Raw genomic sequence first — 288,358 nt, forward strand, 5'->3', positions numbered from 1 at the left:
ATTGTTACATTGTTACATTGTTCGAAAGCTTTGCAGCTGGACATATTGGAAATGAAGTGCAGGAGATGTGTCGTGTTGGTCGCACAAGCTCAGGAATGATTGTGGGGCAAAGACACCTTCCACAAGTAGGAATGGGATTCGTTTAGGAAGCCGGCAGCCGCAATCCCGACCGCCGGCTTTTACCGAATCCTCTATCCCGCCTAGGGTTAAATGACAGGCGTCTAAAATCTAGACGCCTGTCATTTTCCCGACGCCGGGAGACAGGCGCCCGGCATCTTGATTGAAGGGATGCCGGGCGCCACGAGCGGACAGCTGCGGGGGGGAGGGTTAGGTTTAGGGCACCCGGGGGGGGGAATTAGGGTTAGGCACCCCCCTGGGAGGGTTAGGGTTAGGCACCCCCGGGGGGGACAGGGTTAGACACCCCCCTGGGGGACTTAGGTTTAGGCAACGGGGAAAGGAGGGTTTGGGTTAGGCACTTAGAGGGGGGAGGTTAGGGTTAGGCACTTGGGGGAAGAGGTTAGGGTTAGGCATCCCTAAGGAGGGTTAGGGTTAGGGGGGTTGGTTAGGTTAGTAAGTACTTACCTTAGGGACGATCGGGATTTCCAGCGCTGTCGGGCTTCTGCTGCCGGGCTCTGCTCTTTTGTCAGGCTGCCGCAGACGGGAATCGAGCTGCTGGTCATGCAGCAGCCGGCTTTCATACTGAATGAGTAGGAATTGGTCTACACCTGAGGAAATCTAAGCAGGTGCTGTTTAAATTTACCTTTTACCAGGTGTTGTTCCATAATAAGTAATATACTACAATCCAGTATACTTAAAAATGTGTTATTTAATTAATTAATTAAATAAATAGATCAAGCCCTTTTAACTGGGAGAAATAATGTATTCCCCAGGGTTAATGCAGCAATCAACACCCATGGACTTTTTCCCACATTATTTATACCCTATTACAATATTCAGGTAATACCCCTCCTGTACACCCACTGACATTATCAGATAGACAAAACTTGTTCTTGCTAGCTCCTCCTTGGCAATCAGAATCGAAACTGAATTATTTTAAGAGATACTCATGGCGTGCTGCATCCCCATGTTTAGTCTGAGTGTTGTTCTTCAACACAAGTATACATATATGGGCAAGCTCTTGTTCACTGTGTTAGATAAACAGTTTTCCTTGGGAGCGGCCTTAAAGACACACACTAATTTCCATTTAAATGTGAGTTTGGACAGAGAAACAAAATGGACGTGCAAATGCCCTAATGAATCTCATGAACTGCTTCATTATACAGCATAAAGCATATGTAAATATGGAATTATGTAAATTAGTCTTTGATGGCTCCACCCTTAGATAAGCACATTAATTACATGTGCTACATCTCATCTCCATTTCTTGTATGTTTTCATTCTTTTTTTTATAAGTAGCCATCTGAATACAGCATAGGCCAACTACAAAAAAAAATCAGGATTAAGATTTCAAGAATAAACTTTGTCTGTGCATAAAATATGTTAAAAAAATTTTCTAAACCTGAAAATCTAAACTAGTATCTAATCATGATCATCATAAATCACTTTAGAGTCTTTATCATAATGTATTCATAGAAATTCTTCTTTTATAGTATAGGCCTCAGTTATGTAATTGATAATAATGGTTTCTTCATCTGTAGTATCATTGGTCAAATAACTTCAACAGTGTATTTCAAGGTTTTTTTAAAAAGTTCGACAATATCCTCCAGTCTATACAATTAAGCAATCAATTATGTTGTAGTAACGGTGTTTTGGTAACAGTTCATTCCGGAATTATTTTTAATAAATGTCCAACATATATGAATGTCTTATCATCTAAAGTCCAATATCATTGTCAATAAATTTGTCCAGTTCAATAATTTCATGTTGATTATTCAAATATCCCCAATTATCATACGTAAGGATGTTAGCAAAGGTGTTTCCAACATGATGTCTCACTGAAGTATCAATCAGGGAAATGTATTTTTATTCACTGGATCAATATCTCTTGTAAAACGTCTGGCATCCTGCAAAATAACTTATCACAAATTATTATGAGTTATAACATAAAATTGTAGTATCAGTTTGCCTAAAAAGGAAATATCTTCTGAATTAATTGGCAATAATTTGTAAGCATATTTTCCTCATAGGTAATAAAGATTATCTGGTAACAAGAAAATAACATCAAACCCAAATATCATGGTAGTAACTAACATTCCTAACATGTCTGAACTATATGATCTGTATAACTATTTGGAACACTCACTATTAGAACTAATCCCTAGCGGTGTATAATCAAATGCCTCATTGTAAGAATACATTGTACATAAAAAGCATCCAGCTCTTTTAAAATCTTCCTTACATTGTTCATTATAGCCAGGAACTTAAGGTTTGTACACAGTAAAGATTTTATTACAATATTATGACTCATCATTTTCTCTGTGTATTGGATTAGTAAATATTCCTGTAGTTATCCAAATCTGAGGTGTAGTCTGCTTCATTTCATATACTTTCTTATTAAACAAAATGGAATGTGTTCACTTACATATGAAAATAACATAATTACTAGTGATTTTCTCAAGTTATAGTAATCAGTAACCCCTTTTCCTTTTCAATTTTTAATTACACAATTCTCACATGTTTTTATGTTAGTTATCTTAGTAATTTCAGTATATTTCAACTCAAGAATGGTTCCGGCACAAATTCAACAATTAGTAACATTTAATACTTTACCCATCAGTGAATATTTTTGTAGAATTGGATACTCTTTTGAATAATATCCATACACCATAGTATACACCTTTCTTCTGGTTTAGTACAGTAAATGCAAATGCACTTTTCAATAGATGATAAATCAGATGTCTGACACCAATCATTTAACCTGCTTAGAAAAGAGGAAGGAAAGGACTTATTAGAATAACCCCATCATCCCCATTGTAGTTCTTGATTGTCTACTGGATGTGTAGTCATACCACACCATGAACCCTTGCTCGCCCTCTCTCCAAAATAAAAAATAGGTCTCAATGTTGCAATAAACACGATTATTTACATCATGCAGCTAAGAAAAATTAAGTTTCCTTTGTCATCAGTCTATATCATAGTCTATTGTAAGCAATCATCTTTATCTTGATTGAAGAGTTCTCATAAATGCAACTTAGTCTTACATCACAGTCTTTATATCAGCACTTGAGTCTGAGAATAAGTCCCCTTTAAGCTCGGATCTTTCTGACCTTTTTCAATGCGAGCCATGGATCCAGGTGTCCTCAGCAACCTTTATAGCTGTATCTGTTGTCACCATTACTTTGCCATGCCAAGGACCATTCCATTGATCTGTAAGGGAACTAGAATGTAACAAACTTCTCATCATACCATCATAGTCTCTAGAATGTATTTCATCTTCTGCATCAAATGCTGATGTTGGTTGAATATCCTGTTGAGCTTCCCCAAAACTCTTCTTGTTGTAGCTGCTTAGACAATTGTATAAAATATTGAACAGTCAAATCATGTTGTAATCTCAAATCAGTCTTTGGTTTAGTACCACATCTTGATTGTAGTTCAAAAAAATTAATAATAAGGAGAGATTGAGATAAGGCTCAGGTGTGATTCTATTACTATGAAGCACCAAATATAGGCCTTCAAACAATGCCATTCCCGTCTCTTTTGTAAGTTTAACTAATCAATTTCTTATAACACCATTGTGTGTAACTTTGATTCTATTCCCATCATTTCACTTATTTGAAAAACTTTGCCTGTAACTTTCAATAACACTTACAGTAAGCAAACTATACCTTACATACAAATTCCTCCAAAATCTCTTCTCTTAGCATTACGGAGCTATAAATTCAGTAAACTCCAAGAACATGCTAACACTATATTTTAAAACATCCTGAAACCTTAACAAGAACATACTTTAATCCTCTTTTTAATCAACATACTTCAATCCTTTTTTGATCAACAAACTTCAATCCAGAGCTGGATTTAGACTTCCTGGGGCCCTAGGCAAGATACCGGTTTGGGGCCCACCCTGGGGCCCACCCTCCCTCAAACAATTCTGTACTTTGTTAGGCTTTGTGAAAACCTTGTATAAATATAAATGAAGGATAATATATATATATTATATATATTTCACAAAATACCCCGGTGGGTGACAGGGAGAGAGAGAGGCAGATGGGGAGTGGGTAATGGAGAGTCAGAGGGTGACAGAGAGAGGAGGACAGGGAGAGCCAGAGGGTGATGGGGAAAGGGTGACAAGCAGAGGGTGATCGGGAGAAGCAGTGGGTGACAGAGAGAAGATAACAGGGAGAGGTAGAGGGTGATGGAAAGTGGGTGAAAGGGAGAGGATGACAAAGGGAGGCAGAGGGTGACAAGCAGAGGGTGATAGGGAGAAGCAGTGGGAAACGAGAGGGGAACGGAGAGGAAGAGGGTGACAGAGTAGGTGAAAGAGGGTGACATGGAGAGCATTTGGAAACAGGGAGGAGATGACGGGGGATGGGTGAGAGGCAGAGGGTGATATGGACAGTGTGACGGGAACAGGATTACAAGGAGAATCAGTGAGTGACAGGCAATGGGTATATTAGGTTTCTGAGTAAGGGAGTAAAGGGGGTAAATTGCTGAGGAATAACAATGCTAGTGGAAGGAGAGAGAGAGAAAGTGAGAGAAAATCAGGAGTTAACTGCGAGTGAAGAACTGAGCTTTCATACAGTCCTTGTGCAGAGAAGCTACAGCAGGTAAGTATTTTCCCCTGGCCAACACAGCAGGAGCCCAAAGAGAGACAGAGAAGATCCAGACCGGCATGCCTATCTTTAGACCTAACACTGGCTGTAGCGCTCTCTCCTCTGGTTTTTACGCCGAGGCCGGTCAGTAGATTGTGGCATCGGACCCCTGGTAACAACAGTGTCAGAGACAGTGGTCGAAGTGAAAATTTTGAAGTGGGGGTATGCACCTCTCCACACCACTGCAGCCCCCCACATGGCACTGTACCTCCCCACATCACTGCACCTCCCTACACTACACAGCACCTCTCCACACCACACCGCTCTGCAACTCTCCATACCACTGCACTTCCGCATACAGGACTGCACCTCTGCACACAACTGCACCTCCCCACACAGCACTGCCCCCATATAGCACTGCACCTCCCCACACCACCTCACGTCCCCAGTCCCCACACAGCACTGCACCTCCCCACACAGCACCACCTCACCTCCTCAGTCCCCACACAGCACTGCACCTGCGCACACAACACTACCTCCCCACACCACTATACCTCTGCAGTCCCCACACAGCACTGCACATGCGCACACAGCACTACACCTCCCCATACCACTGTACCTCCCCACACCACTACACCTCCCCAGTCCCCACACACCACTGCACCTCCCCAGTCCCCACACACCACTGCACCTGCACGCACAGCACTGTACCTCCTCACACACCACTGCACCTCCCCAGGTCCCACACAGCACTGCGCACACATCACTGCACCTCCCTGCTTCACAAAGCACTACCACAGGCACACACAGGCTCACCTCGCTGCGCTTCAGTAACCGCTGGCGCAGGCGCACGCTTCCCTTACCGGCATAACTGCTCCTCGCTCAGGCATTCACATTTTAGCTCCGCCTCCCTGACAGCTCGCAGACCGACAGTCAATTAGAAGCAACCACGTGGCTGCCACTGATTGGCTTCCAGTCCGCGAGCTGTGATTGGCTCACGGAGAGGATGATGTAAGAGGAGGCGGTCCCTCCTCCTTTGTTATGGCCGGCCGCAGTGTACTGAAATGAGTCACTTTGACTCATTATCAGCACTGCTCTCAGTGTCGCTGTGGGGCTCCTTCATCATTGCCGTGGGCACCGGTGTAATTAATGCACCGCCGATATGTCTACCGGCCAGATGGTCAGGGACGGATTTCAGGGGCCCGTCCACGGGCCCCATGAGGCCTGCCGGCCCTAGGCAGATGCCTAGGTTGCCTAGCGGTAAATCCGGCCCTGCTTCAATCCTTTTTTTATTCATTGGTAATTGAATAAAATCAATTATCAATAGTACCTTGAAAATGTTTTAGTAGGTACCATTTTCTCTACATTATTTATCAACCAAATGACATAAACATTCACATTTTCACTTTATCCCTGACTCAAGCATACCAGTAAGATTGTACAATGCGATTTGTACTAACCCATGAACACCTCTATAAGGCGAAGTATTTTCCTGATATTGTCTTAATTGGTCAAATGTGATATCCATCAACAGAGTTTCTATAACTGGCTCATCATATGTACTTAAAATTACCTCTCATACTACCCTGTAATATGTTATCCATGGAAATAATATCAGTTTAGTTTGTACCTGACACTTAATTACTGCAACTTATTTTTAGGAAACATATCGCTTCTTTCAGTCCTATAACTCTTTGTACATGTAACATTGTAGTTCTCAGAAGCTATGCGGTAACCCCTATGCTTCCAAATGCTATAATCAATACTGTACATTACATTCAGCTAACTACGTTGAATGTGGTAGTCACTGTAATGCATTCCCTGTCACCAAAAACATTATGTATCTGTCTGAAACAGTTATCATCAATAAAGATGATTATCTAATGACACTTTCCATTACTGAAAAATATTTTTATATTTCATTATTGCAAACATGTTCATTGTCTTCCTTTTTCCTCACCATTAACCATAATCAACCATATTCCCCCCTGTTGAGGATAAAGAAGATCAATGTAGCACAATTGAAAATATGACATATGTAAGATTGATATGAGTCTAAAATATTATCCCCCATCAAGAAAATCTGGCTGTAGGAATATAAGTTTAAGTTGAGTATTATTAAATATCTGAATAACAGTATGTAAAACAAATACATGCAATTCAACTTAACAATAAATGCCACCTTTAAGGATATAAATGTCTTCAACCTGCTGGAAAACAACGTCCTGTATATTTTAAATTATCAGTATATAGTTGGATTTTGTCCAATTAAACATTTAACTTACTTCTGCAAAAGAAACACAATTGTTTGTTAGTATCTCTTATTGAAGTTAACCACAGCGCACTGTTATATAAGGAACGAGTCATCTGTAAGAACAAAAAAAAATTGCAGATTATTCATCAAATATTCCAAACTATTTGTGACTTTTTTTTAGAATATTACCCGTCTTTTTTTTTTTTTTTTTAACACTGAGTAGATACAGCGTATCTACTAAAAAGTATATTTCATAACATTCTTTTATCAGTACCCTGGCTGAGGTACAAAAGAAACCTATAATGCAAGAATACAGATGCAGTCTCATGCTCTGAGATAGTTAAAGCAGTTCCTTGAAAACTTTTTTTTTTCTCCTCGGTGCAGCTTTTCTCTCCGATCTGGGAGGGGTACACAGAGAGAGTGAAACTCACACTGACGCACTAGGTACACAGACGACAGTTTTTTCACTCTGATATTATTCAATCAAGCAAAACATTTCGAATTCTGGTCTCTATATAGGAAGTATATAGGATCATATTTATTAGACCCCTCTAATATAGATGAAGTATCTACACTCTTCTCATCTCATTCCTAACACTCCACAGAAACAGCATTCTCTTCCTATGCAACCACTATAATCCCTAGGTTTTCAAGACACATCCCTTCTTGATTGACATCCTACTTATCTAATCGTTCTTACACTGTGCACTTTTCTGATTCTACCTCCATTCTTAGCAAACTAATCTGCTCCTTTGGTTTTCAGTATCCTCTGTATGCAGAGGATACTCAAATTTTCCTATTCTCCCCAGATTTGTCACTAACTGCACTCATCTGTGCCACGGAATGTCTCTCTACCATTACATCTTGGAATGTCACCTCGCCACCTCAAAATTAATATATAATTAATATATCCACAACAGAATCAATTATATCTTCACCAGCCAATAGTAGTTACCAACCTGATATCTCTATAACTATTGACAACTCGACAATCAACCCCACTTCACAAGCTCGCTGTCTAGCTGTCATCCTTAATTCTGAATCGTCTTATATTCCTCACATTCAATCTGTCTCCACATCCTGTTACATACATCTAAAAAACATATCTTATGCAAGACAATGCAACACATCTAACACACGCAGTCATTATTTCCTCATTGACAATTGTAATAGCCTCATTATTGGACTTCCCAAAAACAGTTTCTCCCTACTAAACAAACTTGGTTCCGCAAAATATTTAAAACCATATACATCAATAGTACAATGAATCACATTAAAAAAATAAAGAAATAAAAAAATATAAAAAATATGGCAAGTGATCTCCCTTGTGGGTAATGTCACATAAAAAAGGTTTGGCCAACAATAAATAAAAAAAAACAAAGCTTATAAAGACATACCTCACCACAGGGGATCTGAAGAACAAGTGCACACTCCCCAAGTGCACACTCCTAGTCCCTAGTCCCTAGGAACCAAGGCCCTCATTCAGAGCCGTACGCTCTGAGCAGAGCGCACGCTCTGAATGAGGGCCGGGCTCCATTTTCATGGAGCGTCCTCCTGGACGCTCGTATAGCTGTGGGTCACCACCCACAGGCTATACGAGCGTGCATTGTGATGGTCGCGATGGTCGAGACCATCGCGACCATCGAATTTGCGAGCCGGAGCCTGCGGTTGAGGTTTTCAACCGCAAGCTCCGGAGTGATTTTGGCTCTATCAGAGCCAAAATCACTCCCACTGACATCACTAGTGATGTCAGTGGGCCGGCTTCTGACGGGAGGCGTTCCCTTAGGAACGCCCCCGTCAGGGAGGCACGCCCACCAAAGGGGGCGTGCTGTCAATCAACATTGACAGCACGCCCCCTTTGATCGGACACAACGAGCGAAGGACTTTCCTTCTCTCGTCGCGTCTGGCGCATGCGCACGACGGAGCTCCCTCCATCGTGCGCATGCTCAGTGCACACCATCGACCCACTTGCGAGCGGACAGCCGCTCGCGAGTGGGTCTGAATCAGGCCCCAAGTTTGTTGGTAATAAACCCTTTTTTCAACCCGGTATCTACTGATTTCATTTTTGGGAGATTACATTCCCTGCATGGAAACTGAGAAAGAAACCATTACGAATATATAATCGTCATTCTGACTGTGAGTTTCGGTACGCCTATTGCATCTTTATATCAAAGAAACCTTTATATATGGTGTCTCTGCATGTTTTGATGTGAGTTATGGTACGCAGGATACTGTTGATATATCTCTCTGAATTTTCTGGGTGACGGGATCTTTAAAAGAAACCTTTTGAGGAATATACATCGTGTTTCTGCTGTGAGTGGGGTACGCTGGTGTGTCACAAGGGGACATTGATCTCTTTTGTTTATGAAGTAAGATTGGAATATTGATGCATGGATATGTTTTTTCCACATGTCAACTGGTTGTGAGGAGAAAGTCATTTAACATCAAACTGCTGTCCGAATAAAGAAAGGAAGAGGAGAAGGAGTAAAGTTTTCAACTCTAAAAAAGGGATGTATCTACCTCTAAATATTTAATACATCTATATAGCGCCCAGGTGTAGTTTTTTTTTTTTATATTCGTGTATAATACTTTCTATGATCACCTGTTTTCTTCAAGCAAATACCAGCACTGATTTGTATTACCTCTTGCGACACGTCTCTCTGACGAAAAACAGGTACATCTCCACATTTCATATATTCATAATTTGTATATTCTTCACTACACAAATATTAAATAAACCTTGAACTGTGGGTGATCAGTCCACAGTCTAAAATTATTATAGCATCTCTTCACAATTAACTCTATTTTTAGGAATATTACTTAAATGCAACAACACACAATATAAAATCATCTCTGAGTTAAACTTTAGCCACACCCACTGGTCACCCATTTCCTCTCATTCTTACATAATACATCGGAGCACAGAAATACACATATATATACATATATTGTATATATATATATATATATAATTAATTCTGATACTCACGAAGATTTTACAGATTGGATGTCCCAGCTGCTGGCCAGACAGCAGGCACAGCCACTCCTCTCCCCTTGTTCAGGTAGTGAAGAAACCTGTCAGGTGCATTGGGACGATGGATGTCGTAAAGCAATAGCAGTGCCTCCAGCTGTTTAAATTTACCTTTTACCAGGTGTTGTTCCATAATAAGTAATATACTACAATCCAGTATACTTAAACATTTGTTATTTTATTAATTAATTAAATAAATAGATCAAGCCCTTTTAACTGGGAGATATAATGTGTTCCCCAGGGTTAATGCAGCAATCAACACCCATGGACATTGTCCCACAGTATTTATACCCTATTACAATATTCAGGTAATACCCCTCCTGTACACCCACTGACATTATCAGATAGACAAAGCTTGTTCTTGCTAGCTCCTCCTTGGCAATCAGAATCGAAACTGAATTCTTTTAAGAGATACTCATGGCGTGCTGCATCCCCATGTTTAGTCTGAGTGTTGTTCTCAACACAAGGATACATATATGGGCAAGCTCTTGTTCACTGTGTTAGATAAACAGTTTTCCTTGGGAGCAGCATTAAAGACACACGCTAATTTCCATTTAAATGTGAGTTTGGACAGAGAAACAAAATTGACGGGCAAATGCCCTATTGAATCTCATGAACTGCTTAATTATACAGCACAAAGCAAATGTAAATATGGAATTATGTAAATTAGTCTTTGACAGCTCATAATCAGCATTTCCCCAGTGGGTATTGTGTATGGCTCCATAGGGGGGGTCAGGGGGTTGGATACTGGGCCAGGTCAAACTTTTTGTTCAGTGTATCCTAAAGTTCCAACGGAAATGGTACAGTAGAGATAGAATAAGCTCAGGTGGGCCTGAGATGTCTTGGAATACAGGGAAGGAAAGATGCCTCCTGATCCCTAGTTAAGGCCATTTCAATGTCCACCCACATCTTATAACCTGGGGCGACATGCCGTGTGTCACCAATCTGGGTCTTAGCATTTCTGACACGTTCAGACACTCCCTCATTGCTGTATCCATGCCTATGTAGAAACATTCCATTGCAATAACCTGATGCACCTGAGCAGCTCGGCAGTGCTCACCTGATCCTCTGCTCCAATGGGAATGGACTGTCTGCTATGTAAATCTGCACCTGGAGTCAGCGCATTTGCTGAACAACATATTTCATTCCTTGTATTCTGATATCACGTCTCCTGTGACTGCCATTGCTATTTCGTCAATGACTCGCTGGAGACCACTCTCAGTTATTTCTGCCAGTGTTGCAGCTTCCACGCTGTGTTCATCCATTTGCTATTGTTATCTGCATTCTATCTGCTTATACTGCAGCTTCCACACTGCCACATCTCTGTGGACTCCACTCTACATCAGTGCCGCTGGGACAGTGCGTGCAAGTTACCTTTATTATATTACTCTGTACTTGGTGGTTGTTCAGATTATTGGGTTATACTATTATGCTGACCCTGTATTGGTTTCACTGTGCTGTTTGCTATGGTCTTGGGCTGGTACAGAGAAGGTCCCAGGGCTAGGGCCTAGTGTGCAGTATACAGTCTGTGAACTGAGGTGTTCAGTAGCTGTATCACTTATCCTGACTCTCAGTTTCTGAGTTCCTGACTGGGTTCCAGTTCCAGGTATTGTGTCTGAGCAGTACCAGAGTTGCAGCTTTCTCAAGCTTTTCTCTGACTACATTAGACTCCAATTCCTGGCCTGAGTTCTGAGTTCCTATCTACCAGTACTGTATTGTTCTGGGTCCTGGAGGTCACCCTTGTTTCTGGAGTGTATCCCTGGTCTTGCTGCCCTTCACAGGTCACTAGGCGAGGGGTTTCCCAGTGGACCTGGTTTGTTCACTCCAGTTCCAGTTCAGTATCCGTGCTTATCACTAGCCTGTGGTTCCTACACCATCACTAGGGTGCCTATACTCCTGTTTGTAGCCATGAGCTAAGGTATCATTAAACCTCCATGTTTCCAATGCAGATCTATCATACCCAAGGATCCCAGGCCAGATCTACAGAATATCATAACCATGACACCATGAGAGAATATGGCTCAGTTGATTAGCATAGTAATTAATTTTCAAAATTAGGTAGACCCAATGCATCTTTAGGGCCCGAACTAGCGAGATTTGCTCTTTTCGTTCCTTGGTTTCTTCTCCAACCAAACAAACTTGCCACGTACTGACTGAAGTGCTCTGAGAAAGGATGAATGAACTCGCATTGGCAAGGTTTACACAAGGATCCTTCTTCCCAACCCAGTACTGGGTCTGGGAATCAGCGCCATCTGAAGATGATGAAAGTTCTCACTGTCAGGCTCAGAAAATTTTGTATTTTCGGATCTTGATGAATTTAGGGTCCCAGTGGGCCAGATCATATTTCTAAGACATGCAGGAGAAATTCGTGAAAGCTCCTGCATTACTTTTATAATGAATGGCCCTGACACTTCATTTCTACAAAAGTAGGTGAAAATGTTAATTTTCACCCACTTTTGTAGAACTGAAGCAATAATGAATAATCCTCTTTATCTCTTTCAAATTTATCTGTGATATATATCTATATAATAATTCTCTCCGTACACAATCCGTCCCACCCACTCTGGTCGGCCAATGACCGTCACCTTTCCTCCACCCTGGTTACAATATCGCACTCCAGCATCCAAGATTTATCCCGTGTTGCCCCCTACCAATGGAATGACCTCCCTTATTCTATCAGACTTTCCCCCAGCCTGCATAGCTTCAAACACTGACAAACCACCTGTTAGTAAAAGTGTACCTCTCCACTACATAACCGTGTCACCACATAGACTATTTCACCTGCTTGCTTACCCCATCTCTACCACTCCTGCTTCCAAGCTCCAGATCCCCTTACACTAGCTTACTCCTTGTGTCATGCATTTGTTGTCCCTTCCTTTTATATTGTAAGCTCCAAGGTGCAAGACCCTCCTCCCTCATGTTCTCTCAGCTTACTTCCCTTGCACACCAGCAATGCTCTGCACCTCCTTCATGGGGCTCGTACTCCACTCCTTTGTTGCTTTTGCTCCTTTTTCAGCAGCTCTAAACCTATTAGTTGCGTCAACGCTAATGGATACAGGTGTCAGCCATAACTGAATCTCCCCCTGCACCCCATCCTTCTGTAGCTGAACTGTGTATTGAGAATTGTAGTGCTAATTGTTATCTGTTTACTGTAGTGTACTGATACGATACTGTTTTACCTGTGCTGTCTGTTTGTCTACCCCATGTACGGTGCTGCGGAGCACTTGTAATGCCCTATAAATAAAATGTAATAATAATATCACACATATAATCTAATATGTAAGAATTGTTTTTACCTGTAGCACAGAGTTGCATTATTTAATACATTCTAGTGAGGCAGAAATGATGATGATTAACCGATTAGTCGACATCGACTTTTGGACACTTTATGGATCAGTGAACGCCACGCTTCTCTCTCTCTGACTGCTTCCTTCAGGTCATTTATGGGCATGTTCGTGTCAGCCTTTATTGTGTCCAGTCAATGAGTTCTTTGGCGTCCTCTTCGTCTGGACCCGCTGACAAATCCAAGCATTACTGCTGTTTCTAGGGAATTAGCCCGCATGACATGTCCAAAATACGAGAGTCGTTGTTTGGTGATCTTGCCTTCTAATGATATTTTTGGTGTGACCCGCTCTAGGACTGCCTTGTTCCTATTCATTGCTGTCCATGGTATGCGCAGCATTCGCCTGCAGCACCACAATTCAAAAGCGTCGATTCTCTAGCGATCTGCCTTCTTGCGTGTCCAGGTCTCGCATGCATACATAAAGATCGGAAAACAATTGCATTGACCAAACCATGCTTTTGTTGCACTGCTGATATCTTTGCTCTTCCATATCTTTGTCATTCCTAGCATAGCACTGCGGCCAAGTGCAATTCGTGGCTTTATTTCAGTAGATGATTCTCCACTGCGATCAATCTTAGATCCCAGAAAGAGGAAGTCTCGTACCAATTCGACTTCCTCATTATCAATTGCAATATGGACTGCATCGTCACTTGCCGTAGTCATTATCTTTGTTTTCTAGATGTTGAGGTACAGTCCCATGCTCTTGCTTTCTTCTTTGACTCTTCTGACTAGATAGTCTAGGTCTTTTCTACTTTCAGCAAGCAGAGTCGTGTCATCGGCATATCGTAGATTGTTGATGTTCCTCCCTCTGATTTTTACTCCAATTGTAGACTCGTCCAAACTGCATCGTCTCATGATCATTTCGGCGTAAAGACTGAATAAAGCTGGTGAGAGAATACAGCCTTGTTGAACGCCTTTTCCGATCTTGAACCAATCCATGTTGCCAAAAGCTGTCCTGACTGTGGCTTCTTGACTCATATAGAGCGATCGCATCAGTTTCTCCAGGTGCTCCGGAATGCCCATCTGCCGTAAACATTTCCATAGCTTGTCGTGATCAACGCAATCGAATGCTTTGCTGTAGTCAATGAAGCAAATGTACACATCCTTTTGATACTCTCGTGTCTTTTCCATAATCCATCGCAGGTTTGCGATTTGATCTCTGGTCCCAGCCTGCGTGTCTGGGAGCTCCTTGTCTACAAAGTAGGCCATGCGTCTTTGAATAATCTTCAGCAATATTTTGCTTGCGTGCGATATGAGTGCAACAGTCCGATAGTTGCCACATTCCTGTGCATCACCCTTTTTGGAAGCGGGACAAAGAATGATCTAGTCCAATCTTTGGTCCATGAGTTCATTCTCCATATCTGCTGGCAAAGTGCTGTTAGTGTTGTGACAGGTACCGGCTTGAGTAATTCGGCTTGTAAACCGTCGACGCCTGGGGCTTTCCTGTTTGGTAGTTGTTTTAAAGCCCAGGCAACCTCCTCCTCTAGAACATCTGGTTCATACTCGCTTGGGTTTTCCTGGCCAATGGGCTGATTTGGTCGATTGCCTGCATATAATTCCATTGTGTATTCTTTCCACCTGTGCTTGATTTGGTCTTCATTCAGTAGGATTTTACCATTCCGGTCTTTGATGGTCGCTGCTTTGCGTGACGTAAATGGTGCATTTGCGTGCCTGCCTCACAAAGGCGAACAGTTCACGAATGTGGCCTTGCTTGTTTGACTCTTCCAATTTTATGCACTGTTCATTCCAGTAACGTTCCTTATCTCGTCTCGCTTCTCTCTGAAATTCCGCATTTAGCAATTTGAATTCGATACTATTGCCAGAGGCCTTGGCTGTTCGTCTCTTTCTTGAAATTTCAATCGACGCATCTGATAACCATTGCGATTTCTTTTCTGGTTCTTTGGGCCTGATTCAGAGCCGGACGCAATTAGCGCTCGCTCGTTCAGAAAAAGGGGTTGGCTATTCAAATGAACCGTTCGCTCCTTGCGGTCTGTTGCCGCCTCCATGTCTGAACGAGCGAACAAAACATGCAGACGTTTATTTGAAAAATATGCCCCCTGGCCGCTCGCATCCTACGTCATGTCCGCTATTTATTAGATTAATCGAGTACATCGAACAGCGTATGAACTGCTCGCTATTCTTGTGGTTGGTTTTTCCTACTATAGTTCTGACTATAAAACAACCAAGTGACGCTGCTGTTTTAATTATGCACACCCATAAAACGCCCGTTTTGACCTTTAAGCACGCCTGCGATCTGATCTCCACTCCACGTTTTCAAGCACCTTCCCCTGTTACCACCCACATACGCCTCATTCTGTCACTCAAGATAGCAGGCATTCGCTATATAGCGAACTAACGATTTTTGGCCACACTGACTGGTTCACGCATGCGTATTAAAAACCGTACGCATGCGCAGTTGGGCGAACATCGCTCGGAACGAGCGTACTGACGTTTACGAGCGGCTCTGAATCAGGCCCTTTGTACAGAACAAATTTTTTCGATTCATCCATTATGATTGCTTTCATTTCTTTCTACCAGCGGGCGCCTGGCTCCATTTTTCCTGGCGATTTCCCTGGTGCGCATGCGCAGAACACCGGAAAGAATGGTCGCGGCGGCCACTTTTCAGGTGTTTTGTCCAGCGCTACAGCCTGACACGGGACTTCGAAGGGATAAGTATTACAACATATGGGTGCAAGATGTGCGGTGTGGGCCCACCCCTGGACCCAGGTGCCCATATGCACCGCACTCCCTGCACCCATTATAAATACCCCCCTGACAAGTACACATCATTCTCTGCAGTAAAATAAACACAACAGAGCAAATCCTGCAGGGGATTCAAACATGTGCCATAGTCAGATATTTGGTTGGTTCTGTTAGGTAAAACTGGCACTTCATTGGGGCAGGTCACACACAAATTGGTGGAATTCAATTGTTTTCTCGTGGCCAATCTCCCGTCTAAAGTGACAGGAGATTGCGGGCAAGATTCAATTAATTAGAATATTGTGCTGACCAAAGTGCTGGGCGCGATCGCGAAAAGGGCAGTTTGGGCACCCAAACGGGTAACTTTTTGCACATTTCAGCTCACACCCTCCTTGGGGGGGTGCGAGCTGAAATGATGAGCCTGCAGCTGATTGTGCCCGACAAGAGCAACAATTGAGTAGCTCTGCCTGGCATGAAGCGTTCTAGAATCAATAGAGTTCCACCCAAAGAAAGGGAAGGTATTTTCCCAATTAGATTAGATAGTGTCACGACTGGCTCAGGAGGACCTCCTACTGAGGAGCTGAAAGCTGAGGTCCGGGGTTGAGCAAGAAATCGGAGGCGAGGGGCCTGGATGTACGATCTCCTCATCCACAAGTATTGGATGTTGGCGAGACCTGACCAAAGGCGCAGAGTCTAACCTGCTGGTAGGTGTTCACCAATGACCCCTCCAAGCGGGATATGGGTTTAAGCTGCACCCAGCAAGCAGATCGCGGCACTTTGGTCAGGTATCTGATACAGGTGGGAAATGGAGGGAGATAACACTGATAAGGCCCAGGCGAGTGTACTTCTGAAAGAAGCACTAGCGAGGATTCTGAACTATGATGTTGTACTGAGTATGCGAGCAAGGTATCAGACACACCGCTGGCACAGGAGAGACACTGTAATTGTACTTGAAGGATGCACAGAGTATGCGGGCAAGGTATCCAGATGCACCGCTGGCACAGGAGAGTGACTAGAAATGACTCGAGAGTAGAACAGTAAGGGAACCGGGAATGAAGTGACGGCAAGCAAGCACTAGTAGTAACAACGTTGTACAGGCAACTTCCTGTTGCCCAGAGCCCAGTAATATACCCAAAGGTAGCAGTCCATTGGAGGACAGTGTCAGCTGACAACAACCATGCTACCATTGGACGAAGGGCCAGTCAGGTGATGAAGACTGTCATGGCTGCGCCCATGATGGTAACCAAGTCACGGAGCAGTACATGGATGTGCAAGTGCACTTAAGGTATACTCTTCAGCGCATCACTCGCTGCCGCACCTGACGTATGACGGCACAAGAAGTCATGGGAAGTCGGCGCTGTGGTGAGTAACGACCATTCCTAGGCCGAAACCTGACAGTGTTCACTGTAGGAAATTTTTAAGGGCAGGGGGTGCTAAACAAGGAGGATGATACATTTGTGCACAGCAAAGCAGAGACATAACTACACATTTTGTGCCCTATGTAGATAAAGAGCATTGGTGATGCCATCCACAACCGTAGCAAGGAGAGTGCGCACACATTAATGCCCCTTATTCACATTACACCATACAGTATGCCCCTTACTCACATTACACCATACAGTATGCCCCTTATTCACATTACACTGCACAGCAGTGCCCCTTAGTCAAGTTATGCCACACAGTAGAGCCCATCCACTTTATGCCACACAGTACAATAGTACTACTTATAACACATAAGCACAGTAGTGCCCCTTATAAAAATTTACAGTATGCCATACAATAATGCCCCTTAAAACACAGCAATGCCCTTTATAACACAGTAATGCCACACACTAATGTCCATAACACATTATGCCACACAGCTCTCCCCCTGACACCATAACCCTCACTGTAGTGGATAGATCCCCTTCTGTAGATGTACCCTGACATCATCAGTTACTGTCCAACGTAATTCGTTACTATCCACGTGGACATAGAGGGGGAATATAAACCTGTGATGAGCGAAGCAAGCCACCATGCCCAAAGCTTATCCCTCACACACTTCTCCCCCTGACACCATCTCCCTCACACAGCTCTCCCCCTGACACCATCTCCCTCACACAGCTCTTCCCCTGACACCATCTCCCTCACACAGCTCTTCCCCTGACACCATCTCCCTCACACAGCTCTCTCCCAGATAGCATCTCTCTCATAAAGCTCTGCCTCTGACACACCATCTCCCCCTGACACAGCTCTCCCCAGGGCCCTCCTTACACAGTTTATTTGTCCTCTGCAGTTTATCTCCCCTCATGTGGCTCAACTTACCTTTCTTGTGCTCTTCATGCTGTCTTCAGAACTCTTCCTTCACCACTCCCTGCTGCCTGTCACTGATACCGGCATCCGCTTGGGTCTGTCCTCTAACTCCTCTCACGTTGGTTCACCTCCTCTTCGGGCGGCAGGAGAGACAGACACGTGATGATGTCACCGCGTCGTCTCATTCCTCCCGACACATAAAAAGGGAGGATGGCTGAGTCACTGCCTAGTGCCGCCCACCAGCTGCATCTATTCTCTCGATATTGGAGGCGCGGCAGCAGGTGGCTTGTTGCACAGTGGGGCAGGAAGTCTCTATCCGTCAGGCAGCCTCAGCACTGCATGTACAGAGTGCTGTGGCCAGGAATACTGCTGCAGCCTGAGCACCCCATTGGTGGCACTAGCCGGACCGGCCCATCTGGCCATCAGCCCTTCTAGCATTTGCCAAAACTGTCAGATGGGCAGTCCGGCCCTGGGGTTGTGTATGGGGGTGTGTATGGAATGTGTATGAGATGTGTTTGGGGTATGTATGGGTTGTGTATGGGGGTGTGCATGGGATGTGTGTATGGGGTGTGTATGAAATGTGTATGGGGTATGTTTGGGGTTTGTATGGGGTGTGTGTGTTTATGGGGTATGTATGAGATGTGTATGGGGTATGTTTGGGGTGTGTATGGTGTGTGTGTATGGGGTATGTTTGAGATGTGTATGGGGGTGTGTATGAGATGTATATGGGTTGTGTATGGAGTATGTATGAGGTGTGTGTATGGGGTATGTATGGGGTATGTATGGGGGTGTGTATGAGTGCATCACAGCGAGAGTGAGGGATAGAGTATGAATTTTCTGCTCATGTGTAACAGATATTATTGCCATATGCAGTGAAGCTGCTGTGCATATAGTATTGGGAATGCGGTCACATTGTTGACATTTATACTGCTGACAGTTATGATGTCGACATTATTGAAGTATTAAGGTTTTAGGGTTAGGGCTAGGGTCAGGATTAGGGCTAGGGCTAGGATTAGGGTTAGGGCTAGGATTAGGGTTAGGGCCAGGATTTGGGCTAGGGTTAGGGCTAGGGTTAGGGCTAGGATTAGGGCTAGGGTTAGGGCTAGGGTTAGGGCTAGGATTATGGTTAGGATAATGGTTAGGGTTAGTTCCAGGATTAGGGCTAGGATTAGGGCTAGGGCCAGGATTAGGGTTAGGGCCCGGATTAGGGTTAGGGCTAGGATTAGGGCTAGGATTAAGGTTAGGGTTTAGGGCTAGGATTAGGGTTAGGGCTAGGATTATGGCTAGGGTTAGAATTTGGGTTAGGGCCAGGATTTGAGTTAGGGCCAGGATTTGGATTAGGGCCAGGATTAGGGTTATGGCTAGGATTAGGGTTAGTATTAGGGCCAGGATTAGGGTTAGGGCTAGGATTAGGGTTAGGGATACGGACATACCACAGCAGCCACAGTTTTGTAACATTAGCTGCACGCTCTGGAACATTTGTAGCAGCCCCCAGGATAGAAGTAGGGTTAGGATCGTTGTCCTTACCTCTGCAACCACCGGAACAACCACATCGCCGATTGTCTGATATTGTTAGCATGTCGACATATCATCAGTGTCGACATACTAAAAGTTGATATGTTGACATGATGAATGTCTACATTTTAACTGTGGTCAAAATATACCAAACCCACAGTGATGAATAAAGGTGATTGGACACATTGTACTTCTGAAAGCTCATTGTCTGATCAGTATAGCAAAGTGATGCTCAGCTCTTTGGATGTAGAGGTGGACAGCTCAGGAAAACAGTCTGTTATATAAATGGAACGGTGCAGCCAAGGCCTGTCCTTACCATATGTTCCTTCCCTATTCCGTCCCTTGAATTGTTGATTCTGGGGCCATCTGTACTTTTCTGAGCTTCTGTGCTGCCCATCATCTCCTCTGTAACTGGCTGTATTTCTGTGACCTCCACCACTTTCCCAGATGAGTCCAGTGGTGGCTCCAGGCAGGGCTGCCATCAGAAATTCTGGGGCCCGGTACTAGCAAAATAGGCAGGGCCCCTCCCCCACCCCCCCCCACCCCCGGGTATAGGGCAGAGTTGGTCGGAGTTGTGGATAATGTGGGTGGAGCTATATCAGGGGTGCTACCTAAATTGGCGCATAAACCAGGGATGGCTAGGCATGGTGGTGGGGGGTGGCACTGGGCAGGAAAGACTGGACTGGGGTGGCAAGGGGCAGGGAAGGTTGGTTGGACTAGGGGGGCAAAGGGCAGTAGGAGAGGGGCAGAGAAGACAGGCAGGCTGGCTGGACATGGGGGGGGGCGCAGGGAAGGCTGGCTTGACTGGGGCAGGGAAGACAGGCTGGCTGTCTGGACTATGGGGGGGGGCACAGGGAAGACTTGCTGGACTGAGGGTGGGGCAAGGTAGGGAAGGCAGACTGGCTGGACTGGGGGGCGCGTAGGGAAGGCTGGCTAGACTGGGGGGGGGGCAGGGAAGGCAGGCTGGCTGGACAGGAGGAGGGCCAGGGCAAGGCAGGCTGGCTAAACTGGGCGGAACAGTGCAGGAAAGGCTGGCTGGACTAGAGCGGTGGGTACAGGGCAGAAAAAGAAAAAGTCCCTTTCCGTCTATAGCAATCCATTAGCTGGCAACTAAAACACTGACTATATCTAGCTTTATCTTATCTTGTTATCTATGTGATTATCTATCTATCTAAATATCTATCTATCTATCTATCTATCTATCTAAATATCTATCTCATATCTATCTATCTATCAATCTGTCTATCTATCTATCTATCTATCTCATATCTATCTATCTATCTATCTATCTATCTATCTATCTATATATCTATCTATCTAATATCTATCTATCTCATATCTATCTATCCATCTATATATCTATCTATCTATCTCATATCTTTCTATCTATCTCATATCTATCGATCTATCTATCTCATATCTATCTATCTATCTATCTATCTATCTATCTCATATCTATATATCTATCTATCTCATATCTATCTATCTATCTATCTATCTATCTATCTATCTATCTATCTATCTATCTATCTCATATCTATCTATCTATCTATCTATCTATCTATCTATCTATCTTCTATCTATCTATCTATCTATCTCATATCTATCTATCTGTCTCATATCTATCTATCTATCTATCTATCTATCTATCTCATATCTATCTATCTATCTATCTATCTATCTATCTATCTATCTCATATCTATGTATGTATGTATTTATGTATGTATGTCACATTTATCTATCTGTCAGGAATCAGAGGATTAGTCAGGAGGATTTTAGACTGTATACAGTTTTAAAAGGTGATACTCTTGGCAGATTATGACCTGTAGGTCGTTACCACGGTGCTGCTTTTGAGACATGTAGCAACCTTGAGGGTTGGATTCTTGGCTGGCTGCAGTGACACAAGACTGCAGGAAGGATGCTGCCCTGTGTACAAAGGACGCTGGTGTGCGGCCTGTGCCGCCAGTTTGACACAAGCAGCTGACACTGTAGTGCAGCCTGTGCTGCCAGGTTGACACAAGCAGTGCACGCTGGGCTGCGTACTCTAGTCTGGACTCAGAGTACTGTCCGTGCCGCCTGACACGAACGGGAGTGGACAGGTATGCGAACCGTGCCGCCTAGGTGACACTAACGGCAAGTAGATGACAAGCGAACCGTGCTGCCTGGATGACACAAATGGCAGAATAACACGATGCAATAGACAGGAGAACTGGAGCTCGACTGGGTGACAGGATACAAAGCCAGAACTGGAAACATGAATACTCTATCACCGGCAAGGAGTGACGGGCTGGCTGTAATTTAACAGATACAGGGTCAAATCAGAGTAAGCCTCCCTAATGACAGATCAGTGTGCACCTGGCCTGTGCACACAGACCAGAAAATTAACCAGTGTGCAGCTGATACTGAACACAGACAAAAATTAGTGAACACATGAGATTAGCACACAGACAGACAAGAAAAAAAAGCAGTGTCCCAGTAACAACAACAAGACTGGGAACTGTAACCAGGATGATCTACTAACTGCAGATCCTAACACTATCTATCTATCTATCTATCTATCTATCTATCTATCTATCTATCTATCTATCTGCCCTCACAAAAATCAGCAATGATTTCCTTGCTGCTAAATCCAAGGGACACTACTCTGTACTCATTCTCCTTGATTTCTCTGCTGCTTTCGACACTGTGGACCACCCCCTCCTTCTGCAAATCCTTTACTCCCTTAGTCTACGTGACACTGCCCTCTCCTGGCTATCCTCCTACCTCTCTGACCGATCCTTCTCTGTCTCCTCTCATGACCCCACAGCCTCTTACAGTAGGTGTTCCCCAAGTTTTTTGTTCTTGGACCTCTCCTTTTCTCACTCTATACGTCCTCACTAGGTGAACTCATCAGCTCTTTTGACCTCCAATATCTTCTCTATGCTGATGATAATCAGATCTACCTTTCCTACCCTGACCTCTCCTCCTCTCTACTTACTCGTATCTCCAACTGTCTCTCTGCCATCTCCTCCTGGATGTCCCAGCAATTTCCTAAACTTAATATGTCTAAGACTGAGCTGATAATTTTTCCACCCCCCAACATAACCTCACTTCCCACCATTTCTTTATCAATTGATGGCACAACTATCTCCTTTAGCCACAAAGTGCGCTGTCTTGGAGTATTCCTGGACTACTCCCTCTCCTTCAAACCACATAACCAGAATCTCTCGCAGTCCCTGTCATTTTCATCTTAACAATATTTCCAAGATTAGGCCCTTTCTCACCCAGGATGCTACTAAAACCCTCATACACTCATTGGTCATCTCCAGATTGGACTACTGTAACCTCCTCCTATCTGGCCTCCCCAACTCCCTTCTCTCCCCTCTCCAGTTTGTCCTCAATGCTGCTACTCAGCTCATCTTCCTCTCAAAATACTCTGCATCTGCCTCCCCTCTCCTACAAGCTCTCCACTGGCTCTCCTTCCCTTTCAGAACCCAATTTAAGGTTCTCACACTCACTTACAAAGCCCTCACCCATTCCTCTCCCATTCACATCTTGGACCTCATCTCCCTTCACTCTCCTGTCCGCCCTCTTCGTTCAACAAATGCACTCTGCCTCTCATGCCAATTGATTACTTCCTCCCACTCCCGCCTCCAAGATTTTGCCTGTGCTGCTCCCCACCTTTGGAACTCTCTCCCTCTTCCCATCAGACTTTCCACCTCTCTACAATCCTTCAAACGGGCTCCCAAGACTCGCTACTTCATCAAAACCTTCCAGCTCTCATCCTAACTTGCTGCTACATCTTCCTTTCTTCCCGCCTACCCCATCTGTGTCACACTTGTTTGTCTGTCCCTCCCCTTTAGAATGTAAGCTCTTACAAGCAGGACCCTCTGCCCTCTTGTGCTTCTCCATTCTCTACTTTCATCTACTTCTTACTCCCCACTAGGGCACCTAACACTTGGTTGCTTTGCTCTGTGGCTTATCTGGGTGTTATGGTCGCAAATGTAGCTATGTATATTATCCATGTCCTGTATTGTATAGTACTGTAAGTCACTGGTCAATCTATTTGTTTATTTACTTTGTAAGGCGCTGTGGAACACTTGTGGCACCATATAAATAAATGATAATATCTGTAATCTCCTATCTATCTATCTATCTATCTATCTATCTATCTATCTATCTCATATCTATCTATCTATCTATCTATCTATCTATCTATTTATTTATCTATCTATCTGTAATCTCATATCTATCTATTTTATATCATATATCTATCTATGTCATATCTATCTAGCTATCTGTAATCTCGTATCTATCTAACTATCTGTAATAACATATCTATCTGTCTATAATCTCATATCTATCAATCTATCTATCTATCTATCTATCTATCTATCTATCTATCTATCTATCTATCTATCTGCCCTCACAAAAATCAGCAATGATTTCCTTGCTGCTAAATCCAAGGGACACTACTCTGTACTCATTCTCCTTGATTTCTCTGCTGCTTTCGACACTGTGGACCACCCCCTCCTTCTGCAAATCCTTTACTCCCTTAGTCTACGTGACACTGCCCTCTCCTGGCTATCCTCCTACCTCTCTGACCGATCCTTCTCTGTCTCCTCTCATGACCCCACAGCCTCTTACAGTAGGTGTTCCCCAAGTTTTTTGTTCTTGGACCTCTCCTTTTCTCACTCTATACGTCCTCACTAGGTGAACTCATCAGCTCTTTTGACCTCCAATATCTTCTCTATGCTGATGATAATCAGATCTACCTTTCCTACCCTGACCTCTCCTCCTCTCTACTTACTCGTATCTCCAACTGTCTCTCTGCCATCTCCTCCTGGATGTCCCAGCAATTTCCTAAACTTAATATGTCTAAGACTGAGCTGATAATTTTTCCACCCCCCAACATAACCTCACTTCCCACCATTTCTTTATCAATTGATGGCACAACTATCTCCTTTAGCCACAAAGTGCGCTGTCTTGGAGTATTCCTGGACTACTCCCTCTCCTTCAAACCACATAACCAGAATCTCTCGCAGTCCCTGTCATTTTCATCTTAACAATATTTCCAAGATTAGGCCCTTTCTCACCCAGGATGCTACTAAAACCCTCATACACTCATTGGTCATCTCCAGATTGGACTACTGTAACCTCCTCCTATCTGGCCTCCCCAACTCCCTTCTCTCCCCTCTCCAGTTTGTCCTCAATGCTGCTACTCAGCTCATCTTCCTCTCAAAATACTCTGCATCTGCCTCCCCTCTCCTACAAGCTCTCCACTGGCTCTCCTTCCCTTTCAGAACCCAATTTAAGGTTCTCACACTCACTTACAAAGCCCTCACCCATTCCTCTCCCATTCACATCTTGGACCTCATCTCCCTTCACTCTCCTGTCCGCCCTCTTCGTTCAACAAATGCACTCTGCCTCTCATGCCAATTGATTACTTCCTCCCACTCCCGCCTCCAAGATTTTGCCTGTGCTGCTCCCCACCTTTGGAACTCTCTCCCTCTTCCCATCAGACTTTCCACCTCTCTACAATCCTTCAAACGGGCTCCCAAGACTCGCTACTTCATCAAAACCTTCCAGCTCTCATCCTAACTTGCTGCTACATCTTCCTTTCTTCCCGCCTACCCCATCTGTGTCACACTTGTTTGTCTGTCCCTCCCCTTTAGAATGTAAGCTCTTACAAGCAGGACCCTCTGCCCTCTTGTGCTTCTCCATTCTCTACTTTCATCTACTTCTTACTCCCCACTAGGGCACCTAACACTTGGTTGCTTTGCTCTGTGGCTTATCTGGGTGTTATGGTCGCAAATGTAGCTATGTATATTATCCATGTCCTGTATTGTATAGTACTGTAAGTCACTGGTCAATCTATTTGTTTATTTACTTTGTAAGGCGCTGTGGAACACTTGTGGCACCATATAAATAAATGATAATATCTGTAATCTCCTATCTATCTATCTATCTATCTATCTATCTATCTATCTATCTCATATCTATCTATCTATCTATCTATTTATTTATCTATCTATCTGTAATCTCATATCTATCTATTTTATATCATATATCTATCTATGTCATATCTATCTAGCTATCTGTAATCTCGTATCTATCTAACTATCTGTAATAACATATATATCTGTCTATAATCTCATATCTATCAATCTATCTATCTATCTATCTATCTATCTATCTATCTATCTATCTATCTAACTATCTATCTCATATCTATCTGTCTATAATCTCATATCTATCTATCTATCTCATATATATTTATCTATCCATGTCATATCTATCTATCTATCTATCTATCTATCTATCTATCTATCTATCTAACTATCTCATATCTATCTGTCTATAATCTCATATCTATCTATCTATCTATCTATCTATCATCTGTCTATCTATATCATAGCTATGAGATTACAGATAGATAGATAGATAGATAGATAGATAGATAGATATGACATAGATAGATGATATATAGATAGATATGACATAGATAGATGATATATAGATAGATATGACAGATAGATATGACATATCTATCTATCTATCTATCTATCTATCTATCTATCTATCTGTAATCTTATAGCTATCTCTCTATATATAATCAATCTATCTATGTCATATCTATCTATCTATCTATCTATCTATCAATCATATCTATCTGTGTCATAACTATCTATCTATCATCTCATATCTATCTATCTGTAATCTCATATCTATCTATCTATCTATCTATCCGTGTCATATCTATCTATCTATCTATCTATCTATCTATCTATCTATCTATCTATCTATCTATCTATCTATCTATCTATCTATTCTCCTAAACTCTTATTGAAATTGTTGCTATACATTTTAGACATTTAAAATGAGTGGACAATGTGATCAATTTTGACTACTTACATTTGTTAATCAGAATCATTAGCAGCCATTTATCAGAAGATCATTAAGACTTTATTTTTTTCTCGCAAAACATTCTGCTGAAACAATACTTTTTGTAGAGCCCTCTTTACCTCCTTGTTCCTTAATGTGTATATGATAGGATTTAACATGGGTGTTATAACAGCATAGAAAACTGTAACAAACCTATTAGCTGATGAGTACACCGACATGGGCTGTATATACACAATGATACCGGTACCATAAAAGATGGAGACCACTATGAGATGTGAAGCACAGGTAGAGAAGGTCTTATATCGTCCTTCTCTTGAGTTAATTTTTAGAATGTTGATTACAATGTTACGATACGATACAAGAATTAACATAAAACTAGAAGGACCCAGAATCCCTGGGGTGACGGCGAGCAGGATTTCGTCAATACTTGTATCAGAACAGGACAATTTAATAAGTGGCGTAGCGTCACAGAAGAAGTTGTCCATCTCATTTTGACCACAGAAGGAAAGTCTAAGGATGAACGCGGTGTGAAACGTAGAATGAAGGACACCACCGAGCCATGCGCAGGCCCCTAACGGTAGGCTTACAGCTCTTCTCATTAAGATTGGGTAACGTAGGGGGTTGCATATCGCCACATATCGGTCATATGCCATAACGGCAAGGAGGAACATTTCTGAGCTGCCCAGTACATGGAAGAAGTACATCTGCGCAATGCAGCCATAGTACGTGATTCTCCTGTTGTTGGTTATGAGCGCATCCAGCAACCTGGGGACGGTCACCGATGAGTAACATATGTCCAAGAATGACAGATTGGTCAGGAAGATATACATGGGGGTTTGAAGACGAGTATCCAGCTGTGTAACTAAGATAATCACGGCATTGCCGAGTAACGTAGTGACGTAGACAGCAGTAAATGACATGAAGAGGAGCAGCTGGATCTCGTAGACAGATGATAAACTGGACAGAAGAAATTCTCCAACGTTACTTTGGTTTGGGTGTAAATGGGTCGAATAATCATTCATCTGTGTAATAAATAATTACAACAATAACATCAGCATGAAGATGAGGTACAGTGTATCAGCAACTATTATTGATTGAAAAAAATGATGGTGATAAATGCGGAAACAGTCGTTTTTATGGAACGGACTCATTCACCACTGGAGTCCGGATGTGGCCATCGGCCAGTCATCAAACTCTGAAAACTGAAAGTAACAAATAATCACAAAAGCACACTTCAAACTTGGTGACACTCTAAAATTCGACATTATGGTGTCTACCTATTTTTTTGTTGACAATGTGACTGCGTCTTGTATGAAGATGCGGTACGGTATATTAGCAACTATTAATTCAAGAAAAATGTTAAGGCAAAAAGAGAGATTCCACACTCATACGCCCTATGTTCTGTAAGACACAGGCGTTAAACATTAAGACTAATACTGGACTAATACAGTTATAGCTCTATCTGTGATCAGCGGCACTTGCTGTTCTTATAGCCATGATGAAAATTACTTATCCATGGTAATATCGCTCTACAGTCTCCTCCAATGCATTATAGGGTGAACACTGACTGTCCATATACATTTATCGCTCCGTCATTCAAGGCCGTACATAGTGGTAACACATGAGAATTTGTACAAGTGCAGAGTAGTACAGACAAGTACATAACTTACTGCTGGGCACACACTGGCCGACATATTGGCCGTTCAATTGAACGGCCAATATATCGTGGGTGCGTCGGCCAAAATATGCAGGTGACATGTCTGTGAGCAATGTCGTTCACAGACATATCGTGCACTTGTCGCAAAGGCTGTTGGGGAGGGGAGAGCGCGAGCAGGACCCTTGGCCAGATGGCAGTGATGATTGGTCAGCGTTTATGAACAACCACCATCTACAGATATATCTTTAAGGTGTGTACCCAGCTTTAGGAGCTGATTGGTTGGAGCGCCATTTAAGATTTGTAACTAGTGATAACAAGAATATCACTCATTATTAAATATGTCCCTTAGTAACTAAACATTGATGTGGTGACCTATGTAGTTATGTAGACACAATCTGTTCCATGTGATGGTTTTCTGATTATCCTATCAGGATTGTACCTGAATGCTGAGACAAGGTGATAAGCGGAAAACATTAACTTTTGTTTCTGGAAGAAAGAGATCATGAGGATTGGTCCAATATAATTCTTGCTTTAAAGTTTGCTTTGTTTCAAAGTTAACAATATTATAAGCTATTTAATTAGTAAACTTAATCAAAGTAAATGTGGATCGTTTTAATTTTTGTTTGTTGTACAAACACCATTACTGATCCCTCACAGTTTATTATCTGTTACTATATGTAAGGAAAAGCTACATTTTCATTCTTGCCACTAGCTCTGTATCTGCATGAAATAAATATAATGATGTCAGGAAAATTTGTATTATTCACCCAAGAAGTTGCATTAATTTAATTACAAATATTTCTTCAACTTCTCTTTCCTGTTTAATTTTCAATTAAAGTGGTAGAATTTTTTGCATGGTTTTATGTCCCCATTAAGACTTTTGCTTTAATTGTCTCACATGCACTAAATGTATCCAGGGAAGACATTTCCACTACTAATATAATGTTGATAAATAACCTTTCTCACAGTAGTTATAATTTCCTAGTAACTGTTACACTGACGATATTTGAGAATTAGTTTATACATGTGAGCTGTGAAAATAACTAAAAACATGTGATAAATAATGTGCATCTTACACAAGTTTCAGAAAGATAATAAATGACAAATAAAAGTCCCCTGGTTGTTATATTAGGTAACCCTAAGTTACCCACCCCTGCGTTAAGGTACTAATCACTCTTTGTAGCGTAGACCAGTTCATAACGGCCAATGTGGTAATTCCATGTGAGCAGCATACCGCTTTATCCAATGTGTGGCGTACAAACGTGACAGACACTTTATGTCAGTGATATAAATCAGGCCGACGCCATGATCCCCATCTCGCAGAAGGTGACACCAGGCGCTCATTTATAAATACCAATTTCGAGCTTTTGGGATGATGTCCCTAAAGCAATTATCTACAAATAATTAACAACTGCATGGTAAACATGGATGCAATTAGCACAAGTACTAAGTTATTTCTGTAGATGAGCAGGGGAATGGGTTTTCTGGTAATGTTACATTTAGCCAATTAGTGCTTCATCATTTGAGAGTTGTGCATTAATGAGGCATCTCCTCATTTTTATATATATATTTTTATTCTTATATTTCTATTTATTTCTATTATTATATATTTCTATTTTTATATATATATATATATATATATATATATATATATATATATATATATATATATACTGTATTATTAATAACATATTCTCCTCTGTTATATTGATATCCTATAGTGATATATAAATGATACATGATACATGTGGCAATGATAACATTCTGCAAAGTGGTTGAAAATTTGAAAAAACCAGGGTAAAATGAATATAAGTTTTTTCAATCATCCAGAGAATGTAGCAACAAGTTCATTATCACTCAAGACAAACAGTAACCCCAGCTTTGGAAACTTTTGGTTTTCTTTTCCAGATGAGAGGAAATTTCTGAGGTACAGTTTGGGGTACAAGGGTAACAAATTGTTGAAACATGTAAAACAAACATAACAGTAAATGCTTACCAGTTTTGGAAATGTTTGCATGGAACTAACAATATTCAGGAATTGTCACAAGGAGTGAAGTTGACGATGACTTATATCGGCTACTCCGAGACTGGAGTATTTATCAGTATATGTTTTTCCACTCAGCCAGAGGCAAAGAATGTAGCCACAAGTTCATTACCACTCAAGACAAGCTCTACATACAAGATGAGCAACATTGGGTTTTCTTTTCCAGATGAGTCAGAGTGGAATTTTCTAAAGTAAGATTTGGGTGTAACAAAAGAGGGGAAACCTGTATAACAATCATAACCATAAATTGGTGACAGATTGGAGTAAATTTGCCACTTGGGCTCCGTGCTAGGTAACAGATCTAGAATATGTAGATACAGGAGTCCATGGTCTAATAAAGGGACTGTAATGCAATTTAGTAGTAATCCTTTATGCCAGCAATATGAGGCAACTCAAACATTTCACATTATGCTGTCCATATATATTGACTTTGAGTTCGCCCAAATTTGAAGAAGTTGACTGTCAGGGTGTCGGGGACTCATTGTTTTCAAAGTCTCAAGGCTGTAGACCGTTCTTTCCTCAGTTGTCTTTGTGGTCTTGGAGTTCAGACTATTTTTGGAGGGTTAAAAAGTTTCAGGTATTTTTATAGGTGCCAGATCTGTCTTTGCTTAATATAACTTCCATTGTTGTGAAACAGTGAAGGAATGATCTCACTATTGGAGTTAGTCCTCTCTTGAGGAGTAATATCTGGGCTTTAGTGAAAGACCTCACTGATAACTGCTGATGCTGGTGCCTGAAAAATTGGAAAAATGTGAAGCCCCAGCAGTAGCATGTGTCACTACCTCCCAGGACCACTGTTACCAATGTAATGTCTCTCTTCCTGATAAGGGTGTTTTTTAAAATTTGGGAAGAGTATTACATCATACTTTAGGTTTTGAATGTTTCTAACTTCCCTTAAATGGAGAGAAATTAAAAATATATGTTTAATGGTTATCCTTGTTTAATGTATATTTCATATGTGGAGCTTGAAATAGTAATATCAGACAGCCATTTCATCTTGTCAAGCCCACAGTTTTCTCTGTCCATTGTGAAAGGTTCATATATTATGGAAATTTAGAATTTAGACACTTTGGCTGATTCCTATCAAGCTAAATTGGCTGAAGGAGTACCAAGTATGAAAATTATCCAAGACAAGAAAATTATCCAGAGGCTGATGCCATTAGGCCACTGGGCCTCAGCTTTTCACTGGTGGAAATTGACAAACTTTTGTCAGCAACAGCAACAACAGACAAGATAAGATTTAGGATGCAAGGGTAACAAAAGAGGGGAAACCTTTAAAACAATCATAACAGTACCTTGGTGACAGATTTTAATAAGATTGACAATTGGGCTCCTTGCAAGGTAGTAGATCTAGAACATTAAAATCCATGAGTTTATGGTCTGATATAGGGACTCTATGTAATGCAATTTAGTAGTAAACCTTTAAGCCAACAATAGAAGGCAACTCAAGATTCCACATTATGCACTCTGCTGTCCATATACAGTATATATTCCATAGACAAAAAACCTTATGGTTTCACATGTCCCATTAAGACTTCATAGACATAATCTGAAAAATCACAAAACCTATTGAATTTCTGCCGCTCAAACTCCAAAAAGCAATGAAATTACGATCATTAAGGCTGACGCCTTAATGGACATATTCCTTGAGAAATACAGATATGGTATGTCATGACACCATGTGGTTAACTGCAGTTTCAGCACTCTCACAGAGTGAGATTGCTGTCACTCTCAAAATGGTGGAGCTGCTAATTCACAGAATTGTGTGGTCATTGGAATACACTCATGCAGTCTATGCAACTGGAGTCTGAGCAGAACATAGAGCTGTGCAGATGAGATAAGAGTATGGTGGATGGGGGGAGAAGACAGGATGTTGTGGATGGGGCGGACAGAGAGGTGTGCAGAGGGGAAGTTTAAGCAGTACAGAAGGGTTGAAAACAGTGGTGCACATGGGGGGAGACAGTGGCACGGTTTGGGGGAACAGAGAACCATGAATGGGGAATACAGAGTAGCATGGATGCGGGAAGATAGAGCAGCACAGGAATATCACAGCTTTTTTAAAATGTATTAACTATCAGGGTTTGGATGATCTTCCAGATTCGAGCCTGCCTCTATGTGCTGCTACCTCCCTCGGGTCCTAACACCTGCACCAACGCCTTCCACACTGACGCCCGCACTGCTGCCGCTAAGGACTGCTACCATCCCCGGTTAATAGTAGCAGCTAACGCCCGCTACCCACGACTGTGCCCTTATAATATATATTAACTATTAAGGAGTCCATGGTCTGATATAGGGATTCTATGTAATGCAATTTAGTAGTAAATTAAACCAACAATAGAAGGCAACTCAAGATTACACATTATGCACTCTGCTGTCCATATGTATATATTAAATCAGAGTTTGCCCAAATTTGAAGAAGTTGACAATCAGGGTGTCAGGGACTCACAGTTGTCAAAGTCTCAAGGCCGTAGACAGTTCTTTCCTCGGATGTCTTTGTGGTGTTGGAGTAAAGTAATTCAGGCTATTTTTGGAGGGTTAAAACTTTTCAGGTGTTTTCCTAGGTGCCAAATCTGTCTTTGCTTAATATAACTTCCATTGTTGTGAAACAGTGAAGGAATGATCTCACTATTGGAGCCAGTCCTCTCTTGAAGAGTAGGATCTGGGTGTCAAGTTAATGACCTCACTGATAACTGCTGATGCTGGTGCCTGTAGAAATGGTAAAATGTGAAGCACGAGCAGTAGCATGTGTCACTACCTTCCAGGACCACTGTTACCAATCTAATGTCTCTTTTCCTGATAAGGGTGTTTTTTAAAATTTGTGAAGAGTATTACATCATAGTTTAGGTTTTGAATGTTTATAACTTCCCTTAAAATAGCGTCAAGGGTGGTAAAATAGTGAAGGTGCAATAGAACATTCCCAAAATGGGATTAATCTGAAATAAGGATTTTTGATTAATTAAATTTTTGAGGATAAATATTGGACATCAATTAAATCCAACTTCCCACACATGACTACTGTTAAATGGAGAGAAATTAAAAATATATGTTTAATGGTTATCTTTGTTTAATGTATATTTCATATGTGGAGCTTGAAATAGTAATATCAGACAGCCATTTCATCTTGTCAAACCCACAGTTTTCTCTGTCCTTTGTGAAAGGTTCATATATTATGGAAATGTTTTGATTTTTGCTGATTCCTATCAAGCCAAAATGACTGAAGGAGTACAATGTATTAAAATTATCCAAGACAAACTGTAAGCAAGATTTTCAAAGACATGGAGGGAACTTAAAGACAAGCGACCCAGGTGGGACTTGAACCCACAATCCCCAGCTCCAGAGGTTGATGCCTTATCCATTAGGCCACTGGGCCTCAGCTTTTCACTGGTGGAAATTGAGAACATTTTGTCAGCAACACCACCAAAAGACAAGGTAAGATTTAGGATGCAATGGTAACAAAATAGGGGAAACCTTTAAAACAATAATAACAGTACCTTGGTGATAGATTTTAATAAGGTTGACAATTGGGCTCCTTGCAAGGTAGTAGATCTAGAACATGAAGATCTAGGAGTCCATGGACTGATATAGGGACTCTATGTAATGCAATTTAGTAGTAAATTAAAACAACCATAGAAGGCAACTCAAGATTACTCATTATCCACTCTGCTGTCCATATATATATATTAAATCACAGTTTTCCCAAATTTGATGAAGTTGACTATCTGGGTGTCAGGGACTCATAGTTTTCAAAGTCTCAAGGCCATAGACAGTTCTTTCATTGGTTGTCTTTGTGGTCTTGGAGTAAAAGTAATTCAGGCTATTTTTGGAGGGTTAAAAAGTTTCAGGTGTTTTCCTAGGTGCCAGATCTGTTTTTGCTTAATATAACTTCCATTGTTGTGAAACAGTGAAAGAATGATCTCACTATTGGAGTCAGTCCTCTCTTGAGGAGTAGGATATGGACTTCAGTTAACGACCTCACTGATAACTGCTGATGCTGGTGCCTGTAGAAATGGTAAAATGTGAAGCACGAGCAGTAGCAAGTGTCGCTACCTTCCAGAACCACTGTTACCAATCTAATGTCTCTTTTCCTGATAAGGGTGTTTTTTAAAATTTGTGAAGAATATTACATCATAGATTAGGTTTTGAACGTTTCTAACGTCCCTTAAAATAACCTTCAGGGTGGTAAAATAGTGAAGGTGCAATAGAACTTTCCTAGGATGGGATTAGTCTGAAATAAGGATTTTTGATTAATTTCAATTTTGAGGATAAATATTGGACATGAATTAAATCCAACTTCCCACACATGACTACTGTTAAATGGAGAGAAATTAAAAATATATGTTTAATGGTTATCTTTGTTTAATGTATATTTCATATGTGGAGCTTGAAATAGTAATATCAGACAGCCATTTCATCTTGTCAAACCCACAGTTTTCTCTGTCCTTTGTGAAAGTTTCATATATTATGGAAATGTTATGATTTTGGCTGATTACTATCAAGGCAAATTGACTGAAGGAGTACCATGTATTAAAATTATCCAAGACAAACTGTAAGCAAGATTTTCAAAGACATGGAGGGAAATTAAAGACAAGCGACCCAGGAGGGACTTGAACCCACAATCCCCAGCTCCGGAGGCTGATGCCTTATCCATTAGGCCACTGGGCCTCAGCTTTTAACTGGTAGAAATTGAGAACATTTTGTCAGCAACACCACCGAAAGACAAGGTAAGATTTAGGATTCAATGGTAACAAAATAGGGGAAACCTTTAAAACAATCATAACAGTACCTTGGTGATAGATTTTAATAAGGTTGACAATTGGGCTCCTTGCAAGGTAGTAGATCTAGAACATGAAGATCAAGGAGTCCATGGACTGATATAGGGACTCTATGTAATGCAATTTAGTAGTAAATGAAACCAACAATAGAAGGCAACTCAAGATTACTCATTATCCACTCTGCTGTCCATATATATATATTAAATCACAGTTTTCACAAATTTGATGAAGTTGACTACCTGGGTGTCAGGGACTCATAGTTTTCAAAGTCTCAAGGCCGTAGACAGTTCTTTCATTGGTTGTCTTTGTGGTCTTGGAGTAAAAGTAATTCAGGCTATTTTTGGAGGGTTAAAAAGTTTCAGGTGTTTTCCTAGGTGCCAGATCTGTTTTTGCTTAATATAACTTCCATTGTTGTGAAACAGTGAAGGAATGATCTCACTATTGGAGTCAGTCCTCTCTTGAGGAGTAGGATATGGACTTCAGTTAACGACCTCACTGATAACTGCTGATGCTGGTGCCTGTAGAAATGGTAAAATGTGAAGCACGAGCAGTAGCAAGTGTCGCTACCTTCCAGAACCACTGTTACCAATCTAATGTCTCTTTTCCTGATAAGGGTGTTTTTTAAAATTTGTGAAGAATATTACATCATAGATTAGGTTTTGAACGTTTCTAACGTCCCTTAAAATAACCTTCAGGGTGGTAAAATAGTGAAGGTGCAATAGAACTTTCCTAGGATGGGATTAGTCTGAAATAAGGATTTTTGATTCATTTCAATTTTGAGGATAAATATTGGACATGAATTAAATCCAACTTCCCACACATGACTACTGTTAAATGGAGAGAAATTTAAAATATATGTTTCATGGTTATCTTTGTTTAATGTATATTTCATATGTGGAGCTTGAAATAGTAATATCAGACAGCCATTTCATCTTGTCAAACCCACAGTTTCCTCTGTCCTTTGTGAAAGGTTCATATATTATGGAAATGTTATGATTTTGGCTGATTCCTATCAAGCCAAATTGACTGAAGGAGTACCATGTATTAAAATTATCCAAGACAAACTGTAAGCAAGATTTTCAAAGACATGGAGGGAACATAAAGACAAGCGACCCAGGTGGGACTTGAACCCACAATCCCCAGCTCCGGAGGCTGATGCCTTATCCATTAGGCCACTGGGCCTCAGCTTTTCACTGGTGGAATTTGAGAACATTTTGTCAGCAACACCACCAAAAGACAAGGTGAGATTTAGGATTCAATGGTAACAAAATAGGGGAAACCTTTAAAACAATCATAACAGTACCTTGGTGATAGATTTTAATAAGGTTGACAATTGGGCTCCTTGCAAGGTAGTAGATCTAGAACATGAAGATCAAGGAGTCCATGGACTGATATAGGGACTCTATGTATTGCAATTTAGTAGTAAATGAAACCAACAATAGAAGGCAACTCAAGATTACTCATTATCCACTCTGCTGTCCATATATATATATTAAATCACAGTTTTCACAAATTTGATGAAGTTGACTATCTGGGTGTCAGGGACTCATAGTTTTCAAAGTCTCAAGGCCATAGACAGTTCTTTCATTGGTTGTCTTTTTGGTCTTGGAGTAAAAGTAATTCAGGATATTTTTGGAGGGTTAAAAAGTTTCAGGTGTTTTCCTAGGTGCCAGATCTGTTTTTGCTTAATATAACTTCCATTGTTGTGAAACAGTGAAGGAATGATCTCACTATTGGAGTCAGTCCTCTCTTGAGGAGTAGGATATGGACTTCAGTTAACAACCTCACTGATAACTGCTGATGCTGGTTCCTGTAGAAATGGTAAAATGTGAAGCACGAGCATTAGAAAGTGTTGCTACCTTCCAGGACCACTGTTTCCAATCTAATGTCTCTTTTCCTGATAAGGGTGTTTTTTAAAATTTGTGAAGAGTATTACATCATAGATTAGGTTTTGAATGTTTCTAACATCCCTTAAAATAACCTTCAGGGTGGTAAAATAGTGAAGGTGCAATAGAACTTTCCTAGGATGGGATTAGTCTGAAATAAGGATTTTTGATTAATTTCAATTTTGAGGATAAATATTGGACATGAATTAAATCCAACTTCCCACACATGACTACTGTTAAATGGAGAGAAATTAAAAATATATGTTTAATGGTTATCTTTGTTTAATGTATATTTCATATGTGGAGCTTGAAATAGTAATATCAGACAGCCATTTCATCTTGTCAAACCCACAGTTTTCTCTGTCCTTTGTGAAAGTTTCATATATTATGGAAATGTTATGATTTTGGCTGATTACTATCAAGGCAAATTGACTGAAGGAGTACCATGTATTAAAATTATCCAAGACAAACTGTAAGCAAGATTTTCAAAGACATGGAGGGAAATTAAAGACAAGCGACCCAGGAGGGACTTGAACCCACAATCCCCAGCTCCGGAGGCTGATGCCTTATCCATTAGGCCACTGGGCCTCAGCTTTTCACTGGTGGAATTTGAGAACATTTTGTCAGCAACACCACCAAAAGACAAGGTGAGATTTAGGATTCAATGGTAACAAAATAGGGGAAACCTTTAAAACAATCATAACAGTACCTTGGTGATAGATTTTAATAAGGTTGACAATTGGGCTCCTTGCAAGGTAGTAGATCTAGAACATGAAGATCAAGGAGTCCATGGACTGATATAGGGACTCTATGTAATGCAATTTAGTAGTAAATGAAACCAACAATAGAAGGCAACTCAAGATTACTCATTATCCACTCTGCTGTCCATATATATATATTAAATCACAGTTTTCACAAATTTGATGAAGTTGACTACCTGGGTGTCAGGGACTCATAGTTTTCAAAGTCTCAAGGCCGTAGACAGTTCTTTCATTGGTTGTCTTTGTGGTCTTGGAGTAAAAGTAATTCAGGCTATTTTTGGAGGGTTAAAAAGTTTCAGGTGTTTTCCTAGGTGCCAGATCTGTTTTTGCTTAATATAACTTCCATTGTTGTGAAACAGTGAAGGAATGATCTCACCATTGGAGTCAGTCCTCTCTTGAGGAGTAGGATATGGACTTCAGTTAACGACCTCACTGATAACTGCTGATGCTGGTGCCTGTAGAAATGGTAAAATGTGAAGCACGAGCAGTAGCAAGTGTCTCTACCTTCCAGAACCACTGTTACCAATCTAATGTCTCTTTTCCTGATAAGGGTGTTTTTTAAAATTTGTGAAGAATATTACATCATAGATTAGGTTTTGAACGTTTCTAACATCCCTTAAAATAACCTTCAGGGTGGTAAAATAGTGAAGGTGCAATAGAACTTTCCTAGGATGGGATTAGTCTGAAATAAGGATTTTTGATTAATTTCAATTTTGAGGATAAATATTGGACATGAATTAAATCCAACTTCCCACACATGACTACTGTTAAATGGAGAGAAATTAAAAATATATGTTTCATGGTTATCTTTGTTTAATGTATATTTCATATGTGGAGCTTGAAATAGTAATATCAGACAGCCATTTCATCTTGTCAAACCCACAGTTTTCTCTGTCCTTTGTGAAAGGTTTATATATTATGGAAATGTTATGATTTTGGCTGATTCCTATCAAGCCAAATTGACTGAAGGAGTACCATGTATTAAAATTATCCAAGACAAACTGTAAGCAAGATTTTCAAAGACATGGAGGGAACATAAAGACTTGAACCCACAATCCCCAGCTCCGGAGGCTGATGCCTTATCCATTAGGCCACTGGGCCTCAGCTTTTCACTGGTAGAAATTGAGAACATTTTGTCAGCAACACCACCAAAAGACAAGGTAAGATTTAGGATTCAATGGTAACAAAATAGGGGAAACTTTTAAAACAATCATAACAGTACCTTGGTGATAAATTTTAATAAGGTTGACAATTGGGCTCCTTGCAAGGTAGTAGATCTAGAACATGAAGATCAAGGAGTCCATGGACTGATATAGGGACTCTATGTAATGCAATTTAGTAGTAAATGAAACCAACAATAGAAGGCAACTCAAGATTACTCATTATCCACTCTGCTGTCCATATATATATATTAAATCACAGTTTTCACAAATTTGATGAAGTTGACTATCTGGGTGTCAGGGACTCATAGTTTTCAAAGTCTCAAGGCCGTAGACAGTTCTTTCATTGGTTGTCTTTTTGGTCTTGGAGTAAAAGTAATTCAGGATATTTTTGGAGGGTTAAAAAGTTTCAGGTGTTTTCCTAGGTGCCAGATCTGTTTTTGCTTAATATAACTTCCATTGTTGTGAAACAGTGAAGGAATGATCTCACTATTGGAGTCAGTCCTCTCTTGAGGAGTAGGATATGGACTTCAGTTAACGACCTCACTGATAACTGCTGATGCTGGTGCCTGTAGAAATGGTAAAATGTGAAGCACGAGCAGTAGCAAGTGTCGCTACCTTCCAGAACCACTGTTACCAATCTAATGTCTCTTTTCCTGATAAGGGTGTTTTTTAAAATTTGTGAAGAATATTACATCATAGATTAGGTTTTGAACGTTTCTAACGTCCCTTAAAATAACCTTCAGGGTGGTAAAATAGTGAAGGTGCAATAGAACTTTCCTAGGATGGGATTAGTCTGAAATAAGGATTTTTGATTCATTTCAATTTTGAGGATAAATATTGGACATGAATTAAATCCAACTTCCCACACATGACTACTGTTAAATGGAGAGAAATTTAAAATATATGTTTCATGGTTATCTTTGTTTAATGTATATTTCATATGTGGAGCTTGAAATAGTAATATCAGACAGCCATTTCATCTTGTCAAACCCACAGTTTCCTCTGTCCTTTGTGAAAGGTTCATATATTATGGAAATGTTATGATTTTGGCTGATTCCTATCAAGCCAAATTGACTGAAGGAGTACCATGTATTAAAATTATCCAAGACAAACTGTAAGCAAGATTTTCAAAGACATGGAGGGAACATAAAGACAAGCGACCCAGGTGGGACTTGAACCCACAATCCCCAGCTCCGGAGGCTGATGCCTTATCCATTAGGCCACTGGGCCTCAGCTTTTCACTGGTGGAATTTGAGAACATTTTGTCAGCAACACCACCAAAAGACAAGGTGAGATTTAGGATTCAATGGTAACAAAATAGGGGAAACCTTTAAAACAATCATAACAGTACCTTGGTGATAGATTTTAATAAGGTTGACAATTGGGCTCCTTGCAAGGTAGTAGATCTAGAACATGAAGATCAAGGAGTCCATGGACTGATATAGGGACTCTATGTAATGCAATTTAGTAGTAAATGAAACCAACAATAGAAGGCAACTCAAGATTACTCATTATCCACTCTGCTGTCCATATATATATATTAAATCACAGATTTCACAAATTTGATGAAGTTGACTATCTGGGTGTCAGGAACTCATAGTTTTCAAAGTCTCAAGGCCATAGACAGTTCTTTCATTGGTTGTCTTTTTGGTCTTGGAGTAAAAGTAATTCAGGATATTTTTGGAGGGTTAAAAAGTTTCAGGTGTTTTCCTAGGTGCCAGATCTGTTTTTGCTTAATATAACTTCCATTGTTGTGAAACAGTGAAGGAATGATCTCACTATTGGAGTCAGTCCTCTCTTGAGGAGTAGGATATGGACTTCAGTTAACAACCTCACTGATAACTGCTGATGCTGGTTCCTGTAGAAATGGTAAAATGTGAAGCACGAGCATTAGAAAGTGTTGCTACCTTCCAGGACCACTGTTTCCAATCTAATGTCTCTTTTCCTGATAAGGGTGTTTTTTAAAATTTGTGAAGAGTATTACATCATAGATTAGGTTTTGAACGTTTCTAACATCCCTTAAAATAACCTTCAGGGTGGTAAAATAGTGAAGGTGCAATAGAACTTTCCTAGGATGGGATTAGTCTGAAATAAGGATTTTTGATTAATTTCAATTTTGAGGATAAATATTGGACATGAATTAAATCCAACTTCCCACACATGACTACTGTTAAATGGAGAGAAATTAAAAATATATGTTTAATGGTTATCTTTGTTTAATGTATATTTCATATGTGGAGCTTGAAATAGTAATATCAGACAGCCATTTCATCTTGTCAAACCCACAGTTTTCTCTGTCCTTTGTGAAAGTTTCATATATTATGGAAATGTTATGATTTTGGCTGATTACTATCAAGGCAAATTGACTGAAGGAGTACCATGTATTAAAATTATCCAAGACAAACTGTAAGCAAGATTTTCAAAGACATGGAGGGAAATTAAAGACAAGCGACCCAGGAGGGACTTGAACCCACAATCCCCAGCTCCGGAGGCTGATGCCTTATCCATTAGGCCACTGGGCCTCAGCTTTTAACTGGTAGAAATTGAGAACATTTTGTCAGCAACACCACCGAAAGACAAGGTAAGATTTAGGATTCAATGGTAACAAAATAGGGGAAACCTTTAAAACAATCATAACAGTACCTTGGTGATAGATTTTAATAAGGTTGACAATTGGGCTCCTTGCAAGGTAGTAGATCTAGAACATGAAGATCAAGGAGTCCATGGACTGATATAGGGACTCTATGTAATGCAATTTAGTAGTAAATGAAACCAACAATAGAAGGCAACTCAAGATTACTCATTATCCACTCTGCTGTCCATATATATATATTAAATCACAGTTTTCACAAATTTGATGAAGTTGACTACCTGGGTGTCAGGGACTCATAGTTTTCAAAGTCTCAAGGCCGTAGACAGTTCTTTCATTGGTTGTCTTTGTGGTCTTGGAGTAAAAGTAATTCAGGCTATTTTTGGAGGGTTATAAAGTTTCAGGTGTTTTCCTAGGTGCCAGATCTGTTTTTGCTTAATATAACTTCCATTGTTGTGAAACAGTGAAGGAATGATCTCACCATTGGAGTCAGTCCTCTCTTGAGGAGTAGGATATGGACTTCAGTTAACGACCTCACTGATAACTGCTGATGCTGGTGCCTGTAGAAATGGTAAAATGTGAAGCACGAGCAGTAGCAAGTGTCTCTACCTTCCAGAACCACTGTTACCAATCTAATGTCTCTTTTCCTGATAAGGGTGTTTTTTAAAATTTGTGAAGAATATTACATCATAGATTAGGTTTTGAACGTTTCTAACATCCCTTAAAATAACCTTCAGGGTGGTAAAATAGTGAAGGTGCAATAGAACTTTCCTAGGATGGGATTAGTCTGAAATAAGGATTTTTGATTAATTTCAATTTTGAGGATAAATATTGGACATGAATTAAATCCAACTTCCCACACATGACTACTGTTAAATGGAGAGAAATTAAAAATATATGTTTCATGGTTATCTTTGTTTAATGTATATTTCATATGTGGAGCTTGAAATAGTAATATCAGACAGCCATTTCATCTTGTCAAACCCACAGTTTTCTCTGTCCTTTGTGAAAGGTTTATATATTATGGAAATGTTATGATTTTGGCTGATTCCTATCAAGCCAAATTGACTGAAGGAGTACCATGTATTAAAATTATCCAAGACAAACTGTAAGCAAGATTTTCAAAGACATGGAGGGAACATAAAGACTTGAACCCACAATCCCCAGCTCCGGAGGCTGATGCCTTATCCATTAGGCCACTGGGCCTCAGCTTTTCACTGGTAGAAATTGAGAACATTTTGTCAGCAACACCACCAAAAGACAAGGTAAGATTTAGGATTCAATGGTAACAAAATAGGGGAAACTTTTAAAACAATCATAACAGTACCTTGGTGATAAATTTTAATAAGGTTGACAATTGGGCTCCTTGCAAGGTAGTAGATCTAGAACATGAAGATCAAGGAGTCCATGGACTGATATAGGGACTCTATGTAATGCAATTTAGTAGTAAATGAAACCAACAATAGAAGGCAACTCAAGATTACTCATTATCCACTCTGCTGTCCATATATATATATTAAATCACAGTTTTCACAAATTTGATGAAGTTGACTATCTGGGTGTCAGGGACTCATAGTTTTCAAAGTCTCAAGGCCATAGACAGTTCTTTCATTGGTTGTCTTTGTGGTCTTGGAGTAAAAGTAATTCAGGCTATGTTTGGAGGGTTAAAAAGTTTCAGGTGTTTTCCTAGGTGCCAGATCTGTTTTTGCTTAATATAACTTCCATTGTTGTGAAACAGTGAAGGAATGATCTCACTATTGGAGTCAGTCCTCTCTTGAGGAGTAGGATATGGACTTCAGTTAACAACCTCACTGATAACTGCTGATGCTGGTGCCTGTAGAAATGGTAAAATGTGATGCACGAGCATTAGAAAGTGTTGCTACCTTCCAGGACCACTGTTTCCAATCTAATGTCTCTTTTCCTGATAAGGGTGTTTTTTAAAATTTGTGAAGAGTATTACATCATAGATTAGGTTTTGAACGTTTCTAACATCCCTTAAAATAACCTTCAGGGTGGTAAAATAGTGAAGGTGCATTAGAACTTTCCTAGGATGGGATTAGTCTGAAATAAGGATTTTTGATTCATTTCAATTTTGAGGATAAATATTGGACATGAATTAAATCCAACTTCCCACACATGACTACTGTTAAATGGAGAGAAATTAAAAATATATGTTTAATGGTTATCTTTGTTTAATGTATATTTCATATGTGGAGCTTGAAATAGTAATATCAGACAGCCATTTCATCTTGTCAAACCCACAGTTTTCTCTGTCCTTTGTGAAAGTTTCATATATTATGGAAATGTTATGATTTTGGCTGATTACTATCAAGGCAAATTGACTGAAGGAGTACCATGTATTAAAATTATCCAAGACAAACTGTAAGCAAGATTTTCAAAGACATGGAGGGAAATTAAAGACAAGCGACCCAGGAGGGACTTGAACCCACAATCCCCAGCTCCAGAGGCTGATGCCTTATCCATTAGGCCACTGGGCCTCAGCTTTTCACTGGTAGAAATTGAGAACATTTTGTCAGCAACACCACCAAAAGACAAGGTAAGATTTAGGATTCAATGGTAACAAAATGGGGGAAACTTTTAAAACAATCATAACAGTACCTTGGTGATAGATTTTAATAAGGTTGACAATTGGGCTCCTTGCAAGGTAGTAGATCTAGAACATGAAGATCAAGGAGTCCATGGACTGATATAGGGACTCTATGTAATGCAATTTAGTAGTAAATGAAACCAACAATAGAAGGCAACTCAAGATTACTCATTATCCACTCTGCTGTCCATATATATATTAAATCACAGTTTTCACAAATTTGATGAAGTTGACTATCTGGGTGTCAGGGACTCATAGTTTTCAAAGTCTCAAGGCCGTAGACAGTTCTTTCATTGGTTGTCTTTGTGGTCTTGGAGTAAAAGTAATTCAGGCTATTTTTGGAGGGTTAAAAAGTTTCAGGTGTTTTCCTAGGTGCCAGATCTGTTTTTGCTTAATATAACTTCCATTGTTGTGAAACAGTGAAGGAATGATCTCACCATTGGAGTCAGTCCTCTCTTGAGGAGTAGGATATGGACTTCAGTTAACGACCTCACTGATAACTGCTGATGCTGGTGCCTGTAGAAATGGTAAAATGTGAAGCACGAGCAGTAGCAAGTGTCTCTACCTTCCAGAACCACTGTTACCAATCTAATGTCTCTTTTCCTGATAAGGGTGTTTTTTAAAATTTGTGAAGAATATTACATCATAGATTAGGTTTTGAACGTTTCTAACATCCCTTAAAATAACCTTCAGGGTGGTAAAATAGTGAAGGTGCAATAGAACTTTCCTAGGATGGGATTAGTCTGAAATAAGGATTTTTGATTAATTTCAATTTTGAGGATAAATATTGGACATGAATTAAATCCAACTTCCCACACATGACTACTGTTAAATGGAGAGAAATTAAAAATATATGTTTCATGGTTATCTTTGTTTAATGTATATTTCATATGTGGAGCTTGAAATAGTAATATCAGACAGCCATTTCATCTTGTCAAACCCACAGTTTTCTCTGTCCTTTGTGAAAGGTTCATATATTATGGAAATGTTATGATTTTGGCTGATTCCTATCAAGCCAAATTGACTGAAGGAGTACCATGTATTAAAATTATCCAAGCCAGATTTTCAAAGACATGGAGGGAACATAAAGACAAGCGACCCAGGTGGGACTTGAACCCACAATCCCCAGCTCCGGAGGCTGAAGCCTTATCCATTAGGCCATTAGGCCACTGGGCCTCAGCTTTTAACTGGTGGAAATTGAGAACATTTTGTCAGCAACACCACCGAAAGACAAGGTAAGACTTAGGATTCAATGGTAACAAAATAGGGGAAACCTTTAAAACAATCATAACAGTACCTTGGTGATAGATTTCAATAAGGTTGACAATTGGGCTCCTTGCAAGGTAGTAGATCTAGAACATGAAGATCAAGGAGTCCATGGACTGATATAGGGACTCTATGTAATGCAATTTAGTAGTAAATGAAACCAACAATAGAAGGCAACTCAAGATTACTCATTATCCACTCTGCTGTCCATATATATATATTAAATCACAGTTTTCACAAATTTGATGAAGTTGACTACCTGGGTGTCAGGGACTCATAGTTTTCAAAGTCTCAAGGCCGTAGACAGTTCTTTCATTGGTTGTCTTTGTGGTCTTGGAGTAAAAGTAATTCAGGCTATTTTTGGAGGGTTATAAAGTTTCAGGTGTTTTCCTAGGTGCCAGATCTGTTTTTGCTTAATATAACTTCCATTGTTGTGAAACAGTGAAGGAATGATCTCACCATTGGAGTCAGTCCTCTCTTGAGGAGTAGGATATGGACTTCAGTTAACGACCTCACTGATAACTGCTGATGCTGGTGCCTGTAGAAATGGTAAAATGTGAAGCACGAGCAGTAGCAAGTGTCTCTACCTTCCAGAACCACTGTTACCAATCTAATGTCTCTTTTCCTGATAAGGGTGTTTTTTAAAATTTGTGAAGAATATTACATCATAGATTAGGTTTTGAACGTTTCTAACATCCCTTAAAATAACCTTCAGGGTGGTAAAATAGTGAAGGTGCAATAGAACTTTCCTAGGATGGGATTAGTCTGAAATAAGGATTTTTGATTAATTTCAATTTTGAGGATAAATATTGGACATGAATTAAATCCAACTTCCCACACATGACTACTGTTAAATGGAGAGAAATTAAAAATATATGTTTCATGGTTATCTTTGTTTAATGTATATTTCATATGTGGAGCTTGAAATAGTAATATCAGACAGCCATTTCATCTTGTCAAGACAAGGTAAGATTTAGGATTCAATGGTAACAAAATGGGGGAAACTTTTAAAACAATCATAACAGTACCTTGGTGATAGATTTTAATAAGGTTGACAATTGGGCTCCTTGCAAGGTAGTAGATCTAGAACATGAAGATCAAGGAGTCCATGGACTGATATAGGGACTCTATGTAATGCAATTTAGTAGTAAATGAAACCAACAATAGAAGGCAACTCAAGATTACTCATTATCCACTCTGCTGTCCATATATATATTAAATCACAGTTTTCACAAATTTGATGAAGTTGACTATCTGGGTGTCAGGGACTCATAGTTTTCAAAGTCTCAAGGCCGTAGACAGTTCTTTCATTGGTTGTCTTTGTGGTCTTGGAGTAAAAGTAATTCAGGCTATTTTTGGAGGGTTAAAAAGTTTCAGGTGTTTTCCTAGGTGCCAGATCTGTTTTTGCTTAATATAACTTCCATTGTTGTGAAACAGTGAAGGAATGATCTCACCATTGGAGTCAGTCCTCTCTTGAGGAGTAGGATATGGACTTCAGTTAACGACCTCACTGATAACTGCTGATGCTGGTGCCTGTAGAAATGGTAAAATGTGAAGCACGAGCAGTAGCAAGTGTCTCTACCTTCCAGAACCACTGTTACCAATCTAATGTCTCTTTTCCTGATAAGGGTGTTTTTTAAAATTTGTGAAGAATATTACATCATAGATTAGGTTTTGAACGTTTCTAACATCCCTTAAAATAACCTTCAGGGTGGTAAAATAGTGAAGGTGCAATAGAACTTTCCTAGGATGGGATTAGTCTGAAATAAGGATTTTTGATTAATTTCAATTTTGAGGATAAATATTGGACATGAATTAAATCCAACTTCCCACACATGACTACTGTTAAATGGAGAGAAATTAAAAATATATGTTTCATGGTTATCTTTGTTTAATGTATATTTCATATGTGGAGCTTGAAATAGTAATATCAGACAGCCATTTCATCTTGTCAAACCCACAGTTTTCTCTGTCCTTTGTGAAAGGTTCATATATTATGGAAATGTTATGATTTTGGCTGATTCCTATCAAGCCAAATTGACTGAAGGAGTACCATGTATTAAAATTATCCAAGCCAGATTTTCAAAGACATGGAGGGAACATAAAGACAAGCGACCCAGGTGGGACTTGAACCCACAATCCCCAGCTCCGGAGGCTGAAGCCTTATCCATTAGGCCATTAGGCCACTGGGCCTCAGCTTTTCACTGGTGGAAATTGAGAACATTTTGTCAGCAACACCACCAAAAGACAAGGTAAGACTTAGGATTCAATGGTAACAAAATAGGGGAAACCTTTAAAACAATCATAACAGTACCTTGGTGATAGATTTCAATAAGGTTGACAATTGGGCTCCTTGCAAGGTAGTAGATCTAGAACATGAAGATCAAGGAGTCCATGGACTGATATAGGGACTCTATGTAATGCAATTTAGTAGTAAATGAAACCAACAATAGAAGGCAACTCAAGATTACTCATTATCCACTCTGCTGTCCATATATATATATTAAATCACAGTTTTCACAAATTTGATGAAGTTGACTATCTGGGTGTCAGGGACTCATAGTTTTCAAAGTCTCAAGGCCATAGACAGTTCTTTCATTGGTTGTCTTTTTGGTCTTGGAGTAAAAGTAATTCAGGCTATTTTTGGAGGGTTAAAAAGTTTCAGGTGTTTTCCTAGGTGCCAGATCTGTTTTTGCTTAATATAACTTCCATTGTTGTGAAACAGTGAAGGAATGATCTCACTATTGGAGTCAGTCCTCTCTTGAGGAGTAGGATATGGACTTCAGTTAACGACCTCACTGATAACTGCTGATGCTGGTGCCTGTAGAAATGGTAAAATGCTGGTGCCTGTAGAAATGGTAAAATGTGAAGCACGAGCAGTAGCAAGTGTCGCTACCTTCCAGAACCACTGTTACCAATCTAATGTCTCTTTTCCTGATAAGGGTGTTTTTTAAAATTTGTGAAGAATATTACATCATAGATTAGGTTTTGAACGTTTCTAACATCCCTTAAAATAACCTTCAGGGTGGTAAAATAGTGAAGGTGCGATAGAACTTTCCTAGGATGGGATTAGTCTGAAATAAGGATTTTTGATTAATTTCAATTTTGAGGATAAATATTGGACATGAATTAAATCCAACTTCCCACACATGACTACTGTTAAATGGAGAGAAATTAAAAATATATGTTTCATGGTTATCTTTGTTTAATGTATATTTCATATGTGGAGCTTGAAATAGTAATATCAGACAGCCATTTCATCTTGTCAAACCCACAGTTTTCTCTGTCCTTTGTGAAAGGTTCATATATTATGGAAATGTTATGATTTTGGCTGATTCCTATCAAGCCAAATTGACTGAAGGAGTACCATGTATTAAAATTATCCAAGACAAACTGTAAGCAAGATTTTCAAAGACATGGAGGGAACATAAAAACAAGCGACCCAGGTGGGACTTGAACCCACAATCCCCAGCTCAGGAGGCTGATGCCTTATCCATTAGGCCACTGGGCCTCAGCTTTTCACTGGTAGAAATTGAGAACATTTTGTCAGCAACACCACCAAAAGACAAGGTAAGATTTAGGATTCAATGGTAACAAAATAGGGGAAACCTTTAAAACAATCATACCAGTACCTTGGTGATAGATATTAATAAGGTTGACAATTGGGCTCCTTGCAAGGTAGTAGATCTAGAACATGAAGATCAAGGAGTCCATGGACTGATATAGGGACTCTATGTAATGCAATTTAGTAGTAACTGAAACCAACAATAGAAGGCAACTCAAGATTACTCATTATCCACTCTGCTGTCCATATATATATATTAAATCACAGTTTTCACAAATTTGATGAAGTTGACTATCTGGGTGTCAGGGACTCATAGTTTTCAAAGTCTCAAGGCCATAGACAGTTCTTTCATTGGTTGTCTTTTTGGTCTTGGAGTAAAAGTAATTCAGGCTATGTTTGGAGGGTTAAAAAGTTTCAGGTGTTTTCCTAGGTGCCAGATCTGTTTTTGCTTAATATAACTTCCATTGTTGTGAAACAGTGAAGGAATGATCTCACTATTGGAGTCAGTCCTCTCTTGAGGAGTAGGATATGGACTTCAGTTAATGACCTCACTGATAACTGCTGATGCTGGTGCCTGTAGAAATGGTAAAATGTGAAGCACGAGCATTAGAAAGTGTTGCTACCTTCCAGGACCACTGTTACCAATCTAATGTCTCTTTTCCTGATAAGGGTGTTTTTTAAAATTTGTGAAGAATATTACATCATAGATTAGGTTTTGAACGTTTCTAACATCCCTTAAAATAACCTTCAGGGTGGTAAAATAGTGAAGGTGCGATAGAACTTTCCTAGGATGGGATTAGTCTGAAATAAGGATTTTTGATTAATTTCAATTTTGAGGATAAATATTGGACATGAATTAAATCCAACTTCCCACACATGACTACTGTTAAATGGAGAGAAATTTAAAATATATGTTTCATGGTTATCTTTGTTTAATGTATATTTCATATGTGGAGCTTGAAATAGTAATATCAGACAGCCATTTCATCTAGTCAAACCCACAGTTTTCTCTGTCCTTTGTGAAAGGTTCATATATTATGGAAATGTTATGATTTTGGCTGATTCCTATCAAGCCAAATTGACTGAAGGAGTACCATGTATTAAAATTATCCAAGACAAACTGTAAGCAAGATTTTCAAAGACATGGAGGGAACATAAAGACAAGCGACCCAGGTGGGACTTGAATCCACAATCCCCAGCTCCAGAGGCTGATGCCTTATCCATTAGGCCACTGGGCCTCAGCTTTTCACTGGTGCAAATTGAGAACATTTTGTCAGCAACACCACCAAAAGACAAGGTAAGATTTAGGATTCAATGGTAACAAAATAGGGGAAACCTTTAAAACAATCATAACAGTACCTTGGTGATAGATTTCAATAAGGTTGACAATTGGGCTCCTTGCAAGGTAGTAGATCTAGAACATGAAGATCAAGGAGTCCATGGACTGATATAGGGACTCTATGTAATGCAATTTAGTAGTAAATGAAACCAACAATAGAAGGCAACTCAAGATTACTCATTATCCACTCTGCTGTCCATATATATATATTAAATCACAGTTTTCACAAATTTGATGAAGTTGACTATCTGGGTGTCAGGGACTCATAGTTTTCAAAGTCTCAAGGCCATAGACAGTTCTTTCATTGGTTGTCTTTTTGGTCTTGGAGTAAAAGTAATTCAGGCTATTTTTGGAGGGTTAAAAAGTTTCAGGTGTTTTCCTAGGTGCCAGATCTGTTTTTGCTTAATATAACTTCCATTGTTGTGAAACAGTGAAGGAATGATCTCACTATTGGAGTCAGTCCTCTCTTGAGGAGTAGGATATGGACTTCAGTTAACGACCTCACTGATAACTGCTGATGCTGGTGCCTGTAGAAATGGTAAAATGCTGGTGCCTGTAGAAATGGTAAAATGTGAAGCACGAGCAGTAGCAAGTGTCGCTACCTTCCAGAACCACTGTTACCAATCTAATGTCTCTTTTCCTGATAAGGGTGTTTTTTAAAATTTGTGAAGAATATTACATCATAGATTAGGTTTTGAACGTTTCTAACATCCCTTAAAATAACCTTCAGGGTGGTAAAATAGTGAAGGTGCGATAGAACTTTCCTAGGATGGGATTAGTCTGAAATAAGGATTTTTGATTAATTTCAATTTTGAGGATAAATATTGGACATGAATTAAATCCAACTTCCCACACATGACTACTGTTAAATGGAGAGAAATTTAAAATATATGTTTCATGGTTATCTTTGTTTAATGTATATTTCATATGTGGAGCTTGAAATAGTAATATCAGACAGCCATTTCATCTTGTCAAACCCACAGTTTTCTCTGTCCTTTGTGAAAGGTTCATATATTATGGAAATGTTATGATTTTGGCTGATTCCTATCAAGCCAAATTGACTGAAGGAGTACCATGTATTAAAATTATCCAAGACAAACTGTAAGCAAGATTTTCAAAGACATGGAGGGAACATAAAAACAAGCGACCCAGGTGGGACTTGAACCCACAATCCCCAGCTCAGGAGGCTGATGCCTTATCCATTAGGCCACTGGGCCTCAGCTTTTCACTGGTAGAAATTGAGAACATTTTGTCAGCAACACCACCAAAAGACAAGGTAAGATTTAGGATTCAATGGTAACAAAATAGGGGAAACCTTTAAAACAATCATACCAGTACCTTGGTGATAGATATTAATAAGGTTGACAATTGGGCTCCTTGCAAGGTAGTAGATCTAGAACATGAAGATCAAGGAGTCCATGGACTGATATAGGGACTCTATGTAATGCAATTTAGTAGTAACTGAAACCAACAATAGAAGGCAACTCAAGATTACTCATTATCCACTCTGCTGTCCATATATATATATTAAATCACAGTTTTCACAAATTTGATGAAGTTGACTATCTGGGTGTCAGGGACTCATAGTTTTCAAAGTCTCAAGGCCATAGACAGTTCTTTCATTGGTTGTCTTTTTGGTCTTGGAGTAAAAGTAATTCAGGCTATGTTTGGAGGGTTAAAAAGTTTCAGGTGTTTTCCTAGGTGCCAGATCTGTTTTTGCTTAATATAACTTCCATTGTTGTGAAACAGTGAAGGAATGATCTCACTATTGGAGTCAGTCCTCTCTTGAGGAGTAGGATATGGACTTCAGTTAATGACCTCACTGATAACTGCTGATGCTGGTGCCTGTAGAAATGGTAAAATGTGAAGCACGAGCATTAGAAAGTGTTGCTACCTTCCAGGACCACTGTTACCAATCTAATGTCTCTTTTCCTGATAAGGGTGTTTTTTAAAATTTGTGAAGAATATTACATCATAGATTAGGTTTTGAACGTTTCTAACATCCCTTAAAATAACCTTCAGGGTGGTAAAATAGTGAAGGTGCGATAGAACTTTCCTAGGATGGGATTAGTCTGAAATAAGGATTTTTGATTAATTTCAATTTTGAGGATAAATATTGGACATGAATTAAATCCAACTTCCCACACATGACTACTGTTAAATGGAGAGAAATTTAAAATATATGTTTCATGGTTATCTTTGTTTAATGTATATTTCATATGTGGAGCTTGAAATAGTAATATCAGACAGCCATTTCATCTAGTCAAACCCACAGTTTTCTCTGTCCTTTGTGAAAGGTTCATATATTATGGAAATGTTATGATTTTGGCTGATTCCTATCAAGCCAAATTGACTGAAGGAGTACCATGTATTAAAATTATCCAAGACAAACTGTAAGCAAGATTTTCAAAGACATGGAGGGAACATAAAGACAAGCGACCCAGGTGGGACTTGAATCCACAATCCCCAGCTCCAGAGGCTGATGCCTTATCCATTAGGCCACTGGGCCTCAGCTTTTCACTGGTGCAAATTGAGAACATTTTGTCAGCAACACCACCAAAAGACAAGGTAAGATTTAGGATTCAATGGTAACAAAATAGGGGAAACCTTTAAAACAATCATAACAGTACCTTGGTGATAGATTTCAATAAGGTTGACAATTGGGCTCCTTGCAAGGTAGTAGATCTAGAACATGAAGATCAAGGAGTCCATGGACTGATATAGGGACTCTATGTAATGCAATTTAGTAGTAAATGAAACCAACAATAGAAGGCAACTCAAGATTACTCATTATCCACTCTGCTGTCCATATATATATATTAAATCACAGTTTTCACAAATTTGATGAAGTTGACTATCTGGGTGTCAGGGACTCATAGTTTTCAAAGTCTCAAGGCCATAGACAGTTCTTTCATTGGTTGTCTTTTTGGTCTTGGAGTAAAAGTAATTCAGGCTATTTTTGGAGGGTTAAAAAGTTTCAGGTGTTTTCCTAGGTGCCAGATCTGTTTTTGCTTAATATAACTTCCATTGTTGTGAAACAGTGAAGGAATGATCTCACTATTGGAGTCAGTCCTCTCTTGAGGAGTAGGATATGGACTTCAGTTAACGACCTCACTGATAACTGCTGATGCTGGTGCCTGTAGAAATGGTAAAATGCTGGTGCCTGTAGAAATGGTAAAATGTGAAGCACGAGCAGTAGCAAGTGTCGCTACCTTCCAGAACCACTGTTACCAATCTAATGTCTCTTTTCCTGATAAGGGTGTTTTTTAAAATTTGTGAAGAATATTACATCATAGATTAGGTTTTGAACGTTTCTAACATCCCTTAAAATAACCTTCAGGGTGGTAAAATAGTGAAGGTGCGATAGAACTTTCCTAGGATGGGATTAGTCTGAAATAAGGATTTTTGATTAATTTCAATTTTGAGGATAAATATTGGACATGAATTAAATCCAACTTCCCACACATGACTACTGTTAAATGGAGAGAAATTAAAAATATATGTTTCATGGTTATCTTTGTTTAATGTATATTTCATATGTGGAGCTTGAAATAGTAATATCAGACAGCCATTTCATCTTGTCAAACCCACAGTTTTCTCTGTCCTTTGTGAAAGGTTCATATATTATGGAAATGTTATGATTTTGGCTGATTCCTATCAAGCCAAATTGACTGAAGGAGTACCATGTATTAAAATTATCCAAGACAAACTGTAAGCAAGATTTTCAAAGACATGGAGGGAACATAAAAACAAGCGACCCAGGTGGGACTTGAACCCACAATCCCCAGCTCAGGAGGCTGATGCCTTATCCATTAGGCCACTGGGCCTCAGCTTTTCACTGGTAGAAATTGAGAACATTTTGTCAGCAACACCACCAAAAGACAAGGTAAGATTTAGGATTCAATGGTAACAAAATAGGGGAAACCTTTAAAACAATCATACCAGTACCTTGGTGATAGATATTAATAAGGTTGACAATTGGGCTCCTTGCAAGGTAGTAGATCTAGAACATGAAGATCAAGGAGTCCATGGACTGATATAGGGACTCTATGTAATGCAATTTAGTAGTAACTGAAACCAACAATAGAAGGCAACTCAAGATTACTCATTATCCACTCTGCTGTCCATATATATATATTAAATCACAGTTTTCACAAATTTGATGAAGTTGACTATCTGGGTGTCAGGGACTCATAGTTTTCAAAGTCTCAAGGCCATAGACAGTTCTTTCATTGGTTGTCTTTTTGGTCTTGGAGTAAAAGTAATTCAGGCTATGTTTGGAGGGTTAAAAAGTTTCAGGTGTTTTCCTAGGTGCCAGATCTGTTTTTGCTTAATATAACTTCCATTGTTGTGAAACAGTGAAGGAATGATCTCACTATTGGAGTCAGTCCTCTCTTGAGGAGTAGGATATGGACTTCAGTTAATGACCTCACTGATAACTGCTGATGCTGGTGCCTGTAGAAATGGTAAAATGTGAAGCACGAGCATTAGAAAGTGTTGCTACCTTCCAGGACCACTGTTACCAATCTAATGTCTCTTTTCCTGATAAGGGTGTTTTTTAAAATTTGTGAAGAATATTACATCATAGATTAGGTTTTGAACGTTTCTAACATCCCTTAAAATAACCTTCAGGGTGGTAAAATAGTGAAGGTGCGATAGAACTTTCCTAGGATGGGATTAGTCTGAAATAAGGATTTTTGATTAATTTCAATTTTGAGGATAAATATTGGACATGAATTAAATCCAACTTCCCACACATGACTACTGTTAAATGGAGAGAAATTTAAAATATATGTTTCATGGTTATCTTTGTTTAATGTATATTTCATATGTGGAGCTTGAAATAGTAATATCAGACAGCCATTTCATCTAGTCAAACCCACAGTTTTCTCTGTCCTTTGTGAAAGGTTCATATATTATGGAAATGTTATGATTTTGGCTGATTCCTATCAAGCCAAATTGACTGAAGGAGTACCATGTATTAAAATTATCCAAGACAAACTGTAAGCAAGATTTTCAAAGACATGGAGGGAACATAAAGACAAGCGACCCAGGTGGGACTTGAATCCACAATCCCCAGCTCCAGAGGCTGATGCCTTATCCATTAGGCCACTGGGCCTCAGCTTTTCACTGGTGCAAATTGAGAACATTTTGTCAGCAACACCACCAAAAGACAAGGTAAGATTTAGGATTCAATGGTAACAAAATAGGGGAAACCTTTAAAACAATCATAACAGTACCTTGGTGATAGATTTTAATAAGGTTGACAATTGGGCTCCTTGCAAGGTAGTAGATCTAGAACATGAAGATCAAGGAGTCCATGGACTGATATAGGGACTCAATGTAATGCAATTTAGTAGTAAATGAAACCAACAATAGAAGGCAACTCAAGATTACTCATTATCCACTCTGCTGTCCATATATATATATATTAAATCACAGTTTTCACAAATTTGATGAAGTTGACTATCTGGGTGTCAGGGACTCATAGTTTTCAAAGTCTCAAGGCCATAGACAGTTCTTTCATTGGTTGTCTTTGTGGTCTTGGAATAAAAGTAATTCAGGCTATTTTTGGAGGGTTAAAAAGTTTCAGGTGTTTTCCTAGGTGCCAGATCTGTTTTTGCTTAATATAACTTCCATTGTTGTGAAACAGTGAAGGAATGATCTCACTATTGGAGTCAGTCCTCTCTTGAGGAGTAGGATATGGACTTCAGTTAACGACCTCACTGATAACTGCTGATGCTGGTGCCTGTAGAAATGGTAAAATGCTGGTGCCTGTAGAAATGGTAAAATGTGAAGCACGAGCAGTAGCAAGTGTCGCTACCTTCCAGAACCACTGTTACCAATCTAATGTCTCTTTTCCTGATAAGGGTGTTTTTTAAAATTTGTGAAGAATATTACATCATAGATTAGGTTTTGAACGTTTCTAACATCCCTTAAAATAACCTTCAGGGTGGTAAAATAGTGAAGGTGCGATAGAACTTTCCTAGGATGGGATTAGTCTGAAATAAGGATTTTTGATTAATTTCAATTTTGAGGATAAATATTGGACATGAATTAAATCCAACTTCCCACACATGACTACTGTTAAATGGAGAGAAATTAAAAATATATGTTTCATGGTTATCTTTGTTTAATGTATATTTCATATGTGGAGCTTGAAATAGTAATATCAGACAGCCATTTCATCTTGTCAAACCCACAGTTTTCTCTGTCCTTTGTGAAAGGTTCATATATTATGGAAATGTTATGATTTTGGCTGATTCCTATCAAGCCAAATTGACTGAAGGAGTACCATGTATTAAAATTATCCAAGACAAACTGTAAGCAAGATTTTCAAAGACATGGAGGGAACATAAAAACAAGCGACCCAGGTGGGACTTGAACCCACAATCCCCAGCTCAGGAGGCTGATGCCTTATCCATTAGGCCACTGGGCCTCAGCTTTTCACTGGTAGAAATTGAGAACATTTTGTCAGCAACACCACCAAAAGACAAGGTAAGATTTAGGATTCAATGGTAACAAAATAGGGGAAACCTTTAAAACAATCATACCAGTACCTTGGTGATAGATATTAATAAGGTTGACAATTGGGCTCCTTGCAAGGTAGTAGATCTAGAACATGAAGATCAAGGAGTCCATGGACTGATATAGGGACTCTATGTAATGCAATTTAGTAGTAACTGAAACCAACAATAGAAGGCAACTCAAGATTACTCATTATCCACTCTGCTGTCCATATATATATATTAAATCACAGTTTTCACAAATTTGATGAAGTTGACTATCTGGGTGTCAGGGACTCATAGTTTTCAAAGTCTCAAGGCCATAGACAGTTCTTTCATTGGTTGTCTTTTTGGTCTTGGAGTAAAAGTAATTCAGGCTATGTTTGGAGGGTTAAAAAGTTTCAGGTGTTTTCCTAGGTGCCAGATCTGTTTTTGCTTAATATAACTTCCATTGTTGTGAAACAGTGAAGGAATGATCTCACTATTGGAGTCAGTCCTCTCTTGAGGAGTAGGATATGGACTTCAGTTAATGACCTCACTGATAACTGCTGATGCTGGTGCCTGTAGAAATGGTAAAATGTGAAGCACGAGCATTAGAAAGTGTTGCTACCTTCCAGGACCACTGTTACCAATCTAATGTCTCTTTTCCTGATAAGGGTGTTTTTTAAAATTTGTGAAGAATATTACATCATAGATTAGGTTTTGAACGTTTCTAACATCCCTTAAAATAACCTTCAGGGTGGTAAAATAGTGAAGGTGCGATAGAACTTTCCTAGGATGGGATTAGTCTGAAATAAGGATTTTTGATTAATTTCAATTTTGAGGATAAATATTGGACATGAATTAAATCCAACTTCCCACACATGACTACTGTTAAATGGAGAGAAATTTAAAATATATGTTTCATGGTTATCTTTGTTTAATGTATATTTCATATGTGGAGCTTGAAATAGTAATATCAGACAGCCATTTCATCTAGTCAAACCCACAGTTTTCTCTGTCCTTTGTGAAAGGTTCATATATTATGGAAATGTTATGATTTTGGCTGATTCCTATCAAGCCAAATTGACTGAAGGAGTACCATGTATTAAAATTATCCAAGACAAACTGTAAGCAAGATTTTCAAAGACATGGAGGGAACATAAAGACAAGCGACCCAGGTGGGACTTGAATCCACAATCCCCAGCTCCAGAGGCTGATGCCTTATCCATTAGGCCACTGGGCCTCAGCTTTTCACTGGTGCAAATTGAGAACATTTTGTCAGCAACACCACCAAAAGACAAGGTAAGATTTAGGATTCAATGGTAACAAAATAGGGGAAACCTTTAAAACAATCATAACAGTACCTTGGTGATAGATTTTAATAAGGTTGACAATTGGGCTCCTTGCAAGGTAGTAGATCTAGAACATGAAGATCAAGGAGTCCATGGACTGATATAGGGACTCAATGTAATGCAATTTAGTAGTAAATGAAACCAACAATAGAAGGCAACTCAAGATTACTCATTATCCACTCTGCTGTCCATATATATATATATTAAATCACAGTTTTCACAAATTTGATGAAGTTGACTATCTGGGTGTCAGGGACTCATAGTTTTCAAAGTCTCAAGGCCATAGACAGTTCTTTCATTGGTTGTCTTTGTGGTCTTGGAATAAAAGTAATTCAGGCTATTTTTGGAGGGTTAAAAAGTTTCAGGTGTTTTCCTAGGTGCCAGATCTGTTTTTGCTTAATATAACTTCCATTGTTGTGAAACAGTGAAGGAATGATCTCACTATTGGAGTCAGTCCTCTCTTGAGGAGTAGGATATGGACTTCAGTTAACGACCTCACTGATAACTGCTGATGCTGGTGCCTGTAGAAATGGTAAAATGTGAAGCACGAGGAGTAGCAAGTATCGCTACCTTCCAGAACCACTGTTACCAATCTTATTTCTCTTTTCCTGATAAGGGTGTTTTTTAAAATTTGTGAAGAATATTACATCATAGATTAGGTTTTGAACGTTTCTAACGTCCCTTAAACTAACCTTCAGGGTGGTAAAATAGTGAAGGTGCAATAGAACTTTCCTAGGATGGGATTAGTCTGAAATAAGGATTTTTGATTAATTTCAATTTTGAGGATAAATATTGGACATGAATTAAATCCAACTTCCCACACATGACTACTGTTAAATGGAGAGAAATTAAAAATATATGTTTCATGGTTATCTTTGTTTAATGTATAATTCATATGTGGAGCTTGAAATAGTAATATCAGACAGCCATTTCATCTTGTCAAATCAACAGTTTTCTCTGTCCCTTGTGAAAGTTTCATATATTATGGAAATGTTATGATTTTGGCTGATTCCTATCAAGCCAAATTGACTGAAGGAGTACCATGTATTAAAATTATCCAAGGCAAACTGTTAGCAAGATTTTCAAAGACATGGAGGGAACATAAAGACAAGCGACCCAGGTGGGACTTGAACCCACAATCCCCAGCTCCGGAGGCTGATGCCTTATCCATTAGGCCACTGGGCCTCAGCTTTTCACTGGTAGAAATTGAGAACATTTTGTCAGCAACACCACCAAAGACAAGGTAAGATTTAGGATTCAATGGTAACAAAATAGGGGAAACCTTTAAAACAATCATAACAGTACCTTGGTGATAGATTTTAATAAGGTTGACAATTGGGCTCCTTGCAAGGTAGTAGATCTAGAACATGAAGATCAAGGAGTCCATGGACTGATATAGGGACTCAATGTAATGCAATTTAGTAGTAAATGAAACCAACAATAGAAGGCAACTCAAGATTACTCATTATCCACTCTGCTGTCCATATATATATATTAAATCACAGTTTTCACAAATTTGATGAAGTTGACAATCTGGGTGTCAGGGACTCATAGTTTTCAAAGTCTCAAGGCCGTAGACAGTTCTTTCATTGGTTGTCTTTTTGGTCTTGGAGTAAAAGTAATTCAGGCTATGTTTGGAGGGTTAAAAAGTTTCAGGTGTTTTCCTAGGTGCCAGATCTGTTTTTGCTTAATATAACTTCCATTGTTGTGAAACAGTGAAGGAATGATCTCACTATTGGAGTCAGTCCTCTCTTGAGGAGTTGGATATGGACTTCAGTTAATGACCTCACTGATAACTGCTGATGCTGGTGCCTGTAGAAATGGTAAAATGTGAAGCACGAGGAGTAGCAAGTATCGCTACCTTCCAGAACCACTGTTACCAATCTTATTTCTCTTTTCCTGATAAGGGTGTTTTTTAAAATTTGTGAAGAATATTACATCATAGATTAGGTTTTGAACGTTTCTAACGTCCCTTAAACTAACCTTCAGGGTGGTAAAATAGTGAAGGTGCAATAGAACTTTCCTAGGATGGGATTAGTCTGAAATAAGGATTTTTGATTCATTTCAATTTTGAGGATAAATATTGGACATGAATTAAATCCAACTTCCCACACATGACTACTGTTAAATGGAGAGAAATTAAAAATATATGTTTCATGGTTATCTTTGTTTAATGTATAATTCATATGTGGAGCTTGAAATAGTAATATCAGACAGCCATTTCATCTTGTCAAATCAACAGTTTTCTCTGTCCCTTGTGAAAGTTTCATATATTATGGAAATGTTATGATTTTGGCTGATTCCTATCAAGCCAAATTGACTGAAGGAGTACCATGTATTAAAATTATCCAAGGCAAACTGTTAGCAAGATTTCCAAAGACATGGAGGGAACATAAAGACAAGCGACCCAGGTGGGACTTGAACCCACAATCCCCAGCTCTGGAGGCTGATGCCTTATCCATTAGGCCACTGGGCCTCAGCTTTTCACTGGTAGAAATTGAGAACATTTTGTCAGCAACACCACCAAAGACAAGGTAAGATTTAGGATTCAATGGTAACAAAATAGGGGAAACCTTTAAAACAATCATAACAGTACCTTGGTGATAGATTTTAATAAGGTTGACAATTGGGCTCCTTGCAAGGTAGTAGATCTAGAACATGAAGATCAAGGAGTCCATGGACTGATATAGGGACTCAATGTAATGCAATTTAGTAGTAAATGAAACCAACAATAGAAGGCAACTCAAGATTACTCATTATCCACTCTGCTGTCCATATATATATATATTAAATCACAGTTTTCACAAATTTGATGAAGTTGACAATCTGGGTGTCAGGGACTCATAGTTTTCAAAGTCTCAAGGCCATAGACAGTTCTTTCATTGGTTGTCTTTTTGGTCTTGGAGTAAAAGTAATTCAGGCTATGTTTGGAGGGTTAAAAAGTTTCAGGTGTTTTCCTAGGTGCCAGATCTGTTTTTGCTTAATATAACTTCCATTGTTGTGAAACAGTGAAGGAATGATCTCACTATTGGAGTCAGTCCTCTCTTGAGGAGTTGGATATGGACTTCAGTTAACGACCTCACTGATAACTGCTGATGCTGGTGCCTGTAGAAATGGTAAAATGTGAAGCACGAGCAGTAGCAAGTGTCGCTACCTTCCAGAACCACTGTTACCAATCTAATGTCTCTTTTCCTGATAAGGGTGTTTTTTAAAATTTGTGAAGAATATTACATCATAGATTAGGTTTTGAACGTTTCTAACGTCCCTTAAAATAACCTTCAGGGTGGTAAAATAGTGAAGGTGCAATAGAACTTTCCTAGGATGGGATTAGTCTGAAATAAGGATTTTTGATTCATTTCAATTTTGAGGATAAATATTGGACATGAATTAAATCCAACTTCCCACACATGACTACTGTTAAATGGAGAGAAATTAAAAATATATGTTTCATGGTTATCTTTGTTTAATGTATATTTCATATGTGGAGCTTGAAATAGTAATATCAGACAGCCATTTCATCTTGTCAAACCCACAGTTTTCTCTGTCCTTTGTGAAAGGTTCATATATTATGGAAATGTTATGATTTTGGCTGATTCCTATCAAGCCAAATTGACTGAAGGAGTACCATGTATTAAAATTATCCAAGACAAACTGTAAGCAAGATTTTCAAAGACATGGAGGGACCATAAAGACAAGCGACCCAGGTGAGACTTTAACCCACAATCCCCAGCTCCGGAGGCTGATGCCTTATCCATTAGGCCACTGGGCCTCAGCTTTTCACTGGTGGAAATTGAGAACATTTTGTCAGCAACACCACCAAAAGACAAGGTAAGATTTAGGATTCAATGGTAACAAAATAGGGGAAACCTTTAAAACAATCATAACAGTACCTTGGTGATAGATTTTAATAAGGTTGACAATTGGGCTCCTTGCAAGGTAGTAGATCTAGAACATGAAGATCAAGGAGTCCATGGACTGATATAGGGACTCAATGTAATGCAATTTAGTAGTAAATGAAACCAACAATAGAAGGCAACTCAAGATTACTCATTATCCACTCTGCTGTCCATATATATATATTAAATCACAGTTTTCACAAATTTGATGAAGTTGACAATCTGGGTGTCAGGGACTCATAGTTTTCAAAGTCTCAAGGCCGTAGACAGTTCTTTCATTGTTTGTCTTTGTGGTCTTGGAGTAAAAGTAATTCAGGCTATGTTTGGAGGGTTAAAAAGTTTCAGGTGTTTTCCTAGGTGCCAGATCTGTTTTTGCTTAATATAACTTCCATTGTTGTGAAACAGTGAAGGAATGATCTCACTATTGGAGTCAGTCCTCTCTTGAGGAGTAGGATATGGACTTCAGTTAATGACCTCACTGATAACTGCTGATGCTGGTGCCTGTAGAAATGGTAAAATGTGAAGCACGAGCATTAGAAAGTGTTGCTACCTTCCAGGACCACTGTTACCAATCTAATGTCTCTTTTCCTGATAAGGGTGTTTTTTAAAATTTGTGAAGAATATTACATCATAGATTAGGTTTTGAACGTTTCTAACATCCCTTAAAATAACCTTCAGGGTGGTAAAATAGTGAAGGTGCGATAGAACTTTCCTAGGATGGGATTAGTCTGAAATAAGGATTTTTGATTAATTTCAATTTTGAGGATAAATATTGGACATGAATTAAATCCAACTTCCCACACATGACTACTGTTAAATGGAGAGAAATTTAAAATATATGTTTCATGGTTATCTTTGTTTAATGTATAATTCATATGTGGAGCTTGAAATAGTAATATCAGACAGCCATTTCATCTTGTCAAATCAACAGTTTTCTCTGTCCCTTGTGAAAGTTTCATATATTATGGAAATGTTATGATTTTGGCTGATTCCTATCAAGCCAAATTGACTGAAGGAGTACCATGTATTAAAATTATCCAAGGCAAACTGTTAGCAAGATTTCCAAAGACATGGAGGGAACATAAAGACAAGCGACCCAGGTGGGACTTGAACCCACAATCCCCAGCTCTGGAGGCTGATGCCTTATCCATTAGGCCACTGGGCCTCAGCTTTTCACTGGTAGAAATTGAGAACATTTTGTCAGCAACACCACCAAAGACAAGGTAAGATTTAGGATTCAATGGTAACAAAATAGGGGAAACCTTTAAAACAATCATAACAGTACCTTGGTGATAGATTTTAATAAGGTTGACAATTGGGCTCCTTGCAAGGTAGTAGATCTAGAACATGAAGATCAAGGAGTCCATGGACTGATATAGGGACTCAATGTAATGCAATTTAGTAGTAAATGAAACCAACAATAGAAGGCAACTCAAGATTACTCATTATCCACTCTGCTGTCCATATATATATATATTAAATCACAGTTTTCACAAATTTGATGAAGTTGACAATCTGGGTGTCAGGGACTCATAGTTTTCAAAGTCTCAAGGCCATAGACAGTTCTTTCATTGGTTGTCTTTTTGGTCTTGGAGTAAAAGTAATTCAGGCTATGTTTGGAGGGTTAAAAAGTTTCAGGTGTTTTCCTAGGTGCCAGATCTGTTTTTGCTTAATATAACTTCCATTGTTGTGAAACAGTGAAGGAATGATCTCACTATTGGAGTCAGTCCTCTCTTGAGGAGTTGGATATGGACTTCAGTTAACGACCTCACTGATAACTGCTGATGCTGGTGCCTGTAGAAATGGTAAAATGTGAAGCACGAGCAGTAGCAAGTGTCGCTACCTTCCAGAACCACTGTTACCAATCTAATGTCTCTTTTCCTGATAAGGGTGTTTTTTAAAATTTGTGAAGAATATTACATCATAGATTAGGTTTTGAACGTTTCTAACGTCCCTTAAAATAACCTTCAGGGTGGTAAAATAGTGAAGGTGCAATAGAACTTTCCTAGGATGGGATTAGTCTGAAATAAGGATTTTTGATTCATTTCAATTTTGAGGATAAATATTGGACATGAATTAAATCCAACTTCCCACACATGACTACTGTTAAATGGAGAGAAATTAAAAATATATGTTTCATGGTTATCTTTGTTTAATGTATATTTCATATGTGGAGCTTGAAATAGTAATATCAGACAGCCATTTCATCTTGTCAAACCCACAGTTTTCTCTGTCCTTTGTGAAAGGTTCATATATTATGGAAATGTTATGATTTTGGCTGATTCCTATCAAGCCAAATTGACTGAAGGAGTACCATGTATTAAAATTATCCAAGACAAACTGTAAGCAAGATTTTCAAAGACATGGAGGGACCATAAAGACAAGCGACCCAGGTGAGACTTTAACCCACAATCCCCAGCTCCGGAGGCTGATGCCTTATCCATTAGGCCACTGGGCCTCAGCTTTTCACTGGTGGAAATTGAGAACATTTTGTCAGCAACACCACCAAAAGACAAGGTAAGATTTAGGATTCAATGGTAACAAAATAGGGGAAACCTTTAAAACAATCATAACAGTACCTTGGTGATAGATTTTAATAAGGTTGACAATTGGGCTCCTTGCAAGGTAGTAGATCTAGAACATGAAGATCAAGGAGTCCATGGACTGATATAGGGACTCAATGTAATGCAATTTAGTAGTAAATGAAACCAACAATAGAAGGCAACTCAAGATTACTCATTATCCACTCTGCTGTCCATATATATATATTAAATCACAGTTTTCACAAATTTGATGAAGTTGACAATCTGGGTGTCAGGGACTCATAGTTTTCAAAGTCTCAAGGCCGTAGACAGTTCTTTCATTGTTTGTCTTTGTGGTCTTGGAGTAAAAGTAATTCAGGCTATGTTTGGAGGGTTAAAAAGTTTCAGGTGTTTTCCTAGGTGCCAGATCTGTTTTTGCTTAATATAACTTCCATTGTTGTGAAACAGTGAAGGAATGATCTCACTATTGGAGTCAGTCCTCTCTTGAGGAGTAGGATATGGACTTCAGTTAATGACCTCACTGATAACTGCTGATGCTGGTGCCTGTAGAAATGGTAAAATGTGAAGCACGAGCATTAGAAAGTGTTGCTACCTTCCAGGACCACTGTTACCAATCTAATGTCTCTTTTCCTGATAAGGGTGTTTTTTAAAATTTGTGAAGAATATTACATCATAGATTAGGTTTTGAACGTTTCTAACATCCCTTAAAATAACCTTCAGGGTGGTAAAATAGTGAAGGTGCGATAGAACTTTCCTAGGATGGGATTAGTCTGAAATAAGGATTTTTGATTAATTTCAATTTTGAGGATAAATATTGGACATGAATTAAATCCAACTTCCCACACATGACTACTGTTAAATGGAGAGAAATTTAAAATATATGTTTCATGGTTATCTTTGTTTAATGTATATTTCATATGTGGAGCTTGAAATAGTAATATCAGACAGCCATTTCATCTAGTCAAACCCACAGTTTTCTCTGTCCTTTGTGAAAGGTTCATATATTATGGAAATGTTATGATTTTGGCTGATTCCTATCAAGCCAAATTGACTGAAGGAGTACCATGTATTAAAATTATCCAAGACAAACTGTAAGCAAGATTTTCAAAGACATGGAGGGAACATAAAGACAAGCGACCCAGGTGGGACTTGAATCCACAATCCCCAGCTCCAGAGGCTGATGCCTTATCCATTAGGCCACTGGGCCTCAGCTTTTCACTGGTGCAAATTGAGAACATTTTGTCAGCAACACCACCAAAAGACAAGGTAAGATTTAGGATTCAATGGTAACAAAATAGGGGAAACCTTTAAAACAATCATAACAGTACCTTGGTGATAGATTTTAATAAGGTTGACAATTGGGCTCCTTGCAAGGTAGTAGATCTAGAACATGAAGATCAAGGAGTCCATGGACTGATATAGGGACTCAATGTAATGCAATTTAGTAGTAAATGAAACCAACAATAGAAGGCAACTCAAGATTACTCATTATCCACTCTGCTGTCCATATATATATATATTAAATCACAGTTTTCACAAATTTGATGAAGTTGACTATCTGGGTGTCAGGGACTCATAGTTTTCAAAGTCTCAAGGCCATAGACAGTTCTTTCATTGGTTGTCTTTGTGGTCTTGGAATAAAAGTAATTCAGGCTATTTTTGGAGGGTTAAAAAGTTTCAGGTGTTTTCCTAGGTGCCAGATCTGTTTTTGCTTAATATAACTTCCATTGTTGTGAAACAGTGAAGGAATGATCTCACTATTGGAGTCAGTCCTCTCTTGAGGAGTAGGATATGGACTTCAGTTAACGACCTCACTGATAACTGCTGATGCTGGTGCCTGTAGAAATGGTAAAATGTGAAGCACGAGGAGTAGCAAGTATCGCTACCTTCCAGAACCACTGTTACCAATCTTATTTCTCTTTTCCTGATAAGGGTGTTTTTTAAAATTTGTGAAGAATATTACATCATAGATTAGGTTTTGAACGTTTCTAACGTCCCTTAAACTAACCTTCAGGGTGGTAAAATAGTGAAGGTGCAATAGAACTTTCCTAGGATGGGATTAGTCTGAAATAAGGATTTTTGATTCATTTCAATTTTGAGGATAAATATTGGACATGAATTAAATCCAACTTCCCACACATGACTACTGTTAAATGGAGAGAAATTAAAAATATATGTTTCATGGTTATCTTTGTTTAATGTATAATTCATATGTGGAGCTTGAAATAGTAATATCAGACAGCCATTTCATCTTGTCAAATCAACAGTTTTCTCTGTCCCTTGTGAAAGTTTCATATATTATGGAAATGTTATGATTTTGGCTGATTCCTATCAAGCCAAATTGACTGAAGGAGTACCATGTATTAAAATTATCCAAGGCAAACTGTTAGCAAGATTTTCAAAGACATGGAGGGAACATAAAGACAAGCGACCCAGGTGGGACTTGAACCCACAATCCCCAGCTCCGGAGGCTGATGCCTTATCCATTAGGCCACTGGGCCTCAGCTTTTCACTGGTAGAAATTGAGAACATTTTGTCAGCAACACCACCAAAGACAAGGTAAGATTTAGGATTCAATGGTAACAAAATAGGGGAAACCTTTAAAACAATCATAACAGTACCTTGGTGATAGATTTTAATAAGGTTGACAATTGGGCTCCTTGCAAGGTAGTAGATCTAGAACATGAAGATCAAGGAGTCCATGGACTGATATAGGGACTCAATGTAATGCAATTTAGTAGTAAATGAAACCAACAATAGAAGGCAACTCAAGATTACTCATTATCCACTCTGCTGTCCATATATATATATTAAATCACAGTTTTCACAAATTTGATGAAGTTGACAATCTGGGTGTCAGGGACTCATAGTTTTCAAAGTCTCAAGGCCGTAGACAGTTCTTTCATTGGTTGTCTTTTTGGTCTTGGAGTAAAAGTAATTCAGGCTATGTTTGGAGGGTTAAAAAGTTTCAGGTGTTTTCCTAGGTGCCAGATCTGTTTTTGCTTAATATAACTTCCATTGTTGTGAAACAGTGAAGGAATGATCTCACTATTGGAGTCAGTCCTCTCTTGAGGAGTTGGATATGGACTTCAGTTAATGACCTCACTGATAACTGCTGATGCTGGTGCCTGTAGAAATGGTAAAATGTGAAGCACGAGGAGTAGCAAGTATCGCTACCTTCCAGAACCACTGTTACCAATCTTATTTCTCTTTTCCTGATAAGGGTGTTTTTTAAAATTTGTGAAGAATATTACATCATAGATTAGGTTTTGAACGTTTCTAACGTCCCTTAAACTAACCTTCAGGGTGGTAAAATAGTGAAGGTGCAATAGAACTTTCCTAGGATGGGATTAGTCTGAAATAAGGATTTTTGATTCATTTCAATTTTGAGGATAAATATTGGACATGAATTAAATCCAACTTCCCACACATGACTACTGTTAAATGGAGAGAAATTAAAAATATATGTTTCATGGTTATCTTTGTTTAATGTATAATTCATATGTGGAGCTTGAAATAGTAATATCAGACAGCCATTTCATCTTGTCAAATCAACAGTTTTCTCTGTCCCTTGTGAAAGTTTCATATATTATGGAAATGTTATGATTTTGGCTGATTCCTATCAAGCCAAATTGACTGAAGGAGTACCATGTATTAAAATTATCCAAGGCAAACTGTTAGCAAGATTTCCAAAGACATGGAGGGAACATAAAGACAAGCGACCCAGGTGGGACTTGAACCCACAATCCCCAGCTCCGGAGGCTGATGCCTTATCCATTAGGCCACTGGGCCTCAGCTTTTCACTGGTAGAAATTGAGAACATTTTGTCAGCAACACCACCAAAGACAAGGTAAGATTTAGGATTCAATGGTAACAAAATAGGGGAAACCTTTAAAACAATCATAACAGTACCTTGGTGATAGATTTTAATAAGGTTGACAATTGGGCTCCTTGCAAGGTAGTAGATCTAGAACATGAAGATCAAGGAGTCCATGGACTGATATAGGGACTCAATGTAATGCAATTTAGTAGTAAATGAAACCAACAATAGAAGGCAACTCAAGATTACTCATTATCCACTCTGCTGTCCATATATATATATATTAAATCACAGTTTTCACAAATTTGATGAAGTTGACAATCTGGGTGTCAGGGACTCATAGTTTTCAAAGTCTCAAGGCCATAGACAGTTCTTTCATTGGTTGTCTTTTTGGTCTTGGAGTAAAAGTAATTCAGGCTATGTTTGGAGGGTTAAAAAGTTTCAGGTGTTTTCCTAGGTGCCAGATCTGTTTTTGCTTAATATAACTTCCATTGTTGTGAAACAGTGAAGGAATGATCTCACTATTGGAGTCAGTCCTCTCTTGAGGAGTTGGATATGGACTTCAGTTAACGACCTCACTGATAACTGCTGATGCTGGTGCCTGTAGAAATGGTAAAATGTGAAGCACGAGCAGTAGCAAGTGTCGCTACCTTCCAGAACCACTGTTACCAATCTAATGTCTCTTTTCCTGATAAGGGTGTTTTTTAAAATTTGTGAAGAATATTACATCATAGATTAGGTTTTGAACGTTTCTAACGTCCCTTAAAATAACCTTCAGGGTGGTAAAATAGTGAAGGTGCAATAGAACTTTCCTAGGATGGGATTAGTCTGAAATAAGGATTTTTGATTCATTTCAATTTTGAGGATAAATATTGGACATGAATTAAATCCAACTTCCCACACATGACTACTGTTAAATGGAGAGAAATTAAAAATATATGTTTCATGGTTATCTTTGTTTAATGTATATTTCATATGTGGAGCTTGAAATAGTAATATCAGACAGCCATTTCATCTTGTCAAACCCACAGTTTTCTCTGTCCTTTGTGAAAGGTTCATATATTATGGAAATGTTATGATTTTGGCTGATTCCTATCAAGCCAAATTGACTGAAGGAGTACCATGTATTAAAATTATCCAAGACAAACTGTAAGCAAGATTTTCAAAGACATGGAGGGACCATAAAGACAAGCGACCCAGGTGAGACTTTAACCCACAATCCCCAGCTCCGGAGGCTGATGCCTTATCCATTAGGCCACTGGGCCTCAGCTTTTCACTGGTGGAAATTGAGAACATTTTGTCAGCAACACCACCAAAAGACAAGGTAAGATTTAGGATTCAATGGTAACAAAATAGGGGAAACCTTTAAAACAATCATAACAGTACCTTGGTGATAGATTTTAATAAGGTTGACAATTGGGCTCCTTGCAAGGTAGTAGATCTAGAACATGAAGATCAAGGAGTCCATGGACTGATATAGGGACTCAATGTAATGCAATTTAGTAGTAAATGAAACCAACAATAGAAGGCAACTCAAGATTACTCATTATCCACTCTGCTGTCCATATATATATATTAAATCACAGTTTTCACAAATTTGATGAAGTTGACAATCTGGGTGTCAGGGACTCATAGTTTTCAAAGTCTCAAGGCCGTAGACAGTTCTTTCATTGGTTGTCTTTTTGGTCTTGGAGTAAAAGTAATTCAGGCTATGTTTGGAGGGTTAAAAAGTTTCAGGTGTTTTCCTAGGTGCCAGATCTGTTTTTGCTTAATATAACTTCCATTGTTGTGAAACAGTGAAGGAATGATCTCACTATTGGAGTCAGTCCTCTCTTGAGGAGTTGGATATGGACTTCAGTTAATGACCTCACTGATAACTGCTGATGCTGGTGCCTGTAGAAATGGTAAAATGTGAAGCACGAGGAGTAGCAAGTATCGCTACCTTCCAGAACCACTGTTACCAATCTTATTTCTCTTTTCCTGATAAGGGTGTTTTTTAAAATTTGTGAAGAATATTACATCATAGATTAGGTTTTGAACGTTTCTAACGTCCCTTAAACTAACCTTCAGGGTGGTAAAATAGTGAAGGTGCAATAGAACTTTCCTAGGATGGGATTAGTCTGAAATAAGGATTTTTGATTCATTTCAATTTTGAGGATAAATATTGGACATGAATTAAATCCAACTTCCCACACATGACTACTGTTAAATGGAGAGAAATTAAAAATATATGTTTCATGGTTATCTTTGTTTAATGTATAATTCATATGTGGAGCTTGAAATAGTAATATCAGACAGCCATTTCATCTTGTCAAATCAACAGTTTTCTCTGTCCCTTGTGAAAGTTTCATATATTATGGAAATGTTATGATTTTGGCTGATTCCTATCAAGCCAAATTGACTGAAGGAGTACCATGTATTAAAATTATCCAAGGCAAACTGTTAGCAAGATTTCCAAAGACATGGAGGGAACATAAAGACAAGCGACCCAGGTGGGACTTGAACCCACAATCCCCAGCTCCGGAGGCTGATGCCTTATCCATTAGGCCACTGGGCCTCAGCTTTTCACTGGTAGAAATTGAGAACATTTTGTCAGCAACACCACCAAAGACAAGGTAAGATTTAGGATTCAATGGTAACAAAATAGGGGAAACCTTTAAAACAATCATAACAGTACCTTGGTGATAGATTTTAATAAGGTTGACAATTGGGCTCCTTGCAAGGTAGTAGATCTAGAACATGAAGATCAAGGAGTCCATGGACTGATATAGGGACTCAATGTAATGCAATTTAGTAGTAAATGAAACCAACAATAGAAGGCAACTCAAGATTACTCATTATCCACTCTGCAGTCCATATATATATATTAAATCACAGTTTTCACAAATTTGATGAAGTTGACAATCTGGGTGTCAGGGACTCATAGTTTTCAAAGTCTCAAGGCCGTAGACAGTTCTTTCATTGGTTGTCTTTTTGGTCTTGGAGTAAAAGTAATTCAGGCTATGTTTGGAGGGTTAAAAAGTTTCAGGTGTTTTCCTAGGTGCCAGATCTGTTTTTGCTTAATATAACTTCCATTGTTGTGAAACAGTGAAGGAATGATCTCACTATTGGAGTCAGTCCTCTCTTGAGGAGTTGGATATGGACTTCAGTTAATGACCTCACTGATAACTGCTGATGCTGGTGCCTGTAGAAATGGTAAAATGTGAAGCACGAGCAGTAGCAAGTGTCGCTACCTTCCAGAACCACTGTTACCAATCTAATGTCTCTTTTCCTGATAAGGGTGTTTTTTAAAATTTGTGAAGAATATTACATCATAGATTAGGTTTTGAACGTTTCTAACGTCCCTTAAAATAACCTTCAGGGTGGTAAAATAGTGAAGGTGCAATAGAACTTTCCTAGGATGGGATTAGTCTGAAATAAGGATTTTTGATTCATTTCAATTTTGAGGATAAATATTGGACATGAATTAAATCCAACTTCCCACACATGACTACTGTTAAATGGAGAGAAATTAAAAATATATGTTTCATGGTTATCTTTGTTTAATGTATAATTCATATGTGGAGCTTGAAATAGTAATATCAGACAGCCATTTCATCTTGTCAAATCAACAGTTTTCTCTGTCCTTTGTGAAAGTTTCATATATTATGGAAATGTTATGATTTTGGCTGATTCCTATCAAGCCAAATTGACTGAAGGAGTACCATGTATTAAAATTATCCAAGACAAACTGTTAGCAAGATTTTCAAAGACATGGAGGGAACATAAAGACAAGCGACCCAGGTGGGACTTGAACCCACAATCCCCAGCTCCGGAGGCTGATGCCTTATCCATTAGGCCACTGGGCCTCAGCTTTTCACTGGTAGAAATTGAGAACATTTTGTCAGCAACACCACCAAAGACAAGGTAAGATTTAGGATTCAATGGTAACAAAATAGGGGAAACCTTTAAAACAATCATAACAGTACCTTGGTGATAGATTTTAATAAGGTTGACAATTGGGCTCCTTGCAAGGTAGTAGATCTAGAACATGAAGATCAAGGAGTCCATGGACTGATATAGGGACTCAATGTAATGCAATTTAGTAGTAAATGAAACCAACAATAGAAGGCAACTCAAGATTACTCATTATCCACTCTGCTGTCCATATATATATATATTAAATCACAGTTTTCACAAATTTGATGAAGTTGACAATCTGGGTGTCAGGGACTCATAGTTTTCAAAGTCTCAAGGCCATAGACAGTTCTTTCATTGGTTGTCTTTTTGGTCTTGGAGTAAAAGTAATTCAGGCTATGTTTGGAGGGTTAAAAAGTTTCAGGTGTTTTCCTAGGTGCCAGATCTGTTTTTGCTTAATATAACTTCCATTGTTGTGAAACAGTGAAGGAATGATCTCACTATTGGAGTCAGTCCTCTCTTGAGGAGTTGGATATGGACTTCAGTTAACGACCTCACTGATAACTGCTGATGCTGGTGCCTGTAGAAATGGTAAAATGTGAAGCACGAGCAGTAGCAAGTGTCGCTACCTTCCAGAACCACTGTTACCAATCTAATGTCTCTTTTCCTGATAAGGGTGTTTTTTAAAATTTGTGAAGAATATTACATCATAGATTAGGTTTTGAACGTTTCTAACGTCCCTTAAAATAACCTTCAGGGTGGTAAAATAGTGAAGGTGCAATAGAACTTTCCTAGGATGGGATTAGTCTGAAATAAGGATTTTTGATTCATTTCAATTTTGAGGATAAATATTGGACATGAATTAAATCCAACTTCCCACACATGACTACTGTTAAATGGAGAGAAATTAAAAATATATGTTTCATGGTTATCTTTGTTTAATGTATATTTCATATGTGGAGCTTGAAATAGTAATATCAGACAGCCATTTCATCTTGTCAAACCCACAGTTTTCTCTGTCCTTTGTGAAAGGTTCATATATTATGGAAATGTTATGATTTTGGCTGATTCCTATCAAGCCAAATTGACTGAAGGAGTACCATGTATTAAAATTATCCAAGACAAACTGTAAGCAAGATTTTCAAAGACATGGAGGGACCATAAAGACAAGCGACCCAGGTGAGACTTTAACCCACAATCCCCAGCTCCGGAGGCTGATGCCTTATCCATTAGGCCACTGGGCCTCAGCTTTTCACTGGTGGAAATTGAGAACATTTTGTCAGCAACACCACCAAAAGACAAGGTAAGATTTAGGATTCAATGGTAACAAAATAGGGGAAACCTTTAAAACAATCATAACAGTACCTTGGTGATAGATTTTAATAAGGTTGACAATTGGGCTCCTTGCAAGGTAGTAGATCTAGAACATGAAGATCAAGGAGTCCATGGACTGATATAGGGACTCAATGTAATGCAATTTAGTAGTAAATGAAACCAACAATAGAAGGCAACTCAAGATTACTCATTATCCACTCTGCTGTCCATATATATATATTAAATCACAGTTTTCACAAATTTGATGAAGTTGACAATCTGGGTGTCAGGGACTCATAGTTTTCAAAGTCTCAAGGCCGTAGACAGTTCTTTCATTGTTTGTCTTTGTGGTCTTGGAGTAAAAGTAATTCAGGCTATGTTTGGAGGGTTAAAAAGTTTCAGGTGTTTTCCTAGGTGCCAGATCTGTTTTTGCTTAATATAACTTCCATTGTTGTGAAACAGTGAAGGAATGATCTCACTATTGGAGTCAGTCCTCTCTTGAGGAGTTGGATATGGACTTCAGTTAACGACCTCACTGATAACTGCTGATGCTGGTGCCTGTAGAAATGGTAAAATGTGAAGCACGAGCAGTAGCAAGTGTCGCTACCTTCCAGAACCACTGTTAACAATCTAATGTCTCTTTTCCTGATAAGGGTGTTTTTTAAAATTTGTGAAGAATATTACATCATAGATTAGGTTTTGAACGTTTCTAACGTCCCTTAAAATAACCTTCAGGGTGGTAAAATAGTGAAGGTGCAATAGAACTTTCCTAGGATGGGATTAGTCTGAAATAAGGATTTTTGATTCATTTCAATTTTGAGGATAAATATTGGACATGAATTAAATCCAACTTCCCACACATGACTACTGTTAAATGGAGAGAAATTAAAAATATATGTTTCATGGTTATCTTTGTTTAATGTATAATTCATATGTGGAGCTTGAAATAGTAATATCAGACAGCCATTTCATCTTGTCAAATCAACAGTTTTCTCTGTCCCTTGTGAAAGTTTCATATATTATGGAAATGTTATGATTTTGGCTGATTCCTATCAAGCCAAATTGACTGAAGGAGTACCATGTATTAAAATTATCCAAGGCAAACTGTTAGCAAGATTTTCAAAGACATGGAGGGAACATAAAGACAAGCGACCCAGGTGGGACTTGAACCCACAATCCCCAGCTCCGGAGGCTGATGCCTTATCCATTAGGCCACTGGGCCTCAGCTTTTCACTGGTAGAAATTGAGAACATTTTGTCAGCAACACCACCAAAGACAAGGTAAGATTTAGGATTCAATGGTAACAAAATAGGGGAAACCTTTAAAACAATCATACCAGTACCTTGGTGATAGATATTAATAAGGTTGACAATTGGGCTCCTTGCAAGGTAGTAGATCTAGAACATGAAGATCAAGGAGTCCATGGACTGATATAGGGACTCTATGTAATGCAATTTAGTAGTAACTGAAACCAACAATAGAAGGCAACTCAAGAATACTCATTATCCACTCTGCTGTCCATATATATATATTAAATCACAGTTTTCACAAATTTGATGAAGTTGACAATCTGGGTGTCAGGGACTCATAGTTTTCAAAGTCTCAAGGCCATAGACAGTTCTTTCATTGGTTGTCTTTTTGGTCTTGGAGTAAAAGTAATTCAGGCTATGTTTGGAGGGTTAAAAAGTTTCAGGTGTTTTCCTAGGTGCCAGATCTGTTTTTGCTTAATATAACTTCCATTGTTGTGAAACAGTGAAGGAATGATCTCACTATTGGAGTCAGTCCTCTCTTGAGGAGTTGGATATGGACTTCAGTTAACGACCTCACTGATAACTGCTGATGCTGGTGCCTGTAGAAATGGTAAAATGTGAAGCACGAGCAGTAGCAAGTGTCGCTACCTTCCAGAACCACTGTTACCAATCTAATGTCTCTTTTCCTGATAAGGGTGTTTTTTAAAATTTGTGAAGAATATTACATCATAGATTAGGTTTTGAACGTTTCTAACGTCCCTTAAAATAACCTTCAGGGTGGTAAAATAGTGAAGGTGCAATAGAACTTTCCTAGGATGGGATTAGTCTGAAATAAGGATTTTTGATTCATTTCAATTTTGAGGATAAATATTGGACATGAATTAAATCCAACTTCCCACACATGACTACTGTTAAATGGAGAGAAATTAAAAATATATGTTTCATGGTTATCTTTGTTTAATGTATATTTCATATGTGGAGCTTGAAATAGTAATATCAGACAGCCATTTCATCTTGTCAAACCCACAGTTTTCTCTGTCCTTTGTGAAAGGTTCATATATTATGGAAATGTTATGATTTTGGCTGATTCCTATCAAGCCAAATTGACTGAAGGAGTACCATGTATTAAAATTATCCAAGACAAACTGTAAGCAAGATTTTCAAAGACATGGAGGGAACATAAAGACAAGCGACCCAGGTGGGACTTGAACCCACAATCCCCAGCTCTGGAGGCTGATGCCTTATCCATTAGGCCACTGGGCCTCAGCTTTTCACTGGTAGAAATTGAGAACATTTTGTCAGCAACACCACCAAAGACAAGGTAAGATTTAGGATTCAATGGTAACAAAATAGGGGAAACCTTTAAAACAATCATACCAGTACCTTGGTGATAGATATTAATAAGGTTGACAATTGGGCTCCTTGCAAGGTAGTAGATCTAGAACATGAAGATCAAGGAGTCCATGGACTGATATAGGGACTCAATGTAATGCAATTTAGTAGTAACTGAAACCAACAATAGAAGGCAACTCAAGATTACTCATTATCCACTCTGCTGTCCATATATATATATATTAAATCACAGTTTTCACAAATTTGATGAAGTTGACAATCTGGGTGTCAGGGACTCATAGTTTTCAAAGTCTCAAGGCCATAGACAGTTCTTTCATTGGTTGTCTTTTTGGTCTTGGAGTAAAAGTAATTCAGGCTATGTTTGGAGGGTTAAAAAGTTTCAGGTGTTTTCCTAGGTGCCAGATCTGTTTTTGCTTAATATAACTTCCATTGTTGTGAAACAGTGAAGGAATGATCTCACTATTGGAGTCAGTCCTCTCTTGAGGAGTTGGATATGGACTTCAGTTAACGACCTCACTGATAACTGCTGATGCTGGTGCCTGTAGAAATGGTAAAATGTGAAGCACGAGCAGTAGCAAGTGTCGCTACCTTCCAGAACCACTGTTACCAATCTAATGTCTCTTTTCCTGATAAGGGTGTTTTTTAAAATTTGTGAAGAATATTACATCATAGATTAGGTTTTGAACGTTTCTAACGTCCCTTAAAATAACCTTCAGGGTGGTAAAATAGTGAAGGTGCAATAGAACTTTCCTAGGATGGGATTAGTCTGAAATAAGGATTTTTGATTAATTTCAATTTTGAGGATAAATATTGGACATGAATTAAATCCAACTTCCCACACATGACTACTGTTAAATGGAGAGAAATTAAAAATATATGTTTCATGGTTATCTTTGTTTAATGTATATTTCATATGTGGAGCTTGAAATAGTAATATCAGACAGCCATTTCATCTTGTCAAACCCACAGTTTTCTCTGTCCTTTGTGAAAGGTTCATATATTATGGAAATGTTATGATTTTGGCTGATTCCTATCAAGCCAAATTGACTGAAGGAGTACCATGTATTAAAATTATCCAAGACAAACTGTAAGCAAGATTTTCAAAGACATGGAGGGACCATAAAGACAAGCGACCCAGGTGAGACTTTAACCCACAATCCCCAGCTCCGGAGGCTGATGCCTTATCCATTAGGCCACTGGGCCTCAGCTTTTCACTGGTGGAAATTGAGAACATTTTGTCAGCAACACCACCAAAAGACAAGGTAAGATTTAGGATTCAATGGTAACAAAATAGGGGAAACCTTTAAAACAATCATAACAGTACCTTGGTGATAGATTTTAATAAGGTTGACAATTGGGCTCCTTGCAAGGTAGTAGATCTAGAACATGAAGATCAAGGAGTCCATGGACTGATATAGGGACTCAATGTAATGCAATTTAGTAGTAAATGAAACCAACAATAGAAGGCAACTCAAGATTACTCATTATCCACTCTGCTGTCCATATATATATATTAAATCACAGTTTTCACAAATTTGATGAAGTTGACAATCTGGGTGTCAGGGACTCATAGTTTTCAAAGTCTCAAGGCCGTAGACAGTTCTTTCATTGATTGTCTTTGTGGTCTTGGAGTAAAAGTAATTCAGGCTATGTTTGGAGGGTTAAAAAGTTTCAGGTGTTTTCCTAGGTGCCAGATCTGTTTTTGCTTAATATAACTTCCATTGTTGTGAAACAGTGAAGGAATGATCTCACTATTGGAGTCAGTCCTCTCTTGAGGAGTAGGATATGGACTTCAGTTAACGACCTCACTGATAACTGCTGATGCTGGTGCCTGTAGAAATGGTAAAATGTGAAGCACGAGCAGTAGCAAGTGTCGCTACCTTCCAGAACCACTGTTACCAATCTAATGTCTCTTTTCCTGATAAGGGTGTTTTTTAAAATTTGTGAAGAATATTACATCATAGATTAGGTTTTGAACGTTTCTAACGTCCCTTAAAATAACCTTCAGGGTGGTAAAATAGTGAAGGTGCAATAGAACTTTCCTAGGATGGGATTAGTCTGAAATAAGGATTTTTGATTCATTTCAATTTTGAGGATAAATATTGGACATGAATTAAATCCAACTTCCCACACATGACTACTGTTAAATGGAGAGAAATTAAAAATATATGTTTCATGGTTATCTTTGTTTAATGTATAATTCATATGTGGAGCTTGAAATAGTAATATCAGACAGCCATTTCATCTTGTCAAATCAACAGTTTTCTCTGTCCTTTGTGAAAGTTTCATATATTATGGAAATGTTATGATTTTGGCTGATTCCTATCAAGCCAAATTGACTGAAGGAGTACCATGTATTAAAATTATCCAAGACAAACTGTTAGCAAGATTTTCAAAGACATGGAGGGAACATAAAGACAAGCGACCCAGGTAGGACTTGAACCCACAATCCCCAGCTCCGGAGGCTGATGCCTTATCCATTAGGCCACTGGGCCTCAGCTTTTCACTGGTAGAAATTGAGAACATTTTGTCAGCAACACCACCAAAGACAAGGTAAGATTTAGGATTCAATGGTAACAAAATAGGGGAAACCTTTAAAACAATCATACCAGTACCTTGGTGATAGATATTAATAAGGTTGACAATTGGGCTCCTTGCAAGGTAGTAGATCTAGAACATGAAGATCAAGGAGTCCATGGACTGATATAGGGACTCTATGTAATGCAATTTAGTAGTAACTGAAACCAACAATAGAAGGCAACTCAAGAATACTCATTATCCACTCTGCTGTCCATATATATATATTAAATCACAGTTTTCACAAATTTGATGAAGTTGACAATCTGGGTGTCAGGGACTCATAGTTTTCAAAGTCTCAAGGCCATAGACAGTTCTTTCATTGGTTGTCTTTTTGGTCTTGGAGTAAAAGTAATTCAGGCTATGTTTGGAGGGTTAAAAAGTTTCAGGTGTTTTCCTAGGTGCCAGATCTGTTTTTGCTTAATATAACTTCCATTGTTGTGAAACAGTGAAGGAATGATCTCACTATTGGAGTCAGTCCTCTCTTGAGGAGTTGGATATGGACTTCAGTTAACGACCTCACTGATAACTGCTGATGCTGGTGCCTGTAGAAATGGTAAAATGTGAAGCACGAGCAGTAGCAAGTGTCGCTACCTTCCAGAACCACTGTTACCAATCTAATGTCTCTTTTCCTGATAAGGGTGTTTTTTAAAATTTGTGAAGAATATTACATCATAGATTAGGTTTTGAACGTTTCTAACGTCCCTTAAAATAACCTTCAGGGTGGTAAAATAGTGAAGGTGCAATAGAACTTTCCTAGGATGGGATTAGTCTGAAATAAGGATTTTTGATTCATTTCAATTTTGAGGATAAATATTGGACATGAATTAAATCCAACTTCCCACACATGACTACTGTTAAATGGAGAGAAATTAAAAATATATGTTTCATGGTTATCTTTGTTTAATGTATATTTCATATGTGGAGCTTGAAATAGTTATATCAGACAGCCATTTCATCTTGTCAAACCCACAGTTTTCTCTGTCCTTTGTGAAAGGTTCATATATTATGGAAATGTTATGATTTTGGCTGATTCCTATCAAGCCAAATTGACTGAAGGAGTACCATGTATTAAAATTATCCAAGACAAACTGTAAGCAAGATTTTCAAAGACATGGAGGGAACATAAAGACAAGCGACCCAGGTGAGACTTTAACCCACAATCCCCAGCTCCGGAGGCTGATGCCTTATCCATTAGGCCACTGGGCCTCAGCTTTTCACTGGTAGAAATTGAGAACATTTTGTCAGCAACACCACCAAAAGACAAGGTAAGATTTAGGATTCAATGGTAACAAAATAGGGGAAACCTTTAAAACAATCATAACAGTACCTTGGTGATAGATTTTAATAAGGTTGACAATTGGGCTCCTTGCAAGGTAGTAGATCTAGAACATGAAGATCAAGGAGTCCATGGACTGATATAGGGACTCAATGTAATGCAATTTAGTAGTAAATGAAATCAACAATAGAAGGCAACTCAAGATTACTCATTATCCACTCTGCTGTCCATATATATATATTAAATCACAGTTTTCACAAATTTGATGAAGTTGACAATCTGGGTGTCAGGGACTCATAGTTTTCAAAGTCTCAAGGCCGTAGACAGTTCTTTCATTGGTTGTCTTTTTGGTCTTGGAGTAAAAGTAATTCAGGCTATGTTTGGAGGGTTAAAAAGTTTCAGGTGTTTTCCTAGGTGCCAGATCTGTTTTTGCTTAATATAACTTCCATTGTTGTGAAACAGTGAAGAAATGATCTCACTATTGGAGTCAGTCCTCTCTTGAGGAGTTGGATATGGACTTCAGTTAATGACCTCACTGATAACTGCTGATGCTGGTGCCTGTAGAAATGGTAAAATGTGAAGCACGAGCAGTAGCAAGTGTCGCTACCTTCCAGAACCACTGTTACCAATCTAATGTCTCTTTTCCTGATAAGGGTGTTTTTTAAAATTTGTGAAGAATATTACATCATAGATTAGGTTTTGAACGTTTCTAACGTCCCTTAAAATAACCTTCAGGGTGGTAAAATAGTGAAGGTGCAATAGAACTTTCCTAGGATGGGATTAGTCTGAAATAAGGATTTTTGATTAATTTCAATTTTGAGGATAAATATTGGACATGAATTAAATCCAACTTCCCACACATGACTACTGTTAAATGGAGAGAAATTAAAAATATATGTTTCATGGTTATCTTTGTTTAACGTATATTTCATATGTGGAGCTTGAAATAGTAATATCAGACAGCCATTTCATCTTGTCAAACCCACAGTTTTCTCTGTCCTTTGTGAAAGGTTCATATATTATGGAAATGTTATGATTTTGGCTGATTCCTATCAAGCCAAATTGACTGAAGGAGTACCATGTATTAAAATTATCCAAGACAAACTGTAAGCAAGATTTTCAAAGACATGGAGGGAACATAAAGACAAGCGACCCAGGTGAGACTTTAACCCACAATCCCCAGCTCCGGAGGCTGATGCCTTATCCATTAGGCCACTGGGCCTCAGCTTTTCACTGGTGGAAATTGAGAACATTTTGTCAGCAACACCACCAAAAGACAAGGTAAGATTTAGGATTCAATGGTAACAAAATAGGGGAAACCTTTAAAACAATCATAACAGTACCTTGGTGATAGATTTTAATAAGGTTGACAATTGGGCTCCTTGCAAGGTAGTAGATCTAGAACATGAAGATCAAGGAGTCCATGGACTGATATAGGGACTCAATGTAATGCAATTTAGTAGTAAATGAAACCAACAATAGAAGGCAACTCAAGATTACTCATTATCCACTCTGCTGTCCATATATATATATTAAATCACAGTTTTCACAAATTTGATGAAGTTGACAATCTGGGTGTCAGGGACTCATAGTTTTCAAATTCTCAAGGCCGTAGACAGTTCTTTCATTGATTGTCTTTGTGGTCTTGGAGTAAAAGTAATTCAGGCTATTTTTGGAGGGTTAAAAAGTTTCAGGTGTTTTCCTAGGTGCCAGATCTGTTTTTGCTTAATATAACTTCCATTGTTGTGAAACAGTGAAGGAATGATCTCACTATTGGAGTCAGTCCTCTCTTGAGGAGTTGGATATGGACTTCAGTTAACGACCTCACTGATAACTGCTGATGCTGGTGCCTGTAGAAATGGTAAAATGTGAAGCACGAGCAGTAGCAAGTGTCGCTACCTTCCAGAACCACTGTTACCAATCTAATGTCTCTTTTCCTGATAAGGGTGTTTTTTAAAATTTGTGAAGAATATTACATCATAGATTAGGTTTTGAACGTTTCTAACGTCCCTTAAAATAACCTTCAGGGTGGTAAAATAGTGAAGGTGCAATAGAACTTTCCTAGGATGGGATTAGTCTGAAATAAGGATTTTTGATTCATTTCAATTTTGAGGATAAATATTGGACATGAATTAAATCCAACTTCCCACACATGACTACTGTTAAATGGAGAGAAATTAAAAATATATGTTTCATGGTTATCTTTGTTTAATGTATATTTCATATGTGGAGCTTGAAATAGTAATATCAGACAGCCATTTCATCTTGTCAAACCCACAGTTTTCTCTGTCCTTTGTGAAAGGTTCATATATTATGGAAATGTTATGATTTTGGCTGATTCCTATCAAGCCAAATTGACTGAAGGAGTACCATGTATTAAAATTATCCAAGACAAACTGTAAGCAAGATTTTCAAAGACATGGAGGGAACATAAAGACAAGCGACCCAGGTGAGACTTTAACCCACAATCCCCAGCTCCGGAGGCTGATGCCTTATCCATTAGGCCACTGGGCCTCAGCTTTTCACTGGTGGAAATTGAGAACATTTTGTCAGCAACACCACCAAAAGACAAGGTAAGATTTAGGATTCAATGGTAACAAAATAGGGGAAACCTTTAAAACAATCATAACAGTACCTTGGTGATAGATTTTAATAAGGTTGACAATTGGGCTCCTTGCAAGGTAGTAGATCTAGAACATGAAGATCAAGGAGTCCATGGACTGATATAGGGACTCAATGTAATGCAATTTAGTAGTAAATGAAACCAACAATAGAAGGCAACTCAAGATTACTCATTATCCACTCTGCTGTCCATATATATATATTAAATCACAGTTTTCACAAATTTGATGAAGTTGACAATCTGGGTGTCAGGGACTCATAGTTTTCAAATTCTCAAGGCCGTAGACAGTTCTTTCATTGATTGTCTTTGTGGTCTTGGAGTAAAAGTAATTCAGGCTATTTTTGGAGGGTTAAAAAGTTTCAGGTGTTTTCCTAGGTGCCAGATCTGTTTTTGCTTAATATAACTTCCATTGTTGTGAAACAGTGAAGGAATGATCTCACTATTGGAGTCAGTCCTCTCTTGAGGAGTTGGATATGGACTTCAGTTAACGACCTCACTGATAACTGCTGATGCTGGTGCCTGTAGAAATGGTAAAATGTGAAGCACGAGCAGTAGCAAGTGTCGCTACCTTCCAGAACCACTGTTACCAATCTAATGTCTCTTTTCCTGATAAGGGTGTTTTTTAAAATTTGTGAAGAATATTACATCATAGATTAGGTTTTGAACGTTTCTAACGTCCCTTAAAATAACCTTCAGGGTGGTAAAATAGTGAAGGTGCAATAGAACTTTCCTAGGATGGGATTAGTCTGAAATAAGGATTTTTGATTCATTTCAATTTTGAGGATAAATATTGGACATGAATTAAATCCAACTTCCCACACATGACTACTGTTAAATGGAGAGAAATTAAAAATATATGTTTCATGGTTATCTTTGTTTAATGTATATTTCATATGTGGAGCTTGAAATAGTAATATCAGACAGCCATTTCATCTTGTCAAACCCACAGTTTTCTCTGTCCTTTGTGAAAGGTTCATATATTATGGAAATGTTATGATTTTGGCTGATTCCTATCAAGCCAAATTGACTGAAGGAGTACCATGTATTAAAATTATCCAAGACAAACTGTAAGCAAGATTTTCAAAGACATGGAGGGAACATAAAGACAAGCGACCCAGGTGAGACTTTAACCCACAATCCCCAGCTCCGGAGGCTGATGCCTTATCCATTAGGCCACTGGGCCTCAGCTTTTCACTGGTGGAAATTGAGAACATTTTGTCAGCAACACCACCAAAAGACAAGGTAAGATTTAGGATTCAATGGTAACAAAATAGGGGAAACCTTTAAAACAATCATAACAGTACCTTGGTGATAGATTTTAATAAGGTTGACAATTGGGCTCCTTGCAAGGTAGTAGATCTAGAACATGAAGATCAAGGAGTCCATGGACTGATATAGGGACTCAATGTAATGCAATTTAGTAGTAAATGAAACCAACAATAGAAGGCAACTCAAGATTACTCATTATCCACTCTGCTGTCCATATATATATATTAAATCACAGTTTTCACAAATTTGATGAAGTTGACAATCTGGGTGTCAGGGACTCATAGTTTTCAAAGTCTCAAGGCCGTAGACAGTTCTTTCATTGATTGTCTTTGTGGTCTTGGAGTAAAAGTAATTCAGGCTATTTTTGGAGGGTTAAAAAGTTTCAGGTGTTTTCCTAGGTGCCAGATCTGTTTTTGCTTAATATAACTTCCATTGTTGTGAAACAGTGAAGGAATGATCTCACTATTGGAGTCAGTCCTCTCTTGAGGAGTAGGATATGGACTTCAGTTAACGACCTCACTGATAACTGCTGATGCTGGTGCCTGTAGAAATGGTAAAATGTAAAGCACGAGCAGTAGCAAGTGTCGCTACCTTCCAGAACCACTGTTACCAATCTAATGTCTCTTTTCCTGATAAGGGTGTTTTTTAAAATTTGTGAAGAATATTACATCATAGATTAGGTTTTGAACGTTTCTAACGTCCCTTAAAATAACCTTCAGGGTGGTAAAATAGTGAAGGTGCAATAGAACTTTCCTAGGATGGGATTAGTCTGAAATAAGGATTTTTGATTCATTTCAATTTTGAGGATAAATATTGGACATGAATTAAATCCAACTTCCCACACATGACTACTGTTAAATGGAGAGAAATTAAAAATATATGTTTCATGGTTATCTTTGTTTAATGTATATTTCATATGTGGAGCTTGAAATAGTAATATCAGACAGCCATTTCATCTTGTCAAACCCACAGTTTTCTCTGTCCTTTGTGAAAGGTTCATATATTATGGAAATGTTATGATTTTGGCTGATTACTATCAAGCCAAATTGACTGAAGGAGTACCATGTATTAAAATTATCCAAGACAAACTGTAAGCAAGATTTTCAAAGACATGGAGGGAACATAAAGACAAGCGACCCAGGTGAGACTTTAACCCACAATCCCCAGCTCCGAAGGCTGATGCCTTATCCATTAGGCCACTGGGCCTCAGCTTTTCACTGGTGGAAATTGAGAACATTTTGTCAGCAACACCACCAAAAGACAAGGTAAGATTTAGGATTCAATGGTAACAAAATAGGGGAAACCTTTAAAACAATCATAACAGTACCTTGGTGATAGATTTTAATAAGGTTGACAATTGGGCTCCTTGCAAGGTAGTAGATCTAGAACATGAAGATCAAGGAGTCCATGGACTGATATAGGGACTCAATGTAATGCAATTTAGTAGTAAATGAAACCAACAATAGAAGGCAACTCAAGATTACTCATTATCCACTCTGCTGTCCATATATATATATTAAATCACAGTTTTCACAAATTTGATGAAGTTGACAATCTGGGTGTCAGGGACTCATAGTTTTCAAAGTCTCAAGGCCGTAGACAGTTCTTTCATTGATTGTCTTTGTGGTCTTGGAGTAAAAGTAATTCAGGCTATTTTTGGAGGGTTAAAAAGTTTCAGGTGTTTTCCTAGGTGCCAGATCTGTTTTTGCTTAATATAACTTCCATTGCTGTGAAACAGTGAAGGAATGATCTCACTATTGGAGTCAGTCCTCTCTTGAGGAGTAGGATATGGACTTCAGTTAACGACCTCACTGATAACTGCTGATGCTGGTGCCTGTAGAAATGGTAAAATGTGAAGCACGAGCAGTAGCAAGTGTCGCTACCTTCCAGAACCACTGTTACCAATCTAATGTCTCTTTTCCTGATAAGGGTGTTTTTTTAAATTTGTGAAGAATATTACATCATAGATTAGGTTTTGAACGTTTCTAACGTCCCTTAAAATAACCTTCAGGGTGGTAAAATAGTGAAGGTGCAATAGAACTTTCCTAGGATGGGATTAGTCTGAAATAAGGATTTTTGATTCATTTCAATTTTGAGGATAAATATTGGACATGAATTAAATCCAACTTCCCACACATGACTACTGTTAAATGGAGAGAAATTAAAAATATATGTTTCATGGTTATCTTTGTTTAATGTATAATTCATATGTGGAGCTTGAAATAGTAATATCAGACAGCCATTTCATCTTGTCAAATCAACAGTTTTCTCTGTCCTTTGTGAAAGGTTCATATATTATGGAAATGTTATGATTTTGGCTGATTCCTATCAAGCCAAATTGACTGAAGGAGTACCATGTATTAAAATTATCCAAGACAAACTGTAAGCAAGATTTTCAAAGACATGGAGGGAACATAAAGACAAGTGACCCAGGTGGGACTTGAACCCACAATCCCCAGCTCCGGAGGCTGATGCCTTATCCATTAGGCCACTGGGCCTCAGCTTTTCACTGGTGGAAATTGAGAACATTTTGTCAGCAACACCACCAAAAGACAAGGTAAGATTTAGGATTCAATGGTAACAAAATAGGGGAAACCTTTAAAACAATCATAACAGTACCTTGGTGATAGATTTTAATAAGGTTGACAATTGGGCTCCTTGCAAGGTAGTAGATCTAGAACATGAAGATCAAGGAGTCCATGGACTGATATAGGGACTCAATGTAATGCAATTTAGTAGTAAATGAAACCAACAATAGAAGGCAACTCAAGATTACTCATTATCCACTCTGCTGTCCATATATATATATTAAATCACAGTTTTCACAAATTTGATGAAGTTGACTATCTGGGTGTCAGGGACTCATAGTTTTCAAAGTCTCAAGGCCATAGACAGTTCTTTCATTGGTTGTCTTTTTGGTCTTGGAGTATAAGTAATTCAGGCTATTTTTGGAGGGTTAAAAAGTTTCAGGTGTTTTCCTAGGTGCCAGATCTGTTTTTGCTTAATATAACTTCCATTGTTGTGATTGTGATTGTCTTTGTGGTCTTGGAGTAAAAGTAATTCAGGCTATTTTTGGAGGGTTAAAAAGTTTCAGGTGTTTTCCTAGGTGCCAGATCTGTTTTTGCTTAATATAACTTCCATTGTTGTGAAACAGTGAAGGAATGATCTCACTATTGGAGTCAGTCCTCTCTTGAGGAGTTGGATATGGACTTCAGTTAACGACCTTACTGATAACTGCTGATGGTGGTGCCTGTAGAAATGGTAAAATGTGAAGCACGAGCAGTAGCAAGTGTCGCTACCTTCCAGAACCACTGTTACCAATCTAATGTCTCTTTTCCTGATAAGGGTGTTTTTTAAAATTTGTGAAGAATATTACATCATAGATTAGGTTTTGAACGTTTCTAACGTCCCTTAAAATAACCTTCAGGGTGGTAAAATAGTGAAGGTGCAATAGAACTTTCCTAGGATGGGATTAGTCTGAAATAAGGATTTTTGATTCATTTCAATTTTGAGGATAAATATTGGACATGAATTAAATCCAACTTCCCACACATGACTACTGTTAAATGGAGAGAAATTAAAAATATATGTTTCATGGTTATCTTTGTTTAATGTATAATTCATATGTGGAGCTTGAAATAGTAATATCAGACAGCCATTTCATCTTGTCAAATCAACAGTTTTCTCTGTCCTTTGTGAAAGTTTCATATATTATGGAAATGTTATGATTTTGGCTGATTCCTATCAAGCCAAATTGACTGAAGGAGTACCATGTATTAAAATTATCCAAGACAAACTGTTAGCAAGATTTTCAAAGACATGGAGGGAACATAAAGACAAGCGACCCCCAGGTGGGACTTGAACCCACAATCCCCAGCTCCGGAGGCTGATGCCTTATCCATTAGGCCACTGGGCCTCAGCTTTTCACTGGTAGAAATTGAGAACATTTTGTCAGCAACACCACCAAAGACAAGGTAAGATTTAGGATTCAATGGTAACAAAGTAGGGGAAACCTTTAAAACAATCATACCAGTACCTTGGTGATAGATATTAATAAGGTTGACAATTGGGCTCCTTGCAAGGTAGTAGATCTAGAACATGAAGATCAAGGAGTCCATGGACTGATATAGGGACTCTATGTAATGCAATTTAGTAGTAACTGAAACCAACAATAGAAGGCAACTCAAGATTACTCATTATCCACTCTGCTGTCCATATATATATATATTAAATCACAGTTTTCACAAATTTGATGAAGTTGACAATCTGGGTGTCAGGGACTCATAGTTTTCAAAGTCTCAAGGCCATAGACAGTTCTTTCATTGGTTGTCTTTTTGGTCTTGGAGTAAAAGTAATTCAGGCTATGTTTGGTGGGTTAAAAAGTTTCAGGTGTTTTCCTAGGTGCCAGATCTGTTTTTGCTTAATATAACTTCCACTGTTGTGAAACAGTGAAGGAATGATCTCACTATTGGAGTCAGTCCTCTCTTGAGGAGTAGGATATGGACTTCAGTTAACGACCTCACTGATAACTGCTGATGCTGGTGCCTGTAGAAATGGTAAAATGTAAAGCACGAGCAGTAGCAAGTGTCGCTACCTTCCAGAACCACTGTTACCAATCTAATGTCTCTTTTCCTGATAAGGGTGTTTTTTAAAATTTGTGAAGAATATTACATCATAGATTAGGTTTTGAACGTTTCTAACGTCCCTTAAAATAACCTTCAGGGTGGTAAAATAGTGAAGGTGCAATAGAACTTTCCTAGGATGGGATTAGTCTGAAATAAGGATTTTTGATTCATTTCAATTTTGAGGATAAATATTGGACATGAATTAAATCCAACTTCCCACACATGACTACTGTTAAATGGAGAGAAATTAAAAATATATGTTTCATGGTTATCTTTGTTTAATGTATAATTCATATGTGGAGCTTGAAATAGTAATATCAGACAGCCATTTCATCTTGTCAAATCAACAGTTTTCTCTGTACTTTGTGAAAGTTTCATATATTATGGAAATGTTATGATTTTGGCTGATTCCTATCAAGCCAAATTGACTGAAGGAGTACCATGTATTAAAATTATCCAAGACAAACTGTTAGCAAGATTTTCAAAGACATGGAGGGAACATAAAGACAAGTGACCCAGGTGAGACTTTAACCCACAATCCCCAGCTCCGGAGGCTGATGCCTTATCCATTAGGCCACTGGGCCTCAGCTTTTCACTGGTAGAAATTGAGAACATTTTGTCAGCAACACCACCAAAGACAAGGTAAGATTTAGGATTCAATGGTAACAAAATAGGGGAAACCTTTAAAACAATCATACCAGTACCTTGGTGATAGATATTAATAAGGTTGACAATTGGGCTCCTTGCAAGGTAGTAGATCTAGAACATGAAGATCAAGGAGTCCATGGACTGATATAGGGACTCTATGTAATGCAATTTAGTAGTAACTGAAACCAACAATAGAAGGCAACTCAAGATTACTCATTATCCACTCTGCTGTCCATATATATATATTAAATCACAGTTTTCACAAATTTGATGAAGTTGACTATCTGGGTGTCAGGGACTCATAGTTTTCAAAGTCTCAAGGCCATAGACAGTTCTTTCATTGGTTGTCTTTTTGGTCTTGGAGTAAAAGTAATTCAGGCTATGTTTGGAGGGTTAAAAAGTTTCAGGTGTTTTCCTAGGTGCCAGATCTGTTTTTGCTTAATATAACTTCCATTGTTGTGAAACAGTGAAGGAATGATCTCACTATTGGAGTCAGTCCTCTCTTGAGGAGTTGGATATGGACTTCAGTTAACGACCTCACTGATAACTGCTGATGCTGGTGCCTGTAGAAATGGTAAAATGTGAAGCACGAGCAGTAGCAAGTGTCGCTACCTTCCAGAACCACTGTTACCAATCTAATGTCTCTTTTCCTGATAAGGGTGTTTTTTAAAATTTGTGAAGAATATTACATCATAGATTAGGTTTTGAACGTTTCTAACGTCCCTTAAAATAACCTTCAGGGTGGTAAAATAGTGAAGGTGCAATAGAACTTTCCTAGGATGGGATTAGTCTGAAATAAGGATTTTTGATTAATTTCAATTTTGAGGATAAATATTGGACATGAATTAAATCCAACTTCCCACACATGACTACTGTTAAATGGAGAGAAATTAAAAATATATGTTTCATGGTTATCTTTGTTTAATGTATATTTCATATGTGGAGCTTGAAATAGTAATATCAGACAGCCATTTCATCTTGTCAAACCCACAGTTTTCTCTGTCCTTTGTGAAAGGTTCATATATTATGGAAATGTTATGATTTTGGCTGATTCCTATCAAGCCAAATTGACTGAAGGAGTACCATGTATTAAAATTATCCAAGACAAACTGTAAGCAAGATTTTCAAAGACATGGAGGGAACATAAAGACAAGCGACCCAGGTGAGACTTTAACCCACAATCCCCAGCTCCGGAGGCTGATGCCTTATCCATTAGGCCACTGGGCCTCAGCTTTTCACTGGTGGAAATTGAGAACATTTTGTCAGCAACACCACCAAAAGACAAGGTAAGATTTAGGATTCAATGGTAACAAAATAAGGGAAACCTTTAAAACAATCATAACAGTACCTTGGTGATAGATTTTAATAAGGTTGACAATTGGGCTCCTTGCAAGGTAGTAGATCTAGAACATGAAGATCAAGGAGTCCATGGACTGATATAGGGACTCAATGTAATGCAATTTAGTAGTAAATGAAACCAACAATAGAAGGCAACTCAAGATTACTCATTATCCACTCTGCTGTCCATATATATATATTAAATCACAGTTTTCACAAATTTGATGAAGTTGACAATCTGGGTGTCAGGGACTCATAGTTTTCAAAGTCTCAAGGCCGTAGACAGTTCTTTCATTGATTGTCTTTGTGGTCTTGGAGTAAAAGTAATTCAGGCTATTTTTGGAGGGTTAAAAAGTTTCAGGTGTTTTCCTAGGTGCCAGATCTGTTTTTGCTTAATATAACTTCCATTGTTGTGAAACAGTGAAGGAATGATCTCACTATTGGAGTCAGTCCTCTCTTGAGGAGTAGGATATGGACTTCAGTTAACGACCTCACTGATAACTGCTGATGCTGGTGCCTGTAGAAATGGTAAAATGTGAAGCACGAGCAGTAGCAAGTGTCGCTACCTTCCAGAACCACTGTTACCAATCTAATGTCTCTTTTCCTGATAAGGGTGTTTTTTAAAATTTGTGAAGAATATTACATCATAGATTAGGTTTTGAACGTTTCTAACGTCCCTTAAAATAACCTTCAGGGTGGTAAAATAGTGAAGGTGCAATAGAACTTTCCTAGGATGGGATTAGTCTGAAATAAGGATTTTTGATTCATTTCAATTTTGAGGATAAATATTGGACATGAACTAAATCCAACTTCCCACACATGACTACTGTTAAATGGAGAGAAATTAAAAATATATGTTTCATGGTTATCTTTGTTTAATGTATATTTCATATGTGGAGCTTGAAATAGTAATATCAGACAGCCATTTCATCTTGTCAAACCCACAGTTTTCTCTGTCCTTTGTGAAAGGTTCATATATTATGGAAATGTTATGATTTTGGCTGATTCCTATCAAGCCAAATTGACTGAAGGAGTACCATGTATTAAAATTATCCAAGGCAAACTGTAAGCAAGATTTTCAAAGACATGGAGGGAACATAAAGACAAGCGACCCAGGTGGGACTTGACAATCCCCAGCTCCGGAGGCTGATGCCTTATCCATTAGGCCACTGGGCCTCAGCTTTTCACTGGTAGAAATTGAGAACATTTTGTCAGCAACACCACCAAAAGACAAGGTAAGATTTAGGATTCAATGGTAACAAAATAGGGGAAACCTTTAAAACAATCATAACAGTACCTTGGTGATAGATTTTAATAAGGTTGACAATTGGGCTCCTTGCAAGGTAGTAGATCTAGAACATGAAGATCAAGGAGTCCATGGACTGATATAGGGACTCTATGTAATGCAATTTAGTAGTAAATGAAACCAACAATAGAAGGCAACTCAAGATTACTCATTATCCACTCTGCTGTCCATATATATATATTAAATCACAGTTTTCACAAATTTGATGAAGTTGACTATCTGGGTGTCAGGGACTCATAGTTTTCAAAGTCTCAAGGCCATAGACAGTTCTTTCATTGGTTGTCTTTTTGGTCTTGGAGTAAAAGTAATTCAGGCTATGTTTGGAGGGTTAAAAAGTTTCAGGTGTTTTCCTAGGTGCCAGATCTGTTTTTGCTTAATATAACTTCCATTGTTGTGAAACAGTGAAGGAATGATCTCACTATTGGAGTCAGTCCTCTCTTGAGGAGTAGGATATGGACTTCAGTTAACGACCTCACTGATAACTGCTGATGGTGGTGCCTGTAGAAATGGTAAAATGTGAAGCACGAGCAGTAGCAAGTGTCGCTACCTTCCAGAACCACTGTTACCAATCTAATGTCTCTTTTCCTGATAAGGGTGTTTTTTAAAATTTGTGAAGAATATTACATCATAGATTAGGTTTTGAACGTTTCTAACGTCCCTTAAAATAACCTTCAGGGTGGTAAAATAGTGAAGGTGCAATAGAACTTTCCTAGGATGGGATTAGTCTGAAATAAGGATTTTTGATTCATTTCAATTTTGAGGATAAATATTGGACATGAATTAAATCCAACTTCCCACACATGACTACTGTTAAATGGAGAGAAATTAAAAATATATGTTTCATGGTTATCTTTGTTTAATGTATAATTCATATGTGGAGCTTGAAATAGTAATATCAGACAGCCATTTCATCTTGTCAAATCAACAGTTTTCTCTGTCCTTTGTGAAAGTTTCATATATTATGGAAATGTTATGATTTTGGCTGATTCCTATCAAGCCAAATTGACTGAAGGAGTACCATGTATTAAAATTATCCAAGACAAACTGTTAGCAAGATTTTCAAAGACATGGAGGGAACATAAAGACAAGCGACCCAGGTGAGACTTTAACCCACAATCCCCAGCTCCGGAGGCTGATGCCTTATCCATTAGGCCACTGGGCCTCAGCTTTTCACTGGTAGAAATTGAGAACATTTTGTCAGCAACACCACCAAAGACAAGGTAAGATTTAGGATTCAATGGTAACAAAATAGGGGAAACCTTTAAAACAATCATACCAGTACCTTGGTGATAGATATTAATAAGGTTGACAATTGGGCTCCTTGCAAGGTAGTAGATCTAGAACATGAAGATCAAGGAGTCCATGGACTGATATAGGGACTCTATGTAATGCAATTTAGTAGTAACTGAAACCAACAATAGAAGGCAACTCAAGATTACTCATTATCCACTCTGCTGTCCATATATATATATTAAATCACAGTTTTCACAAATTTGATGAAGTTGACTATCTGGGTGTCAGGGACTCATAGTTTTCAAAGTCTCAAGGCCATAGACAGTTCTTTCATTGGTTGTCTTTTTGGTCTTGGAGTAAAAGTAATTCAGGCTATGTTTGGAGGGTTAAAAAGTTTCAGGTGTTTTCCTAGGTGCCAGATCTGTTTTTGCTTAATATAACTTCCATTGTTGTGAAACAGTGAAGGAATGATCTCACTATTGGAGTCAGTCCTCTCTTGAGGAGTTGGATATGGACTTCAGTTAACGACCTCACTGATAACTGCTGATGCTGGTGCCTGTAGAAATGGTAAAATGTGAAGCACGAGCAGTAGCAAGTGTCGCTACCTTCCAGAACCACTGTTACCAATCTAATGTCTCTTTTCCTGATAAGGGTGTTTTTTAAAATTTGTGAAGAATATTACATCATAGATTAGGTTTTGAACGTTTCTAACGTCCCTTAAAATAACCTTCAGGGTGGTAAAATAGTGAAGGTGCAATAGAACTTTCCTAGGATGGGATTAGTCTGAAATAAGGATTTTTGATTAATTTCAATTTTGAGGATAAATATTGGACATGAATTAAATCCAACTTCCCACACATGACTACTGTTAAATGGAGAGAAATTAAAAATATATGTTTCATGGTTATCTTTGTTTAATGTATATTTCATATGTGGAGCTTGAAATAGTAATATCAGACAGCCATTTCATCTTGTCAAACCCACAGTTTTCTCTGTCCTTTGTGAAAGGTTCATATATTATGGAAATGTTATGATTTTGGCTGATTCCTATCAAGCCAAATTGACTGAAGGAGTACCATGTATTAAAATTATCCAAGACAAACTGTAAGCAAGATTTTCAAAGACATGGAGGGAACATAAAGACAAGCGACCCAGGTGAGACTTTAACCCACAATCCCCAGCTCCGGAGGCTGATGCCTTATCCATTAGGCCACTGGGCCTCAGCTTTTCACTGGTGGAAATTGAGAACATTTTGTCAGCAACACCACCAAAAGACAAGGTAAGATTTAGGATTCAATGGTAACAAAATAAGGGAAACCTTTAAAACAATCATAACAGTACCTTGGTGATAGATTTTAATAAGGTTGACAATTGGGCTCCTTGCAAGGTAGTAGATCTAGAACATGAAGATCAAGGAGTCCATGGACTGATATAGGGACTCAATGTAATGCAATTTAGTAGTAAATGAAACCAACAATAGAAGGCAACTCAAGATTACTCATTATCCACTCTGCTGTCCATATATATATATTAAATCACAGTTTTCACAAATTTGATGAAGTTGACAATCTGGGTGTCAGGGACTCATAGTTTTCAAAGTCTCAAGGCCGTAGACAGTTCTTTCATTGATTGTCTTTGTGGTCTTGGAGTAAAAGTAATTCAGGCTATTTTTGGAGGGTTAAAAAGTTTCAGGTGTTTTCCTAGGTGCCAGATCTGTTTTTGCTTAATATAACTTCCATTGTTGTGAAACAGTGAAGGAATGATCTCACTATTGGAGTCAGTCCTCTCTTGAGGAGTAGGATATGGACTTCAGTTAACGACCTCACTGATAACTGCTGATGCTGGTGCCTGTAGAAATGGTAAAATGTGAAGCACGAGCAGTAGCAAGTGTCGCTACCTTCCAGAACCACTGTTACCAATCTAATGTCTCTTTTCCTGATAAGGGTGTTTTTTAAAATTTGTGAAGAATATTACATCATGGATTATGTTTTGAACGTTTCTAACGTCCCTTAAAATAACCTTCAGGGTGGTAAAATAGTGAAGGTGCAATAGAACTTTCCTAGGATGGGATTAGTCTGAAATAAGGATTTTTGATTCATTTCAATTTTGAGGATAAATATTGGACATGAACTAAATCCAACTTCCCACACATGACTACTGTTAAATGGAGAGAAATTAAAAATATATGTTTCATGGTTATCTTTGTTTAATGTATATTTCATATGTGGAGCTTGAAATAGTAATATCAGACAGCCATTTCATCTTGTCAAACCCACAGTTTTCTCTGTCCTTTGTGAAAGGTTCATATATTATGGAAATGTTATGATTTTGGCTGATTCCTATCAAGCCAAATTGACTGAAGGAGTACCATGTATTAAAATTATCCAAGGCAAACTGTAAGCAAGATTTTCAAAGACATGGAGGGAACATAAAGACAAGCGACCCAGGTGGGACTTGAACCCACAATCCCCAGCTCCGGAGGCTGATGCCTTATCCATTAGGCCACTGGGCCTCAGCTTTTCACTGGTAGAAATTGAGAACATTTTGTCAGCAACACCACCAAAAGACAAGGTAAGATTTAGGATTCAATGGTAACAAAATAGGGGAAACCTTTAAAACAATCATAACAGTACCTTGGTGATAGATTTTAATAAGGTTGACAATTGGGCTCCTTGCAAGGTAGTAGATCTAGAACATGAAGATCAAGGAGTCCATGGACTGATATAGGGACTCTATGTAATGCAATTTAGTAGTAAATGAAACCAACAATAGAAGGCAACTCAAGATTACTCATTATCCACTCTGCTGTCCATATATATATATTAAATCACAGTTTTCACAAATTTGATGAAGTTGACTATCTGGGTGTCAGGGACTCATAGTTTTCAAAGTCTCAAGGCCATAGACAGTTCTTTCATTGGTTGTCTTTTTGGTCTTGGAGTAAAAGTAATTCAGGCTATGTTTGGAGGGTTAAAAAGTTTCAGGTGTTTTCCTAGGTGCCAGATCTGTTTTTGTTTAATATAACTTCCATTGTTGTGAAACAGTGAAGGAATGATCTCACTATTGGAGTCAGTCCTCTCTTGAGGAGTAGGATATGGACTTCAGTTAACGACCTCACTGATAACTGCTGATGGTGGTGCCTGTAGAAATGGTAAAATGTGAAGCACGAGCAGTAGCAAGTGTCGCTACCTTCCAGAACCACTGTTACCAATCTAATGTCTCTTTTCCTGATAAGGGTGTTTTTTAAAATTTGTGAAGAATATTACATCATAGATTAGGTTTTGAACGTTTCTAACGTCCCTTAAAATAACCTTCAGGGTGGTAAAATAGTGAAGGTGCAATAGAACTTTCCTAGGATGGGATTAGTCTGAAATAAGGATTTTTGATTCATTTCAATTTTGAGGATAAATATTGGACATGAATTAAATCCAACTTCCCACACATGACTACTGTTAAATGGAGAGAAATTAAAAATATATGTTTCATGGTTATCTTTGTTTAATGTATAATTCATATGTGGAGCTTGAAATAGTAATATCAGACAGCCATTTCATCTTGTCAAATCAACAGTTTTCTCTGTCCTTTGTGAAAGTTTCATATATTATGGAAATGTTATGATTTTGGCTGATTCCTATCAAGCCAAATTGACTGAAGGAGTACCATGTATTAAAATTATCCAAGACAAACTGTTAGCAAGATTTTCAAAGACATGGAGGGAACATAAAGACAAGCGACCCAGGTGGGACTTGAACCCACAATCCCCAGCTCCGGAGGCTGATGCCTTATCCATTAGGCCACTGGGCCTCAGCTTTTCACTGGTAGAAATTGAGAACATTTTGTCAGCAACACCACCAAAGACAAGGTAAGATTTAGGATTCAATGGTAACAAAATAGGGGAAACCTTTAAAACAATCATACCAGTACCTTGGTGATAGATATTAATAAGGTTGACAATTGGGCTCCTTGCAAGGTAGTAGATCTAGAACATGAAGATCAAGGAGTCCATGGACTGATATAGGGACTCTATGTAATGCAATTTAGTAGTAACTGAAACCAACAATAGAAGGCAACTCAAGATTACTCATTATCCACTCTGCTGTCCATATATATATATATTAAATCACAGTTTTCACAAATTTGATGAAGTTGACAATCTGGGTGTCAGGGACTCATAGTTTTCAAAGTCTCAAGGCCATAGACAGTTCTTTCATTGGTTGTCTTTTTGGTCTTGGAGTAAAAGTAATTCAGGCTATGTTTGGAGGGTTAAAAAGTTTCAGGTGTTTTCCTAGGTGCCAGATCTGTTTTTGCTTAATATAACTTCCATTGTTGTGAAACAGTGAAGGAATGATCTCACTATTGGAGTCAGTCCTCTCTTGAGGAGTTGGATATGGACTTCAGTTAACGACCTCACTGATAACTGCTGATGCTGGTGCCTGTAGAAATGGTAAAATGTGAAGCACGAGCAGTAGCAAGTGTCGCTACCTTCCAGAACCACTGTTACCAATCTAATGTCTCTTTTCCTGATAAGGGTGTTTTTTAAAATTTGTGAAGAATATTACATCATAGATTAGGTTTTGAACGTTTCTAACGTCCCTTAAAATAACCTTCAGGGTGGTAAAATAGTGAAGGTGCAATAGAACTTTCCTAGGATGGGATTAGTCTGAAATAAGGATTTTTGATTAATTTCAATTTTGAGGATAAATATTGGACATGAATTAAATCCAACTTCCCACACATGACTACTGTTAAATGGAGAGAAATTAAAAATATATGTTTCATGGTTATCTTTGTTTAATGTATATTTCATATGTGGAGCTTGAAATAGTAATATCAGACAGCCATTTCATCTTGTCAAACCCACAGTTTTCTCTGTCCTTTGTGAAAGGTTCATATATTATGGAAATGTTATGATTTTGGCTGATTCCTATCAAGCCAAATTGACTGAAGGAGTACCATGTATTAAAATTATCCAAGACAAACTGTAAGCAAGATTTTCAAAGACATGGAGGGAACATAAAGACAAGCGACCCAGGTGAGACTTTAACCCACAATCCCCAGCTCCGGAGGCTGATGCCTTATCCATTAGGCCACTGGGCCTCAGCTTTTCACTGGTGGAAATTGAGAACATTTTGTCAGCAACACCACCAAAAGACAAGGTAAGATTTAGGATTCAATGGTAACAAAATAAGGGAAACCTTTAAAACAATCATAACAGTACCTTGGTGATAGATTTTAATAAGGTTGACAATTGGGCTCCTTGCAAGGTAGTAGATCTAGAACATGAAGATCAAGGAGTCCATGGACTGATATAGGGACTCAATGTAATGCAATTTAGTAGTAAATGAAACCAACAATAGAAGGCAACTCAAGATTACTCATTAGCCACTCTGCTGTCCATATATATATATTAAATCACAGTTTTCACAAATTTGATGAAGTTGACAATCTGGGTGTCAGGGACTCATAGTTTTCAAAGTCTCAAGGCCGTAGACAGTTCTTTCATTGATTGTCTTTGTGGTCTTGGAGTAAAAGTAATTCAGGCTATTTTTGGAGGGTTAAAAAGTTTCAGGTGTTTTCCTAGGTGCCAGATCTGTTTTTGCTTAATATAACTTCCATTGTTGTGAAACAGTGAAGGAATGATCTCACTATTGGAGTCAGTCCTCTCTTGAGGAGTAGGATATGGACTTCAGTTAACGACCTCACTGATAACTGCTGATGCTGGTGCCTGTAGAAATGGTAAAATGTGAAGCACGAGCAGTAGCAAGTGTCGCTACCTTCCAGAACCACTGTTACCAATCTAATGTCTCTTTTCCTGATAAGGGTGTTTTTTAAAATTTGTGAAGAATATTACATCATGGATTAGGTTTTGAACGTTTCTAACGTCCCTTAAAATAACCTTCAGGGTGGTAAAATAGTGAAGGTGCAATAGAACTTTCCTAGGATGGGATTAGTCTGAAATAAGGATTTTTGATTCATTTCAATTTTGAGGATAAATATTGGACATGAACTAAATCCAACTTCCCACACATGACTACTGTTAAATGGAGAGAAATTAAAAATATATGTTTCATGGTTATCTTTGTTTAATGTATATTTCATATGTGGAGCTTGAAATAGTAATATCAGACAGCCATTTCATCTTGTCAAACCCACAGTTTTCTCTGTCCTTTGTGAAAGGTTCATATATTATGGAAATGTTATGATTTTGGCTGATTCCTATCAAGCCAAATTGACTGAAGGAGTACCATGTATTAAAATTATCCAAGGCAAACTGTAAGCAAGATTTTCAAAGACATGGAGGGAACATAAAGACAAGCGACCCAGGTGGGACTTGACAATCCCCAGCTCCGGAGGCTGATGCCTTATCCATTAGGCCACTGGGCCTCAGCTTTTCACTGGTAGAAATTGAGAACATTTTGTCAGCAACACCACCAAAAGACAAGGTAAGATTTAGGATTCAATGGTAACAAAATAGGGGAAACCTTTAAAACAATCATAACAGTACCTTGGTGATAGATTTTAATAAGGTTGACAATTGGGCTCCTTGCAAGGTAGTAGATCTAGAACATGAAGATCAAGGAGTCCATGGACTGATATAGGGACTCTATGTAATGCAATTTAGTAGTAAATGAAACCAACAATAGAAGGCAACTCAAGATTACTCATTATCCACTCTGCTGTCCATATATATATATTAAATCACAGTTTTCACAAATTTGATGAAGTTGACTATCTGGGTGTCAGGGACTCATAGTTTTCAAAGTCTCAAGGCCATAGACAGTTCTTTCATTGGTTGTCTTTTTGGTCTTGGAGTAAAAGTAATTCAGGCTATGTTTGGAGGGTTAAAAAGTTTCAGGTGTTTTCCTAGGTGCCAGATCTGTTTTTGCTTAATATAACTTCCATTGTTGTGAAACAGTGAAGGAATGATCTCACTATTGGAGTCAGTCCTCTCTTGAGGAGTAGGATATGGACTTCAGTTAACGACCTCACTGATAACTGCTGATGGTGGTGCCTGTAGAAATGGTAAAATGTGAAGCACGAGCAGTAGCAAGTGTCGCTACCTTCCAGAACCACTGTTACCAATCTAATGTCTCTTTTCCTGATAAGGGTGTTTTTTAAAATTTGTGAAGAATATTACATCATAGATTAGGTTTTGAACGTTTCTAACGTCCCTTAAAATAACCTTCAGGGTGGTAAAATAGTGAAGGTGCAATAGAACTTTCCTAGGATGGGATTAGTCTGAAATAAGGATTTTTGATTCATTTCAATTTTGAGGATAAATATTGGACATGAATTAAATCCAACTTCCCACACATGACTACTGTTAAATGGAGAGAAATTAAAAATATATGTTTCATGGTTATCTTTGTTTAATGTATAATTCATATGTGGAGCTTGAAATAGTAATATCAGACAGCCATTTCATCTTGTCAAATCAACAGTTTTCTCTGTCCTTTGTGAAAGTTTCATATATTATGGAAATGTTATGATTTTGGCTGATTCCTATCAAGCCAAATTGACTGAAGGAGTACCATGTATTAAAATTATCCAAGACAAACTGTTAGCAAGATTTTCAAAGACATGGAGGGAACATAAAGACAAGCGACCCAGGTGAGACTTTAACCCACAATCCCCAGCTCCGGAGGCTGATGCCTTATCCATTAGGCCACTGGGCCTCAGCTTTTCACTGGTAGAAATTGAGAACATTTTGTCAGCAACACCACCAAAGACAAGGTAAGATTTAGGATTCAATGGTAACAAAATAGGGGAAACCTTTAAAACAATCATACCAGTACCTTGGTGATAGATATTAATAAGGTTGACAATTGGGCTCCTTGCAAGGTAGTAGATCTAGAACATGAAGATCAAGGAGTCCATGGACTGATATAGGGACTCTATGTAATGCAATTTAGTAGTAACTGAAACCAACAATAGAAGGCAACTCAAGATTACTCATTATCCACTCTGCTGTCCATATATATATATTAAATCACAGTTTTCACAAATTTGATGAAGTTGACTATCTGGGTGTCAGGGACTCATAGTTTTCAAAGTCTCAAGGCCATAGACAGTTCTTTCATTGGTTGTCTTTTTGGTCTTGGAGTAAAAGTAATTCAGGCTATGTTTGGAGGGTTAAAAAGTTTCAGGTGTTTTCCTAGGTGCCAGATCTGTTTTTGCTTAATATAACTTCCATTGTTGTGAAACAGTGAAGGAATGATCTCACTATTGGAGTCAGTCCTCTCTTGAGGAGTTGGATATGGACTTCAGTTAACGACCTCACTGATAACTGCTGATGCTGGTGCCTGTAGAAATGGTAAAATGTGAAGCACGAGCAGTAGCAAGTGTCGCTACCTTCCAGAACCACTGTTACCAATCTAATGTCTCTTTTCCTGATAAGGGTGTTTTTTAAAATTTGTGAAGAATATTACATCATAGATTAGGTTTTGAACGTTTCTAACGTCCCTTAAAATAACCTTCAGGGTGGTAAAATAGTGAAGGTGCAATAGAACTTTCCTAGGATGGGATTAGTCTGAAATAAGGATTTTTGATTAATTTCAATTTTGAGGATAAATATTGGACATGAATTAAATCCAACTTCCCACACATGACTACTGTTAAATGGAGAGAAATTAAAAATATATGTTTCATGGTTATCTTTGTTTAATGTATATTTCATATGTGGAGCTTGAAATAGTAATATCAGACAGCCATTTCATCTTGTCAAACCCACAGTTTTCTCTGTCCTTTGTGAAAGGTTCATATATTATGGAAATGTTATGATTTTGGCTGATTCCTATCAAGCCAAATTGACTGAAGGAGTACCATGTATTAAAATTATCCAAGACAAACTGTAAGCAAGATTTTCAAAGACATGGAGGGAACATAAAGACAAGCGACCCAGGTGAGACTTTAACCCACAATCCCCAGCTCCGGAGGCTGATGCCTTATCCATTAGGCCACTGGGCCTCAGCTTTTCACTGGTGGAAATTGAGAACATTTTGTCAGCAACACCACCAAAAGACAAGGTAAGATTTAGGATTCAATGGTAACAAAATAAGGGAAACCTTTAAAACAATCATAACAGTACCTTGGTGATAGATTTTAATAAGGTTGACAATTGGGCTCCTTGCAAGGTAGTAGATCTAGAACATGAAGATCAAGGAGTCCATGGACTGATATAGGGACTCAATGTAATGCAATTTAGTAGTAAATGAAACCAACAATAGAAGGCAACTCAAGATTACTCATTATCCACTCTGCTGTCCATATATATATATTAAATCACAGTTTTCACAAATTTGATGAAGTTGACAATCTGGGTGTCAGGGACTCATAGTTTTCAAAGTCTCAAGGCCGTAGACAGTTCTTTCATTGATTGTCTTTGTGGTCTTGGAGTAAAAGTAATTCAGGCTATTTTTGGAGGGTTAAAAAGTTTCAGGTGTTTTCCTAGGTGCCAGATCTGTTTTTGCTTAATATAACTTCCATTGTTGTGAAACAGTGAAGGAATGATCTCACTATTGGAGTCAGTCCTCTCTTGAGGAGTAGGATATGGACTTCAGTTAACGACCTCACTGATAACTGCTGATGCTGGTGCCTGTAGAAATGGTAAAATGTGAAGCACGAGCAGTAGCAAGTGTCGCTACCTTCCAGAACCACTGTTACCAATCTAATGTCTCTTTTCCTGATAAGGGTGTTTTTTAAAATTTGTGAAGAATATTACATCATGGATTATGTTTTGAACGTTTCTAACGTCCCTTAAAATAACCTTCAGGGTGGTAAAATAGTGAAGGTGCAATAGAACTTTCCTAGGATGGGATTAGTCTGAAATAAGGATTTTTGATTCATTTCAATTTTGAGGATAAATATTGGACATGAACTAAATCCAACTTCCCACACATGACTACTGTTAAATGGAGAGAAATTAAAAATATATGTTTCATGGTTATCTTTGTTTAATGTATATTTCATATGTGGAGCTTGAAATAGTAATATCAGACAGCCATTTCATCTTGTCAAACCCACAGTTTTCTCTGTCCTTTGTGAAAGGTTCATATATTATGGAAATGTTATGATTTTGGCTGATTCCTATCAAGCCAAATTGACTGAAGGAGTACCATGTATTAAAATTATCCAAGGCAAACTGTAAGCAAGATTTTCAAAGACATGGAGGGAACATAAAGACAAGCGACCCAGGTGGGACTTGAACCCACAATCCCCAGCTCCGGAGGCTGATGCCTTATCCATTAGGCCACTGGGCCTCAGCTTTTCACTGGTAGAAATTGAGAACATTTTGTCAGCAACACCACCAAAAGACAAGGTAAGATTTAGGATTCAATGGTAACAAAATAGGGGAAACCTTTAAAACAATCATAACAGTACCTTGGTGATAGATTTTAATAAGGTTGACAATTGGGCTCCTTGCAAGGTAGTAGATCTAGAACATGAAGATCAAGGAGTCCATGGACTGATATAGGGACTCTATGTAATGCAATTTAGTAGTAAATGAAACCAACAATAGAAGGCAACTCAAGATTACTCATTATCCACTCTGCTGTCCATATATATATATTAAATCACAGTTTTCACAAATTTGATGAAGTTGACTATCTGGGTGTCAGGGACTCATAGTTTTCAAAGTCTCAAGGCCATAGACAGTTCTTTCATTGGTTGTCTTTTTGGTCTTGGAGTAAAAGTAATTCAGGCTATGTTTGGAGGGTTAAAAAGTTTCAGGTGTTTTCCTAGGTGCCAGATCTGTTTTTGTTTAATATAACTTCCATTGTTGTGAAACAGTGAAGGAATGATCTCACTATTGGAGTCAGTCCTCTCTTGAGGAGTAGGATATGGACTTCAGTTAACGACCTCACTGATAACTGCTGATGGTGGTGCCTGTAGAAATGGTAAAATGTGAAGCACGAGCAGTAGCAAGTGTCGCTACCTTCCAGAACCACTGTTACCAATCTAATGTCTCTTTTCCTGATAAGGGTGTTTTTTAAAATTTGTGAAGAATATTACATCATAGATTAGGTTTTGAACGTTTCTAACGTCCCTTAAAATAACCTTCAGGGTGGTAAAATAGTGAAGGTGCAATAGAACTTTCCTAGGATGGGATTAGTCTGAAATAAGGATTTTTGATTCATTTCAATTTTGAGGATAAATATTGGACATGAATTAAATCCAACTTCCCACACATGACTACTGTTAAATGGAGAGAAATTAAAAATATATGTTTCATGGTTATCTTTGTTTAATGTATAATTCATATGTGGAGCTTGAAATAGTAATATCAGACAGCCATTTCATCTTGTCAAATCAACAGTTTTCTCTGTCCTTTGTGAAAGTTTCATATATTATGGAAATGTTATGATTTTGGCTGATTCCTATCAAGCCAAATTGACTGAAGGAGTACCATGTATTAAAATTATCCAAGACAAACTGTTAGCAAGATTTTCAAAGACATGGAGGGAACATAAAGACAAGCGACCCAGGTGGGACTTGAACCCACAATCCCCAGCTCCGGAGGCTGATGCCTTATCCATTAGGCCACTGGGCCTCAGCTTTTCACTGGTAGAAATTGAGAACATTTTGTCAGCAACACCACCAAAGACAAGGTAAGATTTAGGATTCAATGGTAACAAAATAGGGGAAACCTTTAAAACAATCATACCAGTACCTTGGTGATAGATATTAATAAGGTTGACAATTGGGCTCCTTGCAAGGTAGTAGATCTAGAACATGAAGATCAAGGAGTCCATGGACTGATATAGGGACTCTATGTAATGCAATTTAGTAGTAACTGAAACCAACAATAGAAGGCAACTCAAGATTACTCATTATCCACTCTGCTGTCCATATATATATATATTAAATCACAGTTTTCACAAATTTGATGAAGTTGACAATCTGGGTGTCAGGGACTCATAGTTTTCAAAGTCTCAAGGCCATAGACAGTTCTTTCATTGGTTGTCTTTTTGGTCTTGGAGTAAAAGTAATTCAGGCTATGTTTGGAGGGTTAAAAAGTTTCAGGTGTTTTCCTAGGTGCCAGATCTGTTTTTGCTTAATATAACTTCCATTGTTGTGAAACAGTGAAGGAATGATCTCACTATTGGAGTCAGTCCTCTCTTGAGGAGTTGGATATGGACTTCAGTTAACGACCTCACTGATAACTGCTGATGCTGGTGCCTGTAGAAATGGTAAAATGTGAAGCACGAGCAGTAGCAAGTGTCGCTACCTTCCAGAACCACTGTTACCAATCTAATGTCTCTTTTCCTGATAAGGGTGTTTTTTAAAATTTGTGAAGAATATTACATCATAGATTAGGTTTTGAACGTTTCTAACGTCCCTTAAAATAACCTTCAGGGTGGTAAAATAGTGAAGGTGCAATAGAACTTTCCTAGGATGGGATTAGTCTGAAATAAGGATTTTTGATTAATTTCAATTTTGAGGATAAATATTGGACATGAATTAAATCCAACTTCCCACACATGACTACTGTTAAATGGAGAGAAATTAAAAATATATGTTTCATGGTTATCTTTGTTTAATGTATATTTCATATGTGGAGCTTGAAATAGTAATATCAGACAGCCATTTCATCTTGTCAAACCCACAGTTTTCTCTGTCCTTTGTGAAAGGTTCATATATTATGGAAATGTTATGATTTTGGCTGATTCCTATCAAGCCAAATTGACTGAAGGAGTACCATGTATTAAAATTATCCAAGACAAACTGTAAGCAAGATTTTCAAAGACATGGAGGGAACATAAAGACAAGCGACCCAGGTGAGACTTTAACCCACAATCCCCAGCTCCGGAGGCTGATGCCTTATCCATTAGGCCACTGGGCCTCAGCTTTTCACTGGTGGAAATTGAGAACATTTTGTCAGCAACACCACCAAAAGACAAGGTAAGATTTAGGATTCAATGGTAACAAAATAAGGGAAACCTTTAAAACAATCATAACAGTACCTTGGTGATAGATTTTAATAAGGTTGACAATTGGGCTCCTTGCAAGGTAGTAGATCTAGAACATGAAGATCAAGGAGTCCATGGACTGATATAGGGACTCAATGTAATGCAATTTAGTAGTAAATGAAACCAACAATAGAAGGCAACTCAAGATTACTCATTATCCACTCTGCTGTCCATATATATATATTAAATCACAGTTTTCACAAATTTGATGAAGTTGACAATCTGGGTGTCAGGGACTCATAGTTTTCAAAGTCTCAAGGCCGTAGACAGTTCTTTCATTGATTGTCTTTGTGGTCTTGGAGTAAAAGTAATTCAGGCTATTTTTGGAGGGTTAAAAAGTTTCAGGTGTTTTCCTAGGTGCCAGATCTGTTTTTGCTTAATATAACTTCCATTGTTGTGAAACAGTGAAGGAATGATCTCACTATTGGAGTCAGTCCTCTCTTGAGGAGTAGGATATGGACTTCAGTTAACGACCTCACTGATAACTGCTGATGCTGGTGCCTGTAGAAATGGTAAAATGTGAAGCACGAGCAGTAGCAAGTGTCGCTACCTTCCAGAACCACTGTTACCAATCTAATGTCTCTTTTCCTGATAAGGGTGTTTTTTAAAATTTGTGAAGAATATTACATCATGGATTAGGTTTTGAACGTTTCTAACGTCCCTTAAAATAACCTTCAGGGTGGTAAAATAGTGAAGGTGCAATAGAACTTTCCTAGGATGGGATTAGTCTGAAATAAGGATTTTTGATTCATTTCAATTTTGAGGATAAATATTGGACATGAACTAAATCCAACTTCCCACACATGACTACTGTTAAATGGAGAGAAATTAAAAATATATGTTTCATGGTTATCTTTGTTTAATGTATATTTCATATGTGGAGCTTGAAATAGTAATATCAGACAGCCATTTCATCTTGTCAAACCCACAGTTTTCTCTGTCCTTTGTGAAAGGTTCATATATTATGGAAATGTTATGATTTTGGCTGATTCCTATCAAGCCAAATTGACTGAAGGAGTACCATGTATTAAAATTATCCAAGGCAAACTGTAAGCAAGATTTTCAAAGACATGGAGGGAACATAAAGACAAGCGACCCAGGTGGGACTTGAACCCACAATCCCCAGCTCCGGAGGCTGATGCCTTATCCATTAGGCCACTGGGCCTCAGCTTTTCACTGGTAGAAATTGAGAACATTTTGTCAGCAACACCACCAAAAGACAAGGTAAGATTTAGGATTCAATGGTAACAAAATAGGGGAAACCTTTAAAACAATCATAACAGTACCTTGGTGATAGATTTTAATAAGGTTGACAATTGGGCTCCTTGCAAGGTAGTAGATCTAGAACATGAAGATCAAGGAGTCCATGGACTGATATAGGGACTCTATGTAATGCAATTTAGTAGTAAATGAAACCAACAATAGAAGGCAACTCAAGATTACTCATTATCCACTCTGCTGTCCATATATATATATTAAATCACAGTTTTCACAAATTTGATGAAGTTGACTATCTGGGTGTCAGGGACTCATAGTTTTCAAAGTCTCAAGGCCATAGACAGTTCTTTCATTGGTTGTCTTTTTGGTCTTGGAGTAAAAGTAATTCAGGCTATGTTTGGAGGGTTAAAAAGTTTCAGGTGTTTTCCTAGGTGCCAGATCTGTTTTTGCTTAATATAACTTCCATTGTTGTGAAACAGTGAAGGAATGATCTCACTATTGGAGTCAGTCCTCTCTTGAGGAGTAGGATATGGACTTCAGTTAACGACCTCACTGATAACTGCTGATGGTGGTGCCTGTAGAAATGGTAAAATGTGAAGCACGAGCAGTAGCAAGTGTCGCTACCTTCCAGAACCACTGTTACCAATCTAATGTCTCTTTTCCTGATAAGGGTGTTTTTTAAAATTTGTGAAGAATATTACATCATAGATTAGGTTTTGAACGTTTCTAACGTCCCTTAAAATAACCTTCAGGGTGGTAAAATAGTGAAGGTGCAATAGAACTTTCCTAGGATGGGATTAGTCTGAAATAAGGATTTTTGATTCATTTCAATTTTGAGGATAAATATTGGACATGAATTAAATCCAACTTCCCACACATGACTACTGTTAAATGGAGAGAAATTAAAAATATATGTTTCATGGTTATCTTTGTTTAATGTATAATTCATATGTGGAGCTTGAAATAGTAATATCAGACAGCCATTTCATCTTGTCAAATCAACAGTTTTCTCTGTCCTTTGTGAAAGTTTCATATATTATGGAAATGTTATGATTTTGGCTGATTCCTATCAAGCCAAATTGACTGAAGGAGTACCATGTATTAAAATTATCCAAGACAAACTGTTAGCAAGATTTTCAAAGACATGGAGGGAACATAAAGACAAGCGACCCAGGTGGGACTTGAACCCACAATCCCCAGCTCCGGAGGCTGATGCCTTATCCATTAGGCCACTGGGCCTCAGCTTTTCACTGGTAGAAATTGAGAACATTTTGTCAGCAACACCACCAAAGACAAGGTAAGATTTAGGATTCAATGGTAACAAAATAGGGGAAACCTTTAAAACAATCATACCAGTACCTTGGTGATAGATATTAATAAGGTTGACAATTGGGCTCCTTGCAAGGTAGTAGATCTAGAACATGAAGATCAAGGAGTCCATGGACTGATATAGGGACTCTATGTAATGCAATTTAGTAGTAACTGAAACCAACAATAGAAGGCAACTCAAGATTACTCATTATCCACTCTGCTGTCCATATATATATATATTAAATCACAGTTTTCACAAATTTGATGAAGTTGACAATCTGGGTGTCAGGGACTCATAGTTTTCAAAGTCTCAAGGCCATAGACAGTTCTTTCATTGGTTGTCTTTTTGGTCTTGGAGTAAAAGTAATTCAGGCTATGTTTGGAGGGTTAAAAAGTTTCAGGTGTTTTCCTAGGTGCCAGATCTGTTTTTGCTTAATATAACTTCCATTGTTGTGAAACAGTGAAGGAATGATCTCACTATTGGAGTCAGTCCTCTCTTGAGGAGTTGGATATGGACTTCAGTTAACGACCTCACTGATAACTGCTGATGCTGGTGCCTGTAGAAATGGTAAAATGTGAAGCACGAGCAGTAGCAAGTGTCGCTACCTTCCAGAACCACTGTTACCAATCTAATGTCTCTTTTCCTGATAAGGGTGTTTTTTAAAATTTGTGAAGAATATTACATCATAGATTAGGTTTTGAACGTTTCTAACGTCCCTTAAAATAACCTTCAGGGTGGTAAAATAGTGAAGGTGCAATAGAACTTTCCTAGGATGGGATTAGTCTGAAATAAGGATTTTTGATTAATTTCAATTTTGAGGATAAATATTGGACATGAATTAAATCCAACTTCCCACACATGACTACTGTTAAATGGAGAGAAATTAAAAATATATGTTTCATGGTTATCTTTGTTTAATGTATATTTCATATGTGGAGCTTGAAATAGTAATATCAGACAGCCATTTCATCTTGTCAAACCCACAGTTTTCTCTGTCCTTTGTGAAAGGTTCATATATTATGGAAATGTTATGATTTTGGCTGATTCCTATCAAGCCAAATTGACTGAAGGAGTACCATGTATTAAAATTATCCAAGACAAACTGTAAGCAAGATTTTCAAAGACATGGAGGGAACATAAAGACAAGCGACCCAGGTGAGACTTTAACCCACAATCCCCAGCTCCGGAGGCTGATGCCTTATCCATTAGGCCACTGGGCCTCAGCTTTTCACTGGTGGAAATTGAGAACATTTTGTCAGCAACACCACCAAAAGACAAGGTAAGATTTAGGATTCAATGGTAACAAAATAGGGGAAACCTTTAAAACAATCATAACAGTACCTTGGTGATAGATTTTAATAAGGTTGACAATTGGGCTCCTTGCAAGGTAGTAGATCTAGAACATGAAGATCAAGGAGTCCATGGACTGATATAGGGACTCAATGTAATGCAATTTAGTAGTAAATGAAACCAACAATAGAAGGCAACTCAAGATTACTCATTATCCACTCTGCTGTCCATATATATATATTAAATCACAGTTTTCACAAATTTGATGAAGTTGACAATCTGGGTGTCAGGGACTCATAGTTTTCAAAGTCTCAAGGCCGTAGACAGTTCTTTCATTGATTGTCTTTGTGGTCTTGGAGTAAAAGTAATTCAGGCTATTTTTGGAGGGTTAAAAAGTTTCAGGTGTTTTCCTAGGTGCCAGATCTGTTTTTGCTTAATATAACTTCCATTGTTGTGAAACAGTGAAGGAATGATCTCACTATTGGAGTCAGTCCTCTCTTGAGGAGTAGGATATGGACTTCAGTTAACGACCTCACTGATAACTGCTGATGCTGGTGCCTGTAGAAATGGTAAAATGTGAAGCACGAGCAGTAGCAAGTGTCGCTACCTTCCAGAACCACTGTTACCAATCTAATGTCTCTTTTCCTGATAAGGGTGTTTTTTAAAATTTGTGAAGAATATTACATCATGGATTAGGTTTTGAACGTTTCTAACGTCCCTTAAAATAACCTTCAGGGTGGTAAAATAGTGAAGGTGCAATAGAACTTTCCTAGGATGGGATTAGTCTGAAATAAGGATTTTTGATTCATTTCAATTTTGAGGATAAATATTGGACATGAACTAAATCCAACTTCCCACACATGACTACTGTTAAATGGAGAGAAATTAAAAATATATGTTTCATGGTTATCTTTGTTTAATGTATATTTCATATGTGGAGCTTGAAATAGTAATATCAGACAGCCATTTCATCTTGTCAAACCCACAGTTTTCTCTGTCCTTTGTGAAAGGTTCATATATTATGGAAATGTTATGATTTTGGCTGATTCCTATCAAGCCAAATTGACTGAAGGAGTACCATGTATTAAAATTATCCAAGGCAAACTGTAAGCAAGATTTTCAAAGACATGGAGGGAACATAAAGACAAGCGACCCAGGTGGGACTTGAACCCACAATCCCCAGCTCCGGAGGCTGATGCCTTATCCATTAGGCCACTGGGCCTCAGCTTTTCACTGGTAGAAATTGAGAACATTTTGTCAGCAACACCACCAAAAGACAAGGTAAGATTTAGGATTCAATGGTAACAAAATAGGGGAAACCTTTAAAACAATCATAACAGTACCTTGGTGATAGATTTTAATAAGGTTGACAATTGGGCTCCTTGCAAGGTAGTAGATCTAGAACATGAAGATCAAGGAGTCCATGGACTGATATAGGGACTCTATGTAATGCAATTTAGTAGTAAATGAAACCAACAATAGAAGGCAACTCAAGATTACTCATTATCCACTCTGCTGTCCATATATATATATTAAATCACAGTTTTCACAAATTTGATGAAGTTGACTATCTGGGTGTCAGGGACTCATAGTTTTCAAAGTCTCAAGGCCATAGACAGTTCTTTCATTGGTTGTCTTTTTGGTCTTGGAGTAAAAGTAATTCAGGCTATGTTTGGAGGGTTAAAAAGTTTCAGGTGTTTTCCTAGGTGCCAGATCTGTTTTTGCTTAATATAACTTCCATTGTTGTGAAACAGTGAAGGAATGATCTCACTATTGGAGTCAGTCCTCTCTTGAGGAGTAGGATATGGACTTCAGTTAACGACCTCACTGATAACTGCTGATGGTGGTGCCTGTAGAAATGGTAAAATGTGAAGCACGAGCAGTAGCAAGTGTCGCTACCTTCCAGAACCACTGTTACCAATCTAATGTCTCTTTTCCTGATAAGGGTGTTTTTTAAAATTTGTGAAGAATATTACATCATAGATTAGGTTTTGAACGTTTCTAACGTCCCTTAAAATAACCTTCAGGGTGGTAAAATAGTGAAGGTGCAATAGAACTTTCCTAGGATGGGATTAGTCTGAAATAAGGATTTTTGATTCATTTCAATTTTGAGGATAAATATTGGACATGAATTAAATCCAACTTCCCACACATGACTACTGTTAAATGGAGAGAAATTAAAAATATATGTTTCATGGTTATCTTTGTTTAATGTATAATTCATATGTGGAGCTTGAAATAGTAATATCAGACAGCCATTTCATCTTGTCAAACCCACAGTTTTCTCTGTCCTTTGTGAAAGGTTCATATATTATGGAAATGTTATGATTTTGGCTGATTCCTATCAAGCCAAATTGACTGAAGGAGTACCATGTATTAAAATTATCCAAGGCAAACTGTAAGCAAGATTTTCAAAGACATGGAGGGAACATAAAGACAAGCGACCCAGGTGGGACTTGAACCCACAATCCCCAGCTCCGGAGGCTGATGCCTTATCCATTAGGCCACTGGGCCTCAGCTTTTCACTGGTAGAAATTGAGAACATTTTGTCAGCAACACCACCAAAAGACAAGGTAAGATTTAGGATTCAATGGTAACAAAATAGGGGAAACCTTTAAAACAATCATAACAGTACCTTGGTGATAGATTTTAATAAGGTTGACAATTGGGCTCCTTGCAAGGTAGTAGATCTAGAACATGAAGATCAAGGAGTCCATGGACTGATATAGGGACTCTATGTAATGCAATTTAGTAGTAAATGAAACCAACAATAGAAGGCAACTCAAGATTACTCATTATCCACTCTGCTGTCCATATATATATATTAAATCACAGTTTTCACAAATTTGATGAAGTTGACTATCTGGGTGTCAGGGACTCATAGTTTTCAAAGTCTCAAGGCCATAGACAGTTCTTTCATTGGTTGTCTTTTTGGTCTTGGAGTAAAAGTAATTCAGGCTATGTTTGGAGGGTTAAAAAGTTTCAGGTGTTTTCCTAGGTGCCAGATCTGTTTTTGCTTAATATAACTTCCATTGTTGTGAAACAGTGAAGGAATGATCTCACTATTGGAGTCAGTCCTCTCTTGAGGAGTAGGATATGGACTTCAGTTAACGACCTCACTGATAACTGCTGATGGTGGTGCCTGTAGAAATGGTAAAATGTGAAGCACGAGCAGTAGCAAGTGTCGCTACCTTCCAGAACCACTGTTACCAATCTAATGTCTCTTTTCCTGATAAGGGTGTTTTTTAAAATTTGTGAAGAATATTACATCATAGATTAGGTTTTGAACGTTTCTAACGTCCCTTAAAATAACCTTCAGGGTGGTAAAATAGTGAAGGTGCAATAGAACTTTCCTAGGATGGGATTAGTCTGAAATAAGGATTTTTGATTCATTTCAATTTTGAGGATAAATATTGGACATGAATTAAATCCAACTTCCCACACATGACTACTGTTAAATGGAGAGAAATTAAAAATATATGTTTCATGGTTATCTTTGTTTAATGTATAATTCATATGTGGAGCTTGAAATAGTAATATCAGACAGCCATTTCATCTTGTCAAATCAACAGTTTTCTCTGTCCTTTGTGAAAGTTTCATATATTATGGAAATGTTATGATTTTGGCTGATTCCTATCAAGCCAAATTGACTGAAGGAGTACCATGTATTAAAATTATCCAAGACAAACTGTTAGCAAGATTTTCAAAGACATGGAGGGAACATAAAGACAAGCGACCCAGGTGGGACTTGAACCCACAATCCCCAGCTCCGGAGGCTGATGCCTTATCCATTAGGCCACTGGGCCTTAGCTTTTCACTGGTAGAAATTGAGAACATTTTGTCAGCAACACCACCAAAGACAAGGTAAGATTTAGGATTCAATGGTAACAAAATAGGGGAAACCTTTAAAACAATCATACCAGTACCTTGGTGATAGATATTAATAAGGTTGACAATTGGGCTCCTTGCAAGGTAGTAGATCTAGAACATGAAGATCAAGGAGTCCATGGACTGATATAGGGACTCTATGTAATGCAATTTAGTAGTAACTGAAACCAACAATAGAAGGCAACTCAAGATTACTCATTATCCACTCTGCTGTCCATATATATATATATTAAATCACAGTTTTCACAAATTTGATGAAGTTGACAATCTGGGTGTCAGGGACTCATAGTTTTCAAAGTCTCAAGGCCATAGACAGTTCTTTCATTGGTTGTCTTTTTGGTCTTGGAGTAAAAGTAATTCAGGCTATGTTTGGAGGGTTAAAAAGTTTCAGGTGTTTTCCTAGGTGCCAGATCTGTTTTTGCTTAATATAACTTCCATTGTTGTGAAACAGTGAAGGAATGATCTCACTATTGGAGTCAGTCCTCTCTTGAGGAGTTGGATATGGACTTCAGTTAACGACCTCACTGATAACTGCTGATGCTGGTGCCTGTAGAAATGGTAAAATGTGAAGCACGAGCAGTAGCAAGTGTCGCTACCTTCCAGAACCACTGTTACCAATCTAATGTCTCTTTTCCTGATAAGGGTGTTTTTTAAAATTTGTGAAGAATATTACATCATAGATTAGGTTTTGAACGTTTCTAACGTCCCTTAAAATAACCTTCAGGGTGGTAAAATAGTGAAGGTGCAATAGAACTTTCCTAGGATGGGATTAGTCTGAAATAAGGATTTTTGATTAATTTCAATTTTGAGGATAAATATTGGACATGAATTAAATCCAACTTCCCACACATGACTACTGTTAAATGGAGAGAAATTAAAAATATATGTTTCATGGTTATCTTTGTTTAATGTATATTTCATATGTGGAGCTTGAAATAGTAATATCAGACAGCCATTTCATCTTGTCAAACCCACAGTTTTCTCTGTCCTTTGTGAAAGGTTCATATATTATGGAAATGTTATGATTTTGGCTGATTCCTATCAAGCCAAATTGACTGAAGGAGTACCATGTATTAAAATTATCCAAGACAAACTGTAAGCAAGATTTTCAAAGACATGGAGGGAACATAAAGACAAGCGACCCAGGTGAGACTTTAACCCACAATCCCCAGCTCCGGAGGCTGATGCCTTATCCATTAGGCCACTGGGCCTCAGCTTTTCACTGGTGGAAATTGAGAACATTTTGTCAGCAACACCACCAAAAGACAAGGTAAGATTTAGGATTCAATGGTAACAAAATAAGGGAAACCTTTAAAACAATCATAACAGTACCTTGGTGATAGATTTTAATAAGGTTGACAATTGGGCTCCTTGCAAGGTAGTAGATCTAGAACATGAAGATCAAGGAGTCCATGGACTGATATAGGGACTCAATGTAATGCAATTTAGTAGTAAATGAAACCAACAATAGAAGGCAACTCAAGATTACTCATTATCCACTCTGCTGTCCATATATATATATTAAATCACAGTTTTCACAAATTTGATGAAGTTGACAATCTGGGTGTCAGGGACTCATAGTTTTCAAAGTCTCAAGGCCGTAGACAGTTCTTTCATTGATTGTCTTTGTGGTCTTGGAGTAAAAGTAATTCAGGCTATTTTTGGAGGGTTAAAAAGTTTCAGGTGTTTTCCTAGGTGCCAGATCTGTTTTTGCTTAATATAACTTCCATTGTTGTGAAACAGTGAAGGAATGATCTCACTATTGGAGTCAGTCCTCTCTTGAGGAGTAGGATATGGACTTCAGTTAACGACCTCACTGATAACTGCTGATGCTGGTGCCTGTAGAAATGGTAAAATGTGAAGCACGAGCAGTAGCAAGTGTCGCTACCTTCCAGAACCACTGTTACCAATCTAATGTCTCTTTTCCTGATAAGGGTGTTTTTTAAAATTTGTGAAGAATATTACATCATGGATTAGGTTTTGAACGTTTCTAACGTCCCTTAAAATAACCTTCAGGGTGGTAAAATAGTGAAGGTGCAATAGAACTTTCCTAGGATGGGATTAGTCTGAAATAAGGATTTTTGATTCATTTCAATTTTGAGGATAAATATTGGACATGAACTAAATCCAACTTCCCACACATGACTACTGTTAAATGGAGAGAAATTAAAAATATATGTTTCATGGTTATCTTTGTTTAATGTATATTTCATATGTGGAGCTTGAAATAGTAATATCAGACAGCCATTTCATCTTGTCAAACCCACAGTTTTCTCTGTCCTTTGTGAAAGGTTCATATATTATGGAAATGTTATGATTTTGGCTGATTCCTATCAAGCCAAATTGACTGAAGGAGTACCATGTATTAAAATTATCCAAGGCAAACTGTAAGCAAGATTTTCAAAGACATGGAGGGAACATAAAGACAAGCGACCCAGGTGGGACTTGAACCCACAATCCCCAGCTCCGGAGGCTGATGCCTTATCCATTAGGCCACTGGGCCTCAGCTTTTCACTGGTAGAAATTGAGAACATTTTGTCAGCAACACCACCAAAAGACAAGGTAAGATTTAGGATTCAATGGTAACAAAATAGGGGAAACCTTTAAAACAATCATAACAGTACCTTGGTGATAGATTTTAATAAGGTTGACAATTGGGCTCCTTGCAAGGTAGTAGATCTAGAACATGAAGATCAAGGAGTCCATGGACTGATATAGGGACTCTATGTAATGCAATTTAGTAGTAAATGAAACCAACAATAGAAGGCAACTCAAGATTACTCATTATCCACTCTGCTGTCCATATATATATATTAAATCACAGTTTTCACAAATTTGATGAAGTTGACTATCTGGGTGTCAGGGACTCATAGTTTTCAAAGTCTCAAGGCCATAGACAGTTCTTTCATTGGTTGTCTTTTTGGTCTTGGAGTAAAAGTAATTCAGGCTATGTTTGGAGGGTTAAAAAGTTTCAGGTGTTTTCCTAGGTGCCAGATCTGTTTTTGCTTAATATAACTTCCATTGTTGTGAAACAGTGAAGGAATGATCTCACTATTGGAGTCAGTCCTCTCTTGAGGAGTAGGATATGGACTTCAGTTAACGACCTCACTGATAACTGCTGATGGTGGTGCCTGTAGAAATGGTAAAATGTGAAGCACGAGCAGTAGCAAGTGTCGCTACCTTCCAGAACCACTGTTACCAATCTAATGTCTCTTTTCCTGATAAGGGTGTTTTTTAAAATTTGTGAAGAATATTACATCATAGATTAGGTTTTGAACGTTTCTAACGTCCCTTAAAATAACCTTCAGGGTGGTAAAATAGTGAAGGTGCAATAGAACTTTCCTAGGATGGGATTAGTCTGAAATAAGGATTTTTGATTCATTTCAATTTTGAGGATAAATATTGGACATGAATTAAATCCAACTTCCCACACATGACTACTGTTAAATGGAGAGAAATTAAAAATATATGTTTCATGGTTATCTTTGTTTAATGTATAATTCATATGTGGAGCTTGAAATAGTAATATCAGACAGCCATTTCATCTTGTCAAATCAACAGTTTTCTCTGTCCTTTGTGAAAGTTTCATATATTATGGAAATGTTATGATTTTGGCTGATTCCTATCAAGCCAAATTGACTGAAGGAGTACCATGTATTAAAATTATCCAAGACAAACTGTTAGCAAGATTTTCAAAGACATGGAGGGAACATAAAGACAAGCGACCCAGGTGGGACTTGAACCCACAATCCCCAGCTCCGGAGGCTGATGCCTTATCCATTAGGCCACTGGGCCTCAGCTTTTCACTGGTAGAAATTGAGAACATTTTGTCAGCAACACCACCAAAGACAAGGTAAGATTTAGGATTCAATGGTAACAAAATAGGGGAAACCTTTAAAACAATCATACCAGTACCTTGGTGATAGATATTAATAAGGTTGACAATTGGGCTCCTTGCAAGGTAGTAGATCTAGAACATGAAGATCAAGGAGTCCATGGACTGATATAGGGACTCTATGTAATGCAATTTAGTAGTAACTGAAACCAACAATAGAAGGCAACTCAAGATTACTCATTATCCACTCTGCTGTCCATATATATATATATTAAATCACAGTTTTCACAAATTTGATGAAGTTGACAATCTGGGTGTCAGGGACTCATAGTTTTCAAAGTCTCAAGGCCATAGACAGTTCTTTCATTGGTTGTCTTTTTGGTCTTGGAGTAAAAGTAATTCAGGCTATGTTTGGAGGGTTAAAAAGTTTCAGGTGTTTTCCTAGGTGCCAGATCTGTTTTTGCTTAATATAACTTCCATTGTTGTGAAACAGTGAAGGAATGATCTCACTATTGGAGTCAGTCCTCTCTTGAGGAGTTGGATATGGACTTCAGTTAACGACCTCACTGATAACTGCTGATGCTGGTGCCTGTAGAAATGGTAAAATGTGAAGCACGAGCAGTAGCAAGTGTCGCTACCTTCCAGAACCACTGTTACCAATCTAATGTCTCTTTTCCTGATAAGGGTGTTTTTTAAAATTTGTGAAGAATATTACATCATAGATTAGGTTTTGAACGTTTCTAACGTCCCTTAAAATAACCTTCAGGGTGGTAAAATAGTGAAGGTGCAATAGAACTTTCCTAGGATGGGATTAGTCTGAAATAAGGATTTTTGATTAATTTCAATTTTGAGGATAAATATTGGACATGAATTAAATCCAACTTCCCACACATGACTACTGTTAAATGGAGAGAAATTAAAAATATATGTTTCATGGTTATCTTTGTTTAATGTATATTTCATATGTGGAGCTTGAAATAGTAATATCAGACAGCCATTTCATCTTGTCAAACCCACAGTTTTCTCTGTCCTTTGTGAAAGGTTCATATATTATGGAAATGTTATGATTTTGGCTGATTCCTATCAAGCCAAATTGACTGAAGGAGTACCATGTATTAAAATTATCCAAGACAAACTGTAAGCAAGATTTTCAAAGACATGGAGGGAACATAAAGACAAGCGACCCAGGTGAGACTTTAACCCACAATCCCCAGCTCCGGAGGCTGATGCCTTATCCATTAGGCCACTGGGCCTCAGCTTTTCACTGGTGGAAATTGAGAACATTTTGTCAGCAACACCACCAAAAGACAAGGTAAGATTTAGGATTCAATGGTAACAAAATAGGGGAAACCTTTAAAACAATCATAACAGTACCTTGGTGATAGATTTTAATAAGGTTGACAATTGGGCTCCTTGCAAGGTAGTAGATCTAGAACATGAAGATCAAGGAGTCCATGGACTGATATAGGGACTCAATGTAATGCAATTTAGTAGTAAATGAAACCAACAATAGAAGGCAACTCAAGATTACTCATTATCCACTCTGCTGTCCATATATATATATTAAATCACAGTTTTCACAAATTTGATGAAGTTGACAATCTGGGTGTCAGGGACTCATAGTTTTCAAAGTCTCAAGGCCGTAGACAGTTCTTTCATTGATTGTCTTTGTGGTCTTGGAGTAAAAGTAATTCAGGCTATTTTTGGAGGGTTAAAAAGTTTCAGGTGTTTTCCTAGGTGCCAGATCTGTTTTTGCTTAATATAACTTCCATTGTTGTGAAACAGTGAAGGAATGATCTCACTATTGGAGTCAGTCCTCTCTTGAGGAGTAGGATATGGACTTCAGTTAACGACCTCACTGATAACTGCTGATGCTGGTGCCTGTAGAAATGGTAAAATGTGAAGCACGAGCAGTAGCAAGTGTCGCTACCTTCCAGAACCACTGTTACCAATCTAATGTCTCTTTTCCTGATAAGGGTGTTTTTTAAAATTTGTGAAGAATATTACATCATGGATTAGGTTTTGAACGTTTCTAACGTCCCTTAAAATAACCTTCAGGGTGGTAAAATAGTGAAGGTGCAATAGAACTTTCCTAGGATGGGATTAGTCTGAAATAAGGATTTTTGATTCATTTCAATTTTGAGGATAAATATTGGACATGAACTAAATCCAACTTCCCACACATGACTACTGTTAAATGGAGAGAAATTAAAAATATATGTTTCATGGTTATCTTTGTTTAATGTATATTTCATATGTGGAGCTTGAAATAGTAATATCAGACAGCCATTTCATCTTGTCAAACCCACAGTTTTCTCTGTCCTTTGTGAAAGGTTCATATATTATGGAAATGTTATGATTTTGGCTGATTCCTATCAAGCCAAATTGACTGAAGGAGTACCATGTATTAAAATTATCCAAGGCAAACTGTAAGCAAGATTTTCAAAGACATGGAGGGAACATAAAGACAAGCGACCCAGGTGGGACTTGAACCCAACAATCCCCAGCTCCGGAGGCTGATGCCTTATCCATTAGGCCACTGGGCCTCAGCTTTTCACTGGTAGAAATTGAGAACATTTTGTCAGCAACACCACCAAAAGACAAGGTAAGATTTAGGATTCAATGGTAACAAAATAGGGGAAACCTTTAAAACAATCATAACAGTACCTTGGTGATAGATTTTAATAAGGTTGACAATTGGCTCCTTGCAAGGTAGTAGATCTAGAACATGAAGATCAAGGAGTCCATGGACTGATATAGGGACTCTATGTAATGCAATTTAGTAGTAAATGAAACCAACAATAGAAGGCAACTCAAGATTACTCATTATCCACTCTGCTGTCCATATATATATATTAAATCACAGTTTTCACAAATTTGATGAAGTTGACTATCTGGGTGTCAGGGACTCATAGTTTTCAAAGTCTCAAGGCCATAGACAGTTCTTTCATTGGTTGTCTTTTTGGTCTTGGAGTAAAAGTAATTCAGGCTATGTTTGGAGGGTTAAAAAGTTTCAGGTGTTTTCCTAGGTGCCAGATCTGTTTTTGCTTAATATAACTTCCATTGTTGTGAAACAGTGAAGGAATGATCTCACTATTGGAGTCAGTCCTCTCTTGAGGAGTAGGATATGGACTTCAGTTAACGACCTCACTGATAACTGCTGATGGTGGTGCCTGTAGAAATGGTAAAATGTGAAGCACGAGCAGTAGCAAGTGTCGCTACCTTCCAGAACCACTGTTACCAATCTAATGTCTCTTTTCCTGATAAGGGTGTTTTTTTAAAATTTGTGAAGAATATTACATCATAGATTAGGTTTTGAACGTTTCTAACGTCCCTTAAAATAACCTTCAGGGTGGTAAAATAGTGAAGGTGCAATAGAACTTTCCTAGGATGGGATTAGTCTGAAATAAGGATTTTTGATTCATTTCAATTTTGAGGATAAATATTGGACATGAATTAAATCCAACTTCCCACACATGACTACTGTTAAATGGAGAGAAATTAAAAATATATGTTTCATGGTTATCTTTGTTTAATGTATAATTCATATGTGGAGCTTGAAATAGTAATATCAGACAGCCATTTCATCTTGTCAAACCCACAGTTTTCTCTGTCCTTTGTGAAAGGTTCATATATTATGGAAATGTTATGATTTTGGCTGATTCCTATCAAGCCAAATTGACTGAAGGAGTACCATGTATTAAAATTATCCAAGGCAAACTGTAAGCAAGATTTTCAAAGACATGGAGGGAACATAAAGACAAGCGACCCAGGTGGGACTTGAACCCACAATCCCCAGCTCCGGAGGCTGATGCCTTATCCATTAGGCACTGGGCCTCAGCTTTTCACTGGTAGAAATTGAGAACATTTTGTCAGCAACACCACCAAAAGACAAGGTAAGATTTAGGATTCAATGGTAACAAAATAGGGGAAACCTTTAAAACAATCATAACAGTACCTTGGTGATAGATTTTAATAAGGTTGACAATTGGGCTCCTTGCAAGGTAGTAGATCTAGAACATGAAGATCAAGGAGTCCATGGACTGATATAGGGACTCTATGTAATGCAATTTAGTAGTAAATGAAACCAACAATAGAAGGCAACTCAAGATTACTCATTATCCACTCTGCTGTCCATATATATATATTAAATCACAGTTTTCACAAATTTGATGAAGTTGACTATCTGGGTGTCAGGGACTCATAGTTTTCAAAGTCTCAAGGCCATAGACAGTTCTTTCATTGGTTGTCTTTTTGGTCTTGGAGTAAAAGTAATTCAGGCTATGTTTGGAGGGTTAAAAAGTTTCAGGTGTTTTCCTAGGTGCCAGATCTGTTTTTGCTTAATATAACTTCCATTGTTGTGAAACAGTGAAGGAATGATCTCACTATTGGAGTCAGTCCTCTCTTGAGGAGTAGGATATGGACTTCAGTTAACGACCTCACTGATAACTGCTGATGGTGGTGCCTGTAGAAATGGTAAAATGTGAAGCACGAGCAGTAGCAAGTGTCGCTACCTTCCAGAACCACTGTTACCAATCTAATGTCTCTTTTCCTGATAAGGGTGTTTTTTAAAATTTGTGAAGAATATTACATCATAGATTAGGTTTTGAACGTTTCTAACGTCCCTTAAAATAACCTTCAGGGTGGTAAAATAGTGAAGGTGCAATAGAACTTTCCTAGGATGGGATTAGTCTGAAATAAGGATTTTTGATTCATTTCAATTTTGAGGATAAATATTGGACATGAATTAAATCCAACTTCCCACACATGACTACTGTTAAATGGAGAGAAATTAAAAATATATGTTTCATGGTTATCTTTGTTTAATGTATAATTCATATGTGGAGCTTGAAATAGTAATATCAGACAGCCATTTCATCTTGTCAAATCAACAGTTTTCTCTGTCCTTTGTGAAAGTTTCATATATTATGGAAATGTTATGATTTTGGCTGATTCCTATCAAGCCAAATTGACTGAAGGAGTACCATGTATTAAAATTATCCAAGACAAACTGTTAGCAAGATTTTCAAAGACATGGAGGGAACATAAAGACAAGCGACCCAGGTGGGACTTGAACCCACAATCCCCAGCTCCGGAGGCTGATGCCTTATCCATTAGGCCACTGGGCCTCAGCTTTTCACTGGTAGAAATTGAGAACATTTTGTCAGCAACACCACCAAAGACAAGGTAAGATTTAGGATTCAATGGTAACAAAATAGGGGAAACCTTTAAAACAATCATACCAGTACCTTGGTGATAGATATTAATAAGGTTGACAATTGGGCTCCTTGCAAGGTAGTAGATCTAGAACATGAAGATCAAGGAGTCCATGGACTGATATAGGGACTCTATGTAATGCAATTTAGTAGTAACTGAAACCAACAATAGAAGGCAACTCAAGATTACTCATTATCCACTCTGCTGTCCATATATATATATATTAAATCACAGTTTTCACAAATTTGATGAAGTTGACAATCTGGGTGTCAGGGACTCATAGTTTTCAAAGTCTCAAGGCCATAGACAGTTCTTTCATTGGTTGTCTTTTTGGTCTTGGAGTAAAAGTAATTCAGGCTATGTTTGGAGGGTTAAAAAGTTTCAGGTGTTTTCCTAGGTGCCAGATCTGTTTTTGCTTAATATAACTTCCATTGTTGTGAAACAGTGAAGGAATGATCTCACTATTGGAGTCAGTCCTCTCTTGAGGAGTTGGATATGGACTTCAGTTAACGACCTCACTGATAACTGCTGATGCTGGTGCCTGTAGAAATGGTAAAATGTGAAGCACGAGCAGTAGCAAGTGTCGCTACCTTCCAGAACCACTGTTACCAATCTAATGTCTCTTTTCCTGATAAGGGTGTTTTTTAAAATTTGTGAAGAATATTACATCATAGATTAGGTTTTGAACGTTTCTAACGTCCCTTAAAATAACCTTCAGGGTGGTAAAATAGTGAAGGTGCAATAGAACTTTCCTAGGATGGGATTAGTCTGAAATAAGGATTTTTGATTAATTTCAATTTTGAGGATAAATATTGGACATGAATTAAATCCAACTTCCCACACATGACTACTGTTAAATGGAGAGAAATTAAAAATATATGTTTCATGGTTATCTTTGTTTAATGTATATTTCATATGTGGAGCTTGAAATAGTAATATCAGACAGCCATTTCATCTTGTCAAACCCACAGTTTTCTCTGTCCTTTGTGAAAGGTTCATATATTATGGAAATGTTATGATTTTGGCTGATTCCTATCAAGCCAAATTGACTGAAGGAGTACCATGTATTAAAATTATCCAAGACAAACTGTAAGCAAGATTTTCAAAGACATGGAGGGAACATAAAGACAAGCGACCCAGGTGAGACTTTAACCCACAATCCCCAGCTCCGGAGGCTGATGCCTTATCCATTAGGCCACTGGGCCTCAGCTTTTCACTGGTGGAAATTGAGAACATTTTGTCAGCAACACCACCAAAAGACAAGGTAAGATTTAGGATTCAATGGTAACAAAATAGGGGAAACCTTTAAAACAATCATAACAGTACCTTGGTGATAGATTTTAATAAGGTTGACAATTGGGCTCCTTGCAAGGTAGTAGATCTAGAACATGAAGATCAAGGAGTCCATGGACTGATATAGGGACTCAATGTAATGCAATTTAGTAGTAAATGAAACCAACAATAGAAGGCAACTCAAGATTACTCATTATCCACTCTGCTGTCCATATATATATATTATATCACAGTTTTCACAAATTTGATGAAGTTGACAATCTGGGTGTCAGGGACTCATAGTTTTCAAAGTCTCAAGGCCGTAGACAGTTCTTTCATTGATTGTCTTTGTGGTCTTGGAGTAAAAGTAATTCAGGCTATTTTTGGAGGGTTAAAAAGTTTCAGGTGTTTTCCTAGGTGCCAGATCTGTTTTTGCTTAATATAACTTCCATTGTTGTGAAACAGTGAAGGAATGATCTCACTATTGGAGTCAGTCCTCTCTTGAGGAGTAGGATATGGACTTCAGTTAACGACCTCACTGATAACTGCTGATGCTGGTGCCTGTAGAAATGGTAAAATGTAAAGCACGAGCAGTAGCAAGTGTCGCTACCTTCCAGAACCACTGTTACCAATCTAATGTCTCTTTTCCTGATAAGGGTGTTTTTTAAAATTTGTGAAGAATATTACATCATAGATTAGGTTTTGAACGTTTCTAACGTCCCTTAAAATAACCTTCAGGGTGGTAAAATAGTGAAGGTGCAATAGAACTTTCCTAGGATGGGATTAGTCTGAAATAAGGATTTTTGATTCATTTCAATTTTGAGGATAAATATTGGACATGAATTAAATCCAACTTCCCACACATGACTACTGTTAAATGGAGAGAAATTAAAAATATATGTTTCATGGTTATCTTTGTTTAATGTATAATTCATATGTGGAGCTTGAAATAGTAATATCAGACAGCCATTTCATCTTGTCAAATCAACAGTTTTCTCTGTCCTTTGTGAAAGTTTCATATATTATGGAAATGTTATGATTTTGGCTGATTCCTATCAAGCCAAATTGACTGAAGGAGTACCATGTATTAAAATTATCCAAGACAAACTGTTAGCAAGATTTTCAAAGACATGGAGGGAACATAAAGACAAGCGACCCAGGTGAGACTTTAACCCACAATCCCCAGCTCCGGAGGCTGATGCCTTATCCATTAGGCCACTGGGCCTCAGCTTTTCACTGGTAGAAATTGAGAACATTTTGTCAGCAACACCACCAAAGACAAGGTAAGATTTAGGATTCAATGGTAACAAAATAGGGGAAACCTTTAAAACAATCATACCAGTACCTTGGTGATAGATATTAATAAGGTTGACAATTGGGCTCCTTGCAAGGTAATAGATCTAGAACATGAAGATCAAGGAGTCCATGGACTGATATAGGGACTCTATGTAATGCAATTTAGTAGTAACTGAAACCAACAATAGAAGGCAACTCAAGATTACTCATTATCCACTCTGCTGTCCATATATATATATTAAATCACAGTTTTCACAAATTTGATGAAGTTGACAATCTGGGTTTCAGGGACTCATAGTTTTCAAAGTCTCAAGGCCATAGACAGTTCTTTCATTGGTTGTCTTTTTGGTCTTGGAGTAAAAGTAATTCAGGCTATGTTTGGAGGGTTAAAAAGTTTCAGGTGTTTTCCTAGGTGCCAGATCTGTTTTTGCTTAATATAACTTCCATTGTTGTGAAACAGTGAAGGAATGATCTCACTATTGGAGTCAGTCCTCTCTTGAGGAGTTGGATATGGACTTCAGTTAACGACCTCACTGATAACTGCTGATGCTGGTGCCTGTAGAAATGGTAAAATGTGAAGCACGAGCAGTAGCAAGTGTCGCTACCTTCCAGAACCACTGTTACCAATCTAATGTCTCTTTTCCTGATAAGGGTGTTTTTTAAAATTTGTGAAGAATATTACATCATAGATTAGGTTTTGAACGTTTCTAACGTCCCTTAAAATAACCTTCAGGGTGGTAAAATAGTGAAGGTGCAATAGAACTTTCCTAGGATGGGATTAGTCTGAAATAAGGATTTTTGATTCATTTCAATTTTGAGGATAAATATTGGACATGAATTAAATCCAACTTCCCACACATGACTACTGTTAAATGGAGAGAAATTAAAAATATATGTTTCATGGTTATCTTTGTTTAATGTATATTTCATATGTGGAGCTTGAAATAGTAATATCAGACAGCCATTTCATCTTGTCAAACCCACAGTTTTCTCTGTCCTTTGTGAAAGGTTCATATATTATGGAAATGTTATGATTTTGGCTGATTCCTATCAAGCCAAATTGACTGAAGGAGTACCATGTATTAAAATTATCCAAGACAAACTGTAAGCAAGATTTTCAAAGACATGGAGGGAACATAAAGACAAGCGACCCAGGTGAGACTTTAACCCACAATCCCCAGCTCCGGAGGCTGATGCCTTATCCATTAGGCCACTGGGCCTCAGCTTTTCACTGGTGGAAATTGAGAACATTTTGTCAGCAACACCACCAAAAGACAAGGTAAGATTTAGGATTCAATGGTAACAAAATAGGGGAAACCTTTAAAACAATCATAACAGTACCTTGGTGATAGATTTTAATAAGGTTGACAATTGGGCTCCTTGCAAGGTAGTAGATCTAGAACATGAAGATCAAGGAGTCCATGGACTGATATAGGGACTCAATGTAATGCAATTTAGTAGTAAATGAAACCAACAATAAAAGGCAACTCAAGATTACTCATTATCCACTCTGCTGTCCATATATATATATTAAATCACAGTTTTCACAAATTTGATGAAGTTGACAATCTGGGTGTCAGGGACTCATAGTTTTCAAAGTCTCAAGGCCGTAGACAGTTCTTTCATTGATTGTCTTTGTGGTCTTGGAGTAAAAGTAATTCAGGCTATTTTTGGAGGGTTAAAAAGTTTCAGGTGTTTTCCTAGGTGCCAGATCTGTTTTTGCTTAATATAACTTCCATTGTTGTGAAACAGTGAAGGAATGATCTCACTATTGGAGTCAGTCCTCTCTTGAGGAGTAGGATATGGACTTCAGTTAACGACCTCACTGATAACTGCTGATGCTGGTGCCTGTAGAAATGGTAAAATGTGAAGCATGAGCAGTAGCAAGTGTCGCTACCTTCCAGAACCACTGTTACCAATCTAATGTCTCTTTTCCTGATAAGGGTGTTTTTTAAAATTTGTGAAGAATATTACATCATAGATTAGGTTTTGAACGTTTCTAACGTCCCTTAAAATAACCTTCAGGGTGGTAAAATAGTGAAGGTGCAATAGAACTTTCCTAGGATGGGATTAGTCTGAAATAAGGATTTTTGATTCATTTCAATTTTGAGGATAAATATTGGACATGAATTAAATCCAACTTCCCACACATGACTACTGTTAAATGGAGAGAAATTAAAAATATATGTTTCATGGTTATCTTTGTTTAATGTATATTTCATATGTGGAGCTTGAAATAGTAATATCAGACAGCCATTTCATCTTGTCAAACCCACAGTTTTCTCTGTCCTTTGTGAAAGGTTCATATATTATGGAAATGTTATGATTTTGGCTGATTCCTATCAAGCCAAATTGACTGAAGGAGTACCATGTATTAAAATTATCCAAGACAAACTGTAAGCAAGATTTTCAAAGACATGGAGGGAACATAAAGACAAGCGACCCAGGTGAGACTTTAACCCACAATCCCCAGCTCCGGAGGCTGATGCCTTATCCATTAGGCCACTGGGCCTCAGCTTTTCACTGGTGGAAATTGAGAACATTTTGTCAGCAACACCACCAAAAGACAAGGTAAGATTTAGGATTCAATGGTAACAAAATAGGGGAAACCTTTAAAACAATCATAACAGTACCTTGGTGATAGATTTTAATAAGGTTGACAATTGGGCTCCTTGCAAGGTAGTAGATCTAGAACATGAAGATCAAGGAGTCCATGGACTGATATAGGGACTCAATGTAATGCAATTTAGTAGTAAATGAAACCAACAATAAAAGGCAACTCAAGATTACTCATTATCCACTCTGCTGTCCATATATATATATTAAATCACAGTTTTCACAAATTTGATGAAGTTGACAATCTGGGTGTCAGGGACTCATAGTTTTCAAAGTCTCAAGGCCGTAGACAGTTCTTTCATTGATTGTCTTTGTGGTCTTGGAGTAAAAGTAATTCAGGCTATTTTTGGAGGGTTAAAAAGTTTCAGGTGTTTTCCTAGGTGCCAGATCTGTTTTTGCTTAATATAACTTCCATTGTTGTGAAACAGTGAAGGAATGATCTCACTATTGGAGTCAGTCCTCTCTTGAGGAGTAGGATATGGACTTCAGTTAACGACCTCACTGATAACTGCTGATGCTGGTGCCTGTAGAAATGGTAAAATGTGAAGCATGAGCAGTAGCAAGTGTCGCTACCTTCCAGAACCACTGTTACCAATCTAATGTCTCTTTTCCTGATAAGGGTGTTTTTTAAAATTTGTGAAGAATATTACATCATGGATTAGGTTTTGAACGTTTCTAACGTCCCTTAAAATAACCTTCAGGGTGGTAAAATAGTGAAGGTGCAATAGAACTTTCCTAGGATGGGATTAGTCTGAAATAAGGATTTCTGATTCATTTCAATTTTGAGGATAAATATTGGACATGAACTAAATCCAACTTCCCACACATGACTACTGTTAAATGGAGAGAAATTAAAAATATATGTTTCATGGTTATCTTTGTTTAATGTATATTTCATATGTGGAGCTTGAAATAGTAATATCAGACAGCCATTTCATCTTGTCAAACCCACAGTTTTCTCTGTCCTTTGTGAAAGGTTCATATATTATGGAAATGTTATGATTTTGGCTGATTCCTATCAAGCCAAATTGACTGAAGGAGTACCATGTATTAAAATTATCCAAGGTAAACTGTAAGCAAGATTTTCAAAGACATGGAGGGAACATAAAGACAAGCGACCCAGGTGGGACTTGAACCCACAATCCCCAGCTCCGGAGGCTGATGCCTTATCCATTAGGCCACTGGGCCTCAGCTTTTCACTGGTAGAAATTGAGAACATTTTGTCAGCAACACCACCAAAAGACAAGGTAAGATTTAGGATTCAATGGTAACAAAATAGGGGAAACCTTTAAAACAATCATAACAGTACCTTGGTGATAGATTTTAATAAGGTTGACAATTGGGCTCCTTGCAAGGTAGTAGATCTAGAACATGAAGATCAAGGAGTCCATGGACTGATATAGGGACTCTATGTAATGCAATTTAGTAGTAAATGAAACCAACAATAGAAGGCAACTCAAGATTACTCATTATCCACTCTGCTGTCCATATATATATATTAAATCACAGTTTTCACAAATTTGATGAAGTTGACTATCTGGGTGTCAGGGACTCATAGTTTTCAAAGTCTCAAGGCCATAGACAGTTCTTTCATTGGTTGTCTTTTTGGTCTTGGAGTATAAGTAATTCAGGCTATTTTTGGAGGGTTACAAAGTTTCAGGTGTTTTCCTAGGTGCCAGATCTGTTTTTGCTTAATATAACTTCCATTGTTGTGAAACAGTGAAGGAATGATCTCACTATTGGAGTCAGTCCTCTCTTGAGGAGTAGGATATGGACTTCAGTTAACGACCTCACTGATAACTGCTGATGGTGGTGCCTGTAGAAATGGTAAAATGTGAAGCACGAGCAGTAGCAAGTGTCGCTACCTTCCAGAACCACTGTTACCAATCTAATGTCTCTTTTCCTGATAAGGGTGTTTTTTAAAATTTGTGAAGAATATTACATCATAGATTAGGTTTTGAACGTTTCTAACGTCCCTTAAAATAACCTTCAGGGTGGTAAAATAGTGAAGGTGCAATAGAACTTTCCTAGGATGGGATTAGTCTGAAATAAGGATTTTTGATTCATTTCAATTTTGAGGATAAATATTGGACATGAATTAAATCCAACTTCCCACACATGACTACTGTTAAATGGAGAGAAATTAAAAATATATGTTTCATGGTTATCTTTGTTTAATGTATAATTCATATGTGGAGCTTGAAATAGTAATATCAGACAGCCATTTCATCTTGTCAAACCCACAGTTTTCTCTGTCCTTTGTGAAAGGTTCATATATTATGGAAATGTTATGATTTTGGCTGATTCCTATCAAGCCAAATTGACTGAAGGAGTACCATGTATTAAAATTATCCAAGGCAAACTGTAAGCAAGATTTTCAAAGACATGGAGGGAACATAAAGACAAGCGACCCAGGTGGGACTTGAACCCACAATCCCCAGCTCCGGAGGCTGATGCCTTATCCATTAGGCCACTGGGCCTCAGCTTTTCACTGGTAGAAATTGAGAACATTTTGTCAGCAACACCACCAAAAGACAAGGTAAGATTTAGGATTCAATGGTAACAAAATAGGGGAAACCTTTAAAACAATCATAACAGTACCTTGGTGATAGATTTTAATAAGGTTGACAATTGGGCTCCTTGCAAGGTAGTAGATCTAGAACATGAAGATCAAGGAGTCCATGGACTGATATAGGGACTCTATGTAATGCAATTTAGTAGTAAATGAAACCAACAATAGAAGGCAACTCAAGATTACTCATTATCCACTCTGCTGTCCATATATATATATTAAATCACAGTTTTCACAAATTTGATGAAGTTGACTATCTGGGTGTCAGGGACTCATAGTTTTCAAAGTCTCAAGGCCATAGACAGTTCTTTCATTGGTTGTCTTTTTGGTCTTGGAGTAAAAGTAATTCAGGCTATGTTTGGAGGGTTAAAAAGTTTCAGGTGTTTTCCTAGGTGCCAGATCTGTTTTTGCTTAATATAACTTCCATTGTTGTGAAACAGTGAAGGAATGATCTCACTATTGGAGTCAGTCCTCTCTTGAGGAGTAGGATATGGACTTCAGTTAACGACCTCACTGATAACTGCTGATGGTGGTGCCTGTAGAAATGGTAAAATGTGAAGCACGAGCAGTAGCAAGTGTCGCTACCTTCCAGAACCACTGTTACCAATCTAATGTCTCTTTTCCTGATAAGGGTGTTTTTTAAAATTTGTGAAGAATATTACATCATAGATTAGGTTTTGAACGTTTCTAACGTCCCTTAAAATAACCTTCAGGGTGGTAAAATAGTGAAGGTGCAATAGAACTTTCCTAGGATGGGATTAGTCTGAAATAAGGATTTTTGATTCATTTCAATTTTGAGGATAAATATTGGACATGAATTAAATCCAACTTCCCACACATGACTACTGTTAAATGGAGAGAAATTAAAAATATATGTTTCATGGTTATCTTTGTTTAATGTATAATTCATATGTGGAGCTTGAAATAGTAATATCAGACAGCCATTTCATCTTGTCAAATCAACAGTTTTCTCTGTCCTTTGTGAAAGTTTCATATATTATGGAAATGTTATGATTTTGGCTGATTCCTATCAAGCCAAATTGACTGAAGGAGTACCATGTATTAAAATTATCCAAGACAAACTGTTAGCAAGATTTTCAAAGACATGGAGGGAACATAAAGACAAGCGACCCAGGTGAGACTTTAACCCACAATCCCCAGCTCCGGAGGCTGATGCCTTATCCATTAGGCCACTGGGCCTCAGCTTTTCACTGGTGGAAATTGAGAACATTTTGTCAGCAACACCACCAAAAGACAAGGTAAGATTTAGGATTCAATGGTAACAAAATAGGGGAAACCTTTAAAACAATCATAACAGTACCTTGGTGATAGATTTTAATAAGGTTGACAATTGGGCTCCTTGCAAGGTAGTAGATCTAGAACATGAAGATCAAGGAGTCCATGGACTGATATAGGGACTCAATGTAATGCAATTTAGTAGTAAATGAAACCAACAATAAAAGGCAACTCAAGATTACTCATTATCCACTCTGCTGTCCATATATATATATTAAATCACAGTTTTCACAAATTTGATGAAGTTGACAATCTGGGTGTCAGGGACTCATAGTTTTCAAAGTCTCAAGGCCGTAGACAGTTCTTTCATTGATTGTCTTTGTGGTCTTGGAGTAAAAGTAATTCAGGCTATTTTTGGAGGGTTAAAAAGTTTCAGGTGTTTTCCTAGGTGCCAGATCTGTTTTTGCTTAATATAACTTCCATTGTTGTGAAACAGTGAAGGAATGATCTCACTATTGGAGTCAGTCCTCTCTTGAGGAGTAGGATATGGACTTCAGTTAACGACCTCACTGATAACTGCTGATGCTGGTGCCTGTAGAAATGGTAAAATGTGAAGCATGAGCAGTAGCAAGTGTCGCTACCTTCCAGAACCACTGTTACCAATCTAATGTCTCTTTTCCTGATAAGGGTGTTTTTTAAAATTTGTGAAGAATATTACATCATAGATTAGGTTTTGAACGTTTCTAACGTCCCTTAAAATAACCTTCAGGGTGGTAAAATAGTGAAGGTGCAATAGAACTTTCCTAGGATGGGATTAGTCTGAAATAAGGATTTTTGATTCATTTCAATTTTGAGGATAAATATTGGACATGAATTAAATCCAACTTCCCACACATGACTACTGTTAAATGGAGAGAAATTAAAAATATATGTTTCATGGTTATCTTTGTTTAATGTATATTTCATATGTGGAGCTTGAAATAGTAATATCAGACAGCCATTTCATCTTGTCAAACCCACAGTTTTCTCTGTCCTTTGTGAAAGGTTCATATATTATGGAAATGTTATGATTTTGGCTGATTCCTATCAAGCCAAATTGACTGAAGGAGTACCATGTATTAAAATTATCCAAGACAAACTGTAAGCAAGATTTTCAAAGACATGGAGGGAACATAAAGACAAGCGACCCAGGTGAGACTTTAACCCACAATCCCCAGCTCCGGAGGCTGATGCCTTATCCATTAGGCCACTGGGCCTCAGCTTTTCACTGGTGGAAATTGAGAACATTTTGTCAGCAACACCACCAAAAGACAAGGTAAGATTTAGGATTCAATGGTAACAAAATAGGGGAAACCTTTAAAACAATCATAACAGTACCTTGGTGATAGATTTTAATAAGGTTGACAATTGGGCTCCTTGCAAGGTAGTAGATCTAGAACATGAAGATCAAGGAGTCCATGGACTGATATAGGGACTCAATGTAATGCAATTTAGTAGTAAATGAAACCAACAATAAAAGGCAACTCAAGATTACTCATTATCCACTCTGCTGTCCATATATATATATTAAATCACAGTTTTCACAAATTTGATGAAGTTGACAATCTGGGTGTCAGGGACTCATAGTTTTCAAAGTCTCAAGGCCGTAGACAGTTCTTTCATTGATTGTCTTTGTGGTCTTGGAGTAAAAGTAATTCAGGCTATTTTTGGAGGGTTAAAAAGTTTCAGGTGTTTTCCTAGGTGCCAGATCTGTTTTTGCTTAATATAACTTCCATTGTTGTGAAACAGTGAAGGAATGATCTCACTATTGGAGTCAGTCCTCTCTTGAGGAGTAGGATATGGACTTCAGTTAACGACCTCACTGATAACTGCTGATGCTGGTGCCTGTAGAAATGGTAAAATGTGAAGCATGAGCAGTAGCAAGTGTCGCTACCTTCCAGAACCACTGTTACCAATCTAATGTCTCTTTTCCTGATAAGGGTGTTTTTTAAAATTTGTGAAGAATATTACATCATGGATTAGGTTTTGAACGTTTCTAACGTCCCTTAAAATAACCTTCAGGGTGGTAAAATAGTGAAGGTGCAATAGAACTTTCCTAGGATGGGATTAGTCTGAAATAAGGATTTCTGATTCATTTCAATTTTGAGGATAAATATTGGACATGAACTAAATCCAACTTCCCACACATGACTACTGTTAAATGGAGAGAAATTAAAAATATATGTTTCATGGTTATCTTTGTTTAATGTATATTTCATATGTGGAGCTTGAAATAGTAATATCAGACAGCCATTTCATCTTGTCAAACCCACAGTTTTCTCTGTCCTTTGTGAAAGGTTCATATATTATGGAAATGTTATGATTTTGGCTGATTCCTATCAAGCCAAATTGACTGAAGGAGTACCATGTATTAAAATTATCCAAGGTAAACTGTAAGCAAGATTTTCAAAGACATGGAGGGAACATAAAGACAAGCGACCCAGGTGGGACTTGAACCCACAATCCCCAGCTCCGGAGGCTGATGCCTTATCCATTAGGCCACTGGGCCTCAGCTTTTCACTGGTAGAAATTGAGAACATTTTGTCAGCAACACCACCAAAAGACAAGGTAAGATTTAGGATTCAATGGTAACAAAATAGGGGAAACCTTTAAAACAATCATAACAGTACCTTGGTGATAGATTTTAATAAGGTTGACAATTGGGCTCCTTGCAAGGTAGTAGATCTAGAACATGAAGATCAAGGAGTCCATGGACTGATATAGGGACTCTATGTAATGCAATTTAGTAGTAAATGAAACCAACAATAGAAGGCAACTCAAGATTACTCATTATCCACTCTGCTGTCCATATATATATATTAAATCACAGTTTTCACAAATTTGATGAAGTTGACTATCTGGGTGTCAGGGACTCATAGTTTTCAAAGTCTCAAGGCCATAGACAGTTCTTTCATTGGTTGTCTTTTTGGTCTTGGAGTATAAGTAATTCAGGCTATTTTTGGAGGGTTACAAAGTTTCAGGTGTTTTCCTAGGTGCCAGATCTGTTTTTGCTTAATATAACTTCCATTGTTGTGAAACAGTGAAGGAATGATCTCACTATTGGAGTCAGTCCTCTCTTGAGGAGTAGGATATGGACTTCAGTTAACGACCTCACTGATAACTGCTGATGGTGGTGCCTGTAGAAATGGTAAAATGTGAAGCACGAGCAGTAGCAAGTGTCGCTACCTTCCAGAACCACTGTTACCAATCTAATGTCTCTTTTCCTGATAAGGGTGTTTTTTAAAATTTGTGAAGAATATTACATCATAGATTAGGTTTTGAACGTTTCTAACGTCCCTTAAAATAACCTTCAGGGTGGTAAAATAGTGAAGGTGCAATAGAACTTTCCTAGGATGGGATTAGTCTGAAATAAGGATTTTTGATTCATTTCAATTTTGAGGATAAATATTGGACATGAATTAAATCCAACTTCCCACACATGACTACTGTTAAATGGAGAGAAATTAAAAATATATGTTTCATGGTTATCTTTGTTTAATGTATAATTCATATGTGGAGCTTGAAATAGTAATATCAGACAGCCATTTCATCTTGTCAAACCCACAGTTTTCTCTGTCCTTTGTGAAAGGTTCATATATTATGGAAATGTTATGATTTTGGCTGATTCCTATCAAGCCAAATTGACTGAAGGAGTACCATGTATTAAAATTATCCAAGGCAAACTGTAAGCAAGATTTTCAAAGACATGGAGGGAACATAAAGACAAGCGACCCAGGTGGGACTTGAACCCACAATCCCCAGCTCCGGAGGCTGATGCCTTATCCATTAGGCCACTGGGCCTCAGCTTTTCACTGGTAGAAATTGAGAACATTTTGTCAGCAACACCACCAAAAGACAAGGTAAGATTTAGGATTCAATGGTAACAAAATAGGGGAAACCTTTAAAACAATCATAACAGTACCTTGGTGATAGATTTTAATAAGGTTGACAATTGGGCTCCTTGCAAGGTAGTAGATCTAGAACATGAAGATCAAGGAGTCCATGGACTGATATAGGGACTCTATGTAATGCAATTTAGTAGTAAATGAAACCAACAATAGAAGGCAACTCAAGATTACTCATTATCCACTCTGCTGTCCATATATATATATTAAATCACAGTTTTCACAAATTTGATGAAGTTGACTATCTGGGTGTCAGGGACTCATAGTTTTCAAAGTCTCAAGGCCATAGACAGTTCTTTCATTGGTTGTCTTTTTGGTCTTGGAGTAAAAGTAATTCAGGCTATGTTTGGAGGGTTAAAAAGTTTCAGGTGTTTTCCTAGGTGCCAGATCTGTTTTTGCTTAATATAACTTCCATTGTTGTGAAACAGTGAAGGAATGATCTCACTATTGGAGTCAGTCCTCTCTTGAGGAGTAGGATATGGACTTCAGTTAACGACCTCACTGATAACTGCTGATGGTGGTGCCTGTAGAAATGGTAAAATGTGAAGCACGAGCAGTAGCAAGTGTCGCTACCTTCCAGAACCACTGTTACCAATCTAATGTCTCTTTTCCTGATAAGGGTGTTTTTTAAAATTTGTGAAGAATATTACATCATAGATTAGGTTTTGAACGTTTCTAACGTCCCTTAAAATAACCTTCAGGGTGGTAAAATAGTGAAGGTGCAATAGAACTTTCCTAGGATGGGATTAGTCTGAAATAAGGATTTTTGATTCATTTCAATTTTGAGGATAAATATTGGACATGAATTAAATCCAACTTCCCACACATGACTACTGTTAAATGGAGAGAAATTAAAAATATATGTTTCATGGTTATCTTTGTTTAATGTATAATTCATATGTGGAGCTTGAAATAGTAATATCAGACAGCCATTTCATCTTGTCAAATCAACAGTTTTCTCTGTCCTTTGTGAAAGTTTCATATATTATGGAAATGTTATGATTTTGGCTGATTCCTATCAAGCCAAATTGACTGAAGGAGTACCATGTATTAAAATTATCCAAGACAAACTGTTAGCAAGATTTTCAAAGACATGGAGGGAACATAAAGACAAGCGACCCAGGTGGGACTTGAACCCACAATCCCCAGCTCCGGAGGCTGATGCCTTATCCATTAGGCCACTGGGCCTCAGCTTTTCACTGGTAGAAATTGAGAACATTTTGTCAGCAACACCACCAAAGACAAGGTAAGATTTAGGATTCAATGGTAACAAAATAGGGGAAACCTTTAAAACAATCATACCAGTACCTTGGTGATAGATATTAATAAGGTTGACAATTGGGCTCCTTGCAAGGTAGTAGATCTAGAACATGAAGATCAAGGAGTCCATGGACTGATATAGGGACTCTATGTAATGCAATTTAGTAGTAACTGAAACCAACAATAGAAGGCAACTCAAGATTACTCATTATCCACTCTGCTGTCCATATATATATATATTAAATCACAGTTTTCACAAATTTGATGAAGTTGACAATCTGGGTGTCAGGGACTCATAGTTTTCAAAGTCTCAAGGCCATAGACAGTTCTTTCATTGGTTGTCTTTTTGGTCTTGGAGTAAAAGTAATTCAGGCTATGTTTGGAGGGTTAAAAAGTTTCAGGTGTTTTCCTAGGTGCCAGATCTGTTTTTGCTTAATATAACTTCCATTGTTGTGAAACAGTGAAGGAATGATCTCACTATTGGAGTCAGTCCTCTCTTGAGGAGTTGGATATGGACTTCAGTTAACGACCTCACTGATAACTGCTGATGCTGGTGCCTGTAGAAATGGTAAAATGTGAAGCACGAGCAGTAGCAAGTGTCGCTACCTTCCAGAACCACTGTTACCAATCTAATGTCTCTTTTCCTGATAAGGGTGTTTTTTAAAATTTGTGAAGAATATTACATCATAGATTAGGTTTTGAACGTTTCTAACGTCCCTTAAAATAACCTTCAGGGTGGTAAAATAGTGAAGGTGCAATAGAACTTTCCTAGGATGGGATTAGTCTGAAATAAGGATTTTTGATTAATTTCAATTTTGAGGATAAATATTGGACATGAATTAAATCCAACTTCCCACACATGACTACTGTTAAATGGAGAGAAATTAAAAATATATGTTTCATGGTTATCTTTGTTTAATGTATATTTCATATGTGGAGCTTGAAATAGTAATATCAGACAGCCATTTCATCTTGTCAAACCCACAGTTTTCTCTGTCCTTTGTGAAAGGTTCATATATTATGGAAATGTTATGATTTTGGCTGATTCCTATCAAGCCAAATTGACTGAAGGAGTACCATGTATTAAAATTATCCAAGACAAACTGTAAGCAAGATTTTCAAAGACATGGAGGGAACATAAAGACAAGCGACCCAGGTGAGACTTTAACCCACAATCCCCAGCTCCGGAGGCTGATGCCTTATCCATTAGGCCACTGGGCCTCAGCTTTTCACTGGTGGAAATTGAGAACATTTTGTCAGCAACACCACCAAAAGACAAGGTAAGATTTAGGATTCAATGGTAACAAAATAGGGGAAACCTTTAAAACAATCATAACAGTACCTTGGTGATAGATTTTAATAAGGTTGACAATTGGGCTCCTTGCAAGGTAGTAGATCTAGAACATGAAGATCAAGGAGTCCATGGACTGATATAGGGACTCAATGTAATGCAATTTAGTAGTAAATGAAACCAACAATAGAAGGCAACTCAAGATTACTCATTATCCACTCTGCTGTCCATATATATATATTAAATCACAGTTTTCACAAATTTGATGAAGTTGACAATCTGGGTGTCAGGGACTCATAGTTTTCAAAGTCTCAAGGCCGTAGACAGTTCTTTCATTGATTGTCTTTGTGGTCTTGGAGTAAAAGTAATTCAGGCTATTTTTGGAGGGTTAAAAAGTTTCAGGTGTTTTCCTAGGTGCCAGATCTGTTTTTGCTTAATATAACTTCCATTGTTGTGAAACAGTGAAGGAATGATCTCACTATTGGAGTCAGTCCTCTCTTGAGGAGTAGGATATGGACTTCAGTTAACGACCTCACTGATAACTGCTGATGCTGGTGCCTGTAGAAATGGTAAAATGTAAAGCACGAGCAGTAGCAAGTGTCGCTACCTTCCAGAACCACTGTTACCAATCTAATGTCTCTTTTCCTGATAAGGGTGTTTTTTAAAATTTGTGAAGAATATTACATCATAGATTAGGTTTTGAACGTTTCTAACGTCCCTTAAAATAACCTTCAGGGTGGTAAAATAGTGAAGGTGCAATAGAACTTTCCTAGGATGGGATTAGTCTGAAATAAGGATTTTTGATTCATTTCAATTTTGAGGATAAATATTGGACATGAATTAAATCCAACTTCCCACACATGACTACTGTTAAATGGAGAGAAATTAAAAATATATGTTTCATGGTTATCTTTGTTTAATGTATAATTCATATGTGGAGCTTGAAATAGTAATATCAGACAGCCATTTCATCTTGTCAAATCAACAGTTTTCTCTGTCCTTTGTGAAAGTTTCATATATTATGGAAATGTTATGATTTTGGCTGATTCCTATCAAGCCAAATTGACTGAAGGAGTACCATGTATTAAAATTATCCAAGACAAACTGTTAGCAAGATTTTCAAAGACATGGAGGGAACATAAAGACAAGCGACCCAGGTGAGACTTTAACCCACAATCCCCAGCTCCGGAGGCTGATGCCTTATCCATTAGGCCACTGGGCCTCAGCTTTTCACTGGTAGAAATTGAGAACATTTTGTCAGCAACACCACCAAAGACAAGGTAAGATTTAGGATTCAATGGTAACAAAATAGGGGAAACCTTTAAAACAATCATACCAGTACCTTGGTGATAGATATTAATAAGGTTGACAATTGGGCTCCTTGCAAGGTAGTAGATCTAGAACATGAAGATCAAGGAGTCCATGGACTGATATAGGGACTCTATGTAATGCAATTTAGTAGTAACTGAAACCAACAATAGAAGGCAACTCAAGATTACTCATTATCCACTCTGCTGTCCATATATATATATTAAATCACAGTTTTCACAAATTTGATGAAGTTGACAATCTGGGTTTCAGGGACTCATAGTTTTCAAAGTCTCAAGGCCGTAGACAGTTCTTTCATTGATTGTCTTTGTGGTCTTGGAGTAAAAGTAATTCAGGCTATTTTTGGAGGGTTAAAAAGTTTCAGGTGTTTTCCTAGGTGCCAGATCTGTTTTTGCTTAATATAACTTCCATTGTTGTGAAACAGTGAAGGAATGATCTCACTATTGGAGTCAGTCCTCTCTTGAGGAGTAGGATATGGACTTCAGTTAACGACCTCACTGATAACTGCTGATGCTGGTGCCTGTAGAAATGGTAAAATGTGAAGCATGAGCAGTAGCAAGTGTCGCTACCTTCCAGAACCACTGTTACCAATCTAATGTCTCTTTTCCTGATAAGGGTGTTTTTTAAAATTTGTGAAGAATATTACATCATAGATTAGGTTTTGAACGTTTCTAACGTCCCTTAAAATAACCTTCAGGGTGGTAAAATAGTGAAGGTGCAATAGAACTTTCCTAGGATGGGATTAGTCTGAAATAAGGATTTTTGATTCATTTCAATTTTGAGGATAAATATTGGACATGAATTAAATCCAACTTCCCACACATGACTACTGTTAAATGGAGAGAAATTAAAAATATATGTTTCATGGTTATCTTTGTTTAATGTATATTTCATATGTGGAGCTTGAAATAGTAATATCAGACAGCCATTTCATCTTGTCAAACCCACAGTTTTCTCTGTCCTTTGTGAAAGGTTCATATATTATGGAAATGTTATGATTTTGGCTGATTCCTATCAAGCCAAATTGACTGAAGGAGTACCATGTATTAAAATTATCCAAGACAAACTGTAAGCAAGATTTTCAAAGACATGGAGGGAACATAAAGACAAGCGACCCAGGTGAGACTTTAACCCACAATCCCCAGCTCCGGAGGCTGATGCCTTATCCATTAGGCCACTGGGCCTCAGCTTTTCACTGGTGGAAATTGAGAACATTTTGTCAGCAACACCACCAAAAGACAAGGTAAGATTTAGGATTCAATGGTAACAAAATAGGGGAAACCTTTAAAACAATCATAACAGTACCTTGGTGATAGATTTTAATAAGGTTGACAATTGGGCTCCTTGCAAGGTAGTAGATCTAGAACATGAAGATCAAGGAGTCCATGGACTGATATAGGGACTCAATGTAATGCAATTTAGTAGTAAATGAAACCAACAATAAAAGGCAACTCAAGATTACTCATTATCCACTCTGCTGTCCATATATATATATTAAATCACAGTTTTCACAAATTTGATGAAGTTGACAATCTGGGTGTCAGGGACTCATAGTTTTCAAAGTCTCAAGGCCGTAGACAGTTCTTTCATTGATTGTCTTTGTGGTCTTGGAGTAAAAGTAATTCAGGCTATTTTTGGAGGGTTAAAAAGTTTCAGGTGTTTTCCTAGGTGCCAGATCTGTTTTTGCTTAATATAACTTCCATTGTTGTGAAACAGTGAAGGAATGATCTCACTATTGGAGTCAGTCCTCTCTTGAGGAGTAGGATATGGACTTCAGTTAACGACCTCACTGATAACTGCTGATGCTGGTGCCTGTAGAAATGGTAAAATGTGAAGCATGAGCAGTAGCAAGTGTCGCTACCTTCCAGAACCACTGTTACCAATCTAATGTCTCTTTTCCTGATAAGGGTGTTTTTTAAAATTTGTGAAGAATATTACATCATGGATTAGGTTTTGAACGTTTCTAACGTCCCTTAAAATAACCTTCAGGGTGGTAAAATAGTGAAGGTGCAATAGAACTTTCCTAGGATGGGATTAGTCTGAAATAAGGATTTCTGATTCATTTCAATTTTGAGGATAAATATTGGACATGAACTAAATCCAACTTCCCACACATGACTACTGTTAAATGGAGAGAAATTAAAAATATATGTTTCATGGTTATCTTTGTTTAATGTATATTTCATATGTGGAGCTTGAAATAGTAATATCAGACAGCCATTTCATCTTGTCAAACCCACAGTTTTCTCTGTCCTTTGTGAAAGGTTCATATATTATGGAAATGTTATGATTTTGGCTGATTCCTATCAAGCCAAATTGACTGAAGGAGTACCATGTATTAAAATTATCCAAGGTAAACTGTAAGCAAGATTTTCAAAGACATGGAGGGAACATAAAGACAAGCGACCCAGGTGGGACTTGAACCCACAATCCCCAGCTCCGGAGGCTGATGCCTTATCCATTAGGCCACTGGGCCTCAGCTTTTCACTGGTAGAAATTGAGAACATTTTGTCAGCAACACCACCAAAAGACAAGGTAAGATTTAGGATTCAATGGTAACAAAATAGGGGAAACCTTTAAAACAATCATAACAGTACCTTGGTGATAGATTTTAATAAGGTTGACAATTGGGCTCCTTGCAAGGTAGTAGATCTAGAACATGAAGATCAAGGAGTCCATGGACTGATATAGGGACTCTATGTAATGCAATTTAGTAGTAAATGAAACCAACAATAGAAGGCAACTCAAGATTACTCATTATCCACTCTGCTGTCCATATATATATATTAAATCACAGTTTTCCCAAATTTTATGAAGTTGGCTATCTGGGTGTCAGGGACTCATAGTTTTCAAAGTCTCAAGGCCGTAGACATTTCTTTCATTGGTTGTCTTCGTGATTTCTCTGTCTTTTGTGAAAGTTTCATATATTATGGAAATGTTAAGATTTTGGCTGATTCCTATCAAGCCAAATTGACTGAAGTTGTACCATGTATTAAAATTATCCAAGACAAACTGTAAGCAAGATTTTCAAAGACATGGAGGGAACATAAAGACAAGCGACCCAGGTGAGACTTTAACCCACAATCCCCAGCTCCGGAGGCTGATGCCTTATCCATTAGGCCACTGGGCCTCAGCTTTTCACTGGTGGAAATTGAGAACATTTTGTCAGCAACACCACCAAAAGACAAGGTAAGATTTAGGATTCAATGGTAACAAAATAGGGGAAACCTTTAAAACAATCATAACAGTACCTTGGTGATAGATTTTAATAAGGTTGACAATTGGGCTCCTTGCAAGGTAGTAGATCTAGAACATGAAGATCAAGGAGTCCATGGACTGATATAGGGACTCAATGTAATGCAATTTAGTAGTAAATGAAACCAACAATAGAAGGCAACTCAAGATTACTCATTATCCACTCTGCTGTCCATATATATATATTAAATCACAGTTTTCACAAATTTGATGAAGTTGACAATCTGGGTGTCAGGGACTCATAGTTTTCAAAGTCTCAAGGCCGTAGACAGTTCTTTCATTGATTGTCTTTGTGGTCTTGGAGTAAAAGTAATTCAGGCTATTTTTGGAGGGTTAAAAAGTTTCAGGTGTTTACCTAGGTGCCAGATCTGTTTTTGCTTAATATAACTTCCATTGTTGTGAAACAGTGAAGGAATGATCTCACTATTGGAGTCAGTCCTCTCTTGAGGAGTAGGATATGGACTTCAGTTAACGACCTCACTGATAACTGCTGATGCTGGTGCCTGTAGAAATGGTAAAATGTGAAGCACGAGCAGTAGCAAGTGTCGCTACCTTCCAGAACCACTGTTACCAATCTAATGTCTCTTTTCCTGATAAGGGTGTTTTTTAAAATTTGTGAAGAATATTACATCATAGATTAGGTTTTGAACGTTTCTACCGTCCCTTAAAATAACCTTCAGGGTGGTAAAATAGTGAAGGTGCAATAGAACTTTCCTAGGATGGGATTAGTCTGAAATAAGGATTTTTGATTCATTTCAATTTTGAGGATAAATATTGGACATGAATTAAATCCAACTTCCCACACATGACTACTGTTAAATGGAGAGAAATTAAAAATATATGTTTCATGGTTATCTTTGTTTAATGTATAATTCATATGTGGAGCTTGAAATAGTAATATCAGACAGCCATTTCATCTTGTCAAATCAACAGTTTTCTCTGTCCTTTGTGAAAGTTTCATATATTATGGAAATGTTATGATTTTGGCTGATTCCTATCAAGCCAAATTGACTGAAGGAGTACCATGTATTAAAATTATCCAAGACAAACTGTTAGCAAGATTTTCAAAGACATGGAGGGAACATAAAGACAAGCGACCCAGGTGAGACTTTAACCCACAATCCCCAGCTCCGGAGGCTGATGCCTTATCCATTAGGCCACTGGGCCTCAGCTTTTCACTGGTGGAAATTGAGAACATTTTGTCAGCAACACCACCAAAAGACAAGGTAAGATTTAGGATTCAATGGTAACAAAATAGGGGAAACCTTTAAAACAATCATAACAGTACCTTGGTGATAGATTTTAATAAGGTTGACAATTGGGCTCCTTGCAAGGTAGTAGATCTAGAACATGAAGATCAAGGAGTCCATGGACTGATATAGGGACTCAATGTAATGCAATTTAGTAGTAAATGAAACCAACAATAGAAGGCAACTCAAGATTACTCATTATCCACTCTGCTGTCCATATATATATATTAAATCACAGTTTTCACAAATTTGATGAAGTTGACAATCTGGGTGTCAGGGACTCATAGTTTTCAAAGTCTCAAGGCCGTAGACAGTTCTTTCATTGATTGTCTTTGTGGTCTTGGAGTAAAAGTAATTCAGGCTATTTTTGGAGGGTTAAAAAGTTTCAGGTGTTTTCCTAGGTGCCAGATCTGTTTTTGCTTAATATAACTTCCATTGTTGTGAAACAGTGAAGGAATGATCTCACTATTGGAGTCAGTCCTCTCTTGAGGAGTAGGATATGGACTTCAGTTAACGACCTCACTGATAACTGCTGATGCTGGTGCCTGTAGAAATGGTAAAATGTAAAGCACGAGCAGTAGCAAGTGTCGCTACCTTCCAGAACCACTGTTACCAATCTAATGTCTCTTTTCCTGATAAGGGTGTTTTTTAAAATTTGTGAAGAATATTACATCATAGATTAGGTTTTGAACGTTTCTAACGTCCCTTAAAATAACCTTCAGGGTGGTAAAATAGTGAAGGTGCAATAGGACTTTCCTAGGATGGGATTAGTCTGAAATAAGGATTTTTGATTCATTTCAATTTTGAGGATAAATATTGGACATGAATTAAATCCAACTTCCCACACATGACTACTGTTAAATGGAGAGAAATTAAAAATATATGTTTCATGGTTATCTTTGTTTAATGTATAATTCATATGTGGAGCTTGAAATAGTAATATCAGACAGCCATTTCATCTTGTCAAATCAACAGTTTTCTCTGTCCTTTGTGAAAGTTTCATATATTATGGAAATGTTATGATTTTGGCTGATTCCTATCAAGCCAAATTGACTGAAGGAGTACCATGTATTAAAATTATCCAAGACAAACTGTTAGCAAGATTTTCAAAGACATGGAGGGAACATAAAGACAAGCGACCCAGGTGAGACTTTAACCCACAATCCCCAGCTCCGGAGGCTGATGCCTTATCCATTAGGCCACTGGGCCTCAGCTTTTCACTGGTAGAAATTGAGAACATTTTGTCAGCAACACCACCAAAGACAAGGTAAGATTTAGGATTCAATGGTAACAAAATAGGGGAAACCTTTAAAACAATCATACCAGTACCTTGGTGATAGATATTAATAAGGTTGACAATTGGGCTCCTTGCAAGGTAGTAGATCTAGAACATGAAGATCAAGGAGTCCATGGACTGATATAGGGACTCTATGTAATGCAATTTAGTAGTAACTGAAACCAACAATAGAAGGCAACTCAAGATTACTCATTATCCACTCTGCTGTCCATATATATATATTAAATCACAGTTTTCACAAATTTGATGAAGTTGACAATCTGGGTTTCAGGGACTCATAGTTTTCAAAGTCTCAAGGCCATAGACAGTTCTTTCATTGGTTGTCTTTTTGGTCTTGGAGTAAAAGTAATTCAGGCTATGTTTGGAGGGTTAAAAAGTTTCAGGTGTTTTCCTAGGTGCCAGATCTGTTTTTGCTTAATATAACTTCCATTGTTGTGAAACAGTGAAGGAATGATCTCACTATTGGAGTCAGTCCTCTCTTGAGGAGTTGGATATGGACTTCAGTTAACGACCTCACTGATAACTGCTGATGCTGGTGCCTGTAGAAATGGTAAAATGTGAAGCACGAGCAGTAGCAAGTGTCGCTACCTTCCAGAACCACTGTTACCAATCTAATGTCTCTTTTCCTGATAAGGGTGTTTTTTAAAATTTGTGAAGAATATTACATCATAGATTAGGTTTTGAACGTTTCTAACGTCCCTTAAAATAACCTTCAGGGTGGTAAAATAGTGAAGGTGCAATAGAACTTTCCTAGGATGGGATTAGTCTGAAATAAGGATTTTTGATTCATTTCAATTTTGAGGATAAATATTGGACATGAATTAAATCCAACTTCCCACACATGACTACTGTTAAATGGAGAGAAATTAAAAATATATGTTTCATGGTTATCTTTGTTTAATGTATATTTCATATGTGGAGCTTGAAATAGTAATATCAGACAGCCATTTCATCTTGTCAAACCCACAGTTTTCTCTGTCCTTTGTGAAAGGTTCATATATTATGGAAATGTTATGATTTTGGCTGATTCCTATCAAGCCAAATTGACTGAAGGAGTACCATGTATTAAAATTATCCAAGACAAACTGTAAGCAAGATTTTCAAAGACATGGAGGGAACATAAAGACAAGCGACCCAGGTGAGACTTTAACCCACAATCCCCAGCTCCGGAGGCTGATGCCTTATCCATTAGGCCACTGGGCCTCAGCTTTTCACTGGTGGAAATTGAGAACATTTTGTCAGCAACACCACCAAAAGACAAGGTAAGATTTAGGATTCAATGGTAACAAAATAGGGGAAACCTTTAAAACAATCATAACAGTACCTTGGTGATAGATTTTAATAAGGTTGACAATTGGGCTCCTTGCAAGGTAGTAGATCTAGAACATGAAGATCAAGGAGTCCATGGACTGATATAGGGACTCAATGTAATGCAATTTAGTAGTAAATGAAACCAACAATAAAAGGCAACTCAAGATTACTCATTATCCACTCTGCTGTCCATATATATATATTAAATCACAGTTTTCACAAATTTGATGAAGTTGACAATCTGGGTGTCAGGGACTCATAGTTTTCAAAGTCTCAAGGCCGTAGACAGTTCTTTCATTGATTGTCTTTGTGGTCTTGGAGTAAAAGTAATTCAGGCTATTTTTGGAGGGTTAAAAAGTTTCAGGTGTTTTCCTAGGTGCCAGATCTGTTTTTGCTTAATATAACTTCCATTGTTGTGAAACAGTGAAGGAATGATCTCACTATTGGAGTCAGTCCTCTCTTGAGGAGTAGGATATGGACTTCAGTTAACGACCTCACTGATAACTGCTGATGCTGGTGCCTGTAGAAATGGTAAAATGTGAAGCACGAGCAGTAGCAAGTGTCGCTACCTTCCAGAACCACTGTTACCAATCTAATGTCTCTTTTCCTGATAAGGGTGTTTTTTAAAATTTGTGAAGAATATTACATCATAGATTAGGTTTTGAACGTTTCTAACGTCCCTTAAAATAACCTTCAGGGTGGTAAAATAGTGAAGGTGCAATAGAACTTTCCTAGGATGGGATTAGTCTGAAATAAGGATTTTTGATTCATTTCAATTTTGAGGATAAATATTGGACATGAATTAAATCCAACTTCCCACACATGACTACTGTTAAATGGAGAGAAATTAAAAATATATGTTTCATGGTTATCTTTGTTTAATGTATAATTCATGTGTGGAGCTTGAAATAGTAATATCAGACAGCCATTTCATCTTGTCAAATCAACAGTTTTCTCTGTCCTTTGTGAAAGTTTCATATATTATGGAAATGTTATGATTTTGGCTGATTCCTATCAAGCCAAATTGACTGAAGGAGTACCATGTATTAAAATTATCCAAGACAAACTGTTAGCAAGATTTTCAAAGACATGGAGGGAACATAAAGACAAGCGACCCAGGTGGGACTTGAACCCACAATCCCCAGCTCCGGAGGCTGATGCCTTATCCATTAGGCCACTGGGCCTCAGCTTTTCACTGGTAGAAATTGAGAACATTTTGTCAGCAACACCACCAAAGACAAGGTAAGATTTAGGATTCAATGGTAACAAAATAGGGGAAACCTTTAAAACAATCATACCAGTACCTTGGTGATAGATATTAATAAGGTTGACAATTGGGCTCCTTGCAAGGTAGTAGATCTAGAACATGAAGATCAAGGAGTCCATGGACTGATATAGGGACTCTATGTAATGCAATTTAGTAGTAACTGAAACCAACAATAGAAGGCAACTCAAGATTACTCATTATCCACTCTGCTGTCCATATATATATATTAAATCACAGTTTTCACAAATTTGATGAAGTTGACAATCTGGGTGTCAGGGACTCATAGTTTTCAAAGTCTCAAGGCCATAGACAGTTCTTTCATTGGTTGTCTTTTTGGTCTTGGAGTAAAAGTAATTCAGGCTATGTTTGGAGGGTTAAAAAGTTTCAGGTGTTTTCCTAGGTGCCAGATCTGTTTTTGCTTAATATAACTTCCATTGTTGTGAAACAGTGAAGGAATGATCTCACTATTGGAGTCAGTCCTCTCTTGAGGAGTTGGATATGGACTTCAGTTAACGACCTCACTGATAACTGCTGATGCTGGTGCCTGTAGAAATGGTAAAATGTGAAGCACGAGCAGTAGCAAGTGTCGCTACCTTCCAGAACCACTGTTACCAATCTAATGTCTCTTTTCCTGATAAGGGTGTTTTTTAAAATTTGTGAAGAATATTACATCATAGATTAGGTTTTGAACGTTTCTAACGTCCCTTAAAATAACCTTCAGGGTGGTAAAATAGTGAAGGTGCAATAGAACTTTCCTAGGATGGGATTAGTCTGAAATAAGGATTTTTGATTAATTTCAATTTTGAGGATAAATATTGGACATGAATTAAATCCAACTTCCCACACATGACTACTGTTAAATGGAGAGAAATTAAAAATATATGTTTCATGGTTATCTTTGTTTAATGTATATTTCATATGTGGAGCTTGAAATAGTAATATCAGACAGCCATTTCATCTTGTCAAACCCACAGTTTTCTCTGTCCTTTGTGAAAGGTTCATATATTATGGAAATGTTATGATTTTGGCTGATTCCTATCAAGCCAAATTGACTGAAGGAGTACCATGTATTAAAATTATCCAAGACAAACTGTAAGCAAGATTTTCAAAGACATGGAGGGAACATAAAGACAAGCGACCCAGGTGAGACTTTAACCCACAATCCCCAGCTCCGGAGGCTGATGCCTTATCCATTAGGCCACTGGGCCTCAGCTTTTCACTGGTGGAAATTGAGAACATTTTGTCAGCAACACCACCAAAAGACAAGGTAAGATTTAGGATTGAATGGTAACAAAATAGGGGAAACCTTTAAAACAATCATAACAGTACCTTGGTGATAGATTTTAATAAGGTTGACAATTGGGCTCCTTGCAAGGTAGTAGATCTAGAACATGAAGATCAAGGAGTCCATGGACTGATATAGGGACTCTTTGTAATGCTATTTAGTAGTAAATTAAACCAACAATAGAAGGCAACTCAAGATTACTCATTATCCACTCTGCTGTCCATATATATATATTAAATCACAGTTTTCCCAAATTTTATGAAGTTGGCTATCTGGGTGTCAGGGACTCATAGTTTTCAAAGTCTCAAGGCCGTAGACATTTCTTTCATTGGTTGTCTTCGTGATTTCTCTGTCTTTTGTGAAAGTTTCATATATTATGGAAATGTTAAGATTTTGGCTGATTCCTATCAAGCCAAATTGACTGAAGGAGTACCATGTATTAAAATTATCCAAGACAAACTGTAAGCAAGATTTTCAAAGACATGGAGGGAACATAAAGACAAGCGACCCAGGTGAGACTTTAACCCACAATCCCCAGCTCCGGAGGCTGATGCCTTATCCATTAGGCCACTGGGCCTCAGCTTTTCACTGGTGGAAATTGAGAACATTTTGTCAGCAACACCACCAAAAGACAAGGTAAGATTTAGGATTCAATGGTAACAAAATAGGGGAAACCTTTAAAACAATCATAACAGTACCTTGGTGATAGATTTTAATAAGGTTGACAATTGGGCTCCTTGCAAGGTAGTAGATCTAGAACATGAAGATCAAGGAGTCCATGGACTGATATAGGGACTCAATGTAATGCAATTTAGTAGTAAATGAAACCAACAATAGAAGGCAACTCAAGATTACTCATTATCCACTCTGCTGTCCATATATATATATTAAATCACAGTTTTCACAAATTTGATGAAGTTGACAATCTGGGTGTCAGGGACTCATAGTTTTCAAAGTCTCAAGGCCGTAGACAGTTCTTTCATTGATTGTCTTTGTGGTCTTGGAGTAAAAGTAATTCAGGCTATTTTTGGAGGGTTAAAAAGTTTCAGGTGTTTTCCTAGGTGCCAGATCTGTTTTTGCTTAATATAACTTCCATTGTTGTGAAACAGTGAAGGAATGATCTCACTATTGGAGTCAGTCCTCTCTTGAGGAGTAGGATATGGACTTCAGTTAACGACCTCACTGATAACTGCTGATGCTGGTGCCTGTAGAAATGGTAAAATGTGAAGCACGAGCAGTAGCAAGTGTCGCTACCTTCCAGAACCACTGTTACCAATCTAATGTCTCTTTTCCTGATAAGGGTGTTTTTTAAAATTTGTGAAGAATATTACATCATAGATTAGGTTTTGAATGTTTCTAACGTCCCTTAAAATAACCTTCAGGGTGGTAAAATAGTGAAGGTGCAATAGAACTTTCCTAGGATGGGATTAGTCTGAAATAAGGATTTTTGATTAATTTCAATTTTGAGGATAAATATTGGACATGAATTAAATCCAACTTCCCACACATGACTACTGTTAAATGGAGAGAAATTAAAAATATATGTTTCATGGTTATCTTTGTTTAATGTATATTTCATATGTGGAGCTTGAAATAGTAATATCAGACAGCCATTTCATCTTGTCAAACCCACAGTTTTCTCTGTCCTTTGTGAAAGGTTCATATATTATGGAAATGTTATGATTTTGGCTGATTCCTATCAAGCCAAATTGACTGAAGGAGTACCATGTATTAAAATTATCCAAGACAAACTGTAAGCAAGATTTTCAAAGACATGGAGGGAACATAAAGACAAGCGACCCAGGTGAGACTTTAACCCACAATCCCCAGCTCCGGAGGCTGATGCCTTATCCATTAGGCCACTGGGCCTCAGCTTTTCACTGGTGGAAATTGAGAACATTTTGTCAGCAACACCACCAAAAGACAAGGTAAGATTTAGGATTCAATGGTAACAAAATAGGGGAAACCTTTAAAACAATCATAACAGTACCTTGGTGATAGATTTTAATAAGGTTGACAATTGGGCTCCTTGCAAGGTAGTAGATCTAGAACATGAAGATCAAGGAGTCCATGGACTGATATAGGGACTCAATGTAATGCAATTTAGTAGTAAATGAAACCAACAATAGAAGGCAACTCAAGATTACTCATTATCCACTCTGCTGTCCATATATATATATTAAATCACAGTTTTCACAAATTTGATGAAGTTGACAATCTGGGTGTCAGGGACTCATAGTTTTCAAAGTCTCAAGGCCGTAGACAGTTCTTTCATTGATTGTCTTTGTGGTCTTGGAGTAAAAGTAATTCAGGCTATTTTTGGAGGGTTAAAAAGTTTCAGGTGTTTTCCTAGGTGCCAGATCTGTTTTTGCTTAATATAACTTCCATTGTTGTGAAACAGTGAAGGAATGATCTCACTATTGGAGTCAGTCCTCTCTTGAGGAGTAGGATATGGACTTCAGTTAACGACCTCACTGATAACTGCTGATGCTGGTGCCTGTAGAAATGGTAAAATGTGAAGCACGAGCAGTAGCAAGTGTCGCTACCTTCCAGAACCACTGTTACCAATCTAATGTCTCTTTTCCTGATAAGGGTGTTTTTTAAAATTTGTGAAGAATATTACATCATAGATTAGGTTTTGAACGTTTCTAACGTCCCTTAAAATAACCTTCAGGGTGGTAAAATAGTGAAGGTGCAATAGAACTTTCCTAGGATGGGATTAGTCTGAAATAAGGATTTTTGATTAATTTCAATTTTGAGGATAAATATTGGACATGAATTAAATCCAACTTCCCACACATGACTACTGTTAAATGGAGAGAAATTAAAAATATATGTTTCATGGTTATCTTTGTTTAATGTATATTTCATATGTGGAGCTTGAAATAGTAATATCAGACAGCCATTTCATCTTGTCAAACCCACAGTTTTCTCTGTCCTTTGTGAAAGGTTCATATATTATGGAAATGTTATGATTTTGGCTGATTCCTATCAAGCCAAATTGACTGAAGGAGTACCATGTATTAAAATTATCCAAGACAAACTGTAAGCAAGATTTTCAAAGACATGGAGGGAACATAAAGACAAGCGACCCAGGTGAGACTTTAACCCACAATCCCCAGCTCCGGAGGCTGATGCCTTATCCATTAGGCCACTGGGCCTCAGCTTTTCACTGGTGGAAATTGAGAACATTTTGTCAGCAACACCACCAAAAGACAAGGTAAGATTTAGGATTGAATGGTAACAAAATAGGGGAAACCTTTAAAACAATCATAACAGTACCTTGGTGATAGATTTTAATAAGGTTGACAATTGGGCTCCTTGCAAGGTAGTAGATCTAGAACATGAAGATCAAGGAGTCCATGGACTGATATAGGGACTCTTTGTAATGCTATTTAGTAGTAAATTAAACCAACAATAGAAGGCAACTCAAGATTACTCATTATCCACTCTGCTGTCCATATATATATATTAAATCACAGTTTTCCCAAATTTTATGAAGTTGGCTATCTGGGTGTCAGGGACTCATAGTTTTCAAAGTCTCAAGGCCGTAGACATTTCTTTCATTGGTTGTCTTCGTGATTTCTCTGTCTTTTGTGAAAGTTTCATATATTATGGAAATGTTAAGATTTTGGCTGATTCCTATCAAGCCAAATTGACTGAAGGAGTACCATGTATTAAAATTATCCAAGACAAACTGTAAGCAAGATTTTCAAAGACATGGAGGGAACATAAAGACAAGCGACCCAGGTGAGACTTTAACCCACAATCCCCAGCTCCGGAGGCTGATGCCTTATCCATTAGGCCACTGGGCCTCAGCTTTTCACTGGTGGAAATTGAGAACATTTTGTCAGCAACACCACCAAAAGACAAGGTAAGATTTAGGATTCAATGGTAACAAAATAGGGGAAACCTTTAAAACAATCATAACAGTACCTTGGTGATAGATTTTAATAAGGTTGACAATTGGGCTCCTTGCAAGGTAGTAGATCTAGAACATGAAGATCAAGGAGTCCATGGACTGATATAGGGACTCAATGTAATGCAATTTAGTAGTAAATGAAACCAACAATAGAAGGCAACTCAAGATTACTCATTATCCACTCTGCTGTCCATATATATATATTAAATCACAGTTTTCACAAATTTGATGAAGTTGACAATCTGGGTGTCAGGGACTCATAGTTTTCAAAGTCTCAAGGCCGTAGACAGTTCTTTCATTGATTGTCTTTGTGGTCTTGGAGTAAAAGTAATTCAGGCTATTTTTGGAGGGTTAAAAAGTTTCAGGTGTTTTCCTAGGTGCCAGATCTGTTTTTGCTTAATATAACTTCCATTGTTGTGAAACAGTGAAGGAATGATCTCACTATTGGAGTCAGTCCTCTCTTGAGGAGTAGGATATGGACTTCAGTTAACGACCTCACTGATAACTGCTGATGCTGGTGCCTGTAGAAATGGTAAAATGTGAAGCACGAGCAGTAGCAAGTGTCGCTACCTTCCAGAACCACTGTTACCAATCTAATGTCTCTTTTCCTGATAAGGGTGTTTTTTAAAATTTGTGAAGAATATTACATCATAGATTAGGTTTTGAATGTTTCTAACGTCCCTTAAAATAACCTTCAGGGTGGTAAAATAGTGAAGGTGCAATAGAACTTTCCTAGGATGGGATTAGTCTGAAATAAGGATTTTTGATTAATTTCAATTTTGAGGATAAATATTGGACATGAATTAAATCCAACTTCCCACACATGACTACTGTTAAATGGAGAGAAATTAAAAATATATGTTTCATGGTTATCTTTGTTTAATGTATATTTCATATGTGGAGCTTGAAATAGTAATATCAGACAGCCATTTCATCTTGTCAAACCCACAGTTTTCTCTGTCCTTTGTGAAAGGTTCATATATTATGGAAATGTTATGATTTTGGCTGATTCCTATCAAGCCAAATTGACTGAAGGAGTACCATGTATTAAAATTATCCAAGACAAACTGTAAGCAAGATTTTCAAAGACATGGAGGGAACATAAAGACAAGCGACCCAGGTGAGACTTTAACCCACAATCCCCAGCTCCGGAGGCTGATGCCTTATCCATTAGGCCACTGGGCCTCAGCTTTTCACTGGTGGAAATTGAGAACATTTTGTCAGCAACACCACCAAAAGACAAGGTAAGATTTAGGATTCAATGGTAACAAAATAGGGGAAACCTTTAAAACAATCATAACAGTACCTTGGTGATAGATTTTAATAAGGTTGACAATTGGGCTCCTTGCAAGGTAGTAGATCTAGAACATGAAGATCAAGGAGTCCATGGACTGATATAGGGACTCAATGTAATGCAATTTAGTAGTAAATGAAACCAACAATAGAAGGCAACTCAAGATTACTCATTATCCACTCTGCTGTCCATATATATATATTAAATCACAGTTTTCACAAATTTGATGAAGTTGACAATCTGGGTGTCAGGGACTCATAGTTTTCAAAGTCTCAAGGCCGTAGACAGTTCTTTCATTGATTGTCTTTGTGGTCTTGGAGTAAAAGTAATTCAGGCTATTTTTGGAGGGTTAAAAAGTTTCAGGTGTTTTCCTAGGTGCCAGATCTGTTTTTGCTTAATATAACTTCCATTGTTGTGAAACAGTGAAGGAATGATCTCACTATTGGAGTCAGTCCTCTCTTGAGGAGTAGGATATGGACTTCAGTTAACGACCTCACTGATAACTGCTGATGCTGGTGCCTGTAGAAATGGTAAAATGTGAAGCACGAGCAGTAGCAAGTGTCGCTACCTTCCAGAACCACTGTTACCAATCTAATGTCTCTTTTCCTGATAAGGGTGTTTTTTAAAATTTGTGAAGAATATTACATCATAGATTAGGTTTTGAACGTTTCTAACGTCCCTTAAAATAACCTTCAGGGTGGTAAAATAGTGAAGGTGCAATAGAACTTTCCTAGGATGGGATTAGTCTGAAATAAGGATTTTTGATTAATTTCAATTTTGAGGATAAATATTGGACATGAATTAAATCCAACTTCCCACACATGACTACTGTTAAATGGAGAGAAATTAAAAATATATGTTTCATGGTTATCTTTGTTTAATGTATATTTCATATGTGGAGCTTGAAATAGTAATATCAGACAGCCATTTCATCTTGTCAAACCCACAGTTTTCTCTGTCCTTTGTGAAAGGTTCATATATTATGGAAATGTTAAGATTTTGGCTGATTCCTATCAAGCCAAATTGACTGAAGGAGTACCATGTATTAAAATTATCCAAGACAAACTGTAAGCAAGATTTTCAAAGACATGGAGGGAACATAAAGACAAGCGACCCAGGTGAGACTTTAACCCACAATCCCCAGCTCCGGAGGCTGATGCCTTATCCATTAGGCCACTGGGCCTCAGCTTTTCACTGGTGGAAATTGAGAACATTTTGTCAGCAACACCACCAAAAGACAAGGTAAGATTTAGGATTCAATGGTAACAAAATAGGGGAAACCTTTAAAACAATCATAACAGTACCTTGGTGATAGATTTTAATAAGGTTGACAATTGGGCTCCTTGCAAGGTAGTAGATCTAGAACATGAAGATCAAGGAGTCCATGGACTGATATAGGGACTCAATGTAATGCAATTTAGTAGTAAATGAAACCAACAATAGAAGGCAACTCAAGATTACTCATTATCCACTCTGCTGTCCATATATATATATTAAATCACAGTTTTCACAAATTTGATGAAGTTGACAATCTGGGTGTCAGGGACTCATAGTTTTCAAAGTCTCAAGGCCATAGACAGTTCTTTCATTGATTGTCTTTGTGGTCTTGGAGTAAAAGTAATTCAGGCTATTTTTGGAGGGTTAAAAAGTTTCAGGTGTTTTCCTAGGTGCCAGATCTGTTTTTGCTTAATATAACTTCCATTGTTGTGAAACAGTGAAGGAATGATCTCACTATTGGAGTCAGTCCTCTCTTGAGGAGTAGGATATGGACTTCAGTTAACGACCTCACTGATAACTGCTGATGCTGGTGCCTGTAGAAATGGTAAAATGTGAAGCACGAGCAGTAGCAAGTGTCGCTACCTTCCAGAACCACTGTTACCAATCTAATGTCTCTTTTCCTGATAAGGGTGTTTTTTAAAATTTGTGAAGAATATTACATCATGGATTAGGTTTTGAACGTTTCTAACGTCCCTTAAAATAACCTTCAGGGTGGTAAAATAGTGAAGGTGCAATAGAACTTTCCTAGGATGGGATTAGTCTGAAATAAGGATTTTTGATTCATTTCAATTTTGAGGATAAATATTGGACATGAACTAAATCCAACTTCCCACACATGACTACTGTTAAATGGAGAGAAATTAAAAATATATGTTTCATGGTTATCTTTGTTTAATGTATATTTCATATGTGGAGCTTGAAATAGTAATATCAGACAGCCATTTCATCTTGTCAAACCCACAGTTTTCTCTGTCCTTTGTGAAAGGTTCATATATTATGGAAATGTTATGATTTTGGCTGATTCCTATCAAGCCAAATTGACTGAAGGAGTACCATGTATTAAAATTATCCAAGGTAAACTGTAAGCAAGATTTTCAAAGACATGGAGGGAACATAAAGACAAGCGACCCAGGTGGGACTTGAACCCACAATCCCCAGCTCCGGAGGCTGATGCCTTATCCATTAGGCCACTGGGCCTCAGCTTTTCACTGGTAGAAATTGAGAACATTTTGTCAGCAACACCACCAAAAGACAAGGTAAGATTTAGGATTCAATGGTAACAAAATAGGGGAAACCTTTAAAACAATCATAACAGTACCTTGGTGATAGATTTTAATAAGGTTGACAATTGGGCTCCTTGCAAGGTAGTAGATCTAGAACATGAAGATCAAGGAGTCCATGGACTGATATAGGGACTCTATGTAATGCAATTTAGTAGTAAATGAAACCAACAATAGAAGGCAACTCAAGATTACTCATTATCCACTCTGCTGTCCATATATATATATTAAATCACAGTTTTCACAAATTTGATGAAGTTGACTATCTGGGTGTCAGGGACTCATTGTTTTCAAAGTCTCAAGGCCATAGACAGTTCTTTCATTGGTTGTCTTTTTGGTCTTGGAGTATAAGTAATTCAGGCTATTTTTGGAGGGTTACAAAGTTTCAGGTGTTTTCCTAGGTGCCAGATCTGTTTTTGCTTAATATAACTTCCATTGTTGTGAAACAGTGAAGGAATGATCTCACTATTGGAGTCAGTCCTCTCTTGAGGAGTAGGATATGGACTTCAGTTAACGACCTCACTGATAACTGCTGATGGTGGTGCCTGTAGAAATGGTAAAATGTGAAGCACGAGCAGTAGCAAGTGTCGCTACCTTCCAGAACCACTGTTACCAATCTAATGTCTCTTTTCCTGATAAGGGTGTTTTTTAAAATTTGTGAAGAATATTACATCATAGATTAGGTTTTGAACGTTTCTAACGTCCCTTAAAATAACCTTCAGGGTGGTAAAATAGTGAAGGTGCAATAGAACTTTCCTAGGATGGGATTAGTCTGAAATAAGGATTTTTGATTCATTTCAATTTTGAGGATAAAAATTGGACATGAATTAAATCCAACTTCCCACACATGACTACTGTTAAATGGAGAGAAATTAAAAATATATGTTTCATGGTTATCTTTGTTTAATGTATATTTCATATGTGGAGCTTGAAATAGTAATATCAGACAGACATTTCATCTTGTCAAACCCACAGTTTTCTCTGTCCTTTGTGAAAGTTTCATATATTATGGAAATGTTAAGATTTTGGCTGATTCCTATCAAGGCAAAATGACTGAAGTAGTACCATGTATTAAAATTATCCAAGACAAACTGTAAGCAAGACTTTCAAAGACATGGAGGGAACATAAAGACAAGTGATCCAGGTGGGACTTGAACCCACTATCCCCAGCTCCGGAGGCTGATGCCTTATCCATTAGGCCACTGGGCCTCAGCTTTTCACTGGTGGAAATTGAGAACATTTTGTCAGCAACACCACGAAAAGACAAGGTAAGATTTAGGATGCAATGGTAACAAAATAGGGGAAACCTTTAAAACAATCATAACAGTACCTTGGTGATAGATTTTAATAAGGTTGACAATTGGGCTCCTTGCAAGGTAGTAGATCTAGAACATGAAGATCAAGGAGTCCATGGACTGATATAGGGACTCTTTGTAATGCTATTTAGTAGTAAATTAAACCAACAATAGAAGGCAACTCAAGATTACTCATTATCCACTCTGCTGTCCATATATATATATTAAATCACAGTTTTCCCAAATTTTATGAAGTTGGCTATCTGGGTGTCAGGGACTCATAGTTTTCAAAGTCTCAAGGCCGTAGACATTTCTTTCATTGGTTGTCTTCGTGATTTCTCTGTCTTTTGTGAAAGTTTCATATATTATGGAAATGTTAAGATTTTGGCTGATTCCTATCAAGCCAAATTGACTGAAGTTGTACCATGTATTAAAATTATCCAAGACAAACTGTAAGCAAGATTTTCAAAGACATGGAGGGAACATAAAGACAAGCGACCCAGGTGAGACTTTAACCCACAATCCCCAGCTCCGGAGGCTGATGCCTTATCCATTAGGCCACTGGGCCTCAGCTTTTCACTGGTGGAAATTGAGAACATTTTGTCAGCAACACCACCAAAAGACAAGGTAAGATTTAGGATTCAATGGTAACAAAATAGGGGAAACCTTTAAAACAATCATAACAGTACCTTGGTGATAGATTTTAATAAGGTTGACAATTGGGCTCCTTGCAAGGTAGTAGATCTAGAACATGAAGATCAAGGAGTCCATGGACTGATATAGGGACTCAATGTAATGCAATTTAGTAGTAAATGAAACCAACAATAGAAGGCAACTCAAGATTACTCATTATCCACTCTGCTGTCCATATATATATATTAAATCACAGTTTTCACAAATTTGATGAAGTTGACAATCTGGGTGTCAGGGACTCATAGTTTTCAAAGTCTCAAGGCCGTAGACAGTTCTTTCATTGATTGTCTTTGTGGTCTTGGAGTAAAAGTAATTCAGGCTATTTTTGGAGGGTTAAAAAGTTTCAGGTGTTTATCTAGGTGCCAGATCTGTTTTTGCTTAATATAACTTCCATTGTTGTGAAACAGTGAAGGAATGATCTCACTATTGGAGTCAGTCCTCTCTTGAGGAGTAGGATATGGACTTCAGTTAACGACCTCACTGATAACTGCTGATGCTGGTGCCTGTAGAAATGGTAAAATGTGAAGCACGAGCAGTAGCAAGTGTCGCTACCTTCCAGAACCACTGTTACCAATCTAATGTCTCTTTTCCTGATAAGGGTGTTTTTTAAAATTTGTGAAGAATATTACATCATAGATTAGGTTTTGAACGTTTCTAACGTCCCTTAAAATAACCTTCAGGGTGGTAAAATAGTGAAGGTGCAATAGAACTTTCCTAGGATGGGATTAGTCTGAAATAAGGATTTTTGATTCATTTCAATTTTGAGGATAAATATTGGACATGAATTAAATCCAACTTCCCACACATGACTACTGTTAAATGGAGAGAAATTAAAAATATATGTTTCATGGTTATCTTTGTTTAATGTATAATTCATATGTGGAGCTTGAACTAGTAATATCAGACAGCCATTTCATCTTGTCAAATCAACAGTTTTCTCTGTCCTTTGTGAAAGTTTCATATATTATGGAAATGTTATGATTTTGGCTGATTCCTATCAAGCCAAATTGACTGAAGGAGTACCATGTATTAAAATTATCCAAGACAAACTGTTAGCAAGATTTTCAAAGACATGGAGGGAACATAAAGACAAGCGACCCAGGTGGGACTTGAACCCACAATCCCCAGCTCCGGAGGCTGATGCCTTATCCATTAGGCCACTGGGCCTCAGCTTTTCACTGGTAGAAATTGAGAACATTTTGTCAGCAACACCACCAAAAGACAAGGTAAGATTTAGGATTCAATGGTAACAAAATAGGGGAAACCTTTAAAACAATCATAACAGTACCTTGGTGATAGATTTTAATAAGGTTGACAATTGGGCTCCTTGCAAGGTAGTAGATCTAGAACATGAAGATCAAGGAGTCCATGGACTGATATAGGGACTCAATGTAATGCAATTTAGTAGTAAATGAAACCAACAATAGAAGGCAACTCAAGATTACTCATTATCCACTCTGCTGTCCATATATATATATTAAACACAGTTTTCACAAATTTGATGAAGTTGACAATCTGGGTGTCAGGGACTCATAGTTTTCAAAGTCTCAAGGCCATAGACAGTTCTTTCATTGGTTGTCTTTTTGGTCTTGGAGTAAAAGTAATTCAGGCTATGTTTGGAGGGTTAAAAAGTTTCAGGTGTTTTCCTAGGTGCCAGATCTGTTTTTGCTTAATATAACTTCCATTGTTGTGAAACAGTGAAGGAATGATCTCACTATTGGAGTCAGTCCTCTCTTGAGGAGTAGGATATGGACTTCAGTTAACGACCTCACTGATAACTGCTGATGCTGGTGCCTGTAGAAATGGTAAAATGTGAAGCACGAGCAGTAGCAAGTGTCGCTACCTTCCAGAACCACTGTTACCAATCTAATGTCTCTTTTCCTGATAAGGGTGTTTTTTAAAATTTGTGAAGAATATTACATCATAGATTAGGTTTTGAACGTTTCTAACGTCCCTTAAAATAACCTTCAGGGTGGTAAAATAGTGAAGGTGCAATAGAACTTTCCTAGGATGGGATTAGTCTGAAATAAGGATTTTTGATTCATTTCAATTTTGAGGAAAAATATTGGACATGAATTAAATCCAACTTCCCACACATGACTACTGTTAAATGGAGAGAAATTAAAAATATATGTTTCATGGTTATCTTTGTTTAATGTATAATTCATATGTGGAGCTTGAAATAGTAATATCAGACAGCCATTTCATCTTGTCAAATCAACAGTTTTCTCTGTCCTTTGTGAAAGTTTCATATATTATGGAAATGTTATGATTTTGGCTGATTCCTATCAAGCCAAATTGACTGAAGGAGTACCATGTATTAAAATTATCCAAGACAAACTGTAAGCAAGATTTTCAAAGACATGGAGGGAACATAAAGACAAGCGACCCAGGTGAGACTTTAACCCACAATCCCCAGCTCCGGAGGCTGATGCCTTATCCATTAGGCCACTGGGCCTCAGCTTTTCACTGGTGGAAATTGAGAACATTTTGTCAGCAACACCACCAAAAGACAAGGTAAGATTTAGGATTCAATGGTAACAAAATAGGGGAAACCTTTAAAACAATCATAACAGTACCTTGGTGATAGATTTTAATAAGGTTGACAATTGGGCTCCTTGCAAGGTAGTAGATCTAGAACATGAAGATCAAGGAGTCCATGGACTGATATAGGGACTCAATGTAATGCAATTTAGTAGTAAATGAAACCAACAATAGAAGGCAACTCAAGATTACTCATTATCCACTCTGCTGTCCATATATATATATTAAATCACAGTTTTCACAAATTTGATGAAGTTGACAATCTGGGTGTCAGGGACTCATAGTTTTCAAAGTCTCAAGGCCGTAGACAGTCCTTTCATTGATTGTCTTTGTGGTCTTGGAGTAAAAGTAATTCAGGCTATTTTTGGAGGGTTAAAAAGTTTCAGGTGTTTTCCTAGGTGCCAGATCTGTTTTTGCTTAATATAACTTCCATTGTTGTGAAACAGTGAAGGAATGATCTCACTATTGGAGTCAGTCCTCTCTTGAGGAGTAGGATATGGACTTCAGTTAACGACCTCACTGATAACTGCTGATGCTGGTGCCTGTAGAAATGGTAAAATGTGAAGCACGAGCAGTAGCAAGTGTCGCTACCTTCCAGAACCACTGTTACCAATCTAATGTCTCTTTTCCTGATAAGGGTGTTTTTTAAAATTTGTGAAGAATATTACATCATAGATTAGGTTTTGAACGTTTCTAACGTCCCTTAAAATAACCTTCAGGGTGGTAAAATAGTGAAGGTGCAATAGAACTTTCCTAGGATGGGATTAGTCTGAAATAAGGATTTTTGATTCATTTCAATTTTGAGGATAAATATTGGACATGAATTAAATCCAACTTCCCACACATGACTACTGTTAAATGGAGAGAAATTAAAAATATATGTTTCATGGTTATCTTTGTTTAATGTATAATTCATATGTGGAGCTTGAAATAGTAATATCAGACAGCCATTTCATCTTGTCAAATCAACAGTTTTCTCTGTCCTTTGTGAAATTTCATATATTATGGAAATGTTATGATTTTGGCTGATTCCTATCAAGCCAAATTGACTGAAGTAGTACCATGTAATAAAATTATCCAAGTCAAACTGTAAGCAAGATTTTCAAAGACATGGAGGGAACATAAAGACAAGTGACCCAGGTGGGACTTGAACCCACAATCCCCAGCTCCGGAGGCTGATGCCTTATCCATTAGGCCACTGGGCCTCAACTTTTCACTGGTGGAAATTGAGAACATTTTGTCAGCAACACCACCAAAAGACAAGGTAAGATTTAGGATTCAATGGTAACAAAATAGGGGAAACCTTTAAAACAATCATAACAGTACCTTGGTGATAGATTTTAATAAGGTTGACAATTGGGCTCCTTGCAAGGTAGTAGATCTAGAACATGAAGATCAAGGAGTCCATGGACTGATATAGGGACTCAATGTAATGCAATTTAGTAGTAAATGAAACCAACAATAGAAGGCAACTCAAGATTACTCATTATCCACTCTGCTGTCCATATATATATATTAAATCACAGTTTTCACAAATTTGATGAAGTTGACAATCTGGGTGTCAGGGACTCATAGTTTTCAAAGTCTCAAAGCCGTAGACAGTTCTTTCATTGATTGTCTTTGTGGTCTTGGAGTAAAAGTAATTCAGGCTATTTTTGGAGGGTTAAAAAGTTTCAGGTGTTTTCCTAGGTGCCAGATCTGTTTTTGCTTAATATAACTTCCATTGTTGTGAAACAGTGAAGGAATGATCTCACTATTGGAGTCAATCCTCTCTTGAGGAGTAGGATATGGACTTCAGTTAACGACCTCACTGATAACTGCTGATGCTGGTGCCTGTAGAAATGGTAAAATGTGAAGCACGAGCAGTAGCAAATGTCGCTACCTTCCAGGACCACTGTTTCCAATCTAATGTCTCTTTCCCTGATAAGGGTGTTTTTTAAAATTTGTGAAGAGTATTACATCATAGTTTAGGTTTTGAATGTTTAGAACTTCCCTTAGAATAGCGTCTAGGGTGGTAAAATAGTGAAGGTACAATAGAACATTCCTATAATGGGATTAGTCTGAAATAAAGATTTTTGATTAATTTCATTTTTGAGGATAAATATTGGACATCAATAAAATCCAACTTCCTACACATGACTACTGTTAAATGGAGAGAAATTAAAAATATATGTTTAATGGTTATCTTTATTTAATGTATATTTCATATGTGGAGCTTGAAATAGTAATATCAGACAGCCATTTCATCTTGTCAAACCCACAGTTTTCTCTGTCCTTTGTGAAAGGTTCATATATTATGGAAATGTTATGATTTTGGCTGATTCCTATCAAGCCAAATTAACTGAAGGAGTTCGATGTATTAAAATTATCCAAAGTAAACTGTAAGCAAGATTTTCATAGACATGGAGGGAACTTAAAGACAAGCGACCAAGGTGGGACTTGAACCCACAATCCCCAGCAGTTGATACCTTATCCATTAGGCCACTGGGCCTCAGCATTTAACTTGTCGAAATTGAGAACATTTTGTCAGCAACACCACCAAAAGACAAGGTAAGATTTAGGATGCAATGGTAACAAAATAGGGGAAACCTTTAAAACAATCATAACAGTACCTTGGTGATAGATTTTAATAAGGTTGACAATTGGGCTCCTTGCAAGGTACTAGATCTAGAACATGAAGATCAAGGAGTCCATGGACTGATATAGGGACTCTATGTAATGCAATTTAGTAGTAAATTAAACCAACAATAGAAGGCAACTCAAGATTACTCATTATCCACTCTGCTGTCCATATATATACATATTAGATCACAGTTTTCACAAATTTGATGAAGTTGACTATCTGGGTGTCAGGGACTCATAGTTTTCAAAGTCTCAAGGCCGTAGACATTTCTTTCATTGGTTGTCTTCGTGATTTCTCTGTCTTTTGTGAAAGTTTCATATATTATGGAAATGTTATGATTTTGGCTGATTCCTATCATGGCAAATTGACTGAAGTAGTACCATGTATTAAAATTATCCAAGACAAACTGTAAGCAAGACTTTCAAAGACATGGAGGGAACTTAAAGACTAGCGACCCAGGTGGGACTTGAACCCACAATCCCCAGCTCCGGAGGCTGATGCCTTATCCATTAGGCCACTGGGCCTCAGCTTTTCACTGGTGGAAATTGAGAACATTTTGTCAGCAACACCACCAAAAGACAAGGTAAGATTTAGGATGCAATGGTAACAAAATAGGGGAAACCTTTAAAACAATCATAACAGTACCTTGGTGATAGATTTTAATAAGGTTGACAATTGGGCTCCTTGCAAGGTAGTAGATCTAGAACAAGAAGATCAAGGAGTCCATGGACTGATATAGGGACTCTATGTAATGCAATTTAGTAGTAAATTAAACCAACAATAGAAGGCAACTCAAGATTACTCATTATCCACTCTGCTGTTCATATATATATATTAAATCACAGTTTTCACAAATTTGATGAAGTTGACTATCTGGGTGTCAGGGACTCATAGTTTTGAAAGTCTCAAGGCCGTAGACATTTCTTTGATTGGTTGTCTTTGTGGTCTTGGAGTAAAAGTAATTCAGGCTATTTTTGGAGGGTTAAAAAGTTTCAGGTGTTTTCCTAGGTGCCAGATCTGTTTTTGCTTAATATAACTTCCATTGTTGTGAAACGGTGAAGGAATGATCTCACTATTGGAGTCAGTCCTCTCTTGAGGAGTAGGATATGGACTTCAGTTAACGACCTCACTGATAACTGCTGATGCTGGTGCCTGTAGAAATGGTAAAATGTGAAGCACGAGCAGTAGCAAGTGTCGCTACCTTCCAGGACCACTGTTTCCAATCTAATGTCTCTTTTCCTGATAAGGGTGTTTTTTAAAATTTGTGAAGAGTATTACATCATAGTTTAGGTTTTGAATGTTTAGAACTTCCCTTAGAATAGCGTCTAGGGTGGTAAAATAGTGAAGGTGCAATAGAACTTTCCTAAAATGGGATTAGTCCAGTAGTTCCCAAACTGTGCACTGTAGCCCCATGGGGTGCCTTAGGACACTTGCAGTGGTGCCTTAAGGTGCCCACACACATACCGACTTTTCATCCAATTTGGCCGATTTCGACGAATCGTTACGACAGATCATGTAAAAAATGGCCAAATCGTGAGTTTCTACACTTGATCACGATGCCGATGTGCATCTCCGCTCGTCGTACATCGCATCTTCAGATCTGCTGTGCGGTAGGGCAGTTTAGCCAATCTTGGATACAATGCACTGGCTGCACGATAGATCTTAAGCCAGATTGGACATTTTTAACTCCAAATCGTGACCACAACTGCCTGGGCAGAGTTCAGGGAGAGTTTAGGGGAAATCGTGTACATTGGCTGATTGGGAGCAAGTCGGTATGTGTGTGGGCACCTTCAGGTTGGTGGTCTAGCATGAAATCACATTATTTATGATCAATGTAATGTAAATGTGAAGACAAATGGAAGCACAGACCTGACCATCATCACACAACTAACCCTAAGGATGACAGGTTAGCACAATATACTTCACTGTACTACTTCACTACATTGTTTTCTGAATTTCTCAATTATAAACTTTTGGCTTTTTGGTGCTGTGAAAACTACATTGATACACTAATGCGCCTCAGTTAAAAAATGTTGGGAACCACTGGATTAGTCTGAAATAAGGATTTTTGATTAATTTAATTCTTGAGGATAAATATTGGACATCAATTAAATCCAACTTCACAAACATGACCAATGTTAAATGGAGAGAAATGAAAAATATATGTTTAATGTTTATCCTTATTTAATGTTAATATCATATGTGGAGCTTGAAACAGTAATCTCAGACAGTCATAGCTAAGGGCATTTCATTTTGTCAAACCCACAGTTTTCTCTGTACATTGTGAAAGGTTCATATATTATGGACATTTTGGCTAGATACTTAGAGCAATATTTACTAAGCGGCAGGTTCTAATCCCCGGCAGTTTGGCTGCGGTTTGGAGGCGGTTTTGGTATCCGCAGACTTACTAATTAAAAATCCACTGCTAAACCTCTGTCAAAGCACACTTTATAACAGAATCGAACAGAATTGAATATAAAAACACCATCAATGTTTTAGCCTATAGAAAGAAAAGAACAGAATAGAATAGAATTGAAACCCCTGATTTAATAAGCAGGTGTTTTGAAGACCATCATAAAACTGGCAGCAAACCTGCCGAAAATGACTATCCTTAGACAGGTGTGTTTGCTGAAACAGCAGGTAAATGAATTTATTTTAACTGGCAGTTTTGACAGAAATATTATCCTATTGGACTATGGAAGGTTATGATGTCTCTCATCAGACATGGTCTTTAACAGGTAGACAAAAACAATTTAAAATATAAAACCAAAAAATATGATGCAAACACACAATCACACTGCACTCAAACACAAAGAAAATCACACACAGGACTTACAAAAAACTGACCATATGGAAAACACATCTCAAATAGACATATACAGAACAAGAAACAAAATAACTTATTAAAAAAATCTGCACAATTAGCAATCACTTAATGGGGTCTATACAGCAACAGTGATGATGTCTCCCAGAATATTAGCAGGTAACATTGGCACAATTTTTTTTAAATTATTGAAATTTATGGCAGCTATTCAGCAATATTTTCTACAGGGACAGCGGTTGCCGTAACACGCTGTCCCTGCGATGGTACAGAAGACATTGTTATCGGTATGGACTGCACAATGTGATGGCGCAAGATATATAATCTATCTCATATTTATCTATCTATCTCATATCTATCTATCTCATATCTATCTATCTATCTATCTATCTATCTATCTCATATCATATCTATCTATCTATCTATCTATCTATCTATCTATCTATCTATCTATCTGTCTATCTCTCTATCTCATAGCTAACTATCTATCTATCTATCTATCTATCTATCTATCTATCTGTCTATCTATCTATCTATCTATCTATCTATCTATCTATCTCATATCTATCAATCTATCTATCTATCTATCTATCTATCTATCTATCTATCTATCTATCTCATCTATCTATCTATATATCTATTTTTATATATATATATAAAGAAAAAAGGATGTCCTCATTATGTACTAGAATATAATTTGTTGCACCTTAAGTTGAACCCCTGTTAGTGGGAACACTATGATCAAGACATACAAAACAAAAGCTTGGAGGGCGCAAATGTATCCAATGTCTTTCGTTACATCAACTAAAATAATGTCATTACAGCTTGATTCTGACAGAGCACAGCATGTTTTGGGAGGTGTATCTAGCAAATAGTTGTCCGTAGTGACCCCAATTTGCCAGAATGTTATTGATCTACATACATCAATTTACCAGGTCTCTGTTTTTGAATCTTTTCAAAATTGTATACCCCTGATGAAGTCCTAATGGACGAAACAAGTTGGGTTGTGGAGTGAATCCATCAAACAGAGTGGAATTATCTGTACATTGGATTCTAGTGCTATAAAGGAATAATCAGTCACATTATTTATGATCAATGTGATGTAAATATGAAGACAAATGGAAGCACAGACCTGACCATCATCACATAACTAATTGACACACATTGACAATTGGGCTCCTTGCAAGGTAGTAGATCTAGAACATGAAGATCAAGGAGTCCATGGACTGATATAGGGACTCTATGTAATGCTATTTAGTAGTAAATTAAACCAACAATAGAAGGCAACTCAAGATTACTCATTATCCACTCTGCTGTCCATATATATATATTAAATCACAGTTTTCCCAAATTTGATGAAGTTGGCTATCTGGGTGTCAGGGACTCATAGTTTTCAAAGTCTCAAGGCCGTAGACATTTCTTTCATTGGTTGTCTTCGTGGTCTTGGAGTAAAAGTAATTCAGGCTATTTTTGGAGGGTTAAAATGTTTCAGGTGTTTTCCTAGGTGCCAGATCTGTTTTTGCTTAATATAACTTCCATTGTTGTGAAACAGTGAAGGAATGATCTCACTATTGGAGTCAGTCCTCTCTTGAGGAGTAGGATATGGACTTCAGTTAACGACCTCACTGATAACTGCTGGTGCCTGTAGAAATGGTAAAATGTGAAGCACGAGCAGTAGCAAGTGTCGCTACCTTCCAGAACCACTGTTACCAATCTAATGGCTCTTTTCCTGATAAGGGTGTTTTTTAAAATTTGTGAAGAGTATTACATCATAGATTAGGTTTTGAATGTTTCTAACGTCCCTTAAAATAACCTTCAGGGTGGTAAAATAGTGAAGGTGCAATAGAACTTTCCTAGGATGGGATTAGTCTGAAATAAGGATTTTTGATTAATTTCAATTTTGAGGATAAATATTGGACATGAATTAAATCCAACTTCCCACACATGACTACTGTTAAATGGAGAGAAATTAAAAATATATGTTTAATGGTTATCTTTGTTTAATGTATATTTCATATGTGGAGCTTGAAATAGTAATATCAGACAGCCATTTCATTTCATCTTGTCAAACCCACAGATTTCTCTGTCCTTTGTGAAAGTTTCATATATTATGGAAATGTTATGATTTTGGCTGATTCCTATCAAGGCAAATTGACTGAAGTAGTACCATGTATTAAAATTATCCAAGACAAACTGTAAGCAAGATTTTCAAAGACATGGAGGGAACTTAAAGACAAGCGACGCAGGTGGGACTTGAACCCACAATCCCCAGCTCCAGAGGCTGATGCCTTATCCATTAGGCCACTGGGCCTCAGCTTTTCAGTGGTGGAAATTGAGAACATTTTGTCAGCAACACCACCAAAAGACAAGGTAAGATTTAGGATGCAATGGTAACAAAATAGGGGAAACCTTTAAAACAATCATAACAGTACCTTGGTGATAGATTTTAATAAGGTTGACAATTGGGCTCCTTGCAAGGTAGTAGATCTAGAACAAGAAGATCAAGGAGTCCATGGACTGATATAGGGACTCTATGTAATGCAATTTAGTAGTAAATTAAACCAACAATAGAAGGCAACTCAAGATTACTCATTATCCACTCTGCTGTCCATATATATATATTAAATCACAGTTTTCCCAAATTTGATAAAGTTGACTATCTGAGAGTCAGGGACTCATAGTTTTCAAAGTCTCAAGGCCATAGACATTTCTTTCATTGGTTGTCTTTGTGGTCTTGGAGTAAAAGTAATTCAGGCTATTTTTGGAGGGTTAAAAAGTTTCAGGTGTTTTCCTAGGTGCCAGATCTGTTTTTGCTTAATATAACTTCCATTGTTGTGAAACAGTGAAGGAATGATCTCACTATTGGAGTCAGTCCTCTCTTGAGGAGTAGGATATGGACTTCAGTTAACGACCTCACTGATAACTGCTGATGCTGGTGCCTGTAGAAATGGTAAAATGTGATGCACGAGCAGTAGCAAGTGTCGCTACCTTCCAGAACCACTGTTACCAATCTAATGGCTTTTTTCCTGATAAGGGTGTTTTTTAAAATTTGAGAAGAGTATTACATCATAGATTAGGTTTTGAACGTTTCTAACGTCCCTTAAAATAACCTTCAGGGTGGTAAAATAGTGAAGGTGCAATAGAACTTTCCTAGGATGGGATTAGCCTGAAATAAGGATTTTTGATTAATTTCAATTTTGAGGATAAATATTGGACATCAATTAAATCCAACTTCCCACACATGACTCCTGTTAAATGGAGAGAAATTAAAAATATATGTTTAATGGTTATCTTTGTTTAATGTATATTTCATATATAGTGCTTGAAATAGTAATATCAGACAGCCATTTCATCTTGTCAAACCCACAGTTTTCTCTGTCCTTTGTGAAAGTTTCATATATTATGGAAATGTTATGATTTTGGCTGATTCCTATCAAGGCAAATTGACTGAAGTAGTACCATGTATTAAAATTATCCAAGACAAACTGTAAGCAAGACTTTCAAAGACATGGTGGGAACTTAAAGACAAGCGACCCAGGTGGGATTTGAACCCACAATCCCCACCTCTGGAGGCTGATGCTTTATCCATTAGGCCACTGGGCCTCTGCTTTTCACTGGTGGAAATTGAGAACATTTTGTCAGCAACACCACCAAAAGACAAGGTAAGATTTAGGATGCAATGGTAACAAAATAGGGGAAACCTTTAAAACAATCATAATAGTACCTTGGTGATAGATTTTAATAAGGTTGACAATTGGGCTCCTTGCAAGGTACTAGATCTAGAACATGAAGATCAAGGAGTCCATGGACATATATAGGGGCTCTATGTAATGCAATTTAGTAGTAAATTAAACCAACAATAGAAGGCAACTCAAGATTACTCATTATCCACTCTGCTGTCCATATATATATATTAAATCACAGTTTTCACAAATTTGATGAAGTTGACTATCTGGGTGTCAGGGACTCATAGTTTTCAAAGTCTCAAGGCCGTAGACATTTCTTTCATTGGTTGTCTTTGTGGTCTTGGAGTAAAAGTAATTCAGGCTATTTTTGGAGGGTTAAAAAGTTTCAGGTGTTTTCCTAGGTGCCAGATCTGTTTTTGCTTAATATAACTTCCATTGTTGTGAAACAGTGAAGGAATGATCTCACTATTGGAGTCAGTCCTCTCTTGAGGAGTAGGATATGGACTTCAGTTAACGACCTCACTGATAACTGCTGATGCTGGTGCCTGTAGAAATGGTAAAATGTGAAGCACGAGCAGTAGCAAGTGTCGCTACCTTCCAGGACCACTGTTTCCAATCTAATGTCTCTTTTCCTGATAAGGGTGTTTTTTAAAATTTGTGAAGAGTATTACATCATAGTTTAGGTTTTGAATGTTTTGAACTTCCCTTAGAATAGCATCTAGGGTGGTAAAATAGTGAAGGTACAATAGAACATTCCTAAAATGGGATTAGTCTGAAATAAGGATTTTTGATTAATTTCATTTTTGAGGATAAATATTGGACATCAATAAAATCCAACTTCCTACAGATGACTACTGTTAAATGGAGAGAAATTAAAAATATATGTTTAATGGTTATCTTTGTTTAATGTATATTTCATATGTGGAGCTTGAAATAGTAATATCAGACAGCCATTTCATCTTGTCAAACCCACAGTTTTCTCTGTCCTTTGTGAAAGGTTCATATATTATGGAAATGTTATGATTTTGGCTGATTCCTATCAAGCCAAATTAACTGAAGGAGTTCGATGTATTAAAATTATCCAAAGTAAACTGTAAGCAAGATTTTCATAGACATGGAGGGAACTTAAAGACAAGCGACCAAGGTGGGACTTGAACCCACAATCCCCAGCAGTTGATACCTTATCCATTAGGCCACTGGGCCTCAGCATTTAACTTGTCGAAATTGAGAACATTTTGTCAGCAACACCACCAAAAGACAAGGTAAGATTTAGGATGCAATGGTAACAAAATAGGGGAAACCTTTAAAACAATCTTAACAGTACCTTGGTGATAGATTTTAATAAGGTTGACAATTGGGCTCCTTGCAAGGTACTAGATCTAGAACATGAAGATCAAGGAGTCCATGGACTGATATAGGGACTCTATGTAATGCAATTTAGTAGTAAATTAAACCAACAATAGAAGGCAACTCAAGATTACTCATTATCCACTCTGCTGTCCATATATATATATATTAAATCACAGTTTTCACAAATTTGATGAAGTTGACTATCTGGGTGTCAGGGACTCATAGTTTTCAAAGTCTCAAGGCCGCAGACATTTCTTTCATTGGTTGTCTTTGTGGTCTTGGAGTAAAAGTAATTCAGGCTATTTTTGGAGGGTTAAAAAGTTTCAGGTGTTTTCCTAGGTGCCAGATCTGTTTTTGCTTAATATAACTTCCATTGTTGTGAAACAGTGAAGGAATGATCTCACTATTGGAGTCAGTCCTCTCTTGAGGAGTAGGATATGGACTTCAGTTAACGACCTCACTGATAACTGCTGATGCTGGTGCCTGTAGAAATGGTAAAATGTGAAGCACGAGCAGTAGCAAGTGTCGCTACCTTCCAGAACCACTGTTACCAATCTAATGGCTCTTTTCCTGATAAGGGTGTTTTTTAAAATTTGTGAAGAGTATTACATCATAGATTAGGTTTTGAACGTTTCTAACGTCCCTTAAAATAACCTTCAGGGTGGTAAAATAGTGAAGGTGCAATAGAACTTTCCTAGAATGGGATTAGTCCAGTAGTTCCCAAACTGTGCACTGTAGCCCCATGGGGTGCCTTAGGACACTTGCAGTGGTGCCTTAAGGTGCCCACACACATACCGACTTTTCATCCAATTTGGCCGATTTCGACGAATCGTTACGACAGATCATGTAAAAAATGGCCAAATCGTGAGTTTCTACACTTGATCACGATGCCGATGTGCATCTCCGCTCGTCGTACATCGCATCTTCAGATCTGCTGTGCGGTAGGGCAGTTTAGCCAATCTTGGATACAATGCACTGGCTGCACGATAGATCTTAAGCCAGATTGGACATTTTTAACTCCAAATCGTGACCACGACTGCCTGGGCAGAGTTCAGGGAGAGTTTAGGGGAAATCGTGTACATTGGCTGATTGGGAGCAAGTCGGTATGTGTGTGGGCACCTTCAGGTTGGTGGTCTAGCATGAAATCACATTATTTATGATCAATGTAATGTAAATGTGAAGACAAATGGAAGCACAGACCTGACCATCATCACACAACTAACCCTAAGGATGACAGGTTAGCACAATATACTTCACTGTACTACTTCACTACATTGTTTTCTGAATTTCTCAATTATAAACTTTTGGCTTTTTGGTGCTGTGAAAACTACATTGATACACTAATGCGCCTCAGTTAAAAAATGTTGGGAACCACTGGATTAGTCTGAAATAAGGATTTTTGATTAATTTAATTCTTGAGGATAAATATTGGACATCAATTAAATCCAACTTCACAAACATGACCAATGTTAAATGGAGAGAAATGAAAAATATATGTTTAATGTTTATCCTTATTTAATGTTAATATCATATGTGGAGCTTGAAACAGTAATCTCAGACATTCATAGCTAAGGGCATTTCATTTTGTCAAACCCACAGTTTTCTCTGTACATTGTGAAAGGTTCATATATTATGGACATTTTGGCTAGATACTTAGAGCAATATTTACTAAGCGGCAGGTTCTAATCCCCGGCAGTTTGGCTGCGGTTTGGAGGCGGTTTTGGTATCCGCAGACTTACTAATTAAAAATCCACTGCTAAACCTCTGTCAAAGCACACTTTATAACAGAATCGAACAGAATTGAATATAAAAACACCATCAATGTTTTAGCCTATAGAAAGAAAAGAACAGAATAGAATAGAATTGAAACCCCTGATTTAATAAGCAGGTGTTTTGAAGACCATCATAAAACTGGCAGCAAACCTGCCGAAAATGACTATCCTTAGACAGGTGTGTTTGCTGAAACAGCAGGTAAATGAATTTATTTTAACTGGCAGTTTTGACAGAAATATTATCCTATTGGACTATGGAAGGTTATGATGTCTCTCATCAGACATGGTCTTTAACAGGTAGACAAAAACAATTTAAAATATAAAACCAAAAAATATGATGCAAACACACAATCACACTGCACTCAAACACAAAGAAAATCACACACAGGACTTACAAAAAACTGACCATATGGAAAACACATCTCAAATAGACATATACAGAACAAGAAACAAAATAACTTATTAAAAAAATCTGCACAATTAGCAATCACTTAATGGGGTCTATACAGCAACAGTGATGATGTCTCCCAGAATATTAGCAGGTAACATTGGCACAATTTTTTTTAAATTATTGAAATTTATGGCAGCTATTCAGCAATATTTTCTACAGGGACAGCGGTTGCCGTTACACGCTGTCCCTGCGATGGTACAGAAGACATTGTTATCGGTAGGGACTGCACAATGTGATGGCGCAAGATATATAATCTATCTCATATTTATCTATCTATCTCATATCTATCTATCTCATATCTATCTATCTATCTATCTATCTATCTATCTATCTCATATCATATCTATCTATCTGTCTATCTCTCTATCTCATAGCTATCTATCTATCTATCTATCTGTCTGTCTATCTATCTATCTATCTATCTATCTCATATCTATCAATCTATCTATCTATCTATCTATCTATCTATCTATCTATCTATCTATCTATCTATCTATCTATCTATCTATCTATCTATCTATCTATCTATCTATCTATCTCATCTATCTATCTATATATCTATTTTTATATATATATATAAAGAAAAAAGAATGTCCTCATTATGTACTAGAATATAATTTGTTGCACCTTAAGTTGAACCCCTGTTAGTGGGAACACTATGATCAAGACATACAAAACAAAAGCTTGGAGGGCGCAAATGTATCCAATGTCTTTCGTTACATCAACTAAAATAATGTCATTACAGCTTGATTCTGACAGAGCACAGCATGTTTTGGGAGGTGTATCTAGCAAATAGTTGTCCGTAGTGACCCCAATTTGCCAGAATGTTATTGATCTACATACATCAATTTACCAGGTCTCTGTTTTTGAATCTTTTCAAAATTGTATACCCCTGATGAAGTCCTAATGGACGAAACAAGTTGGGTTGTGGAGTGAATCCATCAAACAGAGTGGAATTATCTGTACATTGGATTCTAGTGCTATAAAGGAATAATCAGTCACATTATTTATGATCAATGTGATGTAAATATGAAGACAAATGGAAGCACAGACCTGACCATCATCACATAACTAAACCTAAGGATGACAGGATGTCAAAAAATTGATTATGTAAGCATTTTTGTGTATACATTTTATATGTCAGATTAACAGACAAATTTTATAATAATAAAAATATTTTATTATTCAAATGATTCTAATGGTTGGCCTTTGTGCCATGTTTTTTTGAGTGTTCTCTGGTGAGAACACTCACTAGACAAATTGTTTTGGAACATATGGAATCTACCATCAACAATATTGGATTCAAAACAGATGAATAGACTGTGAATTGGATTATCTGTTAAAAGAACCTCCACTTTGGTGACAATTTGAATTGACTTTTAATTCTTAACATGAAAAAGAACTCTTGTTCAGTATTTTAATTGATGTAATGAAAGACATTGCATATATATCCACCCTCCAAGTGTTTGTTTTATATATGCATATATATACAGGTTTAGATAATGACACAGCGTGACGCTAATGACATGGAAGAACCATAATGATAATTATAGGTATATTCATTTTCCATTTCCCAATACAAACTACTGTATAAAGTACATAGATATCCAATGAAATAAATAAGATAACAGGTTATATAGCGTATAATAGTTACAAGTACAGATGTGCGGTTCGGTTTTAGTCGGATCTGTTTCGGATCTCAAAAAAAGCATATTGGCTATTCGGCTGTCACATGTTTTGGATAGCCAATAAGAGAAATCCAAACTTTCTAGTTACAAGTTGTATTAGATTTAGAAATACAATTTTTTTTACACATTACACATATATAATAAACTAATATTAAAAATGATCAAAATTCTAATCTTTTATTTAGATAGATATAAGATAGATATACAGGATAGATGGATAGATGGATAGATAGATAGATAGATAGATAGTTAGATAGGTATATAGATATGATATATATATATATATATATCATATCTATCTACCTATCTAACTATCTATCTATCTATCTATCTATCTATCTATCTATCTATCTATCTATCTATCTATCTATCTATCTATCCATCTATCCATCTATCCTGTATATCTATCTTATATCTATCTAAATAAAAGATTAGAATTTTGATCATTTTTAATATTAGTTTATTATATATGTGTAATGTGTAAAAAAATTTGTATTTCTAAATCTAATACAACTTGTAACTAGAAGTTTGGATTTCTCTTATTGGCTATCCAAAACATGTGACAGCGGAATAGCCAATATGCTTTTTTTGAGATCCGAAACAGATCCGACTAAAACCGAACCGCACATCTGTACTTGTAACTATTATACGCTATATAACCTGTTATCTTATTTATTTCATTGGATATCTATGTACTTTATACAGTAGTTTGTATTGGGAAATGGAAAATGAATATACCTATAATTATCATTATGGTTCTTCCATGTCATTAGCGTCACGCTGTGTCATTATCTAAACCTAGTATTATAAATTGATTGTAGTGATTTTAAAGCTCAGCCATCCAAAGGTTGAATGAAACACTTATTCTCAAATTATAGTGTTTATTGAATTTATTTCCTAAAGGAAAAATGAAATATATAAATATCAGCAAAACATGTTACGTCTCATTATTGATGGAATGCTGTCCATGTGCAATCGCATCTTCAGACACGGGAAGCATCTACTTTTGCTGGTAAGCAACTGCAATAATTAAAATAAATAAATAAATATATATATATATATATATATATATATATGCTGTATATATATATATACATATATATATATATATATATATATATATCTGTCATATGTCAGATGATGGTTTAAACAATAAACCGAAATGTTGCAAAGCAGTTGTGCTGTTTGTTCTGTTACAAGTATATATATATATATATATATACATATATATATATATATACTGTAGATATTTATATAGACAGACAGATGGATATGAGATAGATATATATGAGATAGATATAATATAGATAGATATGAGGTAGATATGAGATAGATAGATACATATGAGATAGATAAATATAAATATATATATGTATATATTAATATAATACTATATATATGTATATAATACAATATATATTTGCATAAAACAATATATATGCCATTCCATGTGACTCACGTTACATTTCTTGTTAATTTTTATGCATTTAAATGCACCACACATGTTAATTAATGCTTAAATGCAGAAAGAATGTACACTCTTAGTAATTAAATGTTATTGTTTATATGCGTGACTCATGTTACGGAACATAGAATGCTGGTGCACACTTTAGGTACTAAGATCAATGATAGTCAAAATAATTCTCATACACTCTACACAATTAACATGGAGTATAAGAGAGGTTCTTAGTACATGTTTGGCCTAAAATGTGCGCCCATTCACCACATCAAGGTATACCCCATAAGATGGTTCCCTAACATCCCTCATGCTAACACATTAAGTCTTGTTACAACAGAATGGACATAGGAACTGAGGGGACTTAAATATTTATGTGTTCCTGCTCTCTTCATTATTTTTACAGTAGGATTTTTATACTATACACTTATAAGACCCTAAACTTATGATTGACACACAAACAAAAAACTGAATGTTAACCAAACTATTATTAAAATCAATTTTGTGATTCATGTTACATTTCTGTCCCTAGTCAAAGGGCTCTGATACAAATTACTCAAAACTGTAGAAACCATGTTCAATCTAGGTCAGTTTATCTTCCTGAGTAACTGCGAAGATGTATAAAATGTCCCATCTGGTGGTGATGGCCGTTTCCAGTTGCTGCCAGCTTGCTCCATTGTGCTCACTAAGTATTCCCCATCTCTGAAGTTATTGATCTTTCCTGGGTAACACTTTCCATCATATTCATCATAAAACCAGTCACCAACGTTCACTACATCATCTGAGGTCACTGTGACATTAATTTCAGTTGACACATTGTAATTTCAGAATAAAAACATTAGTTTATTATTTTCCTGTAAAATCTTACTTCTCATTACTTAGTGGTAAAACCCATTCCCACATTGAGGCTAAGCGGTATATTTTCAAAATCTTTATTTGTTGGCAGTTCTGGCTGCAGGATTTTTGTGGGCAATAATATTAGATACAACCCACCCCAGAAAAAAACTGCCGCTTTATTTATATACCACCAAGATACAGAAAATAAGAAAATATTTAATTATATTTAGTTTTGTCAACAACCAAGAAATAAAAATATCTTCACTAAACTAACATTGACTCATTTTTTTTATCACAGTGTTTGTGGTTGTTTCTCATGTCTTATAATAAATTGAAAAAACAATAATTAATATTAGCATCGTAGTGAGGACAGTTTAGCAGAATTTTTTTTATAAAAATGGTGATGATGATGAACTTTTATTATGAATCAATCTAATAATAGAAAATAGAAAAACAACATGTGACAAATATGTAACACAAAAGTTATTTTTTTCCAGGACTTTGCAATATAGAACTTTTAAAATGTGAAATGTGTTATATTTCTGAAAATTAGAACACAGTGTATGTTGAAACAAATGTACCAAATACCACTAGGAAATATTATTAGTATATTATTATTATTATTATTATTATTATTATTATTATTATTATTATTATTATGTTTAGTAATATTATTACAGATAATAATCACATTATATCTCAATGGCTGTCAAGGCAACCTGATGGGTTAGAAAGTAGCCACTTTAGTCAAAAGTTTCTTTATAGCATAAGTTAGAGCCACAGATCTTTGAGATCATGATTCCGACATGCCCTTTCCGTAAGTGTACCGTATGGTAGCAGAGCACAGTACATGGTGGAATGAGACTGCTGCCACAGTTTCATATTTATATCATAGACACAACTCGGCACGTGGCCTCTCCATGGTGAAAATAAAGTATCTCAGAGCTTTATCTTTGTGTCTTGTGATTCACTGTTACAGTCTCTTCTGCAGGATATTTATGCATTGTAAATCCAATTTAACTGCCTATATTTATTTATTACATTAAAGTTGTCATATTTTCTTTTATTTTCCAACCAGATAATGAAAGTAGATAACTGTACATGGATCTCTCTACTGCTAGTGGTGCAAATGTCAAACGCGCTATCACCGTGTCAATACTCGGATGTGCCTCTACCTGCTTATGTACACGAAGGACATGTCATCATTGGGGGCCTTATTCCCGTGCATGAAAAAACTGTGAAACAAACACTGAGATTTACTGAGAAACCTCCACGAAGGCTTTGCGAGAAGTAAGTGAATATTTAATTTTATATTACTTTTACTTACTATGAATTATTGAGGGTTTTCGCTACAAAATACAAATGTGTGAAGATTGATGCTCACTGGGGATGAGTGAAACTTTTTGGCACATTCGGGTTTCTGTATCAGCAACTGAAGATTTAGATTTAGAATTTGAAATATAAATGCCACTTTAAAAATTTAATTTTTAATAGCATATTCTACAAGCAAACTAATGTATGCATTACATTCCATAGCTTAGAATGTGTTTTTAAACAACATTTATTTTTGGAAGCTAGAAAATTTAAAAATGATAATTTGGAAAACCTTTCCTGAATTTACTAAATGTGGGCTTTGTTCCCTCTCAAATAATTTTGTTAATTGTTTTGATCTAAAAAGGGAATTCAGGTTTAAAGTGGCGGTAGATGAAATCCTGAAATCTAAATTCGGAGTGATTTGCAATAGTTACGGATGCTGTACATACAAAGTATTTATTTAGACTGTTATTGCTAGAAAACTTTTGAACTTCTTCTGCATTTAGTGAATTAAATTGGTAGATCAGCCACATTGACCTGTTCCAGCATCCATGCTAATTTTGCTTGTACCCCATAGAGGTGCGCAGGAAAACTGTAATAGGCACATATGTGGGCAGCCAAACTTCACAGGATATTGGGCAGGATATTGCCTCTCACTGAATCGGTCGCTTAGGCTGGTATATACATTTGGATTGTACAAAGTTTTGAGTATTCACATTATAAAACATGCAGTCCTGGGACCATGGTCTGAATTTGCTAGTCTGCCAGTGTGTCACTTATTTAATGTCCTTGAATTGTTGGAAGTCCCAGAATAAATTAATGGGTTTACTTCATGATCTAATACTGAACCATTTTGTGAAAGAATCTAATTCAAGAAGAATCACAATGTCCATTGTTTTAAAAAAAATTGCTACCACTTTCCCATGTCTAATACCAATAAATGAACTGTGGCATTTCTACCATCTCCTAACCCAAACCCTCCCCCAGTGCCTAACCGTAGCTCTCCACTGCCACAGCCTAATCCAAACTAGAGATGTTCGGTTCGGTTCTCCAGAAATCCGAATCCACCTGAATTTTGTGAATAGGGACAGATCCGAGTTGTGATGGTAATTTCCTGAGGAGATCCAGATAAATTTGAGTCCCTGATCTCCCAGCAATTCTGAAATCGGATTTTAAATCCGAATTTTGGGTTTTGGATTGCAAAAATTTCATGATTTCAGCTGTTTTTAAAAACTTTTTATTATTTAAAAAAAAATAAAAATCCAGATCCAAAACCAAAATCAAAACACAGGGGTCAGCACAGATCTCTAATACTAACCCTCCAGTCCCTGCAAATTGTTGACATTTCACATGTTGACATTTCACACGTCTACATTGTGAACATGTCGATATTTTGCAGATGCCAACATGTTCAAAGTCAACATTCCAACAATGTCGGCATCATAACTTTCAACATTGCAAGTGTCAACATCATGACTACATCCCGACTATACGCCACAAATGACCATCCCCACTCATCGCCCAATTGCATTTGCTGGCATGTCCGATGAAGTTCGGATTAATTTGGAACTGCAAGCGCTGCGATATACAGTAGGTCCAATTTCCCTGTAACTACAGCTGGCCATGCGGTGAGCAATAATTGTATTTTCGCTGTAAAATGCATTTGTGTGCCCATTGATAGTCACTGGCGATGAGAGAAATGTTTCTGCGTATATATCAGTGTTAGGTGACAGGAACATTGGTCAGTGAAGATTAATGGAGCTGAAGGATAATCGTTCACAGCCTGGAAATGGCTGAAAATGAGTCTGGACCATTTGGTTACCAAACCTGCCCGATCCTCCGAGTCGCTATTCAGCGACTCCAGGCAGTGAATGGAGGTCGCCCCCATTGCAGTGTATGGAGTTTGCTCTGATTATCAGGCCGTCGCTCCTCCCCTTTCAAAATAACATTTCCTCCACAAAACTGCAGCTATCTGGTGCAATCATAGTATCTGAAATGATGAACACTGATTATGTTTCTTGCTATGAAAACTTTGGGTTTGATGTGTCCATTTTCCTGCCATCAATTTATTCCTTTAGGTTTTACACAGAAAAATATCAGTACGTCCTCGCATTGCTATTTGCCATCGATGAAATAAACTCAAACCCCCTCCTGATGTCAAATGTTACATTAGGATATGAGGTTTATGACTCCTGTTATTCGGATGCTGCATCTGTAGACAGTGTCATATCCTACTTGTCCGGGAAACAGTCCAGGATGCCCAATTACAACTGCCGGTCAACACATCCGAAGCTGTCCGCGGTGGTCGGGGACTCTCCATCGTCCGGTTCAGTCGCTGCCGCTCGGATACTTGGACTCACTCTGTTCCCTCAGGTAATGTGCAAAGGATGGGGTCTGAAGCCCTTTAGAGCAAAATCATTTCCTATGTACAGAAGTGACCACACACACATAACCTCAAATGAGGATATTTGACGTGCCACAGACTTTGCGATTAAGCCGCACCGTGCCTTTAGCCAGAGACTTTTCTTAAAATATGTACCTTAGCCGTTTATTACTAATGCAACAAATAACAATGCACGGGTACCCTGGACACTGGTGTTGGCATTGCATGCAACTGCGATGTGCGACTCCGACCTATGGAAAAAGTCAAAATATGGAGGTCCGATATGAGTGAGCCGCCCCATGCTTCAAGCCATGCCTCATTGTGCCTAATCTGTGACTTTTATACCATTTCCTTATCACCAAACACTCTAACCCTAGTGCCTTTGTATGCGGCTAAGATGTATCTAAGTGACGCCATATCAGTGGCAAACGCAGGATTTTTAAAGAGGGGTTTCCATATTATATATATATATATATATATTATACACAAACAGCATTCATACACACAACTTATAAGCATACTCACGCACAGCATACTCACAGGCACAGACACACACAGACATAAGCATAGTTACACACAGCCATACATGCATACATACACACAGGATACCTACATATATGCATAGTTACACACAGTATACATACATACATACATACATGCATACATACACACAGGATACCTACATATATGCATAGTTACACACAGTATACATACATACATACATGCATACATACACACAGGATACCTACATATATGCATAGTTACACACAGCCATACATGCATACATACACACAGGATACCTACATATATGCATAGTTACACACAGCCATACATGCATACATACATGCATACATACACACAGGATACCTACATATATGCATAGTTACACACAGTATACATACTTACGTTTGCCATATTACATGGGAGTGCCACCCGTACTGGTGTATACATTGGAGTCTGCCCGTTTAGCAGGAACTGACGGACTCTGGGAATAGGCACCCATACTTTGGAATGACGATGTATTAACATCGAAACGTTGATACGCATTTGACCTGCCGTTTGTGTGTTTTTTTGGACGAGTGCCGCCGGTCTGTTTGTATATTGAAGCCTACTGGAGTGGAGCTTCTCCGGAAGGCACCCTTACGTTTGCCATATTACATGGGAGTGGCACCCGTACTGGTGTATACATTGGAGTCTGCCCGTTTAGCAGGAACTGACGGACTCTGGGAATAGGCACCCATACTTTGGAATGACGATGTATTAACATCGAAACGTTGATACGCATTTGACCTGCCGTTTGTGTGTTTTTTTGGACGAGTGCCGCCGGTCTGTTTGTATATTGAAGCCTACTGGAGTGGAGCTTCTCCGGAAGGCACACTTACGTTTGCCATATTACATGGGAGTGCCACCCGTACTGGTGTATACATTGGAGTCTGCCCGTTTAGCAGGAACTGACGGACTCTGGGAATAGGCACCCATACTTTGGAATGACGATGTATTAACATCGAAACGTTGATACGCATTTGACCTGCCGTTTGTGTGTTTTTTTGGACGAGTGCCGCCGGTCTGTTTGTATATTGAAGCCTACTGGAGTGGAGCTTCTCCGGAAGGCACCCTTACGTTTGCCATATTACATGGGAGTGCCACCCGTACTGGTGTATACATTGGAGTCTGCCCGTTTAGCAGGAACTGACGGACTCTGGGAATAGGCACCCATACTTTGGAATGACGATGTATTAACATCGAAACGTTGATACACATTTGACCTGCCGTTTGTGTGTTTTTTTGGACGAGTGCCGCCGGTCTGTTTGTATATTGAAGCCTACTGGAGTGGAGCTTCTCCGGAAGGCACCCTTACGTTTGCCATATTACATGGGAGTGCCACCCGTACTGGTGTATACATTGGAGTCTGCCCGTTTAGCAGGAACTGACGGACTCTGGGAATAGGCACCCATACTTTGGAATGACGATGTATTAACATCGAAACGTTGATACGCATTTGACCTGCCGTTTGTGTGTTTTTTTGGACGAGTGCCGCCGGTCTGTTTGTATATTGAAGCCTACTGGAGTGGAGCTTCTCCGGAAGGCACCCTTACGTTTGCCATATTACATGGGAGTGCCACCCGTACTGGTGTATACATTGGAGTCTGCCCGTTTAGCAAGAACTGACGGACTCTGGGAATAGGCACCCATACTTTGGAATGACGATGTATTAACATCGAAACGTTGATACGCATTTGACCTGCCGTTTGTGTGTTTTTTTGGACGAGTGCCGCCGGTCTGTTTGTATATTGAAGCCTACTGGAGTGGAGCTTCTCCGGAAGGCACCCTTACGTTTGCCATATTACATGGGAGTGCCACCCGTACTGGTGTATACATTGGAGTCTGCCCGTTTAGCAGGAACTGACGGACTCTGGGAATAGGCACCCATACTTTGGAATGACGATGTATTAACATCGAAACGTTGATACGCATTTGACCTGCCGTTTGTGTGTTTTTTTGGACGAGTGCCGCCGGTCTGTTTGTATATTGAAGCCTACTGGAGTGGAGCTTCTCCGGAAGGCACCCTTACGTTTGCCATATTACATGGGAGTGCCACCCGTACAGGTGTATACATTGGAGTCTGCCCGTTTAGCAGGAACTGACGGACTCTGGGAATAGGCACCCATACTTTGGAATGACGATGTATTAACATCGAAACGTTGATACGCATTTGACCTGCCGTTTGTGTGTTTTTTTGGACGAGTGCCGCCGGTCTGTTTGTATATTGAAGCCTACTGGAGTGGAGCTTCTCCGGAAGGCACCCTTACGTTTGCCATATTACATGGGAGTGCCACCCGTACTGGTGTATAAATTGGAGTCTGCCCGTTTAGCAGGAACTGACGGACTCTGGGAATAGGCACCCATACTTTGGAATGACGCTGTATTAACATCGAAACGTTGATACGCATTTGACCTGCCGTTTGTGTGTTTTTTTGGACGAGTGCCGCCGGTCTGTTTGTATATTGAAGCCTACTGGAGTGGAGCTTCTCCGGAAGGCACCCTTACGTTTGCCATATTACATGGGAGTGCCACCCGTACTGGTGTATACATTGGAGTCTGCCCGTTTAGCAGGAACTGACGGACTCTGGGAATAGGCACCCATACTTTGGAATGACGATGTATTAACATCGAAACGTTGATACGCATTTGACCTGCCGTTTGTGTGTTTTTTTGGACGAGTGCCGCCGGTCTGTTTGTATATTGAAGCCTACTGGAGTGGAGCTTCTCCGGAAGGCACCCTTACGTTTGCCATATTACATGGGAGTGCCACCCGTACTGGTGTATACATTTGAGTCTGCCCGTTTAGCAGGAACTGACGGACTCTGGGAATAGGCACCCATACTTTGGAATGACGATGTATTAACATCGAAACGTTGATACGCATTTGACCTGCCGTTTGTGTGTTTTTTTGGACGAGTGCCGCCGGTCTGTTTGTATATTGAAGCCTACTGGAGTGGAGCTTCTCCGGAAGGCACCCTTACGTTTGCCATATTACATGGGAGTGCCACCCGTACTGGTGTATACATTGGAGTCTGCCCGTTTAGCAGGAACTGACGGACTCTGGGAATAGGCACCCATACTTTGGAATGACGATGTATTAACATCGAAACGTTGATACGCATTTGACCTGCCGTTTGTGTGTTTTTTTGGACGAGTGCCGCCGGTCTGTTTGTATATTGAAGCCTACTGGAGTGGAGCTTCTCCGGAAGGCACCCTTACGTTTGCCATATTACATGGGAGTGCCACCCGTACTGGTGTATACATTGGAGTCTGCCCGTTTAGCAGGAACTGACGGACTCTGGGAATAGGCACCCATACTTTGGAATGACGATGTATTAACATCGAAACGTTGATACGCATTTGACCTGCCGTTTGTGTGTTTTTTTGGACGAGTGCCGCCGGTCTGTTTATATATATATATATATATATATATATATATTATACACAAACAGCATTCATACACACAACTTATAAGCATACTCACGCACAGCATACTCACAGGCACAGACACACACAGACATAAGCATAGTTACACACAGCCATACATGCATACATACACACAGGATACCTACATATATGCATAGTTACACACAGTATACATACATACATACATGCATACATACACACAGGATACCTACATATATGCATAGTTACACACAGTATACATACATACATACATGCATACATACACACAGGATACCTACATATATGCATAGTTACACACAGCCATACATGCATACATACACACAGGATACCTACATATATGCATAGTTACACACAGCTATACATGCATACATACATGCATACATACACACAGGATACCTACATATATGCATAGTTACACACAGTATACATACATACAGGCATACATACACACAGGATACCTACATATATGCATAGTTACACACAGTATACATACATACATACATTCATACATACACACAGGATACCTACATATATGCATAGTTACACACAGTATACATACATACATACATACATGCATACATACACACAGGATACCTAAATATATGCATAGTTACACACAGTATACATACATACATGCATACATACACACAGGATACCTACATATATGCATAGTTACACACAGTATACATACATACATACATTCATACATACACACAGGATACCTACATATATGCATAGTTACACACATACATACATGCATACATACACACAGGATACCTACATATATGCATAGTTACACACAGTATACATACATACATACATTCATACATACACACAGGATACCTACATATATGCATAGTTACACACAGTATACATACATACATACATGCATACATACACACCGGATACCTACATATATGCATAGTTACACACAGTACACATACATACATACATGCATACCTACACACAGGATACCTACATATATGCATAGTTACACACAGTATACATACATACATACATGCATACATACACACAGGATACCTACATATATGCATAGTTACACACAGCCATACATGCATACATACACACAGGATACCTACATATATGCATAGTTACACACATACATACATACATTCATACATACACACAGGATACCTACATATATGCATAGTTACACACATTATACATACATACATACATGCATACATACACACAGGATACCTACATATATGCTTAGTTACACACAGTATACATACATACATACATTCATACATACACACAGGATACCTACATATATATGCATAGTTACACACAGTATACATACATACATACATGCATACATACACACAGGATACCTACATATATGCATAGTTACACACAGTATACATACATACATACATACATACATGCATACATACACACAGGATACCTACATATATGCATAGTTACACACAGTATACATACATACATACATTCATACATACACACAGGATACCTACATATATGCATAGTTACACACATACATACATGCATACATACACACAGGATACCTACATATATGCATAGTTACACACAGTATACATACATACATACATTCCTACATACACACAGGATACCTACATATATGCATAGTTACACACAGTATACATGCATACATACACACAGGATACCTACATATATGCATAGTTACACACATACATACATGCATACATACACACAGGATACCTACATATATGCATAGTTACACACAGTATACATACATACATACATGCATACATACACACAGGATACCTACATATATGCATAGTTACACACAGTATACATACATACATACATTCCTACATACACACAGGATACCTACATATATGCATAGTTACACACAGTATACATGCGCATACATACACACAGGATACCTACATATATGCATAGTTACACACATACATACATGCATACATACACACAGGATACCTACATATATGCATAGTTACACACAGTATACATGCATACATACACACAGGATACCTACATATATGCATAGTTACACACATACATACATGCATACATACACACAGGATACCTACATATATGCATAGTTACACACAGTATACATACATACATACATGCATACATACACACAGGATACCTACATATATGCATAGTTACACACAGTATACATGCGCATACATACACACAGGATACCTACATATATGCATAGTTACACACATACATACATGCATACATACACACAGGATACCTACATATATGCATAGTTACACACAGCCATACAAGCATACATACACACAGGATACCTACATATATGCATAGTTACACACAGCCATACATGCATACATACACACAGGATACCTACATATATGCATAGTTACACACAGTATACATACATACATACATTCATACATACACACACACACACACACACGCATACATATGCACAACATACATACATACATGCACCAATACCAGTATACTTATCTAGGGCAGAGGAGAGGAGGAGGAGGAGGGTCACCGCTGGAGCCCATGTGAGCGTAGTTGCTCCTTCCCGGCGATCTCCTCCTGAAGACTTGGATCTGAGCCAGACCCAGAGCAGCTGCACCAGGATGACGACGACCACCGCGATGAGAGCTGCGGCCTTCAGGGCACCTGACCACCCACACGGAATGATGGGAAACACCGGGAGACAAGCGGCTGCTCCATCCCCTACTGCCGCTGCTCCAAAACGCCCCCTCACAGCACGGCAGGGACTGGCAGTGTCTCGCACAACAGTGCTTCCTGCCCGGCGCTGTCTCCGTCTCTAAAAAATATCATTTGGTCAGCCAGGGGGGATTTCTGGGTACTCAGAAACCCCCCCTTCATGCGCTACTGTATATGGCGCAAAAACAATAGGTGCATGAGGACACATCTGTAAATGGAGGCTTTCAGCTATATCTATACCCTATAAAGTACAGAAAAACTGCGCTTCAAACTGTGGTGCAGCAGTAAGACCGCTGAAGTGGTCACTCTCACTTCCAAAATCCAATTTACAACAAAGTACTTGCGGTAACCTGCACTCCCTGGGGTGTTTCTATGATCAAAAGTTCACGTAGTCCAACATAAAGGGCCTGATTCAGCTTTGGAAATAGAGTGAGATATAGCACTTAACTGATCATCTTGGTGAAACCATGCTGCACTTGCAGGGGGGGCAGATTTAAAATGTGCAGAGAGATTTAGATTTGGGAGGGAGGTCTCCAAACTGACATCTAAATTGTAGAGTAATAATAAAGCTGTGCAGTATTTGTGGGCTACATGCAAAAGCAGCCAGTATTTACCCTACATGCAAAAAAAAGGGCTGTAAATACATCATTTTTTTTGCATGTAGGGTAAATACTGGCTCTAGTTAATTTAGATGTCATTGCAATATGGTTTGTCCAGGTTCACAGATAAGTGGTAATTCTCACTCTGGGGGTCATTCAGACCCGGTCGTTAGCGCCGATGCGCTCGGACCGGGTCGATGGCCCCCCACAGAGCATGCGCACGACGGCGCCGTCGCGCGCATGCGTGAGACCCGCTACGACCGACAGCACCGGTCGTAGCAGGTCTCGATCCAAAGGGGGCGAGCTGTCGATGTTGATTGACAGCTCGCCCCGTTTGGAAGGCGGGCCGGGGGGGTGGCAGCCCAAACGGAGGCGTTCCCATGGGACAGAGCCAGAAGCTCTCCGGGGCTTACGACAAGGGAGACCCTACCCTAGGGTCTTGTCGTAAGCCCCGATGGTCCATCACTGGAGCGGTCATTAGAGCTGTGGGTGTTAACCCACAGCCTAACGACCGCAACAGAGGTGGGCGGTCAGGATGCAAGTGGCCGCCCAGTTTCTGAGCGACCGCTTGCATCCTCCGGCCGCCTCTGAATGAGGCCCTCTATTCCCAAAGCTGAATCAGGCCCAAAGTCCTTAAATCTCTTCTGTTGGAGTGGAAATCCTTCTGTTTCCAGTAGATGTATTCTCAATACTGCCTACCCCTAGGTGCCCTGACAAGTGTCACAGTATCAGAAGGAGGAACGTTGCTTAATAATTAGGATTTGTATTTACAATTTACATTTTAATAGGGCTGGGAAACTTTTATTTTACTAGTAATGAACAAATATATGTATGCATAGTATAATAAATGACACCATTGGTTCAGCAGGTATAAAATTCATTTTTTTCTCCTTGAGCTAGAGCATAGAATGTAAATGTCCCCAGTGGTGGGCTATACATTGGGGTGGCTGGAATATTTGGAGCCCATTTCATGAAAGCTAACATTTAGTTACCAGTTTACAAAACTTTCATAATAGGTTCTCTTTGCAGATCAGTTACGCCTCCGCCCTTCCCTCTCTGGCTGACAAAGTCCAGTTCCCATCTTTCGTCCGGACAGTGGGCACCGTAGACTCTCAGCCCATCGCTGTGGTCCAGATGATCATGTATTTCAATTGGTCATGGGTTGGTATAGTGTCTTCCAATAACGACTACGGGGACCAAGGCAGCCAGAAGCTAAAACTTGAGATGGCAAAGAACGGCATTTGTGTTGCCTTTGCCAAAACCCTATCGGTGCCGCCCAGCAAAGACAGCCTGGATAACATTATCAACGCTATGCACAAAACCAAGACCAATGTTATAGTGCTGTACGCCTATGCTACCGAGCTGATAGCCTTTCTGCAGGATGTTACCGATAATGGGATAGTTGGGAAAATTTGGATTGCGGTAGGAAGTTGGCTGCCTTCCGCTGTTTTTACCCAAAAATCACTATGGAGCACGTTGAATGGGACCATCGGTCTTGCCAAATACAGTTCAAATATCCCTGGTTTCAGAGATTTCCTGTACAGTATTTATCCCTCCATGTACCCCAATGATATATTTATTAAGGAATTTTGGGAACATGTCTTTTCCTGTAAGTGGAAGGAAAGTGATGTTGGCAATACCTCATCCAATGGGACCAATACTACGTTTTGCACAGGCAAAGAAGAATTAATCAGACTGGACAGCTCTGTGTATGACACAAACAACTTTCGATTAGCCGTGTCCGTGTACAACTCCGTGTATGCCGCAGCACACGCTATACAGGACATGATGTCGTGTCAGCCTGGAAAAGGACCATTTTTGAATGGATCTTGTACAAACATTGAACATTTTCAGCCATGGCAGGTACCGCTTAGAAATACACAAATATATACAGTATCTAGCAACATCTATTGCAGTGATGGCATTAGCGTACATCTCTGAATCGTAAAAGACTACATCCAAAGTTCTATAGAAGTCTATGGGGTCTATACATAATTAATGCTCTGCAGAAGTAACAATGTTACCATGTAATACTCCATTTTACAAGCGACGGTCAGGTTGGAGCTGTACAATATGCTCCCTGAGCCCCCTCTATTTAGGTAGTGGCTATGGTGGCCCCCAGTAAGATCTTCAGTGGAAGTACCATGACTGGATCCGGACTATAGATTGACAGTAATTAGTTAGACAATGTCTAGATAGACACCAGATGTTAGACAGTAAATAGTTAAAGTTCGACACAGACAAAAGTCAGACACACTAAAGTTAGACATGTGATAAGTTTCGACAGGTACAAAAGGTCGAAAGGGTCAAAAGTTCGACATGAAAATGATTGACACAAAAATGGTCGAGACTTTTTTTTTTTTTAGGATCAGGGTTATGTTTAGTGTTAGGGTTAGGCACTTACTGGAGGGTTAGGCACTTACCTCCACGGCTAGGGTTAGGCACTTACCCAGACGGTTAGGGTTAGGCACCAGGATGGAGGGTTACAGTTAGGCACCATGAGGAGGGTTAGGGTGAAGATTATGGCTAAAAGACAAAAACTTTTTTGTCTTCTTTTTTTAAGATTAGGATTAGGTTTAAGGTTAGGGTTAGGCACTTACTGGACAGTTAGGCACTTACCCCCATGGTTAGGGTTAGGCACTTACCCAGACGGTTAGGGTTAGGCACCAGGAGGGAGGGTTAGGGTTAGGGTGAAGATTAGGGCTAAAAAAAAAAATTGGTCGACCATTTTTGTGTCGACCATTTTCATGTCGAACTTTTAACCCTGTTGATCTTTTGTACCCGTCGAACTTTTTACATGTCTAACTTTAGTGTGTCTGACTTTTGTGTGTGTGTCGAACTTTTATCCTGGTCTAACTATTAACTGTCTAACATCTGGTGTCTATCTAGACATTGTAACTAATTACTGTCTATCTCTTACACCACACCTTACTGTGACTCCCCTGTGCTTCATATTCCTGACATGCTAAATTCCAAGCTTGGGGTGAAAGGATATATAAGGGACATGAAGGAAGATGTATAAAACCTTGGAGAGAGATAGAGTGGAGCAGTTGCCCAAAGAAACCAATAAGCTTCTCACTGTCATTCCATAGGCTGTTCCAGATAAATGACAGTTAGTAGCTAACTGGTTGCTCTGGGTAATTTCTCCACTTTATCGCTCTCCAAGGGGTAGATTTGCTAAAGTTTCTAAAAAAGGAAACTGGAGGTGTTGCCAATAGCAACCAAACAGATTGTAGCCATCATTTCTTTATTCTCAAAAATGAGACATATAATCTGATTGGTTGCTATGGTCAACACCATCGCTTGCCTGTTTTAGAAGCTTTAGCAAATCAACCTCCAAGGCTTGAAACATTTCCCCCATTGTATAGAGGAGCTGTGCTAAGATCAGTTTATGAAGCATAAAGTAGGGGAGATAGAGAACAGCCCTTACTTGAGACTGGTTCTAAATCATAGCTCTCTATGGGGCTCATTTATCAATGAGTTTTATCATACGCAACAAGAGATAAAACTCGCAGTGTATGATAATGGTGCTCCAGCCAATCAGCTCCCAACTGTCATCTGTTTGAAAAATGACAGTTGGAAGCTGATTGGTTTAGGAACCATTTATCATATGAAACAAGTTTTAAATCTCGTTGCGTATGATAAAACTCTTTGGTAAATTAGCACTTAAGAAGGAGATGTATCAAGCTGTGGAGAGAGATAAAATATCAACCAATCAGCTTCTGTCATACTTCAAACAGCCTGTAAATTGGCAGTTAGGAGCTGATTGGTTGGTACTTTTGGACCTGATTCAGACCCACTCGCTAGGATGCTTTTGCTCGTAAATGGCCGATGGTTCGCATTGGGCGCATGCGTTTACATTGCAGTGCGTGAACCAGTGCGAGAGATCGGGAAGCGTTCGCTCGCTGCGCATAGACTGTCCTACAGAGTGAGTGACAGGAGAAGCCGTTTGTGGGTGGTGACATTGGCTGGCTGCTAGAAACGGGGGAGTGGAGATGCGAACGCAGGCGTGCCTGAGCGTCTCTGCGCCGTTTCAGAGATGTGCATAATTTAGAGGCAGCGTCATACTACCTGTGACCTGGCTGGTTTTTATACTGAAGTGCTTGCAGTGCTTGAGGTAGGGCATGGTCAGCCACAAGCGCTGTGATCACATCCGATGGTACTCGATGCACCAATGGTTGCTTACACTTCCTGGAGATGACGTGCACAAGTGGGCATCTTAAGACATGCTGGTGGGCGTCTGCATACACAAAGCGATCGCACGCCAAGACATAGTGGGTGTGCTAATGCCTTGCCGTGCGATCGCCTGCCTACACAAATTTACATATGCATCGTGCAAGCGAACGCATGTAGCGAGCGGGTCTGAATCTGGTCCCTTATCCCTTTTCACTTTATCTCTCTCCAAGCTTTGATAAATCTCCCCCTAAGTTTGGCCAAAGTGCATGCTCCAGCTGAAACCATTATGGAGGAGATGCTCTGCATCTCAGATGGTGCGAGATCGAAGTCACCTTGAATTTCTGGGACCCATAAGTAGCACTCACACAACACCTCTGTGATTTCTGATAGCTGTATAAATTGTATATACTGTATCTACAAATGAGTAAGATGGGCACTTATCTGCCACACGGCTGCTTTGTCGCATTTACCTCATTTTTGTTTAAGCTTTTCCACTATGTCAAAAAAGTGCGTTTCCTGAACTCCGGAGGGGAGATTGTGGCGTTTGATGAGAAGGGAGAGCTGAAAGGACTTTATGATGTCTTAAACTGGCAAGTTTCTGAGGATTTGAAAGGAGGGCTTGTGAAAGTCGGGATCTTTGATGACTGGGGCCCAAACGGAGAAAAGCTGGTCTGGAGTGATAAAACCATATCATGGGGAGCAAAGTATACACAGGTATGCTGATGATTACATAGATGAATGTGAGTGCATTATACTACTTACAGATATTCTGCATTGCTTGGTAGCCTGCTTGGGTAGGGCATGTCACAAAACCGGGAGTTAGTCACTCTTACCTTGTCCAGCGGTGCTTTACCAAGGTGAACTACCCTTTCCTAGAGCACTGTCAATCCACTTCCTGAGGTTCATGGGCGCAGCCATGTTGTTTCTGATCAGCTGAGCACCAGTTTCCAGTCTCCACCTGTCTCCTGCGCTCACATGACCACTTCAGCCTATCTCTGACAAGAGCGCCCTATTTAAGCATGCACCTGACACAAGCACCTTGTCAGAACAATGTGGTTCTTTACCTTCCAGTGTTCTCACTCACTAGTGAGTGAGTGCTACCTCCGATCCACTACCTGAACCTATACTGCTGGACTCCTGCAAGCTGCTACCTCTGAGTTACTACATTAAGTCTGCAATCCCGAGCTGTATGCTGCTACCAAGCCTGCATCTATCAGCCTGTGTTCAAGTACTAGATCCAGTTCAGCTCTACTACTGGTTCTATCACCATTCTCACTACAGTCCAAGCCTGCAGTCCCAATCCGGCTGGCTGCTGCTATCTCCGGTCCCACTCTGGTCCAAGCCTGCAGTTCCACTCCAGCTGGCTGTTAATATATCAGATGCCACTCCGGTCCAATTCTGTGGTTCCACTCCACTGGTTGCTGCTCTCTCTGGTTCCACTCTGGTTAAAGCCTCTGGTCCCACTCCAGCTGACTACTGCTATCTCAGGTCCCACTCTGGTTCAAGCCTTGAGTCCTACTCTGGCTGGCTGCTGCTCTCACTGGTTATACCCCGGTTCAAGCCTATAGTTCCACTCTGGCTGGTTGCTGCTCTCTCTGGTCCCACTCCGGTACAAAGCTGCAGTTCCACTCCTTATGACTTTTGCTCTCTATCTCTGGGTTCACTCCAGTTACTCTGCTGCTCTAGCTCCGGGCCCAATCCAGTTCAAGACTCTGGTATCACTCCAGTTACACTGCGGTTACCTATGGTCCCAGTTCAGTACAAGCTTCTGGTTCCCCTCTGGCTACTGTGTAGTTACTTCAAGTCTCCAGGTCCTTTCCGGTTTTTCAGCAGTTACCTCCAGTCCCAGTCTGGTCCAAGACTCCTGTTCTCTGCAGTTACCTCTGGTCCCAGTTCAGTACAAGCTTCTGGTTCCCCTCTGGCTACTGTGTAGTTACTTCAAGTCTCCAGGTCCTTTCCGGCTTCTCAACAGTTACCTCCAGTCCCAGTCCAGTACAAGCCTCTGTTTTCACTCTAGCTATTCTGCAGTTACCTTCGGTTCCAGTCAAGTGAAAGCCTCAGGTTTTATTCTTGCTACTCTGCTGTTAGCTACAGTTTCAGTCCGATTCAAGCCTGCGGTTCCACTGCGGCTGGCTGTTGCTCCCTCTAGTCTCAGTCTGGTTAAGTCTCCGGTTCCATTTTGGTTCCACATCTACAACCTCCGATTCTAATTCCAGTTCTTCTGCAGTCCAAGTCTGTGGGTTATTCTCCAATGCCAGTCTGCTTTTATTCTGAAGCCTCCTGAGCATCTAAAGACTCTCCTAGTGCTTCCAGTACCAAGTCTTCTGCCACAGTGACCTAATCAACTAGCAAGTGCTCTGAGTATATCTCTCCTGCTTATTGCAGGTTCAAGTTGACTTTAACCTCACTAGGCATTGCAACTCCTAACTTACTTTGGGACTCACTACTCACCATGCCATTGTTACCTCCATCGTTGGTGGTTGTTGCCCTCTGGGTCCTCTCTTAGAGTATTAGGGTTCGTTCTGAGTCTCTGCTACAAATGTTTATTCCAGGTGTTGGGGACTAGGTACTGGATCTAAGTTCCTCTTTGAGGATTTAGACTACAGTGACCCAGCTCTGATAATCGATCTGCAGCTTATGTTAGAAGACTCCAGATGGGCTACTGATTACCTGAATTACTTGCTGTGCTATCCTCTGAGTTCTCAAACACTGGTTCCAACCCTTTATCCCTATATCTAGGTAGAGACGTGTGGTTCGGTTCTCCAGAAGCCCGAATCTACCCAAATTTTGTGATTTGGACAGATCCGAGTAGCAGTTCTAATCTCCTGAGGAGATTCAGAATTCAAATTTTAAAACCAAATTTTGGGTTTTTATTTGCAAAAATTACATGATTTTAGCAGTTTTGAAAAACTTTTCATCATTTTTAAAAGAAAGTCCAGATCCAAAACCAAAACCAAACGCTTTAGGGTGGTTTTGAAAAACCAAACCAAAACACGAAGATGAAGCCAGATAACCACATTATATAAATACCACCTACCTGCTGCTACATTAAATGACATAGTAAGCCTCCACATTACATTAATAATCACCACGAACTTATATGAAACCACCACACTCTCCCAGTAGGCTGGTCTGCGAACAATTGCTGTGGGGGATAGACTCCTCTATCTGCATACTCTGGAGTCTCTGCATACCAGCCCCTGGCGTGCTGGATCATGGAGAAGGAGTTGGCCCACATAGTGGGTAGATGGGTGAGGGGCTGAGGGAGAACTAGGAGAGAGAATGGAAGAAGGAGAGGTGAGAAGTAAGAGCAAGATCAGAGGGGAATAAGTGTAGAGGAACAAGATGGAAGTCAGCCAGACAATCACGGAGAAGCTGTGTCTGACGAGCTGCATCCCCTATCTATCAGCTCGCATGACTCATCACTTAGTCAGTTCCATTGTTTGATTTCTCTTCACCAGCAAAATTTAGGTTTCTCATAAAGACATTTCACCAATGTGTGAAAAACATTCTGATATACAATAGATTAGGAGAAAATCCCAATAACAAGGGATGTGTGGGAGTTTGACATCATTGGTGTTGTAACCATACACAGAAAGAACACAAATATGGAAATATGGAAATAAATGACAGACATAAACCCTATTCACAGTCAGCTCAGAGGGGTAACTTAGAACTGGGACTAGCATATACATTCCCCTGTGTTAACCACAATTAAACATTTAGGTTCCAAAATGTAGGTTTATCTCCAAAAAAGATTTTGTGATAACTTATTGCTGCCACCGATGTAGTCGGCAATAAAATCTGTATCGTGGATGTAACAGAAACAAAGATGTCATCTAATCAGCTGGTTCTTTTTCAGGTTCCCACTTCTGTGTGCTGTGGAAGTTGTCCCCCTGGATTCAGAAAAGCTCCCCGAGAAGGAGAACCCTTCTGCTGCTATGACTGTATCCCGTGCTCGGATGGAGAAATTTCCAACCAGACTGGTTTGTGCTACACAACTACTATGCAACACATAACTCAGACACATAATCTTCTGCATTTACTTCACCGTTCTGCGGAAATTCTATTGTAATCTGTATTTGTGAATCAGCATTTGGTGGAATGACAACAGGCAGTTCAGTCATTATTGTGCCTGGGGTATAACTGTAAATACTTAGGGGTCTATTTACTAAGCAGTGTTAGGAGAAGTGAAAAGTGAAGAGTGAAAAGTGATAAGGTGCCAGCCGATCAGCTCTTAACTGCCATCTCACAGGCTGTGTTTGAAAAATGACAGTTGGGAGCTGATTGGCTGGCACCTTATCACTTTTCACTCTTCACTTTTCACTTCTCCTAACACTGCTTAGTAAATAGACCCCTCAAAGCCAAATTCCACTGGTCCAATGCTGCATAAGATGCATATTTTGTGGAACAGTTTGCTCATCCCCATTAGCAGTTTTTCATCATGTCTACTGTAGATAGCCCACAAGGTGGCAGTAATGCACTGTGTTTCCTCCATATTTGGTTCCTGAGATGTGCGGTTCGATTTTCCTGAAAAACAAACACTTTGGGGTTCCGAGTCGAATCTAGTCCCGGCTTGGATCACTTTTGGGGTAAACAGGTCCAAATGACATAATTTTAGCTGTTTTTGTCAATTTCAAAGCAAACCAGAAACAAAAACAAAACTGAACTCATACCAGAACACTTGAGGGTGGTTTTGCCAAATCCATAACTTTTGAGGGTGGTTTTGCCAAAACCGAATCATTGTCCACTCACATCTCTAATAACGCAAGTATCTTATATTTCCTACTGGCTAAAACACCTCTGTAATGGTGACAGTTTTATTAACATACAGAAGTGTCTTATAATGTGCATTCCATGAAGATTTAACAATGAAATTCTACAGGAATTTGAAAAAGTAAAATAAAATAAAAAAAATAACATGGTCTATAAAGAGATAGAAGGCAGCATAAGGTAACAAGCTATACCAAAATAGAGGTTACAAGTACTAGCAGTGACGACCGGGCTAGGCTCATCCACTTAAGATATGTGCTACATTATTACACCATCAGTGATTTTATACCGCTCAGAGATGTAATCGGTGATTATTTACCTCTGTGTACCACTCATGACTTGAATTGCAAGCTCCTCGTAGTTTGTACTATTATGTAGTGTCTGTGGCCTCTTTCATTAATTACTGCCAATCCAAATTGATCAGTTTCATCCTGTAATAATGATCTGTTTCCGACTTGCCCACCTTTTTCCCTACTTCAGTAGACTGGGGAATTAATTCATTGAGAAAGGTGTTTTTTGTTTTGTTTTTAACATGAAAAATTGACCACTGATCATTGCAAAGAAAAGATAAGTGAGAAATTGAAGCCTCGTAGTAATGGATGGAAAGGGTCAAGCTGGTAATTTATACACCATTGCATAAATAGCCACAAACATTTCATAATGTCCATAAAAATAATAACATTGATGGAAAACAGTAAGTAGAATGTATGTGCTGTAATGTTCCTCTGCTTTCTCAGATACCACCGACTGCATGAGGTGCCCCGAGGATCAATGGTCCAATGAGAACCGTGTCAGATGCATCCCAAAAGTGATTGAGTTCCTCTCATATGAGGAGCCGCTGGGCATTGCGTTGTCCAGCATCAGTGGTGTTTGCTCGCTAGTGACTCTCTCGGTTCTCTGCATCTTCATCCGGTTCAGGGATACACCGCTGGTCAAAGCCAATAACCGCCACCTGAGCTATCTGCTGCTGGTGGCTCTACTCCTTTGCTTCCTCTGCTCCTTCCTGTTCATTGGCCAGCCTTCCACCATAACCTGCTTGGTCCGCCAAGCGATATTTGGGACCATATTTTCTCTCTGTGTGTCATGTATCTTTGCCAAAACTATTACAGTCGTTATCGCGTTTAATGCCACGAAGCCCAATAGCTCCCTGAGGAAATGGGTGGGTTCCTCCATTCCGAACTCCATGATACTTACTGGCTCAGGTATACAAACTATGATCTGCACCTCATGGGTGATAATGTACCCGTCGTTTCCAGAACTTAACATGAAGGAATCAAAAGGCGTAATAACAGTAGAGTGCAAGGAAGGATCGATAATATTCTTCTACATCATGTTGGGGTTCTTGGGTTCTTTAGCCATTTTGACACTAATAATAGCATTTCTGGCCAGAAACCTGCCCGACGGCTTCAACGAGACCAAGTTTATTACGTTCAGCATGTTGGTCTTCACAAGTGTATGGATCTCTTTTATCCCGGCTTACGTCAGTACCAAAGGAAAGTATATGGTCGCCGTGGAAATCTTTGCCATACTCTCATCGAGCCTCGGCCTGATTTGCTGCATCTTTGCCCCAAAATGTCATATCATCATTCTCAGGCCTCACATGAACACCAGGGACTATTTAATTTCAAAGAACCAACCTGTAAAAAGAAATTAAACTCACTGAATTACTGTGGAAAATAATAATAATAATAATAATAATAATAATAATAATAATAATAATAATAATAATAATAAATAAATAAAGAAATAAATTACAGAATTAATTTAGGAAACAAAGTCACAGAAAATGATTTATCTTTATAATGTTAACTGTTATTCTTTATACATGTAACACATTTATTTATTAATTCATTGGTTTATTTGATCCCAGAATTCTTACTTTCGTTATATTTGATAAAAAACCAAAAACATAAATTTGCTGTCTGCAAAGAAATAAAATATTTTCCAAAACATTTTATTTTTTCAATATAGGTTTCATATTTTCCCATATACAGCAAAAATATGTTCACCGCACTGAAACGTTGATAAATATAAATATGTGTGATGGCAGCAGTTTATAGCACATGAATAGCAGGCCTCTCCTGAGGTGAGCTCATTTGCTCTATTGGTCACCAATATTATTTTATTATTATTATTACCATTTATTTATGTGGCGCCACAAGTGTTCCGCAGCGCCTTACATAGTACATAAAAAAATAAGTAACCAGTGACTTACAATATGGTACAATACAATACAAAGCAGGACACGGACATAGATAATAAACATTGTTATATTAGCGACCTTTACGCCCACATAAGCAGCCAAGTGTTAGTTGCTCTAGTGGGGAGTAAAAGATAAATGAAAATACAGTAGGGAGAAGCACAAGAGGGTAGAGGGCCCTGCTCGAAAGAGCTTACATTCTTTAAGGGAGGGGCAGATGAACAGGAGTGACACAGATGGGGTAGGCGGGGAGGAAGGAAGATGTAGCAGCAAGTTATGATGAGAGCTGGAAGGCTTTAATGAAGTAGTGGGTCTTATGAGCTTGTTTGAAAGATTGTAGAGAGGTGGAGAGTCTGATGGGGAGAGGGAGGGAGTTCCAAAGGTGAGGAGCAGCACGGGCAAAAACTTGGAGGCGGGAGTGAGAGGAAGTAATCAGTTGGCATGAGAGGTGGCATGTATTAAGTGAAGGAAGAGAGCGGACAGAAGAGTGGAGGGAGATGAGATCAGAGATGTAAATGGGAGAGGAATGGGTGAGAGCTTTGTTATTACTATATAATATATATAATATACAATTATACATTATTTATATGCAGATGACACTCAGCGAGAGGCAAAGGGTGACAGGGAGGGGCAGTGGGTGACAGGGAGAGGCAAAGGGTGACAGAGGGAGGCAGTGTGACAGGGGGAGGCAGTGTGACAGGGAGAGGCAAATGCTGACAGGAGGAGGCAGTGAGTGACAGGGGGAGGCAGTGTGACAGGGAGAGGCAGCGGTTGACAGGGAGAGGCAGCGGGTGACATTGAGAGGCAAAGGGTGACAGGGGGAGGCAGTGAGTGACAGTTAGATCTAGTGAGTGACAGGTGGAAGCAATGTGTGTTTGGGATTGGATGACAGGATGAGTCTGTGGGTGACAGGGAGAGGCAGTGAGTGACAGGGGGAGGCAGTGGGTGATGGGGAGAGGCAGTGAGTGACAGGAGGAGGCAGTGGGTGACAGGGAGAGGCAAAGGGTGACAGGGGGAGGCAGTAAGTGACATGGGGAGGCATTGGGTGACAGGGAGAGGCAATGGGTGACAGGGGAGGCAGTGAGTGACAGGGGGAGGCAAATGGTGACAGGAGGAAGCAGTGAGTGACAGGGGAGGCAGTGGATGACAGGGAGAGGCAAAGGGTGACAGGGGGAGGCAGTGAGTGACAGGGGGAGGCAAATGGTGACAGGAGGAGGCAGTGAGTGACAGGGGGAGGCAGTGTGACAGGGAGAGGCAGTGGGTGACATGGAGAGGCAGTGGGTGTCATTGAGAGGCAAAGGGTGACAGGGGAAGGCAGTGAGTGACAGTTAGATGTAGTGAGTGACAGGGGGAATCAATGTGTGTTTGCGATTGGGTGACAGGATGAGTCAGTGGGTGACAGGGAGAGGATGTGAGTGACAGGGGGAGGCAGTGGGTGATGGGGAGAGGCAGTGAGTGGCAGGAGGAGGCAGTGGGTGACAGGGAGAGGCAAAGGGTGACAGGAGGAGGTAGTGAGTGACAGGGGGAGGCAGTGAGTGACAGGGGGAGGCAGTGGGTGACAGGGAGAGACAAATGGTGACAGGAGGAGGCAGTGAGTGACAGGGAGAGGCAGTGAGTGACCGGGGAGGCAGTGAATGACAGATAGAGGTAGTGAGTGACAGGAGGAAGCAATGTGTTTATGGGATTGGGTGACAGGAAGAGGAAGTGGAATAAAGGGATAGTCAGTGGGTAACAGAATGAGGCAGTGGGTGACAGGGAGAGGAAGTGGGTGACAGGGAGTGGAAGTGGGTGACAGGAAGACATAGAGGGTGACAGGGAGAGGCAGTGGGTGACAGGGAGAAGAAGTGGGTGACAGGAAGAGGTAGAGGGTGACAGGGAGAGGAAATGGGTGACAGGAAGAGGTAGAGGGTGACAGGGAGAGGAAGTGGGTGACAGGAAGAGGTAGAGGGTGACAGGGAGAGGGAGTGGGTGACAGGAAGAGGTAGAGGGTGACAGGGAGAGGAAGTGGGTGACAGGAAGAGGTAGAGGGTGACAGGGAGAGGAAGTGGGTGACAGGAAGAGGTAGAGGGTGACAGGGAGATGCAGTGGGTGGACAGGGAGAGATAGAAAGTAACAGGAAGAGGCAGAGGGAGACAAGGATAGAGGCAGTGGATGACAGGGAGAGGGAAAGTGTGACAGGAGGAGGCAGTAAGTGACAGGGGGAGGCAGTGGGTGACATGGAGAGGCAAAGGGTGACAGGGGGAGGCAGTGAGTGACAGGGGGGAGGCAGTGAGTGACAGGGGGAGGCAGTGGGTGACAGGAGGAGGCAGTGAGTGACAGGGGGAGGCAGTGTGACAGGGAGAGGCAAATGGTGACAGGAGGATGCAGTGAGTGACAGGGGGAGGCAGTGTGACAGGGAGAGGCAGCGGGTGACAGGGAGAGGCAACGGGTGTCATTGAGAGGCAAAGGGTGACAGGGGAAGGCAGTGAGTGACAGTTAGATGTAGTGAGTGACAGGGGGAAGCAATGTGTGTTTGGGATTGGGTGACAGGGAGAGGAAGTGAGTGACAGGGGTAGGCAGTGGGTGATGGGGAGAGGCAGTGAGTGACAGGAGGAGGCAGTGGGTGACAGGGAGAGGCAGTGGGTGACAGGGAGAGACAAAGGATGACAGGGGGAGGCAGTGGGTGACAGGGGGAGGCAGTGGGTGACAGGGAGAGTCAGTGAATGACACGGGGAGGCAGTGGGATGACCGGGGGAGGCAGTGAATGACAGATAGAGGTAGTGAGTGACAGGAGGAAGCAATGTGTTTGTGGGATTGGGTGACAGGAAGAGGAAGTGGATTAAAGGGATAGTCAGTGGGTGACAGAATGAGGCAGTGGGTGACAGGGAGAGGAAGTGGGTGTCAGAATGAGGAAGTGGGTGACAGGGAGAGGCAGTGTGTGACAAGAAGAGGCAAAGGGTGACAGGGGAGGCAGTGAGTGACAGATAGATGTAGTGAGTGACAGGGGGAAGCAATGTGTGTTTGGGATTGGGTGACAGGATGAGGCAGTGGGTGACAGGGAGAGGAAGTGGGTGACAGGGAGAGGCATGGTTGACACTGAGTAGTAGAGGGTGACAAGAAGAGGTAGTGGGTGATAGGGGGAGGCAGAAGGTGACAGGTAGAGGCAGTGGGTGATGGGAGCAGTGGTGAATGACAGGTGAGGTTTAGGGTGATAGAGAGAGGAAGTGGATGACAGGGGTTGGCAGAGGGTGACATGGGAAGACTGTGGGTGACAGGGAGAGGCAGTGAGTGACAGGGGTACAAGCACAGATCTGTATACATTACTGAAAGATGTTGAGTACTGGGGGGTGCACTTTGGTACCTTGGGGGATGTACCTTGGTAACAGGGGGATGTACCTTGGGGGTATGTACCTTGGTAACAGGGGGATGTACCTTGGTACCTTGGGGGGGATGTACCTTGGTAACAGAGGGATGTACTTTGGGGGGATGTACCTTGGTAACAGAGGGATGTACTTTGGGGGGATGTACCTTGGTAACAGGGGGATGTACCTTGGTGGGGATGGGAACACGGCAGCCCCTGCCCCCCTGTGCTTTCCTTAGTTTTGCACTCTGTCAGAAAGGCTCAGACAGTGTAAGTTACATCAGCCATGAGCAGCCTCTAACTCACAGCTGTGAAGTACAAAGAGGTCTCAGCTGTCTGTGACGTTAGAGGTCGTATGTGTCTGTGATGATCGACGCTGATCGCTGGCAGAACTCCCCTATCAGTCCAGCTCAGATGGCGGACTAATGTGTCTGTACATACACACATACAAACACAAGGTCATTGCTCAAAATGGTTGGTCAACAGGCCAGGGGAAAACCCGTTGCTAGTGTGGGCAGTGGTGGGCTCCTTAGTCCCCAGGGGTCCCATCGCAGTGTATCTGCTGCACCTCCAGTAATTCTACCCCTTCAGATCTACTCTCCTGTACTCTAATCCTCTTTTCTCACTTCTGTCTCCAGTTGTATTTTTGGCATTTCCTCCTACCTGTCGCAGCAATTTCTTAAACTTATAATATCTATAGCGGGAGCTGTATCAAGCATTGGAGAAAGATAAAGTGCAGAAGTTTCCCCAAAACAAACAATCGGCTTCTAACTTTCATTTCAAAGACTGTGCTAGATAAATGACAGAAGCTGATTGAATGATTGATTGATTGATTGATCGATGGGTTGCTTTGGGCAACAGGTGATGGAGAGGAATCATTTGGATCCTTCTCAGGGAATTCTGCTAAAAGAAGCCCATGGGCTCCTGCATGGAACGCCATCTATAGATGATGTTGTCTATCATAGAGAAGCTTCGGAAAAGCTGCTTTTTAATACATAGGACGATCCAAATGTATTGCGGTAAACTTTCGAATACTGCAGTTATCTGAGGTTTTACCACAGTTTTTTTGCTTGCCCCCAAGGCTTGATACATCTCCCCCTAATACTGTGCTGGTCATCAACCCATCTTCCTGAGTCCCCTGTAATTTTACTATCCCTCAAATATCTCACCATCCCTTCTATCCTGCACGACTGATGTATTGGAATTATCATCGACTCTTCGCTCTGCTTCAAACCCATCATTCAGTTCCTCTCACAGTCTTGTCGCTTCCATCTTCTACAGGACCTTATCCCCTCACACCCTGGAGGCAACGAAAAACCCTCATCCACTCAATGGTCATCTCTAGACTGGACTACTGTAATCTCCTCTGCTTATCTGGTCTCCGTAACGGTCGTCTCTCTCCACTCCAATCTGTCCTCAATGCTGCTTCTCGGCTCATCCTCCTCTCTCCTCTCTTACACCAGGCCATGGATTGGGACCCTAGGTTGGTAACCTTGCCATGAAATAAAATTTCTAACATTCCTATAAAAGAAACAAATGTTGCTCATTAAACTCTTCTCCCTCCTATTAAGCAGATGACCGAGAGATGCATGAGAGCCAATGACACATATCCCTGATCTTGCCCCACACACAACGGAGCGTTTCCTGCTATTTCCTTAATCTACAGAGTTCTAACCAGTTAATAGTATGTTTCAAAGATTATACTCAATGTTCTACTTCTTTTATTTAAGATTTTACTTAACTTTCTAAGAACTTTTTTTTTTTTGCACTTGTTTTGCTTTCTGTAGTTATTTCAGACTTGATCACATTTTGACAAAAAAAGGCCTTGGTGAGACAGGACCACTAGATCTGGAAACCAATCTTTACATAAGTTATACTATATACAAATGTATACCTGCGGAGACCTATTTCATTATCATTGGCTGCTTTATTTTCTTTACCTATTGTTAATTGTCTTCATCACTCACTAATAACAGCTGTTTAAGTCCATTTATTCTCTCCTCTGTCCCTTTTTGTTTTTCTATAACTATTTTATGATTTTTATGCTTTTATTAATCAACTATTTCCATTGTGTTCTCACACTGCACTGGGGAATTATTTTCATTTATTTTTACTGTTTCTGCTGTTTTATATCTACTTTATTAATAAATCAGAGCTGACAGAGGGCCTGATTCAGCACGGATGGCATCTGCGATTACGCACGCCATCGGCTGACTGTTGCATTCTGCGCATGCATATGCATCGCAGTGTGTGCGTGCGCGAACCAGCTGCTGCGATTGCAGTGACCAAGCAGACCCATCGTAGAGTGATTGACAGGAAGTGACCGTTTGTGGAAGGTGATGGGGCTGGTCGGCGGAACGCAGGCATGCCAGTGCGTATGAACGCCGTTGCGAGGGCGTGCATAAATTATTCACTGTGATGCCATACACAGCTTGGGCTTTCACTGTGTGCGACGAGGTTAGCAATTCCTGAATAAGGTCAGAGCTTGTGCCAGTGTACGTGAGGCTGCGATGGTACTCCATGTTACCGATGGTTTTGCAGTCTTGCTAAGTATTACAGATGTGTGTAAGGTAAGGTGTGCGTCCTTATGTTGTGCTGCGATGGCATAGTGATCGCAATGGATTAGCATATCATCGCAGTGAGACTGAGTGTGTACTCGCAGCCGCTTTCGCCGTTGCGATCCATGCAGAATCAGGCCGGTGACCGGTGTGTACTCTGCATAACTCTCTTGTTAGACTAACATTTGTTGGACCTCATTCATGAGATATTAAATACATTTAAAGTCATGTAAATTCATGCTACACATCAGCTTTAAAATTACAACCAAATATATTTTATTTTAACATTTTTGCCAAAGTAAGTGACAGCATTTACAATAACTGTAATTATGTCTACTGGGCATTCTTCCATAACTCATCTTGTCAAATCAAAATTATATCCAAGATAATTCTCAAATGAGCTAAGATTGGAAGAGAATTATGTAACTATTTAAACACATCCCTTTAGGATTCCAGGCAATCCGTGAGGAGAGGAATCGGCCGCAACACGCCATTTCAGCACAATTAATCCAATTTCCCTCAATTATCTTGTCAACTTGATCGCAATTATGATGTAACAAAGCTGCTGATTGACCAATTCCAATCACCAACATCTACCGTATATAAGTAATGGGTTGCCCACTGTGATCGAGGCAATGTAACGTGCCCTTCTTATTATTCATATCATACTTCACACCTATGAGTTTTATAATAAGATACAACGTTTCTGACTTGCAAATGAGGTTATCAAAGCTCCTTGTTTTTCTAGCGTTTGTTACAGTTGTCCAAGAGTCTACGCAAAGCAATTGTCTTCTGGAGAAGCAGACCATAGAGTCCTTCTCGAAGGACGGAGATATTATTATCGGAATCATCACTTTAATTCATTCCACTATTTATCAACCCTATGTATCTTATAAGGAGAAACCAGAAGTTGCCTCCTGCGAAGGGTAAGAAGATGGCGGTCCTCCTTCTTCTCATTGAGGGTAGATAAATGATAGCATATAAGGAGCATTTACCGAATACCAATATTATCAATAGCCAATATTGACTGGTTCATGGATGATTGAGGAGACCATCAGACTAGAAGGGTAGAGCTATAGGTATTTCATATAACAAAACATTATAAACAAATAAAGACCTGTATTAACAATGGTTTTATGGACTCTAAGGGGGGATTCAATTGTTTTTGCCCTGTAACTTTTACTAAAGGGTGTTCAATGAAGTAATTTAATTGTTGCTCTGTTCGGGTGCGAATAGTCGCAAGCGCCGGCATTTCCTCTTGCACCCTGGGGTAACGAGCAGTAATATGCGATAAGTCGGCATTTTGGGTGCTGAAATGGAAGTTTGGGTGCCCATACAAGGACTTTGGAGAGGTTTGGCCACTTTGCAATGCTAAACCTGGGGCTTCTGGACATGCACACGCGGCACTCAGGGGGGAACAATTGAATTGCTCCGTGGGCACCCATTATGTTTCGGCAACCACAAAACAATTTAATTCCCCCCTAAAGTGCTTATATAATAGTCTGTGAGATGTAGGCCCTGGCGAGATTTCGGCAAGTCTGCCTGTATTTTCTTCCATAGAGATGCAGGCTATGGTGAGATCCCAGCGAGCCTGCCAGCCTGGATTGGCCTTATAAATGATCGCCACTTTAAAAATATGGGCGGACTCTGGCTGGAATCTTGCCCGTACTAGCATCTTGCAGGCTATTGCATAAGCCCCCGGAAGCGCAAACGAGGGAGCTCATTTGTAATTTTAGTCCAATGATTTGATTTTCGGCTGAATGATTCGGACACGTCTTTCTTGAACAGTTGGGGGCAAAAGAAAAAAGCTTAAAATTTGATTTTAAGGGTATAAAACGTCATTTAGAATTTCTACATTTTGTTCTTAAACATTTTTCCAGCCCAATCTCTGCAAACTGAAATTCGCTGACATTTGAAAAAATATTTCGCTTATCTCAACCCACAACAATTTTACAGTGTTTTGGAAAGTTCTAATAAACTCACTAGATTGAACCTCGACTTAATTTGAAATGACCATTCACAGTACGTAGGTATAACACATTAAAATATACTTTAAAATAAATTTTTGAATGTTGCCATTTCTGCCTAAGCCTGCTAAGATGTTATCCTGGAGACTCCCTGTCTCCTCGTCCTGGCCAGACGTTCTGCTGTATGGAAAACTGAACATTATGAGCGAGATGCACTATCCTCAAAAATGTGGTTAAATCTCTGAAAACGGCATTTGACCGCACTCCCCACTTGCATCCAGCTCCGGAAAGCGAACTTTCAAATAGGAAACACCATTTATAGAAGCTTATGGGCTTCTTACCGGAGACTCACCCAAGAGGCATCTAATAGGATCCCTCTCAGTGTACTGCGTGGCTCTCGCATGCACTGACCAATGGCCGCACATGCGCAGAAGGACCCCCAGGTCATAAACACAGAAGTCCTCACACAGCAAAAGGACTACTCTTATTAGAAGTATTGATCGCAAATCTTCATGCATACAGCGTTAATAAACACCGCTATGCATTCAATCAGTGACGGATGCATTGGATTCCAGATGCAATGGGTGAGACATCCCGCCCTATATATTTGTAAACAATCTGAGACAAAAAGGACATTAATACAGGTTGAGTCTCCCATATCCAAAATGCTTGGGACCAGGGGTATTTTGGATAACGGAATATTCCGTATTTTGGAATATTTGCATATCATAATGAAATATCTTGGGAATGGGACCCAAATATACACACAGAATACATTTATGTGTTATATACACCTTATACACACAGCCTGCAGGTCATTTTTTATACAATATTTTCAATTTTGTGGCTCAAGCAAAGTTTGTGTACATACATGAAATTCATTTATGTTTCATATACACCTTATACACACAGCCTGAAGGTAATTTTTATACAATATTTTTAATAATTTGTGCCTTAGACAAAGTTTGTGTACATTGAACCATCAAAAATCAAAGGTTTCATTATCTCAGTCATGCCGAAATTATCCCGTATTTCGGAATAGTCCGTATTTTGGAATATTTGGATATGGGAGACTCAACCTGTACGACTTCTTACAATTTGCAAAAAATTAAAAAATTCTATAAAAGATTATAAATATTACTAGAGAGATATAGATACATATTTAACGTAGATTATAATATATATATTTTTAAACTCTTTATTGAGCAAATCACATTAAGATGTAGATTATAATATCGCAGTTATATGTGGGTGTGGTTTTAAAGTCAACTTGCCTATTTCTAATGAAAGGAACTAAAATGGTAACCTATCCCTCCATAGTTTTGTTATCAGGTACTACCGGGACGTGCTAGCCGCCATATTTGCCATAGAGGAGATTAATCAGAACACGAAGCTGCTGCCAAACCTGACGCTGGGCTATGACATATATGACTCCTGTGTGTCTGAAGCGAGAGCCATGCAGGCGGCTATGATGATGGTGTGGGAGCAGAACGATCCCTACTATGAGCCCAGCCGTGGAAGGAAGGACTCGTTCCTGGCCGGGATTGTGGGAGATTCCATGTCGACTTTATCAATCCCTATTGCCAGGATACTCGGGCTGTGCAGCTACCCCCAGGTATAGGAATACATCTCAACCAATAGCAGATGACTTCTTATCTGATTGAGTATAATTGTACAGTGGGTGCTGTTATGTCGTTTGTGTTCTGTGTATTTAATGTCAAAGCTCTTAGACGACGCTTTTTTCCATGCTGCACCTATTGTGTATTTCCTACGAGTAGTGATGATAGTCGACATTTCCTGCGAGTAGTGATGATAGTCGACATTTCCTGCGAGTAGTGATGATAGTCGACATTTCGTTTATTCCTATCACAATGATTTACAATGAGCTGGCGCCGACCCTTATGTGCTCTTGAGAATGCTGACATGTGTTACACACACAGAGCCTGATACAGACCCCCTCGCAAGCGCATAGCGCTCGCAAGCGGGTCGATGGTGGGCCAGTGCGCATGCGCGGCATGCGCACAGCGCGTGCGCTCGCCCCGGAGCAAGTGCAAAAAGCACTCGCTCTGGTGCTCGCATCCAAAAGGGGCGGCTGTCGATGTTGATCGACAGCTCGCCCCATTTGGAAGGCGGGGAGGGGGGTGGCTGGGCAAATTGAGGCGTTCCTGCAGGAACGCCTGCCGTTTGTGGGCGGCCCTACTGACATCACTCGTGATGTCAGTAGGTGGACTTCCTGCTCTATTAGAGCAGGAAGTCCACTGGGGCTTGTGGCCACGATACCCTACCGTAAGGGTCTCATCGCAAGCCCGATGGTCGCGATGGTCTTGACCATCACGACCATCACCTGGCCGCTCGCATAAGCTGTGGGTGGTCACCCACAGCTATACGAGCGGTCAGGAGGGCGCAACTTAAAAAACAAACGCCCGCCCTGATTCAGAGCGAGCGTTCGCTTTTTGCGAGCGGCTCTGAATCAGGCCCAGAGTTTGAGTTGTGGCCAGTCTGCTTTGAAATTTGCAAATTGTTATATGAAATTCCGCCCCCTCCTTCCTTAGAGCTACAACTGCAAAGAATTAATAAATAACTGAGAAGATTACGGTGTATGTATTTTATTTCTTTGCAGAAAACTCCTTAAACTTAGCGTTCCTTATTGCTATGCGGGCTGTATTTCCAGGGGTATTTATTATTGCAGAAATGACAGGCAGGGTTCTAAAAAGAGACCGTCCCAGTGACGGCTAATGAGCGATGTCATCACTGTACTTTCGGGTTTGGACTTGGCAGAGCTTCTGCGCCTGCTTGGCCATGGGCCGTACGCGTGCTTGTGGGGATTACCAGAAGGGATCCAAAAATAACGTGAGGTGTAGCGCATAGGCTACCCTTAGCTAATGTTATCTGGGGATGGCATTAGGTCATGGGCAATGCATGATATTTTGGAGCTTGGCAAATTGCTGCAGACCACAGACCCCATTGTGAGTAATGGGGGCTGTAGTCTCCTGCGTTACTTTACCTGATACAGGGGATATATCTGACATTTCAAACCAGTCGGAACCCACTGCATATTGACATTGAGTTCTATTCCAAAAAGACAGTATATGCCAATTTTGATTTTCTAAATAGAACCCGCCATCGGCCCCCAGTGGTTTCTAGGCCCCTATCCCACTGCAATCCCACCATGATCCCGTCATGGTTTGCAAATCTGCACAGTTATTTAGCCTAGGCTGGTAGTGAAAAATAGGGGGAAACCTTTGCATGGGGTCCCCCCGATATCACACTAACCAACACTGGGCTAATACAGCCAGGGCTGGTCACACTGTAGGAGGGATACATGCAGCGTGGGGTAACGTCAACCAGTCCTAGTCTACTCAGCCCAGGGATAGTTAATGCCCCACACAATCCCCCCTTATAATTTTCACTATCAACCTAGGCTAAATACCACACCAATGGTTATAATATAAGGGGGATTTGCACACATTTCTTTTAAACAAAATGTTTGTTTGTTTGATACTATATAAGCCTGCGCAGATCTTAGGGATCTGTACCGTGCTTGCAAAGCCATTTGTCAGGGGGCGGTCATTTATTTGGGCGGATGTGCGGCGGATTCTAAACTGTTGCTTAGTAAATCTGGGGTTTCTATTCTTCTAATGGTAAAACGATTGACATTCCATGTTCCATTCTATTCCTCTGTGGTTTTGGGACGTGATGTCGGTAAATCTACCCCATGAGGTGTTTGCCTAATTTGTACGTCTGACTGTACATATGCAGTTATCAGCTACCTATAGCCAGGCCCCTTACTGCAGGGTCATTTTTATAATGCGCCTGTGAATCTTTCATCACTCAGGTACCTTTTGACTTTGACTAAACTTTAAGATTTTCAGGCGTTTTTGAAGCAGTAGCAGCAGACGTTTGCATTAATGAGAGTATCTAATGCATTATAAAAATATAGGTGAGTGATATAATCTGCAAATTCCACCCAGGACCAATCACATACACTACTATTAACACAAAGGCCACAAAAGAAGATCACAGGTTGCCAAAAATACATTAGAATGATGAGATGGAGAAGATGACATTTCTCACTAATGTCCATATGTTTCTCTTCTTGATTTTAAGATTAGTTTTGGCGCCTTCGATCCAAATTTGGGGGACAGACATCAGTTTCCATCTTTCCTGCGCACAGTTCCTAATGAAAATGTACAGAATAAAGCCATTTCACAGCTCCTCAGGTACCTCGGGTGGACCTGGGTGGGCATCCTGACCAGAGATGATGACCTGGGGGCAATAGACGGACAGAATTTGAAAGAGGAAATCAGCCAGAATGAGGGCTGCGTGGCCTTCCTGGAGAAAATCCATTTCCGGTACTCTACCGATAGAATCCGGAGTATCCTCGACACTGTTGTGAATTCAACGGCAGTTGGGGTTGTCCTGTACTGCGAGGAAATGCACGTGATGCCCCTTCTAAACATGTTGTCTGAGCAAGAGAAGAGAGGTAAAATATGGATCTACACGCTTTCCTTTACATACATCCCAGGGATGTTCTCGGAAAGTGTCTCCAGGCTGGTAAACGGTTCCATCGGCCTAGTCCTGCACAGTGAGCCCATGCCTCAGCTGGGCAATTATCTCCGAACTCTTCATCCATCGAAATACTTCAATGACATCTTTGTAAAGCAGTTTTGGGAGCAGGCCTTTGAGTGCGGCTGGCTCTCCAGTCATGGTAATGAGACCGATACCAAGCAGAGATTAAACTGCACCGGCGACGAAGATCTGGGTGGCAGAGTGGATTCTGTTTTTGAACTGGGAGATTTAAGTTACACCTTTCAAGCCTACATTGCAGTTTATGCCTTTGCTCACGCTCTTCATGACCTCTTATACTGTACAGGTCGCTTGTCCGGGGTCTGCCAGAAAGAAAATCTACTGCCGTGGCAGGTATACATTTACTATATTGCAGCAGCCTACGTCATGTGTGCGCAAAAGAAGTGGAACAAATTTGGTAGATAATTTTTGTTGTAGCAAGATGCCGATTTCACTTGTTCTTTCTCAGCAATCGTATGATAACTTAGTTGAACCACTGACATTTTTCTTTAAAAAAATTGTTCTAAACACTGTTCTTGAGAACTAAACGTTACTTTTTTTTTCTTACTCAGCCCGTTCTTATTAATACTGATCATCTGGGTCGTTCCTGAAGGTTTGTTTGTCTGTTCTAGGAATTTGTGTTAATTACAGGACACCAAATGGTCGACATGCAATAGGTCGACAAGGTCAAAAGGGACAGAGTTAATAGGTTGACATGTTTGAATGGTCGACACACAAACAAAATTTTTAAGGTTAGGGTTAGGGGTTAGAGTGAAGGCTAGGGGTAGGGTTTAGCCCACGTAGGGGTCGGTTAGGGTTAGGCAGAGCCGTAACTAGACTTTTTAGTGCCCTGTGCCAGAAAGAGCATTGGCGCCCCTCTCATTTTTCAAAGGGGCATTATGCACCCAAAAAAGGGTCATGACTTCATGGGGAAGGGTCGGGGAAGATATAGGGGAGGCCAGGAGATGCTGGGGATGAAATAAGAGGAAGCTACAAGCAAGAATGATAATAAACAGAAATTTGACAGGCCCAAACAGCGCCCCCTGCCCAGTGGTGCCCTGTGCGATGGCACCGGCCGCACTACCCTAGCTACGGCCCTGGGGTTAGGCAATAGGGGTGGGTAAGGATTGAGCTGCTGGAGGGGACGGTTAGGGTTAGACACTAGGGGGAGGGTAAGGATTAGATTTAGGCATTAGGGGAGGGTTAGGGTTAGGCACTATAGGGAGGGTTATGGTTAGGCACTATAGGGAGGGTTATAGTTAGGCACTATAGGGAGGGTTATGGTTAGGCATTAGGGAGGGTTAGGGTTAGGCACTATAGGGAGGGTTATGGTTAGGCACTATAGGGAGGGTTAGGGTTAGGCACTATAGGGAGGGTTATGGTTAGGCACTATAGGGAGGGTTATGGTTAGGCACTATAGGGAGGGTTAAGGTTAGGCATTAGGGTGGGTTAGGGTTAGGCACTATAGGGAGGGTTAGGGTTAGGCACTATAGGGATGGTTATGGTTAGGCACTATAGGGAGGGTTATGGTTAGGCATTAGGGGAGGGTTAGGGTTAGGCACTATAGGGAGGGTTAGGGTTAGGCACTATAGGGAGGGTTATGGTTAGGCACTATAGGGAGGGTTATGGTTAGGCATTAGGGTGGGTTAGGGTTAGGCACTATAGGGAGGGTTATGGTTAGGCACTATAGGGTGGGTTAGGGTTAGGCACTATAGGGAGGGTTATGGTTAGGCATCAGGGGAGGGTTAGGGTTAGGCACTATAGGGAGGGTTATGGTTAGGCACTATAGGGAGGGTTAGGGTTAGGCACTATAGGGAGGGTTATGGTTAGGCATTAGAGGAGGGTTAGGGTTGAGCACTATAGGGAGGGTTATGGTTAGGCACTATAGGGAGGGTTATGGTTAGGGTTAGGATTAGGATTAAAGTAAAAAAAAAATACCTCAACAATTTTTGTGTCACCCATTTGTATGTCGACCATTTGAACCTGTCAACCTTTTAACGCTGTTGACCTTTTGTCCCTGGCGACCTATTGCATGGCGACCACTTGTCGTCGACTTTTTGACTGTCGATCTTTTTGACGTTGATCTTTTATACCAACTCTTCCTGTTACAGGTTGTAATTTGTATGTGCTACATTTTTATGTGTTATGTGTTTTATGCTTAGATTTTTTTGCATGTGTTAATTCATACATAATAAAATGTTATATACTTGTTGGTATAGATTTACTTTATTTTGATTGAATTCACAGTATAGAAAAGAAATATAACATAAAAAAGGTTCATTACAGAGGGAAAAATCAAACAGCGAATAATCATTAACATCATTATCAGCAGCGCTCAGCGACCGAGCGCCCTAGTAATGATGACGGACAGAAAGGTTCAGAGCCGCTGACTGTGAGTGAGAGAGCACCAGAGACAAGGATATCACAGAGTGAGGAAAATAGGACGGAGGGCCCTGCTCATGAGAACTTACAGCATAGGGGGTAAAAGTAGCATATTCAGAGCTTATATGTAAAGATTGACAACAAAAATAACAGACATTGCAGTAGTGTCAGCTCTTTTTTATTTGTATTTAATTTTCAGTTACATCTGTCATCTTTCTTTACCACTGAAACAGAGAATTGCATTGTCTGGCCTCTAGTTTCTGTTTTAAAGCTTTGAATTTTAAAAAATGAAGATTTTTGCAAGGCACTTTATTACCCTGCTCTGACCCATCCCCCCGTTCAACTCCCCCTCACCACACACACACGTACACCCCACTCTCCATGACTGCACACACCCCCACCCACGTATAATATATACCCCATGACCGGTGAATGCAGAGTCTCTAAAGTCTGTCCCGTGGCTGCCGTGGTACCATTGGCGTAAGTAGGGGGTTGCAGAGGGAGCGACCGATCCCCGGCTGGAGAAATGTTAAAAATTGTGTCTATCATAGATGGAACTTCCCAAACATCATAATAAGACAGCAGGGGGTAGGCACTAGGGACCTGACTAGGAATCCCTGAGTTTGCTCTCTGACTTTGGTCATAGGCAGTAACATGATTCACTGTGACTGGTATTGCACTAGCGACTGTGATCACATAGATCCCAGTTCCATGTATTGAGGGCAGAGCCAGGGCCGTAACTAGGGTGGTGCGGCCGGTGCCTTGGCACAGGGCACCACAGGTCAGGGGGTGTTGTTTGGGCCTGTCGAAATTTCTGTCTATTATCATTCTCACTTGTAGCTTCCTCTTATTTCATCCCCAGCATCTCCTGGCCTCTCCTATCTCTTCCCTGGCCCTTCCCCATGAAGCCATTCCCCTTTTTTGGGTGCATTGTGTCCCTTTGAAAAATGAGGGGGGCGCCAATGCTTTATCTGGCACAGGGCACCAAAAAGTCTAGTTACGGCTCTGAGCAGAGCCAAATATAATACACAGAATATACCATCTCTCTGCCCATTGTACCATATCTCTTCTCTTTGCTGCCACCACCCATGGTCAATATGAAAGTCCACAGGCCCCCAAACACTCTGAGTGTGATGTATAACATATTGCATATTTTATGTGATGAACACCACTATGCTCCTTATCTCATGCATAGTGGTGTTTATAACTCCGTATGTATGAATAATTACATCCGGGACAACTCTTCCAATGTGAGGACTTCCAGATTTATGACCCGGGAGTCCTATTGCGCAAACACAAGGTATGAGGGTCCCCTCTCCAGGGATTTCTGTAAGGAGCAGCCCATAGGCTTTGCTCATTGATGCTATTGCCTATCAGGCAAAAGATCCGTAAAGTTTTGCTCTCCGGAGTTTGATACATATGGGGATTGTAGCAAACCTCTGAAAACAGCAGGTTCCTATGGTAGAAATATTAATTGTATGTCAAAATATATAACATATGGCCCAGGTCTTTGATTCTGTTTGAAGTCTGAATACCTTTTTAGGTAGGCACCTGAGTGTTTTCCCCCCTCCAGTGTTAGGAGTCAGGCATACATATTTACCTCATGTCTATGCAGCTCTAGATGAAATACTTTGTTTACCCACCTCGTGTCAGGTAATTGCAGTTTCCTGCTGACAGGATTACATAAGGGATCTTCATTTTAATTGAAACTACACCAGGTCACCCTTCAGGCTATCTGAGTGTTGCTATTGATCTGTGTGTGGAAGACTTATAACCAAACATAAAAAACATAGCTTGCAATATGTCCTAATATACTTATAATAAAATAGTTCATAGCAAATTTGCTTCATGTAATCTTCTATGCACACTTCAGGGAAGTGACACAACACATCCAGTTGGAGAAGGAGGATGAGGGAGTGTTTGTACTCTGTATGCTCTCTCTCATCTTCTGCAGGTGGAGGTCTCAAGGCTAAAAATGGGTATTTTTCACTAAAGCTCACTAAATTAGCTAGTGACTGGGGAAGTTTGCGATGCATTTTGGAAGATATGAGTTGCTAATGTACAGGTCTGGATGGCATATGGGTGGCAAGTGTGGAGGTTTGTGTGGCATAAGGAGATATCTGAGTGGCACGTGGGGGAGTTTTGTATTTCCCAGTGGACTCCAACACTCTGTGTCTACTCACAATTCTGTCACCCAAAGTCACAAAAGGGGAGATATTTCAAATCTTCTAAAGAGGACCAGGAGAAATTACCCACAGCAACCAATCAGCTTCAACCTATCATTTAATAGAATGTACTAGGTAAATGATAACTGGTAGCTGATTGGTTGCTATTTACGAGACCACCACTAATCCTCTTGAGAAGATTTGAAACATCTCCAAAACAATGTTATTCAACAAAACCTCTGCACATTCCACGTATTTATGAGAAAATTGTCCTATTTTGCTGATGTTCATATATCTACGAGGGTGGTTCAATAAGTGAGGTAACAAGACCTCTCATGTGTGTAATGTTCTCTATTGCATTCTAATTTCCCACCAGGCCAGAGCAGGTAGACCACCGCTTGCCCTCATGGTCATTAGACTGCACTTCATTTCAGTCCTACTGTCCCCACATCAGCTGTAAGATGGCGGGGCTGGCCTTCATATTTTTATTTAAACCCTGCATGTGCTCGGAAGGGACAGAGCACCAGAGGACGATGCTGTGGGGGAAACTGCTAGTTCTGGAGATAGTACCGTCAGGGCTGCCATCAGGAATTGCGGGGCCCGAGACTAACAAAAATATGCAGGGCCCTCCAGCCCCATTCCCCCACTGACTGAAAGTAATCAAAGAACAAAGCAGTCTCCTAGACAGTTCCACTCCCCACATCTGCAACAACTGACATGCTGCAATAATGAAAGATTAATTAAACACTTACCTGTTTTGGCTGCGGCCTCCGGCTCCTCAGTCCTCACCCCACGGCTCCATTCTCATTAGGCGGCGCAGCGCTGGTGAAGTCATGATGTCGCGCTGTGCCAACTCACAAGTAAAACTTTATTGAGGCAGCTAAGTGAGAAGTGACTCACGATGGGTCACTTTTAATGTGTGGTGTCGGGCGGTAGTAGTAGGCGGCTCGCTTAGGCAGGGCCTGTTACTCACTATAGAGGTAGCGGGCGCCGGCAGTAATATTAGCGGGCAGGCAGTCACACTTCCATTGTGTGGCAGCAGAGGGTAGTAGCAAGCGGGCCCCCCTGGTGTCCGGGCCCGGGACTCCAGAGTCGGCAGCCCCCCCCTGATGGCGGCCCTCAGTACCGTGCTAGTAGATTTCATTGAGCTTTTTATTATGTTGATCAGAAACTTTTGACCTACGGAAAAGTGTATTTTGGATGCTAATAACATATGTCAGCATAATTTGTAATAATATCTCTCTCTCTTCCTCTCTTGACCACATTTGATTATTGCAATGTTATTACAGGTTCACCAACACCTGAGAAACGTTCACTTCAAGACCCAGTCGGGGGATGAAATATTTTTTAATAATGTGGGTGAAGTTCCGGGTATGTTCGATATAATGAATCTTCAAATTTATCCTAACAATGAGTACAAACTGGTAAAAGTGGGGAGATACGACTCCCGAGCTGCAATTCGGGAACAGGTCACTCTGGATGTCAGCGCTGTCATTTGGAATCAGGAATATAAAGAGGTAACTCATGTAGTTCAGCCCATTATTGCATACAGGTTGAGTCTCTGATATGCAAAATACTTGGGACCAGGGGCATTTTGGATAATGGAATATTCCGTATTTTGGCATATCATAATGAAATATCTTGTGAATGGGACCCAAATAAACACACAGAATGCATTTATGTGTTATATACACCTTATACACGCAGCCTGCAGGTAATTTTATACACCTTATACATGCAGCCTCAAGGTAAATTTATACACATTATACACACAGCCTGCAGGTAATTTTATACAATATTTGTAATAATTTTGTGCCTCAAACAAAGTTTGTATACAGAAATGAAATTAATTTATGTTTCATATACACCCTATACACACAGCCTGAAAGTAATTTTATACAATATTTTTAATAATTTGTGCCTTAGACAAAGTTTGTGTACATTGAGCCATCAAAAATCAAAGGTTTAATTTTCTCAATCAAGCCAAAATAATTCTGTATTTCGGAATATTCCGTATTTTGGAATATTTGGATATGGGAGACTCAACCTGTATATGGTTGTAGGCAGTGGAGGTAATTTACGAAGAGCAGCTGATGAACACCACGAAACGCGTTAGTTATGCACCAGGAAGGTCTACACAGTTCACATAAAGGTGTGACGCTTACTCTCCACCCTTGGGGGTCATTGTCTAAAAGGTTTACAAACTTTTTAGCACCAAAGTGTTCATGATAAAACCAACTGGCCACTGTTTCAGGTAATACTTTTGTGGAGCACTAAAATAAAAGTAATTATTTTTTTTTTCAAGTTATATTTTTCTTTCTAAAATGTCTAAAAGAGTAAATTCTACCTTTGTGATACTGTAGATCCAATATCGATAATGACAGTAATTTATATTATTTAGAAATTGTAAATAAAAATACATAAATTCTTTATAGCAGTTTGTGTGAAGGATAATACTGGCTTCGTGAACCTTTATGCTCAGCCATCTGAATTACTGGTGCCATGTGTGATGGTTATTGAAAAATATCCACAGCATCATTTATCATCATCAAAGTATTATTTGTGATTATCACAATATTATTAATTTATGATCATCAAGGTATCATTTATCATCATTACTGTATCATTTGTCATCATCAGAGTACATTTTCTCATTATCACAATACAAATTATCATCATCAGAGTATCATTATAATTTACCATATTTAGAGATCATTTATCATCATCATCACAGTATAATTTATCATCATCAGAATATCATTTATCATCGTCATCATCGTCATCATTATCAGAGTATCATTTATCATCTAAGTATAATTTTTCATCCTCACAGTATAATTTATCATCATCAGAATATAATTTATCATCAGAGTATAATTTTTAATCCTCACAGTATAATTTATCATTATCAGAGTAAAAATTATCATAATCAGAGAATACTTTATAATCATCGCAGTGTAATTTATCATCATCAGAATATCATTTATCATTATCACCATCATCATCATCATCATCATCATCATCATCATCATCATCATCATCTTTATCATCATCAGAATATAATTTATCATTTATCATTATCACCATCATTATCAGAGTATCATTTATCATCCTCACAGTATGATTCATCATCATCAGAATATAATATATCATTATCACCATCATCATCATTATCAGAGTATCATTTATCATCCTCACAGTATGATTTATCATCATCAGAATATCATTTATCATTATCATCATCATCATCTTTATCATCATCAGAATATAATTTATCATTTATCACCATCATCATCATTATCAGAGTATCATTTATCATCCTCACAGTATGTTTCATCATCATCAGAATATAATTTATCATTATCACCATCATCATCTTTATCATCATCAGAATATAATTTATCATTTATCACCATCATCATCATTATCAGAGTATCATTTATCATCCTCACAGTATGATTCATCATCATCAGAATATAATTTATCATTATCACCATCATCATCATTATCAGAGTATCATTTATCATCCTCACAGTATGATTCATCATCATCAGAATATAATTTGTCATCATCATCATCATCAGAGTATCATTTATCATCAGAGTATCATTTATCATCAGAGTATCATTTATCATCCTTCAATTCAAGGAAAAAAGAGAAGAACCACTGCACTAGCAAGTAGAAAAGGGACCCCAAACTTAAATTATACAGGTCTGTGATGAAAAAGCTTTTTCAACGAATTTATGTGATACTTATAGATTTTTGGCTTCTGAACACGAAAATGACTCCCGATTTTGTATTTCACATCACGTTTTTCTGCAAAACGTGTATTTATGAATAAGTCATTTTTTTCATATTCTTTTAAGTAATAAATGTTTTCTGCCTACATTTATTATAAAACATTGGCCCTCATTCAGAGCCGTTCGCTATTTGCGGTCGTTCGTTCAAAAACAAGGGGTGGCTATTCAAATGATCCGTTCGCAAATTGCAGTCTGTTCACACCTCTAAGTCTGAACGAGCGAGCAAAACATACGCTCGTTTATTTGTTAAAAACGCCCCCTGGCCGCTCGCACCATACGTCATGTCCGCTATTTATTAGATTAATCGAGTACATCGAGCAGCGTATGAACTGCTCGCTATTCTTGTGGTTGGTGTTTGCTACCACAAATTTGCGAGCAGTTCTGGCTATAAAATAACTCAGTGACGTGGTCATTGACGCTGCTGTATTAATTATGCACACCCATAATACGCCCGTTTTGACCTTTAAGCACGCCTGCGTTCGGATCTCCACTCCCCATTTTCAAGCACCTTCCCCTGTTACCACCCACATACGCCTCATTCTGTCACTCAAAATAGCAGGCACTCGCTATATAGCGTACAAACGATTTTTGGCCGCACTGACTGGTTCGCGCATGCGTGCTAAAAACCGTACGCATGCGCAGATGTGCAAACATCGCTCGGAACGAGCGTACTGCCGCTAACGAGCGGCTCTGAATGAGGGCCATTGTCCTAAATGAATTCAGGGCCTGCTATTTGCACTCGCTCGTTCAGAAAAAGGGGCTGGCTATTTAAATTGAGCGCTCGCTCTTTGCGGTCTGTTGACGCCTCTATGTCTGAGCGAGCGAACGAAATATGCGCTCGCTATTTTGTAAAGACGCCTCCTGGCCGCTCGATCCTACGTCATCTCCGCTATTTATTTGATTAATCGAGTACATCGAAAGGCGTCTGAACTGCTCGCAGTGCTTGTGGTTGGATTTTCTTACCGCAATCATGCGAACAGTTCAGGCTAAGAAACAACCAAGTGACGTGGTCGATGACACTGCTTTGTTAATTATGCACACCCTTAAAACGCCCGTTTTGACCTTTTGGCACGCCTGCGTTCGGATCACCACTCCCCGTTTTCAAGCACCTTCCCCTGTTACCACCCACAAACGCCTCATCCTGTCACTCAAATTAGCAGGCACTGGCTATTTTGTGAGCGCTTGATTTCCGACCGCACTGACTGGTTGGCGCATGCGCATTATGACCCATACGCATGTGCAGATGTGCGAACATCGCTCGGAGTGAACGAGCGGCCGCTTACGAGCGGCTCTGAATCATTCAGAGCCACTTGCAAAATTTGAGCGCTCGCTCTGAATGAGGGCGGCCACTTCTATGTTCTTAGCCAGCCTCCTGGCTGCTCGCTAGGCTGTGGGTGACCACTCACAGCTTTAGCGAGCGGCCAGGTTGATGATCGCGATGGTCAAGACCATTGCGACCATCGGGGCTTGCGACGAGACCCTTGTGGTAGGGTCTCATCTACCGCAAGCCCCAGTGAGCTTTCGGTTCTATTAGAGCTGGAAGCTCACCACTGACATCACAAGTGATGTCAGTGGGGCCACCCCCAAATGGCAGGCATTCCATCTGGAACGCCTCCGTTTGTGTAGTCACCCCCCTGCCCCACCTACAAAACGGGGCGAGCTGTCAATCACCATCGACAGCCGCCTCTCTTGTAGTGAGTCCCGGAGCGAGAGAATTTCTCTCTCGCTCCGGGGCTTGCGCATGCACAGTGCAGCCGCTGCGAGTGCGCAGGGCCTCAATATTGACCCGCTTGCGAGCGCATAGGCGCTTGCGAGCGGGTCTGAATGTGACCCACAGTCCACACTACACACACAGTACATATACAGTACAGTATAAACACTAATTGATGCTACTCATCAAGTAGCCATCATAAACTAAACTGCTAAACTGAAGGGAGGCATTTTTACAGGCCCTGACATTAGAAAGTTAATAAAAGATTAACATTTCGGACGTATAATGAATATTGTGGAACTTTCGGTGTGGACCTTGTTCAGACAAGTAATTTCAAAATTTTTAGGCAATGTCAAGGATCCAAACTACTAAATTGTCAGGGAAATGCATAATAGTTACAGAAACCTTGGCTGCAATATGACTTTAAAGGTAAATTTTTTGTAATCCCATATTGAGCATTTCCCGAATAATTTCGGAGACTAAAGTGAAGAACAGGGTGAACGGTTCCACCAAGACATTAAAGATGTAGAATGAAGATACCAGGGTCATTGGGACATCAGCATGATGGCTGACTACTGCTGGATGATACACAAAAAAAGCTTATAAGTGAAAATCAATAAAACAAAGTTTGAAGACAAAAAACACCAAGATATTAACGATTTTTCAATAATTATGGTTTTGTTTCTATTATTGTTTGATTTTATTGTTATTTTATTATGTAATTAAGACAAAAACACAGTGATAATATCTACACTTCTTCGTATTTCATAATAAATATGTCAAAAACAATTAAACTTCTTAAAAATGTATGTAACCTCTTATAGGTAAATGTGATGATGTCATTTTTATAAATATACTATATCTTGATGTATACAGGAGTATAAATAAGAATATAAAAGTATTATTGAAAAAGCTTTCAATACCTTAAATTTCGCAGACCTGTGTTATCAGATCAAAAGATCCTATATATAATTGATGGGGGTGTGGCCACTAACAATTTGGAAGACCATATGTATCAAATTCTAAAGACAGAAAAATGCAGAAATTGTACAATGGGAATAATTGTTTAATAAAACATAACTTTTAATGATATTTCGCTATAAAAAAACCTAGTTCAGTGAAATAGTAAAACCATAAGAAATGATACGAAAATTGTGAAAAATAAATGAAAAAAGTGAAAATTTAAAAATTTTGCTGACACACCATATACTGCTTAGTTATAATGGTTTATTATATATTACTGTAATCATTTAAATTCCTCATAAATGATTCACGTGTGAGAAATCAGTATAGACAGAAAGATGTCTCTGAAAGTAAGTTGACCAAATGCATGTATATGTATATCATACATACACAGTGTATTCCCAATGTCACGTTGGGTTAGATCTTAAGTCAAAACAAAAGTGCAACAATATTATCCCCCCTCATTGCCCACTATACCCCCGGCATTCCTCTCCTCATTACAGTGCTTAGCAGAACTCCACCCTCATTGGCCACTATACCCCCGGCATTCCTCTCCTCATTACAGTGCTTAGCAGAACTCCCCCCTTATTGCCCACTATACCCCCAGCATTCCTCTCCTCATTGCAGTGCTTAGCAGAAATCCCCCCTCATTGCACACTATACCCCTGGGATTCCTCTCCTCATTACAGTGTTTAGCAGAACTCCCCCCTCATTGGCCACTATACCCCTGGCATTCCTCTCCTCATTATAGTGCTTAGCAGAACTCCCCCCTCATTGCCCACTATACCCCTGGCATTCCTCTCCTCATTACAGTGTTTAGCAGAACTCCCCCCTTATTGCCCACTATACCCCCGGCATTCCTCTCCTCATTACAGTGCTTAGCAGAAATCCCCCCTCATTGCCCACTATACCCCTGGGATTCCTCTCCTCATTACAGTGCTTAGCAGAACTCCCCCCTCATTGCCCGGCATTCCTCTCCTCACTACAGTGCTTAGCAGAAGTCCCCCCTCATTGAACACTATACCCCCGGCATTCCTCTCCTCATTACAGTGCTTAGCAGGAGTCCCCCCTCATTGCCCACTATACCCCCGGCACGGCATTCCTCTCCTCATTACAGTGCTTAGCAGAACTCCCCCCTCATTGCCCACTATATCCCCGGCATTCCTCTCCTCACTACAGTGCTTAGCAGAACTCCCGCCTCATTGAACACTATAACCCCGGCATTCCTCTCCTCATTACAGTGCTTAGCAGAACTCCCCCCTCATTGCCCACTATACCCCTGGAATTCCTCTCATCATTACAGTGCTTAGCAGAACTCCCCCTTCATTGCCCACTATACTGCCGGCATTCCTCTCCTCATTATAGTGCTTAGCAGAACTCCCGCCTCATTGCCCACTATACCCCCGGCATTCCTCTCCTCATTATAGTGCTTAGCAGAACTCCCCCCTCTTTGAACACTATAACCCCGGCATTCCTCTCCTCATTACAGTGCTTAGCAGAACTCCCCCCTCATTGACCACTATACCCCCGGCATTCCTCTCCTCATTACAGTGCTTAGCAGAAGTCCCCCCTCATTGGCCACTATACCCCCAGCATTCCTCTCCTCATTACAGTGCTTAGCAGAACTCCCCCCTCATTGCCCACTATATCCCCGGCATTCCTCTCCTCACTACAGTGCTTAGCAGAACTCCCGCCTCATTGAACACTATAACCCCGGCATTCCTCTCCTCATTACAGTGCTTAGCAGAACTCCCCCCTCATTGCCCACTATACCCCTGGAATTCCTCTCATCATTACAGTGCTTAGCAGAACTCCCCCTTCATTGCCCACTATACTGCCGGCATTCCTCTCCTCATTATAGTGCTTAGCAGAACTCCCGCCTCATTGCCCACTATACCCCCGGCATTCCTCTCCTCATTATAGTGCTTAGCAGAACTCCCCCCTCTTTGAACACTATAACCCCGGCATTCCTCTCCTCATTACAGTGCTTAGCAGAACTCCCCCCTCATTGACCACTATACCCCCGGCATTCCTCTCCTCATTACAGTGCTTAGCAGAAGTCCCCCCTCATTGGCCACTATACCCCCAGCATTCCTCTCCTCATTACAGTGCTTAGCAGAACTCCCCCCTCATTGGCCACTATACCCCCGGCATTCCTCTCTTCATTTCAGTGCTTAGCAGAAGTCCCCCCTCATTGGCCACTATACCCCCGGCATTCCTCTCCTCATTACAGTGCTTAGCAGAAGTCCCCCCTCATTTCCCACTATACCCCCAGCATTCCTCTCCTCATTGCAGTGCTTAGCAGAACTCCCCCCTTATTGCCCACTATACCCCCAGCATTCCTCTCCTCATTACAGTGTTTAGCAGAACTCCCCCCTCATTGGCCACTATACCCCCGGCATTCTTCTCCTCATTATAGTGCTTAGCAGAACTCCCCCCTCATTGCCCACTATACCCCTGGCATTCCTCTCCTCATTACAGTGTATAGCAGAACTCCCCCCTTATTGCCCACTATACCCCCGGCATTCCTCTCCTCATTACAGTGCTTAGCAGAAATCCCCCCTCATTGCCCACTATACCCCTGGGATTCCTCTCCTCATTACAGTGCTTAGCAGAACTCCCCCCTCATTGCCCACTATATCCCCGGCATTCCTCTCCTCACTACAGTGCTAAGCAGAAGTCCCCCCTCATTGAACACTATACCCCCGGCATTCCTCTCCTCATTACAGTGCTTAGCAGGAGTCCCCCCTCATTGCCCACTATACCCCCGGCATTCCTCTCCTCATTATAGTGCTTAGCAGAACTCCCCCCTCATTGCCCACTATACCCCTGGCATTCCTCTCCTCATTATAGTGCTTAGCAGAACTCCCCCCTCATTGAACACTATAACCCCGGCATTCCTCTCCTCATTACAGTGCTTAGCAGAACTACCCCCTCATTGCCCACTATACCCCTGGCATTCCTCTCATCATTACAGTGCTTAGCAGAACTCCCCCCTCATTGCCCACTATACTGCCGGCATTCCTCTCCTCATTATAGTGCTTAGCAGAACTCCCGCCTCATTGCCCACTATGCCCCCGGCATTCCTCTCCTCATTATAGTGCTTAGCAGAACTCCCCCCTCATTGAACACTATAACCCCGGCATTCCTCTCCTCATTACAGTGCTTAGCAGAACTCCCCCCTCATTGACCACTATACCCCCGGCATTCCTCTCCTCATTACAGTGTTTAGCAGAACTCTCCCCTCATTGGCCACTATACCCCCGGCATTCTTCTCATTAAAGTGCTTAGCAGAACTCCCCCCTCATTGCCCACTATACCCCCGGCATTCCTCTCCTCATTACAGTGTTTAGCAGAACTCCCCCCTTATTGCCCACTATACCCCCGGCATTCCTCTCCTCATTACAGTGCTTAGCAGAACTCCCCCCTCATTGACCACTATACCCCTGGGATTCCTCTCCTCATTACAGTGCTTAGCAGAAGTCGCCCCTCATTGCCCACTATACCCCCGGCATTCCTCTCCTCATTACAGTGTTTAGCAGAACTCCCCCCTCATTGGCCACTATACCCCCAGCATTCCTCTCCTCATTACAGTGCTTAGCAGAAGTCGCCCCTCATTGCCCACTATACCCCCGGCATTCCTCTCCTCATTACAGTGTTTAGCAGAACTCCCCCCTCATTGGCCACTATACCCCCGGCATTCCTCTCCTCATTACAGTGCTTAGCAGAACTCCCCCCTCATTGGCCACTATACCCCCGGCATTGCTCTCCTCATTACAGTGCTTAGCAGAAGTCCCCCCTCATTGGCCACTATACCCCCGGCATTCCTTTCCTCATTACAGTGCTTAGCAGAAGTCCCCCCTCATTGCCAACTATACCCCCAGCATTCCTCTCCTCATTACAGTGCTTAGCAGAACTCCCCCCTTATTGCCCACTATACCCCCAGCATTCCTCTCCTCATTACAGTGTTTAGCAGAACTCCCCCCTCATTGAACACTATACCCCCGGCATTCTTCTCCTCATTACAGTGCTTAGCAGAACTCCCCCCTCATTGCCCACTATACCCCTGGGATTCCTCTCCTCATTACAGTGCTTAGCAGAACTCCCCCCTCATTGCCCACTATATCCCCGGCATTCCTCTCCTCACTACAGTGCTTAGCAGAATTCCCCCCTCATTGAACACTATACACCCGGCATTCCTCTCCTCATTACAGTGCTTAGCAGGAGTCCCCCCTCATTGCCCTCTATACCCCCGGCATTCCTCTCCTCATTATAGTGCTTAGCAGAACTCCCCACTCATTGCCCACTATACCCCTGGCATTCCTCTCCTCATTATAGTGCTTAGCAGAACTCCCCCCTCATTGAACACTATAACCCCGGCATTCCTCTCCTCATTAAAGTGCTTAGTAGAACTCCCCCCTCATTGCCCACTATACACCTGGCATTCCTCTCATCATTACAGTGCTTAGCAGAACTCCCCCCTCATTGCCCACTATACCGCCGGCATTCCTCTCCTCATCATAGTGCTTAGCAGAACTCCCCCCTCATTGCCCACTATACCCCCGGCATTCCTCTCCTCATTATAGTGCTTAGCAGAACTCCCCCCTCATTGAACACTATAACCCCGGCATTCTTCTGCTCATTACAGTGCTTAACAGAACTCCCCCCTCATTGACCACTATACCCCCGGCATTCCTCTCCTCATTACAGTCTTTAGCAGAACTCCCCCCTCATTGTCCACTATACCCCCGGCATTCCTGTCCTCATTACAGTGTTTAGCAGAACTCCCCCCTCATTGGCCACTATACCCCCGCATTCTTCTCCTCATTATAGTGCTTAGCAGAACTCCCCCCTCATTGTCCACTGTACCCACGGCATTCCTCTCCTCATTACAGTGCTTAGCAGAACTCCCCCGTTATTGCCCACTATACCTCCGGCATTCCTCTCCTCATTACAGTGCTTAGCAGAACTCCCCCCTCATTGACCACTATACCCCTGGGATTCCTCTCCTCATTACAGTGCTTAGCAGAAGTCGCCCCTCATTGCCCACTATACCCCCGGCATTCCTCTCCTCATTACAGTGTTTAGCAGAACTCCCCCCTCATTGCCCACTATACCCCCAGCATTCCTCTCCTCATTACAGTGCTTAGCAGAACTCCCCCCTCATTGCCCACTATACCCCTGGGATTCCTCTCCTCATTACAGTGCTTAGCAGAACTCCCCCCTCATTGCCCACTATACCCCCGGCATTCCTCTCCTCACTACAGTGCTTAGCAGAAGTCCCCCCTCATTGAACACTATACCCCCGGCATTCCTCTCCTCATTACAGTGCTTAGCAGAAGTCCCCCCTCATTGCCCACTATACCCCCGGCATTCCTCTCCTCATTATAGTGCTTAGCAGAACTCCCACCTCATTGCCCACTATACCCCTGGCATTCCTCTCCTCATTATAGTGCTTAGCAGTACTCCCCCCTCATTGAACACTATAACCCCTGCATTCCTCTCCTCATTACAGTGCTTAGTAGAACTCCCCCCTCATTGCCCACTATACCCCTGGCATTCCTCTCATCATTACAGTGCTTAGCAGAACTCCCCCCTCATTGCCCACTATACCGCCGGCATTCCTCTCCTCATTATAGTGCTTAGCAGAACTCCCCCCTCATTGCCCACTATACCCCCGGCATTCCTCTCCTCATTATAGTGCTTAGCAGAATTCCCCCCTCATTGAACACTATAACCCCGGCATTCCTCTCCTCATTACAGTGCTTAGCAGAACTCCCCCCTCATTGACCACTATACCCCTGGCATTCCTCTCCTCATTATAGTGCTTAGCAGAACTCCCCCCTCATTGAACACTATACCCCCGGCATTCCTCTCCTCATTACATTGCTTAGCAGAACTCCCCCCTCATTGCCCACTATACCCCTGGCATTCCTCTCCTCATTATAGTGCTTAGCAGAACTCCCCCCTCATTGAACACTATACCCCTGGCATTTCTCTCCTCATTACAGTGTTTAGCAGAACTCCCCCCTCATTGCCCACTATACCCCCGGCATTCCTCTCCTCATTACAGTGCTTAGCAGAACTCCCCCCTCATTGAACACTATACCCCCGGCATTCCTCTCATTATAGTGCTTAGCAGAACTCCCCCCTCATTGCCTACTATACCCCAGGTATTCCTCTCCTCATTACAGTGCTTAGCAGAAGCCCTCCCCCTCATTGCCCACTATACCCCCAGCATTCCTCTCCTCATTACAGTGCTTAGCAGAACTCCCTGCAGCTTGGTGTTCATGTCTTTTTATATGACATAATCACTAAAACACAGCAATAATTATACAAAATATACACACATATCCTCATGTGCATCATCAATTCCCAGCATGTTAGACGAAGGCGTTGTTGGACCACCATTTATAGCCAGTAAATTACTTGGGTGACTGTTGTTGTGGAGATGTTACGCTAATCTTTTATTCTCCTATGTCTAGGTCCCACGCTCGGTTTGCAGTGACAGTTGTGAGCCTGGATCCAGGAAGGTCTCTATAAAGGGTCTTTCCATCTGCTGCTTTCAGTGTGTCCATTGTTCGCTTGGGGAAATCTCTAATGAAACAGGTAGGAAGGAATCACCAATATAAGCACCATTGTCCATTGCCTGGTGTTCTGCTCGTTTACAAACAACTGCAAAGGTCTATAACCATAAAGCTCTGCGCAGATCTGCTCAGACAAATCGGGTTTACTTCTAAGATTTATTCCAATCGACTTCAACTGGGCACATGTGGGCATTGGGTGCGTGTGGGGTCATTTGTCACCCAGGAAGTGTGCAACATTGGTAATATAAATATCTCTTTAATCAAATTATGATATTTACCCCAGTGGAGGCATATGTATTAGAAGAGACAACAGCACGGAGAGTGGTTGGTTCAGCCATATTGTTTTTGCCTTCAAATAATGCAATCTTGTTGCACACACACACATTCTGACACACTCACACATTCTGACACACTCACACATTCTGATACACTCACACACATTCTTACACACACACATTCTGACACACTCACACACATTCTGATACACTCACACACATTCTTACACACACACATTCTGACACACTCACACACATTCTGATACACTCACACACATTCTTACACACACACATTCTGACACACTCACTCACATTCTGATACACTCACACACATTCTTACACACACACATTCTGACACACTCACACTCTGACACACTCACATACATTCTGACACACTCACACATTCTGACACTCACACACATTCTTACACACACAAACATTCTGACACACTCACACACATTCTCACACGCAGGCACACATTCTGACACACACACACACATTATGACACACTCACACACATTCTGATACACTCACTCACATTCTTACACACTCACACACATTCTGATACACTCACACACATTCTTACACACACACATTCTGACACACTCACACACATTCTGACACACTCACACACATTCTGATACACTCACACACATTCTTACACACACACATTCTGACACACTCACACACATTGTGACACAGACACACATTCTGACACACACACACACATTCTGATACACTCACACACATTCTTACACACACACACATTCTGACACACTCACAAACACTCTGACACACTCACATACATTCTGACACACTCACACACATTCTTACACACACACAAACATTCTGACACACTCACACACATTCTCACACGCAGGCACACATTCTGACACACACACACACACATTCTGACACACACACATTCTGACACACTCACACATTCTGACACACTCACACACATTCTTACACACACACATTCTGACTAGGGGTGTGCACCGGCCACTTTTCGTGTTTTGTGTTTTGGTTTTGGATCTGGATCTTTCTTCGTGTTTTGGATCTGGATTGGTTTTGCCAAAACCACCCTTCCGTGTTTTGGGTTCTGGGTTTTGTGTTTTGGATCTGTATTTTTTTTTTAAAAAGCATAAAAACAGCTAAAATCACAGAATTTGTTGGTTTCTCTGCTCCTATGCTATTATTAACCTCAATAACCTTAATTTCCACTCATTTCCAGTCTATTCTGAACACCTCACACCTCACAATAGTGTTTTCATGTCCAAAAGGTTGCACCGAGGTAGCTGGATGACTATGCTAAGCGACACGAGTGGGCGGCACAAACACGTGACCCATCTAGGAGTGACACTGCAGTGGCAGACAGGATGGCAGTTAGAAAAACTAGGCCCCAAACTGTACATAATGCAAAGAAAAAAAAGAAGTGCAAGATGGAATTGTCCTTGGGCCCTCCCACCCACCCTTATGTTGTATAAACAGGACATGCACACTTTAACAAATCAATCATTTCAGCGCCAGGGTCTGCCACACAACTGTGGCTGAAATGATTGGTTCGTTTGGGCCCCCACAAAACAAGCTGGCAATTAATGTGTCCCTGCACAAACTGGCTCTACGGAGGCAAGATGTCATCCTCATCCTCCTCATCCACCGATTCCTCACCCTCTTCAGTGTGTACATCCTCATCCTCACAAAGTATTAACTCGTCCCCACTTGAATCCACCACCACAGGTCCCTCTGTACCTTCTGGAGGCTGGTCTCCCTGGAAGAGCTGATAATTCATTTTGATGAACATCATCTTCTCCACATTCTGTGGAAGCAACCTCCTACGCCTTTCGCTGACAAGGTTCCCGGCTGCACTAAACACTCTTTCGGAGTACACACTGGAGGGGGGGCAACTCAGGTAAAATAGAGCCAGCTTGTACAGGGGCCTCCAAATTGCCTCTTTTTCCTGCCAGTACAGGTATGGACTGTCTGACATGCCTACTTGGATGCTGTCACCGATGTAATCCTCCACCATTCTGTCAATGGTGACAGTATCATATGCAGTGACAGTAGACATGTCAGAAATTGTTGCCAGGTCCTTCAGTCCGGACCAGATGTCCAAACTTGGTCCTGCCTGCCCTGCATCACCGCCAGCGGGTTGCTTAGGATACCTAAGTTTTTTCCTGGCAGCCCCAGTTGCGGGAGAAAATGAAGAAGGAGCCGTTGACGTGTCACGTTCCGCTTCAGCTGACAGTGTGTTCACCAGCAGGTCTTTGCACCTCTGCAGGCTTGTGTCGGCCGGAAAGAGAGACACCACATAGGCTTTAAACCTAGGATCAAGCACGGTGGCCAAAATCTGGTGGTCTGATTTCAACAGATTGACCACCCTGGAATCCTGGCAAAGCGAATGAAGGGCTTCATCCACAAGTCCCACATGCCGAGCAGAATCGCTCCGTCTTAGCTCCTCCTTCACTTTCTCCAGCTGCTTCTGCAAAAGCCTGATGAGGGGAATGACCTGACTCAAGCTGGCTGTGTCTGAACTGACTTCACGTGTGGCAAGTTCGAAGGGCTGGAGAACCTTGCACAACACGGAAATCATTCTCCACTGCGCTTGAGTCAGGTGCATACCCCATCCTTTGCCTATGTCATAGGTGGATGTATAGGCTTGTATGGCCTTTTGCTGCTCCTCCATCCTCTGAAGCATATAGAGGGTTGAGTTCCACCGCGTCACAACCTCTTGCTTCAGGTGATGGCGGGGCAGGTTCAAGAGTGTTTGCTGGCGCTCCAGTCTTCGGCACGCAGTCGCTGAATGGCGAAAGTGGCCAGAAATTTTTCGGGCCACCCAAAGCGTCTCCTGCACGCCCCTGTCGCTTTTCAGAAAATTCTGCACCACCAAGTTTATTGTGTGAGCAAAACATGGGACGTGCTGGAATTTGCCCAGATGTAATGCCCGCACAATATTGGTGGCGTTGTCAGATATCACGAATCCCCAGGAGAGTCTAAGTGGGGTAAGCCACTGGGCGATGATTTCCCTCAGTTTCTCTAAGAGGTTGTCGGCGGTGTGCCTCTTACTGAAACCGGTGATACACAGCGTAGCCTGCCTTGTAACGAGCTGGCGTTTCTGAGATGCTGCTACTGGTGACGCTGCTGCTGTTGCTGCGTAAGGTGATACATCTACCCAGTGGGCTGTCACAGTCATATAGTCCTTAGTCTGCCCTGTTCCACTTGTCCACATGTCCGTGGTTAAGTGGACATTGTGTACAACGGCATTTTTCAGGACACTGAGGACACTTTTTCTGACGTTTCTGTACAGTCTCGGTATCGCCTGCCTAGTGAAGTGGAATCTAGACGGGATTTGGAACCGGGGACACACTACCTCCATCAATTGTCTAAATCCCACTGCACTAATGGCGGATACCGGACGCACGTCTAACACCAACATAGCGGTCAAGGCCTCAGTTATACGTTTTGCTTCAGGATGACTGCTGTCGTACTTCATCCTCCTCGCTAAGGACTGTTGGAGGGTCAATTGTTTAGTAAAAGTAGTGGTGTTCCTACTTCCTCTCTGGGATGATGAACGACTCCCAGCAGCAGCAACAGCAGCAGCGGCAGCAGTAGGCGTAGCAATGCAGGATCCTCCAGAGGAATCCCGGATAGGAGAGTCAGTCATGCCAGTGACATGGCCTGCAGGACTACTTCCGATCCTGACTAAGGAGGAAATTGACGAGGAGGGAGTTGACGGTGTGGTTTGCAGGCGCTTGGATACAACAGGACAACGGGATTTAGGTGTCCCTGGACTGCTTACGGTCTTAGCCAAAGTTTCTGAACTTGACAGTAACTTTTTATGAACGCGCTGCAGGTGCCGTATAAGGGAGGATGTTCCTAGGTGGTTGACGTCCCTACCCCTACTTATTTCACCTTTACATATGGTACATATGGCAAGACAGTTGTTGTCCGGATTTGGATAGAAATATTGCCAGACCAAAGAGGTGGAATGTTTGGTCTTCTGCCCAGGCATGACCGTGATGGGCTTTTTCATCCCACGGACAACAACTGTCTCCCCCGGAGCCTGATTTAAACAAACCACATCACCATCAGAATCCTCCTCGCCAACTTCCTCCTCAGCGCCAGCTACACCAGTATCCTCATCCTGTTGTACTTCAACAGTGACATCTTCAATTTGCATATCAGCAAGTGGACTGTGGGTGCTCCTTTCAGCACTTGCAGGGGGCGTGCAAATGGTGGAAAGAGCCACCTCTTCCCGTCCAGTGCTGGGAAGGTCAGGCATCGCAACCACCACCACACTTGGACTCTCCTTGGGGATTTGTGATATCTTCTTAGAAAGCACAGTTCTTCGCTGTGCTTTTGCCAGCTTAACTCTTTTGATTTTTTTAGTGGGAGGAGGGCTTCCATCGTCATGTGAAGCTGAACCACTAGTCATGAACATACTAGGGATCGACCTTAGCCGTTCCTTGCCACTCCGTGTCGTAAATGGCATATTGGCAAGTTTACGTTTCTCTTCAGCTGATTTAAATGTCTTTTTCAAGGTCATTTTCCTGAACTTTGCCATTTGGGATTGTAAGTGCCCTCTACTATGACATTGGGCATCGGCCTTGGCAGACGACGTTGATGGCATGTTATCGTCTATGTCATGACTAGTGGCAGCAGCTTCAGCACTAGGAGGAAGTGGTTCTTAATCTTTCTCTATTTTATTTTTATCGGAGAAAGTTTGGTCCTCCATTTATGTTATATCGATTTGATATATACGTGCGGCTAAACACAGAAAATAATTTTTTTTTTGGTTTGGACTGGAGTGTACTTTGGGGGTTACAGCACCCTTTAACGGTCAAGCCAGCCGGCCCTTATGACACAGGCGCACTCTTGGCACTACTTTGTTGATGCACGTGCGGCTACTGCGCACACAATTCACAAACACAGAAAATAATTTTTTTTTTGGTTTGGACTGGAGTGTACTTTCGGGGGTTACAGCACCCTTAACGGTCAAGCCAGCCGGCCCTTTACTTATGACACAGGCGCACGCTTGGCACTACTTTGTTGATGCACGTGCGGCTACTGCGCACACAATTCACAAACACAGAAAATAATTTTTTTTTTGGTTTGGACTGGAGTGTACTTTCGGGGGTTACAGCACCCTTAACGGTCAAGCCAGCCGGCCCTTTACTTATGACACAGGCGCACGCTTGGCACTACTTTGTTGATGCACGTGCGGCTACTGCGCACACAATTCACAAACACAGAAAATAATTTTTTTTTGGTTTGGACTGGAGTGTACTTTCGGGGGTTACAGCACCCTTAACGGTCAAGCCAGCCGGCCCTTTACTTATGACACAGGCGCACGCTTGGCACTACTTTGTTGATGCACGTGCGGCTACTGCGCACACAATTCACAAACACAGAAAATATTTTTTTTTTTGGTTTGGACTGGAGTGTACTTTCGGGGGTTACAGCACCCTTAACGGTCAAGCCAGCCGGCCCTTTACTTATGACACAGGCGCACGCTTGGCACTACTTTGTTGATGCACATGCGGCTACTGCGCACACAATTCACAAACACAGAAAATAATTTTTTTTTTGGTTTGGACTGGAGTGTACTTTCGGGGGTTACAGCACCCTTAACGGTCAAGCCAGCCGGCCCTTTACTTATGACACAGGCGCACGCTTGGCACTACTTTGTTGATGCACGTGCGGCTACTGCGCACACAATTCACAAACACAGAAAATAATTTTTTTTTTGGTTTGGACTGGAGTGTACTTTCGGGGGTTACAGCACCCTTAACGGTCAAGCCAGCCGGCCCTTTACTTATGACACAGGCGCACGCTTGGCACTACTTTGTTGATGCACGTGCGGCTACTGCGCACACAATTCACAAACACAGAAAATAATTTTTTTTTTGGTTTGGACTGGAGTGTACTTTCGGGGGTTACAGCACCCTTAACGGTCAAGCCAGCCGGCCCTTTACTTATGACACAGGCGCACGCTTGGCACTACTTTGTTGATGCACGTGCGGCTACTGCGCACACAATTCACAAACACAGAAAATAATTTTTTTTTGGGTTTGGACTGGAGTGTACTTTCGGGGGTTACAGCACCCTTAACGGTCAAGCCAGCCGGCCCTTTACTTATGACACAGGCGCACGCTTGGCACTACTTTGTTGATGCACGTGCGGCTACTGTGCACACAATTCACAAACACAGAAAATAATTTTTTTTTTGGTTTGGACTGGAGTGTACTTTCGGGGGTTACAGCACCCTTAACGGTCAAGCCAGCCGGCCCTTTACTTATGACACAGGCGCACGCTTGGCACTACTTTGTTGATGCACGTGCGGCTACTGCGCACACAATTCACAAACACAGAAAATAATTTTTTTTTTGGTTTGGACTGGAGTGTACTTTCGGGGGTTACAGCACCCTTAACGGTCAAGCCAGCCGGCCCTTTACTTATGACACAGGCGCACGCTTGGCACTACTTTGTTGATGCACGTGCGGCTACTGCGCACACAATTCACAAACACAGAAAATAATTTTTTTTTTGGTTTGGACTGGAGTGTACTTTCGGGGGTTACAGCACCCTTAACGGTCAAGCCAGCCGGCCCTTTACTTATGACACAGGCGCACTCTTGGCACTACTTTGTTGATGCACGTGCGGCTACTGCGCACACAATTCACAAACACAGAAAATAATTTTTTTTTTGGTTTGGACTGGAGTGTACTTTCGGGGGTTACAGCACCCTTAACGGTCAAGCCAGCCGGCCCTTTACTTATGACACAGGCGCACGCTTGGCACTACTTTGTTGATGCACGTGCGGCTACTGCGCACACAATTCACAAACACAGAAAATAATTTTTTTTTTGGTTTGGACTGGAGTGTACTTTCGGGGGTTACAGCACCCTTAACGGTCAAGCCAGCCGGCCCTTTACTTATGACACAGGCGCACGCTTGGCACTACTTTGTTGATGCACGTGCGGCTACTGCGCACACAATTCACAAACACAGAAAATATATTATTTTTTTAGCACTTGGGGGGAGCACCCCTGATGGACAGAGCACCCCCTGGACAACACTGCAGCACTCCTTCAGGACTGGGACACTGCACAGGACTTTGGAGTGGACACAGCCCCTATGGAGAACTGACTGCACAACACAGTCCAGCCAGCCCCTATGGACTTTGAAGTAGTGGACACAGCCCCTATTAACAACAGCAGCACAGCACAACACAGCCAGCCCCTATGGACTTTGAAGTAGTGGACAACAGCAGCACTACACTACACTACACTACACTACACAGCCCTAACTCCCACCCTCCCTCTTCACTGTCCACAGCCGAGTGAGAAAATGGCGCCGACGTGGGTACCTTATATAGGATCCAAAACCCGCGAGACTCGGAAGGCGGGATGATGACGTTTTGCCTCGATTTCAGATCCGAGTCAGGCGGGAAAAGTCGAGCCTGATTCGGATCGGACTCGGATCGGGGGGGCTCGGGGGGGTTCGGATTTCAGAAATCCGAACCCGCTCACCCCTAATTCTGACACACTCACACACATTCTGACACACTCACACACATTCTGATACACTCACACACATTCTTACACACACACATTCTGACACACTCACACACATTGTGACACAGACACACATTCTGACACATACACACGCAGACACACACCTTAATACTCATTCTGACACACAAACATACAGTATATATATGGGCAGGTTCAGTTAGCTGTGTTATATATATATATATATATATATATATAGAGAGAGAGAGAGAGAGAGAGAGAAGTGGTTGCAGAGATCAACCTACCTTAATGGCTGATATACGCACACCGCAAGCTGCCGTCAGTATCTCGTGTGTATATATATGAATCTTCTTTACAAACTGATACACACTGACACACACTATACACTATAAACACACTAGATACTAGATACACAACAACACACACATTGATACACATACTCAGACACACTGATACACAGACTGATGCACACTAATACACACACTGTCATTTATATATATATATATATATATATATACACACACACATATATATATATATATATATATATATATATATATATATATAAAACCACACACACACATGCACTAACACAGGCACACACCATTAAAGGTTAAAGGCACGTAAACTGACGCACATCTCTACTGCTATATAAATGATGTATGTTGTAAATAGGTAACTATTAAATTTCCCATTTTATATAATAAATAATTTCATGTATTCACTTAAAGTTCCCCCCAAGTAGACAGCCGTCCACAGATCCCGCCCCACCCCCAACCTTCCATAAAATCTGCTACAAACGTAGAGTATCCAGGCGTTACATGCTTACGGTATATACAGTGACAGCGTTTTCTGTTTTAGGGCAAAGTGATTGTGACTCATTGTGATTGTCCACAGACGCTGCTGCTTGCGTGAAGTGCCCGGAAGAGAAATGGCCCAATGACAATCAGGACACTTGTCTCATGAAGACAATTCAGTTTTTGTCCTACGAGGAAATCATGGGCGTCTCCTTGGCGGCAGTTTCCGTCACCTTCTCCGTTATGACACTATCGGTTCTGTGCATCTTCCGCAAGTACTCGGAAACCCCAGTGGTCAAGGCCAACAACCGAAGCATCAGTTACGTCATCCTCGTGGGCCTGGCCATCTGCTTCCTCTCCTCCCTCCTTTTCATTGGCTACCCGCTACCATTTATTTGTTTATTCCGGCAGGTTATCTTTGGCATAACCTTTTCAGTGGTTGTGTCGGGAATGTTGGCCAAAACTATTACCGTCATTCTTATCTTCCAATCCACCAAGCCCAGCTCAATCGGCAAACGCTTTGATTCCAGGTTCTCAGACGTTGTCGTTTACATCTGCCCCCTATTCCAGGTCATCATCTGCACAGTTTGGCTGGTAACAGCTCCTCCGTACCCAGAATTAAACATGAATTCAAAATCCGATACAATAATCGCAGGGTGCAACGAAGGATCCAATATATTATTCTACTGCACTTTGGGTTACATGGGAGTCTTAGCAATGATCAGTTTCATAGTAGCATTTCTCTCTAGAAAGCTCCCAGACAGCTTCAACGAGGGGCAGTACATCACCTTCAGCATGTTTGTGTTTCTTAGTGTCTGGATCTCTTTTATTCCGGCATATCTGAGTGCAGAAGGGAAGAACTTAGTCATTGTTGAAGTCTTCGCAATAATGGCTTCCAGCGCAGGTTTACTGGGTTGCCTATTTTTCCCTAAATGCTATATCATCTTATTTAGGCCTGAAATAAACACAAAGCAGTATGTAAGAGGACAAACATAATGTGTTACCTGTTGATTTTCCCTGTTATTGTAACGTGACACACTTATGGCTATATATCTAGGTTCCTCTAGTACACAGTACTTGCCTTCTCTCCGGAAATGTCAGGTAGACCACTGAAGTTTGGAGAGTTCTCCTGGATACCCATTAGAGTAGTCACAGTCTCCGAGAAACGCTTGGCCATGTTCCCCCCACACTATAGATGTGGACATCCTTAAGTAGCATTAAGTGTTCTTTTTGGGATTCTCTAACCATATCGCTTTGTCCTTTATTACAACCCGGCCGCACCACAGAGCAAATTTAACTGAGGGTCTGCTCAAGGTACAAACAACATATTCAGTGAAACGCGTAATGCAGGACAAATACAGAATAATGATGCAATACCACTAATCTTATTATAACTTCATACATCTCTATCTCTGGTTCTGAAAGTGAGGTTTCCAGGGTACAGCACCCCGATGTGACAGAGAAGAAGCTTTATATTCACTTGCATAGTCCAGCTAAGTAAAAACAAATAAAACAGACAAACAAATGAAATTGGTGAACAAGTGTCCATGATATTTGAATGAGCATAAAGTTAACCAGCCAATAAAGAAGACATGTGATATCACTGACACCTAATAAATGTATAGGTTACAAAACACAAATGTTTAGCTCTATGCTGAGTGTCAGCCACGTGGGACAGAGGAATAAAATGCTGCCATTTGCATTCAAATATAAAGAACAATTATATTATTTTCTGATGATTTCTACTATATGTTAATGCACTTTGGTGATTAACTTCGTCAGTGACATCGGAGTTGATGTATCAAGCAGTGTAAAGTGTGGAGACGTTTCCCATAGCAACCCCTGAGGTAGCATTTATCAACTATAGTCTATAATATGATAGGTATAAGCCGATTGGTTGCTATGGGCAACGTCCTTATATTGCTTGATACATCTCCACCAGAATCACATTCAAGAGGAACATAAAAAAAAAAATAACTGCAATGCCTCCATTATTATTGGATATCTGTGTGATCAGAACCTCATTTATAAATTGCTCTCAGCACACTGCCATATTTCTGATGGAGTCCATCTCAAATTCCCATAAGTCACTGCCTTAAACTAGCAGCTAAACTTCACTGTTAAGAGCAAAGTATGGATTTCTTTTACTTCCTTTGCTTATATATATATATATATATACAAATACAAAACAACTGATCAGGATTCCCCGAACTGTACAGTTACCCAGGGAGCTCTGCACAGTACCAACTGCATCTCCAGGCATCATAGCAACATTCAGGTAGGGGATTGGTGATGTAACCTGCAGGGTTGCCATGCAGATCTAAAGCCTGCACAGAAGAGGCCCCATGTCTGCTTTTTTAAGTACACAGTGTTGGCCGAAAGTGGTGGAGTGTGGGGACTTCAGATGGGGGGAGGGGGGATCACAGCATTAGCTGACCCCCTCATTTCTGGGCCAACATTCAAAGCCATGTTCCCATGGTAGTTCCATAACTGTTACCACTCATTGTGAGAGAAGACATCTTGTCCATCTCCAATAAATTACTGTAGGACCAGTTTCTGCACTTGCTCGAATAATACCAAGTAGGGCAAAATATGATTGAGCCGAGCCAGTTTGGTGACCTCAAATGCTTTGTGCTCACAGGCAAAATACAGCAAATAATCACTGAGAAAGTCCAAAGCACAGATGAAATGCAGAGACTGAGCAGATACCACCTTCACCCTAATCAGCCTCCTTACTCCTGGGGCTTTCTGCTTTCCCCTAGCATTTCTACGCGCTCTACCATTGGACTGCGCCAGGAGAGAAGGTGGTGTTTGTACCACCACACGTGATGGGTCAGATCCAGCCCTAGGTGCATATTAATTCCCCAAAACAGCAACAAAAAATTATCCATATATAATGCCCAATACCTCAACACAGAGGAGATGTACCAAACCTTCTAATGACCCAATCTTATCCATATATAATGCCCAATACCTCAACACAGAGGAGATGTACCAAACCTTCTAATGACCCAATCTTATCCATATATAATGTATATATATAATGTCCAATACCTCAACACAGAGGAGATATAATAAATCTTCTAAATACCCAATCTTATCCATATATAATGCCCAATACCTCAACACAGATGAGAAGTACCACACCTTCTAATGACCCAATCTTATCCATGCATAATGCACAATACCTCAACACAGAGAAGATGTACCAAACCTTCTAATGACCCAATCTTATTCATATATAATGCCCAATACCTCAATACAAAGGAGATGTACCAAACCTTCTAATGACCCAATCTTATCCATATATAATGCCCAATACCTCAACACAGAGGAGATGTACCAAACCTTCTAATGACCCAATCTTATCCATATATAATGCCCAATACCTCAACACAGAGGAGATGTACCAAACCTTCTAATGACCCAATCTTATCCATATATAATGCCCAATACCTCAACACAGAGGAGATGTACCAAACCTTCTAATGACCCAATCTTATCCATATATAATGCCCAATACCTCAACACAAAGGAGATGTACCACATCTCCTAATGACCCAATCTTATCCATATATAATGCCCAATACCTCAACACTGAGGAGATGTACCACACCTTCTAATGAGAGGAGAAGTGGACAAGTAGAGAAGTTGCCCCATAACAGCCAATCAGCTTCTGACTAGTATTTCTCTAGTACATTCTATACAATGATAGGTGGGAGCTGGTTGGTTGCTACGGGCAACTTCCCCACTTATCCACTCTTTAGAAAGTCTGATACATTTCCTCCTGACAGAGCTATAAACATTCCCTCCTTCCCATCTGACGTTGGATTTATATTGTCTGCACTTTACAATTCATTGTCTAGATTTGTATATAGATGCAAAATAAATACATATCATTTATAGCACTATAACAATATACTTCCAGTCATTATTTACCTACTCACCCATACACTAAATTCTTTGTACTCATTCATAAACCTCCTCTGTGATGACTGAAACAAGCCTCTACCCCTACTCGTGTAGGCTCCGTAATCCTGCTGGACACCCAACCTGATTGTCCCCCCCCACATCAGCAATTTACTAGCCGTAGCAGGTGCCTGTCTGTCCTGGTCCACTACTCAGAGAAAGATGACTTTCAGGTATATCTTAGAGATGTGCCCTATGGCATTCCTTGCAGCAGGGTGCCTCTCCAGGCACTCCACAAGGTAGAACAGGGTGGTGGGTGCCATCAGGGTAGTGACCATGTTGCCCCCTCACACTTGCACCCTAGGTGGTGGCAAAAACCACAAACCCCTTGTCAGAGCTGTAATTCGACTTTTTGGTGCCCTGTGCCAGAAAGAGCATTGGCGCCCCCCTCATTTTTCAAAGGGACATAATGCACCCAAAAAAGGGCCATGGCCTCATGGGGAAGGGCCAGGGATGAGATAGGGAAGGCCAGGAGATGCTGGAGATGAAATAAGAGGAAGCTACAAGCAAGAATGATAATAAACAGAAATTTGACAGGCCCAAACAGCGCCCCCTGCCCTGCGGTGCCCTGTGCCATGGCACCGGCCGCACTAACCTAGCTACGGCCCTGCCCCTTGTTACAGCTCTGAGCTATGCAATACCTTTCCTGGGTCTGATTGAAAGGGGCAGGGCCATAACTAGTGGGGGGGGGGGCAGCACCATCGCTGCCTACAGCATCTACATGCGGCTTGCAGGGTGCCTAGAATGGCATCCATCTAGTAGCAATGTTTCAGATATGCACAGTGTGTCCCTTAGGCTACCGTCATGATGTCATGGGTTTGGGTGTCAGGGCCGGCACAAAGCGCATTGCCACCCTGCTATTTATCAAGGAGTGATACCTGTAACCTTTGTTTCTGTTGTTTCTAAGAGATTATTTCGTTTTTTACCCTTGCTGCTGTTTATCATACAGTTGCACGCATAGCAATCATTGATTTTTCATGTGATCCCTTCCTTTTCTGACTTTTCAGTGAATACCCCTGAGGTAGGGTAATTATTATGGGCTTGAACTTGAAAAACAACAAAGAATCAAAGAAAGGAAGGCTTATTTTCTGGAAAAAAACCAAAAAGAAAATCCACTAATATAGTTGTGTTCATAATTTATGTTAATCACTTACTTGTTTAATGTGGATAGTTAAAAAGCAGATGAGAAATCTCTGAAAACTGTGCGGTGAAGTCGAAATTTGGGATTCTAAAAAGGAACATTTAGAATCAGTCATTCCATGCTGTGAGTGGATAACGGCCTACGCTTGTGTGGTTACTCAGGACCTGGTTGGACAAAATACTTATGTAGTTGTGCAACTAATCTTCTACGGGGTCATTTTGGGCAACTAGAGACATTATGGGGCCGGTCACATAGGCAATAAATGATTATGGAGGGCAGAGACAAGAGAAGAGAAATCACAGCTCTTCCACCTGGGCTCCGTTACCTTCTTCTAGTCGCTTTACCCTTGGTGGTAAATCGTTGAATCATTTATTGCCCCCCTATTAAGGCGACCATCACAATTATAGTCACCCATATTGACCCAACATTTGCGTCACTAGGGGGGGGGTGTGGACCGCACCAGGTGACACCATCCGAGGGGGTGACAGCTGCGTCATCCATTAGACACCGTCCTGTGGCCGGAGAGGCTAGGGGCTTCTCAGCAGCTCCAGGAGCTCTGGGCAGGCCCCCCCAGGTGATGACAACGGAGCGTGACGCGCTGTCATGCCCCGGAACCAGGATGACTAAGAAGGCTGAATGTGTCATTTACTGACAGCTGCACATGTATATCGGACCTCTACAGCTTGGTGAATATTTCTTTCTTCCTTTTACATTATTTATTAAAACATAGTTAATAAGGTGGAAGAGTCATAGCACTACTCTATGGCTGCCAGTCACTATATTAGTTATCACCAGTGGCGGCTCCAGAGGTCAGTCTGCAGCGCAGTCCAAAATTCAAAAAGGGGAACCGCACCAACTGTCACCCTAACTGCTGCCAAACATAACTGGCAGTTGGTGTGGCTCCCTTATTTCAATTTTGGACTGTACCGCAGACCGACCTCTGGAGCCGCCACTGGTTATCACTCCAATATTCGCTGCGGGCCATTTTACTACATATGGGGAACCATATATATTGCGATAAACCTTCGAAAATGTCAGTTTTTGGAGATTTGACCGCATGCTTTTGTTTGATGCACCCCGCCTTTAATATTTAATAATAGTACATTAATTCAGAACAAACATGTTATTATTAACGGCAGAACAGGTCATGAACCTATTTTATAAATGTAATATGGATCCCATTAAAAAAGGTTCAGGAACCCACCAATGTTTTAGGCCAGCTCGGCGGCAAGGGGGTGCTAGGGGGGCACCTCTACTGGGACCAGAGCTTCAGAGGGGCCTTGGCACAATCTCCCTTCCGCCGTTAGAATGAAAAAATTACTGCCAATTCTGTAAGTGTCACTGTGCCACCTGTGCGAGTTGCGTAGCCATGTTGGCGAATCCCCTTTTGCATGAAATGCTATGACGTCAAGATCACCACAGTCTCATTCCTGGCGCAAAGAGGAGCCACCGAACAGCGCCATGTCCCATGTTTTCGGCACAGAGTCCCTCCCCTATAACCGGGACTCAAAGGCTCATGGCTTATGAGTTAATATAAAAGAAGTTTCTAGTCACTGCAATCACAGGCAGCAGGGCGGCAGTCACCACCATGACAGTACATCAGGTCAGGGCGAGGGCCACTGCCACATTGCAATAACTGGGTCTAATGAGTGTTTTTGTACTTGTTATTGGTGATACTTCTAGGTCTACAGTGTTATTGTGTCACTCACTGATCAGAGGGGCTGGTGCTGATCCTTGCTATAGCTTGTGGTAGTTCCACATGTGGCCTTTAGTTGGCAGATGAGTGGGACTAAAGTCCAAATCAATCTGCATTTTAATCATTTAAAGCCTAAAATAAGCATTTGGGCAGAACCCGCTATAACTGTATGGTCATTGACCAACTGCAATAAAGGTCCTATTGGCTCCAGATGTCAAAAAAACAGATTTGCCCAATTAAGTCACACACGTGGGTTATCACAGATCTGGTGGTACTACGCCAACAGAAATATAAACTTCATTGGCATAAATTGTGTCTAATCTTTCATTTTATATTCTTCCGTTGGAAATATTTGTAATTCATTAATTATTGGCCCCAAATATAAATTCTAATCTAGGAAGCAAGAGAAAGCTGTTTTAGCTGTTGTGGTTGGAGCTGACTGCATGGTTGCTAATGGTGATACTGCTGATAAGGTTGGAGAACATACCAAATGACCATCATTGCCAATGTGAATGGGGAAACAGTGTGGCATATAATGTGATTTAGTGGCAGAGTGTGGCATATAATGTGATTTAGTGGCATATAATGTGATTTCGTGGCACAGTGTGGCATATAATGTGATTTAGTGGCACAGTGTGGCATATAATGTGATTTAATGGCACAGTGTGGCATATGATGTGATTTAGTGGCACAGTGTGGCATATAATGTGATTTAGTGGCACAGTGTGGCATATGATGTGATTTAGTGGCATAGTGTGGCATATAATGTTATTTAGTGGCACAGTGTGGCATATAATGTGAATGGGGACAAAGTGTGGCATATAATGTGAATAGGGACAAAGTGTGGCATATAATGTGAATGGGGACAAAGTGTGGCATATAATGTGATTTAGTGGCACAGTGTGGCATATAATGTGATTTAGTGGCACAGTGTGGCATATAATGTGATTTAGTGGCACAGTGTGGCAAATAATGTGATTTAGTGGCACAGTGTGGCATATAATGTGATTTAGTGGCACAGTGTGGTATATAATGTGATTTAGTGGCACAGTTTGGCATATAATGTGATTTAGTGCCACAGTGTGGCATACAATGTGATTTAGTGGCACAGTGTGGTATGATTTAGTGGCACAGTGTGGCATATAATGTGATTTAGTGGCACAGTGTGGCATATAATGTGATTTAGTGGCACAGTGTGGCATATGATGTAAAATGGGGACACAATAGGTCATAAAATGTGAAATGGAGGCTTTGTGTGGCATAGTATGTGAACGTTTTAATAGCCCCAACGTGACAGTTTTACTTGGTAGTAGGAGTGTTAAAAAATAATCTAAAATGTATATTACAATACCCCTAAAGCTCCTGGGGGTTTGGCAGCCTCCAGCCAATCACTCCAAATTTTAAGCCTGATCTGCTTGTTGAATTATGAAGGAGGACGAGCAGTATCACAGGACATGAGGCTGGGGGTGAAGGGGAGATGACTTCCATAACTGTCTTGGTCCATTTTAACTCCAGCTTATTTCAACTCTGTACCTAGGGGAAAGGGCTGGGGGCAAGCAATATGAGTGCCCCGGGCCCTAGGATTCTTGTTGCCAGCCCTGAATATAAGCCACGTTTCCTCATTCAGTCGTTATTAGTAGGGGTGTGCACCGGCCACTTTTCGTGTTTTGTGTTTTGGTTTTGGATCTGGATCTTTCTTCGTGTTTTGGATCTGGATTGGTTTTGCCAAAACCACCCTTCCGTGTTTTGGGTTCTGGGTTTTGTGTTTTGGATCTGTATTTTTTTTTTAAAAAGCATAAAAACAGCTAAAATCACAGAATTTGTTGGTTTCTCTGCTCCTATGCTATTATTAACCTCAATAACCTTAATTTCCACTCATTTCCAGTCTATTCTGAACACCTCACACCTCACAATAGTGTTTTCATGTCCAAAAGGTTGCACCGAGGTAGCTGGATGACTATGCTAAGCGACACGAGTGGGCGGCACAAACACGTGACCCATCTAGGAGTGACACTGCAGTGGCAGACAGGATGGCAGTTAGAAAAACTAGGCCCCAAACTGTACATAATGCAAAGAAAAAAAAGAAGTGCAAGATGGAATTGTCCTTGGGCCCTCCCACCCACCCTTATGTTGTATAAACAGGACATGCACACTTTAACAAATCAATCATTTCAGCGCCAGGGTCTGCCACACAACTGTGGCTGAAATGATTGGTTCGTTTGGGCCCCCACAAAACAAGCTGGCAATTAATGTGTCCCTGCACAAACTGGCTCTACGGAGGCAAGATGTCATCCTCATTATCCTCATCCACCGATTCCTCACCCTCTTCAGTGTGTACATCCTCATCCTCACAAAGTATTAACACGTCCCCACTTGAATCCACCACCACAGGTCCCTCTGTACCTTCTGGAGGCTGGTCTCCCTGGAAGAGCTGATAATTCATTTTGATGAACATCATCTTCTCCACATTCTGTGGAAGCAACCTCCTACGCCTTTCGCTGACAAGGTTCCCGGCTGCACTAAACACTCTTTCGGAGTACACACTGGAGGGGGGGCAACTCAGGTAAAATAGAGCCAGCTTGTACAGGGGCCTCCAAATTGCCTCTTTTTCCTGCCAGTACAGGTATGGACTGTCTGACATGCCTACTTGGATGCTGTCACCGATGTAATCCTCCACCATTCTGTCAATGGTGACAGTATCATATGCAGTGACAGTAGACATGTCAGAAATTGTTGCCAGGTCCTTCAGTCCGGACCAGATGTCCAAACTTGGTCCTGCCTGCCCTGCATCACCGCCAGCGGGTTGCTTAGGATACCTAAGTTTTTTCCTGGCAGCCCCAGTTGCGGGAGAAAATGAAGAAGGAGCCGTTGACGTGTCACGTTCCGCTTCAGCTGACAGTGTGTTCACCAGCAGGTCTTTGCACCTCTGCAGGCTTGTGTCGGCCGGAAAGAGAGACACCACATAGGCTTTAAACCTAGGATCAAGCACGGTGGCCAAAATGTAGTGGTCTGATTTCAACAGATTGACCACCCTGGAATCCTGGCAAAGCGAATAAAGGACTTCATCCACAAGTCCCACATGCCGAGCGGAATCGCTCCGTCTTAGCTCCTCCTTCATTTTCTCCAGCTGCTTCTGCAAAAGCCTGATGAGGGGAATGACCTGACTCAAGCTGGCTGTGTCTGAACTGACTTCACGTGTGGCAAGTTCGAAGGGCTGGAGAACCTTGCACAACACGGAAATCATTCTCCACTGCGCTTGAGTCAGGTGCATACCCCCTCCTTTGCCTATGTCATAGGTGGATGTATAGGCTTGTATGGCCTTTTGCTGCTCCTCCATCCTCTGAAGCATATAGAGGGTTGAGTTCCACCGCGTCACAACCTCTTGCTTCAGGTGATGGCGGGGCAGGTTCAAGAGTGTTTGCTGGCGCTCCAGTCTTCGGCACGCAGTCGCTGAATGGCGAAAGTGGCCAGAAATTTTTCGGGCCACCCAAAGCGTCTCCTGCACGCCCCTGTCGCTTTTCAGAAAATTCTGCACCACCAAGTTTATTGTGTGAGCAAAACATGGGACGTGCTGGAATTTGCCCAGATGTAATGCCCGCACAATATTGGTGGCGTTGTCAGATATCACAAATCCCCAGGAGAGTCTAAGTGGGGTAAGCCACTGGGCGATGATTTCCCTCAGTTTCTCTAAGAGGTTGTCGGCGGTGTGCCTCTTACTGAAACCGGTGATACACAGCGTAGCCTGCCTTGTAACGAGCTGGCGTTTCTGAGATGCTGCTACTGGTGACGCTGCTGCTGTTGCTGCGTAAGGTGATACATCTACCCAGTGGGCTGTCACAGTCATATAGTCCTTAGTCTGCCCTGTTCCACTTGTCCACATGTCCGTGGTTAAGTGGACATTGTGTACAACGGCATTTTTCAGGACACTGAGGACACTTTTTCTGACGTTTCTGTACAGTCTCGGTATCGCCTGCCTAGTGAAGTGGAATCTAGACGGGATTTGGAACCGGGGACACACTACCTCCATCAATTGTCTAAATCCCACTGCACTAATGGCGGATACCGGACGCACTTATAACACCAACATAGCAGTCAAGGCCTCAGTTATACATTTTGCTTCTGGATGACTGCTGTCGTACTTCATCCTCCTCGCTAAGGACTGTTGGAGGGTCAATTGTTTAGTAAAAGTAGTGGTGTTCCTACTTCCTCTCTGGGATGATGAACGACTCCCAGCAGCAGCAACAGCAGCAGCGGCAGCAGTAGGCGTAGCAATGCAGGATCCTCCAGAGGAATCCCGGATAGGAGAGTCAGTCATGCCAGTGACATGGCCTGCAGGACTACTTCCGATCCTGACTAAGGAGGAAATTGACGAGGAGGGAGTTGACGGTGTGGTTTGCAGGCGCTTGGATACAACAGGACAACGGGATTTAGGTGTCCCTGGACTGCTTACGGTCTTAGCCAAAGTTTCTGAACTTGACAGTAACTTTTTATGAACGCGCTGCAGGTGCCGTATAAGGGAGGATGTTCCTAGGTGGTTGACGTCCCTACCCCTACTTATTTCACCTTTACATATGGTACATATGGCAAGACAGTTGTTGTCCGGATTTGGATAGAAATATTGCCAGACCAAAGAGGTGGAATGTTTGGTCTTCTGCCCAGGCATGACCGTGATGGGCTTTTTCATCCCACGGACAACAACTGTCTCCCCCGGAGCCTGATTTAAACAAACCACATCACCATCAGAATCCTCCTCGCCAACTTCCTCCTCAGCGCCAGCTACACCAGTATCCTCATCCTGTTGTACTTCAACAGTGACATCTTCAATTTGCATATCAGCAAGTGGACTGTGGGTGCTCCTTTCAGCACTTGCAGGGGGCGTGCAAATGGTGGAAAGAGCCACCTCTTCCCGTCCAGTGCTGGGAAGGTCAGGCATCGCAACCACCACCACACTTGGACTCTCCTTGGGGATTTGTGATATCTTCTTAGAAAGCACAGTTCTTCGCTGTGCTTTTGCCAGCTTAACTCTTTTGATTTTTTTAGTGGGAGGAGGGCTTCCATCGTCATGTGAAGCTGAACCACTAGTCATGAACATACTAGGGATCGACCTTAGCCGTTCCTTGCCACTCCGTGTCGTAAATGGCATATTGGCAAGTTTACGTTTCTCTTCAGCTGATTTAAATGTCTTTTTCAAGGTCATTTTCCTGAACTTTGCCATTTGGGATTGTATGTGCCCTCTACTATGACATTGGGCATCGGCCTTGGCAGACGACGTTGATGGCATGTTATCGTCTATGTCATGACTAGTGGCAGCAGCTTCAGCACTAGGAGGAAGTGGTTCTTGATCTTTCTCTATTTTATTTTTATCGGAGAAAGTTTGGTCCTCCATTTATGTTATATCGATTTGATATATACGTGCGGCTAAACACAGAAAATAATTTTTTTTTTGGTTTGGACTGGAGTGTACTTTGTGGGTTACAGCACCCTTTAAAGGTCAAGCCAGCCGGCCCTTTACTTATGACACAGGCGCACTCTTGGCACTACTTTGTTGATGCACGTGCGGCTACTGCGCACACAATTCACAAACACAGAAAATAATTTTTTTTTGGTTTGGACTGGAGTGTACTTTCGGGGGTTACAGCACCCTTAACGGTCAAGCCAGCCGGCCCTTTACTTATGACACAGGCGCACGCTTGGCACTACTTTGTTGATGCACGTGCGGCTACTGCGCACACAATTCACAAACACAGAAAATAATATTTTTTTGGTTTGGACTGGAGTGTACTTTCGGGGGTTACAGCACCCTTTAACGGTCAAGCCAGCCGGCCCTTTACTTATGACACAGGCGCACGCTTGGCACTACTTTGTTGATGCACGTGCGGCTACTGCGCACACAATTCACAAACACAGAAAATAATTTTTTTTTGGTTTGGACTGGAGTGTACTTTCGGGGGTTACAGCACCCTTTAACGGTCAAGCCAGCCGGCCCTTTATTTATGACACAGGCGCACGCTTGGCACTACTTTGTTGATGCACGTGCGGCTACTGCGCACACAATTCACAAACACAGAAAATAATTTTTTTTTTGGTTTGGACTGGAGTGTACTTTGGGGGTTACAGCACCCTTTAACGGTCAAGCCAGCCGGCCCTTTACTTATGACACAGGCGCACGCTTGGCACTACTTTGTTGATGCACGTGCGGCTACTGCGCACACAATTCACAAACACAGAAAATAATTTTTTTTTGGTTTGGACTGGAGTGTACTTTCGGGGGTTACAGCACCCTTTAACGGTCAAGCCAGCCGGCCCTTTACTTATGACACAGGCGCACGCTTGGCACTACTTTGTTGATGCACGTGCGGCTACTGCGCACACAATTCACAAACACAGAAAATAATTTTTTTTTGGTTTGGACTGGAGTGTACTTTCGGGGGTTACAGCACCCTTTAACGGTCAAGCCAGCCGGCCCTATACTTATGACACAGGCGCACGCTTGGCACTACTTTGTTGATGCACGTGCGGCTACTGCGCACACAATTCACAAACACAGAAAATAATTTTTTTTTTGGTTTGGTCTGGAGTGTACTTTGGGGGTTACAGCACCCTTTAACGGTCAAGCCAGCTGGCCCTTTACTTATGACACAGGCGCACGCTTGGCACTACTTTGTTGATGCACGTGCGGCTACTGCGCACACAATTCACAAACACAGAAAATAATTTTTTTTTGGTTTGGACTGGAGTGTACTTTCGGGGGTTACAGCACCCTTTAACGGTCAAGCCAGCCGGCCCTTTACTTATGACACAGGCGCACGCTTGGCACTACTTTGTTGATGCACGTGCGGCTACTGCGCACACAATTCACAAACACAGAAAATAATTTTTTTTTTGGTTTGGACTGGAGTGTACTTTCGGGGGTTACAGCACCCTTAACGGTCAAGCCAGCCGGCCCTTTACTTATGACACAGGTGCACGCTTGGCACTACTTTGTTGATGCACGTGCGGCTACTGCGCACACAATTCACAAACACAGAAAATAATTTTTTTTTTGGTTTGGACTGGAGTGTACTTTCGGGGGTTACAGCACCCTTAACGGTCAAGCCAGCCGGCCCTTTACTTATGACACAGGCGCACGCTTGGCACTACTTTGTTGATGCACGTGCGGCTACTGCGCACACAATTCACAAACACAGAAAATAATTTTTTTTTTGTTTTGGACTGGAGTGTACTTTCGGGGGTTACAGCACCCTTAACGGTCAAGCCAGCCGGCCCTTTACTTATGACACAGGCGCACGCTTGGCACTACTTTGTTGATGCACGTGCGGCTACTGCGCACACAATTCACAAACACAGAAAATAATTTTTTTTTGGTTTGGACTGGAGTGTACTTTCGGGGGTTACAGCACCCTTTAACGGTCAAGCCAGCCGGCCCTTTACTTATGACACAGGCGCACGCTTGGCACTACTTTGTTGATGCACGTGCGGCTACTGCGCACACAATTCACAAACACAGAAAATATATTATTTTTTTAGCACTTGGGGGGAGCACCCCTGATGGACAGAGCACCCCCTGGACAACACTACAGCACTCCTTTAGGACTGGGACACTGCACAGGACTTTGGAGTGGACACAGCCCCTATGGAGAACTGACTGCACAACACAGTCCAGCCAGCCCCTATGGACTTTGAAGTAGTGGACACAGCCCCTATTAACAACAGCAGCACAGCACAACACAGCCAGCCCCTATGGACTTTGAAGTAGTGGACAACAGCAGCACTACACTACACTACACTACACAGCCCTAACTCCCACCCTCCCTCTTCACTGTCCACAGCCGAGTGAGAAAATGGCGCCGACGCGGGTACCTTATATAGGATCCAAAACCCGCGAGACTCGGAAGGCGGGATGATGACGTTTTGCCTCGATTTCAGATCCGAGTCAGGCGGGAAAAGTCGAGCCTGACTCGGATCGGACTCGGATCGGGGGGGCTCGGGGGGGTTCGGATTTCAGAAATCCGAACCCGCTCACCCCTAGTTATTAGTCACATCTAATGAATTCTGCGTTTCCCCGATAATAAGCTACTTTTTTTATTTCGGGGTCAAAAAAACTCCATAGGGCTTATTTTCGGGGTAGGGCTTATTTTAATTAACATTGACAGCAATTTCAATAATCCAATACAATTCTTTACTTACTGTTATTTTTTTCCTCTTTTTCTCTCCTCTCCTCCGCGGCGCTGCTGTAAATGACGCTGCCACGCACGCCACTGTGAGAGAGTGAGACGCTGCGGCTGTGATTGGATGCCACTGTTAAATCTTTAACTGCGGCATCCATTTCATGCGGGGGGCAGAGCTGGGGGCATTTTAGTGTAGCGCAGGCACGGACCGGACAAAATGGGGATTTTGTTAGGGCTTATTTTCGGGGTAGGGTTTATTTTGGACCGTTTTCCAAAAGTAAGGGTAGGGCTTATTTTCGGGGTAGGGTTTATTTTGGACCGTTTTCCAAAAGTAAGGGTAGGGCTTATTTTCGGGGTAGGTCTTATTATCGGGGAAACACAATAGTAACAAAGCACACTTTCAGAGATACAGAAATATGTAAAAGTCATAAAAGGCACATAAATTGTCTACAAAATGTGGGAATAAGGCAAATGCAGGAAAACAGTAACGTAGATTATATGTAATGTCCCTCCTTTGATCATGTACTATAGGGATTCCTGAGGGTGAGGACTCCGATCAGGTCCGTGCTTCAGTTGCAGAGGTTTGTCCTACAACAACGAGTAGATGGTTCTGAAGCTTTCATTATCAAACAGTTGGTTTCCTTAATACATCCGCGGGTGAACATGACTAGAACAATAGAAAGTATCATTATCATTTCACAAAGCAGCGAGATATAACATCATCTGCAGAGGGCAAACAATACGGTGAGATAAGCCCTAACTTCTGTGTTACTCGGTGTGTCTGGATCCCTGTTTTATGTATTATTTATTTATTACCAGTCATTTATTTAGCACACACATATATTCCATGGTACTCTACAGAGAATATTCACATCAGTCTCTGTCCCAGAGAAGCTTACACTCTATGGGGTATACAGTATGTACTAAGCCGTGGAGAGAGATAATGTACCAATCACTCAGCTCCTAACTGTCATATTTCAAACACTGTAACGTGACAGTTAGGAGCTGATTAGTTGGTACTTTATCTCTTTCCAAGACTCAGGGGTCTATTTACTAAGCAGTGTTAGGAGACAGAGTGTAAAATTGATAAGAAAGTGATAAGGTGCCAGCCAATCAGCTCCCAACTGTCATCTCACAGGCTGTGTTTGAAAAATGACAGTTGGGAGCTGATTGGCTGGCACATTATCACTTTCTTATCACTTTTCACTCTGTCTCCTAACACTGCTTAGTAACTAGACCCCTTAGTACATCTCCCTTTATATTCCCTATCACACATACATTCACATACACACAAGGGTAATTTTTTTTTTTATCAATGTCCAATTAACCTACTCGTGTGTTTTTGTAAATTACTTATTACTTGATCACACTAAAAACAAAAGGAGAGGAAAGGAAGTTGGTAAATAGGAGCACCTCGGGCCTTCTATCAGGGGTTCTTACAGTAAGGAATTAGTGTAAGATTACCCAATATCAATAAATTGACTGTTACTGCATCAATGCTAAAATTAAATTTATTAATATAATAAAAAAGTGTCTTAGCGATACAGTAATATGTCATTAGTGAAATATATAGATTAAAGGATGGAATTGGTGTCAAGAATGAAATAAATTACTTTAGAATGAAAAGTTAGCTGTGCTCATACCTATAATTATTACCTAGAGCGGTTTCTGAATCACTGCACCCCAGAGTATCAGCATTTGTTGCACGGCACCCCTGGGCCAAAAGTTTCTTATTGAGAAATCCAGCAAAAATTCAATGAAGTAAATTGTGCTAATATGTCCCCTTTAGGCTCAGTTATGTGGTGGGGACAGGACTGCGCTTCCGTTTGTCCACATATTTTATTATAGGCAGCCATTAGCACTGGTTTTGCCTATCACACTGGCTAAAAATAATTTTATTTGTTGCTGGACCAACACCGAGGCACCACTGCAAGTACCCTGAGGCACCACAGGGAGCCACGACACCCAGTTTGAGAACCACTGCCCCAGAGTGTTGTCTTTACAATAATTGAAGAATAGGTCTCCCTAGGTTTGTTCCTATAGATCAGGCTTGCCTACCCTCCCGATTTGGTCGGGAGCCTCCCGAATATTTGATTCAAACCGTACAATATCCTACTTACATATTGGAGAAGACTTCAGCATAGTAAAACAATGGTCCACACCGGGCTGGCATGTCACTTCCCTGGAGGAACAGGGGCGACTGCCCACACAGGAGGTGGTCCTGCACTTCAAGGCTTCCGCTACAGAGATAGAGGTCATAGTTATAAATGGGACATCTTCATACAATGTCACACGCACATATGTGTGTGTTTGTGTGTGTGTGTGAGTGTGTGTGTGTGTATTATTTGGACAGTTTGGTTTGTTCCTTGGGACCTGCATTTTGCCACGAGGGGGCGGGGCTTAGTTAACATGGCGTTTGCTCTCCCCTCCATCAGGGGGGGTTTCTGGGTACTCAGAAACCCCCCCTGCATGCGCTACTGGCCCTGTACTATTTAATGCCACTTTTGAACAGAAATATATAACCCCACGAAAAAAAAAAGAAAAAAGGTCTGCTGTGGAGATCTGCAGTTATTATGTGATGTTGTTGAATATAAAATGATTTATTTCTTTTTGTGCATTTAGTTATTCCAGTGATCAGCAATAGTAATACTAACCCCGAGAAGTGTGAATGGCAAAGCTCAGCATCAGCGCTCGTAATGGGGCCGGTTCTGACTTGCACGCTGCTGCGACTGTTTTAGCATATTTTGCTGTCGTTGCGTCTGCGACTTTATGCTAACGCTAATGTAAGACGTTCCCCTGGCGTATGGTCATGCGTCTGAATGTGGAAGGACTGCGACATCCGCTTTACGCTGAAATACCGTTTGGTCCATTAGATGCACCATGAAAACCTTCACCATCCCCCTGCTAGGGAGTATGGGCCTGATTCAGCAGCGGATGCAAATGCAATCACAACCGCAATCGCCTGAGGGTCGCAGTTGCTAAAATATGCTAATGCTTGCCAAAGTACAGCCAACATAAAGACGCCCACTGCCGCCTTCTCATATCCGTCCAATGTCGCTCTTCTGAGTGAACATCGATCGCACGTATGTTTTTAGACGCCCACCAGCGGCACACAGACGCCCACTTTCCCTTCGCAAACCTACGTCATCTCCAGGTAGTGTATAAGACAATCGGTAACATCGGAGGCCATCAGTTGCATACGCAGCACTTGTGGTCGACCATAACCTACCGCAAATACTGCGAGTGCTGCTGTATATTAAACAGCCATGTGACGTGTACTCTGACGCTGCGTCTTAATTATGTACACCCTAGAAACGGCGTTAAGACGCTCAGGCACGCCTACGTTCGCAGCACCACACCCCCGTTTCCTTCAGCCACCCCGTTACCACCCACAAACAGCACACTCTGTTGCTCATGCTTGCGGAGCGTCTGTGTGCTTAGTGCGATCGCTTCCCGATCTCTATGACTGGTTCGCAAACTGCAATGCATACGCATGCGCAGATTGCAAAAATCGGCTAGCTGCGTGTGATCGCAGCTTAGCGAGTGGGTCTGAATTGGGCCCTGTGGCCCTGATTCAGAGCCGGACGCTCTGACAGAGCGCTCGCTCTGAATCAGGGCCGTCCTTCCTAATTTTAGAGCGGCCTCCTGGCCGCTCGCATAGCTGATCCACAGCTATAGCGAACGGCCAAAAAGATGGTCGCGATGGTCAAGACCATCGCGACCATCGGGCTTGCGACGAGACCCTTGTGGTAGGGTCTCATTGTCGCAAGCCCTAGAGTGCTTTTGGCTCTATCAGAGCCGAGAGCACTCCCACTGACATCACAAGTGATTCCCATGGGAACGCCTCCGTCTGGGCAGCCACGCCCCCAGCGCACCCACCAAAGGGGGCGTGCTGTCACTCACCATCGACAGCATGCCCCCTTTGTAGCGAGACCCATAGCGACGGCTTGGCCGTCGTTATTCGGGTCTCGCGCACACGCACGACAGAGCCAGCTCCCTCGTGCGCATGTGCACTGGGCTAACATCGACCCGCTTGCGAGTGCTGAGGGTCTGAATTAGGCCCTGTGTTCAAACGGACAGACACGCCTGCGTTTTTACGACCACCCCCCCGTCCCCATCCCCAAACACTGACAGCCTGTCACTCACTTTGCGATGGATTCCTATGTGCGTCTGTAATTGCAATGCAATCGCTGCGCACGTGCAGTGCGGCTTATATGCATGCACGATGGCAAACAATCGCTTGCGTTTGCAACCCGGTCTTTAACACGCCAGCAGCAATCCCATAACCCGCCCATCTCTGCGGCGTCAGATTAGCCACCCAGGAAAGCTCCAATAAATTTCCAATACATTTTTTGGATCGTGCTTCGCAAGTACACATCGTCGTAGGGCGCATGCGCTGTGCGCTTTTTAGCTACTTCGGTGCATGAGCTGTTGGAAAACATTGACTACAGTATTTATGCAAGTACCAGCATTGCATCCGAATTTAGAATCAGGCCCATTGGGCCAAATGTAATAGGGTGAGAGATTAGAAAATGTGAGAGTTTAGCAGTAACCTGTCACATTGGTTGAGTTTTATCTTCAAAATGGGAAAATATCTGAATGAGATTTTAAATCTTGAGAGTTTTTTAAGTCTAGAAAAACATGCAAGTTCTCTCTGTTACTTTGTTTTTGGACTTTATTACATTGGCAAAGTTTAAAAAGTGTCAGAAACTCTCACTTTTCTAAACTCTCACCCTATTACATTTGGCCCATTATATCTATTATGCATAGAACCGATATTTAGCATTAAGTATCACAAAGAAAAAATAAAGTGTTATGGTGCGTACACACTGGGCGATTAAAGTGGACGACTGAACGATAACGATATCGTTATCGTTCAGTCGTCCACTTTATCGTCCATTTTTAACACAAAAAAGATGAACGATGACGACGACGCGCGTTCCCGCGGGTCGTTCGTCATCCTCGTTCATCGGGCTGACATGCAGGCCAACCTGACGACCTCGTCAGGTTGCTGCATGTCAGGGAATGGGTGAGAGAGCCCGGCGCTGAACGATATCGCTAATGATATTGTTCAGCGGCTGTGCTCAATGTCATGAACGACATTGAGCACAGCCTGCCGGGGACACACTAGACGATATCGCTCAGGGAGCATATCGTCTAGTGTGTGTATGCACCTTTAGAGTTACTAACCTGCAGTGTGTAACGTCAGACTGTGTTAATTCAAGCCAACATCCCGATTTTAATCATTTTTTTATTATTAGTAAGATACATACAAACCGCCCCTTGTATAACCACCCAAACCTCTGCATAGTAAATCTCAGCCAAAGACCTAACAGATCTATATACCATATATATATTTACCATGGATGAGGAAGATCCCCAGGGTGAGTAAGATGATTGCTGCCCTCATACTGACTTGCTTCCAGTCTCAGCTATGGTCACTGTGCTCTGTATGTACCTGATGCTGCTGCCTTTATACCCTAGAAGTATGTGTGATGTCACCGGGCTGGGCTTACATTACACAACAGGCCCCCCCTTACCGTATCTGGCTGTTTCTGGGAAGCTCAGGGCAGTTTTGCAATGTGTTTCCCATTACGAGTGTTATACAAGGAACGTCAGGATCAGTGGCACCGCGTCTCCTCCTCAGGTTATATGTCTTTAACAAAAGCTTTATTTCTTCTCTTTATTTATTTAAATGGGTCAACACAACTATTGTAACATTACCAGATACTGATATCACTCATAGAAAGGAGGGTGTGACTCAGAGCTGGACGCTAAAGGCACGGCCTCTGGGCCTTTGATCGCAGCGACGCGTGCTAAGATACGCAAAAGCCGCAGAAAGTGTCTTAAGTAGGAAGATGCCTCCTGCCGTCTTCTCTGATCCGCTGCTGCATCCACAGACCCAGCCATCAGATCAACTGCGCGACCAGCGGACATCTGATTAGCCCTCAGGATATCTGGTGAGACCACACTGCCGGGGAAGTAGCCGAGGACGCAGCCACTGGCTCCAGCCCAGAAAATGGGGCCGACAAGCCTTCAGGAACGCTCCCCGTTGCAGCCCCCAAACACCAGCAGCATGTCATTCATCCTGCGGCTCTGAGGCAGCCCCAGATCTGCACATAGGCAGAGCGGCTCCAAGGCATGCGCAGATCTGCCAGCATCGCAGACGCACATAAATATGGAATTTACGTAAATCTCTGGCCTAGAGACATCAACAGGACGTTCTGGAGATTATTGAATGAACACATTGGGGGTGACGCTGAGACGGACGCAGTCGCTGATTGTGTAGTAAATAGGTGCAGGTGCCCCTCACCCCGCTACAATCAGGAATCAGTTCAGTAATGTGGAGGTTGTGAATTTTTTATTATTATTATTATTTTTATTATTATTATTTTTTAAACCCCGACCTCTCTGCTCTGCTCTTTCTGATCCAGCAAAACGCTCACATGGTCAACAAGCCACATGCAACAAAGAAACGCCCACTTGGAGAAACTTGCGCTGGTGCATTTCCGTCTCGGTGCGTGTTTCGGTCTGACCCTGGGCTCCTGTGTGAGTGGGTGTGCATCTTCGGGTGCAGATGTTTACAGTAACATGCCCGCGTCCCCTTAGCCCCCCTGTAACCTCCCAGCAGGGGCTGGCTGGCAACTTTAAGCCTGGGGGGCAAACGCATGCAGGCTACCCTGGCAGAGGAGTAGTGTGCAGCCAGGGTGCCCGTAGCACGTGCGTGCTACGGCGCCTCCCCCCCTCAAGTGTTCCATGGAGGAGGCGGGTCCATATGGGATTAATGTAAAGTAAAAATAAAGATATGGGGCAGCCCCTTGTAGTAGTCCCCTCCCCCCTATGCAGTGCCCCTAGTAGTAGTCCCCCCCTTGTAATGCCCCTAGTAGTAGTCCCCCCCTTGTAGTGCCCCTAGTAGTAGTCCCCCCCTTGTAGTGCCCCTAGTAGTAGTCCCCCCTTGAAGTGCCCCCAATAGTAGTCCCCAGTAGTGGTCTCCCCCTTGCAGTGCTGCCAGTAGTGGTCCCCCCCTTGTAGTGCCCCCAGTAGTGGTCTCCCCCTTGTAGTGCCCCCAGTAGTGATCTCCACCTTGAAGTGCCCCCAGTAGTGGTCTCACCTTGTAGTGTCCCAGTAGTAGGCCCCCCCTTGTAGTGCCCCCAGAAGTGGTCTCCCACCCTGTAGTGCCCCCAATAGTAGTCTCCCCCCTTGTTGTGCCCCCAGTAGTAGTCCCCCCCTTGTAGTGGCCCCAGTAGTGATCTCCCCCTTGTAGTGAACCCAGTAGTAGTACTCCCCAGTATTAGTAGTCCCCACCTTGCAGTGCCCCCAGTAGTGGTCTCCCCCTTGTAGTGCCCCCCCCCCAGTAGACACACGAAATAAATAAAAAAATAAACACTTACCTGAATCCCCGCTCTCGCCGCCGCCATCCGCTCCTCTGTCTGTCCTCCCAGGCCGGCCCGCTCTGCATTATGGGAGAGATGTCATGACGTCTCTCCCATTACCCACTGCAGCAGCCGGAAGATGGAGCGGCTCCGGCAGTGGGCGCAGTAGCAGCCAATGAGAGTCTGACAGACTCTCATTGGCTGCTACTTAAAACAAACACACAGCTGCCGACGCCGGCGCTGTGTTTTTGTCACTGTGTAGCGCCGACCGAACTCCATCCGGTCAGCGCTACACACGTGGTGCAGCTGTGTCACACATGGCCCCCTTCCCCCCGGCCCAGACCGCCGCTGCCTCCCATTAACGCTAACAAAATTATAGAGGCCGTGCATCCAAATCTGTTCTGCGTCTATGAGCGTAAAAATACAGTATGCATGCGCTGCCTGACTGGGAGTATATGAGACCCAGCCCGGCAGCTCTGACCGCAGTAAGCATGCTGGCACAGGTCTCCTATTATATGGTACAGTGTATATGAGACACAGCCCCGCAGCTCTGACCGCAGTAACCATGCTGGCACAGGTCTCCTATTATATGATGCAGTGTATATGAGACACAGCCCGCAGCTCTAACCACAGTAAGAATGCTGGCACAGGTCTCCTATTATATGGTACAGTGTATATGAGACACAGCCCCGCGGCTCTGACCGCAGTAAGCATGCTGGCACAGGTCTCCTATTATATGGTACATTGTATATGAGACACAGCACCGCGGCTCTGACCGCAGTAAGCATGCTGGCACAGGTCTCCTATTATATGATGCAGTGTATATGAGACACAGCCCTGCGGCTCTGACCACAGTAACCATGCTGGCATAGGTCTCTTATTATATGATACAGTGTATATGAGACACAGCCCCACGGCTCTGAACGCAGTAAGCATGCTGGCACAGGTCTCCTATTATATGATGCAGTGTATATGAGACACAGCCCCGCGGCTCTGACCGCAGTAAGCATGCTGGCACAGGTCTCCTATTATATGATGCAGTGTATATGAGACACAGCCCCGCGGCTCTGACCACAGTAACCATGCTGGCACAGGTCTCCTATTATATGATGCAGTGTATATGAGACACAGCCCCGCGGCTCTGACCGCAGCAAGCATGCTGGCGCAGGTCTCCTATTATATAGTACATTGTATATGAGACACAGCCCCGCAGCTCTGACCGCAGTAAGCATGCTGGCACAGGTCTCCTATTATATGGTACAGTGTATATGAGATACAGCCCCGTGGTACTGACCGCAGTAAGCATGCTGGCACAGGTCTCCTATTATATGGTACATTGTATATGAGACACAGCCCCGCGGCTCTGACCGCAGTAAGCATGCTGGCGCAGGTCTCCTATTATATGATGCAGTGTATATGAGACACAGCCCGGCAGCTCTGACCGCAGTAAGCATGCTGGCACAGGTCTCCTATTATATGATGCAGTGTATATGAGACCCAGCCCGGCAGCTATGACCGCAGTAACCATGCTGGCACAGGTCTCCTATTATATGGTGCAGAGTATATGAGACACAGCCCCGCAGCTCTGAGCACAGTAACCATGCTGGCACAGGTCTCCTATTATATGATGCAGTGTATATGAGACCCAGCCCGGCAGCTCTGACCGCAGTAAGCATGCTGGCACAGGTCTCCTATTATATGATGCAGTGTATATGAGACCCAGCCCGGCAGCTATGACCGCAGTAACCATGCTGGCACAGGTCTCCTATTATATGGTGCAGAGTATATGAGACACAGCCCCGCAGCTCTGACCGCAGTAAACATGCTGGCACAGGTCTCCTATTATATGATGCAGTGTATATGAGACACAGCAACACAGCTCTGACCGCAGTAACCATGCTGGCACAGGTCTCCTATTATATGATGCAGTGTATATGAGACACAGCCCCGCGGCTCTGACCGCAGTAACCATGCTGGCACAGGTCTCCTATTATATGATGCAGTGTATATGAGACACAGCCCCGCGGCTCTGACCGCAGTAAGCATGCTGGCGCAGGTCTCCTATTATATGGTACATTGTATATGAGACACAGCCCGCAGCTCTGACCGCAGTAAGCATGCTGGCACAGGTCTCCTATTATATGGTACAGTGTATATGAGATACAGCCCCGTGGTACTGACCGCAGTAAGCATGCTGGCACAGGTCTCCTATTATATGGTACATTGTATATGAGACACAGCCCCGCGGCACTGACCGCAGTAAGCATGCTGGCGCAGGTCTCCTATTATATGATGCAGTGTATATGAGACACAGCCCGGCAGCTCTGACCGCAGTAAGCATGCTGGCACAGGTCTCCTATTATATGGTGCAGTGTATATGAGACACAGCCCCGCGGCTCTGACCGCAGTAAGCATGCTGGCACAGGTCTCCTATTATATGGTGCAGTGTATATGAGACACAGCCCAACGGCTCTGACCGCAGTAACCATGCTGGCACAGGTCTCCTATTATATGATGCAGTGTATATGAGACACAGCCCGGCAGCTCTGACCACAGTAAGCATGCTGGCACAGGTCTCCAATTATATGATGCAGTGTATATGAGACACAGCCCCGCAGCTCTGACCGCAGTAACCATGCTGGCACAGGTCTCCTATTATATGATGCAGTGTATATGAGACACAGCCTGCAGCTCTGACCGCAGTAAGCATGCTGGCACAGGTCTCCTATTATATGGTACAGTGTATATGAGACACAGCCCCGCGGCTCTGACCGCAGTAAGCATGCTGGCACAGGTCTCCTATTATATGGTACAGTGTATATGAGACACAGCCCGCTGCTCTGACCGCAGTAAGCATGCTGGCACAGGTCTCCTATTATATGGTATATTGTATATGAGACACAGCCCCGCGGCTCTGACCGCAGTAAGCATGCTGGCGCAGGTCTCCTATTATATGGTACATTGTATATGAGACACAGCCCCGCAGCTCTGACCGCAGTAAGCATGCTGGCACAGGTCTCCTATTATATGGTGCAGTGTATATGAGACACAGCCCCGCGGCTCTGACCGCAGTAAGCATGCTGGCGCAGGTCTCCTATTATATGGAACATTGTATATGAGACACAGCCCCGCAGCTCTGACCGCAGTAAGCATGCTGGCACAGGTCTCCTATTATATGGTACAGTGTATATGAGATACAGCCCCGTGGTACTGACCGCAGTAAGCATGCTGGCACAGGTCTCCTATTATATGGTACATTGTATATGAGACACAGCACCGCGGCTCTGACCGCAGTAAGCATGCTGGCGCAGGTCTCCTATTATATGATGCAGTGTATATGAGACACAGCCCGGCAGCTCTGACCGCAGTAAGCATGCTGGCACAGGTCTCCTATTATATGATGCAGTGTATATGAGACCCAGCCCCGCAGCTCTGACCGCAGTAACCATGCTGGCACAGGTCTCCTATTATATGGTACAGTGTATATGAGACACAGCCCCGCGGCTCTGACCGCAGTAAGCATGCTGGCACAGGTCTACTATTATATGGTACAGTGTATATGAGACACAGCCCCGCAGCTCTGACCGCAGTAAGCATGCTGGCACAGGTCTCCTATTATATGGTGCAGTGTATATGAGACACAGCCCCGCAGCTCTGACCGCAGTAAGCATGCTGGCACAGGTCTCCTATTATATGATGCAGTGTATATGAGACACAGCCCCGCAGCTCTGACCGCAGTAAGCATGCGGGCAAAGGTCTCCCATTACATGGTACAGTGTATATGAGACACAGCCCCGTGGTACTGACCGCAGTAAGCATGCTGGCACAGGTCTCCTATTATATGATGCGGTGTATATGAGACACAGCCCCGCGGCTCTGACCTCAGTAACCATGCTGGCACAGGTCTCCTACTATATGATGCAGTGTATATGAGACACAGTCCCGCGGCTCTGACCACAGTAACCATGCTGGCACAGGTCTCCTATTATATGGTACAGTGTATATGAGACACAGCCCCGCGGCTCTGACCACAGTAAGCATGCTGGCACAGGTCTCCTATTATATGGTGCAGTGTATATGAGACACAGCCCCGCGGCTCTAACAGCAGTAAGCATGCTGGCACAGGTCTCCTATTATATGGTACAGTGTATATGAGACACAGCCCTGCGGCTCTGACCGCAGTAAGCATGCTGGCACAGGTCTCCTATTATATGATGCAGTGTATATGATACACAGCCCCGCAGCTCTGACCGTAGTAAGCATGCTGGCACAGGTCTCCTATTATATGGTACAGTGTATATGAATTTATTATATGATGCAGTGTATATGAGACACAGTCCCGCAGCTCTGACCGCAGTAACCATGCTGGCACAGGTCTCCTATTATATGATGCAGAGTATATGAGACACAGCCCCACAGCTCTGACCGCAGTAAGCATGCTGGCACAGGTCTCCTATTATATGATGCAGTGTATATGAGACACAGCCCCGCAGCTCTGACCGCAGTAAGCATGCTGGCACTGGTCTCCTATTATATGGTACAGTGTATATGAGACACAGCCCCGTGGTACTGACCGCAGTAACCATGCTGGCACAGGTCTCCTATTATATGGTACAGTGTATATGAGACACAGCCCCACGGCTCTGACCACAGTAAGTATGCTGGCACAGGTCTCCTATTATATGGTACAGTGTATATGAGACACAGCCCCACGGCTCTGACCACAGTAAGTATGCTGGCACAGGTCTCCTATTATATGATGCAGTGTATATGAGACACAGCCCCATGGCTCTGACCGCAGTAAGCATGCTGGCGCAGGTCTCCTATTATGTGGTACATTGTATATGAGACACAGCCCCGCAGCTCTGACCGCAGTAAGCATGCTGGCACAGGTCTCCTATTATATGGTACAGTGTATATGAGATACAGCCCCGTGGTACTGACCGCAGTAAGCATGCTGGCACAGGTCTCCTATTATATGGTACATTGTATATGAGACACAGCCCCGCGGCTCTGACCGCAGTAAGCATGCTGGCGCAGGTCTCCTATTATATGATGCAGTGTATATGAGACACAGCCCGGCAGCTCTGACCGCAGTAAGCATGCTGGCACAGGTCTCCTATTATATGATGCAGTGTATATGAGACCCAGCCCCGCAGCTCTGACCGCAGTAACCATGCTGGCACAGGTCTCCTATTATATGGTACAGTGTATATGAGACACAGCCCCGCGGCTCTGACCGCAGTAAGCATGCTGGCACAGGTCTACTATTATATGGTACAGTGTATATGAGACACAGCCCCGCAGCTCTGACCGCAGTAAGCATGCTGGCACAGGTCTCCTATTATATGGTGCAGTGTATATGAGACACAGCCCCGCAGCTCTGACCGCAGTAAGCATGCTGGCACAGGTCTCCTATTATATGATGCAGTGTATATGAGACACAGCCCCTCAGCTCTGACCGCAGTAAGCATGCGGGCAAAGGTCTCCCATTACATGGTACAGTGTATATGAGACACAGCCCCGTGGTACTGACCGCAGTAAGCATGCTGGCACAGGTCTCCTATTATATGATGCGGTGTATATGAGACACAGCCCCGCGGCTCTGACCGCAGTAACCATGCTGGCACAGGTCTCCTACTATATGATGCAGTGTATATGAGACACAGCCCCGCGGCTCTGACCACAGTAACCATGCTGGCACAGGTCTCCTATTATATGGTACAGTGTATATGAGACACAGCCCCGCGGCTCTGACCACAGTAAGCATGCTGGCACAGGTCTCCTATTATATGGTGCAGTGTATATGAGACACAGCCCCGCGGCTCTAACAGCAGTAAGCATGCTGGCACAGGTCTCCTATTATATGGTACAGTGTATATGAGACACAGCCCTGCGGCTCTGACCGCAGTAAGCATGCTGGCACAGGTCTCCTATTATATGATGCAGTGTATATGAGACACAGCCCCGCAGCTCTGACCGTAGTAAGCATGCTGGCACAGGTCTACTATTATATGGTACAGTGTATATGAGACACAGCCCCGCAGCTCTGACCGCAGTAAGCATGCTGGCACAGGTCTCCTATTATATGGTGCAGTGTATATGAGACACAGCCCCGCAGCTCTGACCGCAGTAAGCATGCTGGCACAGGTCTCCTATTATATGATGCAGTGTATATGAGACACAGCCCCTCAGCTCTGACCGCAGTAAGCATGCGGGCAAAGGTCTCCCATTACATGGTACAGTGTATATGAGACACAGCCCCGTGGTACTGACCGCAGTAAGCATGCTGGCACAGGTCTCCTATTATATGATGCGGTGTATATGAGACACAGCCCCGCGGCTCTGACCGCAGTAACCATGCTGGCACAGGTCTCCTACTATATGATGCAGTGTATATGAGACACAGCCCCGCGGCTCTGACCACAGTAACCATGCTGGCACAGGTCTCCTATTATATGGTACAGTGTATATGAGACACAGCCCCGCGGCTCTGACCACAGTAAGCATGCTGGCACAGGTCTCCTATTATATGGTGCAGTGTATATGAGACACAGCCCCGCGGCTCTAACAGCAGTAAGCATGCTGGCACAGGTCTCCTATTATATGGTACAGTGTATATGAGACACAGCCCTGCGGCTCTGACCGCAGTAAGCATGCTGGCACAGGTCTCCTATTATATGATGCAGTGTATATGAGACACAGCCCCGCAGCTCTGACCGTAGTAAGCATGCTGGCACAGGTCTCCTATTATATGATGCAGTGTATATGAGACACAGCCCCGCGGCTCTGACCGCAGTAAGCATGCTGGCACAGGTCTCCTATTATATGGTGCAGTGTATATGAGACACAGCACCGCGTCTCTAACCGCAGTAGGCATGCTAGCACAGGTCTCCTATTATATGGTGCAGTGTATATGAGACACAGCCCCGCAGCTCTGACCACAGTAAGCATGCTGGCACAGGTCTCCTATTATATGATGCAGTGTATATGAGACACAGCCCCACGGCTCTGACCGCAGTAAGCATGCTGGCACAGGTCTCCTATTATATGGTGCAGTATATATGAGACACAGCCCCATGGCTTTGACCGCAGTAAGCATGCTGGCACAGGTCTACTGTTATATGGTGCAGTGTATATGAGATACAGCCCCGCAGCTCTGACCTCAGTAACCATGCTGGCACAGGTCTCCTATTATATGATGCAGTGTATATGAGACACAGCCCCACGGCTCTGACTGCAGAAAGCATGCTGGCACAGGTCTCCTATTATATGATGCAGTGTATATGAGACACAGCCCCGTGGCTCTGACCGCAGTAAGCATGCTGGCACAGGTCTCCTATTATATGATGCAGTGTATATGAGACACAGCCCCACGGCTCTGACCACAGTAAGCATGCTGGCACAGGTCTCCTATTATATGATGCAGTGTATATGAGACACAGCCCCACGGCTCTGACCGCAGTAACCATGCTGGCACAGGTCTCCTATTATATGATGCAGTGTATATGAGACACAGCCCCACGGCTCTGACCGCAGTAACCATGCTGGCACAGGTCTCCTATTATATGGTACAGTGTATATGAGACACAGCCCCGCAGCTCTGACCGCAGTAAGCATGCTGGCACAGGTCTCCTATTATATGATACAGTGTATATGAGACACAGCCCCGCGGCTCTGACCGCAGTAAGCATGCTGGCACAGGTCTCCTATAAACCTTCTATCGGATGAGGTGTTGTCATGTGTGCAAACCACTTATCATACTAACATAAAATAAAGACACTGAGACGTGGATTTGGCAGATAACTTGATGGCGATTTATTGGAGCAATAATAATTATTATTTATTTAAGGATGTATGGTGGCAAAGAAAGGACGGCCAGAAATCAGCCAGATCTGCTATGCCCACACACAAACAACAAAAGGCATAGCAGGCGTAGATCGCCCAGAGTGCATACACATAACCATGTAACTCATATCATCCACAAAAGGTAACGCTCACCCCCATCTTGACTTCCCACCCGTTTAGGTGGTGATACTGCCCCCTGTTAGGTTGGTACAGCCAACTACCAGTCAACGAAGGGAGCGCCCTTAAATCATAATTGCACCCGGACTGGCGACCTGCCGTTCTTTCCCGCCACCCAAAACCAAACCCACAACATACCAAAATTTATAGGGGAGGGAGGGTGGGGAATCTGGAACAAAGAGGCTTTGGCCACACTTTTATCCCACTATATAATGTTCCTGTTACAAACCCGCCCCTGCTTGCCATAGGCTAACTCCCACAAGTAATTTGCATACATGCCTGCCCCCATCCTAGAGGTTTAAAACACCTCTTTTCTTATGCAATCTTTCAGTTTCTCTAAACCTTCTATCGGATGAGGTGTTGTCATGTGTGCAAACCACTTATCATACTAACATAAAATAAAGACACTGAGACGTGGATTTGGCAGGTAACTTGATGGCGATTTATTGGAGCAATAATAATTATTATTTATTTAAGGATGTATGGTGGCAAAGAAAGGACGGCCAGAAATCAGCCAGATCTGCTATGCCCACACACAAACAACAAAAGGCATAGCAGGCGTAGATCGCCCAGAGTGCATACACATAACCATGTAAATCATGTCAACAACAAAAGGTAACGCTCACCCCCATCTTGACTTCCCACCCGTTTAGGTGGTGATACTGCCCCCCGTTAGGTTGGTACAGCCAACTACCAGTCAACGAAGGGAGCGCCCTTAAATCATAATTGCACCCGGACTGGCGACCTGCCGTTCTTTCCCGCCACAGCAAGGTTCTGCTTATAGAACCGCTGCACCGCCACCATACCAAGTACTACCCCAATAACGCCAACTCCTCAAAAAGATCCCCAATAAACAATGACCAACCCTCCTCTGTTAAATGAACTCCATCAGGTCTATACATATAACTAAATCGAAATTGAATGTTCTTATGGTAAATGAAACGGCCATAATTGGCCATCACAAATTTGGCAACTGCGAAATTAAGTTTCTTCCTAGCTTCGTCATTAGCAGGAAAACTCCTAACCCCACGCCAGACCTGTCGAGGTACAATGCAAGACCAAATTAATTTACACAAGGGCCAGGCCGATAGCACCCTCGCCAAATCGTTGACAATATCAACTCGTAATTCTACAGTGGACCTCTGCCCTAAGTCGTTGCCTCCTAAATAAGCCACCAAAATACGTGGCCTACCAAAAAGCCTTGCATACTCTAACAGTTTAGGACAAAAGGAATGCCATCTCATACCTCTGGAACCTATGCAACGGACCCTAGCTGAATATTCAAAAATTGGAGCTTGATCTGAACTCAAACCTAGCAGCCCAGAAAATATATGAGTGGCCTATAACCCAAATTTCCTGCGTGTCAAAGAGCAATCCTAAAGGTGGAGGAAAGCAGTAAATAAAAAATTAGTAATTGTCATAAAACAATAAAATTTTATGGTGTATTAGTGGGATCTGATAGAACATAAGTGAGTATCTGCCAAAAAGAAAAATTTTCTATTGGTCGCCGACTTTACTATTTGAAGTGGCTGAGACAAACAGAAGACACAAAGGGGAAGAATGGGTGGGGGGGAATTGGGAAAAAACAGGTGAACTCGGCAAGAGGTAAAATAAAAACCTGCTGAGGGATGGACTATGGCCTAATTAAATGATTGAGAATAGCCGAATTGAATCCGTCAGTTCAGGTAAAAATTGTAAAATCCCTCAAGACTCCCATTGCCAGCAATGGCGAGTAGCTAATCCCGAGTAGGACGGATAGGGGTAACAGACAAGACAGGACAGTACATGAGACAAGACAAAAACCAGGCAAGCATAAAATATAAACGTAACCGGAACAGACTGTGAAATGACTTTAAAACAAAGGGCCTTCACGCCTAGGTCGAATGTAACCTTTATAACTATCCGATTTCCAACGTCCTAGGGCCTTAATTTCTGATGCCGAGAAACCCGCAGCTGCCGCCGAAGTTGCGGCTCCGATCAGAAACGAGTGTGTACCAAAATCTTGAGGCGGGAGGCCTAAAACTGATACACACCTCTTCAAAAACCAACCAAACTGGTATTTGGTAAGCAGAGTCCTGTCCATATGCATGAGTCATGAACCAGGAACATCCGGCCGCAATAACTCATACCGCATAGCTAGTGCCACGGGGCAGATCTGTTCGTACCTAGATGGACCCAACGAGATCCACCCACCCCTACCAGTCTGGTCGGTCTTTGACCGCCGAATCCTACAGAGAACAGACCTCTCACTGACCAGGATATCCGAGAGGAGCATGGCGGCATCAACCCATTTGGATGATGCCACCAGCTCCGAAACCCTCAAGATGCCGTGAAAAGCCTCTGAAAACACCACTTGAATCAGGACCGCCTCATACGCAGTAAGAGCCACTCCGAGAACCGCCCCTAATACTGCCGGAAGCAGATGAGCGTCCACAGGTCTCCTAAGGTCAGCTACTGGCCGGGAGACCCGTGCCCAACCCTTTAAAGCCTTCACAATCAGAAAACTTTTAGTAAAGTCAGGTTGGCCCTTCAATTTACAATAAAATGCAATGCCCCCCAAAGAGCGCGCAACAGAAGCCCTGGATCTGCCAGCCAAATGGAGACTCCAAATAAAAGAAAGCAACGAACGATGCTGACTCTTACCTGCCTGTTTGCTGCTACGGGAATAATCTTCCCATTCATTCCATGCCTGCCGATATGCTCGCAACGTGGAGGGGGCTAAAGACTGTTCTGCTAAGCCCTCCATGCCGGCTCGATCACCTGCCAAACATAAGAGGGGCAAAGCACAACGTCAGCACCAGGGGCCACAGATCGGGACCTAGCCCACTGGAAACGTGATAACGCATCGTCTATCTCATTCTCCACCCCAGGAACGTGTCTTGCCTTAAACATGATGTTACAGCGCAAACATGTGAGCACAGCTGCGCTAGCAAGCGCAAAACCAGCAGGGAAGCCGCATGTTGCTGATTGTATCGCATGGACCACGCCCAGGTTGTCACACCTGATAATGATGCTGCGATTGCGTAACCATTCCCCCCAGATTTCCAAGGAAACCATTATGGGAAAGAGTTTGAGAAGGAGTAAGTCCTTAGTCAAACCCTTTCCCACCCATTCTTCCAGCCAACGGCCAACGCACCAGGAGCCATCAAGGTAACATCCGAACCCTGTGGTGCCTGCTGCGTCGGTGAACAGCTGCAGCTGCAAATTGTCAGCGGCTGGAGACATCCACAACCGAACGCCATTAAAATCCCGAAGAAACGAGACCCAGACAGAGAGGTCCTGCTTAATCTCTGAGGATAAACGTAGCAAATGTCTCGGTTAGTGACACCAGCCGTGGCCCTTTCCAATTTACGTGAAAAAGCTCTGCCCATTGGAATTACTTTACAGGCCCAGGAGGGATTGCGCCTGCCGCAGGGTAATTCTACTGGAAGCCGTGCATTCCGCTATGGCATTACGCAACTTGACAGGCTTATCGAGAGGAATGCGACAAGAACCCGCTGAGGTACAGATCTCGATACCCAGGAATGACAAGGGGAAGGGCCCTCCGTTTTGTCCGCAGCAACGGGAACTCCAAATGAAAAAACAGCGCTCGTAAAGAAAACAAAAGATAACTGCATCTGCCTGAACCGGAAGGGCCGACACACAGAAAGTCATCGAGATAGTGGGCTATTCCATGACTACCGCAAAAATTAAATAAATAAATTCCGCGCACCAGTGTAGGAAGGTGCTAAAATGCTCGAAAAACGCACAGGACACAGAACACCCCATAGGCAAGCATTTGTCTATGCAATATCCGTTGTCCAAGCTAAAAACCCATAAACTGGAATGACTCTGGGTGCAAAGGAAGTAGACGAAAAGCTGACTCAACATCTATCTTAGCCATCAGTGCGCCCGGACCATAACACCTAATGACATCCAAAGCATCGTCAAAAGACTGGTACACCACCGAGGAAACCTCAACTGGTATGGCAAAATTTACTGACGAGCCTGGCGGATAAGACAGATGTTGCATGAGCCTGTATTTTCCTGGAATTTTCTTGGGAACCACTCCCACCGGGGAATCACAAGATCCCTAATGGGGGTTCTGCAAAAGGCCCTGCAATGCGCCTGACGCTAACCTCGCCAGCCACTTTTTCCCTAAGAATGTGAGGCAATTCAAAGGCAGACTTCAAATTTCTAGGCGAATATGTGTCGACATCCCTGCAAATAGGTAAACGAAAACCAAAACTGAAGCCTTTTAACGAAAATTCTGCGTCCTGCAGAACCGGGTACCAACTCAACCATTTTGCTATCGCTGTGACACGGACAGGGGATGGAACTTTACTTAGCACTTGTGCCTTTTGCTGGCTGTGCAGGCTGCTGCTGGGCACCCCCCTTGAAACACTTGGCAACTGGGTGATTGCCACCACATCGCAAGCAGAGGTGACGAAAATGACATTTTCGTCCCTGCGTACAGGTGGAATTATTAAAGGCGAAGCATTTTCCCCAGACGCCTGCTGTTAGCCCTGACGAACTGAACTAGCTGCTTTGCTCGCGTTGTACCCCTCATAGGCAGGACGCGAAGGCTGCGTGACCTCCAGCAATGTATATTTGTCGAAGTAGGAGCATAGCTGAGAATGGAGCTTCCCGGTGATAGCTGCTTGGGGCAGTGATTGCAATAATAAGCTGTGCACCCTGTAGAAATTCACTGTAGCACATGTATTCTGTCTATTTTGTAAGTTAAATGCTCAGAATACAGTATATAATACAATCTCCTCTATTGACTGATAATATGATTCAAAGGAGATAAAAGCTAGATCTTAGGTGCTATAGATAAATAAAGCAGAGTCAAAGCCATTACCCCTTACTGTCATATAACGCATCACTAAAGCATTCTATTCCCCCAATGATACCTCAATGCCCAGCATAATACTGACACTGTTTGCTGCAACTATTTTCTACCATTAAGAGGGCATAATCAGCACTTAGACCATCTATAAAATACATCATACGAATGTACTGAATGATATAATTCTGGCATATACAGGACCAGCAGACACAGTAAGTAATTATATGTAGAAGTAGAGCCATCCTGTCTGAGCTGAATCTTTTTATTTCATGTGCAGGCTCCTTTACAGATCATATGAGCAAGTTGGGGAATCTGGGGGAGGGCAGAAAAAGAAACCATGCTCTGTCCTGGACATAGATGCACAGATTGGTCCCCTTATGTACTGGATGGTGTATTATTCAGTATTAATAATTGATCCAATAGGTGATCCATATCAGTGCACCCCGTACAGTGCATGTTTTCCAGATCTAGTTGGTGCACAACAATATTCATTACTGGCTTTTAACTTTTTCTACTGGCTGACACATTTAAAAGATCAACAGGGACTGTAGTCCTAGTTATTTCATTTGTGACACTGAGGGGATCCTAAAAAACATGCAACTTTAGTATTATATGCTATTTCTATTGTAGTCATCATGGTGTGTGCTGAGGGGGGGTTCAGGCAAGGGACTCATAAACCCCTCCTGCATTTGCCTATGGTGCTGGCCACTGCAGCCACAAAGATAATATTGACCAGGGGCATTAAGGACTAAAGGGAAGCACCCCTCCCCCGCACTGGCACACCTTCCACAAAGCTGCTGCAGCCTGAGGGGGGATAGAACTATCAATAGGGGAACCACACCTGCAGCTCCTAATAACATGGGGGCACTGTGGAGCCAGGGACCAGGGTCTGGGGAGGCTCATTACTAGGCAGGACATAGCTACACCCACCCCCAGCAGAACAAGAAATCAGAAAAGACACTGATTGAGGACAGAAAGGAAAAGTAAAAGCAATGATATGAAGTAAATGAAAAGAGACTAAATACAATAAGGAAAAGGAGGAGAGAAGAAGAGAAGAAGGAGAAGCACTAAGAGAGTTTTATTAAGGAAAATGACAACTGACAAAATGCACTTCCCTGTCCTGGAGGGATCTGGAACAAAGAGGCTTTGGCCCACACTTTTATCCCACTATATAATGTTCCTGTTACAAACCCGCCCCTGCTTGCCATAGGCTAACTCCCACAAGTAATTTGCATACATGCCGGCCCCCATCCTAGAGGTTTAAAACACCTCTTTTCTTATGCAATCTTTCGGTTTCTCTTATATGAAGCAGTTTATATGAGACACAGCCCCGCGGCTCTGACCGCAGTAAGCATGCTGGCACAGGTCTCCTATTATATGGTACAGTGTATATGAGACACAGCCCCGCAGCTCTGACCACAGTAAGCATGCTGGCACAGGTCTCCTATTATATGGTACAGTGTATATGAGACACAGCCCCGCAGCTCTGACCGCTGTAAGCATGCTGGCACAGGTCTCCTATTATATGATGCAGTGTATATGAGACACAGCCCCGCAGCTCTGACCGCAGTAAGCATGCTGGCACAGGTCTCCTATTATATGGTGCAGTGTATATGAGACACAGCCCCGCAGCTCTGACCGCAGTAAGCATGCTGGCACAGGTCTCCTATTATATGGTACAGTGTATATGAGATACAGCCCCGTGGTACTGACCGCAGTAAGCATGCTGGCACAGGTCTCCTATTATATGGTACATTGTATATGAGACACAGCCCCGCGGCTCTGACCGCAGTAAGCATGCTGGCGCAGGTCTCCTATTATATGATGCAGTGTATATGAGACACAGCCCGGCAGCTCTGACCGCAGTAAGCATGCTGGCACAGGTCTCCTATTATATGATGCAGTGTATATGAGACCCAGCCCCGCAGCTCTGACCGCAGTAACCATGCTGGCACAGGTCTCCTATTATATGGTACAGTGTATATGAGACACAGCCCCGCGGCTCTGACCGCAGTAAGCATGCTGGCACAGGTCTACTATTATATGGTACAGTGTATATGAGACACAGCCCCGCAGCTCTGACCGCAGTAAGCATGCTGGCACAGGTCTCCTATTATATGGTGCAGTGTATATGAGACACAGCCCCGCAGCTCTGACCGCAGTAAGCATGCTGGCACAGGTCTCCTATTATATGATGCAGTGTATATGAGACACAGCCCCGCAGCTCTGACCGCAGTAAGCATGCGGGCAAAGGTCTCCCATTACATGGTACAGTGTATATGAGACACAGCCCCGTGGTACTGACCGCAGTAAGCATGCTGGCACAGGTCTCCTATTATATGATGCGGTGTATATGAGACACAGCCCCGCGGCTCTGACCGCAGTAACCATGCTGGCACAGGTCTCCTACTATATGATGCAGTGTATATGAGACACAGCCCCGCGGCTCTGACCACAGTAACCATGCTGGCACAGGTCTCCTATTATATGGTACAGTGTATATGAGACACAGCCCCGCGGCTCTGACCGCAGTAAGCATGCTGGCACAGGTCTCCTATTATATGGTACAGTGTATATGAGACACAGCCCCGTGGCTCTGACCACAGTAAGCATGCTGGCACAGGTCTCCTATTATATGGTACAGTGTATATGAGACACAGCCCCGCAGCTCTGACCACAGTAAGCATGCTGGCACAGGTCTCCTATTATATGGTACAGTGTATATGAGACACAGCCCCGCAGCTCTGACCGCTGTAAGCATGCTGGCACAGGTCTCCTATTATATGATGCAGTGTATATGAGACACAGCCCCGCAGCTCTGACCGCAGTAAGCATGCTGGCACAGGTTTCCTATTATATGGTGCAGTGTATATGAGACACAGCCCCGCAGCTCTGACCGCAGTAAGCATGCTGGCACAGGTCTCCTATTATATGGTACAGTGTATATGAGATACAGCCCCGTGGTACTGACCGCAGTAAGCATGCTGGCACAGGTCTCCTATTATATGGTACATTGTATATGAGACACAGCCCCGTGGCTCTGACCGCAGTAAGCATGCTGGCGCAGGTCTCCTATTATATGATGCAGTGTATATGAGACACAGCCCGGCAGCTCTGACCGCAGTAAGCATGCTGGCACAGGTCTCCTATTATATGATGCAGTGTATATGAGACCCAGCCCCGCAGCTCTGACCGCAGTAACCATGCTGGCACAGGTCTCCTATTATATGGTACAGTGTATATGAGACACAGCCCCGCGGCTCTGACCGCAGTAAGCATGCTGGCACAGGTCTACTATTATATGGTACAGTGTATATGAGACACAGCCCCGCAGCTCTGACCGCAGTAAGCATGCTGGCACAGGTCTCCTATTATATGGTGCAGTGTATATGAGACACAGCCCCGCAGCTCTGACCGCAGTAAGCATGCTGGCACAGGTCTCCTATTATATGATGCAGTGTATATGAGACACAGCCCCGCAGCTCTGACCACAGTAAGCATGCGGGCAAAGGTCTCCCATTACATGGTACAGTGTATATGAGACACAGCCCCGTGGTACTGACCGCAGTAAGCATGCTGGCACAGGTCTCCTATTATATGATGCGGTGTATATGAGACACAGCCCCGCGGCTCTGACCGCAGTAACCATGCTGGCACAGGTCTCCTACTATATGATGCAGTGTATATGAGACACAGCCCCGCGGCTCTGACCACAGTAACCATGCTGGCACAGGTCTCCTATTATATGGTACAGTGTATATGAGACACAGCCCCGCGGCTCTGACCGCAGTAAGCATGCTGGCACAGGTCTCCTATTATATGGTGCAGTGTATATGAGACACAGCCCCGCGGCTCTAACAGCAGTAAGCATGCTGGCACAGGTCTCCTATTATATGGTACAGTGTATATGAGACACAGCCCCGCAGCTCTGACCGTAGTAAGCATGCTGGCACAGGTCTCCTATTATATGGTACAGTGTATATGAAACCCAGCCCCGCAGCTCTGAGCACAGTAACCATGCTGGCACAGGTCTCCTATTATATGATGCAGTGTATATGAGACACAGCCCCGCGGCTCTAACCGCAGTAAGCATGCTGGCACAGGTCTCCTATTATATGGTGCAGTGTATATGAGACACAGCACCGCGTCTCTAACCGCAGTAGGCATGCTAGCACAGGTCTCCTATTATATGGTGCAGTGTATATGAGACACAGCCCCGCAGCTCTGACCGCAGTAAGCATGCTGGCACAGGTCTCCTATTATATGGTGCAGTATATATGAGACATAGCCCCGCAGCTCTGACCACAGTAAGCATGCTGGCACAGGTCTCCTATTATATGGTGCAGTGTATGAGACACAGCCCCGCAGCTCTGACCGCAGTAAGCATGCTGGCACAGGTCTCCTATTATATGGTACAGTGTATATGAGACACAGCCCCGCAGCTCTGACCGCAGAAACCGTGCTGGCACAGGTCTCCTATTATATGATGCAGTGTATATTAGACACAGCCCCGCGGCTCTGACCGCAGTAAGTATGCTGGCACAGGTCTCCTATTATATGATGCAGTGTATATGAGACACAGCCCCACGGCTCTGACCGCAGTAAGTATGCTGGCACAGGTCTCCTATTATATGGTGCAGTGTATATGAGACACAGCCCCGCAGCTCTGACCGCAGTAAGCATGCTGGCACAGGTCTCCTATTATATGGTGCAGTGTATATGAGACACCGCCCCGCAGCTCTGACCACAGTAAGCATGCTGGCACAGGTCTCCTATTATATGGTGCAGTGGATATGAGACACAGCCCCGCAGCTCTGACCACAGTAAGCATGCTGGCACAGGTCTCCTATTATATGGTGCAGTGTATATGAGACACAGCCCCGCGGCTCTGACCGCAGTAAGCATGCTGGCACAGGTCTCCTATTATATGGTGCAGTGTATATGAGACACAGCACCGCGTCTCTGACCGCAGTAAGCATGCTGGCACAGGTCTCCTATTATATGGTGCAGTGTATATGAGACACAGCCCCGCAGCTCTGACCGCAGTAAGCATGCTGGCACAGGTCTCCTATTATATGGTGCAGTGTATATGAGACACAGCCCCGCAGCTCTGACCACAGTAAGCATGCTGGCACAGGTCTCCTATTATATGGTGCAGTGTACCAGACACAGCCCCGCAGCTCTGACCGCAGTAAGCATGCTGGCACAGGTCTCCTATTATATGGTGCAGTGTATATGAGACACAGCACCGCGTCTCTGACCGCAGTAAGCATGCTGGCACAGGTCTCCTATTATATGGTGCAGTGTATATGAGACACAGCCCTACAGCTCTGACCGCAGTAAGCATGCTGGCACAGGTCTGCTATTATATGGTGCAGTGTATATGAGACACAGCCCCGCAGCTCTGACCGCAGTAACCATGCTGGCACAGGTCTCCTATTATATGATGCAGTGTATATGAGACACAGCCCCGCGGCTCTGACCGCAGTAACCATGCTGGCACATGTCTCCTATTATATGGTACAGTGTATATGAGACACAGCCCCGCGGCTCTGACCGCAGTAAGCATGCTGGCGCAGGTCTCCTATTATATGATGCAGTGTATATGAGACACAGCCCCGCAGCTCTGACCGCAGTAAGCATGCTGGGACAGGTCTCCTATTATTAGAGATGAGCGGTTCGGATTCTGTGGAATCTGAACCGCTCCGAACATTGGGGATCCGAGTCCACCCGAACCCTGTTCGGGTGTTCACCGCCTGACTCGGATCCCCGTTCGGGGCCGAACGGCGGCCGCCTGATGTCGGATTCTCACTAGACAATCCGACATCAGGTCTCCTCGCGTGTAGGGCAGAGCGCAGTGATAGCGCTCTGCCCTACACAGACACAGACACACACCGCCAGCGGCAGCTGTGTGTTTGTTACAGCAGCCAATGAGAGTCACACAGACTCTCATTGGCTGCTGCACAGAGGGAGCCGGCTGGAGCTCACACATGAGCTCCGTCTTCCGGCTCCCTCCTCAGCGTGTGACAGAGCGGACGGCGCGGGAGCGGGGATACAGGTAAGTTTTATTTTTTTTATTTTTTTACTTGTCAAAGGTCCGGGGGCGCTACTGGGGGGGGGTCTGCACTACTGGGGGGGTCTGCTACTGGGGGGGGCTATACTACTGGGGGGGCCATACTACAGAGGGGCCTGCTACTGGGGGGGCTATACTACTGGGGGGGGTCTGCACTACTGGGGGGGGTCTGCTACTGGGGGAGGCAATACTACTGGGGGGGCCATACTACAGAGGGGCCTGCTACTGGGGGGGGCTATACTACTGGGGGGGGTCTGCTACAGGGGGGGCCATACTACTGGGGGGGATCTGCACTATGGGGGGCCATACTACAGAGGGGCCTGCTACTGGGGGGGGCTATACTACTGGGGGGGTCTGCACTACTGGGGGGGGTCTGCTACTGGGCAGGGCTATACTACTGGGGGGGCCATACTACAGAGGGGCCTGCTACTGGGGGGGGCTATACTACTGGGGGGGGTCTGCTACTGGGGGGGCCATACTACTGAGGGGCCTGCTACTGGGGGGGGCCATACTACTGGGGGGGCCTACTACAGGGGGGGCCATACTACAGGGGGGGGCCCATACTACAGGGGGGGCTACTACTGGAGCAGCCTACTACTGGGGGGGCCTGCTACTGGGGCAGCCTACTACTGGGGGAGCCATACTACTGGGGGGGCATACTACTGGGTGGCATGCTAATGGGGGGCATACTACTGGGGGGGCCTGCTAATGGGGGACATACTACTGGGGGGGCCTGCTAATGGGGGGCATACTACTGGGGAGCATTCAACTGGGGGCACTGCATAGTGGACCGTACTACTAAGAGGACTGCATAGGGGGCACCACTGCTGGGGGACATTGTGTAAGGGACACCGCTACTGTGGGCATTGTGTAAAAGGGTCACTACTGTGGGCATTGTGTAAAAGGGGCACTACTGTGTGTCGTAACATAAATAAGAGACTCTACTTTATGGTGTAATGTGAATCAGGCCCTATGTGCGGTGTAATGCTAATAAGATTGTGCACTGTGACTCCTAGGGCCGTAGCCCACGTTGTAAACAAGTACTGTGACTCTGCTGGCCGTACCCCACTGGGTGGGTGCACTACTTTTCATTTCTGCCACTGCTGTGTGGCAATGTGTCATAGATGTGCTTTATACTGTGGTGTCTGTGTCGTTGTGCCGCTGCTTTGTCGCTTAGTAACCAGTCAGCTCACTGCAACCTTTGGCCAATAATGTTGAAAACAATATTATAAGCTGTGATATGGTCTAAATTGACTGGAAATTAATGTTATTGAGGTTAATAATACTCTAGGAAGAAAAAAAAGACCAATTTATGTGATTTTAGCTTTTTTTGTCAATTTTTGTAAAAAAATCCAAATCCAAATCCAAATCCAAAGCCGGACGACGAATTAGAACCAAATCCAAATCCAAATCCGGCAAAAATGGTCCGGCGCACATCCCTACCTATTATATGATGCAGTGTATATGAGACAAAGTCCCGCAGCTCTGACCGCAGTAAGCATGCTGGCACAGGTCTCCTATTATATGGTACAGTGTATATGAGACACAGCCCCGCGGCTCAGACCGCAGTAAGCATGCTGGCACAGGTCTCCTATTATATGATGCAGAGTATATGAGACACAGCCCCACGGCTCTGACCGCAGTAAGCATGCTGGCACAGGTCTCCTATTATATGATGCAGTGTATATGAGACACAGCCCCGCAGCTCTGACCGCAGTAAGCATGCTGGCACTGGTCTCCTATTATATGGTACAGTGTATATGAGACACAGCCCCGCGGCTCAGACCGCAGTAAGCATGCTGGCACAGGTCTCCTATTATATGGTACAGTGTATATGAGACACAGCCCCGTGGTACTGACCGCAGTAACCATGCTGGCACAGGTCTCCTATTATATGGTACAGTGTATATGAGACACAGCCCCACGGCTCTGACCACAGTAAGTATGCTGGCACAGGTCTCCTATTATATGGTACAATGTATATGAGACACAGCCCCACGGCTCTGACCACAGTAAGTATGCTGGCACAGGTCTCCTATTATATGATGCAGTGTATATGAGACACAGCCCCGCAGCTCTGACCGCAGTAAGCATGCTGGCACAGGTCTCCTATTATATGATGCAGTGTATATGAGACACAGCCCCATGGCTCTGACCGCAGTAAGCATGCTGGCACAGGTCTACTGTTATATGGTGCAGTGTATATGAGACACAGCCCCGCAGCTCTGACCTCAGTAACCATGCTGGCACAGGTCTCCTATTATATGATGCAGTGTATATGAGACACAGCCCCACGGCTCTGACCGCAGAAAGCATGCTGGCACAGGTCTCCTATTATATGATGCAGTGTATATGAGACACAGCCCCGTGGCTCTGACCGCAGTAAGCATGCTGGCACAGGTCTCCTATTATATGATGCAGTGTATATGAGACACAGCCCCACGGCTCTGACCGCAGTAAGCATGCTGGCACAGGTCTCCTATTATATGATGCAGTGTATATGAGACACAGCCCCACGGCTCTGACCACAGTAACCATGCTGGCACAGGTCTCCTATTATATGATGCAGTGTATATGAGACACAGCCCCACGGCTCTGACCGCAGTAAGCATGCTGGCACAGGTCTCCTATTATATGATGCAGTGTATATGAGACACAGCCCCACGGCTCTGACCGCAGTAACCATGCTGGCACAGGTCTCCTATTATATGGTACAGTGTATATGAGACACAGCCCCGCAGCTCTGACCGCAGTAAGCATGCTGGCACAGGTCTCCTATTATATGATACAGTGTATATGAGACACAGCCCCGCGGCTCTGACCGCAGTAAGCATGCTGGCACAGGTCTCCTATTATATGAAGCAGTGTATATGAGACACAGCCCCGCGGCTCTGACCACAGTAAGCATGCTGGCACAGGTATCCTATTATATGGTACAGTGTATATGAGACCCAGCCCCGTGGCTCTGACCGCAGTAAGCATGCTGGCACAGGTCTCCTATTATATGATGCAGTGTATATGAGACACAGCCCCGCAGCTCTGACCGCAGTAAGCATGCTGGCACAGGTCTCCTATTATATGATGCAGTGTATATGAGACACAGCCCCGCGGCTATGACCGCAGTAAGCATGCTGGCACAGGTCTCCTATTATATGGTACAGTGTATATGAGACACAGCCCCGCAGCTCTGACCGCAGTAAGCATGCTGGCACAGGTCTCCCATTACATGGTGCAGTGTATATGAGACACAGCCCCGCAGCTCTGACCGCAGTAAGCATGCTGGCACATGTCTCCTATTATATGGTGCAGTGTATATGAGACACAGCCCCGCAGCTCTGACCGCAGTAAGCATGCTGGCACAGGTCTCCTATTATATGGTGCAGTGTATATGAGACACAGCCCCGCGGCTCTGACCGCAGGAAGCGTGCTGGCACAGGTCTCCTATTATATGGTGCAGTGTATATGAGACACAGCACCGCGTCTCTGACCGCAGTAAGGATGCTGGCACAGGTCTCCTATTATATGATGCAGAGTATATGAGACACAGCCCCGTGGTACTGACCGCAGTAAGCATGCTGGCACAGGTCTCCTATTATATGATACAGTATATATGAGACACAGCCCCGCGGCTCTGACCGCAGTAAGCATGCTGGCACAGGTCTCCTGTTATATGGTGCAGTGTATATGAGACACAGCCCCGCCGCTCTGACCGCAGTAAGCATGCTGGCACAGGTCTCCTATTATATGATGCAGTGTATATGAGACACAGCCCCGTGGCTCTGACTGCAGTAAGCATGCTGGCACAGGTCTCCTATTATATGGTGCAGTGTATATGAGACACAGCCCCGCTGCCCTGACCGCAGTAAGCATGCTGGCACAGGTCTCCTATTATATGGTGCAGTGTATATGAGACACAGCCCCGCAGCTCTGACCGCAGTAAGCATGCTGGCACAGGTCTCCTGTTATATGGTGCAGTGTATATGAGACACAGCCCCGCAGCTCTGACCGCAGTAAGCATGCTGGCACAGGTCTCTTGTTATATGATGCAGTGTATATGAGACACAGCCCCACAGCTCTGACCGCAGTAAGCATGCTGGCACCGGTCTCCTATTATATGGTACAGTGTATATGAGACACAGCCCCACGGCTCTGACCGCAGTAAGCATGCTGGCACAGGTCTCCTATTATATGATGCAGTGTATATGAGACACAGCCCCGCAGCTCTGACCGCAGTAAGCATGCTGGCACTGGTCTCCTATTATATGGTACAGTGTATATGAGACACAGCCCCGTGGTACTGACCGCAGTAAGCATGCTGGCACAGGTCTCCTATTATATGATGCAGTGTATTTAGTACAACATATAGAAGGTATAGTACTTTATATGGAACAGGACCCCTATATCCTGACATAGACATTTACTAACAATAGATATATTTCTGTAACTCTGACTACTCAGAGCTAGATGTCGTTGTTCATACAGCGTTACAGCTATATAAGCAGGAGAAGATAAGCTGCCAGGCTCAGGAGGGATTTAGGGCCTGATTCAGCAAGGATGCAACCGGCTGATTGTTGCGTTCTGCGCATGTGTATGCATCACAGTGCGCGAACCATCCACTGCGATCGTGACTGTGACAGCAGAGGCTACGTAGGCCCATCACAGAGTGATTGACAGGAGGTACCGTTTTGGGGTGGTCGGCGAAACATAGGCGTGCCAGTGCGTATGAACACCATTGCAGGGGCGTGTATAAATTAGCCACTGCGATGCCCTACACAGCCTGAGCTCTCACTGCGCACCTGAAGAGTAGCAATTCCTGAGTGTGCATGAGGCTGCGATGGTACTGATGTTACCGATGGTTTCTCAGCCTTGCTAAACATTACGGATGTGTGTAAGGTAAGGTTGGCGTCCTTGTGTTGTGCTGCGGCAGCCAGCGATAGCAGAGGATTAGCATACTATCGCAGGGAGACTGCGTGCGTAATCACAGCCTCGGTTTCCCAATACCGTGCAGTGTGCGCATTTACCATAATCTACCTTTATTTCCTATGCTTTTCCCTGATTACCTCATCATCCTTGTGGGCGGACAAATGCAAAGTCTCTGTGACAGTTGCCAGGAATTTCATTTACATTGTATAGTGTGTAGCACAGATATCACAAGTATAATACATAACAATCAATAACTGAGCTGGATTTGCATTTAATTACTGACTAAGGGCCTGATTCAGAGCCGCTCGTTCGCTCAACTGCGCATGCATACGGATCATTAAACGCATGCGCGAACCAGTCAGTGCGGTCGAAATTCATGTGCTCGCAAAATAGCGAATGCCTGATCATATGAGTGACAGGAGGAGGCGTATGTGGGTGGTAACAGGGGAAGGTGCTTGAAAACGGGGAGTGGAGATCCGATCGCAGGCGTGCCTAAAGGTCAAAACGGGCGTTTTAAGGGTGTGCATAATTAACAAAGCAGCGTCATTGCCCACGTCACTGGGTTGTTTTATAGTCAGAACTGCTTGCATGATTGCGGTAGGAAAAACCAACCGCAAGAATAGCGAGCAGTTCATACGCTGGTCGATGTACTCGATTAATCTAATAAATAGCGGACATGACATAGGATGCGAGTGGCCAGGTGGCGTATTTTTTCAAAAAATGACCGCAAGTTTTGTTCGCTCGTTCAGACATAGAGGCGTCAACAGACCGCAAAGAGCGAACGGTCCATTTGAATAGCCACCCCTATTTTCTGGACGAGCGAGCGCTAATTGCGTCCGGCTCTGAATCAGGGCCTAAATTGGGGAAAAACAGATACATTGTGTCTCTATATACAAACAGATACATTGTGTCTCTATATACAAACAGATACATTGTGTCTCTATATACAAACAGATACATCGTGTCTCTATATACAAACAGATACATTGTGTCTCTATATACAAACAGATACATTGTGTCTCTATATACAAACAGATACATTGTGTCTCTATATACAAACAGATACATCGTGTCTCTATATACAAACAGATACATTGTGTCTCTATATACAAACAGATACATTGTGTCTCTATATACAAACAGATACATTGTGTCTCTATATACAAACATATGCAACACAGTAACTAACCAGACACTGTCATTTCTACACTGTCTGACTAGATTAAGGGGTCTCTGGGCCTGATTCAGAGCCGCTCGTAAGCGGCCGCTCGTTCTTTCCGAGCAATGTTCGCACATCTGCGCATGCGTACGGATCGTTATACGCATGCGCAAACCAGTCAGTGCGGCCGAAAATCGTGTGCTCGCTAAATAGCGAATGCCTGCTATTTTGAGTGACAGGAGGAGGCGTATGTGGGTGGTAACAGGGGAAGGTGCTTGAAAACGGGGAGTGGAGATCAGAACGCAGGCGTGCTTAAAGGTCAAAACGGGCGTTTTATGGGTGTGCATAATTAATACAGCAGCGTCATTGACCACGTCACTGGGTTGTTTTATAGTCAGAACTGCTTGCATGATTGTGGTAGGAAAAACCAACCGCAAGAATAGCGAGCAGTTCATACGCCGTCCGATGTACTCTATTAATCTAATAAATCGTATGACGCGAGCGGCCAGGGGGCGTTTTTTTCAAAATTACGTTCACATGTGTTGTTCGCTCGTTCAGACATAGAGGCGTGAACAGACCGCAAAGAGCGAACGGTTAAGTTGAATAGCCAGCCCCTTTTTCTGAACGAGCAAGCATAAATAGCGTCCGGCTCTGAATCAGGCCCACTGTACTAAGCCTTGGAGAGAGATAAGGTTGCTGGAGATAAAAGGGTCTATTTACTAAGCCTTGGATGGAGATAAAGTAAGCAGAGATAAAGTACCAATCAATCAGCTCCTAACTGCCAATTTACAGTCTGTGGGGCCCATTTGTCATTTAATATTTGGGGTGCATTCCTTGAAAACACCCATTTTTGTGGGATACTGGCAAATATTAAGTATCCCCCTGATGTATTATGGGGGGGATCGGAGATATCTGCTGTGGTCCCTCCATTTTTGGGAGCTATGGGCTACACATTGCATCACTAGCTAGGAGAGGGTTCCATAAGTCCCCTCCCCGGGCAATGACCGCGGCACATGTGTAGTCTGTAGACCGTGCATGTCACGGCACAGGAATGGTGAGAACGCTGTCGCGGTTACTTCCCTCCCAGCACTTCGCAGGGACGGTCTCCTATCACACCTCCTGTCCCTGCGTATGCTCAGCGATACATTGGGCCGATATGATGGCGTCCTGCAATGTGAGCATGCGCGCTAATATGGCGGCCAGATCGCATTACAAATGTGATCATTAAAAATATGGGACCCTCTGTTTGAAAAAAAAAAGTTAGGAGCTGATTGGTTGGTACTTTATCTTTGCCCACCTTATCTCTGTCCAAGGCTCACTAGATAGGGGCTCATTTTTATTATTTTTTGTAAATGGTACATTTTCTTTTCATTATCTACTGTATATCTCTAAACAAAGAATTATTATATTTAGCTCACAGTCTTCAGCTGGTCAGATATCTAAAGATTTTCTCTCCAACCAGCCAACTAGCTGATTGGTTGGAATGAAAATCTGGTAACGTATGAAAGCAAATGACAATCAGCAATTTGCTCCCAAACGCTGGAAAATTGTCAAAAACTGTTGTTTGAACAAATTGTTTAGATCAAACATTTAACAAATTTGTCTGACGCCATTTTCATCTGTTTTCTGGCATTTAGGAGCAAATTGCTGATCATCAGTTACTCCCATACATTACCAGATTTTCATTCCAACCAATCAACAAGTTGGCTGGTTGGATGTAAGTTGGTCTAGTGTGTGGCCAGCTTTACTCTATATTCAATATGGGGCGAGAAGTCAGAGGTCGGACTTTTCGCCATCATCTCAGGATTTTTCTGGGACAAAGTATCGGGTGTGTGCCCGC

The 288,358-nt window shown here is 40.9% G+C and overlaps 3 protein-coding genes, 1 long non-coding RNA gene and 57 other non-coding genes across 61 annotated transcripts; 2 read left to right on the top strand and 59 right to left on the bottom strand.

Moving 5' to 3' along the window:
* Nucleotides 1–26,771: 26,771 nt before the first annotated feature.
* On the bottom strand, nucleotides 26,772–27,804 carry LOC148473876 (olfactory receptor 10C1-like). Its single transcript, XM_088459321.1, has one exon. The coding sequence runs from the start codon at nucleotides 27,750–27,752 to the stop codon at nucleotides 26,772–26,774; it is 981 nt and encodes a 326-aa protein (XP_088315447.1). The 5' UTR covers nucleotides 27,753–27,804.
* A 5,924-nt stretch (nucleotides 27,805–33,728) lies between these two features.
* Nucleotides 33,729–33,801, bottom strand: TRNAQ-CUG (transfer RNA glutamine (anticodon CUG)). Its single transcript has one exon. It is a non-coding gene; the product is annotated as a tRNA-Gln (tRNA).
* Nucleotides 33,802–35,020: 1,219 nt separating this feature from the next.
* On the bottom strand, nucleotides 35,021–35,093 carry TRNAR-CCG (transfer RNA arginine (anticodon CCG)). Its single transcript has one exon. It is a non-coding gene; the product is annotated as a tRNA-Arg (tRNA).
* A 1,219-nt stretch (nucleotides 35,094–36,312) lies between these two features.
* Nucleotides 36,313–36,385, bottom strand: TRNAR-CCG (transfer RNA arginine (anticodon CCG)). Its single transcript has one exon. It is a non-coding gene; the product is annotated as a tRNA-Arg (tRNA).
* A 1,219-nt stretch (nucleotides 36,386–37,604) lies between these two features.
* On the bottom strand, nucleotides 37,605–37,677 carry TRNAR-CCG (transfer RNA arginine (anticodon CCG)). The gene has a single exon. It is a non-coding gene; the product is annotated as a tRNA-Arg (tRNA).
* Nucleotides 37,678–40,170: 2,493 nt separating this feature from the next.
* On the bottom strand, nucleotides 40,171–40,243 carry TRNAR-CCG (transfer RNA arginine (anticodon CCG)). The gene has a single exon. It is a non-coding gene; the product is annotated as a tRNA-Arg (tRNA).
* A 1,219-nt stretch (nucleotides 40,244–41,462) lies between these two features.
* Nucleotides 41,463–41,535, bottom strand: TRNAR-CCG (transfer RNA arginine (anticodon CCG)). Its single transcript has one exon. It is a non-coding gene; the product is annotated as a tRNA-Arg (tRNA).
* A 2,493-nt stretch (nucleotides 41,536–44,028) lies between these two features.
* Nucleotides 44,029–44,101, bottom strand: TRNAQ-CUG (transfer RNA glutamine (anticodon CUG)). The gene has a single exon. It is a non-coding gene; the product is annotated as a tRNA-Gln (tRNA).
* A 1,205-nt stretch (nucleotides 44,102–45,306) lies between these two features.
* Nucleotides 45,307–45,387, bottom strand: TRNAR-CCG (transfer RNA arginine (anticodon CCG)). The gene has a single exon. It is a non-coding gene; the product is annotated as a tRNA-Arg (tRNA).
* A 2,202-nt stretch (nucleotides 45,388–47,589) lies between these two features.
* TRNAR-CCG (transfer RNA arginine (anticodon CCG)) lies at nucleotides 47,590–47,670 on the bottom strand. The gene has a single exon. It is a non-coding gene; the product is annotated as a tRNA-Arg (tRNA).
* Nucleotides 47,671–48,915: 1,245 nt separating this feature from the next.
* TRNAR-CCU (transfer RNA arginine (anticodon CCU)) lies at nucleotides 48,916–48,988 on the bottom strand. The gene has a single exon. It is a non-coding gene; the product is annotated as a tRNA-Arg (tRNA).
* A 1,219-nt stretch (nucleotides 48,989–50,207) lies between these two features.
* Nucleotides 50,208–50,280, bottom strand: TRNAQ-CUG (transfer RNA glutamine (anticodon CUG)). The gene has a single exon. It is a non-coding gene; the product is annotated as a tRNA-Gln (tRNA).
* Nucleotides 50,281–51,525: 1,245 nt separating this feature from the next.
* TRNAR-CCU (transfer RNA arginine (anticodon CCU)) lies at nucleotides 51,526–51,598 on the bottom strand. Its single transcript has one exon. It is a non-coding gene; the product is annotated as a tRNA-Arg (tRNA).
* Nucleotides 51,599–52,817: 1,219 nt separating this feature from the next.
* TRNAQ-CUG (transfer RNA glutamine (anticodon CUG)) lies at nucleotides 52,818–52,890 on the bottom strand. The gene has a single exon. It is a non-coding gene; the product is annotated as a tRNA-Gln (tRNA).
* Nucleotides 52,891–54,135: 1,245 nt separating this feature from the next.
* TRNAR-CCU (transfer RNA arginine (anticodon CCU)) lies at nucleotides 54,136–54,208 on the bottom strand. The gene has a single exon. It is a non-coding gene; the product is annotated as a tRNA-Arg (tRNA).
* A 1,219-nt stretch (nucleotides 54,209–55,427) lies between these two features.
* Nucleotides 55,428–55,500, bottom strand: TRNAQ-CUG (transfer RNA glutamine (anticodon CUG)). The gene has a single exon. It is a non-coding gene; the product is annotated as a tRNA-Gln (tRNA).
* Nucleotides 55,501–56,747: 1,247 nt separating this feature from the next.
* Nucleotides 56,748–56,820, bottom strand: TRNAR-CCU (transfer RNA arginine (anticodon CCU)). Its single transcript has one exon. It is a non-coding gene; the product is annotated as a tRNA-Arg (tRNA).
* Nucleotides 56,821–58,039: 1,219 nt separating this feature from the next.
* On the bottom strand, nucleotides 58,040–58,112 carry TRNAQ-CUG (transfer RNA glutamine (anticodon CUG)). The gene has a single exon. It is a non-coding gene; the product is annotated as a tRNA-Gln (tRNA).
* Nucleotides 58,113–59,333: 1,221 nt separating this feature from the next.
* On the bottom strand, nucleotides 59,334–59,406 carry TRNAR-CCG (transfer RNA arginine (anticodon CCG)). The gene has a single exon. It is a non-coding gene; the product is annotated as a tRNA-Arg (tRNA).
* Nucleotides 59,407–60,624: 1,218 nt separating this feature from the next.
* Nucleotides 60,625–60,697, bottom strand: TRNAW-CCA (transfer RNA tryptophan (anticodon CCA)). The gene has a single exon. It is a non-coding gene; the product is annotated as a tRNA-Trp (tRNA).
* Nucleotides 60,698–63,209: 2,512 nt separating this feature from the next.
* On the bottom strand, nucleotides 63,210–63,282 carry TRNAW-CCA (transfer RNA tryptophan (anticodon CCA)). The gene has a single exon. It is a non-coding gene; the product is annotated as a tRNA-Trp (tRNA).
* A 2,512-nt stretch (nucleotides 63,283–65,794) lies between these two features.
* TRNAQ-CUG (transfer RNA glutamine (anticodon CUG)) lies at nucleotides 65,795–65,867 on the bottom strand. Its single transcript has one exon. It is a non-coding gene; the product is annotated as a tRNA-Gln (tRNA).
* Nucleotides 65,868–67,088: 1,221 nt separating this feature from the next.
* On the bottom strand, nucleotides 67,089–67,161 carry TRNAR-CCG (transfer RNA arginine (anticodon CCG)). The gene has a single exon. It is a non-coding gene; the product is annotated as a tRNA-Arg (tRNA).
* Nucleotides 67,162–68,379: 1,218 nt separating this feature from the next.
* Nucleotides 68,380–68,452, bottom strand: TRNAR-CCG (transfer RNA arginine (anticodon CCG)). The gene has a single exon. It is a non-coding gene; the product is annotated as a tRNA-Arg (tRNA).
* A 2,512-nt stretch (nucleotides 68,453–70,964) lies between these two features.
* Nucleotides 70,965–71,037, bottom strand: TRNAR-CCG (transfer RNA arginine (anticodon CCG)). The gene has a single exon. It is a non-coding gene; the product is annotated as a tRNA-Arg (tRNA).
* A 1,218-nt stretch (nucleotides 71,038–72,255) lies between these two features.
* TRNAR-CCG (transfer RNA arginine (anticodon CCG)) lies at nucleotides 72,256–72,328 on the bottom strand. The gene has a single exon. It is a non-coding gene; the product is annotated as a tRNA-Arg (tRNA).
* A 2,512-nt stretch (nucleotides 72,329–74,840) lies between these two features.
* Nucleotides 74,841–74,913, bottom strand: TRNAR-CCG (transfer RNA arginine (anticodon CCG)). Its single transcript has one exon. It is a non-coding gene; the product is annotated as a tRNA-Arg (tRNA).
* Nucleotides 74,914–76,131: 1,218 nt separating this feature from the next.
* Nucleotides 76,132–76,204, bottom strand: TRNAW-CCA (transfer RNA tryptophan (anticodon CCA)). The gene has a single exon. It is a non-coding gene; the product is annotated as a tRNA-Trp (tRNA).
* A 2,512-nt stretch (nucleotides 76,205–78,716) lies between these two features.
* Nucleotides 78,717–78,789, bottom strand: TRNAR-CCG (transfer RNA arginine (anticodon CCG)). Its single transcript has one exon. It is a non-coding gene; the product is annotated as a tRNA-Arg (tRNA).
* Nucleotides 78,790–86,467: 7,678 nt separating this feature from the next.
* On the bottom strand, nucleotides 86,468–86,540 carry TRNAR-CCG (transfer RNA arginine (anticodon CCG)). The gene has a single exon. It is a non-coding gene; the product is annotated as a tRNA-Arg (tRNA).
* Nucleotides 86,541–87,883: 1,343 nt separating this feature from the next.
* On the bottom strand, nucleotides 87,884–87,958 carry TRNAR-CCG (transfer RNA arginine (anticodon CCG)). The gene has a single exon. It is a non-coding gene; the product is annotated as a tRNA-Arg (tRNA).
* A 1,220-nt stretch (nucleotides 87,959–89,178) lies between these two features.
* Nucleotides 89,179–89,251, bottom strand: TRNAR-CCG (transfer RNA arginine (anticodon CCG)). Its single transcript has one exon. It is a non-coding gene; the product is annotated as a tRNA-Arg (tRNA).
* A 6,380-nt stretch (nucleotides 89,252–95,631) lies between these two features.
* Nucleotides 95,632–95,704, bottom strand: TRNAR-CCG (transfer RNA arginine (anticodon CCG)). The gene has a single exon. It is a non-coding gene; the product is annotated as a tRNA-Arg (tRNA).
* Nucleotides 95,705–96,923: 1,219 nt separating this feature from the next.
* On the bottom strand, nucleotides 96,924–96,996 carry TRNAR-CCG (transfer RNA arginine (anticodon CCG)). The gene has a single exon. It is a non-coding gene; the product is annotated as a tRNA-Arg (tRNA).
* A 6,382-nt stretch (nucleotides 96,997–103,378) lies between these two features.
* Nucleotides 103,379–103,451, bottom strand: TRNAR-CCG (transfer RNA arginine (anticodon CCG)). Its single transcript has one exon. It is a non-coding gene; the product is annotated as a tRNA-Arg (tRNA).
* A 1,219-nt stretch (nucleotides 103,452–104,670) lies between these two features.
* Nucleotides 104,671–104,743, bottom strand: TRNAR-CCG (transfer RNA arginine (anticodon CCG)). The gene has a single exon. It is a non-coding gene; the product is annotated as a tRNA-Arg (tRNA).
* Nucleotides 104,744–107,255: 2,512 nt separating this feature from the next.
* TRNAR-CCG (transfer RNA arginine (anticodon CCG)) lies at nucleotides 107,256–107,328 on the bottom strand. Its single transcript has one exon. It is a non-coding gene; the product is annotated as a tRNA-Arg (tRNA).
* Nucleotides 107,329–108,547: 1,219 nt separating this feature from the next.
* On the bottom strand, nucleotides 108,548–108,620 carry TRNAR-CCG (transfer RNA arginine (anticodon CCG)). The gene has a single exon. It is a non-coding gene; the product is annotated as a tRNA-Arg (tRNA).
* A 2,512-nt stretch (nucleotides 108,621–111,132) lies between these two features.
* Nucleotides 111,133–111,205, bottom strand: TRNAR-CCG (transfer RNA arginine (anticodon CCG)). Its single transcript has one exon. It is a non-coding gene; the product is annotated as a tRNA-Arg (tRNA).
* A 1,219-nt stretch (nucleotides 111,206–112,424) lies between these two features.
* Nucleotides 112,425–112,497, bottom strand: TRNAR-CCG (transfer RNA arginine (anticodon CCG)). The gene has a single exon. It is a non-coding gene; the product is annotated as a tRNA-Arg (tRNA).
* Nucleotides 112,498–113,716: 1,219 nt separating this feature from the next.
* Nucleotides 113,717–113,789, bottom strand: TRNAR-CCG (transfer RNA arginine (anticodon CCG)). Its single transcript has one exon. It is a non-coding gene; the product is annotated as a tRNA-Arg (tRNA).
* Nucleotides 113,790–116,301: 2,512 nt separating this feature from the next.
* TRNAR-CCG (transfer RNA arginine (anticodon CCG)) lies at nucleotides 116,302–116,374 on the bottom strand. Its single transcript has one exon. It is a non-coding gene; the product is annotated as a tRNA-Arg (tRNA).
* Nucleotides 116,375–117,593: 1,219 nt separating this feature from the next.
* On the bottom strand, nucleotides 117,594–117,666 carry TRNAR-CCG (transfer RNA arginine (anticodon CCG)). Its single transcript has one exon. It is a non-coding gene; the product is annotated as a tRNA-Arg (tRNA).
* A 2,512-nt stretch (nucleotides 117,667–120,178) lies between these two features.
* TRNAR-CCG (transfer RNA arginine (anticodon CCG)) lies at nucleotides 120,179–120,252 on the bottom strand. The gene has a single exon. It is a non-coding gene; the product is annotated as a tRNA-Arg (tRNA).
* A 2,510-nt stretch (nucleotides 120,253–122,762) lies between these two features.
* Nucleotides 122,763–122,835, bottom strand: TRNAR-CCG (transfer RNA arginine (anticodon CCG)). The gene has a single exon. It is a non-coding gene; the product is annotated as a tRNA-Arg (tRNA).
* A 6,387-nt stretch (nucleotides 122,836–129,222) lies between these two features.
* TRNAR-CCG (transfer RNA arginine (anticodon CCG)) lies at nucleotides 129,223–129,295 on the bottom strand. Its single transcript has one exon. It is a non-coding gene; the product is annotated as a tRNA-Arg (tRNA).
* A 1,219-nt stretch (nucleotides 129,296–130,514) lies between these two features.
* On the bottom strand, nucleotides 130,515–130,587 carry TRNAR-CCG (transfer RNA arginine (anticodon CCG)). The gene has a single exon. It is a non-coding gene; the product is annotated as a tRNA-Arg (tRNA).
* Nucleotides 130,588–134,390: 3,803 nt separating this feature from the next.
* Nucleotides 134,391–134,463, bottom strand: TRNAR-CCG (transfer RNA arginine (anticodon CCG)). Its single transcript has one exon. It is a non-coding gene; the product is annotated as a tRNA-Arg (tRNA).
* A 1,219-nt stretch (nucleotides 134,464–135,682) lies between these two features.
* On the bottom strand, nucleotides 135,683–135,755 carry TRNAR-CCG (transfer RNA arginine (anticodon CCG)). The gene has a single exon. It is a non-coding gene; the product is annotated as a tRNA-Arg (tRNA).
* Nucleotides 135,756–136,974: 1,219 nt separating this feature from the next.
* TRNAR-CCG (transfer RNA arginine (anticodon CCG)) lies at nucleotides 136,975–137,047 on the bottom strand. Its single transcript has one exon. It is a non-coding gene; the product is annotated as a tRNA-Arg (tRNA).
* Nucleotides 137,048–142,142: 5,095 nt separating this feature from the next.
* TRNAR-CCG (transfer RNA arginine (anticodon CCG)) lies at nucleotides 142,143–142,215 on the bottom strand. Its single transcript has one exon. It is a non-coding gene; the product is annotated as a tRNA-Arg (tRNA).
* A 5,748-nt stretch (nucleotides 142,216–147,963) lies between these two features.
* TRNAR-CCG (transfer RNA arginine (anticodon CCG)) lies at nucleotides 147,964–148,036 on the bottom strand. Its single transcript has one exon. It is a non-coding gene; the product is annotated as a tRNA-Arg (tRNA).
* An 8,986-nt stretch (nucleotides 148,037–157,022) lies between these two features.
* On the bottom strand, nucleotides 157,023–157,095 carry TRNAR-CCG (transfer RNA arginine (anticodon CCG)). The gene has a single exon. It is a non-coding gene; the product is annotated as a tRNA-Arg (tRNA).
* Nucleotides 157,096–158,314: 1,219 nt separating this feature from the next.
* On the bottom strand, nucleotides 158,315–158,387 carry TRNAR-CCG (transfer RNA arginine (anticodon CCG)). The gene has a single exon. It is a non-coding gene; the product is annotated as a tRNA-Arg (tRNA).
* A 1,873-nt stretch (nucleotides 158,388–160,260) lies between these two features.
* TRNAR-CCG (transfer RNA arginine (anticodon CCG)) lies at nucleotides 160,261–160,333 on the bottom strand. Its single transcript has one exon. It is a non-coding gene; the product is annotated as a tRNA-Arg (tRNA).
* Nucleotides 160,334–162,842: 2,509 nt separating this feature from the next.
* On the bottom strand, nucleotides 162,843–162,915 carry TRNAR-CCG (transfer RNA arginine (anticodon CCG)). The gene has a single exon. It is a non-coding gene; the product is annotated as a tRNA-Arg (tRNA).
* Nucleotides 162,916–164,784: 1,869 nt separating this feature from the next.
* On the bottom strand, nucleotides 164,785–164,857 carry TRNAR-CCG (transfer RNA arginine (anticodon CCG)). The gene has a single exon. It is a non-coding gene; the product is annotated as a tRNA-Arg (tRNA).
* Nucleotides 164,858–169,392: 4,535 nt separating this feature from the next.
* TRNAQ-CUG (transfer RNA glutamine (anticodon CUG)) lies at nucleotides 169,393–169,465 on the bottom strand. The gene has a single exon. It is a non-coding gene; the product is annotated as a tRNA-Gln (tRNA).
* A 10,154-nt stretch (nucleotides 169,466–179,619) lies between these two features.
* Nucleotides 179,620–199,981, top strand: LOC148473934 (extracellular calcium-sensing receptor-like; the record flags this gene model as incomplete). Its single annotated transcript, XM_088459322.1, has 6 exons — nucleotides 179,620–179,684; nucleotides 181,787–182,081; nucleotides 190,398–191,231; nucleotides 194,031–194,258; nucleotides 197,407–197,530; nucleotides 199,055–199,981. Coding segments are annotated over 6 exons (2,463 nt in total), but the record flags the coding sequence as incomplete, so codon positions are not given.
* A 7,112-nt stretch (nucleotides 199,982–207,093) lies between these two features.
* On the top strand, nucleotides 207,094–240,837 carry LOC148473935 (extracellular calcium-sensing receptor-like). Its single transcript, XM_088459323.1, has 6 exons — nucleotides 207,094–207,341; nucleotides 209,703–209,997; nucleotides 212,490–213,302; nucleotides 218,785–219,012; nucleotides 230,455–230,578; nucleotides 239,264–240,837. The coding sequence occupies exons 1-6, from the start codon at nucleotides 207,094–207,096 to the stop codon at nucleotides 240,157–240,159; spliced, it is 2,604 nt and encodes an 867-aa protein (XP_088315449.1). The 3' UTR covers nucleotides 240,160–240,837.
* A 13,233-nt stretch (nucleotides 240,838–254,070) lies between these two features.
* On the bottom strand, nucleotides 254,071–259,590 carry LOC148473936 (uncharacterized). The gene is made up of 3 exons (XR_015872945.1): nucleotides 259,499–259,590; nucleotides 256,258–256,377; nucleotides 254,071–254,804 (listed from the first exon to the last, which is right to left on the bottom strand). It is a non-coding gene; the product is annotated as an uncharacterized LOC148473936 (long non-coding RNA).
* Between the last annotated feature and the right edge of the window lie 28,768 nt (nucleotides 259,591–288,358).

The sequence above is a fragment of the Taudactylus pleione genome, unplaced genomic scaffold (assembly GCF_031769625.1).
Source record: "Taudactylus pleione unplaced genomic scaffold, aTauple2 ptg000905l, whole genome shotgun sequence".
NCBI lineage: Eukaryota > Metazoa > Chordata > Amphibia > Anura > Myobatrachidae > Taudactylus > Taudactylus pleione.

Bases quoted from the DNA above. Each gene is read 5' to 3' on its own strand.
- LOC148473876 (XM_088459321.1), bottom strand. From the start codon at position 27,752: ATGAATGATTATTCGACCCATTTACACCCAAACCAAAGTAACGTTGGA.
- LOC148473935 (XM_088459323.1), top strand. From the start codon at position 207,094: ATGAGTTTTATAATAAGATACAACGTTTCTGACTTGCAAATGAGGTTA. The intron at 213,303-218,784 runs GTATACATTTAC...ATGTTATTACAG, and splicing joins AAAATCTACTGCCGTGGCAG to GTTCACCAACACCTGAGAAA. The intron at 219,013-230,454 runs GTAACTCATGTA...TCCTATGTCTAG, and splicing joins GGAATCAGGAATATAAAGAG to GTCCCACGCTCGGTTTGCAG.